The sequence below is a fragment of the Hypanus sabinus genome, chromosome 21, assembly GCF_030144855.1.
Source record: "Hypanus sabinus isolate sHypSab1 chromosome 21, sHypSab1.hap1, whole genome shotgun sequence".
NCBI classification, from domain to species: Eukaryota; Metazoa; Chordata; class Chondrichthyes; order Myliobatiformes; family Dasyatidae; genus Hypanus; species Hypanus sabinus.
In genome coordinates, this window is record NC_082726.1 from 22,821,172 (window position 1) to 23,099,880 (window position 278,709).

General features: G+C 40.6%; 2 protein-coding genes across 4 annotated transcripts; both read right to left on the reverse strand.

The window, feature by feature from the left end:
* Positions 1-81,442: 81,442 nt before the first annotated feature.
* ppcdc (phosphopantothenoylcysteine decarboxylase) lies at positions 81,443-164,216 on the reverse strand. Of its 3 annotated transcripts, none has more exons than XM_059946175.1 (5): positions 164,107-164,216; positions 141,323-141,418; positions 136,032-136,160; positions 102,808-102,976; positions 81,443-82,020 (listed from the first exon to the last, which is right to left on the reverse strand). In XM_059946175.1, the coding sequence occupies exons 1-5, from the start codon at positions 164,191-164,193 to the stop codon at positions 81,926-81,928; spliced, it is 576 nt and encodes a 191-aa protein (XP_059802158.1). In that variant the 5' UTR covers positions 164,194-164,216; the 3' UTR covers positions 81,443-81,925. The 3 variants fall into 3 exon arrangements, with proteins under 3 accessions (XP_059802158.1, XP_059802156.1, XP_059802159.1); XM_059946173.1 differs by lacking the exon at positions 164,107-164,216 and adding an exon at positions 143,490-143,580; XM_059946176.1 differs by lacking the exon at positions 141,323-141,418 and having other exon boundaries at positions 164,107-164,198.
* Positions 164,217-182,739: 18,523 nt separating this feature from the next.
* LOC132378891 (neuroplastin-like) lies at positions 182,740-241,121 on the reverse strand. Its single transcript, XM_059946177.1, has 8 exons — positions 240,927-241,121; positions 211,848-212,019; positions 208,798-208,892; positions 199,086-199,219; positions 197,897-198,170; positions 188,305-188,329; positions 185,292-185,366; positions 182,740-183,595 (listed from the first exon to the last, which is right to left on the reverse strand). Exons 1-7 carry the CDS (start codon positions 241,018-241,020, stop codon positions 185,306-185,308), a joined length of 855 nt encoding a protein of 284 aa, XP_059802160.1. The 5' UTR covers positions 241,021-241,121; the 3' UTR covers positions 182,740-183,595; positions 185,292-185,305.
* Between the last annotated feature and the right edge of the window lie 37,588 nt (positions 241,122-278,709).

Consider the following 278,709-nt stretch of genomic DNA (forward strand, 5'->3'; position numbering starts at 1 on the left):
ATGTTTCAATGTTTTGGTGTACATAAGACAATTAAATAAAGCCTACCAATTAACTGTCTATGCTAACACACACACAAAATGCTGGAGGAACTCAGAAGGCCAGGACAGGATCGTGATGAAGGGTCTTGGCCTGAAATGTTGACTGCGCTCTTTTCCGTAGATGCTGCCTGGCGTGCTGAGCTCCACCAGCAGTTTGTGTGTGTTACTTTGGACTTCCAACATCTGCAGATGTTCCTGTGTATGTGGAACTGTCTATACTAATTGAATGTACTAGCATTTGTTGCATCTTCAAGCTCCTACTACAGATTGTATGTTTTTGTCATTGTCACTGTTACAAAGTGTGCACAGGTCAACAGGATTACGAGACATTCATCCCTTTGGCTGCGCTAAAAGATTGCATAGTTGCCACAGTGAGATACAGACTCTTCTCTCCAGGGTCTTACTGAACTAATATGTTCCAAAGTTGTTATTGCCTAAAATGTGCATTTGGATATTCTAACAACATTAAAGGCATGATATTGAAAGAAATTCATGACACCTACAAGGACAGTATTTAGAATCTCCTTGCATTTGCAAATCTCAGAAAGTACAATGTGAAAATGGTGCGACACTTAGGTTAAAAGCCACTAAGGTAGCTTATCTCAGCGCAAGATACATTGCAAATCCATGCATTTGTGTTAGTAACTTTTTTTTCAATTTATTGGTATATTGAAACTACCTGCTCAAGTGCAAGGACACATACAGAGCCCTAAAAATTAAATCAAAAACCAAACAATGTGAACAAGGGGCCAACACAAGCACAATGAGGAAGATGTGACCAGCTCAGGAAGACACCTTATTGACTTTTTGGACAAGGTGTCTGTAACGTTCTCCTTCAGGTGTACTAATAACGCCGAATTCAACGTCGAGATAAACCACAGTCAATGAAACCAGATCGCAGTAAGATTAACCATTTACTGTTCACTCTTCACATTAACATATGGTGAAAAAGCGTTGCTCTCACTGTGATTTCTAGTGCCTGCAAAACAACTTCTGCTCAGGTGTGCCTGGTGGTGAGCCCCCACCCTCGCGTTAATTTCAAACCGGTACTTTCCCACAAGACGCGGCAAAACCGGATGTGACGTCATCGCATGCTGATATATTTTACATGCAATGAATATACTTTAAACATTTCTAATTTTAACTAGAAAATACTATCGAATGAATTACTAAGCGAAAATATTATAAACTAAATAACTGTCGTAAAGACATCTGTAACTGGCCTTTGGTAAATTTTCACATCGCCTTGGTCGGTAGTCTTCAATTCGATCTTCCTGACATGTCCATCCCCGCTAGGGAATGTAGCAGTGATTCTGGCCATTGGCCAGCTGTTGCGGGCGATTCGCTTGTCCCTGAGCAGGACTAAGTCTCCAACTTGAAGATTCCTGTGGGGTTCTGTCCACTTTTGTCTCTGTTGCAACAAAGGTAGATATTTTTGTCTCCAGCGAGACCAGAGCTGATTTGCCAGAGCCTGGACTTGTCTCCATTGCTTTGTGTACAAATCCTCGTCTGAGAAGTCTCCTGGTGGAGGGGGAGCTCCTGCCTTCTGCGTAAGGAGCATTGATGGCGAAAGTATGAAGGGGTTTTCTGGGTCAGAAGACACAGGTAGGAGTGGTTGTGCGTTTATAATGGCTGTGACCTCTGCCATTAGGGTGCACAGTACCTCGTGGGCCAATCGGGTGCGTTGCTGCATCTCAGATTTCCTTTTCCGGGTTTTCCGTAAGGACGTGAACCGTTTGACTGCCTGCTCTTTGTTATCTGGTGAGCGCTGGCGTGGTTCTCTGAAAGGCAATGGGGCAACCCCATTATTTGCTTCATCTCTGAAGACCTTGGTGTCCTTTGTTTTTAAAGAAATGGCATCTTGAGCTGATTGTGCAAGTTTATTTCCGTGCTCGGTTTGAACGAAAACTGACTGACCTAGCGTCTCGTCAGTTACTTTACGCTTGTTAACGTCTTGTTGTGCTTCCTTAATGCACGGGACACTCGGGCAGGGTTGAAAGATTGAATGGCGGCCACTCTCTAGCACATTGGTCTTGAGTGTGTTAACCATCGGTTTGTGTACGTCTTCAGGGCACACCCCTCCTATCACCGCCCAGCCTAGATCCAAGCGTTGCGCAAAGGGGGCGTTGTGTGGTCCATTGACCTGCTGCCTAACCTTGTGTACCCGGATTACATCTCTTCCTAATAGCAGGAGTATTTCCGCTTTTGGATCCAGTTCTGGGATGTGTTTGGCGATGTGGCTGGTGTAGCGCCGCACTTGGTGTCGGGATCTCAGTGCGGTTATTCATGATTCCATCGCACTCTAAGAGCGGAGGGAGACAGATGACGACTTTACCATCCAGGGACTCGATCTGGATGCCTTCTGCCTTCCTTCCTTGGGTTTCCATGTTGCCTGAGCAAGTTTTGAGGTAGTATGGGAACTGCTCACTCTCAATGTTGAACAATTTAAAGAACTCTGGACTGACTAGTGAGCGATTGCTCTGATCGTCCAGAATCACATAGGCTTTGATGGCCTTGTCTTTGGCTCCTTTAGGGTACACCTTAGTGAGGCAGATCTTGGAACAAGTACGGCTTAACTGAGCTTGACCGCAAACTTCTGTACAGTTCGAGCTGACAACTGTTGGCCTAGAGGGAGCCTCTCCCTCCCCGCCGTCCTGTTGTGGGGGAGAAGGAGCGCTGTCGGTTTGCGGTGACAGGCTGGGATGCATGGCCCCGACGTGATCCGTGCTATCACATTCCAGACACTTTACGGCGATCGTACACTCTCTGGCAAGGTGAGAGGTTGAGGAACAGCATCTAAAACATATTCTTTTCTCTTTGAGAAGGGCCGTCCTCTCTGCAAGGGGTTTTTCCCTAAACATTCTGCATCCTTTGAGGGGGTGAGGTTTGTTATGCAATGGACAATACTTGCCAGGGTCGTTGTTAGTTGTAAGGGCTTCAGTCTTGAGCACTGACACGGGTTTATCAATGTTGAAAACATTCGAAGAGGATCTACCTGGCTTGGTGTAAATCGTACTGCTTCCTGGGCCCGCGAGGCTAGGGTCGTTTCGCTTCTTCGCCTCCCTGCACACAAACCTAGTGAGGAGCTCAAAGGGAGGAAATCGATCATCGTGCTCTTCCTTGTAATCTAAAGCAACGGACAGCCACCTGTCCTGCAGCCCAAAAGGAAGTTTGTCCACGACTTGTCTAATCCCGGATGGAGTATCTAGGTATACTAGACCAGCTGAGTAGCCATCTTCTTTAGCGCCTTGGATCTCCATGAGTAAATCTCCGAATTCTCTTAACTTAATGTGATCTTTGGCTGACACCTTAGGAAAGTTTTCCAGACGTCGATATAGCGCCGCTTCAATAATTTCGGGGGCCCCATAGCCCTCCCGAAGTCTCTCCCACGCTTTGCTTAAAGCTAGCTTGGGTTTGTTGATGTATGCTGAACGTATGCGTCTCACCTGGTCACGTGATTCTTTCCCCAGCCATTTCGCCATAAGGTCCAACTTTTGGGTTGCGCTGAGCTGGACTCCGTCGATCGCGTTGGTGAATGTGGGGTACCATGCACGGTAATTTTCAGGTTTATCGTCAAACTGGTACAGTCCCGAAGTGACGAGATCCCGTCGTGCTAAATACTGCATCGTGGGATCGGCTGTAAGCAGCATGCGGGCTGGAGAAGTACGTTGGCGCCTATATGACTGAGAGCATACGTTTCTCATGGAATTTGCCGTCCTGGATTCAACCTCCGCGTCTCTTCGCATCAAACTTTGTAAGTTTGGTGTCGAGAAGTATCGGTTGTCAGCTCTTTCATTCTTGACTTCATCACGGAGTCGCAAGGGTAAATTTTCTTCCTCGTATGGATGTGATGCAATCGTGCCTCTCTGAGGTTCCGCGTAGCTGGGGAAGTTATTGAATACGTATGGAGAGGAGAGACGAGCCTGCCTGTCTATTTGAGATTGTACATAGTCGCTTGTGCGTTCCAGTCTGGTCCTTTCTAAAGTAGATCTTACTTCGGTCAGATCACGCGTCCCTTCAGCTTCTTCTATGTACTCTGCTTCCGCCTTGGCAGCTTCTTCTTCTCTTTCTAGCTGCAGCACTTGCAACTCTGTCGATATTTTTGCCATTTCCAACTGGGTTTCGGCTTCTCGGGTAGCCCATTCCTTCTGGGTTTCGGCTTCTCTGGCGGCCGCTTCACTTTGTCTAGCGGCCTCTTCACTTTGTCTGGCGGCCCTTTCCTTCTGGATTTTGGCTTCTCTGGCAGCCTTTTCTTTCTGGATTTCAGCTTTTCTGGTGGCTTGTTCCATTTTCAAAACTGCTTCTTGTCTGGCGTAATGCAGTCGCACCTTGGCGGCTTCTGCCTTGGCTCTTGCCTGGGTGGACTTACTTGATGTCGCTCTACTGCCCTTGTTGCTGGGCGCCATCGACTTGATGCTGGATCGAGCTGACATTGCAGCACTTGAAACACCTGATAATGCCGCTTTTTCACTGTAACGTTCTCCTTCGGGTGTACTAATAACGTCGAATTCAATGTCGAGATAAACCACAGTCAATGAAACCAGATCGCAGTAAGATTAACCATTTACTGTTCACTCTTCACATTAACATATGGTGAAAAAGCGTTGCTCTCACTGTGTTTTCTAATGCCTGCAAAACAACTTCTGCTCAGGTGTGCCTGGTGGTGAGCCCCCACCCTCGCGTTAATTTCAAACCGGTACTTTCCCACAAGACGCTTCGAAACCGGATGTGACGTCATCGCATGCCGATATATTTTACATGCAATGAATATACTTTAAACACTTCTAATTCTAACTAGAAAATACTATCGAATGAATTACTAAGCGAAAATATTATAAACTAAATAACTGTCGTAAAGACAGCACAGTGTCTGTTCTGTGCTGTATAACTCTCACTCTACAATATCTGCAGAAAGTACACAGACGTGCCCAGGTTAAAATTACAGGCATCAGTCAATGGGTATTTTCCATACATTTCAGCCACTGAAACTAACTTGCACAACAGTTGACAGAGTAGGGCACCAAATGTTATTAAACAATCTCTCAGCTAAGCCAGTGACAATGTCCCGTCTGTTGTGGTACCCTCTGCTTCAGCAACCGCATTTGGGTTCATTTCGAAACTCTGTCTGCAGGTGGTTCAGTAGAGTTTCCACTCACTGCTCTTGAATTTTGTTGAAAAGAATAGCCCAAACAGAGACCTGAATAATCAGTCATCTGCAGCGTGCCTGGCAGAGACTCAATCAGTTTTTACAAATCACTTCAAGCCACATAATTTTTAGAACATTTTAAAAACCTCGAAATAGAAATAATCATTCTGTGGGAAAGGAAATAAATTTACGCAAGAGTAGGTGGAGGTCACCAGATCAACCAGGCCTGTCCCGCCAATCAATATGTACTCAACTCCTCATCTCCACATATTCCTCTTAGCCCTCACTTTTTTGCTCAGAATCTGGCTTAATATCACTGGAGTATGTCATGAAATTTGCTGCCTTTCAATGATCTTGTCTCCTCTGCCCTCCTGGGCAGAGAGTTCCAGAGTTTCACTGCCCTTTGGAGTGAAGACATTTCTCCTCACTTTCATTTTGTTATTGCCATGGAACAAAAAACTTGCTTTCAACAGCTTCACAGGCACATTGGGTATAAATAACACACAGAGCAGTAATTATACAACAGTGGCAATCTTTGAATAATAAAACAGTGAAGAGAGAGGGATAAAGACTGCTTAAACAAAACACAGTAGTGTCAGTGAACAGTGGAGTGCCTCAGGGAACTGTTCCGGGACCCCTACTCTTCGTGATTTTTATAAATGACCTGGATGAGGAAGTGGAGGGATGGGTTAGTAGATTTGGTGATGATACAAAGGTTGGAGGTGTATTGGATAGTGTGGAGGGCTGTCAGAGGTTACAGCGGGACATTGATAGCATGCAAAACTGGGCTGAGAAGTGGCAGATGGAGTTCAACCCAGATAAGTGTGAGGTTGTTCATGTTGACAGGTCAAATATGATGGCAGAATGTAGTATTAATGGTAAAACTCTTGGCAGTGTGGAGGATCAGAGGGATGTTGGGGTCTGAGTCCATAGGACACTCTAAGCTGCTGTGCAGGTTGACTCTGTGGTTAAGAAAGCAAAGGGTGCATTGGCCTTCATCGATCGTGCGATTGTGTTTAGGAGCCGAGAGATAATGTTACAGCTATATAGGACCCTGGTCAGACCCCACTTGGAGTACTGTGCTCAGTTCTGATCGCCTCACTACAGGAAAGATGTGGAAACCATAGAAAGGGTGCAGAGGAGATTTACAAGGATGTTGCCTGGATTGGGAGCATGCCTCATGAGAATAGGTTGAGTGAACTCTGCCTTTTCTCCTTTGAGCGATGATGAGAGGTGACCTGATAGAGGTGTATAAGGTGATGAGAGGCATTGATCATATGGATAGTTAGAGGCTTTTTCCCAGGGTTGAAATGGCTAGCATGAAAGGGCACAGTTTTAAGGTGCTTAGAAGCAGGTACAGAGGAGATGTCAGGGGTAACTTTTTTTTAATGCAGAGAGTGGTGAGTGCATGGAATGGGCTGCCAGCATCGGTGGTGGAGGCAGATACGATAGGTTCTTTTAAGAGACACCTGGACAGGTACTTGGAGCTCAAAAAAATAGAGGGCTAAGGGTAACCCTAGGTAATTTCTAAGATAAGGACACATTTGGCACAGCTTTGTGGGCCGAAGGGCCTGTATTGCATTGTAGGTTTTCTATGCTTCTATATAAAACAGAGCAATATAAAGAATAAAATAAGCTCTCCAAGCTTGCAGACATTTGCTAAAATGTGTTATACTTTCTCTTTGCATTTCACTGATCTTTCAAGAGCATCCTCTGATCTTCTCTCAGTTTTAAACTATCTCCTGGCTAGCATATACAATGTGGAAGGACATGCACTGGCTTGTAATAAAGCTGAGGGGTCAATCTACCTGTATCCTTGGTTACTCACGAAGAGCCTTGTCCCAGGCTCTAAACCACACAAAATGCTAAAGGAACTCAACGATTCAGGCAGCATCTATGAAGGGAAATAAAAAGTCAATTTTTATTTTTAAGCTGTCCTGATGTAAGGTCTTGGCCGGAAACGTCAACTGCTTTATTCCCCTCCATTGATGCTGCCTGATATTCTGAGTTTCTCCATCAGTTTGAGTGTGTTAGACAAGATTTTCAACATCTGCTGAGTCTCTTGTGACCCTGGCCAAAGCAGCATGAGCTGTGTTGGTTGTTGCCTTGTAGCCTATACGGCCACAGATATCACGTCATCTCATTCTCCCCTGTTCCTTCTCAGCTAAGCCTTCAGCACAGGAAAACACCACAGGCATCCACAAAACAGAGAAAGCCATGGAACCCACGCAAAGAAAAACATCAAACTCCTGCCCCCACACAAAAAAAAAAACAAATCACACAAATGGCAACAAAACAAACAAGCAGAAGACACAGAATCGAAGGAGTCCAGGCATATCGAGTTCAGCTCAGTGTTCATTATCTACAGGCCACCCTGATTCAAATTCGCCCAGAATAACAACAAAAAAAAATGGAGTGACCAGAAACCAGAAACACATAACGTGAACTACACAATCCAATCCACAAACCACATCAATTAAACATTGCCCAAGACCCAGATCTCCAGTACAATCCTCCAACAACATCGAGGGAGAGAGAGAGAGAGAGAGAGAGAGAGAGAGAGAGAGACCATTTGAATGCAAACACCTTCCTTCAGAAGCAGAACGCAGGAAGGAGAGAGAGACTGTCACACTCAGACACCCCCATCTGGCAGCAGCAAGCAAGTGGCTGGTAAATGGCGCTGAACAGCTGTGAGCCTTCCACTTTCACCTCGATGATTTCAATCTTGATGCTTTAATCAGCAAGAAATCGAGTCGAGCGTGAGCCTCCAGGCCGTACACTTCGCTCGAAGACTAAGGAGCTCTCTTGGAGACAGCAAAGTATACAGATGACTCAATCGGCCAAGCACACCACTGAAAGGTAAATCACAGACTTCAACAATAGCAGAGCAACATTTGAAAGAAAAAGAAGATGTAAAAAAGTAGCTTCTTGAACCATCCGGAGGATGTTCCCCTTGGTTATGTTGTTCACTGGCGCCATCTTCTTCTGGGTGAAAAAGATAACCCTTGGACTGTTAACACTTGGAAAATGTGGGCCAGAAATATATGAGAAGTCCTCTACATCCATTCTAGATATGAGGCAATCACCAATAATACTCATTGATTTTCTGTTATAGAAGAGAAAAGCAAAAGTTAAAACAACCTAAGGATTCTCAAACCAGAGAGAAACAAGAATGAATCCAAAACTTTCTGGACAGGTATTATTTCCTGAGTGAAGCTTCAGATTTATCAGAATCTGCTACGGTGTGAAATTTGTTGTTTTGCAGTAACAGTACAGGGTAAAGACAGAAAGTTACCATATATAATTTTTAAAAATAATGCAAAAAAAGGAACAATCTGGCAGTGTTCATGGCCTGTTCAGAAATCTGATGGAGAGAGGAAATTGTTCCTGAATGACTGAGTGTGGGTCTTCAGGCTCCTGTACTTCCTCTCCAGGGGTTATAATGTGAAGAGAGCTTGTCCTGGATGGTGAGGGTTCCTAATGATGGAAATTGCTTTCTTGAAGATGTTCTCAATGGTAGGTATCTGTTATAGGCCTACGCAATATCATCTGAACTTCTTCACTCACAAGCAAATGGACCCAAGTCATCACTACTGGGAGGAAAAGATAGTCAATATCAAGGATGAGGCTTATTACATCTACCATTTTCACAGGTCAGAAGTACAACTAGGGTGGGGGAGGGGAAGTTGAGGAGATATGTCACAAAGACTGGGTGCTTATCACTTTTTACCCCATCATTGGAAAAGACAAGAAAATCATTTAGCCAACAGTCACTTGTCACCAATCAATCTCACCACCCTTCAACTCTTTTGCTTTCTCACTGCTCTGAATCATTAACAGCTTGAGGAAGTAATTGACTCAAAATGTGCTCATTCCCAGAATTACCTGCTGAATTATCCTTTCAGAAGTTTTAAGAGGTTGTGACCGCTTCTTCAGCCCTGCCCATATCCAGCAATTGTAATTCTGATTGTTCAAGCTAAGTCAACTTTATTGGCATGTGTGCGAGTCTGGTGAGGTGCAGGTGCAGTGAAAACCTTCCTTGCAACCGCATCACTGGCGCATGGGTCTTCACACAGAATTTCAACATTTCCATTCCATCTCAAGACTTGTGATCGTGTGAGTTTTGCAGTTTTGTGTTTGCAATTACGTTCCTTCAGCTCTATTATGCTATTTTTAATTTATGAATGTGAATCATAGTGGGTGGACACATCAGATGCTGAGGTTACTAACACCCACTTATCTTTCAACATCATCCTTAGCTAGTTTGACACTGTTTCTCCAACCACGACCTCACTGATAAACTGATAACACTCTGTATCTGCTGACAGTACTGCAAGCAGCAGAAAGCACTCTGCCTTTGTTGGGTACTGGCCTCAAACCCAGGCACTCTTAGGTCCCCAGGAGGACCGTCGAGCTTCCCATTAATCTACCACTTTAACTTTCCACCACACTCCCACTCAACTCAACTCGGAACTGATTCTACAAGCTACAAACTCACTTTCAAGGACTCTGCAATTCACATTCTCAGTACTATTTATGTATGTATGTAAGTATCTGTCTATTTTTGCTCAATCTTTTGCACATTTGTTACTTCACAGTCTTTGTTCATAGATTCTAATGCACATGTTATTTTCCTGTAAACGTCTGCAAGAAAATGAATCTCAAGCTGGTACATATATGTACTTTGATAGTAAATTTAACTCTAACCTACTTGCAACATTACAGTGTAGACCAATGTAGTCTTAACACCTTATCTTCCTTCAGGGCATGTTATAGCCTCCTGTACTCAAGATCGAAAAACACGTTTTCACTGTTTACATCAGAATTCATCAAAGATCCTCACCGCCCAGGCCATGCTCTTTTCTCACTGCTGCTGCCACAGGACTTGCACCACTAGTTTCAAGAGCAGGTACTACCCATCAACCATCAGGCTCTTGAACAACTGAGAATAACAAGACTCATCTGGTGAGATGTTCCCACAACCAAAGATCATACTTTATCTTGTTATTTCATGCTCGTTATTTATTGCCACTTATTTATATTTGCATTTTCACAGTTTTCTGTCCTCTATGCTCTTTCATTGATCCTGTTTACAGTTACTATTCTATAGATCTGCCGATTATGCCTGAATGATAAAATACCTGAAGGTTGTATGTGGTGACACGTATGTATTCTGATAATAAACTTTTACTTTGAATTTTGAAAATTGACTTCCTCTCCATTAGTACACCCTGACCCAGTTGTTTAAAACACATCACACTTCTTTGTCACCTATTAACTACTTCATTTTACAACCCATTACCATAGCCACCCTGGCTCTAACCTACCACAGAGGTGTTCTTTGTTCTTATCCATCCCTAGAACTCCTGCCTCATCTTTCTGCAACATTAAACAAATGTACAAACATGTACACTATTGGGATCTCCTCAGGGGTCCAGGACAGGGGCTCTCACGCATTCACAGTTATTCACACTTTGGAATTCCTTTTCCCTAATCACACTCACATACAAAAAGATGACAAGTTAGTCTTATCCACAATGATCTTTCTCTTTTATCCCTGTCTTTTTTTGTCTTTTCTTTACCCTACCTTTACCCTCATTATTCTGTATACCTCTATTAAATCTCCTCTCAATCTCTTATGTTCTAAAGAATACAGTCCTAACCTATTCCATCTTTCCTGATAACTCAAGTCCTCCAGCCCCAACAACATCCTTGTAAATTTTCTCTGCACTCTTTCAACCCTGTTTACATGTTTTCTGTAGGTGGGTGACCAAAACTGCTCAAAATGCTCCAGATTAGGCCTCCCCAACATCATATACAACTTCAATATAACATCCCATCTCCTGTACTCAATACGTTGATTTATGGCCAATGTGCTAAAAGCTTTCTTTACAACCCTATCTACCTGTGACGCCACATTCAACAAATTGACACAACCGATCAACAGATGACGCAATAGTCACTGCAGTACACACCGTCCTTACACATCTGGAGAAGGATCCTTATGTGAGAATGCTGTTCTTGGACTACAGCTCAGCATTCAACATCATAATTCCCTCCAGGCTCGACAAGAAGCTTAGAGACCTCGGCCTTCACCCTGCCTTTTGCAGTTGGATCCTGAACTTCCTGTCAGATCAGCAGCAGGAGGTAAGAGTGGGCTCCCTCACCTCTGCCCCTCTGACCCTCAACACAAGTGCCCCTTGGCTGTGTCCTAAGCCCCCTCCTTTTTTCTCTATATACCACAGGGATTCCAAACCGGGGTGCGAGATGGAATTTCAGGGGGTGCGACAAAGAGTGGCTTATGTCCTTGAGTGACGAGTCACGAGTCATCACTCAGCCAGCTGCGAGTGTGCCTTGAGAAGTGGTAGTAACATTTGTCCCAAGCACACTCCAACTCATCACATTAGTGAGGTATGTCAATGATGGTACTGTGAAGGAAGATTTCTTGTTTTGTAAAGATCTGAAAACAAACACAACTGCAAAGAATGTGATGCAGCTGGTGAAAGACTTCTTTGCCAAACATGATTTAGATATCAAAGTCATTGGTTCTCTGTGCACTGACGGGGCATCTGCAATGTTAGGAAATAAATCTGGCTTTTCTGCATTGATGAAAAAGGAAATTCCAGACTTGCAAGTTACCCATTATTTTCTTCATTGGCATCCTTTGGCATTAAAAACATTGCCTCTAAATTTGAAGAAAGTCCTTGATACTGGTGTGAAGATCATCAACTGGATCGGGGGCGTGCTTTGAAACATCGCATCTTCAAATAATTTTGTGAGGATCTGGGAAGTGAGCATTCAGTTTTGCTTTTCCGCACAGAAGTCTGTTGGTTGTCACAAGGACAAGCTTTAACCTGCTTCTTTGAGCTGTGGGAAGAAATCTAAGTTTTTCTGGAGGAGCGTGAATGTGATCTGGTTGGGGCAATGGAATCACAGGAATTGGCCCAAATGCTGGCTTACATAGCTGATATTTTCACTCATATGAATGACCTGAGTGTTTCTTTTCAAGAAAAAGGGATAAACATATGAAAAGTTGAATGCCTTTGAAGAAAAGTTATGTCTTTGGCGTCGAAGGATGGAAGGAGGCAGTCTCTCAAATTTTCCTTCTCTAGAAGAGATGGTTAATGATGCTGGATCCATAACTCCTACTGTGTGTGAAGAAATTGTGGCTCATTTGGAAATGCTGTCAGAATCGTTTGATGGATATTTTGCTGCTGGAGACCTGAAGATTTCAGAAGAATGGATCATTAATCCGTATTCCTACAATTTGGCGAAAATGTCAGATGATGAAGAGCTGAAGGAAGTTCTTATTGATTTGCGGACAAATCGAGCTCTTGAAATGCAATTTGAAAGCAAGACTTCGGAGGAGTTTTGGTGTGCAGCACTGGATAAGCTGTCAAGACTTGGTGGAAAAGCACTCCGCATCCTCACTCCATTTGCAACAACATACTTGTGTGAATCTGGATTCAGTTCTCTTTTGTCAATCAAGACAAAATCTAGGAATCGCCTGAATCCACAGGCAGACCTGCGGATTGCAGTCAGCAAGAAAGTTCCACGTTTTGACAAAATCATGAATGGGAAGCAGGAGCAAAGAAGTCATTGAATTTTCACAATTGGGATTGATTTTACTGTTTACAAATTTTTCTGAATAAATTAGAATCTAATTGCTCAATTTATATTTGCATTTTATGCACTGAGTTAAAAGCTTATTTTTTTAAGTTCAACTTGTTCACCCATAGTATTGTATGTGGTTCAATTTGTGGTTCAAAAATTAGAAATTAGACTTCTTCATCTTCAAATGTGATAATACTTTTGTAGGGGGTGTGAACATTAATCAAACATTTCCTAAGGGTGTGGGGCATAGAAAAGGTTGGGAACCACTGATATACCACAACTATGTCGCCAACACCCACAGTTCCAATCTGTTATTTAAATTCACTGAAAATACTACATTGATTGGCCTAGTCTCAAATAATAATGAGGCAGCCTACAGAGAAGAAGTCATCACCCTGACACAGTGGTATAAAGAAAACAACCGCCCCCTCAATGTTGCAAAAACAAAGGAGCTGTCTGTAGACTACAGAAGGAATGGAGACAGGCTAACCCCTGTTGACATCAATGGATCTGGGGTTGAGAGGGTGAGCAGCTTTAAGTTCCTTCGAATACACATCACCAAGGATCTCACGTGGTCTGTACAAACAGGCTGTGTGCTGAAAAAGTGCCTCTTTCACCTCAAGAAGTTTGGTATGGATCCCCAAATCCTAAGGACTTCCTGCAGGTGCACAATTGAGAGCACCCTGACTGGCTGCATCACTGCCTGGTATGGGAACTGTACTTCCCTCAGTCATAGGACTCTACTGAGAATGGTGCGGGCAGCCCAGCGCACCTGTAGATGTGAACTTCCCACTATCCAGGACATTTACAAAGACAGGTGTGTAAAAAGGGCCCAAAAGATCATTGGGGACCCAAGTCACCCCAACCACAAACTGTTCCAGCTGTTACCATCTAGGAAACAGTACCACAGCATAAAAGCCAGAACAAACAGACTCCAGGACAGCTTCTTCCGCCAGGCCATCAGATTGATTAATTCATGTTGATACAATTGCCTTTCAATGCTATATTGACTGTTCTGTTGTACATACTATTTATTACAAATTACTATAAATTGCACATCGTACATTTAGACGGAGAAGTGATGTAAAGATTTATACTCCTCGTGTATGTGGAAATGTAAGTAATAAAGTCAATTCAATTCAGTGGTCCCAGATGCCTTGGTTCTACCACTCTCCTAAGTGCTCTACCCTTCACTGTGTAAGACCTATATGGTGGTCCTACTGAAGTGCAAAAACCTCACACTTGTCTGCATTCAATTCCATCTACCAGTTTCAGCCCATTTTTCCAGCTGATGCAGATCCCTCTGCAAACCATGATAGCTTTCCTCACTGTCCACTACACCCCTAATCTTGATGTCATCCACAAATCTGCTGATCCAGTTAACCACATTATCATCCAGATCATTGATATAGGTAACAAACAACAAAGGACCCAGCACTGATCCCAGCAACACTCCACTAGTCACCTGCCTCCAGTCAGAGAGGCAACCATCTACTACCACACTCTGACTTCTCCGACAAAGTCAGTTTCTAGTTCAATTTACCTCATCCTGGTTGCAGAGACATTGAAACTTCTTGACCAACCTCCCATGCAGGACCTTATCAAATATCTTGGTGAAGACCAAGTAGACAATATACACTGTCTTGCCTTCATCCACTTTTCTGGTAACTTCCTCAAAAAACTCTGTAAGATTGGTTAGACATGATCAACCATACACAAAGTATGCTGACCATCCTTAATTAGCCCATGTCTATCCGAATACTTGGTATACCTTCCAATAACTTTACCACAACAGATAATAGACAATAGACAATAGGTGCAGAAGTAGACCATTCGGCCCTTCAAGCCTGCACCGCCATTTTGAGATCATGGCTGATCAACTACTATCAATACCCGGTTCCTGCCTTGTCCCCATATCCCTAGATTCTCCTATCCATAAGATACCTATCTAGCTCCTTCTTGAAAGCATCCAGAGAATTGGCCTCCACTACCTTCCGAGGCAGTGCATTCCACACCCCCACAACTCTCTGGGAGAAGAAGTTTTTCCTTAACTCTGTCCTAAATGACCTACTCCTTATTCTCAAACCATGCCCTCTGGTACTGGACCCTCCCAGCATCTGGAACATATTTCCTGCCTCTATCTTGTCCAATCCCTTAATAATCTTATATGTTTCAATCAAATCCCCTCTCAATCTCCTTAATTCCAGCGTGTACAAGCCCAGTCTCCCTAACCTCTCTGCGTAAGACAGTCCAGACATTCCAAGAATTAACCTCGTGAACCTACGCTGCACTTCCTCCACAGCCAGGATGTCCTTCCTTAACCCTGGAGACCAAAACTGTACACAATACTCCAGGTGTGGTTTCACCAGGGCTCTGTACAAATGCAAGAGGATTTCCTTGCTCTTGTACTCAATTCCCTTTGTAATAAAGGCCAACATTCCATTAGCCTTCTTCACTGCCTGCTGCACTTGCTCATTCACCTTCAGTGACTGATGAACAAGGACTCCTAGATCTCTTTGTATTTCTCCCTTACCTAACTCTTCACCATTCAGATAATAATCTGCCTTCCTGTTCTTACTCCCAAAGTGGATAACCTCACACCTATTCACATTAAACATCATCTGCCAAGTATCTGCCCACTCACCCAGCCTATCCAAGTCACCCTGAATTCTCCTAACATCCTCATCACATGTCACACTGCCACCCAGCTTAGTATCATCAGCAAATTTGCTGATATTATTTTCTATGCCTTCATCCAAATCGTTGACGTAAATTGTAAACAGCTGTGGTCCCAATACCGAGCCCTGTGGCACCCCACTAGTCACCACCTGCCATTCTGAGAAACACCCATTCACCGCTACCCTTTGCTTTCTATCTGCCAACCAGTTTTCTATCCATGTCAATGTCTTCCCCCCAATGCCCTGAGCTTTGATTTTACCCACCAATCTCCTACGTGGGACCTTACCAAATGCCTTCTGAAAATCGAGGTACACTACATCCACTGGATCTCCCCCGTCTAACTTCCTGGTTACATCCTCGAAAAACTCCAACAGATTAGTCAAGCATGATTTACCCTTGGTAAATCCATACTGGCTCGGCCCAATCCTATCACTGCTATCTAGGTATGCCACTATTTCATCCTTAATAATGGACTCTAGCATCTTTCCCACCACCAATGTCAGGCTGACAGGTTGATTGTTCTCAGTTTTCTCCCTCCCTCCTTTCTTAAAAAGTGGGATAACATTAGCCATTCTCCAATCCTCAGGAACTGATCCTGAATCTAAGGAACATTGGAAAATGATTACCAATGCATCCGCAATTTCCAGGGCCACCTCCTTTAGTACCCTAGGATGCAGACTATCTGGACCTGGGGATTTGTCAGCCTTCAGTCCCATCAGTCTTCCCATCACCGTTTCCTTCCTAATGTCAAACTGTTTCATTTCCTCCATTACCTTATGTCCTTGGCCCATCCATACATCTGGGAGATTGCTTGTGTCTTCCCTAGAGAAGACAGATCTAAAGTACTTATTAAATTCTTCTGCCATTTCTCTGTTTGCCTTAACAATTTCACCCAATTCATTCTTCACGGACCCAACATTGTTCTTAACTATCTTCTTTCTCTTCACATACCTAAAAAAGCTTTTGCTGTCTTCCTTCATATTCCTGGCTAGCTTGCGTTCATACATCATTTTTTTCTCCCCGTATTGTCTTTTTAGTTAAGTTCTGTTGTTCCTTAAAAACTTCCCAATCATCTGTCCTCCCACTCACCTTAGCTCTGTCATACTTCCTTTTTTTTAATGCTATGCAATCTCTGACTTCCTTTGTCAACCACTGTGGCCCCTTTCCCCCCTTTGAATCCTTCCTTCTCTGGGGGATGAACTGATTTTGCACCTTGTGCATTATTCCCAAGAATACCTGCCATTGCTGTTCCACTGTCTTTTCTGCTAGACTATCCGTCCAGTCAACTTTGGCCAGCTCCTCCCTCATGGCTCCATAGTTTCCCCTGTTCAACTGCAACACTGACACCTCTGAGCTGCCCTTATCCTTCTCAAATTGCAGATAAAAACTTATCATATTATGATCACTACCTCCTAATGGCTCCTTTACTGCAAGATCGCTTATCAAATCCTGTTCATTACATAACACTAAATCCAGAATAGCCTTGTCCCTGGTCGGCTCTCGTACAAGCTGCTCCAAGAATGCATCCCGTAGGCACTCTACAAACTCCCTATCCTGTGGTCCAGCACCAACCTGATTCTCCCAGTTCAGCTGAATGTTGAAATCCCCCATAACTACTGCGACATTACCTTTGCCACATGCCAATTGTAGCGTTCTCGTTCGGGTGTAACTGAAATGCCGAATTAAACGCTGAGATAAACCACAGTCAATGAGAACCAGGTCGCAGAAAGATTAACCATTTACTGTTCACTCTTCACATTAACATATGGTGAAAACTGTTGATAAAACAATACAAGATTGATACAGTGTTTGTTCCTTTCTTAATATCACATTTTCATTGTAAATACTTGTAAAAGTGACTATAACTACATTACATTAAGGTGCAGTATACAGGCAGAGTTTACCTATGCCATTGACTACTTTAAATACACTTCAATGCAAACTATCCGCAACTCTTTAACTAACAAAAACATAAACATTATCGACCATCGTTACTTTTAACAGGATCGGCGTTAACATTTTAATTCAACATATCGATTATCTATTAACTTACAGTGTTGCTCTCACTGTGATTTCTAATGCTTGCAAAACAACTTCTGCTCGGGTCTGCCTCGTGGTGAGCCCCCACCCTCGCGTCGATCTCAAACCGGTATTTTCCCACAAGACGCGGCGAAAACAGATGTGACGTCATCGCATGCCGATATATTTTACAGGCAATGAATATACTTTAAACACTTCTAATTCTAACTAGAAAATACTAACTAATGAATTACTAAGCGAAAATATTATAAACTAAATAACTGTCATAAAGACAACACACCAATGTTAACTCCCTATTCAACTTGCACCCAATATCCATGCTACTGTTTGGTGGCCTGTAGACAACACCCACTTGGGTCCTTTTGCCCTTACTGTTCCTCAGTTCTATCCACACAGACTCTACTTCTCCTGACCCTATGTCCCCCTTTGCAAAGGACTGAATCTCATTCCTCACCAACAGGGCCACCCCACCCCCTCTGCCCACATTTCTGTCCCTACGAAAGCACGTATACCCTTGTACGTTCATTTCCCAGGTCTGATCTCCCTGCAGCCATGTCTCCGTTATCCCAACAACGTCATGGTTACCCATTCGCACCTGGGCTTCAAGCTCATCGGCCTTATTTCTGACACTTCGTGCATTCAGATATAGAATTTTTAGCCCATTTCTCTTCTCTCTGTTTGAATCACTGCCTATTGTGCTTACCCCAGCTCCCCGAACTCCCATCGGGCTATACGCCCCTAGAATTTTGTTGTCCTTCCTAAATTTACTTATTCTTACAACACATTTAACTCCATGTTCCGTCAGACCATCCCTCTGTACATGTGTCCTCCTTATCACTTGTTCCGCCTCACCTTTCTCTACTACACATTCTGGAATCGTGTAGCCCCCCACCTGTCCTTTATTCTTCCTCTCACTATCCTCTCTCACATTCTGGATCCCCGCCCCCTGCAAATTTAGTTTAAACCCCCCCCAAGAAGCACTAGCAAACTTCCCTGCAAGAATGTTAGTACCGCTCCAGTTCAGGTGTAAACTGTCCCTTCGGAACAGATCCCACCTTCCCTGGAACAAAGCCCAATTATCTACAAACCTGAAGCCCTCCCTCCTGCACCATCCTCTCAGCCACGTATTAATCTTTATAATCTTTCTGTTCCTTGCCTCACTCGCACGTGGCACAGGTAGCAATCCTAAGATTGTTACCCTGGAGGTCCTGCTCTTCAGCTTCACACCTAACTCCCGGAACTCCCTACGCAGGACCCCCTCACTCATCCTACCCATGTCATTGGTCCCTACATGGACCACAACATCTGGATTCTTGCCCTCCCTCTTGAGAATAACCTGCACCCGATCTGAGATGTCTCGGACCCCGGCACCAGGGAAGCAACATACCTTCCGAGACTCCCGATCTTCCCCACAAAATCTCCTATCTGCCCCCCTGACTATAGAATCCCCGATCACTACCACTCTCTTCTCTTCCCTCCTCCCCTTCCTAGTCGAGGGTCCAACCTCTGCCAGAGACAGGACCACTGCAACTTGTTCCTGGTAGGTCATCCCCACCAACAGTATCCAAAACTGTATACTATTTTTGATGGGAACGGCCACAGGGGTGTTCTTCTCTCTCTGTCTGCTCCCCCTGCCTCTCTTGACTGTCACCCATTTGCCTACCTCCTGTCTTTTCGGTGTGACTACCTCCCGATAACTCTTATCTATCTCTGCCTCTGCCTCCCGAATGATCCGTAGTTAATCCAGCTCCTGCTCCAATTCCCTAACTCGGTCTGATAGGAGCTGCAGCTGGATGCAGGTGTGGTCATCAGAGACTGTGTTGACCCTGACCTCCCACATACTGCATACGGAGCACACCACTGCTCTAACTGTCTCCCCCATTACCTGATCCTAGATTAGTCCGAATAAATGAAAAACAGTTGTTAGACTTGCCTGCCTAAAATTTCCTGGTTTCTGTGTAAGGGCTTCTCTGTAATGTTAACTGCTGAGGTAATGGTTTCTCTGTAGCAGCAATGTTTGGGTTATAACTAGAGATAATGGGTGACTATCCAATGGGAGGGATGTTATTCTTTCTTGTGTGTCTGGAAGCTATTGGCTTCATGGGCTTTTGCCAGAAGGCACGAGGGGAATGAAGAGAGGAGCCGCGACTTGAAAGAGTGGACTTCTGGCGGGTGTCTGGGGGTCTGCGGTGCTCAGAGGAGATCGAATGGTGGGTAGCAGATCTGTCTGAGTGAGCTCCCACGATTTGTGTATGGACTGTTTAATAAGATTGGTGCCTTTTCCTTTTTTATTTTGTTTCTCTGCTAACCACTCTTATAATAAGAGTTATAAATCTTAATCGTGTAACAACTGATGTGAAACAGAGGACACATCACACAACATCCAACCAAATGAGATTTATTAAGTTTGGCCAGGTGGCAGCGGGGGGGGGGGGGGGCGGTGTTATCACCCCCAAGATTAAGCCTCAAGGCAAAGAGAGTGTTATATCTGTTTAGAGTCTTTTTTGAACAGCAAAACAACATTGGTTATCCTCCTGTCCTCTGGTACCTTTCCAGTCACTAAAGATGATTTAAGTATCTCTGCTAGGACCCCGGCAATTTCTGTACTTGCCACTCATAGGCTTGAAGGGAGCAGCTTCTCAGACCCTGGGGATTTATCCACCCTGATTTGCCTCAGGATAGCAAACACCTTCTCCTCTGTAACCCGTCCAGGGTCCATGAAGTTGATGCCACCTTGCCTCACTTCTATAGACTCTGCAACTGTCTCCCATGTAAATAGAGATGCAAAGAATGCTTCTAAGATCTCCTCCATCTGTTTTTGACGGCACACATGGATTAACATTCTGGTCTTCAAGAGGACTAATTTTGTCCCTTGCAATCCTTTTGCTCTTAACATATCTGTAGAATCCCTTAAGATTCTCCTCCACCTTGTCTACTATAACAACTTCCTGCCCTCTTTTAGCCTTCCTGATTTCTTTCCTGTGTTTTCTTGCATTTCTTGTACTCCATAAGCACCTCATTTGTTCCTACCTGCCCATACCTGCTACGCACCTCCTTTTCTGTTAAAGCCTTCAATATCTCTTGAAAACCAAGACTGTCTACAGTTGTTATCCTTACTTTTTATTCTGACAGGCACATCCAAGCTTTGTCATCTCAAAATTTCATTTTTGAAGGCCACCCTCTTTCCAAGTACACCTTTGCCAGAAACAGCCTGGTGCAGGTTAGGGTTAGCAAATTGTGGGCATGCCAAGTTGGTGCTAGAAGCATGATGACTGTCGCAAGCTGCCCCAAGCAGTTTCTTTGACTGTGTTGCCTACTGACGAAAATGACACTTTTCACTGCATGCTTCAATGTACATGTGACAAAGACGGACAAGAGATCTGCAGGTGTTGGAAATCCAGAGCAACATATACACAGTGCTGGAGGACTCAGTGGGTCAGACAGCACCTATGGAGGGAATAAACAGTTGATGTCTCAGGCTGAGACTCAACTGAAAAGGAAGGGGGCAGAAGCCAGAAAAAGAAGGTGGGGGAAGGGGAAACTGCACAAGCTAGAACGTGATAGATGGAAAGGGTAAAGGGTTGGAGAAGGAGGAATCTGATTGGAGAGGAGAGTGGACCATGGGAGGAAGAGAAGGAGGAAGGACACCAGGGGAGGAAATAGGATAAAACTAACCTTTATTAAAAAATATTTAATTTAAGAATGGGGTGAAGTCACGTTCTGACTTGAAAGGATGTTATGAAAGCATATTATCTGCAGTTTGTCAGCTGTAGCTGGATGGTTGGTGGCAATCATCAGACCCACAAAGTTGTTTGAAGAATTGCAATATGATTTAACAAATAATCTGCACCTGAAATGTTGACAACCCATCTTTCTCTGTTTACAGAGGCTGGTAATCTTGCCACACACCTCCCTTATCTTCCATTCTTGCTGATCACAGGGCAGTCACTGATGTGCCCCACAAATGGAAACAAAGATGCTTGCTGAAGTTGGAGAATATTAAATGCCAGAACTAATCTAACAGTCAGACTCTACAGGAGCATGTTACTGACAGGCAGTGAAACTCACCATTACAGCTCTTCATTCACCTCTGGGTGGCTCCTTAGTAAGTGCTTTATTGCTCATTAGTCAGAATTGTACTAATCACTTAATGGTGGCTTGTTATTTTCAGTGTTGGAATGTGTGTCGACATTTGCGGGCTGCCCCCAACACTTCCTTAGGTTGTGTTGGTTGTTAACTCAAATGACACATTTCACTGTATGTTTTGATGTATATGTCATAATAAAATAAATTAAATGCAGAATTTCAAAATAAAGCGTACTTGTGTGATGATTCTTATCCTGAACTGATTAGCTCTCTTGCTACAGAATTTGTAATGGAAAAGCTCCAGACGAGGTGATAGGACTTTTTGGAGGAGGATGAGTGTCGTCCTTTAACCCCGAGACCATGTTCAGCCGTGAAAAGTTGAAGCTAACTGGAGCTCTAAAATGTTGACTCTGTTGAGTAAGAATAGACTAATGGTTATAGGATTAGGGTGAAAGGTAAAATACTTAAGGGGAATCTGAGGGGGAGTTTCCTCACTCAGAGGGTGGTCCAAGTGCAGAAAGAGCTGCCACCAGAAGTTGTAGATGCGGGTTTAATTGTAACTTTTAAAATAGGTACATGGATGAGAGGGATATGGAGGGCTATGGTATGGGTGCAGGTAGATAGGTCTAGGCAGAAGAACATGTTGGCACAGACTAGATGGACTGAATGGCCTGTTCTGTGCTGTAGTACTCTATGACTGTATTTTGTCAAACCAACAAGTTGATCTGCATGCTTCTAGTAGCACTACAATGCATGTATGCACATTGTGTTCTCATCCCTGTATTCTCTGATGTGGTTTATCCAACTTTGGTAAGTTTCCTCAGGGGAGGTTGGTCAAGAAGATTCCGGCACTTGGCATTCAGGATAAAGTAATAACTTGGATATGATATTGGTTTCTCAAGCGAAGCCAGAGAGTGGTAGTAGATAGTTACCTCTCTGACTGGAGTCCTGCAACTGGTTTGAAATATGATCAGTACTGGGGCCATTGTTGTTTGTCATCTATAATCAATGACCTGGATGATAATGTGGATCAGCAAAGTTGTGGATGACACCAGGACTGGGAACGCAGTAACAGCAAGGAATGCTATTGAAGCTTGCAGCGGGATCTGAACCAGATGGAAAAATGGGGTGAAAAATCACAGATGAGATTCAATGCAGACAAATGTGAGATGTTGCACATTGGGAGGACAAAAATTACAAGGAGTTCATCTGCATTTTGGTAAGACAAACCAGGGTGAAAATTACTAGGAGAACTGTAGGGCACTGAGGAGTGCAGTAGAACAGAGGGATCTGCAAATACAAATGCATAGTTCCTTGAAAGTGGCGTCACAGGTGAATAAGGTTGTAAAGAAAGTTTTTGGCAATTTGGCCTTCATAAATCAAACTATTTGAACAGGAGTGGGATGTTACTGGGTACAGGATGTTATGTTGAAGTTGTATTAGACATCAGTGAGGTACTGTGTGCAGTCTTTGTCAGCTACCTACAGGAAAAATATCAATAAGATGGAAAGAGTACAGGGAAAATTTACATGAATTTTGCCAGGACTTGAGAACTAGAATTATAGAGAAAGATTGAAGAGGCTAGGAGTTTTGTGAGCCGGTTCAAGTGCGCTGGGAAGTGGGTCGCCACAGATTATAGATTGGGTAAATGCAAGCAGGCTTTTCCCACTGAGGTTGTGTGAGGCTAAAGGTTATAGGATAAGGGTGAAAGGTACAATATTTAAGGGAAACATGAGGGGGAACTTCACTCAGAGAGTGGTGGGAGTGTGGAATGAGCTGCCAGTGGAAGTTGAAGGTTAATTTCAATATTTAAGAGAAATTTGGATATGTACTTGGATGGGAAGGGAAAGGAGGGCTATGGTCCGGATGCAGGTTGATGGGACAAGGAAGAATAGTTCAGTATGGGCTAGATAGACTGAAAGGCCTGTTACTGTGCTGTAGTGTTCTTTGACTCTTTGTCTCTAGGTATCTATGCGTCGTCTCCAGAGTTGCATTCCTGAGAGCTGAGCAGGGAGTGAACATCAGAATCAGGTTTATCATCACTGACACATACTGTGTCATGCAATTTATTGTTCTACGGTAGCAGTAGAGTGCAATAGATAAAAAGTTACTCTAAATTCCAGTAAGAATATATCAAAAATAAATAATCAGTGCAAAAAGAGAGCAAAATAGTGAGGTGGTGTTCAGGAGCTCATGGACTATTCAGAAATCTGATGGCTTCCTGACTGACAGGGTGCAGCAAGTGAGGCTGGGGAGCATCAACTTTAGTGCCCGGACAATCAGTACCCAGGGACGTGTGCTCTCCCCACTGCTCTTCTCCCTTTACACTAATGACTGCACTTCACAGGATTCATCTGTTAAACTCCTGAAGTTTGCAGACGACACAACTGTCATTGGCCTTATCTGAGACAGAGATGAGTCTGCAGATAGATGGGAGGTGGAACGGCTGGCCCTCTGGTGTGGTCAGAACTATCTGGAGCTAAATACGCTCAAGACTGTGGAGATGACAGTGGACTTCAGGAGGTGCCCCCACTCACTGTACTCAACAGTATTGTGTCTGCTGTGGAGACCTTCAGATTTCTGGGTGTCACAATCTCCCAGGACCTGAAGTGGACACCCAACGTGGACACTCTTATCAAAAAGGCTCAGCAGAGGTTGTATTTCCTACGTCAACTCAGGAAGTACAACCTGCCTCAGGAGCTGCTGATTCAATTCTATTCAGGAATTAATCCAGTCAGTACTCTGTTTGTCCATCACTGTCTGGTTTGGATCAGCTACCAAACAAAACAAGAATAGACTCCAAAGAACCGTCAGGACTGCGGGAAGGATTACTGCCCTCGATCCAGGACTTATATGCATCTAGAGTCAGGAAGCGAGCAAGCAGCATTATTGTAGACCCATCAGACCCCGGACATCACCTGTTCCAACTCCTTCCTTCTGGTAGGCGCTTTAGATCACTGTATGACAGGACAAATAGGTACAAGAACAGTTTCTTTCCGTATGCCATCAGTCTTATGAACACTTGAATTTTAGTCTGTTATAAATCAAGTCCACCTGTACATTCAATGAGGTGGACCTCATTGTATATAGTTTATGATTATTTGCACTATTGTTTTTGTTTGCTTTTAATTCTGTACGGAGAGAGCTCAGGGAAACCGGCATCAAATTCCCTGTATGTGTCCTCATACCTGGCAATAATAAAGGATTCTGATTCTGATTCAGAGGGGAAGAAGCTGATCCTAAAATGTTGAATGTGTGCTGTAAATCCTCATTGATGGCAGTAAGGAGAACCAGACATGTCGTGGATGGTGATCAGAGTGAGTGAGAGAGTCTGCTCAGTGTTCGTGGCTCTGCTGGGCTCTATCTAGCCCCTGACTGTGGCTCAGTGGTATGGGAAGAGAAGACACATGGATGTACTTCGTTCCCACCTGGTAGAATGTATCTGAGGCCCTACAGCAGTCGGCAAATCCATCCCCATCCATCCCACCATGTACTGATTGCCAGTAAGTGGGTCATCTGTAAACCAGGGAGTTAGCCTACCAAAGCAACAAGTCTACAGCAGATGCTATCTTGTTTTCTCTTCACACAACCCTGAGACATCTGGATAGCAAAGGTGCATACATCAGGATGTTCTTTATCGATTACAGCTCAACATTTATCACCATCATCCCCTGAAAATTATTCAGTAAACTCCAAGACATTGGTCTCAGTAACCCCTTGTTCAATTAGGTTCTGAATTTCCTCACTTGTCAGCTCAGATTGGCAAAAACATCTCCTCCATGATCTCCATCAGCATAGGAGCATCGTAGGGATGTGTGTTTAGCCCCCTGCTCTACTCGCTTTACACCTATGACTGTGTGGCTGAGTACAGCTCCAACACCATATACAAGTTTGCTGTTGTGGGCCGTATCAAAGGTGGTGATGAATCAGCATGCAAGACAGAGATAGAAAACTTGGCTGAGTGGTGTAATAACAACAACCTCAGACTCAATGTCAATAAGAACAAAAAACTGATTGAAGACTTCAGGAGTAAAACCGGAGGTCCATGAGCCAGTAATCATTGGAGGATCAGAGGTGGAGAGGGTCAGGAGATTTAAATTCCTGTGTGACACTATCTCAGAAGATCTGTCCTGGATCCATCATATAAACAGAATTGCAAAGAAAGCACAACAGCACCTCTACCTCCTCAGAAGTCTGTGAAGATTTGGTATGTCATTGAAAACCTTGGCAAACTTCTATAGGTGTGTGGTGGAAAGTGTGCTGACTGGCTGCATTACAGCCTGGTATGGAAACACCAATGCCTTTGAGCAGAAAATCCTAGAAAAGGTAGTGGATTTGGCCCAGTATATCACTGGTAAAACTCTTCCAACTTTTGAGCACATCTACATGAAACGTTGCTGCAGAAAAGCAGCATCCATCATCAAAGATCCTCACCACCCAGGCCCTGCTCTTTCCTCACTGCTGCCATCAAGTAGAAGGTACAGATGTCTCAGGACTCGGATCACCATGTTCAGGAATAGTTACCACCCCTCAACCATCATGCTCTTGAACAAAAGGGGATACTGACACTCATTTAAGGACTCTGTTATATTGTTATTTTATGCTTGTTATTTATTGGTATTTATTTATATCTGCATTTGCACAGTTTGTTTACAGTCACTGTCCTATAGATTTGGTAAGTATGTTTGCAGAAAAAGAACCTTATGGCTGTATGTGGTGACACGTAGGTACTCTGATAATAAATTTTACTTTGGACTTTGAACCTTGAACCTGTACATGAGCCACTGACACCATTTTGAAGCTTTACTGGAACACAGAGCTCCAAATTATCACTGATGGCAATTTCTCACTTCACTTGTATTTGCATCCCCGTTTCTATAATGCACGACTAAGTCTCATCGCTAGGTAGCAACACATCAAGACATCCTCAATATCTTGCTCCTTGACCTTATTTATAAAATACAACTAATCAGTTTATAGTCCCAAAGGAATGGCAAATTGAACCCCCCATTATCTGATGGACCAACAGACTCCATTCAACATAGAGTGGGCATAGAGAAGATATCCCCTGTAGTAGGAGAGTCTAGGACCAGAGGGCACGTACTCAGATTAGAAGGATGATCCTTTAAGTTCAAAGTTCAATGTAAATTTATTATCAAAGTGCATATATGTCACCATATACGGCCCAGAGGGCATACACAGTAACTGCAAGAAATAATAGAATCACTGAAAGACCACACTCAACAGGATGGATGAACGACCAATATGCAAAAGACAATACACTCTTTCAAATACAAAAGAAATACATTGATAAATAAATAGGCAATTAATATCAAGAACACGAGACAAAGAGTCCTTGAAAACAAGTCCATAGGTTTTGGTAGTTGAGTGATGATATCCCCTCTGGTTCAAGAACCTGACGGCTGAGAGGTAACAACTGTTCCTGAACCTGGTGGTGTGAGTCCTGAGGCTCCTGCACCTTCTTCCTGATGGCAGCAGTAAGAACAGTACATGGTTGGTGGGGGTCACTGATGATGGATGCTGCTTTCCTGTAATGGCTCAATAGTGGGGAGGGCTTTACCCATGATGGACTGGGCTGTATCCAATACTTTTTATGGGATTTTCTATTCAAAGGCATTGGTGTTTCCATATCAGATCATGATGCAACCGGTTAATATACTCTCCACCACACATCTCTAGAAGTTTGTCAAAGTTTTAGATGCCATGTCTAATCATTGCAGACTTCAAAGGAAGTAGAGGTGCTGCGAAGCTTTCTGCACAATGGACCCAGGACAGATCCTCTAAAAAGGTAACACTGAGGAATTTAAAGTTGCTGGTCCTCTCCACCTCTGAATCCCTGAAGAGTTCTGGCTCATGGACCTCGATTTTCTCCTCCTGAAGTCAATAATCAGCTCCCTGGTCTTGCTAACAATGTATAAGCAGTTGCTGTTGTGGCACCACTCAGCCAGACTTTCACTCTCTCTGCTAAGTGCTGATTCCTCACTACTTTTGATTCAGCCAGTATCAGTAGTGTCGTCAGCAAACTTAAATATGGTACTGGAGCTGTGCTTAACCTCCCAGTATATAGTGAGTAGAGCAGTGTGCTAATTACAGAGCCTTGTGGTGCGCCTGTGCTGATGGTGATTGTGGAGGAGATGTCATTGCTAATATGAACTGATTGGAGTCTGCAAGTGAGGAAATCAAGGATCCAGTTGCACAAGGTGGTATTGAGGAGGCATTGTTTAGTTTTGAGGGGATGAGAATGTTGAATGCTGAGTTGTAGTCAACAAAGGGCATCCTGATGTATGTATCTTCACCATCCAGATGTTCTAGGGTTGGGTGAAGAGCCAATGAAATGACACCTGCTGTGGACCTGTTGATCCCGTAGGCAAACCTGAGCAGATCCAAGTTGCTTCTCAGGCAGGGATTGATATATTTCATCACCAATCTCTCAAAACACTTCATGACTGCAAAAGTAAGTGCTACTGGATGATAATGACGCAGGTTACCATGTTCTTCTCAGGCACTGATACAATTGAAGCTTAGTTGAAGCTTGTGGGTCCCTCAGACTGCAGAAACTAACGGTTACAGATATTGATGACCCCCTCCAGCCAGTTGATCAGCACAGGTCTTTAGTACTTGGCCGGGTCCCACGTCTAGGCTGGATCCTTGCATGGGCTCCCCTCCCGTCATGTTGGCCTCAGAGACTGGAATCACAGGGTCATTGCATATTTGTGAAGGTTCCTCTATTTTTGATGGTCAAAGTGAACGTAGAAGGCATTGAACTCATCTGGGTGCGAAGCCTTGTTATCCCCTATGTTGCTTGGTTTCAGGTTGTAAGAGGTAATAGTATTCAAGCCCTGCTGCTGCTGTCGAGCAGTGATTCAAGTTTGGTTCAGAATTGCTACTTCATGCATGGGCTAGCTTTCCAGAGATTGTACTGGACTTCTTGTATCTTACTTGGTGGCCCTCAGCAGAATGCAAATCTTATGGTTCATCAGGGCTTCCGGTTGGCAAAGACTGAATGATTTTCTGAGGACACACTCATCTGCAACTGTTTTTATAAAGTCACGTGAAAACCATGGCATATTCATTCAGACCTTCTGGTGAGTCCTTGAACATGGCCCAATCTAATGACTCAAAGTAATCCCATATCCGCTCCTCAGCCTTCTGTGATCACCTCTTTGTTGTCCTTACATCTTCAGCTTTGCTCTTTAGCCTCTGTCTTTATCCAGGTAGAAGGACACCTAAGTGATCAGATTTCCTGAAATGCAGTCTAGGTATGGGACTGTAGGCATTCCAAATCGTAGCATAGCAGTGGTCTAGTGTGTTGGGATTCCTGGTGCAACACGTTATATGCTGATGATAATTGGGCAGATATTTCTTCAAATGAGCTTGATTGACATCCCCAACAATAATTTCAAAGGTATTCGAGTAGAAGATCTATATCCTTCAGTACCTTGCCTTGTTTGCTGACGGCAGCATTCAATACTTCAACATCTGCCTAGCTAACATCTGCCTTTTGCTGCATGTAAATTGCAGTCAGAGTCATGAGGGAGAACTCTCTTGGTCTTTAGAAAAGAGATGAGGAGGAATTTCTTTAGCCAGAGGATGGTGAGTCTGTGGAATTCATTGCCGTGGATGGCTATACAAACCTAGACCTTGGGTATATTTAAAGCAGAGGTTGATACTTTATGTTCTTGATTAGTAAGGGTGCCAAAGGTTATGGGGAGACAGCCTGAGAATTGGGTTGAGAGGAATAATAAATCAGCCATGATTTTAATGGTGGACCAGGCTCTGCTCCTATGTTTTATGGTCTTAGTAAAGGTGGTTTAGGTGGCAGGCCAGATTGAAAAGGTCAGTGTTTCCGTGCCTGAGGCAACAATGTTCAGGTTCAGCTCACTGTCCTGCAGCGTTTACTCGGCCCTGCGCTGAGCTATGGGACTCTCTTTGGGACCAGTTCAGAACGCTATGAGCTATTATCACCAGCCTATGTCGTCAGATTTGTTAACCTAGCAGCAGCAGTTCAATGCAATACATAATATAGAAGAAGAAGAAAATTAAAATAATAAGATTAATAAATAAATAAGTAAATCAATTTACAGTATACATGTATTGAATAGATTAAAATCATGCAAAAACAGAAATAATTGTATATTTTAAAAGTGAGGTAGTGTTCAAGGGTTCAATGTCCATTTAAGAATTGGATGTCAAAGGGGAACAAGCTGTTCCTGATTCGCTGAGTGTGTACCTTCAGGCTTCTGTACCTCCTACTTGATAGTAACAGTGAGAAGAGGGCATGCCCTGGGTGCTGGAGGTCCTTAATAATAGCCACTGCATTTCTATTGTTCTCATGATTTGTTGTTTCCTCTCTGCTGTCCGCGGGTCTTCTTTTTGGGTTTCTTTGTTTCATGGCTGCCAGTAAGGAGATGGATCTCAAGGCTGTATAATGTGTACGTACTTTGATAATAAATGTACTTTGAACTTTTGTAAATCTTACTGCTTAAGCAGAAGGGAATGCTAGAAGATAAACTGAAATTATTCTTTAATTCACGTGATAACAGTGACAGATTGCTGTGCTTCTGTTCCTCAGCTGAATCAAACATGAAACAGCTTTTCGTGAATCTGGTGTCCTTTATAAGCATGCTCTACTTTCAGGAAGGGTGAAGGAATGAACCCTACTGCCATGGCTTATATTCAGCTCATTCCTGACATTTCAAAGTACAGTCATGCTGGTCATTATCACCCTGCTGTTGGCAGAACTTGTTCTGCACAAATTGGCTGTTGCTGCCAGAGATATAGAGTCATAGAACTATACAGCACAGAAAAAAGCCCTTTGCGTCCATTCCAATTCTTCCTCCTATGTACATTATTCCCAGTTTGCAACAGCAGGTCTGTATCCTTCTGTACCTTGCCCTTCAACTACTTATCTGAATGGGTCATAACTGCAGCGATAGCTTCTGATTCCACCTGGCTGGGGACTGAAAATGTGTGCCCACCAACTGGCTGGAGTGTTCAAGAAGATCTTCAACCTCTCACTACTGCTCTTGTATGTTCCCACTTGCTTGACAAGGGCATCCAAGAGGAGCAGGGTGAGCTGCCTCAATGACTATTGCACAGTAGCACTAACAGCTACTGTGATTAAATGCTTTAAGAGGTTGGTCATGGCCAACCATAGCATGAGCAAGGACTGGATTTACTGCAGTTTTCCTACTACCTCAACAGGTCTACAGTGGATATTATCTCACTGGCTTGCCACAAGGAAAATGCAAATCATATATCAGGCTGCTGGTTATCAATTACACTCAGCATTAAACACCATCATCCTTTCAATACTAATGAACAAGCTCTAAAATCTGGGCCTTTGTTACTTCTTCTGTAACTGAATTCTTGACTCACTATCCCGAGACCACAGTCAGTACAGATTGGTAATAACATCTCTACAAAATAGTGGAATGGTGTTTCAGCAAAAACTTTGCACTCAGCATCAGTTAGATGTAAGAGCTGATTGTGGACTTCAGGAAAGGTAAGACGAAGGAACACATACCAATCCTCATAGAGGGATCAGAAGTGGAGAGAATGAGCAGTTTCACATTCATGGGTGTCAAGATCTTTGAGGGCCTAACCTGGTCCCAACGTATCGATGCAGTTATAAAGAAGCCAAGACAACAACTATACTTCATTAGGAGTTTGAAGAGATTTGGTATGTCAACAAATACATTCAAAAGCTTCTATAGATGTACCATGGAGAGCATTCTGACAGGCTGCATCACTGTCTGGTCTGGGACGGCTAGTGCACAGGACTGAAAGAAGCTGCAGAGGGTCATAAATGTAGCCAGCTCCATCTTGGGTAATAGCCTACAAAGTACCCAGGATGTCTTCAAAGAGTGGTGTCTCGGAAAGGCAGTGTCCATTAATAAGGAACCCCAGCACCCAGGACATACCCTTTTCTCACTGTTACCATCAGGCAGAAGGTACACACTCAGCAATTTAGGAACAGCTTCTTCCCCTCTGCCATCCAATTCCTAAATGCACATTGAACCCTTGAACACTACCTCACCTTTTTAATATGTATTATTTATGCTTTTCAATTATTTTTAATCTATTCAATATACATATACTGTAATTGATTTACCTATTTATTATTTTTTCTCTTCCATATTATGTATTGCATTGAACTGCTGTTGCTAAGTTAACAAATTTCATGGTATATGCCAGTGATAATAAACCTGATTCTGGTTCTGAACCTGCTGACAATAAACACAGGCACACCTCAAGGACGTGTGCTTAGCCCACTGCTCTATTCTCTCTACACTCGTGACTGTGTGACCAGACACTGCTATCTAGAAACCGACCACTGACACTACTGTTGTTGGTAGAATTTCAGATGACAACAAGGAGGTGTATAGGAGTAAGATAGATTGGCTGGTTGAGTGGTGTTACAACAGCAGCAACCTCACACTCAACATCTGCAAGACTAAGGGGTTGATTGCGGTCCTCAGGAAGGGGAAGTCAGGAGAACACGCAACAGACCTCATTGAGGGGTCAGTAGTGAAGAGGGTTTGCAGCTTCAAGTACCTGCATTTCAACAAGTAGGAAGACCGCTCCTGGGCCCAACACCTTGAAGCAATCATGAAGAAGACATGCCAACAACTATACTTTATTAGGAGTTTAGAAGATTTGGTGTGTCACCAAAGACTAATGCAAGTTTCTACAGATGCACAGTGGAAGTGGAGAGCATTCTGACTGGTTGCATCTCTTCCTGGTATGGAAGCTCCAATGCACAGGATCAAAAGAGACTATAAAAGGTTGTAAACTCAACCAGATATCTTCAAAAGGCAGTGTTCAGTACAAGTGCATCCTTCAGTAAGAACCCACCCTATCTGGGGCATGCCCTCTTCTCCCTTCAGGGAAAGCAAGTAATTGGTTGGCATGGAGTAGTTGGCCTGTTACTGTGCAGTATCTCAAAATAAAAAATAAAACAAAATTTTCTCCCAGGATAGCACAGAGACAAAAGCAGCTCACTGTAGCTCAGTACATGTATCAACAGAATCAATAACCAGGAAGGTAAACTGACCCAGGATGTTACCAAAGTGCAAACAAATGCAGAGTGATTCACTAGAGATAAACAGATTATTCACTGTTGCATCTGTTCAGAGGAATATTATATTAATGGTGTCAACAGCAGCTTCAAAACTATATATATATATATTTAATTCAGTGTTGTAGAAGTGAAGATTGGTGAACAACATTGGCAGTTATTCTCTGAATAGGATGTTTAACTGTCATAGGTAAATCTGTAATAACAGAATCAGAATCGGGTTTGTTATCACCAACACAGGTTGTGAACTTTGTTGTTTTGTGGCAGCAGTTCAGCCAAATATAATAATTACAAGAGAAATAGTTATATAAAATTAAATAAGCAATGCAGAAGTAAGCAAAATGATATCCCAACTGTAACCAATGATCACCTTATTCAGTGTTACACTATTTAAAGACAAGGTCAAGTTTATTGTCATATGCACAAGTACTTGAATGCACAAGACCATAAGACATAGTAACAGAACTAGGCCATTCATCCCATCAAGTCTGTTCCACCTTCCCATCATGGCTGATTCATTATCCATCTATCAACATCCACTTTAAATATACTCAATATTTGGTCTCCACAGCTGTCTGTGGCAAAGAATTTCACAGATTCACCACACTCTGTCTAAAAAGATTCCCCCTAACCTCTCTTCTAAAAAGACATACCTCTATTTTGAGGCTATGCACTCTGGTCCTAGACTCACCCATTATAGGAAATATCCTCTCTACATCCACTCTATCTAACTGAAAAGCCCTTTCACTTTTCAATAGATTTCATTGATATCAATCTTCACACTTCTGAATTACAGCGAGTATCGGCCCAGAAGCATCAAACACACCCCAGAGTGGAAGAAGTATTTTAAAGGAAAGAAAATAAAAGCCAAAGAGAGGGCATTTAATAAAGCAAAGATTAGTGGAAAGTTGGAGGATTGGGAAGCTTTTGAAAACCAAAACAAGGCAACTAAATAGTCATTAAGGATGTAAAGATGGAATACGAAGAGAATAATATTAACAAGGATACCAGGAATTTCTTCAGATAATACAGTGCAAAAGGAAGCTGAGAACAGATATCAAATCACTGGAAAATGATGCTGGAGAGGTAGTAATAGGGGACAACGGAATAGCAGATAAATCTGATAAGTATTTTGCATCATTCTTCACTGTGGAAGACACTAGCGGCGTGGAAGTTCCAGGTTTCAGGAGGCATGAAGTGTGTGAAGTTACCAAACTGAGAGAGAAAGTTCTTGGGAAATTGAAGGGTCTGAAGATGGATAAGACACTTGGACAAGATGGTGTGCACCAAAGAGTTCTGAAAGGGGTGCCTGAAGAGATTGTGGAGACATTAGTAATGATCTTTCAAAAATGACTAGATTATGGAATCGTTCTAGAAGACTGGAAAATTGCAAATGTCACTGAAATGAGGTGGGATTTCTTTAGCCAGAGAATAGTGATTCTGTGGAATTCTGTGCCACCGGCAGCTGTGGAGGCCAAGTCTTTATGAATACTTAAGGGAAAGGTTGATAGATTCTTGATTGGTCAGGTCGTGAAGATATATGGGGAGAAGTCAGGAGATTGGTGCTGGGAGGAAAATTTGATCAGCCATGATGAAATGGCAGAGCAGACTTGATGGACCAAATGGTCTATTTCTGCTCCTGTGTCTTGTGGTCTTATTAACCCTTTCCTTCCCTGAATCATTCTCGTGAATCTCCTTTGAACCCTCTCCGTTGCCAGCAGATCTTTTATTAGATAAGAGGCCCAAAACTACTCACAATACTCCAAATGTGGTCTGACCAATTCTCCAAGTTAAGCCTCACCAGTGCTTTATAAACATTACATCCTTACTTTTCTAATCTGGTCCTCTTGAAATAAATGCTAACATTGCATTTGCCTTTGTCTATCCTGCCTACTATTTCCTCAAGGAATTCCTCCAGATTTTTCAGGCAAGATTTTCCATTAAGGAAGCCGTGCTGACTTTGGCCTACTTTATCATGTACCTTCAAGTGCCATGAAGCAACATCCTTAATAATGGACATGAACATCTTCCAGATCACTGAGATCAGGTTAACTGGCTTATAATTTCCTTACATCTGCCTCCCTCTCTTCTTCTTAAAGTGACATTTGCAATTTTGTGGTCCTCCAGAACCATTCCAGAATCTAGTGATTCTTGAAAGATCTCTTCAGCCTCCTCTTTCAGCACTCAGGACTATACACCATCTGGTCCAGGTGACTTATCTACCTTCAGACTTTTCAGCTTCCCAGTCACCTTCTCCTTAGTAATAGCAGCTACATGCATTTCTACCCCCAGCACCCTTGAACTTCTGGCATATTGTAGTATCTTTGTTTGTCTGTTATTTCTTTGTTTCCCTTACTACCTCTCCAGTATCATTTTCCAGTGGTCCCAAATCCACGCTCACATCTCTTTTTCTCTTTATACATATAGTAGTATATCTGGAAAAAAAACCTTTGGTAACCTCTTATATATTATTGACTACCTTACTTTCATATTTCATCTTTTCACTTGGTTTTTAAAATCCTCTTACTTTACACTAATATTTGTTATATTAGATGCCTTCTCATTTGCTTTTCTGCTCTCTTAGACTTCCCTTGCCAGGCAAGGTTGCCTATTCTTCCTTTAGAATACGTCTTCATCTTTGAAATGTATCTATCCTGCAATTTCCAAATTCCCCTCAGGAATTCCAGCCATTGCTGTCCAGCTGTCATCCCTGATAGTGTCCCCTTCCAATCAGCTTTGGTCAGCTCCTCTCCCGTGTCTCTGTAATTCGATTTATTCCACTGTAATACTGATACATCTGAGTTTACCTTCTCCGTCTCAAACTGTAGGGCGAATATTAGCATATTATGATCACTGGCTCCTAAGAGTTCCTTTACCTTAAGCTCCTTAATCAATTCTGGTTCATGTCACAACACCCATTACAGAACTGCTTTTCCCCTAGTGTGCTCAACTGCAAGCTGCTCGAAGAAGGCATGTCATAGGCATCCTACAAGTTCTTTCTCTTGGAATCCAGCATCAGCCTGATTTTGGCAATCTACCTGCACATTGAAATCCTCCATGACCATTGCATGCCTTTTCTATCTCCTGTTGCAAATTGTATTCCACATCTTGACTACTATTCAGAGGCCTCTATATAAGATAATTGGGGATTTTTTACCCATGCGGTTTAACTTTACCCACAATGATTCTACATCTTCAGATCCCACGTCACCTCTTCCTAAGGATTTAATTTCATTTTTTTCAACAGAGCCGTCCCTCCTCCCACCATCCCCTCCGCTTACCTGCTTGGCCTTTTGTTACCATGTGTATCCTTGGATGTTAAGCACCCAGCTATGATCTTCTTTCAGCCACGACTCAGTGATGCCTACACTGTCATACCTGACAATCTTTAACTACACTACAAGACCACCTATCTCATTCCATATACTGTGTGTATTCAAATATAACACATTCAGTCCTGTATTTATCATCCCTTTTGATTTTGCACCCTTGTTACACATCAACTCATCCACTGACTGCAATTATGCCCTATCATCTGCTTGTCCTTCCTCACAGTCTCACTATGCAATGCATCAACTTGAATACCAACTGCCCCAACCTCAGCCCCCTATCATTCCATTTCTCACCTCCCCCGCCAAATTAGTTTAATCCTTCCCCAACAGCTCTAACAAACCTGCTCACAAGGATATCAGTCCCTCTCGAGTTCTGTCCTTTATGTTCTGTTCATACCTTCCCCTGAAGCCATCCCAGTGATCTACATAAGAAAAAGCATACATAAAAAAATTATACATAATTTTTGCAAGAAAGAACTAGAACAAAAATAAACTCCATTGTAGTGCAAAGTGGCTCCAGAAGGACTACAACTTTGCTGCAGTTTGCTTACTGGGTGCTCTCAGTGACCCAGAGAGCTATGCTGGCTGGAGACAAGCCTTTGTGATTTGGCTCTTGTTAGGGTCACCCATGCAAACAGGTCAAAGGTAGAGGACAGACCAAGAATGGTCCACTGGTCCTCCAGGCTTAGGTATAGCAATCCTGACTGGTCCAAACAAAATTGTTACAGAAACAGCAGTGAAAAATCCTACATATGAACGTGATGTTAGTCCTGTGTCTCCGCACGTGACTTGCATGAATGATTGTAGTGAAAACCGAGAGGAAGTGGTGAACACTGCCAGAGATGGAGGCCCTTCATTGCTGCCCTAAACTCCGACAGCACAAAAATGCAAAATGGTCATAGTGTTGCAACAGTGCTGTTGAATTCCACAGTACCAAAATGATAGGCTGGAAATCTTGTTTAGTAATTACAGTCGTATTGTGATGAAGCACAGAAGATGCCTGCATTGCTGTTAAAGGTGAACAAGTGGGATTTGTTGCCTCCAGTCCTGAGAAAGGAGTATATGGAGTGTGAAAGCTTCTCTTCCTGTGGGAGAATTGTGGAACCTTCACACAACTGAGCAAATGGAGCAGACAGACTGTCTCTGTTTAAATGAGCTGTTAAGAATGGTGGCCTGTGTGCTTTCTCTCTGCATGTCCCAGAAGTTACTCCTTGTGTTGATAAGCTTGCGGCAGTGAAAAAGAAACCCTTTCAACACATGGGCTCCAGCAATAGTTCAAAGTAGCCTTATCAAAACCGTTCTGTTGATGAATTGTTAAACAGTGCAGAGGTTACCAGAAAACAGAACTATCAGCACAACGCTCATTGGTTGAGATATGCCCTCATATTGGTGCTAAAAGTGAACTATTTTCATCAGCGGCACACATATAGTGTATAGAACTGTATATGGATAGTCCAGTTGTGAAAGCATTCTCTTTAAAGCACTTGCTTCAAGGAGGCAAATTAAGAAAATTATAAATATTATAAATTAATTAAATAATCTGCTGGTGGCACTAACAGGTCAAGCAGGCTGTGTGGGCAAAAGGAATTGCTGATGTTTTGGGTCTAAGACCTTGTATGTGTTTTCTGAATACTGGACATGTTGGGAAAAATGAGCTTAATGAGCCATAAAAGGAGAACTAATAAAAGGCCAAAAAAAGAATCACTAGAGATACTGAAACAGAATTTTGTTGTAAGTAAAATATTGAGAGGAAAAGACTAGTATTTATATAGCACAAATTAGGACTTCCAGTGAACAGTCAGTGTTGTAATCACAGAACACTGCAGCCAATTTATGCACATCAAGGTCCTAAAAACTTTGAGAGCAAAAACAATCTGCTGGAGGAACCCAACAAGTCGAGCAGCATCTGTGGGAAGAAAAGAGCTGCTGATGTTTCAAGTCAAAACCTTGTAATAGGAATCATGTTAATAATGTCATCAAAGAAAATTGGTATAAATCAGTCAATGGAAAACCTCAATAACAGAAAATAGTACTTTGCTCATGAAGTTGGGATGAGATGCAAAATTTTCCACATTCTCAACCATGACACCCTTAGTGTTTAGAGAGTTGTGGCTTGCATTTTGTCCAAGTGACAACCCAGTGCGTATGGAGGTTTTGTGATTCAGTTATGGGTACCAGGAAACATTTACCTCATCCATCTTTTGGTTATGTGCAATTGCATATCTCAGCTGGGATAGTGCATGGAAAATGATATTAGTCAGAGTTTACAAGCCTGGTCACCAGGCAATTCCCAATAACATTAGGCATGGAAGAATCAAACTCAAGTACCTCTTCGTCAAATGGCCAGCCAAGACTCAGAGCACATACACAATCAGATAGTTTAACAATTAGTTCCTGCACTTCAGATTAGGGAAAGGGAGAAACAAAAAGGAAAATGAACAATATTCACATTTGAGATTAGCTGTTAGCTCTCATTGTAAAATCCATTGCTCTTTCTGAATTTTATCTATTTCTGGGCTCTCGGATATCGACTACCATTTACTACTTCTAATTGCTTTACCAAGTAACTGATCATGGCCAATATTTTTGTTTTGCAAGTACATGTTAACATTCCTTTGTATATTACTCAGTGTGCTGATTATTTTAAGTGATTGAAATAGGAAATGTCAAAGAAATGTCACATGTTTATCTACTAATATTGAATGTATTAAAATAGTACGTTATAGTTAAAAAAAAATTCTAGTGGCAGATCCCTAAGCAGTAAGTTCTGGGAAATGATTCTGCGATTTGATCAGAATCAGCTTTATTTATCACATGAACATCGAAACAGTGAAATGTGTCATTCATGTTAACAACCAACACAACCTCAGAATGCATTATGGAAAGCCTGCAAGTGTCGCCACTCATTCCGACGCCAACATAGCAAGCCCACAATGTTTATCAGAACAACACAGAGCATGACCAAATGCAACAAACAAGCCCTTTTCCTCTCTCCCACCCACACACAGACAGTCCTCCAATTCCAGGACAGGCCTTGGAGCCTCCAATCCACAGTCTTCGGCCCTTGGGCAACAACCTCCAGAATTCCATTCGGCCGATCCCGCACCCGCCCCACACCCCCAGTCCCCAGGCCTTGATCCTGGGCACTGATCCCTGGACTAGCTGATGGCAACATTCCAAATTCCAGGATCAAACTCCAACCACCAACCTTGGACAACCCAACACAGTTGTATCATCCACAAACGTCTCATCAAAACAACATTGGGATATGCTATTTCAGGGAAGTATATCGATGGACTCCTGGATTGCAAGTTGTGTTGGACAGTGTGAATGTACCTGAGCATATAAAAGGCTTATGACTGGAAGAACAACTGCAGCAATAAACTAAGGCAGCGTCTCTGACAAACTACAAACTTGCAACATAACGAACTTTTCCTTTGTTTCCTAATCTATTTAACGTGACATTAACTGTCCAGAATTAGGCTTCACTAAATTTCCTTGAGAGAACTGACATTCTTCTTATTCTTTGCATTTGCATATATTATGTTTCATGTCTATTGCTACTGGCTGTGTACAGAATTGTTTATTACAGTGTGGAAATAAACCGGTGACAATGCATACTCTGCTCATGTTTAAGACTGCAGCCCCTCCTAATGGCCCAGTATGTGAAATCACTGATAGCCAATACCAGTCAATAGAGACCTGAAAGGTTCAAATGTTGAATCCTATTCAACTCTAATATCTGATTGCATAGGTAACTTAGGGGTGCTCTGCATTTTAATCCCTGTTATCTTTCAGAAGCTTCTTCAAGTCCAGATAAGAGATCCAGTTCTAGTTCATAGAACATAGAACAGTACAGCATGTTACAGGTCCTTTGATCCACAAAGTTGTGCCAACGTTGAATCTTTTGGCTGTGGCTGAGGAGGAAGAACAGAAATTGAGGGACTGACTAATCCCATTGAAAGCTGCAGGGGTGGTAGGGAGATGTTCCTGCCACTGCTCCACCACCAGGAGATGCACCAGCTCAAAGGGGGTGAAACATCAACGAATGGTGGTCCCTGGCTGATGCTCCTGTGGCTGACTTAAGGACACTGTTGGAGATGCAGCAGGCAGCAATGCCAAGCAAGAAAACATCTTCCTGTAAATCTCATTGCCACCAAGCAAGTGACCACATCCCCTACCTTGGCTGTGTCCGAGGCTCAGCAGAACTGACCATGTTGATATTCCTGAGCTAAGCTTCCAAGCCCAATAGACACAATCACCCATAAGATGTAAGAGCAGAATTAGGTCACCTGGCACATTGAGTCTGCTCTGCCATTCAATGATGGTTGATTAGAGCTTGAACACTGACCAATCGGAGTTCAGAGGGGAATAGTAATGGTGCCTTCACCCAAGTAAAGGAAAGAGCTTTAAAGATCAGTGCTTTTAAGCCATTTTAGGAGCTTAAACAGCAGGCAATCAATGTTTGAGATTCTTTAGCAAGGTCAAATAAAAAATAAGGCAGGTGCAAGTGGAGCAGCCATTGTTGGAGTGGGGCAGTGTTAAAGTGGGGAAACTTTTGGCTTTGGCTCAACAGGCTTGGGTCTAACAGGGGTGGGGACGCAATTATCTGGTAGGCTTTTTCTTGTTCACTCTTCTTCTGCAAGTGTATAGTTAGGGGCGTAAGAATGGCTCCAGGGATTGTGTTTTGTTCTATGTGCAGGATATGGGAATTCTCTGAGACCTCCAGCCTCCTGGACAGCCACATCTACACCAGGCACACTGAGCTGCAGCTCCTCAGAGAATGTGCTACAGAACTGGAGTTGCAACTCAACTCATATAAGGAAACTGAGGAAATACTAGATAGGAGCTACAGGGCGGTGATCTCCCTTAGGTTGCAGGAAGCAGGTAAACGGGTGACTAGGAGAAGGAAGGAAAATAGGCAGTCAGTACAGAGTGGCCATTTTCCTCAATAATAACTATATTGGTTTGGATACAGTTGATGTGGTCAACCTATCAGGGAGAGCTGTAGTGAGTCTGGTGCTATAGCTCTGAAGGGAAAGGGACCAGGGGAGGAATGCAGTGCTGATAGGAAATTCCATAGTTAGAGGAGTGAATAGAATAGTCTGTGGATGCGATACAGAGACCCAGACGGTTATGTTGCCTCCCAGGTGTCAGGGTCAGGGACATCTTGTATTGTGTTTACAACATTCTAAAGGGGGGGAGAGTGAGAAGACAGTTGTCTTAGTATCCTGTATATTAGTACTATTGACAGGGGAAGAAAATTAGAGCAGGTCCGAAAGAGAGGATTTAGAGAGCTAGGTAGAAAGCTGAGAAACAGGACCGTCAGGTAAGAAATCTCTGATTGCTGCCTGTGCCTCGCCCTAGTGAGGGAAAGAATAGGATGATTTAGCAAGTGAATGCTTGGCTGAGGAACTGGTGCAGGGGGCGGGGTTTCAGATTTATCGATCATTGGGATGCTTACTGGGGAAGTTATGACCTCTACACCTTAACCTGAAGGGGACCAATATTTATGTGGGCAGGGTTGTTAGAGCTTTTGGAGAGGGTTTAAACTGGAGTGATAGAGCTGAGAATAGGGATGTTGGTTTACAAGCAGAGGTAGTGTATAGTGAGACTGTTGGGAACGACGGGCAAAATTGCAGTCAGTGCAATGGATTGCAGTGTGAAAGGGGGACAAAATTGAAAAGAGTGACAAATACAGGACTGTAGTTGTTGTACTTGAATACATGCAATTTATGAAATCAGGTCGATGATCTTGTAACGCATAAAAAATGCTGATGGAACACAGCAGACCAGGCAGCATCTTGTAGCACTGTTAGAGATTGACAGGCATGACATTGTGGATATCATGGAGTCATGGCTGAAGTACAATTGTAGTTGGGAGCTTAATATCCAAGGATACACAATCTATCAAAAAGACAGTCAGGTAGACAGAGGAGGAAGAGTGGCTCTGCTTGTAAAAGATTAAATCAAATCTTTGGTAAGAACTGACATAGGATTGGAAGATGTAGAATCCATGTGGGTAGAGTTGGGAAACTGTAAGGAGATGAGTTATTAACTTCAAACTTTCTACATAATCACTCAAAGTGTTGACCTGCGTGTGCATGTAACAAGAGCTGTATAACTCGTCTACTTCTACCTTAGGCCACAAACTTATCAATCACCCATCTGTGGACACTTTCTGGAGGTCCAAGATCCATATGCTCCACGACCACTGGACTAAGTGTGTGAACGTAGGAGGAGACTATGTTGAAAAATAAATGTGCTAGGTTTTCTAAAATTGACTCCTTCTACCACAGGCCACGAACTTATCAATCACCCCTCATAACTTTACTCAGCACATAGCCACGCCTATGCACTGTGTCATGGAGCAAGGGACTTGTACCAGTGGGTGAAATGGGTCAGACCTTTCGATAAACCTTCACTCAGTTCCCTAGGGTTACTCACCCTTAATTGAATGTCATTAATCTATTTGACTGTCATTAATCTTGCTCCTCTGCATTTCTTCAAGACTATGACTCAGTCAAACACACAAAATGCTGGCCTGGCAGCATCTACGGAAAAGAGTAAACAGTTGATGCTTCCGGTCAAGACCCTTCATCAGGACTGGAAAAAGAGATTAGAAGTCATGTCTATTTCTCTGAATTGCTGAGTTCCTCCAGCATTTGGTGTGCATTACTTTGATTTCCGGCATCTGCAGATTTTCTCTTGTTTGTGAAGACTATGACTCACTTGGCCACCCTCATCCAGCTCCCTTGTGCATGATGTTTGCTGGCTGAGGTTATTAGGGCCACATGCTTGCATTCCAAGTCAGCTTCCCTGGAGTTTCACCATACTGACTAAATATATTCTCAGTATTTATGCCTGCTGCACTGTTAACTGGTTACACAAAGCCACAATGTCATACAGCACAGAAATAGGTCCAATCAAGTCCAAATATCTAATTACATCAGTTGTACACTAACCTCATATCATTCTCCCCACATTCACATCAGCACCTAGGTTCTCACGTTTAGGGCTATTTATACAGGCCAATTAAACATAGAACATAGAAATCTACAGCATATTACAGGCCCTTCAGCCCACAACATTGTGCCGACCATGTAGCCTATTCTAGAAACTGCCTAGAATTACCCCACCACATAGCTCTCTATTTTTCTAAACTCCATGTACCTAGCTAAGAGTCTCTTGTGACACTATTGTATCTGCCTCCATCATCATTGCTGGCAGCGCATTCCATGCACCCACTACTCTCTGTGTGAAAAACTTACCCCTGACGTGCCCTCTGTACCTGCTTCCAAGCACCTTAAAACTATGCCCCCTCATGTTAGCCATTTCAGCATTGGGTAAAATCCTCTGGCTATTCATATGATCAATGCTTCTCATCATCTTATACACTTCTGTCAGGTCATCCTCTATCATTCCAAGGAGAAGAGGCCAAATTCACTCAATCTATTCTCATAGGTACACTCTCCAATCCAGGTAACCTCCTTGTAAATCTCCTCTGCACTCTTTCTATAGTACCCACATTCTTCCTGTAGTGAGGTGACTAGAACAGTGCACAGTACTCCAATTGGTGTCTCTGTAACATTACCTCATGGCTCTTGAACTCAACCCCATGGTTGCTGAATGCCAACACACCACACACCTTCTTAATAACAGTGTCAAGCTGCACAGCAGCTTTGAGTGTTCTATGGACACAGACCCCAAGATCTCTCTGATACTCCACACTGCCAAGAGTCTTACCATTAATACTATATTCTGTCTTCAAATTTGACCTACCAAAATGAACAACTTCACACTTATCTGGCTTGAACTCCATCTGCCACTTCTCAGCCCAGTTCTGCATCCTAACAATATTCTGCTGTAACCTCTGACAACCCTTCAGACTATCCACAACACCCCCAACTTTTGTGTCATCAGCAAACTTACTAACCCACCCTTCTACTTCTTCATAAAGGTCGTTTATAAAAATCACAAAGATGAGGGGTCCCAGAACAGATCCCTGTGGAACACAGCTGATCATCAACCTCCATGCAGAATATAAACCATCTACAACCACCCTTTGCCTTCCGTGGGCAAGCCAGTTCTGGATCCACAAAGCAATGTCCCCTTGGATCCCATGCCTCTTACTTTCTGAATGACCTCCGCATGAGGAACCATATCAAATATCTTACTGAAATCCATATACTCTACATCCACAGCTCTACCTTCATCTATGTGTCTTCTTATATCCTCAAATAATTCAATCAGGCTCGTAAGGCATGACCTGCCCTTGGCAAAGCCATGCTGACTATCCCAAATCAGATTATATCTCTCCAAATACTCATAAATCCTGTCTCTCAGGATCTTCTCCAACTTGCCCACTACTGAAGTTAGACTCACTGGTCTTTAATTTCCTGGGTTAGCTCTACTCCCTGTCTTGAACAAGGGAACAACACTAGCAACTCTCCAATCCTCTGGTACTTCCCCCATCCCTACTGATGATGTAAAGATCATTGCCAGAGGCTCAGCAATCTCTTCCCTTGCTTCCCACAGTAGCCTGGGGTATATCTTGTCCGGTTCCAGTGACTTACTAACTTAATAACTTTTAGCAGCTCTAGCACATCCTCTTTCTTAATATCTATATGCTCAAGTGTTTCAGTCCACTGTAAGTCATCCCCACAATTGCCAAGGTCCTTTTCCCTGGTGAATACTGAAGCAAAGTATTTATTAAATACCTCCGCTTCCTCCTCTGACTCTACGCGCATGTTTCCACTATCACACCAGATTGGTCCTATTCTCACATAGTTCATCCTCTTGATTTTCACATACTTGTAGTCTGCCTTGGGGTTTTCCTTAATCCTGCTCACCAAAACTTTCTCATGACCTCTTCCAGCTCTCATAATTTCATTCTTAAACTCCTTGCTGGCAACCTTGTAATTTTCTAGAACTCTATCAGGTCCAAGTTTCTTGACCCTTTTGTAAGCTTTTCTTTTCTTCTTAACTAGATTTTCTACATCCTCTGTACAGAATGGTTCTTTTACCCTACCATCCTTTCCCTGCCTCAATGGAGCACACTTATGCAAAACACCATGTAAATGTTCCTTGAGCATTTGCTGCATTTCTGCCATGTATTTCCCTGAGAGCATCTGCTCCCAATTTATGCTCCCAAGTTCCTGCCTAATAACAGGAATGACTGTGTAAGCACGTGGACATCAGCAAGTTAGACTGGTGGGAAGGAATTTTTAAAAAAGACATCTTCATAGAGTGGGAGAATAAGTAGTCGGAGTCAGAATAGGAGGGCTTTGGCACAATGGGGCTTTGGTGATAACAGGTTGAGGTGAGGTAAGTTACTTGTGAAGAATAGAAACAGGAGGTATGTCTGTGAGGCCGGTGTTCTGTACTGGATGTCAGATGTGGGATGTCCAGGACACTCCCAGCCTCCCGGGTGGCCATATCTGCTCCAGGTACGTCGAGCTGCAGCTTCTTAAGGACCGGGTTAGGGAACTGGAGGTGCAGCTTCATGACCTTTGTCTGGTCAGGGAAATTGAGGAGGTGATAAAGAGGAGCTATAGGCAGATAGTCACACCTGGGCCTCGGGAGACAGATGAGTGGGTAACAGTCAGGAGAGGGAAGGACAAGAGTCAGATACCGGAGAGTACCCCTGTGGCCATCCCCCTTAACAATAAGTACTCCTGTTTGAGTACTGTTGGGGTGGATGTCCTACTTGGGGGAAGCACAGTGGCCACACCTCTGGCATAGAGACTGGCCATGTGGCTCAGAAGAGAAAGGAAGATGATGGCAGCAGGGATTGGGGATTCTATTGTTTGGGGCGGGGGGGGGGGGTGTCTGACAGGCGATTCTGTAGACACAGGAAAGAAACACGGATGGTAGTTTGCCTCCCAGGTGCCAGGGTCCAGAATGTTTCTGATTGCTTCCACAATATCCTAAACAGCCAGAGGTCGCGGTACATATTGGTACCAACAACAAAGGTAAGAAAAGGGAGGAGGTCCTGAAAACAGACTACACGGAGTTAGGAAAGAAGCTAAGAAGCAGGACCTCAAAGATGGTAACCTTGGGATTACTGCCTGTGCCACGTGACGGTAAGAGTAGAAATAGAGTGAGCTGGAGGATAAATGCATGGCTGAGTAGATTGTGGATCAGTATTTGGAGCAATGATGTTGTGGCCATTACAGAGACTTGGATGGCTCAGGTGCAGGAATGGCTACTTAGAGAACCAGGCTTTAAATGTTTCGGAAAGGACAGGGAGGGAGGCAAAAGAGGTGGGGGAGTGGCACTGCGGATCAGAGATAGTGACATGGCTGCAGAAAAGGAGCAAGTCATGGAGGTGTTGTCTACTGAGGCTTTGTGGGTGGAAGTTAGAAACAGGAAGGGGTCAATAACTCTATATAGACCATCCAGTGGTAACAGGGACATCGAAGAGCAGGAAAGGAGACAGAATCTGGAATGGTGCAGTAATAACAGGGTTGTCATTTTAATTTACCCATTATTGATTGGCATCTCTCTAGAGTGAGGGGTTTAAATGGGGTGGAGTTTGTTAGATGTGTTCAAGAAGGTTTCCTGACACAGTATGTAGATAAGCTTTCAAGAGGAAAGGCTGTACTTGATCTCATATTGGGAAATGAACCTGGTGAGGTGTCAAGTCTCTCAGTAGGAGAGCATTTTGAAGATAGTGATCATAATTCTATCTCCTTTACCATAGCATTGGAGAATGATAGCAACAGACAAGTTAGGAAAGCATTTAATTGGAGTAAGGGGAAATGTGAAGCTATTAGACAGTAACTTGGAAGCATAAATTGGGAACAGATGTTCTTAGGGAAATGTACAACAGAAATAAGGCAAACGTTCAGGGGATATTTGTGAGGCAGTCTGCATAGGTACTTTCCAATGAGACAGGGAAAGGACGGTAGGGTACAGGAACCGTAGTGTACAAAGGCAGTTGAAAATCTAGTCAAGAAGAAAAGCTTACAAATTGTTCAAAAAAGCTAGGTAATAATAGAGATCTAGAAAATTATAAGTCTAGGAGGAAGGAGCTTAGGAGAGCCAGAAGGGGCCATGAGAAGGCCTTGGCAAACAGGATTAAGTAAAACCCCAAGACATTCTACAAGTATGTGAAGAGCAAGAGGATAAGATGTGAGAGAATAGGACCAGTCAAGTGTGACAGTGGAAAAGAGTGTACGGAACCGGAGGAGGTAGCGGAGGTGCTTGTTGAATCCTTACCTGTATCCTATGACCCTGGCGTGACTATCTTCCTTTAGCTCCTATCGATCACGTCCTCACTTTCCCTAACAAGCAGAAGGTCATCGAGCTGCAGATCCAGTTGCCCACCACGGTCTCTAAGGAGATGCAGTTCAATGCACCTGGCGCAGATGTGGCCATCAGGAAGGCTGGAAGTCTCCTGGATTTCCCATATCTTACACCCAGAGCAGAAAACTGGCCCTGCAGTCATACCCACTGTTCTTAAATTAGAGGAAAAAAAGATATATGAAAGTAACTTACCTCACCTAGGCCCATCCCTCGCTGAAGCCCTGAATAACCAAAGCCCTACCACTCTGCCTCACATTACTCTGATGACCGCTCTGGTAGGCAGTGCCTCCTTTTTATCCCGGAACCTTCTCGGCAGCTTTGCACTGCAACGAGCTGCTGTGTCTGTGCACTTCTCCCAATCGAATCCCCTGCTGAAAGAAACACACTTTTGAAATCTTCTCAGCAGCCTTGTGTAACGAAGATCTTCTGAGTCTGCGCACTTCTCCCAACCAACCATGAGATAGAGGAGCAGAATTAGCGATCCAGCCCATTGAGACTTGCTCTGCCATTCAACCATGGCTGATTTTATTTTCCTAACCCCATTCCCTGTAACCCTTAACCCTCTGAACAATCAAAGCCCTGTCAATCTCCACCTTACATACAGCTAATGACTTGGCCTCTACAGTCTTTTATGGCAACATATTCACCCCACTCTGGCTGACGAAATGCCTCCTCATCTCATTTCTAACTCATCTATCACACAATGGTGATTCTGACCATTCACCGAGATGGAATCTGCTGCCCCCTGAAGGCTTCTGTTATATAATGCATGTTATATCCTGCATGTGGGTAATCCCAAACGTGTTGGGTGAAAAATAATAAGTGGGGTCTCCTGCCTTATATAACTGCACCTTTTCATCTTGTAATACCAATCCAGACTCTGGACCAACAAAATAATAACAAAACAAGTCCACAATGACAATATGTCAACGTACACAAAGTACTGAAGTAATTCAGCAAGCCAGGCAGCATCTATGGAGCAGAATAAACAATCAATATTCTGGGCTTCATTCCTTCATTGGGACTGAAAAGGAAGGGAACAGAAGCTAAAACTTGCCTTTCCCCATATTGGCTACCCACTCCTCCTAGTTCTTCTCCTCACCTGCCCATCACCTGCCTCTTGTTTCCCCTCTTCTTTCTCTTTCTCCATTGATCCACAGTCCTCTTCAATGAGATTCCTTCTTCTTCAGCCCTTTACAGTTCCCACCTAGCTTCTCCCAGCTTCTTACTTCATCAGCTTTCAGCTTTCCAGCCCACTAACCTTCCCCCTCACTTGGTCTCACCTATCGCCCACCATCTATTTCTCCTTTGCCTCCCCTGCACTGCCACCTTATCATTCTGGCTTCTGTTCCTTTCCTCTTCTATTCTGACGGAGTCTTGGCCCAAAACAACAACTGCATATCCCCCTCTATAGATGCTGCCTAACTCACTGAGTTCTTGCAGCATTTTGTGTGTGTTGCTTAATATTTCCATCAATCATAAAAGGGTGAGGCTGTTTATGACAATATGTCACCCATTAACACTAATCCTATGTTAATTTCATTTTATTCTTCCAATATTCTCATTAACTTTACGATTCTACCACTCATCTACATTCTGGAGCAATTTACATTGGTCAGTCAATGGAATGTGGGAGGAAACTCACCCAACACAGAATTAATGTGCAGTTCCACACAGGCAGCAACAGATGTAAGGATTGTGGTGCTGAGCAACTGTGTCTCTAGCACTGGATCACCTAGTACTCAGTAGTGAATGGTGTTGTCTAGTATACTTGAATTGTAATTTGAAAGCAATGCCTCATTTCAACACATTGACACGTTCAATGTATCACATTTGTGTTATGACCAGTGAGAGCTGTACCAGAAACACTCAGCAGATCAGGCAGTATCTGTGGAGAGAGAAGGAGAGTTAATGTTTACACCTTAAAGTCTGGATCTCTGAACCAGAGAGGAAAGAAAATGTTACCTTTATGTTGCAGAGATGGTTGGTGGGGGGGAAGGAATGGATAAGTTAAAGGGAATATTTCTCAGTGGTGAGGTTGGGGTTGCCACAGAGATAAATAGCAGATGATGTCTTCATAGAGTCATAGAAAACTACCAAGCAGAAACAGACCCTTTGGCCCAACTAGTCCATGCTGAAACCACCTCCTTACCCCTACCATTCATGTACCTTTCACACTTCACTTAAACATTGAATTTGAGCTTGCATGCACCACTTATGCTGGTAGCTCATTCCACATACTCACAACGCTCTGACTGAAGAAGTTTCCCTTCATGTTCCCCTTAAACTTCTCACCTTTCGCTCTTAACCCATGACTTCTGGTTGAAGTCCCACACAATTAGGAAAAAGCCTACTTGCATTAACCCCATCTATACCCCTCATAATTTTGTATACCTCTATCAAATATCCCCACAATGAGAATGAAGTCCTAACCTATTCAGCCTTTTCCTATAACTCTGGTCCTCTAGACCCAGCAACATCCACGTAATTTTTTTTTGCACTCTTTAAACCATATGGACATTTTGCCTGACCAAAACTGCACACAATACTCCATATTAGGCCTTACCAATGTTCTAACAACTTCAACATAGTATCCCATTTCCTGTACTCAATACTTCAATTTATAAAGGCCAATGTGACAAAAGCTTTGTTTATGACCCTATCTACCTGTGATACCACTTTCAATGAATTATGGACCTGTATTCCTAGATCCCTTTCTCAGTCTATGTCTGAGGTCTCACCAACATCTGTCTCCACTACCTCTCCACTAACTTCTGGCATTCTGATTCCCATCCTCCCTCCAACTCGAGTTTAATGAGGATGGTTAATGAGAGAGAATATGAGCAAAGGAATCATTCAAGGATTCTACAAGTCACTTCCTCAATATTATTTAATTTTTCTGTACTATCTGCTTTCTTTTGCAGATTGGTTGTTTTATAGTCATAGTTTATGAATATTTTTTCATAAATTCTATCATATTTCTTTATTTTTCCTGTAAATGCCTACAGGAAAATGACTCTCAAGATAGTATATCATAACATATACATTCTTTGATAATAAATTTATTTTGAATGGCAGAGGGGAAGGGTAGACACAGAGTGACATGAACACTCTGTGTATCTGCGGCAAGTTGTTGAATGTTAGGCTTCCAGGTTTCTCAAGATCTGCATTTACTAATTGTTGCCTTAGCTACATGTAACACTTACCCAAAAAGCTGGTATATGTCTAGGGGAAACGGAGATCCAGCCACTCACCAACCCACCTCTCGTTATGCGCAGGTGCTGTGAGAATCGAGTTTATGCCTCATGCCCACCAACAGTATCAAACCCACAACAAATACTGTTATGAAATACACTTTAAAGAGTTTACTAAAATTAAAAGAGTATTAGGCAATACAATATATATATATATATAAGGAAAAAAACAAAAGGCACCAACTTATCAAAGTTCAGTCTGTTTAGTGCACTCGTTGGAGCTCAACCATCGAACCATTCGACCCTTCGTCGCTTGCCTCCGACTTCCACGTCTTCCACCCCGGACTCCCCGGTGGTCTTCCGAGCGCACGTCCACCTCCCTCGGCGTCTTTCTCCCGACTCCCCTCACACCAAAAACCCGCAAAAACCCCTCCCCCAAGTTCCCAGCCGCACAAGACACAATAACGTTCCCCATTGATTAACAAATGAATACAATTACTATATCAGCCATTCTAAAGCAAAACAATGGCGAGAGAAACACTTATCCGACAAAGAAGCATTCCTACTTGTAACAAACCAAAGAAGCCATTTTGAGTAACATACACAGGACATTGTACATACAGTTGTTAAGCCCTTGTGTTTTCTGTTTAATCATGTCAAATTGATTGCGACTAGCACTGTTTTTCCACATTCTAAGATTCGATGGTTATTTAATTCTCATTGTGGGGAGCTTATGTTGAGAGTGATGTGTCTCGCAGAGTCACTTAGTGGTGCCACTGATGTTCTGTTGGAATATGAATGTATAGCCTCTTGCTTCCATCTCTACATGGAGTCCACCATTCCTCCACACCTGGCTTCAGTTGTTGCTACATATGTGATAGATGATAGGAGGAACCAGATAAGAGAGGGTTGATGGATAAATGGAATAAACAGAACCAATGTAATGGATTGAGTGATGAGGACCAGCCAAATGAGATGCACCAATTCCCACTGGATGATTCCAACCGCAGTGTCTGGGAAGTCATGTATTGAGACCCACTAACAGAGCACTGGAAAGCTGAGATCTGTTGACATCCTTGGAGCAGTTTTAAGGGAGTGGAATAGTTCACAGATTTTGGGCAGTGCTGGAATAGTTGGGTCGTGGTGGAATTAGGAAGCTAATCAGAAATTAGTCTTGTGGCTCTGAAGATGGTGATGGGCATTTGCTTACCAAGCCCTTTATGCAATGATGCATCTTCATTAATCCTACATTAATCACATTTTATTGTCCTCATCAAGTGCCTACTGATTTAGAACACCCACCTATACTCTGGAGACACACTAGGTTAGTTCTAAATGGTCTCCAAAGGGTACTGTGTCCAAATAACCTAGTAACCTGCATGTTGTTATGGTGTAGGAAGAAGTGTACATGGCCACAGAGATAACGTACAAACTCCACACAAGCAGAAGAGAAGTCAGGATTGAACCCAGTCTCTGGTGCTGAGGGGTTGTGTCTCTGTACCCTGTGCCAAGGGAACAACCAGTAGTAAAAGATGGTCTAACGCACACTTGCAGGTATTTATCTATGCTGCAAGATAGCAATGCCTCGTCTCCATACGTTGGCTTCCCCAAAATATTACTGTCATTATCAGAATCAGCATCTCCTCTACATCAGCGAGACCCGACGCAAATTGGGAGATCGCTTTGTCGAGCACCTCCGCTCCGTCTGCCACAACAGACAGGATCTCCCGGATGCCACCCACTTCAACTCTGCCTCACATTCCCATTCGGATATGTCCATACATGGCCTCCTCTACTGCCATGATGAGGCCAAATTCAGATTGGAGGAGCAAAACCTCATATACCATCTGGGTAGTCTTCTGGTAATTCCCTCCCTCTCCCTTCCCACTTTCTCTCTTCCTCCTCTTCTAGCTGCCTATCACCTCTCTCATGATTTTGCCTTCTTCTACTACCCATAGTGCTTTCCCCTTACATTCTTTCTTCACCTCTCCGGCTTATCCCCTCCCTGCTTCCCCTCCCCCACCCCTTAATCTTTCCTCTGATTGGTTTTTCACCTGGCACCTTCCACCCTCCCTCCACCTTCTTTATAGGACCCCTGGCCCCTCCTCCTTCAGTCCTGATGAAGGGTCTCGGCCCGAAACTTTGACTGCTCATTTCAACGGATGCTGCCAGACCTGCTGAGTTCATCCAGCTTGTTTGTACGTCTTGATCAGAATCAGGGCTATTGTCACTGGCAATAATTTATTGCTTTGTGGTGGCAGGAGAGTGCAGACATAACAAGTTACAATATAAATGAATAACTAAGTAAATTTTATATGCAAATAGTGCAAAATAAGAATAGTGAGGTAATGGGTTCATGGACTATTTGGAAATCTGATTTCGGAAGGAAAGAAGCTATTCTTAGAACTTTGAGTGTATTTCTTCAGGCTCCTACCTCATTCCTGATGGCACTAATGGAAAGGGGTATGTCCCAAATGGTAAGGGTCTTTAATGATAGACACAGCCTTATTGAGGCACCACCTTTTGAAGACATCCATCATGGAGGAGAATCTTGTGCCCTAATGGAGCTGGCTGAGTCTACATCCACCTGAAGCCTCTTACAATCCCATGCAATGGCACCTCTATACCAGACAGCGATGCAACTAGTCAGCATGGTACATCTGCAGAAGGGTCAACTTTATTCACTATATCAGAAAGGCTTATTGCCATTAGAGAAATCTCAGCAAGATACAATTGTAATGACTCAGCATGACTACTCTACCCAGTTCTCTTCAGACTGCATTTCTTTAAAGAGTGGTGTGGTGGCATTGCAGTTAATTACACTTTGCAGCATCAGCCGTAAGATCAGGGTTCAATTCCCTCCACCATTGATGCTGCCCTCACCCCGCATCTCCTCCATTCCCCATACATTTGCGCTCACCCCATCTTCGTGCCACCTTAACAGTGGTAGAATTCCTCGACGGCTCCATCCGTCTCCACATCCCCACATTAACTTCCACAACTTCTGCAATCTCCAAAGGGATCCTACTACTAACCATATCTTTACTTCCACCCCTCTCCACTTTCTGAGATCCATGATTCCTTTGTCTTATTCATCCCACCCAACACTTATCCGTGCAAGTGGCCAAAGTGCTACACCTCCTCATTCACCTCCTCCCTTACCTCCATTCAGGGCCCCAGGAAGTCCTTCTGGGTGAGGCAACACTTCAGCTGTGAATCTGCTGGGGTCATCTACTCTGTCCGGTGCTCCCGATATGGCTGCCTCTGGGTCAGTGAGACCCATTGTAAATTGAAGGGGGGGAAATAATTATTTCTCCCCCACTTCCTCTATTCCCCACTCTGACCTTTTATCTCTTCTCACCTGCCTATTACTTTCCCCTGGGCCCCCTCCTCCTTCTCTTTCTCCTATGGTCCACTCTCTTCTCCTGTCAGATTCCTTCTTCTCCAGCCCTTAACCTTTCCCACCTTCCTGGCTTCATCTATCAACCAGCTAGCATCCCTCCCTTCAACCCACCTTTTTATTTTGGCATCTTCCCCCTTCCTTCTCAACCCTGGAGAAGAGTCTTGGCCTGAAACATTGACTATCTATTCATTTCCATAGATGCTGCCTGCTCTGATGAGTTCCTCCAGCATCTTGTGTGTGTTGCTTTGAATTCACGTTACTGTCTGGAGTTTATACATTCACCCCATGACCATGTGGGTTTCCTCTGGGTGCTCTGGTTTCCTCCAACATCCCAAACACGTACAATTAAGGTTAGTAAGTTGTGTGCATGTTATGTTGCTGTTGGAAGATTGGCAACTCTTGTGGGCTGCCCTCAGCACGTTTGCATTGAGAGTGACACATTTCACTCTATGCATGTGAAAAATAAAGGTAATCTTTAACCGTTAATCGTTAATCTAGATTTCCTTTAATCAGACTTCACTGATAGGGATATAGATCGATGAGCTAGATTCTCCAACTGGCCAGCCAACAATTTGACAGCTAAAGCTTTTGTCACCAGTACAGATTATATATCTGAAACATGTAGGCACCACGTTTCCCCGAAAGTCAACAAGAAACAGCAAGTCAGGTAGACTGGAAAAGCAAAAGGCAGCCAATACGGAAAATCTGAAATTAAACCATGTGAGATAGAAATTGATGGAGAAATAGTGAACACTTTAAACTGATGACCTGACCCATTAATTGCTACTCTTTCCACAGAAGGTTCTATGTCTGAAGACACAAGGAGATGCAGACGCTGGAATCTGGAGTAACGATCTGTTGGAAGAATTCAGTGGGTTGAGCACCAACTGCAGAACATTAATTGCTAATGTTTCAATGCTAGGGTGCAGACCAAAGTTGTTGCTTTTGTCTCAGTGATTAAAGAGAGAAAAAAAACAAATGAAAATCACATTCAATGTTTCAGGAACAGATTTTTTTTAAATTACTTATTCAAGCCATGCAGCCCAGAAACCCCTGATTTAACCCTAGCCTAATCACGGGACAATTTACAATGACCTATTAACCTACCAACCAACATGTCTTTGGACTGTGGGAGGAAACCGGGCTACCTGGAGGAAACCCATATGGTCACGGAAGAATGCTCAAACTCCTTACAGACAGAGGCAGGAATTAAACCCAGGCCGCTGGCGGTGTACAGCATCAAGCTAACCATTACGCTACTGCACTGCCCCACATCTTCATGTCAAGGAATTGAACCCCAGTCTCCTGCATGTCCCCTCTGTCCTTAGATGTCATGAACCCATGTACACTGCTTAATTATTCTGTTTCTCACACTATATCTATTTTGTTATTTTTAAATGATGTTTATGTTTTTGCATTGAACTGCTGCTGCAAACTAGTAAGTTTCATGTCATATAATACACTTGAATCTGACTCTGATTTTGACAAAGGATCCACCCCCCACTCCTGAGTCATGTACTCATTCCAGTCCAGAAGCCTGAATTCCCTCACCACCAGATTCAGGAACGTCTACTTTCCTATAACAATCAAAGATCATGTACTTGAACCAACCTGCACGATCCTAATACTACCTCAGCAACAGAACACAACAAACCAACTCTTGCACAACCATGGACTTGTCTCTGATTATGTCTTTAATTGCACTAAGGTCTTGCATTTGCAAAGTTTTTTTTCACTGGTTGCTATACTTTTATGTATAATTTTTGTATAATCTATATTGTGTGTTGTCTGAACGTGCGAGGGGTGATTGATCAGTTCGTGGCCTGTGGTAGAAGGAGTCAATTTTAGAAAACCTAGCACATTTATTTTTTAACATAGTCCCCTCCTACATTTACACACTTAGTCCAGTGGTTGTGGAGCATACGGATCTTGGACCTCCAGAAAGCGTCCACAGATGGGTGACTGATATGTTTCTGTCCTAAGGTAGAAGATGAATTATACAGTTCTAATTACATGTACATGCAGTTCAACTCTTAAATGATTATGCAGCAAGTTTGAAATTGATAACTCATCTCCTACCCTAGGCCATGAGCTTATCAATCACCCGTGCTTGGACACTTTCTGGAGGTCCAAGATCTGTATGCTCCATGACTGCTGGACTAAGTGTGTAAATGTAGGAGGGGACTATGTTGAAAAATAAATGTGCTAGGTTTTCTAAAATTGACTCCTTCTACCTTAGGCCACGAACTTTTCAATCACCCCTCATACTTACTGGCGAATATTACATACCTGTGTATTATTTATATTATGTATTGTCTGAAACTGTGATACTCTGCAGGCAAATTCTTCATTTTACCTATATCTCACTGTACTTGTGCACTTGACAATAATTCCCTCCACTTGCCTTGACATTTCACTTTAGTTCTCCATTCCACTCCTACTACAAACTCTTTGCCTTTGATCTCCTCTATTGTTCCAACAGTATAAGCTCAAAGAACTAACTCATCAATCACCCTGACACAACACAGCCCTTGGGGCATGAATTCACTACCTTCAGATTGATGTTTGTGTCAGATCTGAGTAGTTTCAACATGTTCTTTCGTCTTTACCTGCAGGCACTGAAAGGAATTGTTATCTGGTCAACCTTGATGTCAGGGGTAAGTTTTTTTACGCAGACAGTGGTGAGTGCATGGAATGGGCGGCAGTGGAGTTGGAAACGATAGGGTCTTTAAGAGACTCCTGGATAGGTAGATGGAGATTAGAAAAATAGAGGGCTGTGAGTAAGCCTAGGTACAGTAGTTCTAAGGTAAGGACATGCTCGGCTGTGCTGTTGTGCTGTAGGTTTTCTATGTTTCTATGTTTCACCATGTCACAGACATTCTTTCTGCTCTCTTTGCTCTCTCTCCAACCTTTCTTCTCACTTTTCACAATGCTCTCCACAGTACAAGTGTAGAAATTTGCAAGAGCCTTTGCTGACAAATTTCTACAGATATGCCATGGAGAGCATTCTGACTGGTCGCATCACAGCCTATGCATAGGATCGGAAAAGGCTGCAGAGCGTTGTAAACTCTGCCAGCTCCATCAGAGGCAGTAGGCTCCTTACCACTAGGAACATCTTCAATGGGCAATTTTATGTTTTATAACTTTAAAACATTAAACTAATTCAAAAGAAGGCAATGGGAGTCCAATGTGAGTCTAACTTCATGTTTACTTTAAGTGAGGCGCGGATGTGTCATGTGTGTATACAATTCACGAGGAAATCTGCAGATGCTGGAAATTCAAGCAACACAAACAAAATGCTGGTGGAACGCAACAGGCCAGGCAGCATCTATAGGGAGAAGCACAGTCGACGTTACAGGCCGAGACCCTTCGTCAGGACTAACTGAAAGAAAAGAGGTAAGATAGTAAGAGAGTAAGATATTAAGATAGTAAGAGATCTCTTATCTGCTGCGTTCCACCAGCATTTCATGTCTGTTACATATACAATTCACTTGTTTATACATATAACCCATAATGAATTATTTAAATGGACAAAAATACTTAATCAATCAATATATGCACATTATTACTCAAATATTACTGAAATATTCAATACACAACACTCCTCTCTGCTTAGCTATAAACTCCAACTCAGTATAGAATGCATCTAAACTATATACACAATATACTATATAATACAACTATTATATACAGACTTCCACAGCATAGCAAATTGTCCTATTCAGGCGAGAAGATTTAATCACTGTGAAAGCTTTCTTTCTTTTGTAGGATAGCTGTGAGACTTGTGGCTGTGAAACAATTTCAGATTTTGGTGTCTCCTCTGTGGTGGTTGTAGGAGTTGACTCTGAGACTGTAGGATGTGGTTCTGACATCTCTGACTTCTTCTTCATTGTTCCTCTTCTAGTTTGTGCATCTTGATCTTGGGAAGGCCCATTTACTTCACTGGAGTATTCTCTTACTACTCCTTCTATTGCTCCCTTTACAATCTTGGTTTCTGCATCCACGGCATCTTCTGATGAATTCTGTTTTCATATTTCCATTGACTCTTCTTTTTGACCTTCCATTCATCCAGCTGGGTTTGGTTTTTGCATCTGCTTTTACAAGCTGTGTTTTGTCTCCCACTTGAGATTCAGGCAATAATGTTAATATATGCAGAGTAGATTCTGGTTCTTTACACTCACAAAAGCCAAATGCTTGCAACTTTCCTGAAACCCCTTCAACTCTTTTACAGCTTAAACTCAATCCACTTTTCACAAGTTTAACATAACAGAATCTTTCTCAGATTTGTTGTCTACAAAAGGAGTTATAGTTGGACCACTATTTTTGTCATTTCCATGATTCCTCTGAACAGCATGGACCTTCCATAGTCTTTATGCTTTCCAACTAGAAGTACAGAGGTTGACACCAACACCTGTTTGAGCTCTGCTAGGTAACAGTTTGTGGGGTGCAACATGGAGACAGTTGTGCTATCATACAGTATCTTTCATAATCTTCTTTCTGTTGGCTTCATCGCAGGATGTGGCATGTAAATTGTGGACCGATCTCCAATCAGATTGTAGTTGTCTCAGTCAATCAAGTTCCCACTTTGCTGGTCATCCTGGTATTACCACATACAAGCTCATTGTGGCTTGCTGTTTGTTGTATTTTACTGTCACAAACATCACTCCCACAAGAGTTATCTTTTCTCCAGTGTCTTAGTTGGATATCTGCAGGCTTCAGTTTAGTATCCTTGAAATGCTGTTCAAAACTCATTTTGTGGAATGACTGAAATGGCTGAGCCAGAGACCAATTCCATTTTAATTACTTTGACATTCACTTCTGCTGTAAGCCATATTGCTTGTCTATTGTTAGATTTCACATTGTAAACCTTAAGGCTGCACAGTCCTGTGTCACTCTCATCATTATCAGATTTTTCATCAACAGCATGCAGATTAGCGCTCTTTTTGAAACTGCAACTTAACTGCTTAGCTTTTTCTCTTCTCTGTGCAGTCCAATTGTTTTTGTCTGCCAGACATGCTCTTTGTGTACGACCTACTGTGTTGCATTTTCTGCAAGTTTTGCTGTTAAATCTGCATTCGTGTGGTGTATGTGAACGTTTGCCTCAATGATAATACATTTTGTTTGGCCAGGCTAGTTTCTTGTTAGGATTTGCAATTTTATTCATGCTCACTTTCATTCCTCATTACAACACAATTGTACCTCTGCTTGTTGCTTCCAATGATACTGGTTCTTTTGAATATGAGTTGTGCTTTAGTTTGGAGCCATTTTTGAATGCATTCTTGTAAAATTCCACAAACTAAATAATTTCTCAGTACACAATTAAGCCGATCACCAAATGACCAATACTCAGACAATCTCTTCAATTCAGGCACGTTGAAAAAGACTCTACTTTCTTTTGATTCTGCTTATGAAACCTAAAGGATTCTGCAATCAACATTGGCTTCTGTTCTAAATGCTCCTGCATTATTTTCAGAGTATCAGCAAAACTCATTTCTGCTGGTTTAGTTGGAGCATTTAGGCTTCAGAGCAAACTAAATGTTTTGAAACCCCATGCACTCAGCAAAATTGGTACATGTTTCTCATTGGCTATTTCATTTGCTTCAAAATACTGTTCAATTTGCTCAGCATATAAAATTCAGTTGTCTGTTGTTTAATTAAACGTGTCTATCTTTCTGATATAGCCAGCTATTTCTGTTTCTTTTTGGTGAATATGATCACCTGCTACTCATTTTTTATGAACCCATAACTTCTTCAGTTTTCTACCATTTTTTATTTGACTGCTTTGACATGTGTAACATGTGTAACTCCCTGTTCCTCAATACACTTCAACATGTCAGTAGCCATCTCTGGTTCACTTTGGAAATACCTTGACGCCACTCATGTTTTGTAACTTCAAACCATTAAACTAATTCAAAGGAAGACACAGGAGTCTGGAATGTGAGCCTAACTTTATGTTTACTTTTAAGTGAGGCATGCAGATATCACATGGTAGTGTGATGACATATGCAATTCATGTATCTATGCATTTAACCCATAATGAATTATTTAAATATACAAGAATGCTTAGTCAACCTATATATATCAGATAATCAAGCTTGACTTAAATATTAAATATACAGCAGGTGATGCCTCAGGAAGGGGGCATCAATCATTAATGACCCTCACCATCCAGGGCTTGACCTCTTCTCACTGCTACCAACAGAGAGGACACATACAAGTATGCCTGTAGACACACACTCAATGCTTTGAAACAACTTCCTCCCCTCTGACATCAGATTTCTGAACTAACCATGAACCCATAAAGCAACACACACAAATTGCAGGAGGAATCCCCCCACCTTTCAAATCTATTCCACAGCTTCTTTTCTTCCAGTTCGGCCAAAGGGTTTCAGCCTGAAATGTTAACTGTACTTTTTTCCATAGATGCTGCCTGGCCTGCTGGGCCCCCCCCAGCATTTTGTGCGTGCTGTCCAGATTTCCAGCATCCGCAGATTTTCTCGTTTGTGAACCCATGAAGACTTCCTCACTTTTTGCTATCACTTTGCACTACTTATTTATTTTTAATATATATTTCTTATTGTTATTGTAAATTATAGCATGTTTTATGCATTGCATTGTACTGCCTCTGCAAAACAACAAATTTCATAACATATGTCAGTGATAATAAACCTGATTCTGATTCTGGTTGTATTATGAGTCATTGGTTTGGAATGTTGCCTCTCTTTTTGATGCCCTGAGTGGTTCAAGTATTTTGGTTCCCTCTCAAAATCTTGTACTGTTATCTTTCATTGATCAACCTGATCAAAATGTTTCACACCTGAAGCACCTTTATCCCTGCAATTAAACTCTTTTGAACTCCCTCCAGTCAAATTATTTATCTTTCCTTTAATGGGCTGTCCTCTCACCAAAGCTCTGTACAGAAAGTCCACTGGGTTTTGTTCCTGAGTAATGTTCATAGCCTAAAGGCTGATTTATACTTGTGCATACAGGCTACACTGCAGCCTACACCGTAGCCCTGATTTTCACTTCTGCATCACTCTACACCATAGCGAGCGTGCGTTGGTGTGCGCCAAAACGCTAGTTGGCGGTGGGGTTTCTATACCACTGTGTTGAGTTTCTTCGTGAGAGACATGGACGAGGAAATACATTTCAAACATTTTCACATGTTGGCAGGTAGATTTGATGATTTGGTTCATCTATCTTGCATCGGTGTACAGACATGGTGGAGAAGAAGCAACCGGAAATGCATAGGAGGAAATGCGATGCTACCAAGCGGACCAATCACAGTTGTTGCAGTCTGCATCACTGCAACACGTGTGTTACTTTTTTGGGGAGGTGCATGCCACCCTACAGTGTCGGTATGGTGTAGGGTACGCATTACCTACAGCGTAGATGCGACGCACAGGTATAAATCAGACTTAAGTAAGAAACAGATAACTGCAGTGAGTGTGAGACGATCACAGAAACAGTGGTGATGGGAGTGTGAGCAGGCACAGGAAGAGCAGTTGCACGCTGGCCTCAGTGACTCAGTGAGTGAGTCAGCCCAGTGCTGCTGGCTCTGATAAGCAAGAACTACTGGGTTTACAGTTTACAGTGAGTAAGTTACAAACTGAGCTCGCTGAGATGAAAACATATTTGCACTCGAGAGCCCGTGCCTAAAAGAAAGTTTTCCATGGACAGGGAGCCGGATCGATTCACCACACAACAGATATGCACTTGCTATATCCTCACAACTGATCTGATACTGCCCCGTTCCCACCTGGCAGAAGGTGCCCGCAGCCCCACAACAGTGGGCAAATCCATCCCCATCCATCCTACCAGTCCCCTAAACACTCATTCGTACATAAGTTACACGTTCAAAACCTGGGGGTGATCTGTACTGTTCAAACTGAAATGTATTTACCGAATAATATTGACTCTAACTTCTGAGTTTGCATGATTTATGTGTATGTTTCACATGAATATGGAAATTTATTATGTTTTAAAAATGCAAGCCCTTCTTCATATCTTATCAACCTACTAACATTCAGAAAATTCAGACTTGTTACTTAGTAGGTCTGCAGTTCAATTTAAAGTCAAATGACATTAAACAGACTACAGACTATAAAAGCAATTTTGTGACTCACACACAGACAAAAATTGACCAGTCTTCATGTTCTGGCTTACTTCAAGAAACCAACAAGACTTTTAAATGAAGATTTAAGATAAACTGTAAGATGAAAGAATACTGCAAGGAGTATATCGATAAGGACGTAGAGACATGATAAGATTATGAAAATGCAAAAAAAAGGACTTAGCAGGTCAGGTCAAGCACTTGCATAAATATGACTGTCTGGTCATTAAAGTTCTGTGTCAGTCTGTTATAAGATTTGCAAATCAACTTGCAGGTGACAGTCAGTTTGGCACAGTTACACTGCCTTTGAAATTGTTGACTAAATCACTGGATTAAAACTCATTCAGCAATCTTCCAACATAGGTAAATACAGAATTTTCCCCTTCAAAATACCTTTGTGTTATAATGGTCCAACTAATTATCTTTGGTGACTTACTGTAAAACAGATAATTAGGATTAAGGTTGCACATTTGTTATGAGCCATGTCATGATGAGGCTCAGCACTGTCGTTCCATGACCATGATTGATCTTGGCAAACTTTTCTGCAGAAGTGCTTCGCCATTGCCTTCTTCTGAGCAGTAACTTTACAAGACGAGTGACTTCAGAGATTGCCAGCCGGGCATCAGTGGTTCCATAACCAGGACTTGTGATATGCACCAGCTGCTCACATGACCATCCAGCTCCTGCTCACATGACTTCACATCACCCTGATTGGGAAGGAGGGCTAAGCAGGTATACACCTTGCCCAAGGGTGACCTGCAAGCTGGGAGAGGGAAGGAGCACCTTGCTCCTCCTTCGGTAGAGACATACTTCTATCCCGCCACCCAAAGGATTACGAGAGTACAACTAAAAGAAAGTAAAGTCTGATGTAGCAGTAGTTCAGTGGAGTAAGGGAAATTACAGTGGTATGAGAGAGGAGTTGACCAAAGTCAATTGGAAGGAGCTGCTGGCAGGGATGTCTGCAAAGCAGCAATGGTGTGTGTTTCTGGGAAAAATGAGAAAGGTGCAGGAAATGTGCATTCCAAAAATGAAGAAATACTCAAATGGTAAAATAGTACAAACCTGGCTGACGAGGGAGGTGTTTGCTATTGTAAAAGCAAAAGAAAGGGCATACAACAAAGCAAAAATTAGTGAGAAGATAGAGGATTGGGAAGTTTTTAAAAACCTACAGAGAGCAACTGCCTAAAAAATCATTAGAAGGGAAAAGATAAAATATGAAAGCGAGCCAGCAAATAATATCAAAGTGGACAGTAAAAGTTTTTTCAAGTATGTTAAAAAAAAGAGATGAGAGTGGATGTAGGACTGCTAGAAAATGAGGCAGGAGAAATAATAACAGGGGACAAGGAGATGGCTGATGAACTAAATGAGTATTTTGCATCAGTCTTCACTGTGGAAGACACTAGCAGTATGCCTGATGTTGTAGTGTATGAAGGAAGAGAAGCGGGTGCAGTTACTGTTACAAGAGAGAAAGTGCTCAAAAAGCTGGAAGACCTAAAGTTATGCAAGTCACCCAGGCAAGAGGAACTGCACCCTAGGGTTCTGAAACAGGTAGCATCAGAAATTGTGATGGCATTAGAAATGATCTTTTAACAATAATTGGACTCTGGCATGGTGCCAGAGGACTGAAAATTCACAAATGTTATTCCACTCTTTAAGAAAGGAGGAAGGCAGCAGAAAAGGAGCTATAGACCAGTTAGCCTGACCTTGTGTGTGTGCGAGTCACAAAATTGCTCTTATACTCTGTAGTCTGTTTAATGTCATTTGACTTTAAATTGAACTGCAGATCTACTAAGTAACAAGTCTGAATTTTCTGAATGTTAGTAGGTTGGGAAGATGTTGGAATCAGTTGTTAAGGTTGAGGTGATGGAGTACATGGTGACTCAGGACAAGATAGTACAAAGTCAGCATGGTTTCCTTCAGGGAAATTCCTGATTCTTTGAGGAGATTACAAGTAGGATAGATAAAGGGCATGCAGGGGATGTTGTATATTTGGATTTTTAGAAGATCTTTGACAAGGTGCCACACGTGAGGCTGCTTACCAAGCTATACAGGAAAGTTACTAACATGGTTAGAGCACTTCAGATTGGCTGCCAGTGACTAGTGGTGTTCCGCAGGGGTCAGTGTTGGGACCACTTCTTTTTCTGCTGTATATAAATGAATTAGATAACGGAATAGATGGCTTTGTTGCCAAGTTTTCAGATGATACAAAGATTGGTGGAGGGACAGGTAGTGTTGAGGAAACAGGTAGGATGCAGAAGGACTTAGACAGATTAGGAGAATGGGTAAGAAAGTGGCAAATGAAATACAATGTTGGAAAATGCATGGTCATACACTTTGGTAGTAGAAATAAACGTGTGGACTATTTTCTAAACAGGGAGTAAATCCAGGAATCTGAGATGCAGAGGGACTTGGGAGTTCTTACGCAGAACATCCCGAAGGTTAACTTGCAGGTTGAGTCGGTGGTGAGGAAGACAAATGCCATGTTAACATTCATTTCAAGAGGTCTAGAACACAAGAGCAAGGATGTGATGCTGAGGCTTTATAAGGCACTGGTAAGGCCTCACCTTGAGTATTGCGAACAGTTTTGGGCCCCTCATCTTAGAAAAGATGTATGATATTGGAAAGTGTTCAGAGGGGGTTCACAAGGATGATTCCAGGAATGAAAGGGTTATCATACGAGCAATGTTTGATGGCTCTGCGTCTGTACTTGCTGGAATTCAGAAGGATGAAGGGTAATCTCATTGAAACTTTTCGAATGTTGAAAGGCCTAGACAGAGTAGATGTGGAAAGGGTGCTTCTCATGGTGGGACAGTCTAGGACAAGACAGCACAGCCTCAGAATAGAGGGGTGCCCTTTCAAAACAGAGTTGCAGAGAAATTTCTTTAGCTAAAGGGTAGTGAATTTGTGGAAATTGTTGCCACATGCAGCTGTGGTGGCCAGGTTGTTGGGTGTATTTAAGGCAGAGATTGATAGGTTCTTGATTGGACATGGTATCAAAGGTTAAGGGGAGAAGGACAGGAACTGGGGTTAAGGAGGAGATTTTAAAAATAGTGTCAGCTGGTGGTGTAGTGGCATCAGCTCTGGACTTCTGGGTGAGAGGTCCTGAGTTCGAATCCAGCTGGCTCCCATTAAGAGCTGGTGATCTCTTTTAAAAAGCAATGGGAATGGCAAACCACTGCAATTTCCCAATACGTCAGAGTGGCTTGGTAGGAAATCGTCCGCTACCTGGAAATAATTCTGGATGTGACATGCCGACCTATAAAAAAGGATCAGCCATGATTGAATGGCGGAGCAGATTCGTTGGGCTAGATGGCCTAATTCTGCTCCTTTGTCTTATGGTCTAAAAGAAAGAACTGCATCAGTCAACTACCAGGGAATTTTGCATTGAATCACAAAACGTTTTTTTTTAGCAAACTTTGGTAACTAGAAAGGGAACTGTGAGCAGTCGTGTCATCATAGGATAGTTTCTTGAGCAGACTTGTCAAAACAATTTGGCAGAAAGACTTATTTCCAGAACTTGCTCTATGCATCATGATCTCTCTTTGTTTGCAGTGCGGGGGGTTGACCTTGTCAGATTCTTGCTGTACAGTTAAGGACTTAATCTCAGTGCATACTGCCATCAAGAATCTATGATGTGGATGAATTGATCATTCTCCTCTGCGGATTGTATGCTTGGTTCTATTATGGTTATTATTCTGTTATGGGCTTATTGAGTATGCACGCAAGAAAATGAATCTTGGGATTATCTGTGGTGATATACGAGGGGTGATTGATAAATTTGTGGCCTATGGTAGAAGGAGTCAATTGTAGAAAGCCTAGCACATTTATTTTTCAACATAGTCCCCTCCTACAATTACACACTTAGTCCAGCGGTCGTGGAACATATGGATCTCTCCTTTGTAGAAGTTGGCGTCTTGGACCTCCAGAAGGTGTCCACAGCAAGGGTGATTGATAAGTTCATGGCCTAAGGTAGAAGGAGATGAGTTATTAACTTCAAACTTTCTGCAAAATTACTCAAAGAGTTGAACTGCATGTGCATGTAACAAGAGCTGTATAACTCATCTCCTTCTACCTTCAGACACAAACTTATCAATCACCCCTGCTGTGGACCACTTCTGGAGGTCCAAGATACCAACCTCTACAAAGAAGGGATTCATATGCTCCACGATCGCTGGACAATGTGTGGAAATGTAGGAAGGGACTATGATGAAAAATAAATGTGCTAGTTTTTCTAAAATTGACTCCTTCTGCCTTAGGCCACAAACTTATTAATCACCCCTCGTATCTGTACTTCGATAATAAATTTACTTTGAACTTTGCTATATTATGGAAAAAGTATGCAAGGGTCCTTGTTGAGGTTTGTCTCAAGCAGTTGCATAACCAAGGAATCTCCTATCCACTCCAATTTGTCTATTGTCACAGCAGGTTAACAGCAGATTTCATTTCATTGGCTCTTCACTCAGCCCTGGAGCATTTGGATAGTGAGGATGCATTCCTTAGGATGTTCTTCACTGACTACAGCCTGGCATTCAAAACTATCATCCCCTCGAAAGTAATCAATAAGCTTCAAGACCTTGACCTCACTACCTCCTTATTCAACTGGATCCTTGATTTCCTCACTTGTAGACTCCACTCAGTTCAGATTGGCAACAACATGTGCTCCACAATCACCATTAGCTCAGGTGACCACAATGCTGTGTACGTAGCCCCGTACTCTACTCACGTTATAATGAAGACTATGAGGCTAAGTACAGCTGGAAAGCCATATTTAAGTTTGCTGACGTTACCACTGTCAAAAGTGGTGTTGAATCAGCATATAGGAGGGAGATTGAAAACCTGGCTGAGTGGTGCCACAACAACAACCTCTCATTCAATGTCAGCAAGACCAAGGAGCTGATTATTGACTACAGGAGTGGGAAACTAGAGATATATATGTTAGTTCTCATCAAGGGTCAGAGATGGAAAGGGTCAAAAACTTCAAGTTCCTTGTTACTATTTCAGCAGATCCCACCATTACAAAGGAAGTGCGGCAGCATCTCTACTTTGTTAGAAGTTTGGTAAACTTCAGCATGTCATCTAAAACTTTGACAAACTTCTATCAAAGCATGGTGGAGGGCATATTGGCTGGTTGCATCATGGCCTGGTCTGGAAACAGCAATGCCCTCGAAAGGAAAAACCTACAAAAGTAGTGGATACAACTGTCTATCACAAGGTATCATCCTCCCCACCAGTGAGCACATCTACACGGAGCACTGTAGTAAGAATGCAGCATCCATCATCAAGGACCCTCATCATCCTGGTCATGCTCTCTTCTCACTGCTGCCATTTAGAAAGGAAGTACAGGAGCCTCAAGGCCTACACCTCCAGGTTCAGGCAGAGTTGTATCACTTCAACCATCAGGCTCTTGAAACAGAGGAGATAGCTTCACTCAATTTCACTCACAGCCTATGGACTCACATTCAAGGGCTCTTCATCTCATTTTCTTGATATTTATTGCTATTTAGTTACTAATATTATTTTGTTTGTTTTATTTTCTTTTTGTATTTGCACAGGTTGTTGCTTTTGACACATTGGCACTTGTCCATCTTGTGTGCAGATATTCATTAATTCTGTTGAGTGGTTCGTGGAGTTAGTTTGTTAGCTTGCAGACATTTAGCAACTTATGCAGCATCATCAGTGCAACTTGGAATGAAACGTTGGTAATTGTTTATTTTTTACATGTCCTGTGATTAGTCCGTTTGTGTGTGTCTGGGTATATGTGCCATTTCTATTGGTTACCGATTATGTAATTCATTATTGGTTCGTTAAAATCTGATAAGGAGATAATTGTTGTCCAGGCTGACAATTATGTAGAATTAATGCTGTACTCATTGATAGTAATCAAGGGTGAATCGGCTCTTGGCTGTAGACTGATGACTTGACAATGAAGTGGAATGTAAACATCAACTGGCCGTAAACCATCATGATCAACTTTCCCTTATATTTATAAATTGTGACAGCGAAGCACATTAATTCAACTGGACCAATATCACTATTCTGGGCCAAGCACATCAAAGACAAGCCCAAGAATTCTTACGGGCTTTGTTCTCCACACAGAAATCTATCAACATGCACGTAGAAATGAACCCAGTTTACATCCCACTTCAGCGTCAAGTTGCCAGTCCAGAGCCAAGCACCAATTCACACCTGATTACACGTGTCAATCAATGAGGATGATGTTAATGCTATATAACGGTTGACTAACTCAGCCCAGACAACAATTACTACTTTACTGGATTTTAACAAACTAATCATGGATTACAAAATCAGCAACCCATAGAAACGGCAGAAACAGACTAATCTCAAGACACATAAAAGACGTGCAATGTAGATCACCAACATTTCATTTGAAGTTGCACTGATGATGTTGCCCAGCTAGATAATGAAATGTCTACAAGCTAACAAGCCACTCAACAATATTCTCAACCTGAGCTACAAATCTTTTCCAACATCTTAAATTCATTAATTCTATTCTGCTACCTTGTACTTTGAATGCCTATTTGAAACTGAACCTCGGGGGTCTATATGATGACATATACAGTATGTACTTTGATAATAAATTTACTTAGAACGTTAGAAATTGGAACTTTGACCAGTTATGTTCCACTTTTTAAAGATAAAGATTAACTTTATTTGTCACATGTACACTGAAACATACTGTCTGTTTGTGGTCTTCAGCTGCTGTAGCCCAAACTTTAAAGTTTAAGGTGTTGTGCTCTTCTAAACACTGTAACCTTCCTCTCAGCATAAACAAGCCTGGCCATTCTCCTCTGTCCGCTCTCATTAGCAAGGCCTTTGTGTCCACAGAACAGACCCTCACTGAAAGTTTTCTTTGTTTCTCGCTCCATTCTCTATAAACTCTAGAGACTGTTCTATGTGAAAATCCCAGGAGATCAGCGTTATCTGAGATACTTAAACCACCCTGTCTGGCACCAACAATCATTCCATGGTCAAAGTCACTTAGATCACATTTCTTCCCCATTCTGATGTTTGGTCTGAACAAGAAATGAACCTTTTAAACATGACTGCTTGTTTAATGCATTGAATTGCTGCCATATGATTGGCTGATTAGATATTTGCATTAATGAGCAGGTGTATCTAAAAGAGTGTCTACTGGGTGTACAATGAAATGCATTGTGTGTGTCAATGACCAACACAGTCAGAGGATATGCTGGGGGCATCCTGCAAGTGTCACCAGGCTTCCGGTACTAACATGCTGTAACATGGCCACACTTATCCGTAATCCTTACATCTTAGCAACATGGGAGGAAACCAGAGCACCTGATGGAAACTCATGCATTCAAGGGGAAGAAAATAACACCTTAGAGACAGCAGCAGAACTGAATCTAAGTTGCCAGCGCTGTAAAGTGTTACATAACTGCTATGCTACCATGCCACCCACTTGAATGTGCTCAGGTCACGTTCAGGACTTATTACAGAGGGTGTTGATCCATCACTACATGTTCTGTCCAAACCACTATGGTTCTGCGATTGTGACCCTCATAATTTTTGAAATACATCTGCATTGGATTGAAGACTTTTACTTAAGTGGCAAGACCTCTCCTGGGAAGCACAGTCTGCAGCAAACCTGGTCAAATCCTACTTTCTGGCGTGGTCTGTCTGGAGTTTGCAGTTTCTCAGTGTGGCTTTTCCCTGTGTACTCTAGTTTTCTCACAAATGCCAAAGGCACACAGGTTAGACATTAATTGTCCACAGCAAGATGTCCCTCATTGATGAGAGGTAGAAGCTGGTAAGAACTGATGCAAGAATTTTCAAAGAAATGGAATTATTGTGAAAATTTAGAGAGATTTAAAAAAAATGGAGTGTGTAAATTGATGCTTGATGGCTTGTATGGACTCAGTGGGGTGGAGGGTCTGTATACTTCCATGTTATGTGTTGAAGGACAGGCTATGGAAGCATTTTTAGAGTGATGTACCAGGTGCATCATTTGGTGCACAAGCAACTACCTTGCTCTTACCCTGAACCTGAATTTGAGTTAGATCTGCCATTAAAGTCTAGCAAATTCTCTTCCTTTAAGCTATAAGGTCTATTAAAGTCACTATCTTGCTCTCAAGGGAATTTTGGCTCCAGATTAAAGGAAAACAGTATAATATTAACAATTTTAAAGTCATATTATTGGCTTTGATGTGCACCAGAATTGTAATAAACACAACACTTTCTATACATGCTTTATCTCCCTTTCAGTTGAAAACCATATGTCCTGGAGGTTTCAATGCTTCCTCTTAATTTTAATTTAAAAAAAGGTCTTGGGTCTGGCAGTCAACTTTTCTGCACCGTGTAGGAGGTAACTGAATAACAAACAAGAAACCGGAGGCAGTTTTGGGGGAGTTTCAACATTTCCTGCTCAGATTATATGACATTGTGGGAGGGCAGTTAAAATTGGCATCTCCGACTTCATGATTGTGGTTTACACAGTTGAAGCAAGAGTGTTTGATGATTTTTAAGCATTTTACTCACTTAAGCAGATGAGGTGCCAATGCAGGATTGGGTTCTGACAACATTGCAAGACATTGCAAGTGGTGCTGATTCCTTGAAAGTTCAAAGCCACAGCCAAGAAAGCTCACCACAGCCTCTATTTCCTCAGGAGGATTAAGAACTTTGGTACGTCCACTTTGACCCTCACCTTACCTTATTGATACACCATGGAAAGTATCCTCTTCCAATGCATCAGGAAACCTCTGGCTGCGTGATTTGGTGAGAGCTGAGTTCAAGGCCTGATCTGTGATTCAGGATTTTGAGGCCTGGCATTCATTGGTTGGTAGGCCCTGAGATCAATGCTGAAGATCAAGGCCTGTTGTCTGCAGCCTAGTCTGCAAATCCCTGTGAGTCCACTGGGGAGAGTTCAGCCCAGTGTCTTCAGATCTGAGTCCTTGTCTCCTTATGACACGCACTTGGCCATGCCAGCCTCTGGGGTATAGATGCTCTAACTCTCCGGAATATGGAGAACTGACTTGACCTCTTTAAAGATTCAGGCCCACCCCACTAATTAGCAGCCATAATTTACTGCCAGGATTTTAATATTTAAAGATCACCTGAACTGAGGTTCAGGCTCAATCATCAGCTCAGCTTTGGATTCTGACCTAGTGTCTAGCTTAGAACCTTGTCTTTGATTCATTCTCGTATTGTGTCTCAATTCTAGTCTCAGATACTCCAGCACTTGGGTCCAAACTATCCTCGCCTGGGTCTCCCGTCACATGACAATTGAGCCTAACATGGACCCAGTGGAGTATCAGAGCCTCTCGTCAGCCATAGCCAGTCACAATGAGAAACTTTCCAGACAGAGTCTGGAGATACACAATCTCCAGGTCACTGTGTGCCAACAATTGCAAGGAGGAAGCCAGAGTCGTTCAGGTGAAGCTGTTGATCGTTCTGCGGAGCCAGTCCATCTTCCAAATTTGCAGAGATTTGGAAGTGACCCAGGCTCTTGCCATGGCTTCCTCACTCAATGTGCACTAGTGCTTGAATTCCAGCCATCCTGATTCCCTAGTGAGTGCGGAATGGTGGCCTCCATGATCTCTCTCCTGACCTGGAGAGCCCTGGCCTAGGCCTCTGTGCATTGGGAGCAAAGACTGGAGATTTTCTTGGATCTGAAGGAATTCATGGAAGAGGGTGTTCCATCGTCCCTCTGGAGTAAACTGAGCCTTGGACTGTCTGATGAAGGTGTGTAAGGGTAATCAGCCAGCAGCCAGCCACTCTATTGAGTTTTGAACTTTGGGCTGAAGAGAGTGGCTGCAATGGGAAGGCCTTGGCCACTCTGTACCGCCACAGAATCCCAGATGCTCTTGCCTTGGGAGAGCCCAGAAAGAACTTGGAGGTTATGATCGACCAATCCACCTGCCTCAATAATTGCCTGGCGGAGCAAGAGTGGGACTACTACAAAAGGTTGAAGAGTGCTAACCCATGCCAATCCCAACACATCATAGTTCCACTTCCTGTCTTCAGACAATGACCAGCCGTCTCCTACTCAGGATTCTATTGAGCCCATGCAAATTGGCTGCACAAGGTTTTCTGCCGATGAGTGGTCCTGGTGTTGGAGTCGAGGTTGCTGATATTTCTGCAGGAAAGCAGGTCTCCTGTGGGCTGAATGTCTGAAGCTGCAGCCATCGGGATACTACTAAGACTGTCCAGTGTCAGCAGCCACTACTCCCAACCCTACGGATTCTGGTGTTACACTGAAGACAGAGACCTCCTGGATTAATAACCGAAGAGAGGCGAATGCTTTTGTGGATTCTGGGACAGCCAGTAATTTCCGGAATTGGGGACCACCAGGCGACTCAACATTCCTCTGCAGGAGTTGAGCCAGCCCATGCCTACAACAGCTCTGGACGGTCACCCCCTTGGGTCCAGGCAGATCCTGCAACAGTTACTGGTTTTGTGGATGGGGATAGAGGAATGTATGGAGGACATTTGTTTCTTTATCGTCGATTCTTCTCACATACCCCTGATCCTTGAGCACCGTTGGCTGTCCCAGCATAGCCCTTCTGTGAACTGGAAGGAAGGGAGAATCATTTCAAGCTCAAGTTATTGCAAGAGGGAATGTTTTCAGCTTGGTGTTCTGACCCCAGACTCGTCCAAGACCAGCTTTCAATGAAGGGGCAGACTTTGTTGGGGGTAACTTGGAGTCTTCAGGGGACCCAGTTCTACCTCCAAGTGTAGACCAGCTGGCTCCAGCCAAGCCTAAGTGATTTAGTTGCCAGGTCCTATCTAAGGGAAAGGCCCCAAAATGTAGACCCTTAAAGCCTAGTCCTTGGAGCACAAGGGCTATTTGTAGCACCTTGCTGCCAGTATCTGAGGATTTGGACTCTGTTTCAACCAAAGACTCTAGTGAACCTATGGAGGAGACTCGGAGATTTGATAAATTCCCCTCACTACCCCAGGAGCCTCAGGAGTCATCCTTGGAGGAAAGTTCAGGGGTAATTGCAACACCCAAGCTGCTCTTGCCCTTCGGAAGAGGTCTTCAGCAAGGGAAAGGCCTCAACTCTTCCACCTCACTGGTCCTACGACTGTGCTATAGACCTACTGTCAGGTACTTGTTCACCATAGGGTCGATTATACGCTCTCTCAGGCCCAGTGAGAGGCACTATGGAGGAGTATATAAAGGAGGCTCTAGTAATGGGATTCATCTAGCCCACCATTTCACCAGCCAGTTCAGGCTTCTTCTTTGTACTGAAAAAGGATGGGAGCCTGTGGCCATGCATTGATGATTGAGGGCTAAATTGCATAACAGCCAAAAGTCATGACTCCCTTCCATTCATGCACATTGCCTTCAAGCAGCAAGAGTATTCCCAAAGTTAGACTTGCAGGATTGCCTACAATCTGGTCCACATAAAGGATGGTGACAAGTGGAATACTGCAGTGAACACACTGACAGGGCCCTCTGAGTACCTGGTCATGCCCTTCAGTCTCACCAGCGGTTTTCCAGGTCTTCATAAACAATGTGCTCTGGGATGCTCTCCATAAGTGCATCTTCTTCTGCTTGGATGACACCTTAATCTTCTTGAAGTCCATGGAGGAGCACATCGCTCATATTATGCATGTCTTAAAGAGGTTCCGAGATCAGGGACTTTATGTTAAGCTAGAAAAGCTTGAACTTCGAGTAACTGTTTCCTTTTTGGGTTTTATCATCTCTAATGGTAATTCAAAGATGGACCCTACTAAGCAGTCAGATAGATATTGGCCACAAGAATACAATAAGGAAGCAAGTCCAACAACTCCTGGGATTTACCAACTTTTACAGTAAGTTCATCAGAAATTCCAGCTCAATGATGGCTCTGTTGTCAGCACTAAGCAAGAGATCCATGGGCTCTTTTGTTTGGACTACCAAAGCGAAGGCTGCTTTTGCAGACCTCAAACGGTGGTTCATGACAGCTCCCATTTTTGTTTCATCTAACTTGGACCTTCCCTTCATCATGGAGCTGGACAGATCGGATGTCGGAGAGGGTGCATTGTTGTCTCAGTGGACACCTTTGGGCAATCACTGGTTTGAGGGGCCCAAGAATTTTTTTATTGCATGGACAGATCACAAGATCCTGGTTTATATTCAGGAGGCTATAAGACTGAATTCCAGGCAGGCCAAGTGGTCTCTTTTCTTTAACTACTTCAATTTCGTCCTGACCTATTGACCAGGTTTAAAGAGTCAGAAACTGGACTCATCATTTCAACGAACCTGACAGAGAGGAGCAGCCTACCACCATTTTGCCCCAAACCAAGGTGACAGCACCAGTTCATTGAGGAACTGACACACTTGTTCACAAGGCCCAGGAGCAAGAGGAGATTCACAAGAATGGTCCTCTGAGTTGTCTGTTTGACCCAAGTTCCATCAGGTCTCAGGTTCTTCAATGGGGACACACATCAAGAATTGCCAAGGATTGCTAGGACCCTTGAGTTCATTAAGAGAAGATATTGGTGGGCTGGAATGGTGGGAGAGATCCAAAAATACATGCAAGAATGCGAGGTGTGCCTCCAGGAAAAGGAGATCCACATCCAACCTCAAGGGCTCCTTCAACCTCTTCCTGTTCCAAACAGACCAGTGGCACACAAATCCATGCACTTTGTCATGGGTCTTCCACCTTCCAGGAGGAAGACCATCATCGTGGTAGTTGTAGATCATTCTTTGGCCTGCAAATTCATTGCCTTAGACAACTGAAATTGTCCTGCCACCATGGGTTTCAGATGGATATTGTGTCAGATTGGGGTCCACAATTTGCATCACATTTTTGGAGGGCATTCAGTATGCTGATTGGGGAAACAGTGAGCCTTTCATCTGTGTTTCACCCACAGTCCAATGGCCAGAAGGATTGGGTGAACCGGGATATGGAGTGAACTCTAAGATGCCTGGCCTCAGAGAAAACAGACGTGTGGTGCAACCATTTTATGTGGGCAAAGGTCACCCACATCATTTTACAGCATTCTATGCATGTGATGCCCTGTTCAAGTGCCAACTTGCATATTCTCTGTCACTCTTCTCTAAGCAGGAGGCAGAGGTTGGGGTCCCTGTGGCTGAAGATATCGTCCAACACTGCAAGGAGAAATGGACTAAGACAAGGCAGATTTTCCAGCCCTCTACCAATAAGGCTGAAATAAAGGCTAATTGCAAGAGAAGACAGGGACCAGCTTTGCAGCCCAGTCAACGGATCTGGCTGTCTGCTCAGGATTTGCCTCTCCATGTGGAGTCTAGAAAGTTGGCGCCCAAGTTCATTGGACCCTTCAAGATTCTCAAGAAAGCAAACCTGGAGACTTACATCTTGTAGCTCCCCAAGACCTTCAAGATCAATTCCACTTAACACACTTCCAAATTAAAACCTGTGAGCACCAGTCCATTAGCCCCACCACTATCAGGCCCGCTGCCATCCAGATTTGTCAATGGGGAACAGGTCCTCACCGTAAAAAGAATTTTGGATTCAGGAACTGTTCAGGGTGGACTGGAAACTGGGACCCTTCATGGGCTGGGGAGGGTTTGAACCTGAGGAATGGTGCTGTGTTCTTGAAAGGGGCAGCTTGGATCTGGCACTCATTCATAACTGCTATCATCATCTCTCTGAGCAGCCCGGGCCGTCAGAAATCGGCCATAAAGGAGGGTGTCCTGTTATGACATGCACTCAACTGTGCCAGCCTCTGGGGTATAGACACTCTAACTCTCGAGAATATGGAGAGCTGGTGCACCTCATTTAAAGTTTCAGGCCCACCCTGCTAATTGGAGACCATGATTAGGCACCAGGATTTTAATATTTAAAGAGTACCTGAACTGATGTTCTGTGCTCAATCATCAGCTCAACTTTGTATTCTTGTCTAGCGTCTAATTTCAAACCTGTCTTCATTTCAGTTTCCTATTGTGTCTTGATTTTTGTCTCAGATACTTCAGCACTTGGATCCAAACCATCCACACCTGTCTTCCACCACACTCCTGGAGGAAGGAACTGGAGGTCTGTCCTGGAATTAAAAGACTATGTATGTGTGTGGGTGGGAGGAAGGAACAGTGTTTGCTCTTGCTGCTGTTGTTTGTTGCTTGTTGCGTTCTGTATTGCTTTGCTGAGCATCATGGTACATGCTATGTTGGCACTGGAATGTACAACAATACTTGCAGACCATAATTGTGTTGGTTGTCAATGCAAATGGTGCATTTCACTATATGTTTCAATGTACACATGACAAAAGAATCTTGAATCTTGGTCTGTCAACTGCTCTGCCTATGACCACAAAGGGATGGCATAGAGTTTTAAACACAGTTCAGCACATCATGGTAACCAGTCTTACCTCCACGGACTCTGTCTACTTTTCTTGCTACCTTGATAAAGCATAATCAAATACTTCATCCATTCTGGACATTCTCTCTTCTCCTACTTCCCATCATGAAGAAAATATAAAAGCCTGAAAGCACGTACCAGCAGGTTCAAGGACAGCCTCTATCCCACTGGTATAAGACTATTGAACAGTTACTTAGTACAATAGATTTCCATCTATCTCCTTATGACCTTGCACCTTATGGTCAGGTCAGCCTGCACCTTCTCTGTTACTGTAACACTTTATTCAGCACTGTTATTGTTTACCTTGTACTATCTCAATGCCCTGTTGCAATAAATTGATCTATATGACTGGTATGCAAGGCAAGTTTTTCAATGTACCTTGATAAATGAGACAATAAACCAATTTACCAAGTGCATTCAAGACCAAGAAAGAGATACTTTAGTAAGTAATTTGTTTCCTAAGGTCAGGAGCAAAAGCAGCCTATGGAAAACTTTAGGTCTACTAACCCCTGTGACTACTAACTTCTAACAGGCAAGGAATGACTTCCTAACAAGAGAAGCACTGGGAATTTAGATATGGACTCATAGCCCAAATAATAGCTGACTCTCTGATGAATCCTAGATCTGCTCAAAATATTTGCATTTAGATGCTAAAATTCTTCCATAGGGCAAATAGAAACAGCTACAAAAAATGGTGGATGCAGCCCAGTCCATCAGATGAAAATGCCCTCCCCACCACTGAGCACATTGGCAAAAAGCACTGCCACAAGAAAGCAGCATCCATCATCAAGGATCCCCACCATCTGAGTCATGCTCTCTTCTCATATCTGCTATCAGGAAGGACATACATATAAGAGCCCTAAGTTCCATACCACCAGTTCTAAGAACAATCATTACCCTTTAACCATCAGACTCCCGAACCATCATGCATAACTTCACTCACCACAACACTGAACTGGTCACTGAACACAACCTATGGACTCACTTTTATGGATTCTACAACTCATGCTTTCAGTATTATTTATTATTAATATCTGATTTTTTTCCCTGTATTTGCACAGTTCGGCTTCTTTCGCACATTGGTTGTTTGCCAGTCTTTCGTTGTGTGTAGCTTTTAATTTAGTCCATTGTATTTCTTTGTTCTACTGTGAATGCTTGCAAGAAATCTCAGGGTAGTATATGGTGATATACATGTACTTTGATAATAAGTTTACTTTGAAATTTGAAACATCTATGTGCCACTGAGGATACAACCACCTGCTTTTACATGGTGGTCTTCACTGTTGGAAAACACAAGCTGCCTCACAGGGGCAGAATAGGACAATAGTTGAGACTGGACTATGTTAGATGGTAGCTACAGATATGCATAAACAGAGGAGGCTAGAAGTACTAGTACATAGCTCCCCTAAGAGTGGCAGACATGCACAAGGTGGTTGCTGCAAAAGGCAGTTAGTCAGGGTATTGAGTTCAGTAGTTGAGATGTTATGTCGAAGTTGTGTATGACATTGGTGAGGCCGCACTTGGAGTATGGCATGCAATTTCAGTTACCCTGTTATAGGAAAGACATTGTTAAGCTGGAAAGAGTCCAAAGCAGATTATTGAGAATTTTGACCTGGATTTGAGATGCTGAATTATAGGGGTTGGGCGGGCTGGAACCTTATTCCTTGGAATGTATGAGATGGTGGGGAGGGGGGGACCTTATAAAAGTATATAAAACCATGAGGGACATAGATAAGGTGAACGCACTGCTTTTTTCCCAGGGCTGGGTAATCAAACATTAGAAAGCATAGGTTTAAGATGAGAGGCCAGTTAAAACTGGCCTTAATAGGCCAGTTACTTTAACATCTGTAGTTGGGAAAATGCTTGAAGCTATCATCAAAGAAGAAATAGCAAGGCATCTGGAAAGAAATGGATCCATCAGGCAGACACAGTATGGATTCAGCAAACTCAGGTACTATTTGACAAACTTCTGGAGTTCTTTATAATGAATGCAGTGGCCAGAGGGGAACAAATGGACATTATTTGCTTGGCTTTCCAGAAGGCATTTGATAAAGTGCCACATAAAAGACTTATCAATAAGATAAGGATGCATAGAGTTGGGGGTGATGTATTAGCATGGATAGAGGATTGGTTACCATAGAAACATAGAAAACCTACAGCACAATACAGGCCCTTCGGCCCACAATGTTATGCCGAACATGTCCCTACCCTAGAAATTACTAGGTTTACCTAGAGCCCTCTATTTTTCTAAGCTCCATGAACCTATACAAAAGTATCTTAAAAGACCCTATCGTATCCACATCCAACACCTTTGCAGGCAGCCCATTCCACGCACTCACCACTCTCTAAGTAGAAAAACTTACTCCTGACATTTCCTCTGTACCTAATCCCCAGCACCTTAAACCTTTCAGCCCTGGGAAAAAGCCTCTGACTATCCACACAATCAACACCTTTCAACATCTTATACACCTCTATCATGCCACCTATCATCCTCCGTCGCTCCAAGGAGAAAAGGCTGAGTTCACTCAACCTGTCCTCATAAGACATGCACCCCAATCCAGGCAACATCCTTGTAAATCTCCTCTGCACCCTTTCTATGGCTTCCACATCCTTCCTGTAGTGAGGTGACCAAAACTGAGCACAGTACTCCAAGTGGGGTCTGACCAGGGTCCTATACAGCTGCAACATTACCTCTCACCTCTCTCACTACCTCACAAAGAGTGGTGAATCTGTGGAATTCTCTGCCCAATGAAGCAGTGAAGGTTACCTCCGTAAATATACTTAAGGCGAGGTTGGATAGATCTTTGGGAATTAAGGATTATAGGGGAAAGGCAGGTAAATGGAAACGAGTCCATGATCATATCAGGCATGATCTTATTTAATAGTGGAGCAGGGTCAATGGGCCAGTTGGCCTACTCCTGCTCCCATTTCACATGTCCTTATGGACCCTGAGGGGTAATGTTATCCCCACAGAGTATGTTGCATGTATGGAATGTGCTGTTGGGGAACAGGTCGAGTAATAACATCTGAAAGATTATTTTGGACAGATGCACCAATAGAAAGGTTTAGAGGGATATAGACCAAATGCAGACAAATAGGAATATCTTAAATGGTCATCTTGTTTGTTACAGACTAGCTGGCCAAAATCCATGCTGCATTACTGAATATAGGTAGCACAATCTTTATAGACCATCTTAAAGGACAGAGTTGGAGGTTGATGATGTACAGGGAGAAAATTCAGGAGACCTGGAAAAGAGGCAGCTTAAGATGTGGCCAGTTCCTGTTGGGGGAGGGAAAAAAGGATGTGCAAGAGGCTACAAGTGGAGAGATGTTGGAGGATATTGCAGAAGATGGGTAATTCTGTACTCAAGTTGTAATCAGTTTCAGCCACATAGCTTAAAACATGGCATCATACCCCTACCCACATCCTGACAGTTCTTATCTCCTAACCAAACACTGGTTTAAGTTATAGAACTTAACCACAGAAAGACTTATCTGCAGTAAACAGCAGTGACCACAAAAATCCCAGTTATTTACGTCCATGTGTCCTACTTAAAAACAGTGGTCTTGCTTTCATTCTATCACATGGCATCTTCCTGCAACAGTAATTTCTACGTTAATGCAGTAGGGAGACCAGAAATGTGTTATTAAATATTCTTTTCTGCAAGAAAAAATTATCACATAATGTCTCTCTACTGTGGTTTCTAAACTCAAATATAGTGTAAAAAACTTTATTTTATCAATGCAAGGAAAATCTAGATTCACTTTTTCACTTTTTTTCAATCCTATCAATTGTTGCAAAGAAGTTGGCACATTTATCAATGAATATAACAGTACAGGGATAGGACCTTTGGCCCGCTATGTCAATATCAACCAGGGCACCAAATTAAACTAATTCCTTCTGCCTACACAGAGCTTGTCCATGCCTCCCCATTCCCCCTCTGAATACTCATGTGCCTAACTAAAAGACTGTTAAGCACTAGTATTGCATCTATTTCCAATACCATATCTGGCAGTACGTTCCAGTGTCCCACCATCCTCTGTGTAAAAAATCTTGCCCTTGACATCTTTCTTAAACTCTTCTCCTTTCACATTAGAGCTATGCACTCTAATATTTGGGCAAAAAGACTGTCTAACCTGTCTATGTCTCACAATTTTATAGAGTAATATCAGATCACCTCAGCTTCTGACCTTCCAGTGGAAAAAAATCTGTTCCATCATATTGTGTACAAAGCAATGTACTGTGATGCATGTTGTGACTTTGAATAGTTACGACTGTGCCCCCCTCCTTTTTGAGAATCACAAGATCGCTATTAAGTCAGGGCAGGAGACCCAGGAAATGAGAGAGAGACGTTTGGAATGTCCTGGCCCTCAGTGATACAAAGCCACGGAACAGGTCATTGTCTCTTGGAGACAGAATTGTGTATTGAATACTGTGCTTCGTGGAAGCCCTCAGGCAACGTGGGCTGGTTGGGGAATGGCATCATTCCACCCTGATTGACATCTGAGACCCCAAGAGTAGGGATCAAAGAGGGTCTGGGGAACAGCCCTTTTAGACGCACCAGAAGAAACGCTAGAATTCCTGTAACAGCATAATAGCGAAAGCCAGGGGAAAAGCCCACGTGCATCCTTTTCCATTTGTCTTGGAATTGGTGGGTCTTGCCATGGAAGAACGGCTTTAGCTAACACAAAGGAGCAATCAGCCCCCACCGACTCTCGAAGGATTGACATCATAAAAGGAATGGGCAAGTTTAAACCCTCTCTCTTGACTCCAACCAAAGGCTGCAGCCTGCAGCTTGAATGAACTAAAGTGACTCTTGTATTTCCATCAGACAATACATTATCTACTAGGCAACGATAGAGCTATTTCTTATTGATTATTATTATACCCGCGCTTTTAGATTTAGTATTGACGACGTATATTATCTGTATGTTTGCATTGATATTATTTTTGTGTATTTTTATCAATAAATACCATTAAAAATAGTACCATCAGACTTCAACGGACCTCTCTATCTTTGCTGGTAAGTGACCCAGTTACGGGGTACGTAACAGAATGGTCCATGAGTTCAGAGCTGTGGATACAGATCTTTATTCAGCACAAGCAGAAATTCAGAGCAAGTCCCAGTGGAAGACCCTCTCGGCACAATTTCTCAGAATTCACTGTACATTAGGGTTTTATATTCTTTAAGCACAAATTAACTGCAGGTAGTTAAATACAGTTTTGATGGTCATAATTATACAGTTTGCTTCCACATCATTTAAAATAAATCAAATTCATTAAAAATATATACAAATTAGCACTTTTACCTTTAAGAGTGCCTTTAGATACATCCTTTATATTTTTGCTGATATATTCAGACAAGTCAATACAATCTGGGATTAAGGTCAAAGGATAGAAAATAGATTAATTTTATTACTCCAGTGTAGTATTGAATGAGTGCTGTACCATCAGAGGTACAGTCATTCATTGGAAGTGCGAGCTACACATTGAACAACAATTCTTCAGTAAGAGGATTCAAGGTCACTGTAAAGCAGATTTCTCAGAGCTATATGGCTTTCATTTTACTGTTTCTCTCCAAGGCTGTTGCTGTGTAATTGTTCCAGGTACTCTTGCACTTTCTCTACGATTGTTGATATCTCTGCCATTGCCCCGTAACCTATATAAAGAACAGAACATAGCAGAATCAGACATAGTGAAAATGTAGCTACCTATTGGGATTTTATAATTCACTAATTTGTCATGTTTACCTGACCTAGTCTAACTGCAACAATAGACAGATTACAAAGTGGCCCAGCACCATACTGCACCAGTACTTAGTTACCCATCTCAGGTTGCCCTTGAGACAGTGGCGGTGAAATGCCCCTTTGAACCACTGCAATCCTTGCGGTATAGCTATATACCAACAATGCTCTTAGGGAAGAAAGTTCTAGGGTTCTGACCCAGTGATAGTGAAGGAATGGCAATATAATTCTAAGGCAGGATAGTGTGTGACTTGGTGAACAATTTCCAGGAGATGGGGTCCTGTGGTTTGCTGACCTTGTCCTACCAGCTAGTAGAGGTGGTGGGTTTGGAAGGAGCTACCTAAGGAGTCTTGGTGAGCTGCTGTTGTGCATCCTGCAGATGGTACAAACTGCTGCTACTGTGCATCAGTTGTGGAGTGAATGGCTGTGAATAGCGCATCTATCAAGTGGGCTGCTACATTGTGCATGGGCTTAGAGGCATAGAGAACTTGCCCTTTGGTCCATCTAGTGCATGCTAATATTCTGCCATTGACCTGCACCCAAACCATAGTCCTCCATGCCCCTCCCATTCAGGTACTTATCCAAATTTCTCCTAAATGCTGAAATCGAACCTACTTTCACCATCTGCTGGCAGTTTGATTCACATTCTCATCACCCTCTGAGTGAAAATGTTCCCCTCATGTTCTCTTTAAATATTTCACCAAACTTCAGTGGAAGAAGTCTGCTTGCATTTACCTTATCTATACCCTTCATAATGTTGTACACCTCTATCAAATGTCTCCTATGTTCCAGGGAATAACGATGTTTGTTGAGCGTTGTTGAATCTGCACTCACCCAGGCAAGCAGGGGGTGTTCCATCATACTCCTGAATAGTGGACACACCTTGGGGAGTTAGGAGGTGAGTTTCTCATTGGGGGATTCTGAATCTGTTGTAGTCACATCGTGCAAATGGATACTTGGGTTCCCGCGGGGTAATACTAACCCCCAGGGTTTTGAGAGTGGATTCAGTGGTGGAAATGCCATTTAATGTTAGCAGAAAAGACAGATCAATTTTCCCTTGTTGGATATCACCATTGTCTGGAGCAAAGATTACTTGCAGTGACAGACTGAAGCACATGTTGCAATTTATGGTGATAATTCTCCACTACCCTTTTCTTCAAATAGACAATTAAAAGTTGGCCCTACCAGTGACACATTCCTGTGTTAAAAATCATACTATTCTTTACAAAATAATCTTTACATATTTGTAATCCAAATATAACCCTTTCAGACTACCATACCGTTCCACTTCTGTCCCCAAACATTCCCAACCTCCTTGTTCCGCCAATTGCATCCTTATTTATACAGTAGCTGTCGTTCTACGCCTCCAGTGAGCACTCTAAGTGCTGTCTGTGCATGGTTTATATTTCTCTCCGTGGTCTTCTCCTATGCTCATATGCTTTCCCAGGAAGCTTTAGTTTACTCTCACAACCCAAACATTTATTGTAGGTTAATCAGCTAACCCCCACACCCCCCAGTATAAGCAGGTGCTTAAGAGGATGGACATGTGCAAGAGAAAAGTGGTGGGAAATGGGAGGGAGAACGGGATTGATGGAAGTACTCTGAGAGAAGTATAGAATTGACAATATCAAGGCTAGAGAGAAACTCAACCACCATATCAAAGATATATTGAACTCATTCATATTAATGATTCATATAAAAGATAGTTAACTTTTCTAAGACTCCAGCATACCACCGGAGTTTAATAAATCCACTGGAAATTCCACGGCTGATTGAATGGCTTTCTATGTTGTAAGGAAATATCTAGGCAGGTCCCAGCAAAATCACAGATTCAGCAATGAAAGATTTAAATCTAATTAAACAACCAACTAATTCCAATAATAGTGGAGTAACATTGTTAATAAAATGGAAAATTAATATTATGCTAAGAAAGGATATTACTTTAAAGAATTCTGCTGCAGAATCTTTACTAATGGAGCTAGGAGGAAGAAAGCATTGGTGGGGGGATATATACAGTGGATTTCAGTTAATTAGGACACATTGGGACCAGTACATTTTGGCCCAATTAAGCAAATACCCCAATTGGCTAAGTTTTATGGAAATGGTTAAAAAGGTACTATAAAAAGGCAAACTGCCAGTTAACTGAGTAACAAATTATTTATTTAAATAAAAGGCAGAACAAATTAGAACACAGCTAATACTACTAAACTGTGCAGTTTATGACTGTAAATTAGTACGATCAGTACATAAATAGTAGTGGTGATGTACAAGATGCTACTTAATAAGACAGAGATACATAAGATAAGAATACAACTACAACTACTGAATGTGTGATTTATACCTACATTTACACCCAGTGGTCACTTTATTAGGTACGCCTGTACACATGTCCATTAATGCAAACATTTAGTCAGTCAATCATGTGGCTGCAACTCAACTTTATATATGTCTGTATAAAAGCATACAGACATGTTCAAGAGGTTCAGTTGTTACACCAAAGATCAGAAAGTGTAAGATATATGATCTAAGTGACTTTCATTCGTGGAATGATTGTTGGTGCCAGACAGAATGGTTTGAAGATCTCAGAAACTGCTGATCTGGGATTTTCATCTCTATAGTTTACAGAGAATGGTGTGAAAAGCAAAAACAAACATTCAGTGAGTGGCATTCTGTGAGTGAAAATGCCTTTTTAATCAGAGAGGTCAGAGTGCCTCAAGAGTGCCAGAGTGGTTCAAGCTGTCAGGAAGGTGACAGTAACCCAAATAACCATGCAGTACAACAGTGGTGTGCAGAAGAGCATATCTGAATGCACGGCACATTGAGCCTTGAATTGGATGGGCTACAGCAGCAGAAAACCACACGAGATTCCTAGGTGTACCTAATAAAGTGGCATGGAATAACCAGATACAACTACAATACTGTGCAAAAGCCTTAGTCTTTTGGACTGCACTATGTTTTTTGTCTTTCCAGTTGTCAAGTAACAATACTACAGAGCTAATATGAAGCTAAGTACTCTTATTCCTGATTCCCAACCACCTTCCTGTTTTAAGCAACATACAGTGGATGCTTCTGTATTTTTCAAACTCTCATACACTGATTAACAAAATACCTTAGATTTGAAAATTATCTTATCTCAGCTTGTTTTTTTTTACAATGTGGAGATTCTGTCAGGCACAAAAACACGTGTTCTTGCGTTGAAATCACATGCAATATTAATAATAAACTGGTAAAACAAATTTTAAATTGTGTTTTATCACTTTTTGATTTACCTTCTGAAACTGGATTAGTATTTGTTTCCATGACAACCAAGTTTTATGCAAAGTAACTCTCTAAAAGAGGAATGTAATGAATCCCACCCAATAAAATGATGTTAAATTCCAAGATTTCACAAATGTAATTTAAACATGTGTATCTCATCTCCTTGTTAGTTTATGTAGTTTGGACTAAGCAGTGCTTTAACAAGAAACAGACTAAAAAACTCAAATGGAATTAATTACCACAAGAGTTTCACATTATACAGTATGTGCTTCTGACAAATTTGGCACTTGTAATAAGAACTTTATTCTACAGTTCATAGGCAAAGAAATTTTGTATGACATTGAATGAGAGTTCAAAAGGTTGAACAATTTATTCATTGACGATGGCACCATAAATTCAAGTCTTCCTTAAGGCACATTATCTTGGTTAATACTGATGCAATGTTTGAATTAGGGGCCAACATTTTTCAGATTACCCAATTTACCACTCACCTCAACTGAGATTAATGGATACAACAGTCCATTCAGAAAACAGTTTTTGCCTGTCTGTGTGGCAAATATCAAGTCAAACTGAGTTTATTGTCAAGTGTACAAGGACTGTCAGGTACAAGTACAATGCAAAACTTGCTTCCAGTAGCATATAGGTACAGAATATAGATTATACAACAGCTGTAAGGTTTGTGGTGTGGATCGTGTAAAAGATTGTAGTCAGTTAGGATACAACATTGATAGGATGAAGAGATGGGATGAGAATTAGCAAATGGAGTTCAATCCAGTAAAGTGTGAAGTGGTACACTTTGGAAAGCTACACCTGAATGGAACACAAGGTTATTGGCATAATTCTTGGCAGTGTGGAGGAACAATGAGATCTTGGGGTTCACATCCATAGATCCCTCAAAGTTGCTGCAAAAGTTGGAAGGGTGGTTAAGAAACCACGTTTAATTGGACTTCATTAGTCAGGAGATTGAGTTCAAGAGCCACAAGGTAATGTTTCAGCTCAATAAAACTCCGGTTAGTCCACACTTGGAGTATTGTTTTAAGTTGCGGTCACCTCATTATAGGAAGTTTGTGAAAACTTTGGAGAGGGTGCAGGGATTTACTAGGATGCTGCATATTAGAGAACATATCTCATGAGGAGAAGTAGACTGAGCTAGGGCTTTACTCTTAGAAATGTAGGAAGATGAGAGGTGACTTGATAGAGCTGTGTAAGATGATAAGGACGAAAGAAAGAATGAACAGCCAGCACCTTTCTCCCAGTGTGAAAATGGGTAAAATGAAGGGGAATAATTTTAAGGTGACTGAAGGAAAGTACACGGGAAATGTCAGAGGCAAGATTTTTTTTTAAAGAAAGACAGTGGTAAGTGCATGGAACACACTAACAGGGGTGGTGGTAAAGGCAGATACATCAGGGAGATTTAAGAGACTCTTAGACACACGGATGAAAGAGAAATGGAGGACTAAGTAGTGGGAGGAAAGTGCTGAATTGATCTTAGTGTAGGCTGAAAGATTGGCATAACATTGTGTGCCCAAGGGCCTGTACTATAATGTACTCTTCTATGTTCATTTTTTCTATAGAAGACATGAGACAGAGAAAAAGAACTGTGCAAAAACAAGATACTAGTGCAAAAAAAAAGCACAAAACCAGGGACAAGTCCATGATAATGTGAGGATTACCCTTCAATCAGTACCAATGAACATAATCACTTGGCAACTTGAAGGAGTTTGTAACGCACAAGGATCAAAAATGTCTCACCTTGTTTTCCAACAGCTTGTTTTGGTCAATAGCAGGACTGTTATATATAACCAGACTGTGGAATCTGTACATATCAAACTAAACAACAATGCATTGTCTCATACAGGGATCAGAAGTGGAAACAGTGAACAATTTCAAGTTCCTGGGTGTCAACATCTATGAGGATCTATCCTGGGCCCAATATATTGATGCAGTTACAAAGGCAGCATGAGAGTGGCTTTATTTCAGTAAGAGTTTGAGGAGATTTGGTATGTCACCAAAAGCTCTCACAAATTTCTACAGATGTACTGTGGTGAGCATTCTAACTGGTTGCATCACCGTCCGGTAAAAGTGGTTGGGGGGGGGGGTGCTATTGAACAGGATCAGAATAAGCTGTAAACTCAGTAAGCTCCATCATGGACATTTGCCTCACAAATATCCAGGACATCTTTAAGAAGTGATGCCTCAAAAAGGTGACATCCAACATTAAAGATGCCTATCACCCAGAACATGTCATCTTCGTATTGCTACCATCAAGGAGGAGGTACAGATGCCTGAAGGCACTCCCAATGATCCAAGAAGCACTTCTTCCTCTCTGCCATTAGATATCTGAATGGATATTGAATCAATGAACACTACCTCACTATATATATGCACACACACTTTTTTATTATCATGTGTTGCAATGTATTGTGCCACATAACAATAAGTTTTATGACATATTCCGGTAATAGTAAACCTGATTCTGATTCTTCTGCAGACATTTAAATACTCCTGAATAATTCAATTTTAGACTTCCCCGAGACCTTAGTTTTAAATTTCCCCGAGACTCTGGAATTGTTTGGGTTGTCTGGGTGTTGGCTACTTTAACTTATGGAAGTTATGCTGTTATCAATATATAACCAATGATAGAAATAATTGCTGAAGTCAGTTTTAGATTATGTCCATGAGACATTGTAAATGTTATCTTCAAATGTGAAATAACTTTTGATTAACTTAGATGGGGAAACCAGTTGGGGAAACTCTCATGACAGCAGTCCTGATTAGTAATTTTGTAATGATTATTGGTTATCTCTGTATTGTTGTCTCTGGCCCTAATGGCAGCATGCTTGGATCAGAATGCTGTTTGTTTCAGTGCTGTCCTGGAGACTTCAGCGAAGAAACACACTTTGGTTCTAAACTGAAAGTTATTTGCCCTTCTGAGTCTCTTACAAATCTTATTCTGAATGGGGGGACCAGTGGGTGAAAGCGTGTAGAAGGTGCTCCTATATTCTGGCCAACTTATATCTAACTTCCAAAAGAGTTTAGAGGGACATTCATTCTTCTGTTGTTTGTGGGATCTTGCCATGCACACATTTACCGATGTGATAGCATAGCGGGTCAACACAGTAGAGTAGAAAACAGCCATGATAATGTAGTGGGGCAGGTGCAGTACGGTACAACTACCATATTGCTGTACGGTGCCAGTGATCGGCATTCGATTCCCATTGATGTCTGTAAGGAGTTCTCTCTGGGAAAACCATGTGAGTTTCCTCTGGGTGCTCCAGGTCCCCCCACATTCCAAAGATGTCCGGGCTAGAAAGGGTTAGTAAGTTGTAGGCATATTAAGTGGATACTGAGAGCATGGCAACACTTGCGGACTGCGCCCAGCACCTCCTTGCACTGTGTTGGTCATTGATGTAAATGACAGATTTCACTGTATGCTTTGGGTATATGTGACAAATAAAGCTAATCTTCATAACCTTTATCTTTTACATTTCTCAGATTACGAAGTATTTTGGAATGCCTTTAGACCCCAAGAAAAGACAACATAGTTATAGCTGCAGTCAAGCTTCCTAACAAGATTCATCATGTTTAGCATGGCTACTTATCTGCCCAAGACCGTGAGAAATAACAGTAAATTGGTAACACGGTCCAGTTTATCACACAAGTCAGCCTCCACTCCGTCATCTTGGTCTACACTTCCTGCTGCCTCAGGAAAGCAGCCAACATATAGCAAGAACTCCTCCCACACCAATCATTCTCTCATCTTCCCAGAGCCATTGGACAGAAGATACAAAAGCATATGTACTACCAGATGCAAGGACAGCTTCTGTTGTGCTGTTATCAGACTTCTGAACTGACTTCACATGTACTGAAACAGATTACATAATCTACCAGATCATGCCCGTAGCACTTTATTTACCTACCTGCACTGCACTTTTCTGGTAACAGTAACATTATATTTTGCTTTCTGTTTTATTTTTACTAATTCTGTGTTTGGGATGATCTGCCTGGATGGTATGTAGACTAAAGTTTTTCACTGTACAGTATTACAGTACATTTGACAATAATAAACCAATAACAAGCAGCGTAAATAGTTTGCAAGTCATGTTGACCTGAAGAAATTAAAAAATCAGTGGAACATATAGCTGCAACAAGCCAAGGATAGTGGATGATTAGACAAAACAAATGTCTTAGTGCTTGCCAAATAGTGGAAGAAGTTTTCTGAATTAACTCTTTCTGGATTGAAGTACTTCAACATACAATAACCTACTAATAAGAGATTATTTCCAAATGTGAAGTAACTTGTGTGATTCTCTTTGCTAAAAGCAGAAGAATCAACATGGGTTGTATTGAGAGCATCCTGAGCAGCTGCATCGCTGCCTGGTTCAGAAATTGCATCATCTCGGATCGCAAGGCCCTGCAGCGGATAGTGAGGTCAGCTGAGAAGATCATTGGGGTCTCTCTTCCTGCCATCATGGACATTTACACTACACGCTGCATTCGCAAAGCAAACAGCATTATGAAGGACCCCACGCACCCCTCATACAAACTCTTCTCCCTCCTGCCATCTGGGAAAAGGCACCGAAGTATTTGGGCTCTCATGACCAGACTATGTAACAGTTTCTTCCCCCAAGCTATCAGACTCCTCAATACCCAGAGCCTGGACTGACACCTTGGTGCCCTATTGTCCTGTTTATTATTTATTGTAATGTCTGCACTGTTTTGTGCACTTTATGCAGTCCTGGGAAGGTCTGTAGTCTAGTGTAGTTGTTTTTTTTTCTCTCTCTATGTTGTTTTTTACGTAGTTCAGTCTAGTTTTCGTACTGTCTCATGTAACACCATGGTCCTGAAAAACGTTGTCTCATTTTTACTATATACTGTACATAGCAGTTGTGGTTGAAATGATAATAAAGGTGACTTGACTTGACTTGAAGAGGAGTGGTCTGTGCTTGAGATCTGGAATGGCCTGAGCCCAATGTCTGACTTGAACTGGGTATAATTAGTGAGAAATGGCTTGATTCAGCAAAAATGTAAAGGTGGTGCTACGTGCAGACCTTGGGTCAGGGCCAATGAGGGGTCAATGCAAGGGATCAGGACTAACAGATGGATCAGGGCTAACAGAATCCAAGTACAAAGGTGAAGAACTGACAAAGGAAAAAAATAATAAAGGTTTTCAGAGGCAGAGCAGCAAGAACTCAAGAGTCTAATGAGAGGGAACTGTCCAACAAACATCTATTGCAAGGAAGACCCCTGAGCCTGGAGCAAGCAAATGAAGAATCACTCAGGAGATGTCCTAATTTTGAATGCAAGTGTAAAAAGTCGTTTGGGTGAGAACTGGTCCAAACAGAACAGAGTTTAGGAAATACGTGGATATTTGAATTTGATGTAATGATGTTATGGAAGGATTTTGAATTAATAAGGATTTGTGTCGACATTCACATAACATAGAACAAAGAATAGTACAGCACATTACAGGCTCTTCGGCCCACAATATTGTGCCGACCTTCAAACCCTGCCTCCCATATGAACCCCCCCCCACCTTAAATTCCTCCATATATCTGTCTAGTAGTCTCTTAAACTTCAGTAGTGTATCTGCCTCCACCACTGACTCAGGCAGTGCACTCCACGCACCAACCACTCTCTGAGTGAAAAACCTTCCTCTAATATCCCCCTTGAACTTCCCTCCCCTTACCTTAAAGCCATGTCCTCTTGTACTGAGCAGTGGTGCTCTAGGGAAGAGGCACTGGTTGTCCACTCTGTCTATTCCTCTTAATACTTGTACACCTCTATCATGTCTCCTCTCATCCTCCTTCTCTCCAAATAGTAAAGCCCTAGCTCCCTTAATCTCTGATCATAATCCATACTCTCTAAACGAGGCAGCATCCTGGTAAATCTCCTCTGTACCCTTTCCAATGCTTCCACATCCTTCCTATACTGAGGCGACCAGAACTGAACACAGTACTCCAAGTGTGGCCTAATCAGAGTTTTATAGAGCTGCATCATTACATCGCGTCTCTTAAACTCTATTCCTCGACTTATGAAAGCTTACACCCCATAAGCTTTCTTAACTACCCTATCTACCTGTGAGTCAACTTTCAGGGATCTGTGGACATGTACCCCCAGATCCCTCTGCTCCTCCACACAACCAAGTATCCTGCCATTTACTCTGTACTCTGCCTTGGAGTTTGTCCTTCCAAAGTGTACCACCTCACACTTCTCCGGGTTGAACTCCATCTGCCAATTCTCAGCCCACTTCTGCATCCTATCAATGTGTTTCTGCAATCTTCCACAATCCTCTACACTATCTACAACACCACTAACCTTTGTGTCGTCTGCAAACTTGCCAACCCACCTCTCTACCCTCACGTACAGGTCATTAATAAAAATCACAAAAAGTAGAGGTCCCAGAACAGACCCTTGTGGGACACCACTAGTCGCAACCCTCCAATCTGAATGTACTCCCTCCACCATGACCCTCTGCCTTCTGCAGGCAAGCCAATTCTGAATCCACCTGGCCAAACTTCCCTGGATCCCATGCATTCTGACTTTCTGAATAAGCCTACCATGTGGAACCTTGTCAAATGCCTTACTAAAATCCATGTAGATCACATCCACTACACTACCCTCATCTATATGCCTGGTCACCTCCTCAAAGAACTCTATCAGGCTTGTTAGGCATAATCTGCCCTTCACAAAGCCATGCTGACTGTCCCTGATCAGACCATGATTCTCTAAATGCCCATAGATCCTATCTCTAAGAATCTTTTCCAACAGCTTTCCCACCACAGACGTAAGGCTCACTGATCTATAATTACCTGGACTATCCCTACTACCTTTTTTGAACAAGGGGCCAACATTCGCCTCCCTCCAATCCTCCAGTACCATTCCCGTGGACAACGAGGACATAAAGATCCTAGCCAGAGGTTTAATAATCTCTTCCCTTTCCTCTTGGAGCAGCCTGGGGAATATTCCGTCAGGCCCCAGGGGCTTATCTGTCCTAATGTATTTTAACAACTCCAACACCTCCTCTCCCTTAATATCAACGTGCTCCAGAATATCAGCCTCACTCATATTGAGAATAACCTAAGTTAGCTAACCAAAGTAAGGGTCAACAGTTAGTAAACAGTCACCTAGCAACATACTTAAATAAAAACATGGCTAACCAAGGCAATGTAAGGTTAAACCAGGGCATTTAGCTCAACCATTCAGATATTATGTGGACTGAGCTCCCACAGAGCAGAAGATGCCTGCAGCCCCTCAGCATATAGCAAATCCATCCCACCGCTTTCCCAATCTTGTACGTCAGTAGAGGCTGAACATACTTTGAGCATTTGTAATCCAGAGAGGACCTATCTCATCTTCGATTAACTGGAGCCTGACAACCCACACTCATTCTTCAATCACATTTTATTTACTTTTTTTGAGATACAGTGCTGAATAGACAATTCCAGACCTTCAAGCAGCACCTCCCAACAAACCCCGATTTAATCCTAGCCTAATCACAGGATAATGACCAATCAACCTACCAACCAGCACGTCTTTGGACTATGGGAGGAAACTGGAACACCCGGAGGAAACCCATGCAGTCATGGGGAGAATGTACGAATTCCTTACCGGCAATGCCCAGAATTGAACCTGCATCGCCTGCACTGTAAAGCATTGTGCTAATCACTACACTACCACACCACCCCCTTGTACCTGCGCACACCTGTATCCAAACTACTCTGAAGTTTGAACAAAGAAATGCCATTTTTGTACAGAAATTGAACAGTTGGATACAGATATTGATCCAATAGAATTTCTGAATCCCATCATTTGCATATTTAAGAGCCAGTCAGGTGTTACCATCCAACTAAATCTACGTGCTAAAGATCAATAATACTTGAGAATTAGTAAAATAACTGTCTAATAGTTAGTGGTGCCCTAGAATCCTTCACTTGCATCTTTATCCTGTCTTGGTGTGTTCAGTGACCTTGGTTCCCAGGTTTAAACTGGAAGGCTGTACAAAGGAGAGTTGGGCTTTCAAGGTTGTGCTCAGTCTGGGTGACTGCACACTGTCTCAGTCAGCTTATCATCTAGACTGCTGCATTACCGAACATCCAGATATAGAAAAGGCTGTACAAAGTGCCTGCACTCTGTTCTGTTAGCACATCATTTAACCCTTTCCTCGCTGCAACCTCCATACCTGTTCAAAGAAAGACAACAATTGGCTTCTGATTTATAGGGTGGAATGGGAAACAAACTGGAGATTTGGATTGCGACCCAGCGATCTGCCACTGGAAGTGCAAGAGCGGATGCTAAATGTAGAGACTTGCTTGGTTCATGTCCACTCCTTGGAAGCTATTATCCTGATCCTCCACTACACATTTCCCTCTCACATTAAAGCTTTGCCTTTTAGTATTTGACATTTCTACCCAGGGAAAAAGACTGACTGGCTGCCCTATCTATGCCAATTGAAATTTTATCAACTTCTATCAGGTCTCCCCTCAGTTCCTCAGCTTCCAACATTCCAGAGGAAACAGACAGACAAACAGACATACTTTATTTATCCCGAGGGAAACTGGGTTTTGTTACAGCCGCACCAACCAAGTATAGTGAAGAAATATAGCAATATAAAACCATAACTAATTAAATAATAATAAATTAATCATGCCCAGTGGAAATAAGTCCAGGACCAGCCTATTGGCTCAGAGTGTCTGACACTTCTAGGGAGGTGTTGTAAAGTTTGATGACCACAGGTAGGAATGACTTCCTATGACGCTCAGTGTTACATCTCGGTGGAATGAGTCTCTGGCTGAATGTACTCCTGTGCCTAACCAGTTTGCCTAACACAAGTTTGGAGACTGAGGGAGGTTTACAAAATTATGAGAGGCATAGAAAGGGTAGATTATCAAGAGTCTCTTTGTTCCTAGGGTTGAAATGTCAACTACAAGAGGACGTTGCTTTAAGGTGAGGGGAGAAGTTTAAAAGAGATGTGCATGATAGGTTTCTTTGAACAAAGAGAGTGTTCGGTGTCTGGAACAGGATGCCAGGGATGGTGGTGGAACCAGATAGCATTGTTAAGGCAATTCAACAGGCACATGAACCCTTAGATACAGACCATGTGCAGGCAGATAGGTTTGGTTCAATTTGGCACTAAAATTAATGGTCAGCACAGACAACTTGGGCTGAAGGGTCTGGCCCTGTGCTGTTCAATTTTCTATTGTGAGCTGAAAACCACCTGGGCTAAATGGCAAATCAATGCTTCAGAGCACTTGTCTTCTGATCAAGCAGATGACTTCGTTTTCTCAACAAGTGGCAACAAATTTGTTTTTTACAAGTTCAGCTTTTCTGTTTACTTTGTTCCTTATTTTATGTATGAGAAGCTCACTAGTCATTATGTTTTTAGAGGAATACTACTGCCTTCTGCAGATGACACTTTTGTTTAACCATGGACTTGTGGTACTTTACTTGTATTGGAGCACTTGCTGATAAAAGTTTACACACACTTTCTGTCAGTCTTTACTAGCTTTAAAAGTTCTTATCAAAGGAGCATAAACATCCATTTTCACACCCGTCCAGATGGCAGGTACTTTCAAGTGATCAACAATCAATTAAACCCTTTAGAAGGGCAAGTTTTATTACAATACTTTTCAAGATTGGGACGGCATGGTAGCATAGTGGTTAGCACAACACTTACAGTACCAGTGACCCAGGTTCAATTCCTAACACTGCCTGAAAGGAGTTTGTACATTCTTCCTCTGACCACGTGGGTTTCCTCGTGTGCTCTTGTTTCCTCCCACAGTTGAAGGATGTACTGGTTAGTAGGCTAATTGGTCATTATCAATTGTCCCAAAGGGGTCCAATATCCTAGCAGGCAGGTTTAATGGAGCTGTTAGGGAGGGTTTAAACTAATCTGGCAGAAGATGGGAACCGGAGTGATAGGACTGAGGAAGGGGGAAACAGAAATAAGTCAAAGGTAGCATGCAACAGAGATGATAGAAAGGATAGGCAGGAGATGAAGCGTAATCACAGCCAGTGGGATGATTTACAAGGCAATAGAGGCGTGGTGTAGTTGAAAGAGAAAGCAACAAATACTGGACTGAAAGTGTTATATTTGAATGCACCCAAAATATAATGGACAATCTTGAAATTCAGCTACAGATTGGCAAGTATATTGTGGCCATCTCTGAAACTTGGCTGAAGGATGGCTCCATTGGGAGTTGAATATTCAAGGATATACAGTATATCGGAAAGATAGGTTAGTAGGCAGAGGGGGTGGTGTGGCCCTGTGTATAAGAAATAATATTAAATCATTAGAAAGGGATATCATAGGATTGGAAGGTGTAGAGTCTCTATGGGTTCAGTTAAGAAATGGCAAGGGTAAAAGGACCCTAATGGCAGTTGTATGCAGGCCTCTGAACAACAGCCAGGGTGTGGATTACAAATTGCAACAGGAGATAGAAAAGGCATGTCAGAAGGGCAATGTCATGATAATTGTTGAGGATTTTAACATGAAAGTGGATTGGGAAAACCAGATCAGTACTGGACCTCAAGACAGAGAATTTGTAGATTGTCTGAGGGATGGTTTTTTCAGAACAGCTTGTTGTTGAGTCCACTAGGGGATTGGATGTTGTGGAATGATCTAGAGGTGATAAGAGAGCTTAAGGCTAAGGAACCCTTAGGGAACAGTGATCACAATATAGGCAGTCCCCGGGTTACGAACGAGTTCCGTTCCTGAGTCTGTCTTTAAGTCAGAATTGTACGCAAGTTGGAAAAAGTACATCCGGTATTATTTAGCGTCAATTAGTCAAACGTTTGTCTTAGTATATAGTATATATTTTACCTTTCTATGCATATAAAACATTTAAGAAATGTATGTATTCCAATAATTAAATCACTGCGTTGCTTAGAAATAATTGTAGCTTTCATTGGCGCAGGGCCTTTCACATGCTCCATTATTCTCACTTTATCCTTTAAAATTGTTCAGATCGTTGACCGACTGTAGTCTAACAGTTTTCCAATGACCGATGATGTTTCAACTCTTTCCAAACGTTTTATTATTTCCACTTTATTTTCAATCGTGATTGTTTCCCATCAACGGAACAGAAACGCTGCGGGCGGCGGGTCCCGACCTCTGCCGGCTCCCGAGGTCCACTGGGTCCTAAGGACGACCACACTGAATTTCCCCAGGTCCTAAAGTCCATCACACTGAGGCAGGTTAAATGGGACAAGTGGGGGCTGTGCTGGGTTTGGGTATTTGACCCTCCTCAATATTCCACGTGGGAATTTAAATTGGAGGTGGCAGTGTTTTTTTTTAATGAGGTCGAGTTGCGAGCTCGAGAGCAGTCTGTCATTGGATCGAACTCGGGAACCTCCATTCTCAAGCCCAGCGCTGATCTCACTGTGCCACCAGCCAACCGGAAAAGGGGGTGGGGGGAGAGAGGTCAGGGTGAATCTTGCGAAGAAAAATTTAAGCCAAATACAAAGTTACAGACTCAACATAGTGTCAACGGCAACAACTTAAAATGGCGGAAGGCGTTGCAATTCAACTTAAAATAGTGGACGGCATTCTCCTTCCTCAGTTCATAAGTAAGAGTTGTTCGTAAGTCGGACATTCATAACTCGGGGACTACCTGTATGATCTAGTTCACCTTGAAATTTGAGAAGGAGAAACTAAATTCCAATGTGTTGGTATTTCAAGTCAAGTCAATTTGCTTTTATTGTCATTTCGACCATAAACTGCTGGTATGGTACACAGTAAAAACGAAACAACATTCCTCCAGGACTCTGGTGCTACATGAAACAACACAAAACTACACTAGACTACAGACCTGAAAAGGACTACATAACTTGCAGGGCAGTACAATAATTAATAAACAAGACAATAGGCACAGTAGGGGACAAATTATAATATCAGTCTAGGCTCTGAGTATTGAGGAGTCTGATGGCTTGGGGGAAGAAACTGTTGCACCATCTGGTCATGAGAGCCTGAATGCTTCGTTACCTTTAGCCAGATGGCAGGAGGGAGAAGAGTTTCTGTGAGGGTTGCATGGATCCTTCACAATGCTATTAGCTTTGCGCGTGCAGCATGTGGTGTAAATGTCTGTAATAGTGGGAAGGGAGACCCCAATGATCTTCTCAGTTGACCTCACTATCTGCTGCAGGGTCTTGCAATCCGAGACGGTGCAATTCCCAAATCAGGCAGCTGCTCAGGGTGCTCTCGATACATCCTCTGTAGAATGTGGTGAGGATGGGGGATGGGAGATGTACTTTCCTCAGCCTTCGCAGAAAGCAGAGACACTGCTGGGCTTTCTTGGCTACAGAGCTGGTGTTGCAGGACCAGGTAAGATTCTCCGCCAGGTAAACACCAAGAGATTTGGTGCTCTTAACGATCTCAGCAGAGGAGCTGTCAATGTTTAGTGGAGAGTGGTCGCTCTGTGCTCTCCTTAAGTCAACAACCACCTCTTTTGTTTTGTTCACATTCAGAGACAGGTTGTTGGTTCTGCGCCAATCTGTTAGCCACTGCACCTCCTCTCTGTACGCTGACCCGTCGTTCTTCCTGATCAGACCCACCACGGTTGTATCATCGGAGAACTTGATGATGTGATTCGAACTGTGTAGTGCTGCACAGTTGTGGATCAGCAGAGTGTACAGCAGTGGCGCACACAGCCCTGGGAGGTGGGGGGGGGGGGGGTCCCCTGCTCAGTGTGATGGTGTTGGAGATGCTGCTCCCAATCTGGACTAACTGAGGTCTCCCAGTCAGGAAGTCTAGGATCCAGTTGCAGATGGAGATGTTCAGGCCCAGCAGTTTCAGCTTTCCAATCAGGTGCTGAGGAATGATTGTGTTGAATGCTGAACTGAAGTCTATGAACAGTATTTGAACATATATGTCTTTTTTGTCCAGGTGGAGAGTGGAATAAAGGAAATTACAATGACATGAGAGGGAAACTGGCCAAAGTTAACTGGAAAGGGACACTAGCAGGAAGGACAGCAGAGCAGCAATGGCTGCAGTTTCTGTGAAAAATGAGGGAAGTGCTAAAAAGATTCACTGTATTCCAAATAAGAAGAAATTTTCAAATGGAAGTAGGACACTACCATGTCTACAAGTGAAGTCAGAGACAAAGTAAAAGCAAAAGAGAGGGCATACGAAGAAGCCAAAGCTGGTAGGAAGACAGAGGATTGAGAAGCTTTTACAAACTTACAGAAGGAAACTAAGAAGGTCATTAGGAAGGAAAAGATGAATTATGAAAGGAAGCTGGTGACTAATACTAAAGAAGATATTAAGAGGTTTTTTAAATATATAAAGTATATATATGAGTTGAGGGTAGATATAGGACCAATACAAAACGATGCTGGAGATATTGTAATGAGAGATGCAGAGATGGCAGAGGAACTGAATGCGTATTTTGCATCAGTCTTCACAGTGGAAGACGTCTTCAGTACACCAGACATTCAAGAGTGTCAGGGAAGTGAAGTATGTGCAGTGAAAATGACAACTGAGAAGGTGCTCAGGAAGCTTAATGCTCTGAGGGTGGATAAATCTCCTGGACCTGATGGAATGCACCCTCAGGTTCTGAAGGAAGTAGCTGGAGAGATTGTGGAGGCATTAACAATGATCTTTCAAGAATCGATAGATTCTGGCATTGTATCAGATGACTGGAAAATTGCAAATGTTACTCTGCTATTTAAAAAGGGTGGGAGCTAGCACAAAGTGGACTATGGACCTGTTAGCCTGACATCAGTGGTTGAGAAGTTGTTGGAATTGATTGCTAGGGATGAGATTATGGAGTACTTGGAGGCACATGACAAGATAGGCCAAAGCCAGCATGGTATCCTGAAAGGAAAATTCTGCTTGACTAAACTACTGCAATTTTTTGAGGAAATTACAAGCAAGGTAGACAAAGGAGATGCAGTAAATGTGGTGTACTTGGATTTTCAGAAGGCCTTTGACAAGGTGCCGCACATAAGGCTGCTTTGCAAGATACGAGCCCATGGAATTACAGAGAAATTACTAACATGGGTGGAGCATTGGCTGATCAGCAGAAAACAGACAGTGGGAATAAAGGCATCTTATTCCGGCTGGCTGCCGGTTACCAGTGGAGTTCCACAGGGGTTGGTGTTGGGACCGTTGCTTTTTACAAGGTACGTCAATGATTTGGATGGTGGGAATGATGGATTTGTGGCTCAAACTGCTGATGAAACAAAGATAGTGGCAAAGAGGGTAGTGATGAGAAAGCAGAGAGCCTGCAGAGAAACTTAGATAGTTTAGGGGAACGGGCAAATAAGTAGCAAATGAAATACAATGTTGGAAAGTGTATGGTCATGCATTTTGGTGGAAGAAATAAACGGGCAGACTATTATTTAGATGGGGAGAGAACTCAAAATGCAGAGATCCAAAGGGACTTGTGAGTCCTTGTGCAGGATACACTAAAGGTTAACCTCCAGGTTGAATCAGTGGTGCAGAACGTGAATGCAATGTTGGCATTCATTTCTAGAAGTATAGAATATAAGAGCAGGGATATGATGTTGAGGCACTATAAAACACTCATGAGACCACTTGAACTATTGTGTGCAATTTTGGGCTCCTTATTTTAGAAAGGATATACTGACTGCAGAGGGTTCAGAGAAGATTCATGAGAATGATTCCAGGAATGAAAGGGTTACCATATTAGGAATGTCTGTCAGCTCTTGAGCTGTATTCCCTAGAGTTCAGGAGAATGAGGGGGGATCTTATAGAAACATTCCAAATGTTAAAAGGCCTGAACAGATTAGATATGGCAAAGTTATTTCCCATGGTGGAGGATTCTAGGGTAAGGGGGCGCGACTTCAGGATTGAAGGATATCCATTTAGAACAGATGCAGAGAAATTACTTTAGTCAAAGGGTGGTCAATCTGTGGAATTTGTTGCCATGAGCGACTGTGGAAGCCAAGTCATTGGGTGCATTTAAGGCAGAGGTAGATAGGTTCTTGACTAGTCAGGGCATCAAAGGGTATGGGGAGAAGGCAGGGGAGTGGGGATGACTGGAAAAATTGGATCAGCCCATGATTGAATGGGAGAGCAGACTCGATGGGCTGAATGGCCTACTTCTGCTCCTATATCTTATGGTCTTATGATGCTAGGGTTAAATTGGGGGCTGCTGGGCAATGCGGCTCAAAGGGACAGAAGGGCAGATTTCACACTGTACCTTGATAAATAAAAAAAAACAAAAAGATTGGTTAGATGAGCTCTATGCAGAATTTTAGTTCTGCATTGCTTTAGTTCTATTACAAACTGAAATCTTCTTTGCATTATTACAGATGTCTTCCTATGTTTCAGCTGTAATTTCTACTCCCAGACCGTTCCCAGCTGCTCAGCCTCTCCACAAGACCATCCCTCAGGATGCTGTAAAAAGTACTAATGGATACTTCACCCTTAGAACAAGACACCCTCTTTTCCATGTCAGAACTATAGAAATCAGTTAACAATGATGCTCTTCTCTGTATATAATCTCTTATCTGAAAGAAATGAAAAAGATCCAGATCGTCTCTCGAAATACAAGGCGGGGGTTTCTCCAATGTATTCTAAATGTAAATACTGGAACTTTCACCCACTTATTTTGGACTTGTCCCAAACCTCACGCATACTGGAGTAATATTTTGGGTGAAATGGAAAGGATTCTGAAGATGGAGCTTGCACTGGACCCAGTGTCATTTTCTCTTAGGCTTACCCAGCAGTCGTATTACTAATGCACATCAGAGAAAAGTTTTTAGCATCCTGACTATTTGAACGAGGAAAAACATTTTACTTTGTTGGATATCCGATAAGGCCCCTGGACTTTTTGGTTGGCATATATTAGTCATGGAATACTTTCCTTTGGACTTCTGGACATGTATGGTACACTCAAAAACAAATAGTTTTCATAAAACATGACAACCTTTTCTGCAGTATATAGATGTAAACCTGTCTGCTATGCGAATAAGGGCTTTTGTATCGGATGTTGTGGTGATAATTATATTTTGATGGAAGCGTTCTGATATTTGTGAGGGGAAGAAATGTAAATGTAAGTGTGTCTGGAAATTGAAAGTTTTGTTATGCTGAGCAAAAAAAATTAAAAAAGAAGATTGGTTAATGATTTTCCTGTACACAAGTACAAGGAGAACGAAATAATTGTTACTCCAGATCGGATGCAGCACAAAAACCACAAAAAGGTAAAGAATGCACTAATAATTTTTTTAATCACACAATAAATGTAACTACATAAGATCATTTATATACAGATTAATTGTGCTTCCATAAAGTGACACTAAGCTGCACATAAGGTAACTAATAGAAAATAAGAAAATAGTGGTGGAATTAGTGGGTGGAGCTGTTGATCAGTCTTATTACTTGTCGATGACATGACAGTCAATTAGTGCACAACAAGTCCCACAATCTCAATGGAGCAAACGGCCATCCACTAATTCAAAGATAAATGCTAACTAGGTCACTAGAGAGAGCTCCCATGCTCACTCTTAAAGCAGTGCCGCTGAGAGAGCAACCAATATCTCTAATTAATGTCTCATTATATAGTAATGTTAACAGAATATTTATTTTTAGCAATTTTTATTTGTTTTCTAAAATAAGATCAACAGACAGAGCATGTAGGTAGAGGTAGTTGGTGACTTAAATTCTTGACCCAATACAAATTTCTGCCCAGATTTTTTGCTGATAAAGCATAGCAGCTAGCAGAAAGTGCAGTCAGATTATTTGACTGCAGATTATTTGCGTGCGCGCAAGAGTTCAAACTTCTAAGTTTAAAGTAAATCTATTATTAAAGTATATATAATTCAGTGACCACTTTATTAGATACACCTGCTCATTAATGCAAATTTCTAACCAACCAATTATGTGGCTGCAACTCAATGTATAAATGCATGCAGACATGGTCAAGAAGTTCAGTTGTTCATATAGAATACCAGAATGGGGAAGAAATGTGATCTAAGTGACTGTGAGATGATTACTGGTGCCAGACAGGGTGGTTTGAGTATCTCAGAAACTATTGATCTTTTGGGATTTTCACACACAGCAGTTTCTAGAACTTACAGAGAATGGGGCGACAAACAAAAAAAAGACATTCAGCAAGTGGCATTTCTGTGGGTGGAAATGCCTTGTTAATGAGAGACATCAGTGGAGAATGGCAAGATTGGTCCAACCTGACAGGAAGGCGACAGTAACTCAAATAACCATTTCCTACAACAGTAGAGTGCAGAATAGCAGCTCTGAATGCACAACACACCAAATCTTGAAATGGATTAGCTACCAGCAGAAGATGTTGTTGAATCTAATAGGTGTGCCTAATAAATTGGCCATTTAATATTCCCATATACTATCCTGAGATTCATTTTGCTGATTAGCTGTTACAATTCCAACTTCTCTACTCTTCCGGTTATCAACAATGCCAGATAAATGCCACTACATTGGAAGAAAGAAAGAAGAATTCACACACCTTCATCTCCACAAAGCAGTTTCTTTACAATGCATGGAACTTCAATGTAACCAAAGCCTTTTAATGTTTGGATCTGTGTGGCTGTGATGGGATGCTCCCACATTGCAGTGTTCATAGCTGGGCAGAACAGCAATGGCCTTTTCAGATCCCAGGCTCGAACAACACAGGTCTGAAACAGAACAAATAAACGCACAGAATGATTAATCCTACGGTCAATTATTGTACTTACTAAGATGATAACAAAAGTCCAAAAAAAAGTGCCTTCACCTTCACAGCAAATATTCAATGAAGAGTGTTATATTGTCTGTCCTCAATAAAGTACATAGCTCACGTTATTTATTAATTTTCCAGTGCAGTTTATCATCTTGTATTTTTTTCCTGGGGAAGAAAAACTGCTTGGCAAACCTTTCAGTAAGGCTGAAGAGATTCATGCGTTATACATCACATTTTACAGTAAAAAAGCCAGAGTAAATGGACTGGAAGAAAGATGTTCCCATTTCTAGTCTAGTGTTCCCAGACCAGGAACTCAATTGGATATTTTTGCTGACCAGCCATCTCATGACTTGGAACACTTAACAGGCTATTAAAATTGTATTTCTTAATTCAACAAATATGACAAGTGTTTATTCAAATAGTTTGCCTGCTGATCGTTGTACACCTACACAAATTAGTCATTCTTGAAAAGAAAGTGAAAAACAGCAGAGTTTTATTAATGCAACCAGTATAGCAGGTTATAAAGTTTATGTTTATAATCTACAGTAGCAGCTAATCAGAAACACAAGAGATTCTGCAGATGCTGGAAATCCAGAGTAATACTTAGAAAATGCTGGAGGAACTCAGAATATCAAGCTGAATGCATGGAAAGGAATAAACAGATGACGAACAGAAGTCAGAATGGTTTTTGGCTTCTTTCCCTTTTCTTTCCAGTCCTGATGAAGTATCTTGGCCCAAAACATCATCTGCCTATTCCTTTCCATAGATACTGCCTGACTTGCTGAATTCCTCCAGCATTTTGTAAGTGTTACTCTGAAGTAGCAACTGTTAATATTTGACTTTCATGGAAACACAGTAAATAAAACCAGCAAAAACTATCAGTTGAAATTGTTGATGGACGAAATGGTAGTGTTAGTACTTCACTTACAAATTGGGGTTCAATTCATGCCAACGCCTGTAGGAATTTGTCCATCGTTCCCCCTGATCATGTGGATTTCCTCCAAGTGCCCTGGTTTCCACCCAAATTTCAAAGACATACAGGTTAGGGATAGTGATTGCGGGCATGCAATACATGCAAGGTAATACATGCAGTTATTAAATTTAACTAATTAAATTTCACTAATTAAATTTAACACAAACAACACATTTTACTGTATGCTTCAATGTTTCAATGTACATGTGACAATAAAGCTAAATTTAATCTTTAATCCATCACGAGATAACGAACTATGAAGCTATCTTCAGTACAAAGTGACATCCTCTCTCTTGTGATTATACCTCACCCCCAAAGAGCATGTTACCATGGTGACACACACAAAATGCTGGAGGAACTCAGCAGGCCATGCAGCATTGATGGAAAAAAGTACAATCAATGTTTTGGGCCAAAACCCTTCGGCAGGATATCATAGTCTCCTTAAGTCTGGGAGTCACGTTCACAATGGAAGCACCATTTCTATAAGCAAATATGCAGATTCTGAAGCAAAACAAGTTTTGATATCTACTGCATGGAATCATTCAGTTCCCCTTGCTCCTTTAGTATTCAGAAGCTTATGCAAAACAACAGTGCTGCTGCTCTGTTTTCTGATGATGAGATCCCACAGCAGATAGTGCACCTTCATCTCTTACTATACCTATTCTTCTTCATTTCACCTCTGTCACATTTCATTATATCTAGCAGATGGGTCATCCTATTTTATGTGGCCCATCAGATAGTTCAAAGCTCTAACTTGTTACTAAAGTATGTATATCATATACAAATTTGAGATTCATCTTCTTGCAGACACCCACAAAACAAAGAAACATAATAGGAGCCACAAAAAAAAGACACACACACACACAACAAAGAATGCCACATACAATTTGCATGATTTCTCCTCTTATGGACATTGCATTCAATATACAAAAGTGGACAACTCACGCAAATAGTAAAAAAACGGTAAAGAAATCATACATAGAACATGAACTGCAGAGCCACCAAAAGTGAGTCCACAGCTGCAGAATCAGTTCAGCACTGAGGCAAGTGAAGCTGGTCCAGCAGCCCAATGGCCACAATGTAACATCTGCTTCTTAACCTGGTAACATGGGACCCAAGACCCCTGCTTCTCCTGCCTGATAGAAGTGACAAGAGAGGGAGACTGGTCAAATATAGACAGACCTACTTGCTTTCCACTCTCAGTCTCAACGATTTTAATTTTGCTCGATGCTTTAACCGGCGGGAAGTATTGGAGCCGGCACAGATTCATCTTCCAATGATAGGCTTCAATACAGAGTTTGCCTCTAGTGATGCCGCCTGTCTGTACCTGCATTCTAATTCACTGAATTCCCGTGGAGATCGTACAATCACCAGTTCACTCAGATGACTCAAAAGTACATCCCTTAAGGAGAAATTACAGGCTGCAGACTGCAGTGAACAGTTTAGACGGTAAGACATAGGAGTAGAATTAATTATTTGGCCCATCGATTCAGCTCCGCCATTTCATGATGGCTAATCCATTTTTCTTCTCAGGCTCAATCACCTGCCTTCTCCCCATATCCCTTCATACCCTGAATAATCCAGAATCTGTCAACCTCTGCCTCAAATATACATAAAGTCTTGGCCTCCACATTGCATTTGCCTTCCTCACCATAGACCCAACCTGCAAATTAACCTTAAGGGAATCCTGTAAAAGCACTCCTCAGTCCCTTTGTGCCTCAGTTTTTTGTATGCTCTCTGCATTTAGAAAATAGTCAACCCTATAATTTCTTCAATGGGGTGGAGTTTGTTAAGTGTGTTCAGGAAGGTTTCTTGACACAATATGTGGATAAGCCTACAAGAGGAGAAACTGTACTTGATTTGGTATCGGGAAATGAACCTGGTCTGGTGTCAGATCTCCAGCTGGGAGAGCATTTTGGAGATAGTGATCATAATTCTATCTCCTTTACAATAGCATTGGAGAGAGGTAGGAATAGACAAGTTAAATTATGAGGCTATCAGGCAGGAAATTGGAAGCTTAAATTGGAAACAGATGTTAGGGAAAAGTACGGAAGAAATATGGCAATTGTTCAGGGGATATTTGTGTGAAGTTCTGCATAGGTACATTCCAATGAGACAGGGATGTTATGGCAAGGTACAGGAACCGTGGTGTACAAAGGCTGTAACAAGTCTAGTCAAGAAGAAAAGTTTACTGAAGGTTCAAAGAGCTTGTAATGTTAGAGATCTAGAAAATTATAAGGCTACTAGGAAGGAGCTTAAGAAGAAAATTAGGAGAGCCAGAAGGGGCCATGAGAAGACAGGATTAAGGAAAACCCCAAGGCATTCTACAAATATGTGAAGAGCAAGAGGATAAGACATGAAAGAATAGGACCTATCAAGTGTGACAGTGGGAAAGTATGTATGGAACCGGAGGAAATAGCAGAGATACTTAATGAATACTTTACTTCAGTATTCACTATAGAAAAGGATCTTGGTGATTGTAGTGATGATTTGCAGCAGACTGAAAAGCTTGAGCATGTAGATATTAAGAAAGAGGATGTGCTGGAGCTTTGGAAAGCATCAAGTTGTATAAGTCACCGGGACCGGATGAGATATACCCCAGGCTACGGTGGGAGGCGAGGGAGAAGATTGCTGAGCCTCTGGCGATGATCTTTGCATCATCAATGGGGACGGAAAAGGTTCCGGAGGATTGGAGGGTTGCAGATGTTGTTCCTTTATTCAAGAAAGGGAGTAGGGATAGCCCAGGAAATAATAGACCAGTGAGTCTCACCTCAGTGGTTGGTAAGTTGATGGAGAAGATCCTGAGAGACAGGATTTATGAGCATTTGGAGAGGTATAATATGATTCAGAATAGTCAGCATGGCTTTGTCAAGGGCAGGTCATGCTTTATGAGCCTGATTGAATTTTTTGAGGATGTGATTAAACACAATGATGAAGGAAGAGCAGTGGATGTAGTGTGCATGGATTTCAGCAAGGCATTTGATAATGTACCCCTTGCAAGGCTTATTGAGAAAGTAAGGAGGCATGGGATCCAAGGGGACATTGCTTTGTGGATCCAAAACTGGCTTGCTCACAGAAGGCAGAGTGTTGTAGACGAGTCATATTCTGCATGGAGGTCAGTCACCAGTGGAGTGCCTCAGGGATCTGTTCTGGGACCCTTATTCTTTGTGATTTTTATAAATGACCTGGATGAGGAAGTGGAGGGATGGATTAGTAAGTTTGCTGATGACACAAAGGTTGCAGGTGTTGTGGATAGTGTGGAGGGCTGTCAGAGGTTACAGCAGGACATTGATAGGAAGCAAAACTGGGCTGAGAAGTGGCAGATGGAGTTCAACCCAGATAAGTGTGAAGTGGTTCACTTTGGTAGGTCAAAAATGATGGCAGAATATAGTATTAATAGTAAGACTCTAGGCAGTGTGGAGGATCAGAGGGATCTTGGGGTCTGAGTCCATAGGATGCTTAAAGCAGCTGCACAGGTTGACTCTGTGGTTAAGAAGGCGTACTGTGTATTGACCTTCATCAATCGTGGAATTGAATTTAGGAGCTGAGAAGTAATGTTGCACCCTGGTCAGACGTCACTTGGTGTACTGTGCTCAGTTCTGGTCGCCTCACTACAGGAAGGATGTCGAAGCCACAGAAAGGGTGCAGAGGAGATTTACAAGGATGTTGCCTGGATTGAGGAGCATGCCTTATGAGAATAGGTTGACTGAACTCGGCCTTTTCTCCTTGCAGCGACGGAGAATGAGAGGTTACTTGACTGAGATGTATAAGATGATGAGAGGCATTGATCGTGTGGATAGTCAGAGGCTTTTTCCCAAGTCTGAAATGGTTGCCCCAAGAGGACACAGTTTTAAGGTGCTGGGGAGTAGGTACAGAGGAGATGTCAAGGCTAAGTTTTTTACTCAGAGAGTGGTGAGTGCATGGAATGGGCTGCCAGAAATGGTGATGGTGGCAGATACAATAGGGTCTTTTAAGAGACTTTTGGATAGGTACATGGAACTTAGAAAAATAGAGGGCTATGGGTAAGCCTAGTAATTTCCAAGGTAGGGACATGTTTGGCACAACTTTGTGGACCAAAGGGCCTGTATTGTGCTGTAGGTTTTCTATGTTCTATGAAAGTGCATGTCCATACACTTCTCGGCACTGTATTCCATCTGCCATTTCTTTGCTCATGATCCTAATCTGTCTAAGTCTTTCTGTAGACTCTATACTTCCTCAAAACCACCTGCCCCTCCACCTATCTTCGTAACAAAGCCATCAATTCTATTATCAAAATCATTAACATATAACATAAAAAGAATTGATCTCAAGACAGATCCCTGTGGAAAACCACTAGTCACCTGCAGCCAACAAGAAAAGGCTCCCTCTATTCCCACTCTTTGCCTCCTGCCAGTCAGCCACTGCTTTAACGTAATCTTTTGTGTAATACCATGGGCTCATAACTTGTTAAGCAGCCTCATGTGTGTACCTTGTTAAAGGCCTCCTGAAAATTCAAATACACATCAACCAAATCTCCTTTGTTTATACTGCTTGTTATTTCTTCAAAGAAATCCAACAGATTTGTCAGGCAAGATTTTCCCTTGAGGAAACCATGCTGACTACGACCTATTTTATCATGTGCCTCCAAGTACCCCGAAACCACATACTTAACCATCGACTCCAACATCTTCCCAGCAACAGAGGTCAGACTAACTGGTTTATAATTTCCTTTCTTCTGCCTCTATCTCTTTTTGATGAGTGGAGTGACATTTGCAATTTTCCAGTCTTCTAGAACCATTCCATGATCTAGTGATTCTTGAAAGATCATTACAAGTGCCTCCATAATCTCTTCAGCCACCTCTTTCAGAACCCTGGTACAGGTGATTTATCTACCTTCATATCTTTCCATTTCCCAAGAACCTGCTCCCTCGTAATGGTAACTTCACACACTTCATAACCCCTGACACCTGGAACTTCCGCCATACTGCTCGTGTCTTCCACAGTGAAAACCGATGGCAAAATACTTACTCAGTTCTTCCACCGCTTCCTTGCCCCCCATTACTACTTCTCCAGCGGCCCAATATCCATTCTCGCCTCTCTTTTACACTTTATGTATCTAAAAAATTTTGGTTTCCTCTTTAATATCACTGGCTAACTTACTTTCGTATTTCATCTTTAACTTTTCAATGACTTTTTAAGTTGCCTCCTGTTGGTATTTTAAAGCTTCCCAATCCTCTAACTTCCCACTATTTTTGCTCTATTATATGCCCTGCCTTTGGCTTTTACGTTGGTTTTGACTTCTCTTGTTAGCTACAGTTGTGTCATCTTGCCTTCAGAATACTTCTTCCTCTTTGGAATGTATATAGCCCGTGCCTTCCAAATTGCTTCCAGATCATTGCACAACACCCAACCCTGATCCCTGGTGAGCTCAACCTCAAGCTATTCTAAAAAGCCATCTCATCGGCATTCTAGAAATTCTTCCTCCAGGAATCCAGCACCAATCTCATTATCCCAATCTACCTGCATATTGAAATCCCCAAAGACAATTGTAACATTGCCCTTTTGGCATTCATTTTCTACCTCCTGTTGTAATTTGTAGATCAGATGCTTACCACTATTTGGGGGTCTGTATACAACTCCCATTAGGGTCCTTTTACCTTTGCAGTTCCTTAGCTTTATCCACAATGATTCAACACCTTCTGACCCAATGTCACCTCTTTCTAATGAAATAATCAGTTTAGAAAAGTAGATCTTATAAAGCATCTGGTAATTTTGCAAGGTGCCGGTAAAATGATGCCACAGATCAGCAGCACCATTTTGACTTGTGGGGAAATGTGCTGATTGCCTTTCACATACACATATAAGCCAATTCCCATCTGAGCCTTGCCACAACCAAAGGTCTCACTTTACAACTCATATTCTCTGTATTTATTTGATTGTTTGTTTATTATTATTTGTATTTGTATAGCTTGTCTTCTTTTGCACATTGGTTGTCAATTGTGCTTTATGTGTAGTGTTTCATTGATTCTATTGTTTTTTTAGTTCTATTGTGAAAACACATTGGATGTTTGTCAGTCTTTGTTGTGTTTTTTGTGGATTCTATTGTGTTGCTTTGTTTTGTGGGTGTCTGCAAGAAGATGAATCTCAAAGTTGTTTATTGTATACACACTTGATAATAAATTCAAATTTTGAACTTTGAATTTCCGGGTGGTATATGGTGACATATATGCACTTTGATAACAAATTTACTTTTAACTTTGATATCCAATCCCATCTCCTCTTTTTCATAATTTTTCACCAGTAACACCGCTTGTAGCATCTTCACAGCCAAGAAAGAGTCCCATTTAAACTTAATCGTTATAGTCACGAGGCTAGCAGTTACCTCTCCGCAAAGTATGATGGCAAAGAGCAGTAAGTGAGCATTACTTTGTTGTGACCGTTAAGGGTAACCAGATGCCCAGTGTCAAGGGTAGTTGTGTAACCAGACATAGACCACAGTCCCCACACAGAGCGACTGCAAACTCTGAGAGCAATAACTTGGTATGTTGCAGTTTAAAACAAAGGAGAGCAGTCAGAGAGAAATGGTGATTCTAAAAGCTGTGCTGAAATAAGAGATCTTGTGTATTTAACATTTCGGTAGTGTTTGAGAATATTATAAATATATTGCTTGATTGAGCATTTTTTAAGTAGTTAATTACAAAGCATATGTAAAAGTAACTGAACTGCATACATCATGACAATACCACATGATACATGCATGCCCCACTTAAGGTAAACGCGAAGTCAGAATCTCATTTCGGACCCCTGCCTTTTCCTTTCAATTACTTTAATGTTTTGGAGTTACAAAATGTAACAGTGGTTACTAAGTATTTTTAAAATGAACTCAAGACAACTATCTACCTGTTGAAGCACAGCAAGATGTCTGAGTTAACAAAAAAATGCAGCAAAATGGGTTTGAGTTAAAAAAAATCAATGCAGCATGTGTTCTTCAGAAGAAAGACATCATCAACTTCAAAAAAGGCAGAAAGAATTCACAGGTTCATAAATAGTACTGTTTTGATATTTTTTTATGAAGCAGAAATAGTTGGCTACATCAGAAAGATAGAAATGTTTCATCACACAACAGATAACTGGATTTTGTATACTGAATGGATTGAGCAGTATTTTAAAGCAAATGGAACTGCCAATAACAAGCAGGTGCCAATTTTGCTGAGTGCACTGGATTTAAAGGCATACAGTTTGGTTTTAAGTTTAACTGCTCCATCCAAACTAGCCAAATTGAGCTTTGCTGATATCTTCCAATTAATGCAGGAACATTTGGAACTGAAACCATCATTGATTGCAGAATGCTTCAGGTTTCATAAGTGGAATCAAAAGGAAGGGGAGCTCATTTCAGCATACATGACTGAATTGAAGAAATTGTCTGAGTACTATCATTCAATAATGGGCTTAATGATGCACTGAGGGATTGTTTAGCTTGTGGAATCTTAGTACAACTCAAATTTAAAAGAACAGTTGAAATTACTGTATTAATGGAAACAACAGACAGACACATAATTGAGTTGCAGTCAGGAATGAAAGTGAGTGTGAACATAATTGCAACATCTAACAGAAATTGGCCTGGTCAAACAAATTGTTTTACTGTTGTGCCAGGGGCCCACATATACCAGATCAATTCAGATTTAAAAGCAAACTTACAAAAAGTACAACAAAGAAAGATACATACAAAGAATATGTCGGTCAGACAAAAACAAATGGATTGCACAGGGAAAAGAAAAAAGTTAAAAGGTTAAGTTGTAGCTTTAAAAGGAGCATTAATCTACATGCTGTTAATAAAAAATCTGATAATGAATCAGAATCAGGTTTATTATCACTGGCATGTGACATGAAATTTTGTTAACTTAGCAGCAACAGTTCAATGCAATACATAATACAGAAAAAAAAACAAAATAAAATAATAATAAAGAAGTAAATCAATTACAGTATACGTATATTGAACAGATAAAAAATCATCCAAAAAACAGAAATAATATATATCAAAAAATGTGAGGTAGTGTCTAAGAGTTCAATGTCCATTTTGGAATAGGATGGCAGAGGGGAAGAAGCTGTTCCTGAATCGCTGAGTGTGTGCCTTCAGGCTTCTGTATCTCCTACCTGATGGTAACAGTGAGAAAAGGGTATGCCCTGGGTGCTGGAAGTCCTTAATAATGGAGGCTGCCTTTCTGAGACACTGCTCCTTGAAGATGTCCTGGGTACTTTGTAGGCTAGTATCCAAGATGGAGCCAACTAAATTTACAATCCTCTGCAGCTTCTTTTGGTCCTGTACAGTAGCATGCCCATACCAGACAGTAATGCAGCCTGTCAGAATGCTCTCCATGGTACATCTGTAGAAGTTTTTGAGTGTATATGTTGACATATCAAATCTCTCCAAACACCTAATGAAGAATAGCCACTGTCTTGCCTTCTTTATAACTGCATCAATATTTTGGGACCAGGTTAGATCCTCAGAGCTCTTGACACCCAGGAACTTGAAACTGCTCAGTCTCTCCACTTCTGATCCCTCTGAGGACTGGTATGTGTTCCTTCGTCTTACCCTTCTGGAAGTCCACAGTCAGCTCGTTCATTTTACTGATGTTGAGAGCCAGGTTGTTGCTGTGACACTACTCCAGTAGTTGCCATCTCTCTCTCCTGTACACCCTTTGAGAGTGATATGAGACTGACTAGCCTTGAGATTTACAATATGAAAACTAACAATAGACATGCAATATGGCTTATACCAGAAGTGAACAGCAAGTTGATTAACATGGAATTGGACACTGGCATTACCGTTTCAGTCATTCCTCAAAATGAGTTTGACCGGCACTGAAGATATTGAACTGAAGGCTGCAGATATTTAAGAAATATACTGGAAAAACAGATAACTCCTACTGGAATCATATTCATCATAGTGAAATACAACAACAAATCACATTGGGCTTGTATATGGTAGAAATAGGAGGGCCATCATTGTGCGGGCAGTATTGGTGGAGACAACTACAACTTGATTGGAGATCCATCCACTATTTGTATGCCACATCCCCTATAACAGCATCAACTGAAAGTGATTTAAGAAAGGTACTGGATGATGCCACAGCAGTGTTGAAAGATGGCACTAGAAAATTTAAACATATCAAGGGTAAAATAATGTTAAATTGAAACGCCACACCTAAGTTTTGCCAAGTTTGTACGGTTCCACATACCATCTATGATACAGTAGCTAGTGAGTTCAATCACATGGAGGTTGAAGGAATTCTTTCTGTTGTTGAGTGGAGCCCATGGGTACCACCTGTGGTCCCAGTAGCCAAGAAGAATGAATCTGTCAGGATCTGTGGTGATTTTAAGGTTACTATCAATCCAGTACTGAAAGTAGGTGCATATCCTCTACCCAGAATAGAGGATATCTTTGCAAACCTTTCTGGAGGGAAACATTTCAGCTAAGTGGACAAAGCTGAAGCCTCCCTACAGGTAGAGATGGAAGAAGAGTCCAAAGTGTACCTCATCATAAGCACTTCATGCCTGAAGGCTTTATTGTTACAATGGGCTTATTTTTGGAGCAGAATCTGCAACTGCACACTGGCAGAAAGCAATGGACCAGGTGCTGCAAGACTGCCCAGGCAGACAGTGTTAACTGAATTACATCATTGTTACTGGTAAGGATGACAAGGAACATCTCCACATGGTCTACTGTGGTCACATCATCATCGCATGAGGATTACACAAAATTCTAGCATTGCTGGATGCCCCAAGACCAAATGACGTGCCACAGTTGCAGTCCTTTTCAGGATTTGTCAATTTTGATTATAGGTTCCTACCAAAACTGGCTACTGTACTCCACTCTTTGAATTTATTACTACAGATTGGGAAGAAATGGCAATGGACAAAACAGTGTGAGGTGGTTTTCTAAAAGGTAAAGGAAATGGTGACATCAGACACTATACTCACACATTATGATCCACATTGTCCAGTGAAGCTTGCCTGTAATGCCTCACCTTATGGTATTGGTGCAGTCATGTCACATGTTATGAGTGACAGAAGTTAACGCCCCATAGCCTTTAGATCATGTTCCCTTACCACTCCAGAGAAAAGTTAAGTGCAGATTGACAGAGGCTTTGAGTCTGGTTTGGGGTGTAAAATATTTAAACCAGTACCTGTGTGGGAGAGTGTTTAATCTTAGTATTGATCATTAACTACCGGTATCCATTTTCAATCCACAGAAGGGTGTTCTGATCCTCTGGCTCTGTTTCACCATTTTCCACTTCCACGTCCCCTTCCTGCCGTCTGAGGTATTATTTTAGCAGGTTGTCCTTAGGGGCCTTCTTCTTGACATACTCATGGATGTTTCGCATTTCTTCTTGGATTGTGGCTTTGACATTTCCAAGTCCCTGTCCTCCTTTATTCTGGCAGGAGTACAATCACTCAACATTGGACTTTTGGTGGAATCCTCTATGTATTGTTAGTAGTTTCTGAGTCTTGATGTCAGCGGCTTCCAATTTGTTCCTTGACCAGCACAATATTCTGGCTAGGTATCTGATGATTGGTAGCGTGAATCTGTTGATGGCTCTGATCTTGTTCTTCACATGTGGCTGGCTCTTTAGAACCTATCTTGCTCTTTGGAGGTACTTGGATGTTGCAGCCTTCTTTGTGTCCTCATTGTGGCTTCCATGCACCTCCAGGAACCCCAGGTATTTGTAGTTGTTCTGTACATCTGGTATGTGGCCTTCAGGTACGTCAACTCCTTCAGAATTTCTGAGTTTGCCTCTTTTCACTATCCTCTGGCTGCACTTTCTCAGTCAAAGTGGCATCCTGAGATCTCTGCTGTACACTCTTGTCAGGTGGATTAGTGAGTCAATGTCTCTTTCATTTCTGGCGTACAGATTGACGCCATCCATTTACAGGAGGTGGCTGATGGTCACTCCACTTTTGAACCTATACCCATATCCACTCTTTTGAGGCTGAGGCGATTCAAACCTATGCAGAACAGCAATAGGGTTAGTCTGTCACCCTGATATATTCCACATCTGATAGTCACCTGTGTTACTGGTTTTGAGTTAACTTCTACCATTGTCTTCCAAGGGCTGTTGAGTTCTTGGTGAAGATCCTTAGTGTCTTGTTGACCTTGTACAGAGACAGGCATTCCAAGATCCATGTGTGGGGCACTGAGTCATATGCTTTTTGGTCATTGATCCAGGCTGTGCCTGGTCTTGGAGTCTTGTCTGACTGCTTTGTCTATCAGTAGTTAATGCTAGGAGTCTCTGGTACCATTACCAATTCCCCTCTGAGCAAGGCTCAGGAATTTACACACATGTTCCTTCAGCTTGGTGGCTATGATGTCTGATAGGAGCTTCCATGTTGTCGATAGGCAGGTTATAGGCTGGTAGTTTGATGGTGTTGCTCCTTTGTGAGGATCCTTCCTTGTGAGTACTGCCCTTCCTTGAGTTAACCAGTCAGGGTGGAAGAAAGCTTCCAGCAGCTGGTTTATTTCAGCTGTAAGCCTTGTATGTAATGCTGTTTGTTTCTTCAGGCAATAGGTGTGGACCATGTCAGGCCTTGGTGATGTCCAGTTCTTCATACTTGCTAATCCATTGCTGGACATTGATTGTTCTGATAGCGACTAGTTTTTCAGAGGCCTGCTTGTAGTTCTTTCAGGCATTGGGCACTGGTGTGATGTGATGTTTCTTTCTCCCATAAACTCTTCCAGTTCTCCTCAGTTGCGGTTTTGGTTGGTTCCAGTACTAGCATGTTGTTACTCTGGAACTGTGTGAATACTTTTCCTGATACTTTGGCAAAGAGTGTATTTGCTTGCATGCCCACTGCATCCTTAGTGTGCCTCTGTAGGTTGGCAACCAGAGCTGTTAACCGTTGCTTGGCAGTTTCCAGTACTCTGAGCAGATGTGCTCAATGGTAGGAAGGACTTTCCGTGTAATGTACTGGCTGTATACACCATTTTTTGCAAGCTTTTCTATTCTTAGGCATTTCATACCAGACTATGATCCAATACTCTCCACTGAGAATCTATAGAAATTTGTCAAAGTTTTAAATGACATGCCAAATCTGTGCAAACATCTAAGAAAGTAGAAGCGCTTATGTGCCTTTGTTGGTAATGGCACTTACAGTGGTGCTAAGCCCTGTAGAATTTTCTCTATTTCTGCATAAATATGGCCTAAAATGTGATCAGATCTTCATGCAGGTCCTAAATCTAGCAAAGGAGAATCCAATTTAAAAAATAACACAAAAAAATATACTTGTTCATTTATTTATTGGGAAAAATTATCCAATATTACATGTACTTGTTGGGAGAAGTATGTGAATCTCTAGGGTAAAACATTCTACAAAAACTATTTGGAGTCAGGTATTCCAATCAATGAGATGAGATTGGACATGTGGGTTGTAGAGGTGCCCTACCCTATAAAAAAGATACACAGTCAGGTTACAGACAAAGCCTGCTCTTCTTAAGAAAGATCTGTTTATGTGCACCATGCCTCAATCAAAACAACTTTCAGAGGACCTTAGAAGGAGAATTATAGAGATGCATAAAGCTGGAAAAGGCTACAAGAGCATTTTTACAAACCTGAGTATTCGTCAGTCTGCAATTGTCTTCAAATGGAGAAAACTCGGTACTGTTGCCATTCTCCCTAGGAGTGTATATCCTGCAAAGGTCATACCAAGTGCACAATGTGCAATGCTGAAGGAAGTGAAAAATAACCCAAGGGTAACAGCAAAAGACCCGCAGAAATCTTTGCAACTTGCTAAAGTTCATGTGTCAACTATAAGAAAAACACTGAACAAGAATGGTGTTCATGGAAGCACACCGCAGAGGAAACCACAGCTCTCCAATAAAAATACTGTTGCATGTTTCAAGTTTGAAAAAGACAACCTGGATGTTCTACAAAGCTTCTGGGAAAATGTTTTGTGGACAGATGAGATAAAAGTTGAACTTTCTGGCAGAAATGCACTTCGCTATGTTTGGAGGAAAAAGGGCACTGCACACCAACACCAAAACCTCATCCCAGCTATGAAGCATGGTGGAAGGAGCATCATGGTTTGGGGCTGCTTTACTGCTTCAGGGCCTGGACAGCTTATAATCGTTGAGGGAACAATGAATTCAAAATTGTATCAAGACATCTTACAGGAGAATGTCAGGGTAGCAGTCCATCACCTGAAGCTTAATGCAAGTTGGATGATGCAGCAAGACAACGATCAGAAAGTAAATCAATAATAGAATGATTTAAAAAGAAGAAAATCTGTGTTTTGGAATGGCTGAGTCATGACCTGACCTTAATCCTAAAGGAGTGTTGTGGAAGGACCTGACACAAGCAGTCCATGCAAGGAAGCCCACCAACATCCCAGAGCTGAAGCAGTTTTGTAAGGAGGAATGGCCAAAAACTCCTCCAAGCTGAGTTATTGCTGTACGGGGGGGGGGGGGGGGGGGGTCACTCCAGTTACTGAAAACAAAGATTAAACATATATAACATATATTTTCCAACAAATTTCTCAATAAATAAGTGAGCAAGTATAATGTTTTTTGTGTTATTTAATTGGGTTCTCTTTAGTGTTAGGACTTACATGAAGATCTGATCACATTTTAGATCATATTTATGCAGAAATAGAGAAAAATTTATAGGCTTCACAAACAGTCTAGCACTACTGTACATGCTGGTCCCAGGGCAGATCCTCTGGTAACGCCAAGAAATTTAAAGTTACTGACCCTCTCAATCTCCAATCCCCTAATGCAGACTGGTTCATGGACCTCTGTTTTCTTCATTGAGCATTTAAATCCGACCATGTATTTTATAACTTTTGGGAAATAAACCAGAACAGTGTAAATTCATTAAAAACTAGAAGTAGTTGAATGCTTGTATACTCTGAGTGTTAAAAAAGACTGAGATGTACAAAGCTACACTTTATACATATCTTTGCCCTGTCATTTTGGGTGCCACGGTACATAGCAGTTATATGATGCTGCTACAGTTCAAGACGTTCCGGAGTCTGAAAATCAATTCTGTAAGGAATCTCTGTACATCCTCCCCTGTGGAACGCATGAGTTTTCTGCAGAAACGTATCAGGTAGGTTAACTGGTCATTGTAAATTGTCCCGTGCTTAGGTTACGACTAATCAGGTTTATCAAGGGCTGCTGGGGTTGTGTGGCTTGAAGGCCCAACTCTGTGTAGTATTGTTAAAATTACATATCGCTAAAATAGAAGCAAGAGGATCAAAACACTGCTGTTAGTCAGCCCATCTGCTGTATATATTGTCAGCTTTTATCATTACACTAATCATTAATGAAACATCTAATCAAAATGTGTTCTGTAAATCTAACAGCAGAACATCCACTGGCAATGTTTCATGCACAGAACACATTACTTCTTCCAAGAACTCCAATAGCTGGTGGACTGTAACTTCCCTTTCTCAAAACCACATTGACTTTGTCTGTAGCCTTGAGTTTTTTTTGTGTATTTCCCTGCTATAGTTACTGTAGTAAAAGATTCTCACACTTTCCCTGTATGTGGCCTGCAGTTCCTCTCCCCCTCTTTTGTTTTGAATAAATAAATTATATTAATTAATTAATTATCAATCTAAAATGGAAGCTTTTCTGAATCAAATTAATTTTGGAAAATTAAAATGAATGCATTAAGTACTTCACTGGATACTTTCTTTAATACCATAAGTTCAAGCTCATTAGGACCTGGCGATCTGACAGTCTGTGGTTCCAAGTTTGTTAACAATTACCCCTTATTTTCCTGAGTTCTTTCATCCTACACAATTCCAATTTACATCAATTTTTGGGGTTTTATTCTATAATGAAGACATGCAAATGATCTGGTTAATTCATTTGTAATCTCACTGTTCTACATTATTAATCAGAAGGAGACTTCCTTACCCAAATTATACCTGATTATTCCACTATAATAAAACTAGGGTCAAAAATTGCACAAGTTTTACATTATTTCAGTTTCTAATCAGTTAATGTCAAATAGATAATAAATTTAGTTAGGTTACATAACTCTCAACTCTAATGCTGTTGGTGGCTATCTCAATACCAGATTTTAATCTCATTTTCATATCAGTGAGTGCAACAGCTGTAAGCAACACAAGGGGTTGCAAACATAGGAAGTTATATCTTCAGTTTTTCCATTAAATGTCCCACAGCTTGGTTGGAAGGTCTGTTGATATATAATACAAACCAAATTCATTCAAGTATCCATTAGAGGAAAAATACAACACACACTCAATATGTCAACACTTACACCATAAACCTATAAGAAGGAAAATCATCCAGATTTGTGTGTGTTTTCAACTTGTACAGATCTATTTTGTTTAGGTTGCAATTGAGAATTCTATTTAAACTGCCAACATTACCCTGACAGAAAATGTTCCATTACTTGTTAAAACCTTTGTTGATTTGTCTGAATATTAGACAATATAAGCAGGTGCATCTTTTAAGTGTCATTACTTTCTACAATTCACTGGAAACAAAATTATACAGCACCTAGTTGTATTTGCAGTGCTTCTATAGCCAATGGTTTTCTGAAGTGGCAGACAGAGCAGCCCACTTGTAAAAGCTTTTACACTCAGACCCCGCTTAATGCTAAAGATGCGTTCCTTGGAGGTGGAGTGCTATGTAAATCAGCATTTTGCGGGGTCATTATAACACTATGTAAATAGACATGTAGGCCTGATAAAAAAATTCAAACCCAAAATATATAATTTTATGTATACATGGTAATTTATGTAGTAACAAACACACAAATAGGTCTAACCTGTACATTAATGGAGCAGCAACACATCGTATCAGCAGTGGAGGGAAGCAGGTGGTATCTCTCTTAGAGGAGGGATCAGGCTGTGAGAACTCCTCTAACTTTGGCTTCTTCTTCAAGTAGGCATCAAGATTTGACTGCTTTTTCTTGAGTTTCCTCTCAAGAAGCTGTTCTCAGTAGCAGAAAATCACATTGAGATCACCTCCCTTTGCCTGCTTCGCTCCCAGTCAGGGTCATTATCAATGATCTGGTCCATGATCTGCGTGGATAGTGGTGATGCTACTGCTGAGGAATTTTGTGGTGAGGTTTCTTGCTGGTGTTTCCTCTTCTACATCCAAGTCCTCAGATTCACCCAGGATGCGTTGTCCGGCCAGTTCTCCAAGCTCTTCGTTATAAAGGCTCTCACCATGCAGTAACTTTTCAACATTGCCATCATTAACATTCCCTAATCCTGCTTCATAGGATATTTTTTTGATGTTTGGATGACCGGTTCTGCCTGAAATCCTAGGATGTCATTATATGTTTCTGGCCATAGCTTCTTCCACACTCAATTCATGCAGGTCTGATGTTGTCTACAGCTTTCATGACATTCCAGTTTTTCCAAAATCGCCATGGACAGTTTGTCTTGACCTTTTGTTTCCTCCACAAGTTGTTTGAATGTGCAACAAAGGTAGTAGGCTTTAAAATTCGACATCACTCTTTGATCCATTGGCTGGAGTAATGAAGTGGTGTTGCGTGGAAAGTAAACCATTTCTGCAGCAATGCAGATCCAAAGCATTTCAAGATTCTCAGGGTGGCCTGAGGCAGTATTAAGCACAAACTATGCCTTAGGTACAAGGTCATGCCCCTCACTATACCACTTTACAGCTGGGATTCTTTTCCCATTCTTTTCCAAAATAGGCTCATTTTAACAACACTGAGACAAGCTCAGGAGGATAATCTACTTTTAATTATGGCATTCAGTGTTGCAGGAAAATCCTGGACTAACTGTTAGTGCTGTCTGCACTAACTGTTTCACCAGAGACATGTATGCTATGGAGGTTTACTGTACTGTTTAAATATATCAAACTGGCTATTAATATTACTGACATATCTCCTTTTTGAATATGATTGAAGGTGCTTCTTGCTTTTTCCAAAATTATCACTTGGCTTAGGGGCATGCTTCGTTGTGTTTGGCCATCCACCAATATATTTAGTCTACTTTCCAAATTTTTAAAGCAAATGTCTCCTTGAACAAGTCACCTTCATTGATGATAACTTCTGAGGTCATCATTCCAGAAGCTTTTATTTTGTCTGCATTTTTTATAATTGTTCTGATAGTCAATGTAGCCAGTTTCAAAGAGGTGCTAACTTCAACCTGATGCTCACCAGCTGCCAAACGCCAAATCACTTGCAGTTTCACATCCATATCAATGTATTTCCTGGAGATTTTAGATGTACAACACTCACTGGAAGTTGCAAGCCATTTTCCAGACATTATGGGTGAAAAAATGGAATAAGTTGGCCAGGAAGCAAGAACATTTACACATGCAGGGACGGCAAAGTGTGAACTAATACATAATTGCTTTGAGTGGCTCACAGCATAGGTAAAGCACTCTCATTGGCTGATTGAAGGTTTACTGTAATGGCAGCCACTCTTGAGAAGTTTTAAGTGTTGTTAGAATGAATTTTGTTATTTTAAATATTTCAATAAAGAACTGAATAACCACAATGTAATGAATCAGTGCTATGTGGGGTAGCGTTATGCGGGGTCTGAGTGTATAGTGCAAAAGTCATCATCTTGGTTCCAGGTTTCTGTTGATCTTTTTTCCGTCATTATAAGCAGCAAATATAAACAAATGCTTTTTGCAATGTCACTGGAGATGAAAGACAGAAATACTTCTTGTTTCATTTCCTTCGCAAACTGCCTGTATATATTTATATAAAAACCCACTGTGTCAGAAAATCTAAATCTAGATAAGGAAGCTTAGTTCCTGATTTGAATCCAGTTCATAATTCTTTAAATAATAACTATTGCACATCATTGTGCCCTTAGGATTCATACATTAAGTATAAAAGACCATTATTACAGACCCGCACCACCCAATACATGCCCTCTTTTCATTACCCTGGGGGAAGGAGGTACAGAAGCCTGAAGGCCCACACTCAATGTTTTAGGAACAGCTTCTTTCTTTCGCTCCACCATCAGATTTCTAAACAGTCCATGAACTCATAAACACCACCTCACTATTTTGCTCTCTTTTTACACTACTTAATTATTTTTTAAATATTTCTGATTGTAACTTTATGTATTGCACTGTATTGCTGCCACAAAACAACAAATTACATGAAACATCAGAGATAAAATATATGATTTTGTTTCTGAAAACTAGAAAAAAAAATGGAGTTAAGAAAACAGAAGGAAAGTGAATTGGACACATTTAAGTTTATCAAAGGGTATGAACGAGATTCAGTGAGTAAAGCTTCTCTTGAAGGAAGAATTACAGAATTCAGCTGGTTCTCAATGAAGGGCAGGCAATCATTTAGTGAACAATATAACCACCTCGTTTAGGCTCTGTAGACCATAAGGCACAAGAACAGAAATAGGCCATTCATCCCTTCGAGTCTGGTCTGCCATTCCATCATGGCTGATTTATCATCCCTCTCAGACCCACTCTCCTGCCTTCTCCTGGCACTGTAATTAATCAAGACCCTATTAACTTCCGCTTTAAATATAAATAACTTGGCCTCCACAGCTGTCTTATAGCAATGAATTCTACAGATTCACCCACTCTGTGGCTAAAGACACACCTTCTCATCTTTGTTCTAAAGGAATGCCCTTGTATTCTTGGGCTCTGGCCCTACAGTTCCCTACTGTAGGATATGCTCGGAGATCAAAACTACATAATCATCTACATGCATTATATTAGAAATGGCACTATTCAAGTATGTTGACATGTAAACTTTTTCAAAGAAAGTCTATTCCATAAACCCAAATGTGGGCATAGAACTACTTGTTATTGAGTTTTATCAATCTGAGTACAAAATATTTCTGGGCAATTGGTCCTAAAGAGTAGCAGAGCAAGACGGAGTCCCTCAGGAACTCTAATGATCAATACATTTTTTAGAATTAACCTAACATGCTAACTTACAAGTCACCAAATTTCAGATCAGAGATTGGAACAATTAAATGAACAAGAAAGAGGAGAAAAGTCTAAACCATCAGCAAGTACTAAATTAACAAGCCCAAAAGGGAAAGGAGCACATAGTTAAGGGTTTTCTCACTTTCCTGGTTCAGATGAAGGTTATTGGTCCTACAGTCAATAGTTATGCAATATGACAACTGGCTCTTTGACCCAGCTAGTCTGTATTAACCAAACTGCCACTTGAAGTAGTCCTACTTTGCTGCATTTTTCTATATATGAATGTATCCAAATGAATTGGAAGTGTTGTAATTGTGCTCATCCATATTGCTTCCACAGTCAGCTCATTCCATTTACTCAGGTCCCCCCTCCCCCACTTTGAACCTATGCCTAATAGTTTTAGACTCCCTTCAACTGGAAAGAAATGCAAGTGCCACCATGTTATTCTTCAGGAGCATTCTTATAAACCTCCTCTGGGCCTAATAAATAATGCATATGGTTTTCCAGAGTTTCTCCTACTGTCTAGAATAATCATCTGTGATTAAGTGTTATCCTAAAACTAACTTCAATGACCTAGTGCAAAAGTTCTCCCTATGCCCAAGCACACCGGGTTAAATGCGCTCTTAATTTCTTAGGACACGAGAGAAAAAAGAGGTAAGTGGCCCTTGCCTGCCTCAAGTTCATTACAGGTCAAGTTAGGAACCCAATTGTGTGCTCCCTTTCAATTCTGATGTAGGTTCTAGGAAATGTGAAGTAACTTGCGCTTTGGAATTACAATGAAATTCAGCTGGGTATCAGTCCTTGAGCGGAATATACAATGGAAAAACAGGATACTTCTGGATGATGTCCCCTGGAGAATTCTTAGACTTACCATTACACTTCCTAGAATTCAAGAAAAAAAGGCCCTGAACAGCTAGAAAGTAGATGTGAACTATTGGCCAGGCATTGTTGAGAATTAAAATACACTTCAGAAAGGTGAACTGTTTGCCGGGATTTTAAATCACTTAGTGCTGTTGCAGGTAGAAGCCCGTTTCTTACAATGAATAATCAAGGTTTGGATGTTCAAGCCAAAATTTAGTGTTATTACATATTTACAAAATTATTATTGTTATTACAAAATTACATATTTGTTCCCTTAAGTGCATTCAACTGAGAAAGAACTAGGCCCAAGAGTAGCTTTTGAAAGGTTCTGGTGCTTTGTTGTTCCCCTGAATGGTGAAAATTTATAGTACGATAATATATAACAATAAACTGTTCTGATACCACTAGAAAATGACATTAATCATTATTCAAGACCCACTTTGAAGGTATTAGCAATAAGCTGACTATGATGAAGTGTCAAAAGTAGGACCGTTCAGTGAACATGAGCTAAGGTTGGAGGCTGCCTGAATAGAGAATAGTCAGCACAGTGGAGAAAAAGAATATGATCCTAAATATTCTAAAGCAGGAGCTAGTACGGGGAGGGGGGCAGGGGGAAAGCTGGGAAAGCTTCTAAAAAAAGAGGCAAGCTTTGTGGATCGTGTTGGTGCAATTCATGTATGGACGTGGTGGCCTGAAGGACCTGTTTCTGTGCTGTACAAATCTATGACTTTATGTAAGAGCTTCATTATGAGCCTCTACTTTGCTTTTACCATCAATGGCCATAATGATCAATTAGGATCTTTTCATTATTCAGGTCCAGCCAGCTCATCACCAGGCAATTTCACAGAGCTCATTCATCTGATGTAGCTACTTGCAGTGTATGTATATATTAATACAGTTGAATGTTTAATTACCAGATAACAAATATTTTATTGTTTGTAGAAAATTAGATCAGAAAGACTATATTATCTAACCAGTGATTGCATTGCAATGAAGAAACAAAAATCATAACTTGGTTCAGCAAGACACTAATTTAAAGTTTTTGTAAAGATTGATTATGCTTGGAAAGAGTCAAATTCATAGGTCATAGAGAGATACAACACAGAAACAGGTACTTTACCACACTGAGTCCATGCCAACCATCAAATACCTACTAATCCTACAGTAGCTCCATTTAATTCTCCCCAAATTCCCACCAACTCTCTCCAAATTCTACCACTCAGCTACACGCTAGGGTAATTTACAGTGGCTATTTTTTCCCTATATGAATATGTCCATCTGCAATTGGACACTGTGGCAGGATGACTCTGATGAATTGTCGCACAAGCAAAGCAGATAAAGAAAGCAAAGTCTGAGTCTCTATATCACAAGGAGCTTAATGAAATGCTTTAAAGAGGGTAAGTCTCTGCTACAGAGTGGGAATCATCCACATAGGAGCATCTAACAATCAACAATGGTGATGAAGACTAACTAACACTTCATGTGTGAATCTGCTGGGGGTTTTCTATTGTGTCCAATGCTCCTGATGCAGTGCCATCAACATTGGTCAGACCCATTATAAATTTGGGGATGGCTTCATCCAGTACCTCCACTCCATCCACCAAAAGCTGAACTTACGGATGGCCAGATATTTTAACTCCAATTCCTATTTCCGTTCCGACATGTCGGTCCATGGCCTCCTCGTGTGCCATTATGAACCCTCAGTGTGGAAGAGCAACACCTGACAACCCGTCTCGGTAGCCTCCAACCTGAATATTGATTTCTTTCAGTTTAAAAATAAAATTTCTTTCCCCTCCCCTCTTCTTCTATTCCCCACTCTTTACTCTGACCTCTTCTCACCTGCATATCACCTCTCCCTGGGTCACCTTCTCTTTCCTTTTATCCTATGGTCCACTCTCTAATCCTATTAGATTCCTTCTTCTCCAGCCCTTTACCTGATTTCACCTATCATCTTCCAGCTATCTTCCACCCCTCTCCCTACCTTTTTATTCTAGCATCTTCCCTCTTCTTTTCCAGTCCTGAAGGAGGATCTTGGCCTGAAACTTTATTCTGCTTGACCTGCTGAGTTCCTGCATTTTGTGCTGATGTTTTGTGTTTCTAGTGTCTGCAGAATTTCTCGTGTTTATAACCTGTGTACTGTGCCAGCTGAGGGCAAAGAATTGCCCAGGACATTAGAAGGATGGCAGAAGGAATGGGGTGGGTTGAAACAGATTCATTATTCTTCTAGACCAGGGGTCGGCAACCCGCGGCTCTTTCATCTCTGTGCTGTGGCTCCCCGTGGTTTGTTAGTTTTTGAAATGTAATTCGAAATGTGAAGATTATGGTGATCTTGTACAATCTAAAAACGTTGTGGAGACCCCATTTCCTGGCACATCCGAACTGGCTCACAATTAGCCACCGTTCCGGCTAAGGGAGATAGCCTACGGGGGTTTGTGAGTACGTGTCTTTTGGAGCATCCGCGCCCACGGGGACGGGTTGAGGGAGGTTTTAAAGCAAGGCTGTTTAGTTCGAATAAAGTTACCTTTGACTGCAGTGCCTTTATTTTAGCGCTGCGTGTAGCACACCGCTACAACGTGTTTTTTATCGCTATTAATATACATCACCACTGCCAATGCCTGACACCCGCCAGTGCGCGCTTTCTTTTAATTCTTCGATCCAAGGTAGGCTAACTATGGAGTAACCTTCAACCCAACGTCTTTTTATCGGAGTTCAAAATGTTTTTGTTGCATGCAGAAATGTAATTTCGTTTTCTCTGCAGGAGTTCATCAATTTCATAAATGCAACACATTATAGTTTGTTTATACATAGCATAAAGGCAAAAAAAAAACGTTGTATGCAGTGTTATTTCATTTTAAATGTCAAACGGGTTTTGTGGCTCCCAGTGTTTTCTTTTCTGTGGGAAATGGGTCCATATTGGCTCTTTCAGTGGTAAACGTTGCCGACCCCTGTTCTAGACCAACAGAAACTTCTGGGTAGCTGGACCTCATTGTTAACATGTCACGTCATAGTGATTTGTGAATACAAGAGTTCAAACCTCTTAAAGAAGACAAAGAACTGAAAATGTGTATACCAACTATGTGGTTAATTCTTGAATGCAAGAAGGAACTAGACCAAGATAAGAAATAACAGACACCAGATGTCAGCTGTCTGGCTCCAAGAATAATAAGCAGGCTGTGGGAACTCGTCACAGCAAGTTACAAGAAGCCAGTGGTAAGGAAAACCACTGCTGTTGGACAAGAGGACCCTGCAGTAATCAAAGCTACAGTACGCCCAGTTAATGTAGGCACCAAATTGAGTGAATACAAGTTCAAAGTAAATTTATTATCGTATACTTATACTGAATACCACCATATACTAATAAGATTCAATTTCTTGCAGGTATCCACAGTAGAACAAAGAAATACTGTACAATCAATGAAAAACTACACAAAGACTGGCAAACAACTAATGTGTAAAAGAAGAAATTGCAAATAAAAACTAATAAATCTATAAATCTACAACACGAGTTGTAGTTTTTTTTTAAATCTAGGTGAATCCATAGGTTGAGGAATGAGTTCAGTATTGAGGTGAGTGAAGTTATCCACACTGGCTCAGGAGCCTGATGGTTGAAGGGTGATAATTGTTCCTGAACCTGGCTGCGTGGAACGGAAGGTTACTGAACCTTCCTTCTGATGGCAGTAGTGAGAAAAGAGCATAAAATTCTTATGAACTTGAATGGAACAGGATTGTGTGTGCTTGTGTGTGCGTGTGTGTGTGTGTGTGTGTGTGTGTGTGTGTGTGTGTGTGTGTGTGTGTGTGTGTGTGTGTGTGTGTGTGTGTGTGTCTGTGTGTGTGGGGGGGGGTAAAATATCAACTACATTAGAAGGATTATTGATCAAATATTATTGAATGATTAGTAGTGCATCAGGTGTTAGTGTGCAGTGAGCTCAGATCTTGTCGTGCAGGCAGTATTATTTGATTTAAAACAACGCACAAAAAACCCAGAGGAACTGAGTGGGCCAGGCAGCTTCTAGGGAAGAAAATGCACAGTCAACATTTCAGGTTGAGAGCCTTAATCAGCTCAAAGTTCAAAAAACATTTATTATCAAAGTATGTATACATTATACAACCTTAAGATTAGTCTCCTAACAGGCAGCCACAAAACAAAGAAACCCAAAAAACACACATAAAAAAGGACCATACACCCAATGTGCAGAGAGAAAAAGAACACATGTCCATAAGGCCCATTAAAAAAATGGAAGAACTGGTTTAAAAAAGACCATTGAGCACAGAGTGTGCAGAGAGAAAATAAACACATCATGCAAACAATAGCTGCAAGCAAATAGCGAGCTGAAATGAAGTCCGCAAAAAGAGTCCTACAGTTCAGAGCTCAGATAGGAGAAAAACTATGTCTACCTTGAAGAGTTTTTGCCATAAAGCAGCTAAATGGAGACACAAGAGACTGCAGATGCTGGAAATCGGGAGCAACATACAAAGGAGCTAAAGGAACTCAGTGGATCATTGAAAGGAAATGGACAGTTAACACTCTCAGTCAAGACCCTTCATCGTGACTTATTAAATTTAAAGCACCTGATGTTTAGTTAAGATATAGTTACAGTACTAATAAAGAAATTGTTCATTTTGGTGCAATTTGATTTAGAACAAGTACAATTTAAAATCCCAGTGATATTTGCAATGCTCTCAGAAAGAGCAAGAGAGACTAAGTAAATGCTTTCAGAATGAGCTGGATGCCATTGAAACCTTTTGTTCATCATTCTGCACATTTGAACAGTTAGATCGGGTTGAATGGACAAACAATTAGCTTACAGATTTAAAAGGGTGACCAACCCGGCTGCAAGTGATACGTTTGCTTGGTCAAATAACAGTAAAGTGATGAAAATTCCAGATCTTAAAATGAGTAAGCCAGTTTGCATGGTCAACACTGAGGTCCAGGATAACAGAAGCTGGGTAGACACAGCCCTCTTCTGGCAGAGACCTGTCATTGCAATATTACAAGGAGAAGGGTAAGTAAAAAAAATCAGGTAATCAGACACAGGAAATCTGCAGATGCTGGAAATTCAAGTAACACACACAAAATGCTGGTGGAATGCAGCAGGCCAGGCAGCACCTATAGGAAGAAGTACAGTCAACGTTTCGGACCGAGACGCTTTGTCAGTCCTGACAAAGGGTCTTGGCCCAAAACATCAACTGTACTTCTTCCTGTAGAGGTTGTAATCAGAATCAGGTTTATTGTTCAAATTCACGTTTATTGTCACTGAACCAAATACATGTACACGGCTAAACAAAACAATGCTCCTCTGGGACCAAGGTGCTAAACACTACATATTTTTATGTATCACATACATAGTAATAATAATAACAGGTAATAAATTCATATATTTTGTAGATGTACAAACTGACATAAAGTGTATATATGATATATAGTTAAATATACAACAGTATAATGCTACTGGCACTGTCATAAATAATGTGTATTGGGTGGCAGTAGGGTATTCATAAGTCTCACAGCCTTGTTCTTATACTGGGGTATCTCCTGCCTTACAGTAGGAAGTCAAAGAGATTGTGGAAAGCATGGGAAGGGTCTTTGACAATATCGAGGATTCTACGAATGCAGCAGTTTTGGTATATGTCTTGGATGGTGGGGGGGGGGAACAGGTTGGGGGGAGGAAGAGAGAGACCCTGATGATTCTCTCAGCAATCTTCACAATGCAATCCACTGCATGATCTTGCCTTGAAATTCCCATACCAGATGGTGTTACAGCTGGTCAGGACACTTGTGGTAGAATGTGGTTAGAAAGAGAGTTCTAACCACAGCTCCTATACCTCTTCCCTGATGGCAGTACTGAGAAGAAAGCATGTCTGGGATGGTGAGGGTCCTTAATGAGTGATGCTCCCTTCTTGAGGCATTTTCTTTTAAAGATATTCTTGATGGTGGGCAGATGAGTGCCTCAATGGAGCTGGCTGAGTCTACAACCCTCTGAAGCCTCTTACAATCCTGAGCACTGGCACCTTCATACTAGACAATGATGCAGACAGTCAGAATGCTCTTTGGTCATTAGCATAATCATTTTCTGTAGAAGTAGTGTGTTCTGCTGGCAGGGGGTGCTTAGGAATGTGTGTGTCATCCAATCAGGAGGGTGGAACTGGGAGAAGGCTCTAGAGAATGTTGAGTGAACAGCTTTTGTGACAGACACTGAGGTGGGTTGAGGTTTTTTTTCAGTGGGAGATAGAGAAATTCAAGAAAATCAGCTGCAGGATTCGATCTGGCGGGAATGCACGAACCAATGGAGCCCAAGAGGGGAACCTTTACCAGGGACCGGTGAATAGGAGTAGTGCACCAAGTACATTGAAAGCAACGGCTTTTGGAAGATTTGAGCTCCGCCTATGTACATTTGACTGTTTAATTATAATGGGCCTTTTTTGTTTTTTCCCCTTGCTTTTCTCTTATTACTCTTTGGTTAATTTAACATTCATAAGTATACCTTCTTTATAATTGCATGCACTGTAAAAAATTTTATCCCTGCCAAAAAGCAGTTGCAGGGGGCAGTAAATCACACAGCCTTCCCACAAACCGGGGTTTGGGTGGGTGAGAGATCCCAACCTCACGGGTTTGGCGGGACCAAAGTCATATACACCCTCGACTTTCGGAGCCTGACAAAGGTGGTTTCTTCGCTGTGGAGTGCAGTGGCTGTTAGAGGGGCCAGCAAGCCACACTTCCAGAGATCCCCAGTAAAAAGAGGGTTTCATTTACAAGACAGGTGATACCAGCCATTATCAATACTCTTCAGAGATTGTCTGCCAGGTGTCAGTGGTTGCATAACGAGGACTTGTGATATGCACCAACTGTTCATACAACCACCTACAACCAGATTCCATGGCTTCACGTGACCCCGATCAGGTGCTTAAGCTGATGTTATACCTTGCCCAAGGGTGAGCTGCAGGCTAGTGGAGAGAAAGAGAGCTTTAAACCTTCTTTGGTAGAGACAGATCTCCAACCCTCTCTCCACAGTACATCTGCCCATTGCGATTCAATGTTGTAAAACAATAAAACATGAAAACTTCCATGGGGGGTGTGTGTGAATTTTTATAGGCACTGAATGAAACAAAATAGTACTAGAAGTTAGCAATTAAAATGAGAAGTAGAATCAGGAAGGAAATTGTAAAAATAATGGTACCGGAACAGAAAGAACATTTAGCCGTTTCTAAAGTGGGTGCGCTTTTTTTGTAAAGCCAATAGATTGTCTGCAATAGTCGACATGGTTTCTTAATCAAGGATCTACTTTACTTGCCATATACATTTACATGTATTAGGAATTTTATGTTGTGTTTTAGGAGACATGCAACAAAAAATAACATTCAACAATATTAAGAATAAAGAATTATATAAAAATAAATTTAAATGTTAAAGTAATAATACTTTTAACATTTAAATTTAAATACTCCCCGCTGAACATCAACAGCTCCTCAGTAGAGATGGTTAAGAGTACCAAATTGCTTGGTGTTCACCTGGCGGAGAATCTCACCTGGTCCCTCAGCACCAGGTCCATAGTAGCAAAGAAAGCTCAGCAGAGTCTCTATTTTCTGCGAAGGCTGAGGAAAGTCCATTTCCCACCCCCCATCCTCATCACATTCTACAGGGGTTGTATTGAGAGCATCCTGAGCATCTGCATCACCGCCTTGTTCGGAAATTGCACCATCTCAGATCACAAGACCCTGCAGCGGATAGTGAGGTCAGCTGATATCATCCAGGTCTCTCTTCCCACCATTACGGACATTTACACTACACGCTACACTCGCAAAGCAACCAACATTATGAAGGACCCCACGCACCCCTCATACAAACTCTTCTCCCTCCTGCCGTCTGGGAAAAGGCACCAAAGCATTCGGGCTCTCTTGACCAGACTATGTAACAGTTTCTTCCCCCAAGCTATCAGACTCCTCAATACCCAGAGGCTGGACTGACACCTTACTGCCCCATTGTCTTGTTTATTATTTATTATAATGCCTGCACTGTTCTGTGCACTTTATGCGGTCCTGGGTAGGTCTGTAGTCTAGTGTTTTTTTCTGTGTTGTTTTTTACGTAGTTCATTTTAAATTTTGTACTGAGTCATGTAACACCATGGTCCTGAAAAAACATCTCATTTTTATTATGTACTGTACCAGCAGTTACGGTCGAAATGACAATAAAAAGTGACTTGACTTGACTTGATCAATCAATTATTTTTAGTTACTTTATAATGCAACTTATTGCTATAATTTCAGAAAGGAATGTGAGAGTATTAAATAATTTTTTTACTGAATATGCATGAAGTTCACATAAACAAGAAGACTGGTATTAGTATTATTGTCACATCTACCAGATACAGTCAAAAACTTTGTTTGCAGGCAGAGCGTGCCATACATACAGCAAATACTGCAAGTAAAAGGGACTGAAGATCTGTTTAAGCTCCCAGTGCCTCTTGGTGATTACTGTTCTGTTTCTCTCGTCTTTGCAGACTCCTTGGAAACTGAGTTTATTTAGACTCCTATTATAATTGGCTTCAATTTGCTTCACTTTCTAAAACACCACAGAATATTTTCAATACAAGATTACCAAACAGATCCCACTTGGTGGTCTAGATTAGCCACTAAAGAATGTCAAGTTGAAGATTTCCTTCAATTGGCTATTAAACCAACTCACTTCTAAAACTAAAAAAAACTTATAAAACCTTTTTCTGAAAAACCAGAAAAATTCTGCTGGTAATTCAACACAAAAACAGAAAAAACTGGAAATACTCAGCAGGTCAAGCTGCATCTGTGAGAAAGAATTAATGTTTCAGGTCAAAGACTCTTCAAGGACAGCTTCTATCCCAGTGTAATCCTTTCTGGTTAAGATGGCACTACCAAACATGTGCAACAGCTCTTTGGTAGTTTAAAAGATAAGAAATCCAACAAAAAATTACCAAAAATATTTTTTCTGAGGTAATTTATGTTAAATTATTGCTGCAAACATTGAAGGGATGAGCTAAAGTGAGGCAAGTTTGAGTCATGAGCCGAGATGATTTGGTGCAGAATCGTTGTATATGGAGTTATGTTGCCTGTATGACTGGCCCAGGTGCAAGGCTGGATCACTCTGGGCACTGAGAGGAGAAGCCGGAGCCCAGGCAGAGCAGATATGGTGCCTATACAACTGGCCCAGGTGTGAGGTTGGATTGCTCTGGGCAATGAGCTGATTTGAAGAACTTAAGAGCAGCTGCAGGCTGAGAGATGAAATCTGGGCCCAGAGTGTGTCACTAGGTGGCATGATCTAGGACTAGAGCCTTTCGCTGCAGCAGTGTTCGATACAGTGTTTAGACAATATAAATGCTAGCCCAGATCGGAGGCAAGAGCCGATTTTGTTCATTGTCTGCTATTTGGTCAATTTAAAAGCTGTCCCAGGTAGACTGAAAATACAGGGTGTTGGGATCTGGGAGCAGAGTGTTTTTGCTCATTCTCCTTGATGGACACTCCACTCTCCATGCGGGCTGTTCTGGGGTTCAGATCTGAGGACTCAGTTTTGGTTTGGAATGCTGCTGTTCACTTCATTTGTTTGCACAATTTGTATTTTTTTTCCCTTTCTCTTATGCATTGAGTTGTTTCTTTTTATTTTTATTGTTTTTTTCAAATTGGGTTGTTTTGGGTTTCTTGCTTTGTGGCTAACTGTGAGCAAGCAAATCTCAAGATTGTATAATTTATATATTCTTTGATAATGTTCTTGAATTTGGAATCTTGAATCCTATCAACCTCTTGCATGGACTCCTCACGTGTTTAAGGGAGGATTTCTTAATCTCTCAATCTATCTCGTTGTGGCCCTTGCACTTTATTTGTCTAGCCTGCACTGTACTTTCTTTGTAACTGCAATACTATATTCTGTATTCAGTTTTCTTTTCACTTCCTCAATGTACTTGTATCTGCTTGGGAAAAAATCTTTTCATTGTTTCTCAGAACATGTATATGCATTAATTTATTATTAATAATTATAATCAATATGTACAATACAGGCAGTATTACAAACGAGTTCCAAACGAGTTCTATTCCTGAATCCGTCTTTAAGTTGGATTTGTACGTAAGTCGGGACAGGTACATCCGGTATTATTTAGCGTCAGTTAGTCAAACGTTTGTCTTGGTATATAGTATATATTTTACCTTTCTATGCATATAAAACACTTAAGAAACATACGTATTTTGATAATTGAACCACTGCGTTGCTTAGTAGTAATTGTAGCTTTCACTGGGGCAGGGCCTTTCACATGCTCCATTATTCTCACTTTATCCTTTACCTGTATCCTTTAAAATTGTTCCAATCATTGACTGACTGTAGCCAAATGCTTTTCCAATGACTGATGGCATTTCACCTCTTTCCGATTGCTTTATTATTTCCATTTCATTTTCAATCGTGATCGTTTTCCATCAAGGGAACAGAAAACTACAGATTCAGCAGCAGCCGTGGGTCCTCTGTTCCCCGGAGTCCTAAAATCCACCTGCACTGAGAAAGGTTAAATGGGACACATGGGGGCGGTGCTGACTGGAAAAGGGGGAGTCAGGGTGAATCTTGCTAAGAAATATTTAAGCCGAATACAAAGTTACACACTCAAAACAGTGTTAATGGCAATGACTTAAAATGACGGACGGCATCGGGATCCGACTTAAAATGGTGGACAGCGTCATGATCCGACTTAAAATGGTGGGCGGCGTTCTCTTCCCTCCATTTGTAAGTCGGACGTTTGTAACTCAGGGACGACCTGTATACCAATTATCACCTTCAACAAATCACTGACCGATGTGATGGACAGCAAAATGCAACTGTGCAGAAGTTCCTTAAGTGTACTGTTCTGCTTCCCTGATTGGTCAGACTCGGTGTCGGTGTTGCAGTGGAGGATGGTTACAGTGATGATTAACTCTGAGCTGCTGCTATTTTGAAATGGAAATTTCTTTATTTGCCATTGTAAAATAGTTCAATGCAGACTGTATTACTTTTGCAAAGGTTTTAATCCAACACTGGACTTTCTGGGAAAATCGTTGGATAATCTGATCAACGATTCTAGTTAGTCACCCCCATCCCCCTCTATCTGTTAGCCCTGTCACTGCACTGTAAACATTTTAAACATTTTTATAATGTTATTTTTATTGGTAATACATGCTGGTATTTATATTTATGCACATTTTATTAATTACACATTTTATTATACCACTCTGAGGTAGTGAGTCTACTAGCTGTGTCAATGTGCAACGTGTATAACAACATTTAAAACACTCTTTATTCTTTCTTATTTTGGAAAAGTAATATATTTATGGATCACGTATTGCAGAATTTTCTAAAAAAATGAAAAGACTCATTTAAATGCTCATCGCTTGTTCAGGTCCCAACTTAAAACTGGCCACTTAAAGAAGATCAAATGCAAGGCAATAGAACAGCAGATGCATGAAAGCATAAAATGTGGGACATAAATGTTAACATTTCAGGTCAATAACCTTTTAACCAAACATGTGATAAAGGAGCATTGACATGAAATGCTAAGGTCCAATGTTCAAAATGAACTTTGTTCAAATGTTCAAAACTTATCAAAATATTTGTGATCCATTTTCTTGCAGGCATTCACAGTAGAAGAAATACAATAGAATCAACAAAAAACTACACACAAAGACTAACAATCATGTACAAAAGACAAACTAGCTGGACAGATAGATAATACTGAGAATAAGAGCTGCAGAGCCCATGGAAGTGAGTCCACGAGTTGTGGTATCAGTTCAGAGATGAAGTGTGTAAAACTATCCATTCTGGTTCAGAAGCCTGATGGCTGAAGGGCAATAACTCTCCTGAACATGGTCTTGTGGGACAGAGGGCTCCTGTACCACCTTCCTGATGGCAGTAACAAGAAGAGATCATGGCCCAGACAGTGGATGCACCTCATAGGTGTAAATGCTGCTTCTCTTGCTGAGTGCCCCAGTATATCTTTGTTTTCATTAGCAAAGATTGGAAGTCTCCAAAAGAAAAAGAAGATTTGATTCCAACATCAAAATTATTGGGTTGGTTACAAGAATTAGAGTGGGCTGGGGCGTGGCAGTAAGGAAATATAGTACATCTATGTTCCTGCCATAAAAATTAAGTTTTTCCAGCGCAACAACACTGAAAGGATGTTATCACAAGAAAGATTGCATCATTAGTATTTTATGCATTTTCCAATCTAACTAATGTGGGAAGAAACTCGTACACAAGTTTCATGACCTGGTGCCAAATGAATGACAGAGATCTGCTTATCTTACCAATAAGTTGTCACAGATTCCATTAGCTATTTTCCCCAGAGTATTGGCATCCAAAGGTGCAATCACCAATAGGTCTGCCCACCTCCTCAGTTCAATGTGTAGAACAGGATCTGTCCTCTGTTTCCATATCTAAGGGAAAATGGAAGAGATTGTGTGTGAAATGGCTAAAATACAATCCAGCAGGGTTTTTAATTAATAAATATTATTTATTAAAAATTATATCAAAAGAATTCCACAGTACAAAGTTCTTTCTCAAACAAGTGAAAATCTGCAGATGCTGGAAATCCAAGCAACATATAAAATGCTGGAAGAACTCAGCAAGCCATACAGCATCAATGGAAAAGAGTACAGTTAACATTTCAGGGCGAGACCCTTCATCAGGACTGGAAAGAAGATGAGGAGTCATAGTAAGAAAGTTCTTTAAGTTCTCAGGCTTACATTCAGTGTTGCTGGTTCTATATATAGCAGAGTTAGTACCTCTAATTTGTGTACACAGCACCATTGCCACTCATGCCACACCCCTAACCCCCCTTTGGGTGATACAACCTAACACTGTTTGAGAAACTTGCCCGACACTTATCTGCTCTATGTCCAGAGCAAGAAGAGCCTGGATTATGGTCCATCCTCAGAGTCTTTACATTGGCTGCACTGAACTCAGTGCATCCCTCAACACTCCCCTATAGGCATTCTTGCAGGCCAGGCAACATCTATGGTAAAAGGTACAGTCGATGTGTCAGGACGAAACTCTTTGGAGTATTCAATACTCTGATTTACGAAGGCCAATGTGCCAATAACTCTCTTCACAATGCTATCTACCTCTGAAATGGTTTTCAAGGAATTATGGATCTGTATTCTAGTATCTCTTTGTTCTACTGCACTCCTCAGTGCCCAACCATTCACCGTGCAAGTCCTACCTTGGTTTGTCTCCCAAAAGTGCAACACCTGACACTTGTCTACATTAAATGTAACATAGAAAACCTACAGCACAGTACAGGCTCTTCAGTCCACAAAGTTGTGCCGAACATGTCCTTACCTTAGAAATTACTAGGCTTACCCATAGCCCTCTAGTTTTCTAAGCTCCATGTACCTATCCAAAAGTCTCTTAAAAGATCCTATCGTATCCACCTCCATCACCGTTGATGGCAGCCCATTCCATGCACTCACCACTCCGTGTAAAAAAAATGTATCCCTGACATCTCCTCTGTACCTACTCCCCAGCACTTTAAACCTCTGTCCTCTTGTGGCAACCATTTCAACCTTGGGAAAAAGCCTCTAACTATTCACACTATCAATGCCTCTCATCATCTTGTACACCTCTATCATGTCACCTCTCATCCTCCCTCGTTCTAAGGAGAAAAGGCCGAGTTCACTCAACCTATTTTCATAGGGCATGCTCCCCAATCCAGGCAATATCCTTGTAAATGTCCTCTGCACCCTTTGTATGGTTTCTACGTCCTTCCTGTAGTGAGGTGACCAGAACTGAGCACAGTACTCCAAGTGGGGTCTGACCAGGGTCCTAAATAAAAATTTCACCTGCAAATTTTCAGCCCATTTTCCCAGCCAGTCCAGATCCTGCAACAAGCTTTGACAGCCTTCCATGCTGTCCACTATGCCCCGATCTTGGTGCCATCCAAAACTTTGTTTACCACGCTCTCCTTCACCTTGTCTGTCAGAGTAACCTCGTGTGTTCTTTTAGTCCTGATTTATCTCTCAAGTGTTTTCTTGCATTTCTGATCCTCCTCAGCACCTCATTTGCTCCTTGCTAAGCACCTCCTTTTCCTTCTTCTTACCCAGGGCCTCAAAACAGATTTGAAAACCAAAGTTCACTAAACCTGTTAGCCTAGCCTTCCATTCTAACATGAACATACAAACTCTGTACTCCCAATATTTCACTTTTGAAGGCCTCCCAGTTACCAAGCAATTCTTTGGAAGAAAACAACTTGTTCCAATCCGCACTTGCCGGATCCTTTCTGATAACATCTGGCCTCTCTCCAGTTTAGAACCCCAACATATCCTTCTCCATAATTATATTGTAATAGAATTATGATCACTGTATCCATGAGTTCCTCTACACACAATTCTGTCTCCTGCCCTATCTTGTTCCCCGATAGGGGATCCAGTATCATGCCCTCTCTAATTGGGACCTTGACATATTGATTAAGGAAACTTTCCTGAACACATATGATGAAATATCCTATCTCTACATGGGAAAAATTTGAAATTAAGTTTTAAACTCAACTATCCCTTCACTCATTAACCACTTCATTTTTTCACATTATTTGTACATAATTTGCCATCAGGAAGAACATACAAGAGCTTTGGGACCCAGACCACCAGGTTCAGGAACGTTTATTAACCTTCAACCATCAGACTCTTGAACTAAAGAAGGTAACTTCACTAGTCCCAGCACTGACCTGTTCCCACAATCTATGGACTCACTTACGAGGAATCTTTATCTCATGTTAGTTTTCTCTTTCTTTTTTTTTTCTTCTCTCTCTCATTAGTAGTAGTAGTAGTAATAATTTCCATTTTTTCTTTCTTTTTGCATTTGCACATTGGTTGTTTGTCCATCCTGTTAAGTGTGGTCTTTCATTGATTCTACTATGTTTACTGTGATTGTCCACAAGAAATTGAATCTGAGGGTTGTACATGGCAACATATGTACTTTGATAATAAATTTACTGCAAAAAGATTAAAGTGCCATTGCTTAATCACATCTGATTAGCCCTTTCTGCTCAGAATATCATCCATAAGCTTGACATGATTTTGACTGCTACTAGGTTCAAAGAAGCTAAACTGTGGTAAAAGCAAACAGTGCAACCAATTATCAGAATTGAAAAGCATCTTTCACTGATCACATCAAGCTGTTTCATTTAAAACTAATCTACAACTGCTAGTCCTGCTCCATTAGGAATTAAGCCTTTGAATGCTAAAGTAAGCAAAACAGTGGTCAAAGTAAAATTTATTATCAGAGTACATACATGTCACCACATACAGTACAACCCTGAGATTCGGTTTCTGCTGGCAAATCTATAGAAAAGTAACTATAAACAGGATCAATGGACAAACTGTGCATATGCAGATATAAATAAATAACAAATAATGAGCATGAAATAACAAGATCAGAGTCCTTAAATGAGTGGTTATCTCCTTTTATTCAAGAGCCTGATAGTTGGTGGATAGTAACTGTCCTTGAACCTGGTGGTGCGAGTCCTGAGGCACTTACACCTTCTACCTAATGGCAGCAGTGAGAAAAGAACATGGTCTGGGTGGTGAGAATCTTTGATAATGGATGCTGCTTTCCTATGGCAACGTTTCATGCAGATGTGTTCAATGGTTACCCATGATGTACTGGGCCGAATCCACCATCTTTAGTAGGATTTTCCACTCAAAGGCATCGGTGTTCCCATACCAGGCCGTAATGCAGCCAGTCAGTGCACCTTCAACCACACCCCTATAGAAGTTTACCACCAAGGTTTTTGATGACATGCTAGATCTCTGCAGACCCCTGAGGAAGTGCTGTCAAGCTTTCCTTGTAATTATGTTTATGTGATGGGTCCAGAACAGATCTTCTGTAATAGTGACACCTAGGAACTTAAAGTTACTGACCCTCCCCATCGCTGATCCTCTGATGATTACTGCTGATGAACCTCCAGTTTCACTCTCCTGAAGTCTACTACCAGTTTCTTAGTCTTATTGTCATTGAGTGAGAGGTTGTTGTTATTTGACCAGTCAACCAAGTTTTCAATATCCCTCCTGTATGCAGATTCATCACCACCTTTGATACAGCCCACAACAGTGATGTCATCAGCAAACTTGTATATGGTGTTGGAGCTATACTTAGCCACACAGTCATAGGTGCAAAGTGAGTAGAGCAGGAGTACTTTCAGCCAGAGACTCATTCCACCAAGATGTAACACTAAGCGTCATAGGAAGTCACTCCTACCTGTGGCCATCAAACTTTACAACTCCTCCCTCAGAGTGTCAGGCACCCTGAGCCGATAGGCTGGTCCTGGACTTATTTTCACTTGGCATGATTAACTTATTATTATTTAATTATTTATGGTTTTATATTGCTATACTTCACTCCTCTTGGTTGTTGCGGCTGTAACAAAACCCAATTTCCCTTGGGATCAATAAAATATGTCTGTTTGTCTAGTACACATCCCTACGGTGCTCCTGTGCTGAAGGAGATTGTGGAGGAGATGTTTTTGCCAATCTAGACTGACTAGGGACTACATGTGAGGAAATCCAGGATCCAATTGCACAAGGGAGTATTGAGGCCTACGTCTTGGAGTTTACCAATTAATTGGGAGGGTACGATGGAGTTAAATGCTGAGCTGTAATTAATAAAGAGCACCTTGATGTATGGATTTGTGCTGTCCAGATGTTACAGGGTTATATGAAGAGCCAACGAGTTAACAGCTGCTGTAGACCTGAAGCTTCGGTAGGCAAATTGGAGCAGATTCAAATTGCCACACGGACAGGAGCTGATATGCTTCAACACCAGCCTATCAAAACACTTCATCACTATGGATGTAAGTGTAATAGTCATTTAGACAGGTTATCACGCTCTTCTTCAGCACTGGTATGACTGAAGCCTGTTTGAAGCAGGTGGGTACCACACACTGCCGGAGCAAGAGGTTGAAGATATTTGTGAATACACCAGCCAGTTCAGCATAGGTCTTCAGTACTCCGTCCGAACCAGCGGCTTTCATTGGATTCATTCTTTTGAAGGCAACCCGCACGTCATCTTCAGATATTAAGACCAAAGCATCTTTGGGAGACATGATTCCCATTAAGCGAAGCTCTGCTGTCCCTTATGTCACAAGATTTAACTTTGTAAGAGGTCATGACATTCAAACCCTGCTACACCTGTTGAGCATCCCTTGCTAATTCCAGTCAGGTCCGGAACCTCCACTTCACCCATGAGATGGCTTTCTGAAGGTCATACCTGCACCTCTTGTAGCATTCTTGAACTCCAGCCTTGAATGCCTCTGATCTGGCTCTCAGCAGCTTTTTAGTAACAATGTAATAAACACAAGAGATGCTGGAAATCTTGAGCAACACACACTAAATGCTGGATACCCAGGCATCTGTATATTGAAAAAATCTGAAATAGGGGATGCTAGTTTTACTCATATGGTGAGAAATATTGCTTTAATATGAAGTGTAATTTGAGCAGTGCATGGTGTAAACAGACAATACTTATTTTTAAAGTTATAAAATGGAGGAGCCTCCTTTGCTCACTTTATGTGTGCAGCCTTAAAAGATATAGAAGAACAAATTACCTCCCATTCATCCAAGTCGCTATATATTTTAGCAGGAACATCTTTGGACTCATAGAAGTGTTTTGCATGCTCTGTGGTCACCACTTTTACTTCAACCTGCAAGAGAGATACTGGTGGATAAGAATCACAATGGAATGCCTTCCAGGAAAAGCAAAAGTTTACATTTCAAGACCACCATTTCTTCTCTATGCCTTTTTTTAATCCTACTTCTCAATTCTGCTCTGCCTAGGGGCATTCTAATTCCTACTTGCCCGCTCTGTAAGGAAGACTTTGCAATGCCATCCACAATGTCATCTCCCTCCACCCCAGCATGCCCAGGTATCCATGTAAATCTGACTTCACAACCTATCTTCCCCACTCTAAACAAAACTAAGAGAATCTCAATAACTATGTCAGGAGGAGCTTTTGGTTTATTCCCTTTTATAGCCTCTAAGGCAGCAGCAGAATCCGAACAGATGATAACTCTGCAAGGCAAGAGGATTGGAAAAATGAATTAAAGGGAAGGCATTTCTTTTTTAGTCACCCCCTAGTTAAAAAGGTCTCAGACTGTTACTCTTTAAATCATAGAGATGTATGGTGAAATTAACAAGATTTAGGTTGGGGCATTGTAGGCTAAACTATTACTTAAACAATAGACAATTGGTGCAGAAGTAGACCATTTGGCCCTTCGAGCCTGCACCGCCATTTTGAGATCATGGCTGATCATCCTATTAAAGATAATAGGAAAACATCCAACTGGATTATGTGACTGTGATAGTCCAGAGACAGTTCAGTATGTTTTGCTGAGTTGTAATCGATATAAAGTCGAAAGAAGAATATTGTTCAAGAGGCTGTCTGACTAAATGTATTTTGTTTTTCTATTAAATCTTTGTTTGGCCACTAAGAGAACCACCATCTGGTTGAAAAGTTTATTATTCTGTTTCTGTGTGACCAATTTATATTTGAGTTTCGTGAAATTCTGTAATTAATTGCACATCCTGCGGAGGGCAGTAATATGCCAAGATGCATCTAAACTGCCAGAAATAGAAGAAGACGACGACCACCATTAGCTGTGTGGGAATTGATCTATTAATTAGCCGAAAATAAATTTATGTAGGAATTTGAATTTGACTGTTTTTGGAGGAGCATGTCAAACACATTATAAACGTATATGCACTTTGTCAGCATGACCAATGATTAATATTGGGGACCAAAGCCTGCTTGCTCTGAAGAAGTGCAAAAGAAATTAGAAATAAAAAGTAGTGATGTAGTGTTCATGGGTTTAATGTCCATTTGAAAAATCAGGTGGCAAAGAGGATAACCTGTTTCTGAGTCATTGGGTGTGGGTCTTCAGGCTCCTGTACCTCCTCCATAATGGTAGTAATGAGAAGAAGGCATATCCAAAGGTGGTGGTAATGTTTGGCTGAGAGGTGAATAGTGTCCAGGACATCACTTGAAATTGGATGATTGGTTTCATAATGTTCTATATCCCTCCTGATGTAATGCGTGAATGAACGGAGAATGGTATGGCAATTTGTGTGCAACATCCCATAAGCTAAAATAATGAGTCACCTGAACAGAAGGATAAGATAAGCCAAGCTGAGTTTGGTATGGTGAGGTACAGTACATATGAAAAACTTGCTTGTGTCAGCATCACAAGCATGTAGGTACAGACAACAAACACACAAAGAAAATATACAAAAAAGTATATAATACAATTCAAAGCCTTCTGTAAGCAAACAAGACTTTAATGTACAAATAAACACAACTCAAAGAGACAAGTCCATTGTAGTGCAGGAGGTAATCCATAGTGTTCCATTGCTGATGTACAGTTAGAGCTTGTAGGAACAGATTCCAAGGCAGTTTTCTGTATTAAAAAAGAGAGGAAGAAATCCTGTGGGAATTCTCAGAGCTGGAGTCCCCAAACTGGGGTCCACAGACCCTTCAGTTTGGTAAGGCCCATTGGCATTTAAAATAAAAGGCTGGGAATCTCTGTCCTAGAGCAAATGAAGGCACCCCTGCCAATAGTACAGCAAGTAAACAGAGAATGCACAGGATTGCAAGAAAGCAGAAAAAGTCTAAGGTTTCCAGCAGCAACACAAACAGAGGAACGCTGCAGGTCAGGCAGCATCTATGGATAGAAATGGGCAATCAACATTTTGAGTTGAAATCCTTCATCTGGACCAACCATTTCCATTGTCCACTCCACTCCACAGATACTGCTGAGTTCCTCCACCACATTTTGCAGTACTCCAGTTTCCAGCATCTGTAGTCTCATGTCTCTGTAAGAGTTTCAATACTTTTGTTAATAGAACTCATGGTTGTTTCAAAAATGTAGAGAACCGGTTGTTTCAGCTTCAATTTCCATTTGATCAGAGTAATTATGATCTGAAAGAGCACAATGAACTTGCTAACTAGAGCTGTGGAGTGACCTTTTTCCCCTTAAGCTAATTCATTTCCCACAGCTATTATCTTAACAATCACCAGGTGCTATAAAACGTTGAGAGTTATGTTGCAACACCACAACATTAAAAAAAAACCTCATTAAATAGCTTATCGCAGTTCAAGCACATTTCCGCTTTAACTGTAAATTCACTGTTATTGGCACACAGCCATTCCTGAACTTCACCGTTTAACAAATTTATGCACCACCACTTTCATTGATGGTTCACTTTTTGTGACACAATTCTGGACCACTTAGGTCATGTTGACTTCAACTTTTCTCCCTTTGTCAGGGTAACGGTTAGGGTTGGTAGTGAAGTGGAAAGAAGGATTGCTGTAATTAGCTACTGAACATATGGCTAACCAAAAGTGGCATACAATTCCCACTTCTGATTGCTATCGATTTACGATTAGAGAGATGATCCCATGATCCCTTTTAAGCACTATTTGGGCTTGCCAACTCTCCAGGGGTCTAGAATCTCCAGAGATATTGCTTTGGACAACACCATTTGGACAGGAAAATAAAAACATAAGTGAGGGTACCATCCAGGGAGAGGTACTTGATATAGTTGGGTTCTTTTAATAACTCATCAACACCATAGTCTATTGCTTTAAATAGTATTTTGATAGGCTTAAATTCAGACAGTCAGACATACTTTATTGATCCCAAGGGAAACTGGGTTTCGTTACAGTCGCACCAACCAAGAATAGTGTAGAAATATAGCAATATAAAACCATAAATAATTAAATAATAATAATAATAAGTAAATAATGCCGAGTGGAAATTAATCCAGGACCAGCCTATTGGCTCAGGGTATCTGACACTCCGAGGTAGGAGTTGTAAAGTTTGATGGCCACAGGCAGGAATGACTTCCTATGACGCTCAGTGTTGCATCTCGGTGGAATGAGTCTCCGGCTGAATGTACTCCTGTGCCTAACCAGTACATTATGGAGTGGATGGGAGACATTCATAACCAATGACTGATAATAGAGATTAAAATTATCTAATTTTGTTCGCTGCAAGTAAGAGATTTAATGGTGTTATCATGTTCCAAGATTTAGTTTGTATGATGTGGATATCACTGGGTAGACTGGCATCTATTGTGACTGTGATCAAAGTCACCAGAGAGACACAGAAGCTGGTGAAGTTTTATTCCGCACAACAAGCAGGCATTATTCTGGAGACACTCTCAATAGAGGCCCACAAACCCAAAGGTACATCACATGTTTATACCCTGAAGACCAAATGTAACAGCACGTGATTCAATATATTTTCAATAGTTACAATGGCATTTTTACTTCAATACGTTGGGTTGACAAAAGGTGCCTTTGAGAGACATAGGGGAAATACATTGTAATTGATAAAACACTTCTGAAGGTGCAAATGCCTTTGGGAGAAACTAATTAACACAAATATTCTGAAACCATTTGACAACAGAGAGCCAGACATCCAAAATTAATGTTGTCAGGGCCATCTCTGAGTATACAAATATGATGAGTACCCAAAAACTATTGATTGCCTAAAGCTGCGACCATGTTTAATGTGCTAAGTGACAACATCCATCTGATCTGCCAGCTTGAACTCAAGTCAAAGTTCAAAGTAAATTTTATGATCAAAGGACATTTATGTTACCATGTACAACATTGAGATTCATTTTCCTGCAGGTATACTCAACAAATCTATAGAATAGCAACTACAGCAGGACCAATGAAAGGATCAAGTCACAATAGTGCAAATAACTCAGCCATATTGCCTAGTTTGATGCAAGCCAATTAACACGCCCCATTAGTTTAAGAATGTATAGTTCTTTGCATATGCAATCTCCTTCTCTGTTGAGCAGCCTGAGCTTTTAACTTCAATTTACTGCTTCCCATTTACAAAAAAACCTAAATACTAATTGCAAGCTTCCTAAACATATTTGCATTTACAATAAGAACAGAAGCTTGTTTCTTGTCAGAATTAATGTCTGCTATATTCACATACAGTAACTCCAGAATACTCCCTAACACCCATCAACCTTCCCTCAATGCCCTCTTTAACTGAGTGATGAACAGTTAACTGTAAAAGAGCAATTAAATTTCAACCACATTGTTGTCATTTAATGGCTACACCAAGGAGGGCAAATCTTCTTCTATAAGGACATTAGTGAGCCAGATGAGATTTTATGGTAATGCTATTACTCAATATGCACACATACGACTCCAGATGCTGGACACTAAAACAATAAGCAAAATGCTGGATGAACTTTGTAGGTCAGGTATCATCTGCGGAGGGAAACAGGTAGTTGATGTTTTGAGTTGAGATCCTTCATCTGGACAGAAAGAGTACAGGATAAATAGAGAGTATAAAGAGAGGGGAGTGTAGCAAAATCTTGACCAGAACATTTGACACTGCCTGACCTGCTGAGTTCCTCCAACAGGTTGAAAGGTGTCGAAAGTTCCCCTTTACTGATATTAGCTGAAAACTGATTGAATGATAAATGGAAACTCAGATAAGGATGAGGCTAAAAAGAACAAATTTAAAGACTTTTACTCTTCCAAATCTAGCAACCCAAGTGTCTACTGCTTGGTCCATTATACATATGCTAGCTCTTTAACAGTCACCCCACTGGTTCCACTTTCTTACCTTTACCCCATAGTTCTGCAAATACATCTCAGTCAGATGTAAATTCCATTTACTAGAGAAACTTAATATTAAGCTTTTCTCCCCAGCCCTTCAGGCACTCTATTCTATATCACAACTTGTTGATCTTTGTTAACCACTTAAATCAGTTTTTTTTTGGTTCATGACTCGTAGGGTATTCGATGTACTTTCTTCTTAATCTTAGGAACAATACTACTTTCTTCTAGATAGCGAGGTGAAGGGCTCCTTCCCTCCACTAGCCTGCAGGTCACCCTTGGGCAAGCTGTAGCACCTGCTTAGCGCCCCGATCTGGGATCATGTGAAGCTATGGGAACTGTTGGTGAATGGCCGTATAAGCAGCTGGTGCATATCGCAAGAGCTGGTTAGCCACACCAGGCAGATAATCTCTGAAGAGTATCAATGATGGCTGGGGTCACCTGTCTTTTAAGGACACTACCCAAAAGGCTATGACAAACCACTTCTGTAGAAAAATTTGCCAAGAACAATCATGGTCATTGACCATGACTGTCCACACCATATGACACAGGACATCAGGATGATGACGAGTCGACAACTACCTTTTTCAGACACTCTCATTAAATTTCTCCTTAAATATGGCCTTGACAATCTTGATAAAACAAAGTGCCTAGGATTAGTCAAAATATTGCAACTAGAGTCAAACCATTAACTTCTGAAGATTTAGCATAATTTCATGTAGGACTTTGAACTAAAATGTTGACCTTTCTTCCTCACCACACTAACCTCACCCACCAATGCAGCTCGACCCACAGAGTTCCTTCAGCAGGAAGTTGCTCCAGGTTCCCGCAGCTGCAGTCTCTTGTATCTCATACACATTTCCACTTTGTCTTTGTTTGCTGTATTAAAGATGTTATGCCTTCTTTAATAGTTTATTACTTCTTTTGCACATGAATTCATAGCTACACGTCTTACATCCCAGAAGAAGCTACACTTCAAATTAAGTATCTCAGCTAAAAGTCACTTTAGAATAAACATGAAAAATGTCACAAAAATGTAATTATAAATGTGAACGTGTAACATGATAGAATTAGGACAGATGCAAATAGGAACCTAGTTGCTAAGATGCGAAATCTATAGTCAAGAATCAACCTTTATGCCCCTCTAACCACAAAATTCAAATTAGGAGATTGCATCATCTGACATGTACGTGAGAAACTCTCTTCTAGAAGGAGTAATTTTTTTAAAAATTCTCACACGGACACACAAAACGTGATGGTGTCTCCGGTTAACCTTTCCAATGTGGGAAGACACCTTCAAGGTTAACTGAAATTAGAGGGGAATTTATTGCTCAACAGACTGCATACCTTGGTTGGGAAAACCAAAACCAAAAGTGAGTCATATATGTCGAACATTGCAAAAATTAAGTGATAACCACAAGCTACATATACATGAGGTTAGCAGAGACCAAAACATCCATTCATCAGTTACTCATAGAAGTTGGAATCACTGAGAAAGATGGGCAAATGACTTTAAGCAGATATCATTCCTCTCCAGTGAAGATTTGTTTTTGTTTTGATTTCCTTGATAAAATTATTGGAGGGGGCGAAATCCCCTCCAAGGGACTTTTTAGGACCGATCACTTGAGGATCCAGCTTGTTCTTTTAAAGCGTTGTTAAAGTTATACAATCTTGGAAGTTTAATATGAGATTAAGAATAAATATTGTATTCTTTATCCAGGCATGATTTAGGTGGTGCAGAAATTGGCATTTATACAGACAATAATATGTTATTGAATCATTCTAATGCACTACATGATATGTTATCAAAGTTTGACACCAAGTCACATTAGACGTTAGGAAAGGCTTGGATATTAACAGAGAAAATAGAACATTCAGCCTTCTGCCCATGATGTTGTGCCAACCTTTTAAACTACTCTAAGATCAACCTAACCCTTCATTTTTCTATCATCCATGTGCCTATCTTAAGAGTTTCATAGATGTCCCTAACAGATCTGCTTCTATCACCAGCCGGGCGTTACACCACTCTCCATGCAAAAAAAAAACTATCTCTGACATCCTGCTTATACTTTCCTCCAATCACCTTAAAATTATGCCCCTTTGTATTAGCCATTTCCACACTGGGAAAAATTCTCTGGCTATCAATTCGATCTACGCCCATCGTCTTGTACAGCTCCATGAAGTAACCTCTCATTTTAGAGTCTTAATGGAACTGGCAAGAGGACATGAGATGGCTTGTTTGGCAAGGAATTATGGAGCAGAAAACTTAGATAGGTAAGTGTTTAGTTGTGAATGATGATTAGAATCAAGGATACAGAACAAAGAGTTAGAACCAATGTTGAGGAAGGAAAAAAAAACACTTGCAACTTATCACTCTATAGTGAAAGTACATATGAGCTTAATTAAAGACTGTAAGCAAGTAAAATGCAATTTAGTGGAATTTATTTCCTTGCACATAGCACCATCTAGTGTTAAACCACACAGTTCCATGATAACACTTTAAAATAGACAGATGTAGGGTCACACATTATCAATCAGCTGTTCTGCATTACCTACAATGGATGTTGTGTGGTGAGTATCATGTTCCAGGCTATGAGGTAATAATACGTATTGCATCACATTGACTTGCTGGCTGTCCTGTGAACAATGCATGCATTTTGAATAAAGAATTTCTTTCTTTACAGTCATACATATATACTTGGGTAACATGTATATATGTATATGAAGGTATGTCATCCAACACGGTTATAAATTTCTATTGATGTATGGTGGAAATTGGTTACACCAGAATTTGGTATCAGGATCGCAAGAGGCTGCAGAGGATTGTAAGACTCAGCCAGCTCCATCACGGGCACAGTCCACTTCACCATAAAGGCCATCTTCAAGAGGCGGTGCCTCAAGAAGGGAGCATCCATAACTAAAGACCCCGACCATCCAAGACATGGTCTCTTCTCGTTACTACAGGACCCTAAAGATCCACACTCAACAATTCAATAAGAACTTCTACTCTTGTGCTACGAGATTTCTGAATGCTCTATGAACCCACTATCACTGCCCCATTATTGCTTTTTTTTGCACTACGTATTTTGCAATTTATAATAATGATTCTCTTTGTTCGGTACTGCTGCCACAAAACAACAAATTTTATGTCACATGCCAGTGGTAATAAATCTGATTGAGATATGTTTTATGTAATTGATTCCATTACGTATTTTATTCACAAAGTTCACACAAAATGCTGGAGAGACTCAGTAGGTTAAACAGTTGGCGTTTCAGGCCAAGAACCTTCATTAGAATTGGAAAAGAAGGGGGCAGAAGCCAGAATAAGGAAGTGTGGGGGGTGAGGAGAAGAGGTTGAAGCTGGCAGGTGATAGGTGAATCCAAGTAAAAGGAGAAGATGGGTGGATGAGGGAGGAGGGATGAAGTAAGAATCTGGGAGCAGATAAATTATAGAACATAGAAATCTACAGCATATTACAGGCCCTTCGGCCCACAATGTTCTGCCAACCATGTAACCTACTCCAGAAACTGCCTAGAATTACCCTACCCTATCCTTTATTTTTCTAAGCACGTACCTCTCCAAGAGTCTCTTAAAAGACTCTATTATATCCGCCTCCACCACCAGCAGTGCATTCCAATGCACTCACCACTCTGTGTGAAAAACCTACCCCAACATCCACTCTGTACCTACTTCCAAGCACTTTAAAACTATGTCTCCTCATGTTAGCCATTTCAGCATTGGGAAGAAAGCCTCTGGCTATCCACACAATCAATGTCTCCCATTATCTCATAAACCTCTGTCACATCACGTCTCATCCTCTTTTGCTCCAGGGAGAAAAGGCCAAGTTCACTAAACCCATTCTCATAAGGCATACTCTCCGATCCAGGCAACATCCTTGTAAATCTCCTCTGCACTCTTTCTATAGTATCCATATTTCCTGTATTGATGTAACCAGAACTAAACACGATACTCCAAGTGGGGTCTGACCAAGGTCTTAATTAGCTGTAACATTACCTCATGGCTCTTGAGCTCAATCTCATGGTTAATGAATACAAACACACCATATGACTTTTTAGCAACACTGTCAACCTGCGCAACAGTTCTCAGTGTCCTATGGATATAGACCTCAAGATTCTCCACGCTGCCAAGAGTCTTACCATTAATATTATGCTCTGACTTCAAACTTGAGCGAATGAAATGAACCACTTCATACTGTTCTGCGTCCTATCAATATCCCGCTGTAGCCTCTGACAACCCTCCAGACTATCCACATTATCTCCAACCTTTGTGCCCTCAGTAAACTTACTAACCCACCTTTCTACTTCTTCAACCAGGTCATTCATAAAAATCACAAAGAGGAGGGGCCCACAGAACAGATACCTGCAGAACACCACTGGTCACCAACCATCACGTAGAAAACAAACCATTCACAACCACCCTTTGGCTTCTGCGGACAAGCCAATTCTGGATCCAGAAAGCAAAGTCTGCTTGGATAACTTGCCTCCTTACTTTCTGAATGAGCCTTGCATGGGGAACCTCATGAAATGCCTTACTGAAATCTATATACACTACATCCACAGCTCTACCTTCAGCAATGTATTTTGTTACATCCTCAAAGAATTCAATCAGGCATGTAGCCATGCTGACTGTCCCTAATCAGATTGTCTCGTCTCTCCAAATGCTCATTAATTCTGACTCTCAGGATCTTCAACAACTTGCCCACCACTGAAGTAAGGCACATTGGTCTATAATTTTTCGGGTTATCTCCACTCCCATTCTTGAACAAGGGAACAACATATGTAGCCCTCCAATTCACTGGTACTTCTCTTGTCCCTACTAAGGACACAAAGTTTTATTTCATAAAATCATTTCCTTAGATTTCACCCTAAACCACTAATTTCTCATATTCCACCCATTTTTTATTCATTTAACCTAATCTTTCCCCACTCCCCTATACAAAAGTGAAATTCATATATGAATTTATTACTGGGTGTCCCATGCAATCAAATTTATATTAACACAATTATTGAAATGAATAGGAAACAATAGGGATGGAAACATAACAGGAAAGAGATAAGGTTACAGAGTGAAAAACTTTCTTCAGAAAAAGAGGTAGTGAAGTTATGCATTTAAGCACAATACATTATTATTTGAAAGGGAGGAGGTCCTGAAAGTGGACTACGGAGAGTTGGGAAGGAGGTTGAGAAGCAGGATCGCAAAGATAGTCATCTCAGGATCACTGCCTGTGCCATGCAACAATGGCTATAGGAAAAGAGTGAGGTGGAGGATAATTATGTGACTGAGGGATTGGGGGGGGGGGGCAGGGATTCAGATTTCTGGATCATTGGGATCTCCTTTGGGCAGGAGTGACCTGTACAAAAAGGATGGGTGGTACTTGAATCCCAGGGTGACCGATATCCTAGTGGGGAGGTTTGCTAAGGCTATTGAGGAGTGTTTAAATTAGGATTGCTGGGGGAGTGGAAACCAAACTGATGAGACAGTGGAAGAGGTGGTTGGCTCACAGACAGAGAAAGCTTGAAGACAGCGCGAGAGCGAGGACAGGTAGGTGATAGAGAAAGGAGTGCTCAGATTGATGGTTTGAGATGTGTCTATTTTAATGCATAGCGGATGAGCTTAGGGTGTGGATCAGTACTTGGAGCTATGGTGTTGTGGCCATTACAGAGACTTGGATGGCTTAGGGGCAGGAAAGGACAGGCAGGGAGTCAAAAGAGGTGGGGGCATGGCACTGTTGATTAGAGATAGTGTCATGGCTGTAGAAAAGGAAGAAGATATGGAGGGATTGTCTAGAGAGTCTGTGTGGGTAGAAATTAGGAATAGAAAGGAGTCAATAACTCTACTGGGTGGTGTATAAAAAAAATCAACCCAATAGTAACAGGGACATCGAGGAGCAGATAGGGAGACAGATTCTAGAAAGGTGTAATAATAACAGGGTTGTCATGGTGGGAGATGTTAATTTCCCAAATATTGATTGGTGTGTCCCTGGAACAACGGTTTAAATGGGGTGGAGTTTGTTAGGCGTGTTTAAGAAGGTTTCTTGACACAATGTGTACAAACCCCATTTCCAGAAAAGTTGGGATATTTTCCAAAATGCAATAAAAACAAAAATCTGTGATATGTTAATTCACGTGAACCTTGATTAAACTGACAAAAGTACAAAGAAATGATTTTCAATAGTTTTACTGACCAACTTAATTGTATTTTGTAAATATAAACAAATTTAGAATTTGATGGCTGCAACACACTCAATAAAAGTTGGGACAGAGTTAAAATAAGATTGAAAAGTGCACAGAATATTCAAGTAACACCGGTTTGGAAGACTCCACGTTAAGCAGGCTAATTGGTAGCAGGTGAGGTATCATGACTGGGTATAAAAGTAGCGTCCATCAAAGGCTCAGTCTTTGCAAGCAAAGATGGGTCGTGGCTCACCCTTTGTGCCAAAATTCGTGAGAGTTAGTCAGTTCAAAAGGAAAATTTCCCAACGCAAGATTGCAGAGAATTTAGGTCTTTCAACATCTACAGTACCTAATATTGTGAAAAGATTCAGAGAATTCAGAGACATCTCAGGGCGTAAAGGGCAAGGTTGGAAACCACTGCTGAATGCACGTGATCTTCAAGCCCTCAGGCGGCACTGCCTAAGAAACCGTCATGCTACTGTGACAATTATAGCCACCTAGGCTCGGTAGTACTTCAGAAAATCATTGTCACTTAACACAGTCCGTCACTGCAAACAGAAATACAACTTGAAACTGTATTACGCAAGGGGGAAGCCATACATCAACTCTATGCAGAAACACCGGCGAGTTCTCTAGGCCCAAGCTCATCTCAGATGGACCGAAAGACTGTGGAACTGTGTGCAGTGGTCAGATGAGTCCACATTTCAGCTAGTTTTCGGAAAAAACGGAGTTCTCCATGCCAAAGATGAAAACGACCATCCTGATTGTTACCAGCGAAAAGTGCAAAAGCCAGCATCTGTGATGGTATGGGGGTGCATCAGTGCCCACAGCATGGGTGAATTGCATGCATGTGAAGGTACCATTGACTCTGAGGCATATATTAGGATTTTAGAGAGATATATGTTGCCATCAAGGCGACGTCTCTTCCCAGGAAGTCCATACTTATTTCAGCAGGACAATGCCAGACCACATTCTGCATGGGCTACAACAGCGTGGCTTTGTAGACACAGAGTGTGTGTGCTTGACTGGCCTGCTGCCAGTCCAGATCTACCTCCTATCAAAAATGTATGGCACGTCATGAAGAGGAGAATCAGACAACAGAGACCACGGACTGTTGAGCAACTGAAGTCTTATATCAAGCAAGAATGGACAAAATTTCCAACTGCAAATCTACTACAATTAGTATCCTCAGTTCCAAAACGATTAAGAAGTGTTATTAAAAGGAAAGGTGATGTAACACAATGGTAAACATGCCTCTGTCCCAACTTTTGTTGAGTGTATTGCAATCAACAAATTCTAAATTTGTGTATATTTACAAAATACAATTAAGTTGGCCAGTAAAACTATTGAAAATCTTTTATTTGTACTTTTGTCACTTAAATAAAGGTTCATGTGAATTAACATATCACAGATTTTTGTTTTTATTGCATTTTGGAAAATATCTCAACTTTTCTGGAAATGGGGTTTATAGATAAGCCTACAAGAGAAGAGGCTGGACTTGATCTGGTATTGGGAAATAAACCTGGTCAAGTGTCAGATCTCTCAGTGGGAGTGCATTTTGGAGATAGTGATCATAACACTATCTCCTTTACCATAGCATTAGAGAGGGATAAGAACAGACAAGTTAGGAAAGCATTTAATTTGAGTAAGGGGAAATATGAGGCTATCAGGCAGGAACTTGGAAGCATAAATTGGAAACAGATGTTCTCAGGGAAATGTATGGAAGAAATGTGGCAAATGTTCAGGAGATAATCTGCATGGAGTTCTGCATAGGTACGTTCCAATGAGACAGGGAAAGGATGGTAGGGTATAAGAACCATGGTGTACAACAGCTGATGCCAAGAAGAAAAAAGAGCTTATGAAAGGCTCAAAAAGCTAGGTAATGACAGAGAGCTTGAAGTTTATAAGGCCAACAGGAAGGAGCTCAAGAAAGAAATTAGAAGAGCCAGAAGGGGCCATGAGAAGGCCTTGGCAGTCAAAATTAAGGAAAACCTCAAGGCCTTCTACAAGTATGTTAAGAGCAAGAGGATAAGACATGAGAGAATAGGACCAATCAAGTGTCACAGTGGAAACGTGTATATGGAACCAGAGAATATAGCAGAGGTACTTAATCAGTACTTTGTTTCAGTATTCACTACAGAAATGGATCTTGGTGATAATAGGGATGGCTTACAGCAGACTGAAAAACTTGAGCATGTCGATATTAAGAAAGAGGATGTACAGGAGATCTCGGAAAGCATCAAGTTGAATAAGTCACTGGGACTGGACGAGATATACCCCAGGTTATTGAGGGAGGTGAGGGAGGAAAATTGCTGAGCCTCTGGCGATGATCTTTGCATCATCAATGAGGCCGGCTGAGGTTCCAGAGTACTGGAGGGGTTGTGAATGTTGTTCCATTATTCAAGAAAGGGAGTAGAGTAGCCCAGGAAATTACAGACCAGTGAATCTTACTGCAGTGGTTGGTAAGTTGATGGAAAAGATCCTGAGAGGCAGGATTTATCAACATTTGGTGAGGTATAATATGATTAGGAATAGTCAGCATGGCTTTGTCAAAGGCAGGTCATGCTTTCTGAGCCTGACTGAATTTTTTGAGGATGTGACTAAACACGTTGATGATGGTAGAGCAGTAGATTAGATTAGATTCAACTTTATTGTCATTAGATTCTAACTGCATTTCAAAGCCAAATGAATCTAATGAGAAATGCAAAGAATAGTTATTTACAAAATAACTGTGAATAAAAATTAAGTGCTACAGCACACAAATATAAAAGTACTGAGACAATACAATATGGGTGTACTGCTTAGCGCTGTAATGTGAGGTTCAGCAGGGTCACAGCTTCAGGGAAGAAGCTCTTCCTGTGCCTGCTGGTGTGGGATCGAAGGCTCCTGTAGCACCTATCAGATGGGAGGAGAGTAAAAAGTCCATGGTTAGGGTGAGATGCATCCTTAATAATGCTTTTTGCCTTGCCAAGGCAGCACTTATGGTAGGTGTTCTCAATGGTGGGCAATTGGGTGCTGATAATCTGCTGGGCAGTTTTCACCACACGCTGGAGTGCTTTGTCACACCACACTGCGATGCAGTTGGTGAGTATGCTCTCAATAGTACAGAGGTAAAAGTCCATCAATATACTGGGACAGAGGTGAGCTTTCGTGATGCTCCGCAGGAAATAAAGGTGCTGGTGTAGTGTATATGGATTTCAGCAAGGCATTTGACAAGATACCCATGCAAGGCTTATTGAGAAAATAAGGAGGCATTGGATCCAAGGGGAAATTGCTTTGTGGATCCAGAACTGGCTTGCCCACAGAAGGCAAAGAGTGGTTGTAGACAGGTCATGTTCTGCATAGAGGTCAGTCACCACTGGCGTGCCTCAGAGATCTGTTCTGGGACACCTACTCTTTGTGATTTTTATAAATGACCTGGAGGGATGGGTTAGTAAATTTGCTGATGACACAAAGGTTATAAATATTGTGGATAGTGTGGAGGGCTGTCAGAGGTTACAGCAGGACATTGATAGGATGCAAAAGTGGGCTGAGAAGTGGAAGATGGAATTCAACCCAGATAAGTGTGAGGTGGTTCATTTTGGTAGGTCAAATATGATGACAGAATATAGTATTAATGGTAAGACTCTTGGCAGTGTGGAGGATCAGAGGTATCTTGGGGTCCGAGTCCATAGGACACTCAAGGCTGCTGCGCAGGTTAATTCTGTGGTTAAGAAAGCATACAGTGCAGTGGCCTTCATCAATCGTGGGATTGAGTTCAGGAGTAGAGAGGTAATGTTGCAGCTACACAGGACTCTGGTCAGACCCCACTTGGAGTATTATGCTCAGTTCAGGTAACCTCAATACAGGAAGGATGTGGAAGCCATAGAAAGGGTGCAGAGGAGATTTACAAGGATGTTGCCTGGATTGGGGTGCATACCTTATGAGAATAGGTTGAGTGAACTGTCTTTTCTCTTTGGAGCGATGGAGGATGAGAGGTGACCCGATAGAGGTGTATAAGATGATGAGAGGCATTGATCATGTGGATAGTCAGTGGCTTTTTCCCAGGGCTGAAATGGCTAGCAAGAAAGGGCACAGTTTTAAGGTGCTTGGAAGTAGATACAGAGGAGATATCAGGGGCAAGTTTTTTTTTTAATGCGGATAGTGGTGAGTGTATTAAATGGGCTGCTGGCGACGGTGGTGGAGGCAGATATGATAGGGTCTTTTAAGAGACTCCTGGACAGGTATGTGGAGCTTAGAAAAACAGAGGACTATGGGTAACCCTAAGTAATTTCTCAGATAAAGACATGTTTAGCACAGCTTTGTTGACTGAAGGGCCTGTATTGTGCTGTAGGTTTTCTGTGTTTCTGTGTTTCTATAATAGAAGGAACTCAAAAAGGTTTAGGGGTTCACTAACACAGAACAAAAGGCAAATAAAAGCAAAAGCAACACAGTAACATCAATGGGCTAGTCCGCTTCATAACTATGACTAGAAAAAATAAAGCCTTTGCAAAGTACAGAAAACATATCTTACATTTTGTTAATGATATTAAACATATGATAGAAAGTCATATAATAAGATTTTAGGGCAGAAAGTACAAATCTCAAAAAGTAATGTATAGAGGTGTAAGGAAGGTATTATATAGATTAACTGATTCATGTGTTGGCAGGTGAAAATCTGACTGCCAAATCTAATAGGAGAGGACTGAAGGCCATGGAAGAAAGAAGAGGGAGGAGCACCAAAGGGAAATGATAAGGTGAGAGGGGAAATGGGAATGGTGAAGGGGGGGGGGGGCTGTCCTCTCCTATCAGATTCCTTCTCCATTCCTGGATCTCTTTCACCAATCAACTTCCCAGCTCTTTACTTCACTCTCCTTCTGATTTCACCTTTCATCCTGTGTTTCTTCCTCCCCTCCCCACACTTTCTTACTCCAAATCCTCATTTTTTTTTCCTCCAGTCCCAATGAAGGGTCTTAGCTGAACACGTCAAATATACTTTTTTCCACAGATGCTACCTGGCCTTCTAAGTTCCTCCAGTATTTTGTGTGTGTGTGTTGCTTGGATTTCCAGCATCTGCAGATTCTCTCTTGTTTGTGATTAGAAAAACAATTCTACTTTCATCTTTCAATTTTTGAACCGTCATTGAGCAAACCAACCTCCAAGAGCTAGCCATTTGTCCACTACCAAATGACTGCACTTGGTAGAAATTGGCTCACACACACAAACCAGTTATTCTGACACCCTAAGCATCCATTGTATTGCTACTTTTCTGTGAATGCCTTACTAAAGCATTGTGTGTCTTTTGGCTAAATAATAAAATGAAAAATACATTTAGTTTGTTCCTGTGTTTCCTTTTGTTAAAAAACTGCCAAACTATAATTCTACCATTTATATTAACAATGGTAAAATTGCAGAATATAGTTTAACAGAACGTGTGAAATTTGTTTGACAACTGATCCCATTAATGTACCATGGGATTATCCCCCTCCCGTCCCAGTGGCAGTAACAATATAAATATAAACTGGCATTCCATTCTCCTTCTGTTTATTTGTATTCCCACACCATCTCCCCTCTACACATACATACCGCGCCCATTTTGTTCCACTTTCACGTGAAAATATTTTCCGTCTGCATTAACAACACCCATCCTTCTTGGTTTCCCCTGTCCTTCACTCTTGCCCCCAGATACCTAGATCTCTTCAGCCATAGGGTTACCGTTTTCTGTGAGGTTGCCTGCGGATTTTTCCCCTTTGTTTGTTCATCTCAAAATGGCACTGTGAAAGTATTAAGAACCTTGGGAGTCAAGATGGCTCACTGATGTCACATTCACAAGGGCCTACTTAGGAAGTCTTTTAAACTAACCCCAGTGAGTAGTCCAGATTGTCTAGTCGGCCCACTATCCTCAGTTTATTTTTGACTGCATTTTGCTATTCTCCAGCTGCCTTCTTACCTCCAACAGTGAGTCCCCCCGCTACTATCAGACTCTCGAATGAACCTCTTGTACGATAAGATGGATTCTTGACCTCATAATCTACTTTGTTATCATCTTGAATTTTATCTCTTAACTACATTGTACTTTTTCGGTAGCTTTTACACTTTATTCTCCATTGTATTGTAGTCAGCTCCAGTGGACTGGGCGGATGAGATCTACAGTGAGATCCAATGACCAGGAAGGCAGTACCACAACATTCCATGGAGAGTGAAGGACATAACAAGCCACAGAGTCATTATGGTAGTCCACTGCAACCATGGAGGACCCTAGTTTGTGATGCTTGTTCGTACCATTGGACTCGAACTTCTGAGGTCAAAAGAGTAGAACTGTCCCAGTGCAAGGGCATATCCACTTTAAAAGCTCTCCCACACAGGTTTCCTGTTGTAGTCAGACATGATGGACAACCACCACCGCTACCTCATTGTACTGGGATATATATGAACAGTGCAAGATAAGCTTTTCATGGCATCTTGGTCCATGTGACAATAATAAACCAAACTCAATTAAATCAAAAATACAATAAAATTAAATCTCAGCTCTACTGAATCAATGCACATCAAAATATATATCAATGTGAATCAAAACCTTATAAACAAATTCACAAGTCTTTGAGTCAAGACATTTCTCCTCATGTCAACCCTGTACAACCAACCCTATAACCTTTGACTGTGCTCCTTTGTTCTAAGATTTTCCAGCTGGTTAACATAGAATAATACACCACAGTACAGGCCCTTCAGCCCACAATGCTGTGCCGACCCTTAAATACTGCCTCCCATATAACCCTCCACCTTAAATTCCTCCATATACCTGTCTAGTAGTCTCTTAAATTTCACTAGTGTATCTGCCTTCACCACTGACTCAGGCAGTGCATTCCACGCACCAACCACTCTCTGAGTAAAATACCTTCCTCTAATATCCCCCTTGAACTTTCCACCCTTTACCTTAAAGCCATGTCCTCTTATATTGAGCAGTGGTGCCCTGGGGAAGAGGCGCTGGCTGTCCACTCTATCTATTCCTCTTAATATCCTGTATACCTCTATCATGTCTCCTCTCATCCTCCTCTCCAGAGAGTAAAGCCCTAGCTCCCTTAATCTCTGATCATAATGCATACTCTCTAAACCAGGCAGCATCCTAGTAAATCTCCTCTGTACCCTTTCCAATGCTTCCACATCCTTCCGATAGTGAGGTGACCAGAACTTGACACAGTACTCCAAGTGTGGCCTAACCAGAGTTTTACAGAGCTGCATCATTACCCTGCAACTCTTAAACTCTATCCCTCGACTTATGAAAGCTAACACTCCATAAGCTTTCTTAACGACCCAATCTACCTGTGAGGCAACTTCCAGGGATTTGTGGACATATACCCCTAGATCCCTCTGCTCCTTCTCACTCCCAAGTATCCTGCCATTTACTTTGTACTCTGCCTTGGAGTTTGTCCTTCCAAAGTGTACTACCTCATACATCTCTGGGTTGAACTCCATCTGCCACTTCTCAGCCCACTTCTTTCAATGTCTCTCTGCAATCTTTGACAATCCTCAACACTATCCACAACACCACCAACCTTTGCGTCGTCTGCAAACTTGCCTACCCACCCTTCTACCCCCACATCCAGGTCGTTAATAAAAATTACGAAAAGTAGAGGTCCTAGAACCGATCCTTGTGGAACACCACTAGTCACAACCCTCCAATCTGAATGTACTCCCTCCACCATGACCCTCTGCCTTCTGCAGGCAAGCCAATTCTGAATCCACCTGGCCAAACTTCCCTGGACCCCATGCCTTCTGACTTTCTAAATAAGCCTACCATCTGGTTAAATATTGTTTCAGCTCCTACTCTCTCAATCCATATTTAAGAGTACATATTTAGTGTAATGGGCAGGGCTGCTGACTCACCACACCAGAGACCTTGGTTCAATCCTGACCTTTAATGCTGTGGAGCTTCTTTGTTCTTCTATGACTCTGTGGGTCTCCTCTTAAGCTCCAGTTTCATCCCACATTCCTAGGATATGCTGGTTGGTAAGTTAATTGGCTTCTGTCCATGCAACACACACAAAATACTAGTGGAACACAGCAGGCCAGGCAGCATCTATAGTGAGAAACACTGTCGACGTTTTTGGCCGAGACCCTTCGTCAGGGCTAACTGAAAGTAAAGATAGTAAGAGATTTGAAAGTAGTGGGGGGAGGGGGAAATGCAAAATGATAGGAGAAGACCAGAGGGGGTGGGGTGAAGCTGAGAGCCAGAAAGGTGATTGGCAAAAGGGATACAGAGCTGGAGAAGGGAAAGGATCATAGAACGGGAGGCCTCAGGAGAAAGAAAGGGGAAGGGGAGCACCAAAGAGAGATGGAGAACAGGCAGAGTGATGGGCAGAGAGAGAGAGAGAAAAAGTGGGGGGGGGGAACTAAATATATCAGGGATGGGGTAAGAAGGGGAGGAGGGGCATCTGGCTTCTGTACATGTTAGGTCTAGACCTAACATGAAAGTGAGTGGTAGAGAAGCTGATAAGAATGTGGAGAGAATTAAAATGGGATGAATATACTTGGTTGATGATTGGTGTAGATTCAGTAGGATAAAGGGCCTGTTTTTGTGGCATAATGTTCTTTGACTCTAAGACTGTGTTTGTCTCAGTAACGTCACTTCTCAAAGATCCTCACCATCTAGGCTATGTCTCCTTCTCGCTGCTACCATCAGACAGGAGGTATAGAAGCCTGAAGCCCCACATCACCAGGTTCAAGAAAACCAGTTCCCTCTGGCCTTTCAATTCTTGAATCAACCTGCACAACCCTAATCACTACCTCAGTACAGCAACATTGTGACCACTTTGCACTTCAATGGACTTTATTTTCGTTTAATTGCACATACTTGTTTATGTTTCAAGGTTTTCATGGCACCTGTTCATACATGTACTTGTGCCTTTGATAACAAACTCAACTTTGGGAGGTCACCTGGAATTCATCTAAATTCCTACCTGTAATTCCCATCCAATTTGATCTCCTATTTGGGTATAGTTACCTGTTCATATCTATAATTCTGTGGATAGATTAAACAAAGTGCAGATGATTCAGTCAGAATATAAATACATGATGGATATGGTTAAGGTCAGTGATCAGATGCCTCATCTGGATCTACCTATCATTTGCCAGCTTTTGTCTCTTTGTCCTCATCTCTTTGGAAAAGCCAGCTCTCCTCTACCTTTCAGTCCAGACTGAAATATTGACCTTCCATTTCACTCCACAGATGCTGTTTGACCTGATGAATTCCTCCAATAGCTCAGTAATCAGATTGGCATTCTTACTAAAAGCGACTGCTGTATTGCTTCAACCTTGTAAAACCACGCTTGAATGGTTTATCACTGTTTGTAAATGAAGTCAACACTGATATTCTGACTATGACTAATTTACAGCAATATTGTTTGGGCCTGTGCAGAAATCATGGGTCCAAGGCAGTCTGGAGGATGAGAACTGAAATTTAAACAGGCAAAAATAGGCAGAATTTGCAACTAGAATTCAAACTTCAGTATCATTTGGGTGTAACAGTTCCAATTTTTCAATGCAGAAGGACGAGGAGGAGCTGGTACAGGTAGGATCCTCACTATCCAGGATATACCCTCTTCTGATTGATGCCAGAGAGGAGGAACAGGAGCATGAAGACACACATTCAATAATTCAGGAAGGGTTTCATAACCTCCACCAGATTTCTGAATGGACCATGAAAACAACATCTCTTTTTATACTACTTATTTATTTAGAGTATATGTCTTATTGTAAATCATAGTATTTATGTATTGCACTGTACTACTACAACAAAACAAATTTCATGACATATGTCAGTGATAATAAACCTGATTTTGATTGTCAGTCATAGTGATGATTGGTTCATAGAAATTCCTGAGAGATTTAAGCCAGAGATTATTTATACCAAGTCAACTTCAAAGTTATTGCTCACTTACACACTGGGGATAATCTACAGTGGCCTATTGAGCTAACAACCTGCTTGTCTTTGGGGTGTGGAATGAAACTGAAACAAAAAACTTGTGGTTGCAGGAAGACATGTAAACTCACACAGACAGCACCAGAGGTCAGCACAGAACCTGGATTGAAGCTGCACCATTTATTGCCCAGAAAAGTTTTTGACATTTTACTGAGCTAAAAAGATTTCAGGTGAATCAAAGTACTTATGTTTTTCAAGGCTTGAAAATACATACCCTTCAAACTATTGAGGCCACTTTTATGACTGCATTACTATAGCTAACCATCATACAAGATCAAAAACTTTGCAGGCATTCCTCAATTCAAATGGAGGATATATGTACATACTTTGCTTAAAGAAAATTGTTTCACTGAGGTATGCAACTTCATTTTACAAATTGATTTTCTGCTTTAAAAACCAGCATGCCACACACTCCATGTGCAGAAACACATCCTTTTTGTACATCAAAAGTTAATTGCACTTCCTTTCATGACAGCACTAAAGTGCTTAACACAGACAGCAATCTTTAATAGAGAAACACCAAAAACTCACAAATAGCAGCATGATGAAAAACCACATTGTGTGTGTAAGGGATATTAACTTAACAATAAAGTATAACCAACACATCAGTGAGAACTTTCCTGATCTTTGATACATTTGTCTCTTATCTTTGAGAGGCAGACGGAAGCTCTCTTCTGCTCTAATTTCTTATCTGACAATTGAGACCACCAACAGTGCTACACCGTGCCAGGTCAGATCAGCTATGCTGACATATTTCACAAATTGACTTGTAACCTTAAGATAACTGGGGACAGTCCTGGCTGGTGAATAGTGCAATGGAAATCCAAGTCCTTTCTTTAAATAAGCAATTTTGATTTGTTTGGCAATTTCAAATACCCACCAAACAATGCTACCTCAACTAAATCCACCAGAGAGATGAAGTCTTTCACTACCACCCAGCTGCTTCCACTTTAATCTCCCCTCAACCCCTCTCCATTCAAACCTCTTCCCATTAACCTCCAATCCATTAATATCCCCTGTACATTGACTGCTTCCTAATACTGTACCCCTTAACACCTTCTTTTAAAACCATCTCACCTCACCACATCCCTTTTTAATTTCCCCCTCACCCCAGCCCCTTTAACCCTGACCTCTTTAGCCCCAACCACACCACTACCCGATTAACCCCGTCCCTCCCTCATTAGCCCCGCCCCCTCATTCACATCCCATTAACGTAACCCCCCAACCCCTTCCTTTTAACCACATCCACCCAACCCAACTAACCCAGCCATTCACCCCCCCCCCTCTATTAACCTGGTCCACTCGCCCTCCATTAACCCCACCCCTCACCCACTCCCCTCATCACCATTCATTAACCCCGCCCCCTTACCCCTCCCCTCAGTATTATCCCCATTAACCTCGCCCCTTTACACCTTTCCTATTAAACCCCGCCCTCTTACCCCCCCCCCCCCCATCACCGTCCATTATCCCGTCTTCCTCAGCTCCCTCCCCACTAACCCCGGCCCCTGAACACCATCCTCCATTAACCCCGCCCCCTTATCCCCTCCTCCTCAGCCTTTCCCCCGTTAATCCCGGCCCCTCAACCCCTCACCTGACGCAACTCCAACAAGCGATTCACCAGTTCCGGCAGTTTGAGAGCGGCCGCGCTCCCGCTGGCGGCCACCAGCACCCGCGACATCCCGCTCCTGCTGACAGCGACAGGGTTAGAGGGGGGAATTGAACGATTCCAGCTACCTTCATTCCCCTCAAGCCTCCATCTCGTCCCTCTATTAAGCTCTTACTCCCAATTTTCTTTATAATCATTTATAGAATTTTAACTTTTGATTGTGCGATTGATTCATAACACTGTAAAACACTGTATAACATTAAATATTGCTTATCCACCTCCACACGCAATTAAAGAGTTGGTACAGCCCCGACGACGGTGGCGCGGTCACTTCTGGGAAATGTAGTCTTCAATCACAAGCTGGATCAAACTTTACGCATGCGTGGATGTGTATTTCCATTATCCGCTACAATTGTCCTGACGAAGGGTCTCGGTCCGAAACGTCGACAGCGCTTCTCCCTATAGATGCTGCCTAGCCTGCTGTGTTCTACCAGCATTTTGTGTGTGTGTTGTTGTTTGAATTTCCAGCATCTGCAGATTTGCAGCTCAGTCCCCAAAGAACAAAACATAGCACCAACTGCGGCGACCGAACGTCAAAATGAAATATGGCAGCAATTTGTCTATATCATTTACCCTAAAATTGCGAACAAAGTAATGCTGACATTGGGGTTCAGGTAACACGAGACTGCAGATACAGTACTGGGAATCTGGATCAAAACATGCAAAGAGCTGGAGGAACTCAGCAGGTCAGGCGATATTTATGGAGGGAAATGTACATTCCACATTTCCGGCCAAGACCCTTCATCGGGATAGCTCAACGTTGACTGTTTACTTTCCTCCTCAGTTCCTTCAGCATGTTTTATTGTGAGTTGCTCTTAAACATCTTTTGAGTTTGGTGAATGGCCTTCAGGTAACCCAAGATCCTCTGCGGATGAAAGGCCTTTATTAAAGTAAATGACATTCTAAGTTCCTTTACCCGGCACTGTTCGCTTCTGCCTCCTACCCAAGATCCACAAACCCGACTGCCCTGATAAAGCTCATTGTCTCTGCCGGCTCCAGCCGTAATGAACTCTTGTCCTCATACCTTAACTACATTCTACAACCTCCTACCCCCGGCTCTGTCCCTTCCCACATATATCCTCAACACTTCTTGTGCTCTCGATCTCTTCTCTTTCATTATCCTGGCTCTGACAGCCTCATTTTCACCATGGATGTCCATGGTGTCCTCAATCTGGAAGGTCTCTTTCAATTAAAAAAAAAACAGATCCCCTCTACCATCACCACCACTCTCCTCCGTCTGGCAGAACAGGTCCTCACCCTCAACAATTTCTCCTTCGACTCTTCCCACTTACTTGAGGGGCAGCCAGGCCCCCAGCTATGCCCACCTTTTCGTTGGTTATATCGAACAGTCTTTCCCGATAATGTTCGCAAACTTTTCCTCCGCTAGGTTGACGGCTGCATTGGTGCAGCTTCATGCACCAGTGCTGAGTTCGTCAATTTTATCGCCTCCATCTTCTACCTTGCTCTTAAATCCGCTTGGTTCATTTCTGACACCACCCTTCCCTTTCTGGATCTCGCTGTCTCCATCTGCAAGACTAACTATCGTTCGACATCTTTTATAACCCTTCCGATTCCTATATCTATCTTGACTATACCTCTTTTACAGTTTCCTGTAAAAGTACTATTCTCTTTTTTTAGTTCCCTCATGTTCCCAGGATGTGGCTTTCTTTTCCAGTACATCAAAGATGTCCTCCTTCTTCAAAGAACGAGGGTTCCCTTCCTCCACCATTGATGCTGCCCGCACCTGCATTCTCCTCCATCTGCCGAACATCCACGCTCACCTCATCTTCCCGCCGCCTTAACAGCGACAGCGTTCCTCTTGTCCTTATCTACCACCCCATGAGCCTCCACATCCAATACACCATTCTCCGTAACTTCTGCCATTTCCAAAAGGATGCTAGCACCAAACATAACTTTACCCCACCCCCTCCCCCATTTTCTGCAGGGTCGCTCCATGATTCCCTTATCCATTAGTACTTTCCCACTAATCTCCCTTTCCACACTTATCCCTGCATGCGGCCAAAGTGCTACACCTGCACATTCACCTCCTCCCTCATCTTCATTCAGGGCCCCCAATAGTCCTTCCAGGTGAGACAACACTTTACCTGCGAATCTATAGGGATCGTCTATTGTGCCCGGCACTTCTGATGCGGTCTCCTCTACAATGTTAAAGCCCGACTTAAATTGGGGACCGCAGTCGAATACCTCCGCTCCATCCGCCAAAGCGGAACTTCCCGGTGGCCAAGCGTTTTAATTCCAATTTACCTTCCGATGTGTAGCTCCACGGTCTCCTCTTGTAACACAACAGGGTGGAGGCACAGCATCTTATATTCTGTCTGGTAGCCTCCAACCTGACGGCATGAATATTGATTTCTCCTTCCAGTGAAAAAAATCCACCCCATCCTCACACTGATATTTTATCTCTTCTCACCTCTCTATCCCCTTCCCTCAATGCCCCCTCCTCCTTCCGTTTCTCCTATGGTCCACTTTCCTCTCCTATCTGATTCCTTCCTCTCCTTTCCTAACCATTTGGCTTCACCCATCATCTTCTAACAATCCCCCTTCCTTGTCAATCTGGAAGAAGGGTCTCGGCCCATAACGTCAACTGTTTGTTCATTTCCATAGATGTTGCCTGACCTGCTGAGTTTCTCCAGTATTTTGTGGGCGTTGCTTTGGATTTCCAGAATCTGCATAATTTCTGGTGTTAATGACTTTCAATTAGTCTTGGGCCGTGGAATGGGTTTTTTTTTGGCACTTTTGTGGCTGGAATAGCATTGCCTACACACATTAGGTCTTTAAAAACTCCTACTATTCCTAATGATCCAAGCTCAATATATTTATATAATGGTGTGTGGTCAAGTGGTTATGGTGTTGGTCTAGTGACCTGAAGGTCACTAGTTTGAGCCTCAGCTAAGGCAGCGTGTCTTGATTAAGGCATTTAACCACACATTGCTCTGCGACACCGGTGTATTGGCCCTTGCCCTTCCCTTGGACAACATCGGTGGTGTGGAGAGGGGAGACTTGCAGCATGAACAACTGCCATGCCAGTCTCCCATACAACCCTGCCCAGGCCTGCGCCCTGGAAACTTTTCAAGACGCAAGTCCATGGTCTCTCAAGACTAATGGATGCCTTATATATATATATATAATTAATCTATATATTATATAATTTATTTATATTTTTGACACTATATATACACACACAGGTAACAATTATTGCACATTCCAACCTGCTCCTGACATATAGTAGTGAGTCACCACCTTGAGCAGGTTAAATTAATTGGAATCATTGAAAATCACTGGGGCAATAAGCAGTTTGTTGGGTGAGGAGGCACTCAGCTAATCAAGCAACATTTATGGGAAGAAATGACTCGGATGTACTCCCTGACTCCAGCATCCGCAACGGCTATAAGAATTCATTGGCACACTTAGGCTCATATTCTTAAAAAAAATTGAAACTGAAAAAAGAAATAAAAACATGATGGTTGTCTGTAGTGAACAACGCTGACAGGAAATGTGCAGAAGAGTTTTTAAAGTGGAAAAGCCATTGCACTATGGTAGTTCCATTCTCTCGACCAGAGGTTCTGGTTACAAACTGGTGTCTTTCTTGGTTGCAGTGGATGACCTGGACTTTTGGGCCTAGACATGCCCTTCACTCTCCGTGCAGTATTGGAACGCCACCTTCCTGGCTGTGGGATCTCACTGTAGATCTCATCCACACTGTCCGCTAGAGCCAACTTCGCATGCTAGGACAGGCATGCCCCTATCTCACTGGAGTTTGAGGCTGCTAGCTACCTTCACTTGGTTTAGCCTGCTTGTCAAAGCAGTGCACCAGGGTGTGGCCTCTGTCATATGCAAACATCTACATGGAACCACAGGTGACAGCCTAGTGTCCAGTGAGGAGCAAAGATGAATGAGCTGCCCCAGAATGGACACAACAAACCCCTTCACACTTCCTCCATGCATGTCCCATTTCAAAACATATTTTGTAAATATTCAACAGGTCAGATGGGGAAAAAAATTAAGTGTTTCAGGTCAAAAATCTACAGAATTAGGAAAGGATAAAACACATTAGATTTAAGTTTCAGACTTCCACAGATCAAGCTCTCCATGTGCTCAGTAGACAGGCTGGTGGACCTTGATACACAAATTCCTTACAGAAATAACTAATTCATCTTGTGCAGGCATCTCAGTCAGCTGTCATCTTTATTGCACAGTTACAGGAGAGATGCACAGGACAAAGGGAATATCTCTAATAGGGTGAGATCAGGGTTGCAGAGGGTTATGCTTTTGAAGTTATGCAACTGATAGGTTAATGAAGGGATAACACAAGAAATGAGCAATTAAACTAATCTGGATGTTTCCACCTGGCGACCAGGTCAGCTAAGCCTGCTGTACGCAGACTGTGTGAGCCACTACAGCAGGTGCAGGTCCAGTTCTCCGCCATATTGACTTCTTCCACGTGGATACTGACAGCATTGACATTTCAGACTGTGTCTGATCTCTTCCTGGGTAATGTGGACTACTATAACCCAGAAACCTTGCTTCAATTCACTGAAAAAGGGTCTAGGTGCTTTGAGCTGGGAAAGCATGCCTATTGCAAAAGCACTGGCTCCCATGTTTCAATCAACATAGAATTCCTCTACCATTTTCCTGGAGCTGCAATGACTTAGATCCAAATGCACAGCTTCTTTGGTAGACTATTTGCTTTCATTTGTTATCTGTAAATGCCCTCATACTTTCCTGTTGCATCCTTAATATTATTTCCATTTTATTAACCTATCAACCAAATAACTTATTCAACAGCATATCCTCATGACAACATTGGCCTTAACCTGTCAGAGACATTCCCTTGTTCGCTGGTGAGATGCAGCTGAAGGGGTAGTAATGGCCTTGTTCCAGACTAAACCCCCATGATTTTGCACCTGATCTAGTCTGGACCTCACGTGAATTGTAGTGAAGGGTGGGTGAGAGTCTGCATGGTTGAAAATAGCTGTCCACTGAACAAAGATATTTGCAGTTTTCACTTCTGGAAATTGATTCTCCTTTCAAATCTACAGTCAAACACTCTCCCCAGAAATAGAACCATGAGCCAAGTAAATTACAATCCCATCTCCAACCTTCCTTTTTTAAAAAAAAATCCATGAATATATCATCACCTTGTATTTGACTCCCTTCAATCTTGTTTCCAGCTGCCCCAGAAATGAAATGGGGCATTAAATCATGTACATTCTTTCTTACATATTCTTATGTAAACTATCCAGAAAATCATAGAAATTGTTTTGCCTTTATGGCATTTGTTTAGTTTATTATAATTTCGCTTTAGTAATTCGTTTGTTATCATTTTCTAGTTAGTTAAGTTTGTTTAAAGTAAATTCGTTGTCTGTGATATATCACGGCATGCGATGACGTCACACCCGGTTTCGCCGCGTCTTGTGGGAAAATAGCGGTTTGGAGAAACGGGAAGGCGGGGGCTCACATGTGCAGGATCAGCGCAAGTTTTCTTTCTACGCACTAGAAACATAAGTGAAGCAACGCCTTTTCACCATACGTTAATGTGGAAGAGTGAACAGTAAACGGTTAATCTTACTGGGACCGCCTCATTGATTGGTTTATGCTTGGTGTTTAGTTCAGAGTTCTTTTACACCTGTGCAAGAACACTACAGTCTGGACATAAATAGCCATTCAGCTCACTGTGCTGATGCTAGTGGTAAAAGAACCATCTGACCCAATTCCACTTGACTGTGTTAATCCTGGAGATCATGGCTCTTCAAGCACTTGCCCAATTACAGCTCAGAAGTGATTAAGGTTTCTACTTGTACACCTTTCCAGGCACTTACTCTTCCTAGCCAATCTGCTGTTTGAACACAGTTCTAAACCCTGTTCTCTGTCATAGTCAATGTGGAACATCCTGTTCTAGTTTGCTTCTATTTTTATTTTTTTTCTTACACCATATTCCCTTTGCACCCCTGCTGAGTTCTCCAAACATCTATTTTTACTCTCTCCAATTTCTAATTCACTTATCATCGGCATCTGAGTGGAGGCACTCAAAGCATCAGATGACTTGCAGGAGTACATTCAAATGAAAAGTTGGATACATTTACTTAAAGAGGTAACCAGACAGATAGCCAGAGGATGGAAGAGCAAGACAGAATGTTAGGACATTTTGGGAACTGGGGAATTTCAAAGCCTTGACTAGTGAAGACTACTAAACATGAAGTAAAGAGAGCATTTTTTTCAAAACTGAATTTACAGATACAGGATTGAAGGAAGTCACAAAGGCAGTAATGAGCAAAGATGTTGTAACCTGAGCACAATATAACAATATTGAATTTAAAGAATTCTTGAACTATAAGCCATTACAGGTTAGTTAAACTGAAAATGGTGAAGAAAAGATTAACCATGTAACCATCACAGCACAGAAACAGGCCATCTCGGCCCTCCTAGTCCATGCCGAACTCTTAATCTCACCTAGTCCCACCTACCCGCACTCAGCCCATAACCCTCCACTCCTTTCCTGTCCATATACCTATCCAATTTTACCTTAAATGACACAACTGAACTGGCCTCTACTACTTCTACAGGAAGCTCATTCCACACAGCTATCACTCTCGGAGTAAAGAAATACCCCCTTGTGTTTCCCTTAAACTTCTGCCCCCTAAAATCATGTCCTCTCGTTTGAATCTCCCCTACTCTCAATGGAAACAGCCTATTCACGTCAACTCTGTCTATCCCTCTCAAAATTTTAAATACCTCGATCAAATCCCCTCTCAACTTTCTACGCTCCAATGAATAGAGACCTAACTTGTTCAATCTTTCTCTGTAACTTAAGTGCTGAAACGCAGGTAACATCCTAGTAAATTGTCTCTGCACTCTCTCTAATTTATTGATATCTTTCCTATAATTCGGTGACCAGAACTGTACACAATATTCCAAATTTGGCCTTACCAATGCCTTGTACAATTTTAACATTACATCCCAACTTCTTTCCTCAATGCTCTGATTTATAAAGGCCAGCGTTCCAAAAGCCTTCTTCACCACCCTATCTACATGAGACTCCACCTTCAGGGAAATATGCACTGTTATTCCTAGATCTCTCTGTTCCACTGCATTCCTCAATGCCCTACCATTTACCCTGTATGTTCTATTTGGATTATTCCTGCCAAAATGTAGGACCTCACACTTCTCAGCAGTAAACTCCATCTGCCAACATTCAGCCCATTCTTTTAACCGGCATAAATCTCCCTGCAAGCTTTGAAAACCCACCTCATTATCCACAACACCTCCTACCTTAGTATCATCGGCATACTTACTAATCCAATTTACAACCCCATCATCCAGATCATTTATGTATATTACAAACAACATTGGGCCAAAAACAGATCCCTGAGGCACCCCGCTAGTCACCGGCCTCTATCCCGATAAACAATTATCCACCACTACTCTCTGGCATCTCCCATCTAGCCACTGTTGAATCCATTTTATTACTCCAGCATTAATACCTAACGACTGAACCTTCTTAACCAACCTTCCATGTGGAACTTCGTCAAAGGCCTTGCTGAAGTCCATATAGACTACATCCACTGCCTTACCCTCGTCAACATTCCTCGTAACTTCTTCAAAAAATACAATAAGGTTTGTCAAACATGACCTTCCATGCACAAATCCATGCTGGCTACTCCTAATAAGATCCTGTCTATCCAGATAATTATAAATACTATCTCTAAGAATACTTTCCATTAATTTGCCTCCAGCACAATACCCATTTCTAATGACATCTGAAAGATCTCCGTCAGAGCTCCTGCTATCTCTACACAAACTTCCCTCAAGGACCTGGGGAATATCCTGTCAGGACCCGGAGAATTATCCACTTTTAAATTTCTTAAAAGCGCCAGTACTTCCACCTCTTTAATTGTCATAGGTTCCATAACTTCCTTACTTGTTTCCCACACCTTACACAAATTAATATCCTTCTCCTTAGTGAATACCGAAGAGAAGAAATCATTCAAAATCTCTCCCATCTCCCTCGGCTCCACACATAGCTGACCACCCTGATTCTCTGAGGGACCAATTTTATCCCTCACTATCCTCTTGCTTTTAATATAACTGTAGAAACCTTTCGGATTTACTTTCACCTTATTTGCCAAATCAACCTCGTATCTTCTTTTAGCTTTTCTAATCTCTTTCTTAAGATTCCTTTTACATTCTTTATACTCCTCGAGCAATTCTTTTACTCCATGCTGCCTATATCTATTGTAGACATCCCTCTTTTTCCGAACCAAGTTTCTAATATCCCTTGAAAACCATGGTGCTTTCAAACCTTTAACCTTTCCTTTCAACCTAACAAAAAGGATTCAAAAGGATGTTACCAGTACAGGAGAGCTTAATTATAATGAGAGACTGGATTGGCTGTGGCTGTTCTCTCTGGATCAGTGGGTGAACTTAGAAGTTTAAAATTTTCAAGGAGTAAAAATAAGTGAAAGGCTACACAGAATGTTTCCCTGAGTAGGAGAGTCGAAAACTAGAGGATAGAGATTTAAGATGAGAGGGGAGAAATTTAAAGATGTGAGGGGCAACTTCTTCACTGAGGGTGATGGGCATGTTGAGCAAGCTGTAAGAGGTGCTAGATGCTAGTACAATTATGTTTTAAGATATTCAGTCCTGATGAAGGGTCTCTACCCAAAACATTCATTTTTCCATGGATGCTACCTGATTTGCTGAGTACCTCCAGCATTTTCTGTGTTTTTCTTCAAATGCACTTCATTGGCTGTGAAGCATCTTGTAACATCCGGAGGTCAGGAAAGCAAATTGAAAATTCAGTCTTCCAAAAAGAACGTGAGAAACCCTATGATGACGTTAGAATAAATTATAGGTTGGTGTCACAAACAATAGTGTTTAAAACCTACAATACCTGCATTGATATTTGTATGTAGCTGAATCTGGTGGTAATTAAATGCATAAATGGAAAGTCTGTCCTTGGAGGTCCTTGCAACAACCTGCTGGTTAAGAGAGCACAGAATTTCACAGTATTTAAGTCATAATGACTCAGTGCATTGATAGAGCTTAATGTAGCACATACAATAAATAAAATCACAAAGAAGGAACACCAGTGTCTTCATTTTCAAAGGAAGTTTGGCTTGTCACTGAACACAAAGAAACTTTTACAGATGTACTGTTCAAAGTATCCCGATTAGTTGCATCACAATCTAATATGGCAATTCAAATGAGCAGGAAAAACACAAGAAGCTGCAGAGTAGCTGACCCTGTCCAATACATCAAGGACACATACCCTGCCCACCATCAGTATTATCTACAGGAGGTTCTGTTTCAGAGCAACATTCATCATTTAAGATCCCCATAACCTGGCTATGCCGTCATCTCAGAGTTATCATTGGGCAGGAGGAACAGAAGCTTTTAGACGCAAGTGCACAGGTTTCATGATCAGTTTCTTCCTTTCGCAAATTCTGTTCTTGAACAAACCAGCACAACGCTAATCAGAATCAGAATCAGACTTTAATCGCCAAGTACCTGTGCACATACAAGGAATTTACTTCCGGCGGATGTCTCTCTGCTCGTAATAATAATGATAAATATAAATGAAAATATAGATTATACATACAGGTAGTGCAATCCAAGTAATAGTTGGCCGACAGTTAACTGTTCAGCAAAGTGACCGCAGTAGGGAAAAAACTTCTCCAGTGCCTGTTAGTCTTAGTCTGAGGGATCTGAAGCGCCTACCAGACGGAAGCAGTTCAAACAGTCCGTATGCAGGATGGAAGGAATCCTTTATGATGTTCCCCGCCTTCTTCTTCAACCTGGAAGAGTACAGGTCCACAATAAAGGGCAGGGAGGCTCCAATGATGCGCTCGGCAGTCCTCACTGTGCGCTGTAGTCTGGTTCTATCCTGCTTAGTGGCGGCTCCAAACCACACAAGTGATGGAGGTGCATAGGACAGTCTCAATGACTGCAGCAGCAATTCCTGAGGCAGACCATATTCCATGTGGAATCCCCACATTCCAGAAACACTGTAACCAATTTCCATTAAATTGGACTTTTTGTTCTAGTTGTGTTCTTTCCTGTGAAAAATGGACTATGACCATATATAATGCCATGTGCCTGTGATGGTATTGCATTTAAGTATTTCTATTATATCTGTGCATATAACAATATACTCAAGTTTGACTTTGAAATTGGGTCAGAGGAATGAGACAACAGTAAACCTGTTTGACCAATTTCTGGTAGTAAGAAGGATGAGGTTGAATTTTGAATTCAATGGGTTGAGAAACAGGAGGCCTTTGGCAAGGATAGCTAAAAGTCTTTGCAAATGGAGTAATTCCTATTTGTAATAAAATGCTCCGTGAAAATATCCAAACATTACCACTGGGCTCAAGGATAGCTTTTACCCTGCTGTTGTAAGACTACTAAATGGACCTCTTGTACCTTAAGATGGACTATTGACCTCACAATCTCACTCATCATGGTCTTGCACCTTGTTGTCTGCCAGCAATGTAGTTTCTCTGTAACTAACACATTTCTGCATTCTGTTATTGCTCTTCCCTTGTACTACCTCAATATACAGTGGCATGCAAAAGCTTGGGCACCCTGGTCAAAATTTCTGTTACTGTCAATAGTTGAGTAGAAGATGAACTGATCTCCAAAAGTCATAAATTTAAAGTTGAAACATCCTTTTCAACATTTTGAGCAAGATTAGTGTATTATTTTTTGTTTTGTAAAATTTTAGAGTGAGAAAAAGAAAAGGAGCACCATTTAAAGGTTTGGGCACCGCGAGAGATTTGAGCTCTCAGATAACTTTTACCAAGGTCTCGATCCTTAATTAGCTTGTTAGGGCTCTGGCTTGTTCTGTCATTGTTAGGAAAGGCCAGGTGATGCAAATTTCAAAGCTTTATAAATGCCCTGACTCCTCAAACCTTATCCCAACAATCAGCAGCCATGGGCTCCTCTAAGCAGCTAACTGGCACTCTGAAAATTATAATAAATGATGCCCTCAAAGTAGAAGGCTATAAGAAGATAGCAAAGCATTTTCAGGTAGCCATTTCCTCAGTTCGTAATATAATTAAGAAATGGCAGTTAACAGGAATGGTGGAGGTCAATTTGAGGTCTGGAAGACCAAGAAAACTTTCCGAGAGAACTACTCATAGGACTGCTAGAAAGGCAAATCAAAAGGTCGTTTGACTGCAAAAGACCTTCAGGAAGATTTAGCAGACTCTGGAGTGGTGGTGCACTGTTCTACTGTACAGTGACACCTGCACAAATATGACCTTCATGAAAGAATCAGAAGAAAACCTTTCCTGCGTCCTCACCACAAAATTCAGCATCAGAAGTTTGCAAAGGAACATCTAAGCAAACCTGATGCATTCTGGAAACAAGTCCTGTAGATAGATGAAGTTAAAATAGAACTTTTTGGCCGCAATGAGCAAAGGTACTGTATGTTTGGAGAAAAAAAAAGGTGCAGAATTTCATGAAAAGAATACTTCTCCAACTGTTAAGCACGGGGGTGGATCGATTATGCTTTGGGCTTGTGTTGCAACCAGTGGCACAGGGAACATTTCACTGGTAGAGGGAAGAATGAATTCCATTAAATACCAGTAAATTCTGGAAGCAAACATCAGTCTGTAAAAAAGCTGAAGATGAAAAGAGGGCGGCTTCTACAACAGGATAATGATCCTAAACACACCTCAAAATCCATAATGGACTACCTTTGCCATGGCCCTCACAGTCCCTTGACCATCATCAAAAATCTGTGGGTCGACCTCAAAAGAGCAGTGCATGCAACATGGCCCAAGAATCTCACAGAACTAGAAGCCTCTTGCAATGAAGAATTGGTGTAAATCCCACAAACAAGAATTGAAAGACTCTTAGCTGGCTACAGAAAGCATTTATAAGCTGCGATACTTGCCAAAGGGGGTGTTACTAAGTACTGACCATGCAGGGTGCCCAAACTTTTGCTTCAAGCCCTTTTCCTTTCTTGTTATTTTGAAACTGTAAAAGATGGAAATAAAATATTAAAGAAATGTGTCATCTTTAACTTTATGCATTTTGGAAATCAGGGTCATCTTTTACTCGTTTAGCTATTCACAGTAACAGAAATTTTGACCAGGGTGCCCAAACTTTTGCATGCCACTGTACTGATGTGACTAAATATCTGTATGACGAACCTGCAAAACAATGTTTTTCACTGTACCTCAGTACATTACAATAATAAACCAATTACCAAGTAGATGTATTTTCATGCCATTTTTATGGAAAACTTTAGTCTTTCATTTGCCTGTGGTGTCGATTCAGATGTTGGATCTTTAGATTTTAGGCTGCAGACCCAACCTTGCTTATTCTATAACCTACCTGATTTAAAATTAAATTATCTAACATGATTACAACTGGCCACACAAGGCTAGCAGTAACTCAATTGGTAACATTCCTGTCACACTGCTGAGAAAAGTTAAACAATCTAGGCTGACATTTCAGTGCATGAGGATGTCAGTGATTCCAACGGATCCTTTCTAGTGTTAGGGAGTTATTCCAGCATTTTAGAAAGTATTGAAAGTTAGCTGAATTCAAAACTTAAGTGTTTGTGCAACTTTTCTGTGTACAAATAACTGTAAATTCTACATTGCAGCAGTGATCAAGGATACAGTGGTTATAAAGCTCTTTGGTGTTGTAATGCTACTATGTACATGAAATTGTTTCTGTCTTTCAACCCACCTGATCAGGTAAATATTCTGATGTGGCTGGCAACTTCCTCCTGGGTGGAATGAAGTTTCAGTTTGTATATGTGTATCACACACTCTTCCACAGATCAGTGCTGGCAAAGTAGAAATGTGACTTCTCACCTACATAGGGAACTCCACAAACTTCCAGTGCCACATACAGTAATGTGCAAAAGTCTTAGGCACATGTAAAAAGATTCTGTAAAGTGAAGGTGATTTCAAAAATAATGAAAAGTTTCTAAATACTAACAAAAATCTAAAGAGCAAGCAGTAGACTAAAGAAAAATCAATATTGTATCAACCTTTGCCTTTAAAACTGCATCTATTCTCTTGTTTGTTGTACAGTTTTATAAGAAAATCAGCTGGTAGGTTGTTCTAAACATCTTGAAGAACTTGCCACAATTCTTCTGCAGACTGGTTGTTTCACTTGCTTCTCTCCTGGTAACCACAGACAGCTTCACTGATGCTGAGAGCTGGGTTCTCCGGAGGCAATACCTTCTTTTGCAGAACTCCTCCTTTTCACTGAAGACACTAATTCTTGATGACCTTGCTTGGCCGCATGTTTGGGGTCATTGTCCTTCTACACAGTAAAGTTGGGACCAATCAAATGCTTCCCTAATGTATTGCATGATGGATGAGAATCTGCTTGTACTTCACAGCATTGAGGATTCCACCAATTCCAAACAGAACACTAATTCCATTTGCAGAACTGCAGCTCCAAACCTGCAGGGAACTCCTGGAGTGCCTCACTATCCGCTGCAGACACTCATCCATGTAGCACTCTTCAGCTCTTCTACAAACTAACTCCCGTTTGAGCCAACAATTATAAATTTTGACTAGTCAGTCCAAATCACTTGCTGCCCAAGTCCTTGTGTGTTTGTGCATAGGTGAGTCTCTTGACTTTTTTCCACCAGAGAATGGCTGTTTGGAAGCAACTCTTCGCTGAAGCCCACTCCAGACTGTAGAGGGGTATTACTTGCCCATTCTTCATTGCTAAAGGCTTCTAGTTCTGAGATTCTTGGACCGTCTTGCATGCACTGCTCTTTTGAGGTCTATGCCACAGATTTTTGATGATGTTTAGGTCGGGGGACTGTGAGGGCCATGGCAAAACAATCAGCTTGCGCCTCTTGAGGTAGTCCGTTGTGGATTTTAAGGTGTGCTTAGGATCATTATCCTGTTGTAAAAGCCACCCTCTTTTCATCTTCAGCATTTTTTTAAAAACAGACTGTGTGATGTTTCCTTCCAGAATTTGCTGGTATTTAATTGAGTTCATTATTCCCTCTAACAGTGAAACGTTCCCTGTACCACTAGCTGCAACACAAGCCCAAAGCATGATCGATCCACCCCCGTTCTTAACAGTTGGAGAAGTGTACTTTTCATGAAATTCTGCACCCTTTTTGCTCCAATCATACCTTTGCTCATTGTGGCCAAAAAGTTCTATTTTAAATTCATCAGTCTGGTTTCCAAAATGCATCAGGCTCGTTTAGACGTTCCTTTGCAAACTTCTGAAGCTGAATTTTGTGGTGAGGACGCAGGAAAGGTTTTCTTCTGATTCTTTCATGAAGGTCATATTTGTGCAGGTGTCGCTGTACAGTAGAACAGTGCACCACCACTCCAGAGTCTGCTAAATCTTCCTGAAGGTCTTTTGCAGTCAAACGACCTTTTGATTTGCCTTTCTAACAGTCCTACGGGCACTTCTCTTGGAAAGTTTTCTTGATCTTCTAGACCTCAAATTGATCTCCACCATTCCTGTTAACTGCCATTTCTTCATTACATTATGAACTGAGGAAATGGCTACCTGAAAATGCTTTGCTATCTTCTTATAGCCTTCTCCTGCTTTGTGGGCATCATTTATTATAATTTTCAGAGTGCTAGGCAGCTGCTTAGAGAAGCCCATGGCTGCTGATTGTTGGGATAAGGTTTGAGGAGTCAGGGCATTTATAAAGCTTTGAAATTTGCATACCTGGCCTTTCCTAATGATGACTGTAAACAAGCCATAGTCCTAACAAGCTAATTAAGGTCTGAGACCTTGGTAAAAGTCATCTGAGAGCTCAAATCTCTTGGAGTGCCCAAACTTTTGCATGGTGCTCCTTTACTTTTTTTCAAAATTGTACTAAACAAAAATAATACACTAATCTTGCTTAAAATGGTGAATAAAATGTTTTATCTTTAACTCTATGGTTTTTGGAGATCAGTTCATCTTCTACTCAATTAACTATTCACAATAACAGAAATGTTGACAGGGGTGCCCAAACCTTTGCATGCCACTGCATCAATTATTTAAGGAAAACTATATGAAAATGTTTTTATTAAGTTTGTATTGACTTCCTTGAATACTTTTTTCAAAAATCCCTTTGTTTGGCTCATTCTGGTAGATATCTATAATCACAATTCATGGTGAATCACACACCATGTAAGATTGCATTCTAAACAATATATCTCATAATGTACTGAGGATAGGCCAAATTTAGAATTTAGCCACTGGGGGAAATCAGCCTTTAGCATCAACAATTTACCAGGATGCTGTCTGGATTAAAGAATGACTTATGTGGCACAGTTGAGTGAGTTTAGGTTTTCTTTTCTTTGGAATGAAGAACCATGAGGCAACTTGAGAGAGATGTATAATAAGAGAGTAGCAATGGTTAATACCAGAGAATGTCATTTTAAAGGGACTGGAGAGAAGCTTGGAGGAAATGTCAGAGGTATTTGTTGTTGTTTGTTTTTTTTTAAAAAGAGTGTGCTAAGTACCTGGAATGTATTGCCAAATGTGGTTGAGACTGATACATTGGAGCACTTAAGACATTTTTTAGATAGGCACATAGATGGAAAAAAATGGATGGTTATGGGCTATGTAGGAGGGAGGAATTAGATTGATCATGGAGGTTTATATAGGTCTGCGCAACAATGTAGGCCAAATGGCCCATGCCATTTTATATTTTATACCCTAATGCAATCAAGTTTTAGTTGGTTTGGACTGACATACTACTCTTTTTCTAAAGTGTGTGCAATACAGGGTTGTAAAGAAGTGTGTCAAGTTAGAAGCCGCAATCCTACAGGTAAGTTCTGAATAAAGTCGGTAGATTATATTGAACTTGCCTTAAAAGAGATCAGTACTATTTTTAACAAAACCAAAGGTTCTGAATGATTAATCTCACCAGCAGCTACCAAAGTCTCAACGTCTCAGCATATGCTCACGTTGGGAGCAGCCATCATAATTCAAGTGTCAGTAGTTAACAGTGGGAAACAAGTACATACATAATTTAGGAATGCACTTTAAATATATACAATCTGCATAGCTATTCCTATACTTACACTAATTTGTACAAAATAATTTGTAGAATTTTATGAATTAAAGCTGAGCAAAATGCACTCCAGGTATTCTGTATTTCAATGCACAGTGATGTGCCATTTATCATGGCAGAAATCATGAATGATATGAAGCCCCAAAAACTTAATAGTATTATAATAAATGTAAATTAGGTACAATCGGCCCTCCTTATCCATGGGGGATTGGTTCCGGGACCATCCCCCCCTCAGATACCAAAAATCGCGGATGCTCAAGTCCCTTATTTAACCTGTGTCAGTGCAGTGGTCTTTAGGACCCGGCACAACTCTGAATCCGCAGTGTTTCTGTTCACGAAAATAATTACGATCACGATTGAAAATAAAGTGGAAGTAATAAAGCAAACAGAAAGAGGTGAAACGCCATCGGTCATTGGAAAAGCGTTAGGCTACAGTCAGTCAACAATCGGAACAATCTTAATGGATAATATGAAAGGCCCTGGCCCAATGAAAACTACAGTTGTTATTATTAAGCAACACAGTGGTTTGATTATTGAAATACATATGTTTCTTAAGTGTTTTATATGCATACAAAGGTAAAATAAATACTATATACTAAGACAAACATTTGACTAACTGATGCTAAATAATACCAGATGTACCTGTTCCGACTTCAAATCCATTTTAAAGACGAACTCAGGAACAGAACTCCTTCATAACCCGGGAACTGCCTGTACTTTTAAATCATCTCCAGATTACTTATAATACCTAATACAATGTAAATGCTATGTAAATAGTTGGTATACTGTATTGTTTAGGGAATAAATACAAGAAAAAAATAGTCTGTACATGTTCAAGTACTGGAGAGAGTACTTCCGGGTTTTCCCGATCTGAGGTTGGTTGAATCCGTGCATACATAACCAGCGGATAAGGAGGGCCGACTGTAACTGCTTTATGAGTAGAAAGCACAAGAGATTTGATACCAGTGTATTAATACATTTGAAACTACATGAGAAGCCAACAATTTCATTAACACAAGGATATGCAGTTGTTTTCTTTTAAGTTATAGAAACTGGAGTACTATAAGAAATGTATACAATAAATACAAGAAAGCACAATTGTACTGAATTTGACTGGGTCTACAGAGGCAGTTAGTTCAGGTACCAGATCAAGATTAGGTTATTTGATTACACTACAGAAAATCAAAGAACAAACTAGGACAAGGAATGAAGGTCTTTGATTACTTGGTGGATGGAGAAGTTGATGTTTGAGCAGAGAAAGATAAGATTGTAAAGAAGCCTTCATAAGGTTCCTTCAGAGGAAATGGTTCCACTGGAAGAGTACAAATAACCATAGGACAAATACAAGGCATTTGCAAGAAGGAGACAAGGAGAAATTGCTTTAACGTACCCCCATCCCCAAAAGGTTATTGATACCAGGTAATTTTTTTTTAAAGAAGAAGATTGCAAGTTGTGTAGGAGTGCCATTAATTTCCAATAGCAACACAGACAAGGTTGTGCAATTAGTTTGCATTCTGATACAGGTCACCATACAATTTAATACTGTAGTGTTCTGTTATAATGATCATACTTGGTCAGATCCAGGTCTGCATCTAAGAGCGGTCTTTCATTTCTGGTGGTTCTTTTGACTCAGATGTAAAATACATTTTCTTTTTAAAATTCCTTCAAACATCCTGTCTTCATGGGACACTGCTGACTTTCAGGCATCAGCAAAGCAATGAGATAAATAACCGGATTACTTGCTTGAGATCATATTGTGCAGAGGATAAATGCTGGTCTAGATTCCTGGAGAATTCCTCTATTACACTTCAAATAGTTGTACGAAATTGTTTTCTTCTAAGCAAGTGCAGACTAAAATTGGTTCTTTTGTAATTTGATAAGGCATCACTGGAGTGCCAGTGCATACAGTGTACCTACTCTCTACAGCCGAATGGGTAAGAAATATGTCTTCTTCTGCATTTCCATCACCTGTAATCTCCCACTAAACAATGAGCAAGAAATTTGAACAAGAAATATTATACCCAATCACTTTCCTTTTAAATGTCAATACAATGTGAAAGTCTAGACAACTGTTTGGACCATTCCTTGACTGCCTGAGATACATTAACAAAATATGGGATAAAAGAAAATACAAGAATGGGCAAAAAATTCAAGAAACAACACACACAAAATGCTGGTGGAACACAGCAGGCTAGGCAGCATCTATAGGGAGAAGCGCTGTCGACGTTTCGGGCCGAGACCCTTCGTCAGGCCTTCATCAAAAAATTCAAGAATTTTCATTTATGATATAAATGAATAAATAAATTGAGACTAATACAGTCATCAGATGATGAGAATTTTCAATTGAGAAACTCCAACTACTTCCTGGTAAGCCAACAGTGGATATTTGGAATGCTTAGATGAACTGGCATCTGCTATTGCAATGTTTGCACTGGCTGGCAATCAAATAGTTTCTTAGATGTGTAAATCTGTGACCAAGAAACACACATTCAAATAAAACATACATTTTTTCCTTCATCAAAACTCATGTATTGTAATATGTAATTTGTTGTTTTTTTATTTTTAAAAATCACAGTGGGTTCGCATGTACAATGATCTAGATTAAATTATAACCAAACAATAAAATCTGCAAACTCATGCATTTACACATTTTGATTTTAAAAAGAAAAAAATCATTAAAGCTTGATCTACGTATCCAAAGATAGGGCAGATTTTTGACTGATATTTTAAAATTTAAAACTAATCATGATAATCCTTCAAACCCTAGGGTACAACCATGCGATAATTATTCAAAAAGTTGACATCAAGAACAGGTTTTTGAAATGGATCGCAGTGGAAGAACTAGATATTTCAACATTAATTTCTACCTGATTGGTGGAACGGGAGAGATATATATATATATATTTATATATTATATGTTTCAAGTTAGCCAGCACTAAAATCTGCAATATATACAAATTTAAAACAAACACTATTTGAGTGACATTAATTTCTTAGCTGTTCAAGGAAAGAATGAAAGTGATTGCAATGAGGAGTGTTGCTTAAACAGCAATGTACAAATGAGCATATCAGGAATAAGCACTGCATGCATGATTTGTCCGGAGGATTAGAATTACAGAGCAAGTTAAGGGTGGGTTAAGGTGAGAAAATCAAGCATAAACAGCACATTAAGCACCCAAGGTACACCCTATCAATTAAACTTGCAAAGCAATCTTCTTAATACTTCATTCTTTAGGAGAAATTGAATAAGGCAAAACATGCTTCACACAGTCATCTTATTCCTGCTTAGACAAACAAGTTAAAACCTGCCCCATTCGGACAACACAACTTGAGTGTGAGTGTTCTCAGCTGAAACCCACTATCTGATAATGACATTCTTCTGAAATCCTGTTGAAGTTCAAAAAGGATCAAATTAGTCTTTTGAATGTCTAACAAATTAAACTCCCAGTTTTCTCCCCCCCCCCAAGAAAATAACGACTTTATAGGACAACTAAGATTGATTTTACAACAGAAAATCCAGTAAGATATGGACAAGTACATGTATTTAACAATCATAGGGAAAACATGCAGTGAAAGTCTAGACTTTACATTTGGAGTGAACAGTCCATTCTAGACAAGTAATGTCTGGGAATTTCCTGTAGTAGGGTTGTTGAAAACAAAGATGAAACTAAGAAACTTGGTTGTAGTGATCAGAACAGAGATGGCAAAGGCCAGCATTAACTGTTCAGTTCTATAGAAGTTTCTAACCATGTTATACCAGCATTGAATTAACTGAAGATATAAATGGAGAACATTTATTAAATGTTGCTGCATATCTCAATCACTTGGATTTGTAGAGTTTACAAATGTGGAATTTCTTGAAATGAAAATCTGGAAGCAATTTCAGGAGCAATGTCAAACATTTATCTCAATAGGCATTTCCATGATTCTGGGATTGCTTCATTCTCATCAATTGCAGCATTTAGCAATGCCAGAAATACTTGTATCATACTAAACCAAAAATGAATGGAGTTGCTATGAACATCCCTAACAAGAACATGTGGAAGATATACCAACTGAGTAATGCTGTTATGTCCTTCAAATAAGATTATGTTGGATTCCTGAAGACTCATCACATCCTTTGGTATTCAGAATCATTCTATTTGGATCCCCAGTTCTTATACTTCATCAGGCACGGCCTCTCAAGGGTATTTATGAGCTTATTAATAGAATGCTGCAATTCAAGCAACTCATTTCCAAAAGCTAAATTGATGTCTTGCATTGGGAATAAGGATGGACAGAGAACAAGGCTCAGAGTTGACAAAACTAATTGTTAACGAAGAAAATATAACCTGAGCCAAGATCTGACGCATATACTGAAGCACTGGTAATGATGTTAAAAGATTACTGGAAGTTGGATTCCAGAACTATAGTTTTCTAGGGAAAAAGTCTCCAGTCATGAGACATTACGTAACAGTTCACAAGGTCTCTGTACATAAAAAAGCTACCTAGCAAAACTGATTAGTTTAGCTAATTAATTTGCTCAAATAATTACTGTATAATAGCTATTTAAAATAACAATTCTAAAAGCATTTTAAATACCTCACTACCTATGGGACAACTAGTTAGGTTAAAAATGAGAGGTTCATTGTTGAAATTGGGATTCATCAATGAATACCGTTGATTACCTGCACTTACTGTTTCTCTAACCTCTATGTAGGTACGTAGCCAGAATTTCTGCTGACAACTTCTTTAACAATGTTCTAACATAACTGGAGATGTTCGGGAAATTTCATTGAAATGTTTTCAAAATGATGGAAGATCTCAGCCGGTCAGGCAGCACCAATGGAGAGGAATAAACAGTTAACCATCTTGGACTGAAAGGCTGACTGTTACTTGGGATATTCTACTTGGGAAACTAAAACAGTTGAAATGCACATAAGGAAAAGGACTCTTTCTTGCTTCTTGCCAGTGATAACCTATATTTGATACAGTGCCAAATCTTTATCTATGTGTAAAACTAATGTACATATTTTGACATATTAAGCCCAAATGTACAATCAAATTAAGAAATTAACGAGAAGTCAAACATCCAAGTACTTACTTGATAATCAAGCTTTAGTTGGTGTTCCTCTGGCGCAAGTTCTTATCCTTATGATTATTTGTGGAATTAGTTTTCCTGTTTGAAATTGTAACAAAGAAATCCTTCAAGTCAATAGCCGCTTATGGTATTTTTACACAAATGCAACAATGCTCTAATACTATGGAATGAAAACAAAAATAAATGTTAAAACAGATTAAACTGAATAATTAACACAATGTCTTTTGTTCCAGTGCGCTTTTCCAACAAGATTGAAACAACCTGCAATTAGTTTCCAAGTTCAACCCTTCCTTAGGATGCCAAAAATGTGTCAAAATAAAGGACAATTTTCTTTAACATCCTACTTCACCTCTCTATTCCTCTCAATGTGGCTTGTTTCATGCAGCTCCACTGAGATCAATGAAAGCTGTAAGTGATGCTTCTAGGGAAATCAGCCAATATTGTTAGTGCGATTTTGATTGTTTTTGCGTTGTAATTAAATCTTGCTGCTTTCAGATTCTTTTGGGCCATAAACCTCGCTTCACACTGGAAAAAAACAGTAGATTAAAAGTAATCTACAGATATCTGTTTGCAATATGGGAGTCTATTTAAAAATGTAGTTTTATTAATGGCTGCTCAGGGAACACTGAAAGCAGAATTTTAGCACCGAACGCAGTTTGGTCCACAGGAAAGATCTCTACATTTAGCTTATTTCCAGATTTTGCTGGTAAATTGGAGTAGGATCCAAGAGCACAGCCTCAGAATGAGATGAGGAGCAATTTCTTCAGCCAATGAGAGGTGAATCTGTGGAATTTGTTGCAACAGAGACTGTGGAGGCCTTGTCATTATGTATAATCAAGACAGGGACTGATAGGTTTTTGTTTGGTAAAGGGGCTAAGGATTATAGGGAGAATGGGGTTGAAAAAACATGTTTGAATGCAGAGCTGATAGACAGAATGGCCTAATTCTGCTACTGTATTGTATAGTCTATAAATGTATCCTTTGGTATTAAATAAAAGTTTGGCATCTCTGTACATACCTTCTCAAATAACAAAGTTGTGAACTAAATGAATAAGTGTCACAGAGACTTGCAACAGAGCTCAAATCTTAGCAGTTTTAGGTAACTTCACTTCCTGAAATCTTAATTTTAAACATTTAACTCATTTTAAATATATTGCAAAATTTAATCCTTCATTAAATTGACAAAACAATGTAAAAAGCACCTTAACCCCACTTTCCCATCAATGCTGCTGTTGACATAGTATCACCAAGAACATTGAAAGCCATAAATTTGTTTCCGGAGAATTAGAAGACCTTTGCCTAGCTTTGTGCCTGTCAAAACCAATAAAGCAAATAGTCAGGTCAGTAATATAGGTTCCCTGTATCTGGGCCAGGTAAATATAGACATGAAGTGGGTACAGATAGTGACAGCTAGCCATACCAGGAAGATCTGGCTTGTTAGAAGATTTGCCTACATCACTGAAATTTGGGAAGGCCACTTTTAGCAGTATAGTTTCATTGTAGAAGATGTATAAGCAATAGCAACCTTGAAAGCAAACAAAAACTTATGTTTAGTGGCACAGTATTCAAGAAATAAATGAAAACCATCTTGCCATCTTATCGAGTAATAGTTGGAGCTAGATCTGTATTTGAAGACATTTAAGTTCAAGCAGCATTTTACTAGTGAACCAGATCTTTGTTCTGCTGTACTGCTATAAAGAGCTGCTGTACAATTTCTTATAGAGGAAATATGGTCAAAATATGTGAGAAATAGCATCCTGAATGGATGAGAAGGCAATGGTCTAATTATGAAAGTGGCTTCACTTACTATGTAGGACCCTCAACAGACCTATTCTTCCTAGCAACTATCAAGATCAATAGGAGGCATGATCTCTGCACACACTGACACGATGGTTCCTCTTGAACAAAACCTCAGTGACTTGAGCCACATCCTAAATTTAATAACTGGTCTCAAAATTACAGCTGAAGAACTTCAAACATTGATTGGTTCCAGATTAGAATTCTATATCAAACAAATCAAAAAGTTCAGTTATTCATCAGTTTTCTTACCTATTCTATAAGAAAAGATATGCTTAAAGGTATATGCATTAATATAGATATATGTAGATGTAAGTATTATCCAGAATTATTGAGGTGTAGGTAGAACTACAATATTAATCAGGGTGCTTATTAAGAAACATCAGAAAGATGATATAGAAGGGGAAAATGATTATGTTACAGGATGAGGCATTTTCACACTTACATCACCAGGAAAAATTTCACGATATTATCCTATTGCAACTTCATACGAGTATGAGTATCATGTACAAGCCAAAAGAAAGAACAAGCATTAAAAAATCATAAGTCTTCTGGTTGATATGGAAGAAAAATCCAGCTCAGGTTGGAAATGAAGTCAAATGAATCGGAATTGAAAGCAGAAAATGATAGAACTCCTCAGCATGTCAATTAGTACTTATGGAATGGAAACAACATTTCAAGCTGTGACCTTTTATCAGGTGATAGATTTAAAGCAGACCCAAGGGGCAACTTTTTCAACACAGAGGTGATGTGTGCATGGAACGAGCTACCAGATGAACTTGTAGACAAAGGTACAATTACAACATTTTAAGGATCTTTGGATGGATTCACAGAGAGGTAAGGCTTAGACCTTAGAGGGATATGAGTCAATGCAGGCAAACGGGGCTAGCTCAGGAAAGCATTTTCTTCAGCATGAATCAGATGAGTCAAAGGACCTGATTCCACAGTATATAACTTCATGACTATTTACTATTTGAGGAAATAAAAGATTGGGTAATCTTAACTCAGCAGTAAGAGATCATGCTACTCCCTAATTCACACTGAATTTCTAGCATCTGCAGATTTCCTCGTGACAACTTATTCATATTGAAGTGTGAGGGACAGAGTGGAGGAAGAGTCACTTAATCATTCACTTGAAACTCGAGTTGAACAGTCATTTTAAATTAACATCCTTACTAGTGTAATAAATATCAACTATATGTATCCAGTGTATACTTACATTGGTCCAGAAACTGGCTCATCATCTGCAGCAGTTGAATTGTGAATTTGCAAGGGGAAAATGGGAGGAAAGGAGGATACAAGAAAAAATGTTAGACATTTCCACAGAAAATTAATGTTGGCACCAAATGCCTTTCACAGCTCTACTTCAACGATAGAATTGCTCATGGAGTTAGTCTCTAAATTGTTACATTCAAATGGCAAAATAAAAGTTATTACATGGTCAGTTAACACTTTTTAGGCTCATCATGAAATACTGCAACTATATGGACAGATCATGGAAGTTCAATGTTCATCTTGTCCCCAAGTTCCAGTCGTTCACTGTTTTAGACCAATGAGAAGACATAACCCAACATCTGATTGTGGAATCCTGCTTAATAAGGCTTACTGTACAAGCTTTGATTAAAATGGCACACAGAATTTGTGGGGCAGAGGGTGGTGGGGTGCAGAAGAGAAAGAAACAGGGCAATAGCAAGAGTGCATGAAAAGTGAAAAGTGATGGGACAAGTGAAAGCAAGGAACAAAAGCAGGACAAGAAGTGAGAAGGAAAACGGGCAAGAATGGGGGAAGCCAGTGCCTTCACAAATAGTATAAAGTGAAAGATGGAGGGAAAGTAGACAAAAGTGCTGCAGTGATATCAAGTCAAGGCTTCAGATGTTTCTTGGCATTTTGCTTAAGGTAATTCTTTAAAATTATACAGATAAGTGTAACTATATATATATTTCACTCAAGTGGCAGATGCAAAAACTTAGAAGGTAACAGTCACTGGTTTCTGACAATAATCCTACTACAATGATCTCAGAATTATTTCAGTTGGGCCAGCAATGTATACTAACAAAACTAAATGAACCTAATCTTCATGAATCATTTATATTTTTTGAAATTATTACTAGTGTCAAGAACTGTAACCCTGAAGAGTCATGAATTATTCTGCAAATTTATATTATACACAAGATTTTATGTCTCTGTTCATGATAGAATTATTTGTCAAACCCGTTTTTGCAATTATTGGAGAATATCTAGCATTCTTAATCTTATTTATTTTTAGTGGAGAAAAAGAATTTGCTATTGATTTTGTATCTGACTATAAAACAATTTGACTTAAAATGTTTAGAAGTTTGTCTTTGAGTGAAAGATCAAATAGTTGAAAGAATCATTTCTAATGGACTGACCAAATTTCTTTCAAAGAAAATGTACTATTAGATGGTTGGAAATAAAAGTAATATAGGATTGTTCTCTGGATAACTCCTGAATTATGCTCAATGGATTAAACAGGATTCCACAAAGTGTCTGGTGTACATAAAGCAAGTATGGAGATTTATTGCAACGCAGCCACCTGACAGCACGCACTAGGAGTAATGGCGACGTTTCCTGGGCTGTGAAAGTGCCATTACTCCATCTGTACCTTGATGCACGGAGAGAAAGCCACCGCCAGCACACACAAGTGTCTGGGAAGACCGAAAAAAGAATCAAACCACAAACCAACAGCTCACAGCCGAGAAACACCAGCAACAAACCAGTGGCTACAGGTCTCAGTCACTGGCAAAGACGCATTTGTTAACAGTGTACAAGGAAAACTAGACCAGTTAAGACAACCAGACATCAGTGTCGCAAAAATAGTGAAGATATATACACAGTTTATGCATATCAAGAGGCGCATCAGGAATTGAGATAAGTACAAGAGTATATAAGATTGTTCCCCCACTACCACCTGCTCTTTATCCCCAGAGTTTGCTAAAGTAGACTAAATTACCAATGAACTATATGACTCTTGATAGGACAAAGACCAGGCAATTTTTTTTTGCATCAGAAGACTTACATGGCAGATTAAAAAGCATCTTTTATCATCTGTAAAAACTGAATTATTTATTTTCAATGATGCATATTGTTTCAATGGAATTTAAGCTTACTTAAATCCAGCACAGGGGTTTCAGTGGTTGTAGGATGGTGGAACGTACAGTACACTCCTTTTAAACTCAGGAGCCAAGCAAAATTCATAAATTAAAAGGCCTCAGGGAGCAAAAGTGCGTGCTTGTTTTTTTTTTTACAATCCCTATTCCACGCTTAAGACTTACAAAAAAGCTGCAACCAACCTAAACTCCTAAAAATGCAGAGATGCAGGTTGGATCTTAAAAGGAGCGTATTCTACTTAAGAAATGTTTTTCAAGTACAAGTGCACCCAGATCTCAAAAATTATTGTGGGGAATCACCCTTATTTCCAATAGAGATGTTCAGGCCAAGTTGTAACAGAAACTCATTTACCTAGAGCTTCTGCAGTAAATTTCACACATTTTTCAGGCACAGTAATTACTCTATCTGTCCAAATTAAGCTATGGTATGGCTCCAATATCAGTGAAATGCAACTGTACTTGAATGGGCAGAAAATTCATAAACCTAATTGAAAATATTTGAACATTGTACATCTGCCAAATCCCACTTTGCATTTCTTACAGATAAAAGATTGCTTTTGACAAAAATTATAACTTCAAAATATTTTGAACACTTCATTTCTATAGTGAATGCAACAGACAAAAAAAAACTTGGCCTTGCATAGTACTTACTTCATTTTAAGATTATTCATTCAATCTTGTCTATTTTAAACAATAGGCAAAATTGATATGCATAAAGAGTCTTACTATATTTGTTCAAAACCAACTGACCCAATTACCTAAGCAATTTTACCATGAATGACTTCCTTTTTATCATCTATTTTCAAACTACATGAACACACATGCATAAATTATCTTCTGTACAGTTATAATTCATTGGGCAATGATAATTTAGAATGGAGTTCAATTCTTGAAACTAGGGTGTCTGATCTGATAAGAAATGCAAGCTATGGGAAGGTTGAAAAACACCCAAGAGAATCTTTAATTCAATCCTACACTGGCTAGAATCATTCCTAATTTGTGACTTCACCATATCACCCCTGTGGAATTTGCACCAAAAACAATTCAGCTTTTACACTAGCCATCTGCCATGATACATGCAGATGTGTAATATCCCTGATACAGACCATCGCATGGTTGAAGTCCTCATCATAAGCCATATAGCTCCCAGGAGACAGCTAGTTCAAACCTAAGAGCACTCTAGGTTTACAGGCCATTAGTTCTGGCCAACTCCTGTAACATCCCCAGTACAGAAACAGAGCAGACTAAACCCAAAAAACTCAAACAAACAATCTAAAATAAAGAAAAACAGAACTACAAATCCAGAAATGGGCAGCAGAAAAACTGAATGGAAGATACGAAAAAAAAGTTGTGAACGTGGATGAGGACTTGGAAAAAAGTTTTAACATCATGAACTGATGCACTTCAGACTTGAAGCTGAGGAGAAACAAACTCGAGCATGCAATTCTCTCACTTACCACCAGTGTTAGGGTATGATGCAATTGAGGGAAAGAAAAGAAGTCACAATAACCGACAAATATCAATACAAACCATAGTTCTAATCTAGACGCTAGTTTGAAGATCTTGATTTGGCAATCTGCTCTTGTAAAAAAAAACATTGGGAAATGGCATCCATGTCTTTAAGAGGGAACTGTATAATCTGGAGCATTAAAAAAATTGGGGTAGTGTGTATCTTTCAAGGAGGTGGTTCTAAAAAAAACACATGAGCAGTGCTTTATTTCTTGCCTTATTTTCTGTACCATTACTTATGTAGGCACACACATCAAAAAGCTTTACCTGTTTGTTCTAGCTATCTATTAGTGTGCTCCAGATTGAGTACTACTTGAGCTCTTAGGTCCAAAAATATATTGAATTACCAAGTCTAGCATATGAAGTGCAATTTCTCCAACAAACTTCCATCATGTATATATCTGAATTTTTACATACTTGAGGTAACCAGGTTTTGAAGTATTTTTCTCTCATCTCTCAAATACCCATGAACATCAAAGGCAAAGACTGCACAAAGGCTTAATAAAGTCTTCAGGTCCAGATAGCTTTAAAAACATGCATTATGTGCCTAATTAATTGAGATATGAAGGTTATTCTAATGGAGAACCTCTACCATTATCACTCTTGCTTTGGAGGAGGACAGGTAACACAAATGCACTGGTGAATCATACATCCTATTATCCTGTAGGAGCCAATGGAGTAAAATCCCGTTTTATGAAGTTGAGAAGAAATGGAGCTGATCTCAATGAAATATACACCATTCTGAGAGGGCTTTATAAAGAGCTCCATCCTCTGTTTAGGAATTTTAACATGGGAGTAGTTAAAGATAAGGGCAAGCCATTTATTGCTGAGAAAGTGAAATTTCAACACACAGGTAATCATGAATCTTTGGAATTTTGTACTCTTAAGCAACTATGGATTAATAGTCATTAATAAATTTGCATAAATCTGTATTTTTAAAATTAAGAGACAATGAGATATAAAATCATGTACACTGCTCAGGATCACTGAATGATCTAGCAAGCTCCAGAGAGCTGTCTGGCCTATTCCTCCCGATTATTTTAGGTTATAACAATTCTGTAATAAACTAGAGCCACAAAACAAAAACATTGCTGAAAATAATGCAAGCCAGAGATTCACTAACACTAATTCTCTGTTAGCAATATTTTGATAAACTTTAAAAAGGTAATTGTATTTTATTCTGAATGTTAAAACGGATTAAATGCTCAGATTGCAATGCCACACTGTACAGGGAATGGTCCAATATTTTTGATAAACCAAATCAGCAGTACATAGGAAAGGAGCAGTACCAGCAAGGTGCTTTGGGGTTCAGTTGGACTTGAGGTTAAGTAGTAACCAAAATGCCTTTAGTTGTGTTCAGTGCACACTTGAAATAATTAATGCGGACGCTAAAACAATACTGACCATCAATTGCTCGAGAAATGACTTATCAAAATTTGTAGTAATAAACCAAACTACCCATTCCAACTTCAAATAATGCTTCATCAGTCCAAGCTTGCTTATCTGTCATTTTACAATCCAACAGCTCTGGCAACTGGCATTTCAGGCACCCTTCAATACAGTTCACCATTTTCCAGTGACTGGGCTCCCCATCACAGTTACCTGCTAAAAGACAGGTGCTCCCAGTATCAAGTTTATCAAATGTAGTTTTGAATGCTGTCATCACATGCTCACCATGGCTCTCCCAATGATATTCTACTCTTCATATTTTCCCCTTCACCATTATGTTTATTGGATAATAGTTCTCAATTAAACAGCATGTCAATCCAAGCCTATGGTAATTAAGAGCTCTTGGGCATTTTTCCCTCACTTTTTTTTATGGATTACATATCAACTGCATTATTTAATGAAGGTTCTGACACACTAACTGAAAAACATTCCTCCAAATTATTTGCAAAAAAGGCCATTATAAATTATCTATGACGACCAAAAAAAATGGACCGTTTCACTATTTTTTAAAACCTTAAATGTCATTTAATTCTCACTTGCTTCAATAATCTTAAACTATTCATTTTCTTGCTTTACTGAAATGAATAGTTTCTTAAGTAATTGGTGCAAAAGTTTCCATTTATTTTGATCACTTATTTTAAGAGTCATCTGGAGTCAGAAATGGACCTAGCTTTTTCCTCCCAAATTTTTCAAACATTATTTGACTTTACAATTCAAACCTTCTAAATAAACAAGCCCGTTAGTTTTTCCATTCAATCCAAAATTACTAGGATACATGACAATTCCTTTCCTTTAAAAGCATTATTACAACAGAATATATAAAATTTTGGTGAAAAAAGGGATAGTTTTTGAAAAAAAACATGGTCTAAGGTTACTTCACGAAGCAGCAAAAATACTTGAACAACATACTTGATAAAAAATAAGCAAACTTCAGAGAGGGAGAAACTATTTGGATTGCTATCAATTACAATTAACTAGATAAACAAAAAGAAAATAATTGACCAGCAAATGTTCCACAAAATAATGCAACTACAATGTTCAACTAAAACCATCAATTATGTTTGGCAGTGATCTAAACCACACCAAATCTGCCCATGAGTACCCAAACCCAAGTTAACTACAACTCAGTTTAACTACCCAGCCTCATTGTTAAAATAAAAATTGCATTACAAGGATGGTCCCATGCCCTTTAAAACCTCAAACATATTTTCCACAGAGATAATTATATTTTTTTTAACTAGCTTTATGTATTCGGGAAGTTGCATGGACCATTCAACACTTTAAACCTGTTCTACCATTCAATTAGCTTATGGTTGTACTTTATGTGAACAATCTGCCTTAGTTAGCAATTTTTTTAAAAATCTTCTCTAATAGAAGAATACTAATCTTAATTTTGAGTCTCAAGAACTTCTTGGGACTTTGATGGTGTGTCCATTTATATTTACTTTTGCCTGAATAAATGTTTCCTGGTATCAATTCTGAAACTGTCCATAACCTCATTATCTACTGAACAGGATATATAACCAGAGGAAGCCATTAATACTGCATTAAGTACATTTTCTGCAGTTTTTATGGCTCTTCTATGTATTTGTCGACAACTAATTGCATGAAGACACTATTAATTGAGTGGTCCATTTATATTCAGGAACAGTGGGACCAATTCTCATCAAAGTTCTTTGATGACTTCGTCAAGCATTTCATCACTGATTTACATCCAAACGGTACACATGTCCAGTTGACTAAAATGACTACATATGACTCAACTTTTCTGACACAAAGAATGAAGAAATACTTCTGATGTAATCTAATCTACCAGATTTGGACACATTGCTTTTAAAATCTTATGCAGTTAATCCATTCCATTCATTAATCCATAGTCTCAATGGAACTAAATGAGTCTCACAGTTAGGGAGTCAACCTTTGATTTTACAATGAAGTCAATTTGGAAAGTTAAGAACTAATTGCATTTTGGTTATAAAAACTTGTTTAAATCATGAATAAAAACTGTCAATATTAAATACTATTTCAAAGAGTCAAAGGAATACCTGATTAAAATGCCTAAGTTCTAGGTATACTATGCAAGGTTGCACATTTAAATGGTACCTGAAATAGATAAAATGATTAATATGAAAACTCTTTAGTTGGGTCTGTTCAAGTTAACCTAACCATTACCAAACGAACAATCTTTGACAGATGCTGCAAAGAATGATACCAAACTGTTGCTCATTTTTAATATGCTTAACTGAATATCCTATCCATGTCAAAGATCTTTTAGAACTTCAATCATTTCATCAACCTGAAATATCGATTCCTTTTCTCCCTCCACAGATAATGGCAACCTGAGTATGTTCTGCAGTTGTAATATCATTTGTTGTAATATTAGATTTTCAGCATCTCTGTATCTTGCTTCATTTTAAGACTGATTGTTTTGAAGACAAGTTACCAAACCAACAATTATTCTCCTCAATGCCCTCTGTAGCTGGGAGATGTAGACAGAAAAATTAAAAAAAAATGAGATGTAAATTTTGAAAATAATTTAGCAAAGACAGAAACCCTTTTGCTGACTGCAAATTTATTTAACCTCTACAGCCATTGTACAAAGGATAGCAAGCAAGAGTGTACAGTTGGTAAATTCAGCATACTTGAACAATACTGAAGACATACTAGAATGAAGTCTCAAATCATCATAAAAGGAAGTAACTTCATATGCATACTTCTGTTTCTGGTACATTTATCTGAAGACTAAGCATGCAAAATTTCCACTGGATATTTTATTAAAAGTTGAATTTTTGCATCTTTGCTAATACTGTCATAGTAAAGGAGTTTCACAGTTATTCAGTAGTTTCAATGAACCATCCAATTAGATGCACAGGATTACAACAACGTTTTATGTCTCTACATGAGAAAAATGGTCTGGCAATTTTTTTTAATGTCCAAGGATTCAAAGCTTATTTGTCAGGCATTATCTTAAAAAGCAACATCGCCAAAACCTACTTTACCTACTTTTTACAGTACTTTTGTAACTGCACTCCTTGCATCACATGCATTTTACTGCTTATTTATCCCAAACACTGGCTGTTCTCTTCATTTAATCAATTACTTTGTTTCTCCAGTTTGTTACTTGTAATTCGGCAAGATGTCTTACCTCAGTCATACAGAAGGAGAACTGTAAAAATACGGTTGCACATAAACTGAACTACTGCCTTGGTACAAATACACCCAGTGCCAAACTCACCCTAAATGCAAATAAGTATACTGAAATTTTTCACTGAAAATTGAGAGATTTTGCCGAGTTGAATTACTAATACAAGATCTTGCCAAAATTCAAGACTCAGTAGATTATCCATTAAAAAGAGAAAAACAAGTCTGAGCAATTGAATACAGACATAAAACCAGTCAAGAATGCCTTGAAATATACTTTGCTAGCTTGGGCATCTTTTAAATGAATAAATTATCTATATAAACATGATTCAAATTCTAAGGGCATATATACTCCAGCTGAATTATTCACTGCATCAATACTTGGTACTAACTGCTTTAATAAAGCAGGAACAGACAAAGTTACACAACACATTAAGAAATAAGATACATCCTTTGAATAAAGGGCCTCTTCCATCAGTTTCGTTTCAGTCACATTGGCAACCATCTTCAAAGCCTTTTCCTTGTTTCTTTATCCTACATTTTTATTATTTCATATTTCCTCTTTTTGTCTCTGGTCTGTCCTTTTGCAGCTGGCTTCTTCAACCCTTTTAGCTTATACTTAGCTTTTCTTTCGGAGATTGTGCCTCCACAAAGAAACATCCAAAATGATAAGGCATACAAGATTCATGTGCTATGTTGTCAAGACCCAAACAGCTATCTGAAGTGCCACTGCTTAAAATAACACATTTCATGCTATCCACACATTAGAACAAAGGGTTGAGTAATCAAGCACTTATAGATATTAAAATGTAATTCTGTCGACCATCCTTGATGTATTTTATATCAAACATAAGTAATTATCATACAGTGCAATAATGGTGAAATGCAAAAAGATTTAACTGGATTTACAGCACTAATGAGTGGATAATCACAAATGTAATCATTCCATTAAAATGTGACAAAGCATTTTGCCTCAAAAAATTTACTATATATTCCTCTTTAGTTATAATTTGCAGTAATAGTTACAGACATGCATTTACACATGGAGGGGTTGTGAATTATGGGAAGGTGCAGGTGAATTAGACAAGAGGAAAGATGAGCAGCACAGGAGAAAACTTCTCAAATAAATCCTAACAGAATAAAAGTAGCACTTGGTGGCGATACTCTCAAAATATTCTTAAAAATTCCCTTGTGAAACAATTGGATCACTTATATTGAAATGGTGAAGAACAATCCAAATTCAGTAGTTTGCAATGGAAACTGACAGTTTGAACATTTGCACAAGGAAAATAAGCAAGTTCCTCGGCAAACAGTTATCTCAATCTTTTGCAAGTGAAAACCACTGAAATAGAGTTTGGAATTGGTTGTTATTTGTTTGAAAATCTAAATTATTAGAATGTTCCATGTTCAAAAGGGAACATAAAATTATGAATAAGATATGAATGCTTATGTCTTTTCAAGTAACCCATTTAATTCGAGAGACTGATAATGAAGAGTATTTATAGTACCTGGAAACAGGCTAATATCAAATGGGTTAAGTCAACTGCAAAAGTCTAAAAGGTTACATAAAAGAAAGAAACTTACCGTCAGGGACTTCATCTGGTCTCTTTCGTTTCTCGTACACAACAATGATGATGACCAGAATGACTATTTCTGCCACAACTCCTAAGAAGGGCCAGAGAGGTGCCAGGTTGCTACGCACACGCAGGATAGTGTTGGCAAGGTTGTAACCATAGTAATTTGTGGCATTGCACGTGTATATGCCTGGGTCAGCCTCAATATGCAGAGTCTTAATTATTAATTCTGTGTAATTGTCTTTATTATTGATTAAGTAACGTCCAGTGTCATTATTCAGATCCTAAAGAGAAAAAGGGGAAATAATCTTGAGTTTAAAGATCTAGTGCTTTCCCGGTGTATATGACGAATAAACTCTTCTCAGGTTATAATCGAAACTTTTGTTTGGCTGGAAGCCCAAGAAGAGTTAATTTGTGATCTTGAGATTGACAGAAATTTACCATTATTCTTCAGCTGAAGTATTCTACACCCCCCCCCCCCCCATTGTGAACAAAAGGCATTCTGTCTTGTACTTGCATACACAGTATAAAAGAGAAACAGAAGCAAGCTCATGTGATTAGGAAACAAGCTAAAGGAGAAAGCAATTATTGACTTCAGATCAGACTACTCTACCTCTAAACACTAGGTTCTGTCAAGTACAGCCCTCCAGCAGGGAGCCTGTGCTCAAATCCATGAACTTAGATCACACCAGGATGAACATGCCTCCAATGCAATGCACCCAACTTGGGCAAGTTTATGTAAATAGCCATATAGAAATACTCAGACTATACATACCTGATCAATATCTGCTGCATGCTTTACATGCTTTGTCACTCTACTTTGAAGCTCAGTATCAAAAATATTACACAATAATAGACATGCTCCTTCAGACATGTAGAATGAATGAGCAGCTACATACCATTGCATAATATTGTTAAAATCTCTGAAACACCATTGACTGCAGCTTTCCCTTGTGAAGATATGCAGACTTCAACCTCACCAGCATACCACCAATCCATTCATTCTTAAACCTTTAATTGAATTTTTCCCCTTTATTTGTTTTAATGAATATTAGATAAAAATGAAATTTTTGTTATTATTATTTTGTTATTATTGAATATTATTCAGGTCATGTCATTACTGGAGAAGAATTTGATTTCAAGTTAGAAGAAATGGTAAGCATACCATAATGTCATAACCTCCAGCAAAGCAAACTCACCACATATTCATCTTTCACCTTCTTATGCCAGGTCCAAATAGGGTGCGGATATCCTACAGACTTGCAGTACAAAAGAGCATCCTGTCCCTCATTTTTATTCTCGCTCTTCTTATGACCGGTGATTTCTGGAGATGCTAGGACAAAAATTACAAAAATACTCAAGTGTGCAATGAAACAAGAATAAGACGATCAAAGGTGCAGAACAAAGCAGCTCAAAAGTTGCTGTTCATTCTTTTTTTAAGTACCAACTGACTAATCACAGAAATTACCAGTGCCCATTTTCTCCTCTAATCTGAAGGGGGTGTGAAGCACAGTTTATCATTCCACAGGATTCATCAAACATCCACTCTGGTACTCTGAAAACTGAACACAGCAGCTTGCCAGTTTAGACCACTAAATCTCCACATTCGATATGTTGTATTTTTATTTCTCAGCTTACATGGGCACTCAACTCTTTAAATCTGGTGCAGTCATCCCTTTTACCAGTGTACTGCACTGTTCTTTAAAAGGACATATTCTAATTATCAAGTGAGCATTTTCCCTTTCCTGTAGAGATCTGTATAGTTTATCCAAAACCACTTGATTCATACCACGACATTGCAATGTTTGTAAAAATGACTCTGATTTAAACTGAATAATTCAAACAGCTGGCTAATGTAATTCTTCCATCCACTGAACAAAAGGAATTAATAGACAGTTTTAATACCAATTATTTATCTATACCATGATTATGGTTTCACTTGTTCCAACACAAATTAATGTTCAGAAACCTCAATGTCAGCTTAAATGTTTTAATTTTCTCATTCCATGCTTTCTTCTGTTACCAGACAAGCCGATTTGATATTTCTGTCCATATCATTTGTGATCTCATACTGTGAATCAACAGTTAGAAGTCTCTAAATATGGTTGACTCATCAGATTCTCACACCTGCAGAAAAGGTAATCAATGGACCCACATACACTAAGCCAATCAGTACACAACAATACACTAAGTATAATTATCACCTCACTGCCAACTACTCCTGTTCGTCTGTGCTAACCTGTAACTGATGGAGGACAGACCTTATTTTCTATACCTGGCAGTCAGATAGCAAAGTCAGGACAGCAGTCAGGCCTCTGGCAGTCCAGTCCTGATGCCCTGACCCGAAACACCCTATAACAGATTTTGAAGGACAAAATTATAGCAGGTTTTGGTTGTCAAAGTTGTGAAGCAGTCTTAACAGATTTTAAATGCCCCTAACATTCAGAGACAATTAATAATTATTAAAATTTATCAAATAGTTTATGAAGAAATTAAACATTTAAATATATATTAAACACTTGGAAATTATGAACATTAACCTGAATTAAAATACCTTCCCATTTCATTAGATGAATTACCTCTGAAACAAAATCAGTTTATTCACTAAACAACATTTCTAGGTCAAATCTTCCAAAGGATTCATATGGAGACAGAAATCTCAGTAGTAGGCACACTATATATAATAGTGACAGAGAATTCACTAGAGTTTATTGTAAATAACTGAAGTCACAGAATTACTCAGAGCAGCTATTTACTGTCAACCTGAATTCAAAGGACCAGTCACCACAACTATATTGTTTAATTATATGACCAAAATCAGTCACATCATAATTGTCAAGTTCAACCAATTCACCCAAACTCACCTTTCAATCATAAAACCATAAGACTTGGGAGCAGAATGAGGACATTTAGCACATTGAGTCTGCTCCGCCATTCAATCATGGGTGATCCTTTTCTCCCCTCCTCAGCCCCACTCACCAGCCTTCTCCCCATAACTTCTGATGCCATGGCCAATCAAGAACCTATCAATCTCTGCTTTAAGTACACCCAACTACCTGGCCTCCACAGCTGCTTGTGGTTAAAAAAAAAATACACAAATTCACCACCCTCTGGCAAAAGGAAATTCTCCAAATCTGTGTTTTAAATGGATGCCCCTCTATCCTGAGGCTGCGCCCTCTTGTCCTAGACTCCCCCACCATAGGAAACATAGTCTCCACATCTAGGCCTTTCACCACACAGAAGCTTCCAATGAGATCCCCCTCATCCTTCTAAATTCCAGTGAGTACACATCCAGAGCCAAACGTTCCTCGTATGAAGGCCCTTTCATTCCCGGAATCATCCTTTGGAACCTCCTCTGTACTCTCTCCGATACCAGCACATCTTTTCTTGGATGAGGAGCCCAAAACTGTTCACAATGCTCAAGGTGAAGTCTCAACAGTGTTGAATAAAGCCTCAGCATCACATCCCTGCTCTCACATTCTCAACCTCTTGAAATGAAAGATAACATTGCATTTGTGTTCTTCACCATTGACTCAACCTGCAAGTTAACTTTTAGGGTGTTCTGCACAAGAACTCCCAATCCCCTTTGCATCTCAGATTTTTAGATTTTCTCCCCGTTTAGAAAATAGTCTGCACATTTATTTCTACTACAAAAATGCATGTATTTTCCAACATTACACTGTATTTCATTTGCCACTTTCTAGCCCATCCTCCTAACTTGTCCAAGTCCTTCTGCAACATACCCGTTTCCTTTAATTCCTACTCACTGCCTCCTACCAATCAGCCAATGCTCTAGCCATTTCATTAACTTTCCTGTAATACCATGGGCACTTATCTTGGAAAGCAGCCTTATGTGCGGCAACTTGTCAGATGCCTTCAGGAAGTCCAAATGTACAACATCCACTGCATCACCTTATCTATCCCACTTGTAAAGAATTCCAACAGGTTCATCAGGCAAGATTTTCCCTTAAGGAAACCATACTGACTTTGTCCTATCTTGTCCTGTCTCACCAAGTACTCCATCACCTCATCCTAATAATTGACTCCAACGTCTTCCCAACGATTGAGGTCAGGCTAACTGATCTATAATCTCCTTTCTGCTGTCTTCCTCCTTTCTTAAAGGGTGGAGTGACAGCTACAATTTTCCAGTCCTCTGGCACCATGCCAGAATCCAACTGTTTTTGAAAGATCATTACTAATGCCTGCACAATCTCTACCACTACCTCTTTCAGAACCCTGGGGTGCAGTTCATCAGGTCCGGGTTTATGTACCCTTAGATCTTTCAAAATTTTAAGCACCTTCTCCCTTGTAATAGAAACTGCAATCCCTTCTATTCCCTCATACCCTTCAACATTTAGCACATTACAACTATCTTCCACAGTGAAGACTGATGCAAAATACTCATCTAGTTTATCTGCCATTTCCTTGTCCCCTGTTATTTCTTCTTTCGTCTCATTTTCTAGTGGTCCTATATCCACTCTCATCTCTCGGATTTTTTTATACATTCTTGTAAAAGCTTTTACTATCCACTCTGTTATTGTTTGCTAGCTTGCCTGCATATTTTATCTTTTCTCTCCTAATAACTCCTTTAGTTGCTCTCTGTAGGTTTTTTAAAAGCTTCCCAATCCTCTTTTGCTTTTACATTAGTTTTGACTTCTTTTGTCAAATTTTGCCAGTTGAGCTTCTTTTTGTTTTTGGAATACATATATTTTGCACCTTCCTCATTTTATCCAGCATCTCACACCATTGCTGCTCTGCTGTCATCCCTGCCAGCATCTCATTCCAATTTACTTTGGCCAGCTCCTCTCTCTCATACCTGTTAATTCTTTTATTTCACTGAAATACTGCTACGTCAGACTTCACTTTTTTCCTATCAAATTTCACTTTGAACTCAAATCATATTGTGATCACTGTCTTTTAAATGCTCTTTTACCTTAAGTTCCCAAAATGCCTCCAGTTCATTACATAACAACCCAATCCAACGTAGCTGTTCCCTTAGTAGGCTGAACAACAAAACTGTTCTAAAAAAAAATTCTCGTAGGTATTCAACAAACTCATTCTCTTGAGGATCCATTACCAGCCTTATTTTCCCAATCTACTTGCATGTTAATAATCTCCAGGACTATCATAACATTGCTCTTCTGACACACCTTTTCTATTCCTTGCAGTTTCTTAACTCAACCCAAAGGGATTCAGCTTCTTCCAATAACGGGTGGGGTGGGGGAGATGATACACAAATTGCTTGGTCCTTCTTACTTTAATTCACTGTCAGAACTTAATCCATCCTCCAATACTGCCTCCAGGCTAGGTTTCTATCTCATTAACAATAGCATATTACAAACCTTCCACTTCATAAACCACTGGACACAGTAGGTCATTATGATTCATGTCAATAATGCACAAAACCTTATCAAGTAACATTTACAAAAATCTCTTAAGTATCTTATATTTACAATTTTTGCCTTTTAACCTTTAAACACAATGATGTTCAACTTCCTTGGTAAATTAATTCCACCAGAGTTCCTTATATGTACTCATGCTTCCAAGTTTAACATTCTTCAATGAGTAAAAATATCATGCACCATGTAACCATTCATTACTATAAACATACAACCCAAATCTGCCACTTTGAGAGATTACTTCCCTCACCAGTCCACTTTACAACTCATTCCCCATGGCTCTCCGCATGGCCACCAAACTCTTCTACTGATAAAAACAGAGAAAGTTAAGGGTTACTCCAAAACTCATCCATATTGACAAACCCATAAAGTGTTTACCCAGCTTTGTCAGGGCACAAGTAGAGTGTTCTCAAATAGCTTCTGCAGAGACATAGCCAAAGTGCAGTTGATCATTTCAGGTGCGTACAGTATGATAGCTCCATGTGCAAAGTGGGTCACTGACACAATATTGACACCCACTCACTAAAATAAAGTCCTGACAATTTAAGGCCATTTAAGTTTCAGATCTGTCATCATACATAAGCCAACCCATATAATATGAGATTAGTGAGCAGGAGGTTTTGTACAAGAATGCCATGGTAGCATAGCTGTTACAGCAATGTTATTACAGCTTGGTGGGTCGAAGTTTGGATTCAATCCCAGCATCCTCTATAATAAGTTTGTACATCCTCCCTGTGGAAGGCATGGGTTTCCTCCAGGTGCCGTAATTAGTAGGTTAATTGGTAATTGTAAATTGTCCCGTGAATAAGCCAGGGTTAAACAAATGGGTCGCCAATGGTGTGACTGCAGATTCATCACTCTCTGGCTAAAGAAATTCCTCATCTCCTTTCTAAAAGGACACACCCTCCCCCAATCCTGAGTCTGTCTCCTCTGGTCTTAGACTCTCCCACCATAGGAAACATCCTCTCCCTATCCACTATCAAGGCGTTTCACCATTTGATAGGTTTCAATGAGGTCACCCCTCATTCTTCTGAATTCTAGTAAATACAGGCCCAGAGCCAAAGGCTCTTCATATGACAAAACATTCAATTCTGGAATCATTGTGAACCTCCTTTGAGCACTCTCCAGTTTCAGCCCATCGTTTCTTAGAAAAGAGGCCCATAATGCTCCTCGATTTTTTTTTTGTGTATTTTCCCTCCATTTAGAATTTTCTCTCCCTTTCATTGCTTCTACCAAAGTACAAGACTATACACTTCCCGACACTGTATTCCAGCTGTCATTTCTTTGCCCATTCTTCCAATCCAAGTCCTTCCGTTGCCTCCATACTTCCTCAAAACAACCTGCCCCTCCACCTATCTTCACATCTGCAAACTTTGAAACAAAGCCATCAATTCCATCATCCAAATCACTGACCAGAAAACCAGAAAAAGAATCGGTCCCAAAACTGACCCCTGTGGAACACCACTAGTCACCAGCAGCCAGCCAGAAAAGGCTCCTTTATTCCCACTCTTTGCCTCCTGCCAATCAGCCAATAACTTATCCATGCTAGAATCTTTCCTGTAATATTAGCTTATAATTTATTAAGCAGCTTCATGTGTGGCACCTTGTCAAAGGCCTTCTGAAAATTCAATTACACAACATCAAACAATTCTTCTTTGTCAATCCTGCTTGTTATTTCTCCAAAGAATTGCAACGTATTTGTTAGGCAAGATTATCCCTTAAGAAAGCCATCCTGACTATGGCCCTTCTCATCATGTGCCCCCAAGTACCCTGAGACCTAATCCTTCATAATCAACTCCAACATCTTCCCAACCACTGAGGTCAGGCTAACTGGCCTATAACTTCTTCTGCCCCTCTCCCTTCTTGAAGAGTGGAGTGACATTTGCAATTCTCCAGTCTTCCAAAACCATTCCAGAATCTAGAAGGGCCTGTTCCACACTGTATCTCTAACTTTACAAAAATACAATCCAGAAAGACAGCTTCACAAATCTTCAGTTGATGCTACCTTTATATTTCTAATGAAATCTTAAGCATTTTAAAATTGCCAGTAGTGTTCTATTGACTGATGAAATACATGATACTTTGTTTCAATAGTACTTCTTTATTATTTTAACTCGGAGTCCGCTGCAGTCAACGCGCTTTCATTGGGTGCTGCATCTGTGAAGCTGAGTCGGGCGGCGCCAGAAAAGTCCACAGCAGGGGTATTCCCTTCTGCCGCCAGCGTGGGATGGCGAGTCTGTCGGGACCCTGGTGACTTGTGGAAACTGTGTGGTGATTTCTTTTGAACTTATAGTCCTTTAACATCTTTGGACTATTTTTACTGTGCCCATAGTCTGTTTTTTATCAATTATGCTATTGTTTGTACTGTTGTAACTATGTGGTTTTGTGCAGGTCTTGTAGCTTTAGTTTTTGGTCTTGTTTGTCTGGTGGATTTGGAGCTCCTTTCCAGAGAACGCGCTAAGACAGTAGCGCGATATTAATATGCAGCAGCCTCTCCGGACTCTGGATTGGGGATTGCCAAACGTTATGTGGATTTTCTAGTGTAGTCTGTTTTGTCATATGCTTTTGTGATATCATTCTGGAGGAACGTTGTCTCATTTTTTAACTGCATTGCATTTGTGGTTTCTAAATGACAATAAGCTGAATCTGAATAATGTAAAATCTCCAACCCAAGACTTGTCATCCATAACAAAAATCAAGTAGTGCAGGTAAATAATGCAGATTAGATTTAAAACATTGTAAATGGGGTGTGGACAAAATTAACAAAGGGGGAGCTTATTGTCCATTCACAAGAGTTAATTCTATAGTTTGGAACCTTACTCATTTGCATGCCAGTTTCTGTACTCTGAACAGTTTCAATGACACAAACTTTTTTTTAAATGAAGGCAGCTTTTTTTTTGTTTTATGGCTCTGCCCCACATTCACCTAATTCTATTTTAAAAATAGCTGCGATGGGATTTGAATGCATGATCGTTGGATAACTTACACCCAAAACAACCTTCTGCAGCACTTCTGCTTCAGGTATCTAGTTTGCTGCAATTCAAATCAGAAAGACTTATAACATTAAAAGATATACTGTACCTTGAAAAAGTATTCAGTCCCCACAACTATTTCCACATTTTGTCTCATTTTCTAAACTTAAAGTAGGATTTTTTTTTTCAGCTAATCTAAAAAGCATTGTGTATCATGTCAAATTTGGTCAGGATTGATGAGAAGATGAATGCTGCTAAATACAGAAAGATCCTGGATTTAAAAAAATGCTACCATCTGCCAGAAAGCTTAGCCAGAGTAGGAAGTTTGTCTTTCAGTAGGACAATCCAAAGCACACTGCAAGAGTAACCCTGGAGTGGTTTCAAATTAAGAAAACCGATGTCCTTGAGTGGCTCAGTCAGAGACCTAACCTTAGCTAAATCCAACATCTCTGGCAAAACCTCAAGACTACCATCCACCACTTCTCCCCAACTAACTTGGCATAGATTGAGCAATTTTGCAAGGAGGAATGGGCAAATCTTTCTCCATCACATTGTGCAAAGCTGAGAGTCTTATCCAAAAAGATTACTGGCTGTAATAGCTGTGAGAGTTGGTTCAACTAAGTACTGAGCAAAAGGGCAAAAGGTGGGTGGGGGGGGGGGGGAACGGAGGACAGATGAATACTTTTGTAATGCTGACCTTTCAGGATTTTCTTCATACTTTATGATTTTCCCTGTGTTTTGGGCTCTACTCTGGGGGAGAAAAGAGCATGTGATTCACAAATAAAAAAAATCTCAGTAAAATTGAAATCAGAAGCCCTGGTTGTATTATACTCATTTATGTGAACAAAGAGTTGGGGTCTGAATACTTATACAAGGCACCGTAACTTTTGCAAAGAGTTAAATTTACTCATTATTCATTGGCAAAATACAAATGCAAAATTAAACCAGTGTGCAAAGACAACTGATGCATAGCAATTAAGGCACAATTATCCTTCAGTGTTAATTTGATCTGAAGCCACAAAATGAAAAAAATTAAAAATCAAAAATACACTGAGCGTATTTTTCCCATATAAGTATTCCCTGTTCATGCATTCATTCCACCATAACTGGGCATCAGTATCAAGATTTTCAGACACAAAAGCAAAGTATTACAGATGCTGTAAGAACTGGCAATACCCAGTTGCTCAGGGAGCAGGAGGCATTGCATTGGTGACCTTTGAACAGAATTAGAAAAAGTCAGAAATGTAAGGGATTTTAAACTGAAGACAAGGGAGGGACAGAGAGAACAAAGGGGAAGGTTTGTTATAGGATACAGACCAGGATTGATCGAAAAGTATAAATGACGGCACTGTCAATTTTTAGAGGATAGTAACATTGCACAACTGAAACCTGATAAGACAGAAGAGGACACGATGGAAAATTATACAGTGAAAGTGAGATACACTAGAATGGCTAGCATGAAACTGCTGGCTGAATGGCCTTTCTCTTGCACAGTAGGTGAACATTTACTACACAGAAATAGGTCACAAGAACCACCTCCAACTCAGTTTCAATAGGTTATCAAAATAGCCTTGTTTTCCACCCTTACTGTATTCACTCTAGCTAGGAAAGAAATGTGTAATTCTGCAGACAATGCTTTCAAACCGTATGAATTAATATAAGGCAAGTAACCTAAAGATTTTTTCCATTTCTTACAAATAATTTCCTTCATACTGCAATCCATTTGCTCTGACCCACATAAATGCAAGTGGTTTAGTTTTCAGTGACACGCGAGACATGATCCTATCCATACGATATCCTCTCCACATCTACTTCATCTCACAACTTCTATGAAGCCCTCTCACCCTTCAAAATTTCTGCCTAGCCCATCCAACCTAATAGTCAGCAAATTTCAGGTACTGGCCCAATAAAATCTTTTCTGAACTGCACAGAACACATTATACTCTCCCATGAATGGAGACCAAACTTTGAGGTCTCAGCAATGTCCTTTATAACCAAAGCATAACTTCCCTAATTACAGTCGACTGTACTTCTTCCTATGGATGCTACCTAGCCTGCTGCGTTCCACCAGCATTCTGTGTGTGTTGCTTAAATTTCCAGCATCTGCAGGTTTCCTCATGTTTGCATAACTTCCCTAACTTTGTAATCCCCTGACATTTTCTTTCTTTTTGGTTATCATTTACTATTTACTAGCCTTTTGGAAATTCTTCCTGCATACTGCTTCATTTCAGTCATTGCTTAATCACATTGCCCACACACTCATCATAGCTTACTTTTCTGGCCATCTCTGTGTCATCAGCAAATTTAGCAACAGTACTTCAAGTGATTTCCTTCATTTATAAAAAATTGAGGCTCCAATATCTATTCCTGTGGCGCACTGCTATATTTTGGCAACAGACCCATTTCTGCCTACTATTTCTCCAGTTCAACACAGGCGATGTCACTAAACTGGGAAACATGGCGAGTAAGCACAGGGCAGATGGGAGTACAACAAGTTGTGTGCCCATTCTGTGTGTTTGTGAAAAGGAGAGAGAACCTACCTTTGACATCAATAGTAGCATTCACTGCAGTGGAACTTTCAAATGTAAAGACACATTGATATTCTCCAGAATGTTCTGTTCTCGGTTTAGTAATCCTGGATTGCAAAGGAGTTAGAAATATATTAACTTATTTATTCATACTAATTGAAATTACAAATCACCATTTCAAATATGCCTGTCTGCCAGTGGAAAAACATCTCATGTAAAGCCAATGTTGTGTACTTTTTAAAAATTGAAAATGATTTTGAAAAGCTTCAAGCCACATCAGAATAACAGGTCACATATATAAAGATCAAAGATTACCTAATCTGTCAAATGTACATCGAAACATACAGTGAAATACATCATTTGCGTCAATGACCAAAAGCCCACAAAGTACCCATGCTTCTGGAGCCAACATAACATGCCTACAACTTAACCCAAACCCATACATCTTTGGAATGTGGAAGGAAACCAGAGCATCGAGAGGAAGCCCATGCTATCATGAGAACATACACACCTTATAGACAGCAACAGAAAATCACTGATCACTGGCATCGTATTAGTGTTATGCTGCTATGCTACCATGCTATTTGAAACAGCAATTTAAAACAGAGCAGAACAGTAGGTTCTATTGCAATACTTAATCAAATATGGCCAACCTTTTCCAGAACCCTGGAAAATGTGAACAGAAACTCACTGTATACTCTATAAACTGGCTTCAGGTATTTGATGCTGAACGGTCTTTTTAAATCCAAAGAATTGCCCTTTGGGTGGTGGGTGTAATATTCAGCAATAAAGTCATCTAGACTAGGAAAGCACGACATTATCACACCTGCTCTCACACTGAATAACTCCAAGGCAAACACAATTGACGTGACATCCCCATTCAAGGCAAGAGAAAACAAGTAATTTTTAAACTTTCATTAATTTTCATTAACTACAATGGTTCCAGAAGTCTAATTTTATGAAAGAGAAACAGTATTTGCCAAATTTATTAGACTTTACTGATGATGTAAACAGCAGAGTAGATAAAACAGAACTATTGATGGCACATTTCAATTTCCAGGAGCCTCTATGAATGTTTACACAAAATTAAGGATAATAGTGCCAAAAGATGAAGGTGGAATAAATAACATTTTTGATTGGCAAAGTTTAACTAACGTGAGGGCTTCTACCATACTCTGTATTATTGAATAAGGTCAAGTGACTAAGACTTGTTGACAAGAAGATATAAAAGTTACGACGATAATAGGATAAGAGGTTAAAAGAGTGGATAAAAGTGGGACAAGAAGAATAAGATGCACAAGGTTTTTCACTTTGAATGAGGTACATACAGAAAAAAGAACATTTTTAAAATGGAATAAAACTATTAAATGCAGATGTTCAGAAAGGTAAGGATACCCTTGTACAAGCTTAAGGTACAACAACTTATTACATAGGCAAATGAACATGGCCTCCTAGAGGACCACAACCTTGTCATCGGGATTGGAAGCTTGCGTGGCTCAATGACCCAGAGAGCTATGTTAACTGGAATCGGAACTTTATATGATTTGACTCTATGCAAGGTCATCTATGCCAAACAGGTAAAAGGATGGAGACCAGACTTGGAGAAGCCCACCGGTCCACCAGGCTCAAGGATTCAGCTCAAGATTAACAACTCTGACTGATAAAACAAAACTGTTATGGAAACAACAATGAAGAATTCTTCTGCATCTCAGTGCAACAGTATTCCTATGTCTCCAGCCAGGACTTGCATGACTGACAGTAGTGAAAGCAGAGAGGAAGCTACTGACGTGAGGGAAGTCCTGAACACTGCCAGAGATGGAGAACCTTCATTGTTGTCCTAAACACTAGTGGCATAATGGGTAACAAGACTGAGCATGAGGCCTCTTATTGTATGGGAGAAGGAAATCAACAAAATGGTTGCCTTGTGAAACAGAGAGAGAATGAATATTTAATATTGGTCTATTTAAGGAAGGATATATTTGTTTTTGAAATGGTATATGACTTTAAAAAGCAGTTTGGTTGACTAGCCCCCAAAATGCAATCCAATCTCCTTTCTATTTATATCACTCTGGGAATGGAAAATAGCCCCTACTGACTTTATAAGAACTAACATCTAAAACCTGCAAGAGATTCTACTACTAGATAGAATCACTAAAATAAAAATATTTGGACATATTCCAGATTGTATAGTGGCATGTATAATTGTTCTTACAATTTACTGATGGAAGTATTTATGGCAGATGAAAGAATTTTTTAAAAGACCAAAGAAATTTATATTTTCAAAGGGATAAATTAACCACATTATCAATAGTTTATGCTAAAGTTTTCAATAATAAAAATAGCTATTAATAGAATAACTTCTCATTAAGTTTAGTTTCTCTTCCCTTTTGGAAAAAACTTCTGTCAATAACATTTATGAAAGAAAACTGACAAATACAGTAAGTAACACAAACGGGCACTAAAACAGATGGCTCCCCAGTTACTACAACTTCTGCAGGAAATAAAACAGACCGATGATACTGAATCTAGTTATTGCATGACAGGCAAGGGCTGCAGTAACTCACCAAAGCTGTTCACAACCAACTTCACAAAACTATTGAATAATAATTAATAAATGGTGGCCTTGCTTGTGACACAATTATCAGGAACAAACGGATGGAGGAAATAGAGAGAAAAAGCCTCAACTGATCATTAGCAACACTGCTTTTGAAAAGGTAATGATTTATCACTGTGTTACAACAAATGCCTGACTATATCTCACAGGACCCAATAGCATCATTTGCCTTCAAAACAGAAAGCAGTTGGATTACATTTGAAATGGGCACATAGCAGATTTGATATACTAGTTTCTCCTGTCTACTATTTTATGTCAATTTCAAAGCAAATCTATTGCATTCTTACACTGTATAATATATCTAATCATTGAATTTACTCCAACAGACAATGCACATGGGATGGTTTTCCATAAACTTCCTGACATGTAAAGGGAATCTTTTCTTATGTATTCAAATGCATTTCAAAATATTCACATATGGTTGCACAAGCCAAAAGACAGCTCTCACTTGTATTCTGTGCTGTTTGTACCAAAATTCCTGGTCCCAATAATTTCTTCTCCATCTTTCATCCAGTAACTGCCGTTGCATGGAGCTGATGCCAAAGTCAGGTTACAAAATAGGAGGATATCTGGGCTTGGAGGCTTTATAACAACTTCTTCAGATGAATAGATCTTTGGCTCTGAAACACACAGAGCAAAACAACAGTTGTTAAGTGAATGTAATATCTGTGCGTAGTGGTAAACAAATGCAGCCAACTCTCAGTCACCAAACACTCAAAAATACAACTTTCAATGAACTGCTGTACCTATTTATTTAGTACTATTACCTTAGAACTGTACCTACAGCTGAATAAAAGCAAAGTAGTAAAAACTTTTCAATAAATCAAAACCGTAATTGCTACATAAATCTACTATTTATGGATTGTCATTCAAATAACTGAGTTTGGAACAGGCTCAGACGACTCAAATTTGTTGCTGACACAGTTTAGGTAAATATTTAGGAAATGACATTTCAAGGTTATTTGCTGTTCGTCTATCTGGCTACAAATCTGGACAGAAAATTGTTTTGTCAAAATGCTGACGCAAATGGCACACATGGTGAACACCAGCATCATCACAACATGACGTGTCATGCTGGTTTAGCTGCAAGCCAAGTCTCCACTTACCAATGCTGAAATGTGATTATAAAGATAATAACCAAGCAAATTAGGTAATTCTATAGACTGAATTTATTATTAATTCAACTGTTAACAATTTAACTCCATGCAAGCAGAAATGGTCTTTTCCATACATTAAGTTTGTAATCCCTTTCTGTGGGTATTATAAAGAAATACATTCTTAGCTGATTTTTTAATTCACTCATCTACATGTGCTTATAAATCCAGTGTTAAGTGCTATCAATAGAATCTGTCCAATAATGGGTCAGGTCTCAAGTATGTTTCAAATCAAGCAACAATAAGAACTGATACAGAAAGAAATTGACAGCACCCATTAAATATAATCAGTCTGAAACTAGAAAATTAAATCATAAAACTCAACTAACAATCAAACAGTAGCACAAGAAATCTGGTATGGGCAGAATGATTACATGACTAGTATCTTACAAATCTTGGCAACAGGTACACAAATTTTCTGGTGTCAATCTAAAAAGATTAATTATAACAGAACAATAGAACAAGGGATTTTTGTTAATAGAGCCAAATAAATAAAAAGACTTGCCAACAACTTCAGGATTTCTTTCACTCAAATGTAGTCAGTGCTCTACAGGATGGATTAGTTACCAATCCGACCTTAAACCCAATTAACCAATCTAAGTCCAAAGACTAAGTGCTGGGGATAGATCAGGTTTACATTCAAATAAAACATGGGGGTCTGAGCTGGACCATACAGTCTAAATCAGTACTTTATTCAGGATGAATGCTTTGTATTGCTACATATGCCCTCTGTTCTTAATCATATTTGATAATCTTCTTCAAGCAGGTCAATATCATGTTTCAGATAAAAGACAGACTTAAGGAACTCAGTACGCCAGGCAGCATCTGTTGAGGAAAGCAGATGATCAGTGTTTCATATCAAGTTCCTACATCAGTCCTGATTCAGGGTCTAGACCCAAAGTGTCAACCATTGCTTTGCCTCTACATTTGCTGCCTGACGTACTGAGTTCCTCCAAACTACAGTATCTACAGTATCCTGTATCACCAATAGTATGTTTCAGATTATTACAATAGCATTCCTTAATTGATGAAAGGACTGCTTTCATAAAAATTTTCATAAATTGAGATATATAGTGAACCTCCCAAAGTGTTGGTCATGTTGATTCAAACATTTAATGCAGCACTGGTGTGCCATTTAACACACAGTGTATTGTTATTTTAAACTGCAGATATGGCCATTTAATGTCACTCAAGTCATTAAAAGCAGATAATTGAAATCGCAGCTGTGGATCAAAGTACAACACAAGGAGCTTTGACCTTTAATCCATTCCTTGAGAAAAGCAACCCATTTCTACCTACTGAATATTTTAATATGGGATGGTTGTTTTAAGCTTTCCTTAGGCATTCCCAGACTGAACTAAGCCAAAGCATTTGTGATCAGCTTGCCACTTTCTGAAGTAACTTTGCATCTATCATTCCGTAACTTAGCTACTTACCTTCTCCAACTGACTTACAAATACCGTTCTACTGATCCACATTGATTTCTCCTTCCCAAAAGTATGCATTTAAAATTTTCAAAATAACTGCTGTCCCCTTTATAACCAGAAATGCACTTACCATCAATGCCTTCCTCTTTGTATCATTCACTTTTCTTTTGCCCAGCTACTGACATCTTAAACAAGACCTACATACCAAAATCCCTTTCCTAAATATCTCAACCCACTCAGCCCAGCGACCCCTCATCTAATTCAATGTTTTTGTCCAGTAACTATTTTTGTCTGCTGAGGCTTCTTAATTTCTATTTCACCTTTTGCTGCAACTCACATTTTAGCAAAAATAACTTTCATTCCATTCAAAGATCAAACTTCAACAGTTGTTTATTTAAACTCATCTAGATGTCTTCCACCTTCCCTTCGACCTAATTTTCTCTCCCAAACCTTATCCTCTGCTATGTTTAAATCATACCATCTTCCACAATCAACTGATCAACATTTAGTTTCCTCTCTCATTAGTTAAATACTATCACTTTTTTCTTCCAATATTTCAAAATGGCTAGCTCCTTAACTCATTCTTGCAGTACAACCAAAACTCATTCTCCTTCAACTGGCACCTTTCCATGCAACTGGAGTTGTAATTACTTTCATTGTCTTTTTAGTCTCATGAACTGCACCAAAGTTAGAGGAATAGCATTCAGTCTTCTTGCTGGGCACATAATAGCCCTTAAGACTTAACGCTGTATTTAACATCTTCAGGAAAGTAAACATTCTAGTCCACTTTAAAACTGGGCATTTCCAATGAAACTCAATCTAGCTACAACATTATCGGTTCACTCTCTTCAAGCTACCTGGCAGTCTATTTCCAGTGTTTCTACTGCTTTGAATTTTATTTTGCCTTCCATAAATGTAATTGAAGTATCTCTGTATATTGCCATTACAAATGCTTAAAATCATAATCACTGAACTGCCTATCATTACTAAGACACTTGATCTTCAACTTAACCAAATTTATACTCTCTTTCCCTTCCCAATCAGTTAATTGGTCATCTATAATGCTTGAGGGGCATACGTGAAAATTGTATTTGAATTACAGTAGAAAATGTCTTTCAGTATATCATACCTAGTACAGCATTCCATTGACTCCAACTCCATCTGTTCTTACCTCTTTTCTAAAATAGGTTTTCATACAATCTCTTAAAATGACTACTTCATGAAATTTTATACTCTAATATCCTTTCTCTGAAAAATATTATAGTAACTTTACCATCTATTCTGATTTGTTTGTGTGATTTCCTTCTAACAAGTCCATTCAATTTTCAAAGATAAAGCAGTGATGGTACATGCAAATTAAACACCAAACATTCTGCACCCAAGGTAAGGTCAGCAATAACCCAAAATATGAAAAACAAATCATTGATTTAAATATAATTTTATTTTCATTTTTCTGAGTATCTTAATAATTTAATTTCAGATTTTGCTGAACTGTCTGCCTGGCAAAAGGGACTGCAAGGTCATAATACTACACATCTTAACCTTGACCATTTCAGCATTGTATCAACTGGTATTGCTCTTATGAATAGAATGTTAAGGATTCTAAATTTTTCTTTGACCTGCACAATACCTTTGAAAAAAGTTCAATTAATACCATTTAAAGCATTTTACTTTCATTTCTTGATTTTTTCAATACAATTAAGAATGGGAAAAACTAGATTGGATTCCAACATCTCATTTCAGGAGCAGTGCTAGAAATTTTGCATTTACTTTTCTTAGTATCAGTTTATTTAAAAAAATTTTGCTGCTACATGCTAATATTTTTTTTCTCCACACAGGGTTTTCTAGGAATATGACAAGGGGATCCTAAGTTAAAATGTGACCTACTGTTGCATGAAAAGGTTTGTGAACCCTTTGCAATTACTTGGTTTTCTGCATTAATTACTCATAAAATGTATGATCATCTAGGTCACAATAATAGACAATCTGCCTAAACTACTAACACATGAACAAGTGTTTTTTTCATGTCTGTATTGAACAATTGTTTAATCATTGAAAGTCCAGGCTGGAAAAAATATCAGCCCTATATTTAATAACTGTTAGAACCTCCTTTAGCAGCAATAACCTCCACCAAACATTTCTTGTAGCTGTTGATCAGACTTGCACAACAGTAAGAAGGAATTTTAGACCATTCCTCCATACAAAACTGTTTCAGCTCATCAGTGTTTCTTCAATACCTTGCATCAACAACCTTCTTCAGGTCATGCCACAGCACCTCAATTAGGTTAAGGTCTAGACTCCAATTTGGCCATTCCAAAACATGAATTTTCTTCTTTTCAAACCATTCTGTTGATTTACTCTGGTGTTTCAGATCATCGTCTTGTTGCATCATCCATGATTTACTTTTGTCTTTCCGATCATTATTCAACTTCTATTAAGCTTCAGGTGATGGACTGCTACCTTGACATTCTCCTGTAAAATTCCTTCATACAATTTTGAATTGTTCCTTCAACAATTGCAAGCAGTCCAGGGCCTGAAGCAGCAAAGCAGCTGAAAACCATGATGCTCCTACCCACCATGGTTCAGTTTGGTGTTGGTGTGCAGTGCCCCTTTTCCCCCAAACATTGTGATATGCATTTATCAAAAAGTGTAACTTTTGTCTCATCTGTTCATAGAACATTGTGTCAGAAGCGTTGTGGAACACTGAGTGGTTTTTTTTGCAAACTTGAGACTTGCAGTAATTTTTTTTATTGGAGAGTAGTGGTTTCCTCAATGGTGTCCTTCCATGAACACCATTCACGTTCAGTGTTTTTTCTTATAGTGGACGCATAAGCAAGATCTAGAGATTTCTGCATGTTTTTTGCTGTTATCCTTTGGTTCTTATTCACTTCCTTCAGCATTGCACTTTGTGCTCTTGATGTAATCTTTGCAGGACGCACACTCCTAAGCAAAGTAGCAACAGTACTGAATTTCCTCCATTTGTAGATAATTCCTCTTACTATGGACTGATTAACAATCAGGCCTTTAGAAATGCTTTTGCAGCCTTTTCCAGCTTTATGCATCTCTACATTTCTCCTTCTATGGTTCTCTGAAAGTCATTTTGATCGAGGCATGGTGCACATAAACAGATCTTTCTTGAGAAGAGCAGGCCCTATCAGTAACCTGACTGTTTTTTTTTATTATAGGGCTGGGTACCCCTACATCCCACACTTCTAAACTCATCTCATTGATTGGTAGGGGCATTACTCCAGAGGTTCACATACTTTCCTGAACACAGACTGTGAAGGGTGTACTCAGCAATGATGAGAAGATGTACAATTGTTTGTGTGTTATTAGCTTAGGCAGATTGTGCTTGTCTATTATTGTGACTTAGATTAAGATCAGACAACAGTTTATGAATAATTAATGCAGAAAGCCAAGTAATTGGAAAGGGCTCACAAACTTTTTCTTGCAACTGCAGAATTGTTGAACATATCAATGAGCAGCTTATATATGAAAATAAATACTGGAAATGCAGTACAAGCTATCTGAACTTGTGTTTCAATTGGTTGAAGGAATATTGCATTCTCTCATGATCTACTAGCAACAAAAAATATGAACATTGCAGTGCAAAGGCATGATTCGATTGAAATTGAGCAAACTACCTTCAGAAAAGGAAGACTAAAGCAGAGCTAATATGATTTTGGAGGAATAAGTAAATACAGAAAGCAGAGCATAGCTGGTGCATATTTTAATTTGTAGGATGGGAAAAATAAGAGTGGGTAAGAGGTTTGAAAGGACTAAGAAAAATAATTCTGAGCAGCAGGATATCGTCTTCAATGTGTACTCACCATCCTGAGTATGTTCTTCTTGCTATTTTGATATTAAATGACTGACCAAAAGTACTGAAAAGGGTGAAAGGAATGCCCTCAAATGAATAATGCAATTAATTTCTAATAGTTCAATCCATCCAATACAGCAGAAGGCCAGAAATGACTAACATTAGTCAATATTTATTCATTTGATCTTTAAGGCAATTTTGAACACTATTTAAATGAAGGCGCTAACATATATGAATTGAATTCTTAAAAATACAAAACCTATGTAGCTGATAGCTCTTCATGAAGATTAAGAATGTCAAGTTCTCAGTGGTGGAAAAGGCTTCAAGAATCTAGCATTATTGTTGATATTCATGCAGTCATTCTCTCTATGAACAAGCAGGTAGTTTCAGGCCCCAAATGAATCAACAAAATTTAAATATCATTTAAGTTCTTAAAATAATCAGATTAAGTTTTATTTCTTAAGAAAGCATGATTAATAACCTTTATGTTGCTCACAGCTTGTTAGCATTTTACATGTTGTCCTTCCACAGGACAGTTAATGATGATTTATTGTGGAGATAAGCTCACAAGTATTACTAGTTAGTAGAGTTGGTGACACCATGAAACTTTGGACTCAAAAAAAATTCCACCTCATACTCCTAATGAATTAATCTGCAACGTAGTTAATTTCATGTTTATGGCTTTAAAGAGAAATTTTGTAAAAGAAAGATACATGTCCATCAGCAAACTGCATTCAGAATTCCTGCAAATCTATTCATTTTGAAACCACTGCTACATTTGTAATATGTAACTGTTAATGTACAAGGTAGTTGATAATAAATAATTTTATTATTTCCCATAATAAATAAAATTAATATTCTATTTTTAAATTATGAGCATTCTAGATCTATTCAGTACAAGTCTTCAGTATTAAAAATATTAGTCAGATTATTGTCCTGCACCATTTTTATGCCCTGCAGTTGCAGAAGCCAATTAGCATGCAGAGCATCTCTCTTTGCAGTTCACTATGCCATATGTCTCATATCCAGCAAACAGTACGTAAAAATAAAACTTCACATGCACACCCACACAGACATTCATCAACACTCTAGTGGCTGCCCATGACTGTTTCAAAAGAAAATGGATCTGGTTAGCTTTGTGTCTCAAACACTAAAAAGTTCAATACAATGATTGATATAAAACACAACTGCTCAGACTATAGGGCTCACAATGTTCATGGGGAAAGTAAGGGAGAGGAAGGGGATTTGCTTAGATGGCAAGGGAATTATGCGTCACACACATTACAATACACACTACACAATACTGAACTCTGCATTGCAGTATGGCTTCAATACTGTTTGTTTTCTAATGGAAGTTATTCACAAACTAGAGGCATCATGAGGAGGATAAGCAAGACAAGGTACAATAATCCAGGCATTTCTGGACTATTAAATGGGAGTGCAGGTCTACAACATTGTAAATGAGAAGGGTGGTGGGGAAGAATTAAGTAGAGACAAGAGGAAAGGAGCAAGGTCTCAATGACCAGCAGGAACTACTAATGGTACTACTATATGCAGTACTCACTTGGTAGGATGACAACAGTGGCCTGGGCTCGTATCCAGGTAATGGCTGGATTTTGTCGGAGGTCGTTCCGTCTGGGGTCGTTGCTGGCCCTGCACTCATAAGTCCCCGTATCTTCCAGAACCAACCTAGTGACACGCAGCACACTCACTCCATTGCTGCCGTAAGCCGTGTTTATTGAAACCCGTCGCTTCCGAGCACCATTCCATAGCTGTATGAACGAGTCGCCCCTGTTGACCTCAGCGTACCACCACTGGATCTCGGGTGTGGGGTTCCCTACCACATCACAGTACAGCTCAAAGGTATCTCCTGTCAGCTTAGTTTCTGACAAGGGTGACTTGACAAACCCAGCTGGAGGGAGGGTAGTAGAAATGTAGTGATAGAGCAATCAAAGAAGCCCTGAACTCTGAGAATACTTTTAACTGCAGAAAGGTTATAAACAGAAATTGTTCATTTCTATATTAACTTAGAAAATATCAGAAAAGAACAGTGTACATAATTCAAAGCAAAACAGTGTTAGGTACAAACATGGAAAAAGGGTACATACAAAGAGTGGAGTATGGAATTTTAATTAGTTGTATAGTCAAACTGGCCTCAATGAATTTGTTAGGGAACATTAAGAAAGGGTCAGGCTATCCAAAGAATTGCACACGACAGATAATTATTGTGTACAAATGGCTTATTGTTGGGATTGTTTTAAGCATTTTTAGAAATCTGAGATATATACAAAAATTAAAATACAAAATTAGGTTAAGGGTCTAGTTGCACTCTATATAACTGGCCAATGGAGATATTTTGGAATTTCAATCACTTAGGAACTATTAACTGACATGGATCCTTACTAATCAATACTCAAAAGCATTTTTGTCTGCTGAAGCTACTTTACCTGACTGGAAATGGATCCAGAGCAGAAAAATTCACCAACTTTCGCAATAAGCTTAAACTCCACGAAGTATACCCAACTCCATTATACCTCAACATCACAAAACAGTCATAAATAAGCCACTTGATTCATTTTATTGCACTGGTAAATCTATTTGGAAGCACCCATATTTTAACTGAAAGGAGACATTGCAAATCTCAAGCAACAATCCAGTTTTCTCTATCATAAATTGATTTGAACAAGTTCATACATACTGCAGAGCTTGCAAAATTCACTATACTGCAATATGTGAAATGCAATCACAACAGTGTACACAAATAGAGTTTTAATTTAAAATCAAAATGACAAGAATCAAGGGTTCCTTATGTATGCTATACATTTATTAGCTTTTACCACCATTTTAAAATCAATTTTATAATACAAATTATACTTGTAAACTTCCTCAGATAAAAAGAAAGCACAGCCAATATTGTACACTATGCCCCAGGTGGATACATTGGAATGCATTACTGAACATCAATTAGTAGAATAAAAAACCTAACACTCTGTAAGTATAATGGATCTGAGAAATATCACCAGCACAAGTGCACAGCCTGAAGTCACGTTGAAAAGATTTGAGCAAATTAAGCTTAGTGTCTCAGTTTTAAGTTTCTCAAATCTCTCTCTAATTCTCCATTTCCAACCATCTAAAATCCTCTGACTTTGACACACCTCTAATTATGGATTCTTACACATCCATTATTTTAAATTATGCACTTGAGCTTTGGAGTTCCGTCTATAAATATCTTTGCCACTCCATCTTTCTGCTCATTTCTAACACTGATAAAGCAGCCAACATTTAGTCATCTGCCCTACTATCTCTTTAATTGGCTTAAAGATGAATTTTGTTTTGATGACTGTGAGCCAATTTACTACGCGAGCTGCTTGATATGAGCACATGATCTTGTTACAAATAGTAATGTTCATATCACCGAAACACTGGCTTGTGTATTGAAACATTGCCCCATATAATGTTACTGTTTGCAAACTAAGAAATGAGCTGCACTCGCACAGGAAACAATTTTTTTAAACCATGCTACGTCTGTTCTGGGGAAAAGGCACAGATATAAAGGCTTTTCGCAATCCCAATAATAAAATATCAGCTCTGGACTGACTGCTCTATTTGATATTCACACATGACTTGCACAGAAAAAGTAGTACAAGAAGAGCCATGCTGATCACAGGTGATTAGTGACCCAATTCTATATTGCAGTATTTCTTGTACCTTTGACAAAATTTGGCAAGAGTTAAAATGAATGATCAGATTAATGTAATTTAATAGCAAATATTCCAGATTATTACTCGTTGTGATACCCATAAAGGACTGACTATGTGCACAGGTCCTAGTATCTCAACTTCAATTAAATGTACCCTAGAAGCTAAAAACATTTCTGGATACTAAATCACAAGAAAGTTACTTTGAAGGATCTACCACAAATTCCTGTGCAAGAGAATTTTTTACATAATTAGTTAGAAAGCTAGATCAGTCTGTAAAGAGAATGGCTTGCTCTAACTGCACTTCTTGTTTATGGAAAGGAAAATAATGACCTTCCTACTGTTTTTAGAGCATGAATTAATTGCTAGTCACATCACACTGCAGCAGTTAATAAGGAGTAGAATTAATGCAAAGTCAAGTCGCTCTGCAACTTGTGTGCAAATTACTCAGCTCAATGACCTAACAGAAATACATCTAAACTAACATCCAACGCCAATCGATGTTCAAAGTAAATTTATTATCAAATTACATATGCATCACCATATACAACCCTGAAATTCATTTACTCGCAATCACAGTAAATACAAGAAACACAATAGAATCAATGAAAGACTGCACCCAACAAAGTGGACAAATGTGCAAAAAAACTGTGCAAATACAAAATAAGAAAAAAAGAGTAACAAAAGTAAATAGCAACAAATATTGAGAACATGAGATTAAGAGTCCTTGAAAGTGAGTCCATAGGTTGTTGGAACATTACAGTGATGGGACAAGTAAAGTTCAGTGAAGTTATCTCCTCTGGTTATCGCCTGATGACTGAGGGGTAATAACTGTTCGCTAACCTGGTGTAATTCCTGTATCTTCTTCCTGATGGCAGCAACAAGAAGAGAGCATGGTCTGGATGGTGGGGACCCTTGATGATGGGACAGTGTTCCAGGTAGATGTGCTCAATGATGGGGGCTTTCTCTGAAGTATTGGGCCATAACCACTATTTTTTGTAGGCTTTTTCTATACAAGGGCATTGGTGTTTCTATACCAGGCGTGTGGGTAAAAGAGAAGCCTGATGCCAGAAATCACTGGATTTTGGAGCACAAATTTGAGCTCAGCAAAGAATGCAGACAAATTGCTAAGCAAAATCCAACCCATTGCACTTAAACAACATCCACACACTCCCCACTAACAATGTGGAAACAAAGACAGTGTGATGAGCAATACGGAAAAGTGCCAGAATCCCTCATCAGGTCAAGGCGGCTCAGTAATGAAAGATGTTTCACATCTATTGTCTTTCATTAAAGCTAGTGCTTTGCATATTATAAATAGGTTTGAAACACTATTAAGGCAGCATAAACATGAGAAAATCTGCAGATGCTGGAAATCCAAACCAACACACACAAAATGCTGGAAGAACTCAGCAGGCCAGACGCAAAACAGACTATTTTCACTTTTCCATAGATGCTGCCTGGCCTGTTGAGTTCCTCTAGCATTTTGTATATGTTGCTAAAAAGCAGCACAAAAAGGGTTGGTCAAAAGGAGGTCATTGCGGGTTGAAGATATATGGTAAGAGACAATTCCAATAATATGAATGGGAACCAACTTATTCATGTTTACTGATGATACAAAGCTGGATGGCAATATTTATATCAGAAGTTTTAAGGGCATGTAGAGAGGCTGTGTGAAATGGCAAGGTCATAGCAAATGGAACATGTGGGAAGATGTCATCCAGTGATGGGAAAGTAAATTAGAAATGCAGAGCACTTTCCAAAATGAAGAGAGTGACAGTCATTAATTGTTGAGGGAACCTGCATGTCTTTGCAAACAAATCACAATGTTATTATGCAGGTACAGGAAGTACACAAATAGAAAAGCAGTCTTTTTTTAACTGCAAGAGTACCAATACAAGATGTTGCACTACAATTTTTCAAGGCCCTGGTATTTGTGCACACCAGCTTGATAATGCTACAGAAAGAAATCTGAATGTGTGATAAAAGGAATGGAACCAGATTGATTCCTAGGTTAGAAAGTATGTATTATGTGCTTAGTATAACAGATGATCTCAATGAAATGGGATGTGACAGGGCTGATTCAGAATTGATGCTTCCCCGGCTAGGGTGTCTGACCTCAAAATAAAAAAATCAGCTTTAAAACACTTATTTGGATGTGGAATTATTGGATTTTCTTTTATCCAAGTCAACCCTGGAGGCTCAGACATGAGAAGAAGATATGATTTTTAAATAGTAAAGGAATTAAGGGATCAGGATTAATGCAGGCAAGAGGCATTGAAGTAAAACATCAGCCAGGACCATATTGAATTACTAGGCAGTTTCAGGATATTGAATGGCTCACTCACCTTCCCATCTCATGTTATATAATTTTAAACTGGTATCATGTCTCAAGCCTAATGCTCAAAAATATCTTAACCACAATAGACTGACATGGATCTTATCTGTCAAGTCCAGTTCCCGACTCATTTGAGTTAACTGCAGTAACAAATATCAGCTAAAATAAATGACCTGATTTCATAGAGAAAGTAAGCAATGATGAAAAGGAGAAAAAAATCCATCCAAATTATCTGACCTGATTGTAGCTCAGGCATCCTTGCAGAGAGTCAACTGTATCCTAGTTATTTACTTTACAACTCCCAATTATGTAGGGAGCAAGAAAACTAAATATTCAAAAGGACTATGTGTAACAAGAACCTTAATAACCCATCAGGATGGGGAAAAATGGGGACCAGAGAAGGAAGGAAGAGTACAGTTTGTCCAGAAGACGAGTTGTGGCTGCTTCTCTAGCGCATTTACAAAGATTGTCCTGCATCCATCCTGTGCCAATCTGACAACAGCACATAAAGGTGACACTGGCAACAAAAAGGTTATTCCAACTTGTTTGCATTAGCATTAAATTATGCTTTGCAGCACAATAAAAAAATCCAACTGCTCACTTCAATGACATTAATGAGAATTAGTAGTAAATCTGGGAATGTAATGCACCAATTTGCATACCTACAAGCTTCTTTGGTAGAGATACACCAATAACTCATGCAAATATCCAATTTGATAACATTAAATCAAACAAAAACAATGCTTAATATTGATGGCCTGATTTTCTAACAAGAACGTAAACATATTTCATCCCTGTTAAGGATATAAGGGAATACCCTGCAAATGAGAATAAGTATTTTGAATATAGGGGATTCCAGTTCATTTGTGCTTTTGTTACGTTATCCATTCGAGTTGATAGAGGCTGATTCAAAAAGCTGTAACTTTTGATAAGTTTGTCTTTTATAGATTCCAAAATAAATTCAGACCCTTACCGAGATGCCAGGAAATTTACTGCTGGATTACTGCACTAGTTCATGCAGGAAGGCAATAAAGGCAGTTCATTATCTGCACTAGATTTCTGCACTGAGTTGGTTCATGGCAATGTATATAATGGATGAATTCTTCTGTCAGTAACTATTAGGAAGTAATAGTTTTATAGTACAGTAGCAGTATTGGTAGTGTTCTAATTTGTTCTGTACTTCATTTAAATACACAATTCGTTACTCAGTTAAATGGTAGTGTATCTTTTTTATATAAATTTTAACTTTTCCATGAAACTTCAGCTAATTGGGGCAGCCGTTTAATTGGGTCAAAACGTACTGGTCTTGATGTGTCCCAAATAACAGAATCCACTATACATCTAACACAACACCACCCAATAAGGAAAATTCTGTTTAAAATTGCACTAGCTTTTGTGACCTTAATTGCCACTCTGACTTTTTTGTCCTAGATTCTTTACTCAATGGACGTTTTAACAATCTGACATAACAAGACATTAAAAAAAATCACAAAAATCACAAAGATCTATGCAACTGTGCTCTTGGCAAGTACTGAGCAGTCCAGTTTCTTAGTCTGTCCATGCAGACGCGACTAAATCAGGCTTCCAATGAACTCAATTAAAAGTTACCTTCAAACATGGTACAACAGGAATTAAAGATTCCACAAATTCCATTTTCTTCACAAACTCTTTCAAGGAGGACATTTCCCCCAGTTTTCTCCCAAAAAGCTGTCTTCACAGGTAAGGCCTAAGCACAAGTGCATCAAAACCAATTTTGCTAACTAAGTACTTTTAAAATGCTGTCATTGATATAACACAAACTATGGCAGCCAACTTTGCACCAGTAAGCTTTCACAATAGCATCATCATGGCCAAACCTTTGATTTTTTTGGAGTAAAGATTGACCTATTTTCCGCACAATACTAAAGGTAACATTAAGCTTCAGTTAGATTTGCATGTCTCAAATGAGATTTGCATTCACAACATTAAGTACTTCCATGAGCAACAGTTGATAATTGTAACTTACTGAACAATGTGCTGAATTCTGTATATGTGAAACACTAGTGGATATCCTCTGATTGCTAGAAATTAAATCCCTTTTGGGTAGTGACACCAAGGATGCCACTTTGTCCAATGTGCTTCTTTGCAAGTTGTTTCAGGTTACTAATAAACCCTTTCACAAGTGTGAATTCTCTTTAATGGTAGCTCTTATAAGTATTGCACATTATTGCCCTTTTAAGGTAACAGCAAGCACTAGAAGCACCATTCTGGTACTAACTAGTACTCAGTGCCAAAGACAAATGCCTGAAACATGAGGTAGATCTGAAGTGACAAACACCAGGTTTGACATACTAAAATTAGATAATGTGGAATTCATCAAACAAACTACAGGATTAGCTCCAAGAATCTCTGACTGTGTCCAAGTAAACTGCCAGTTAGAACAATTCATTATCGCCTTTTTGCACAAATATGGATCTAAGTCCATAACCCTTGTTGACAAACAGGATTAATGTAAATTATTTTTTATTGTTCCATAAACAAAACGTGAAAGACTCTGGAGATCTTGTATGTAATGGAAGTTACTGAAAATACTCAATAAATCAGGCAGCATCTGAGGAGAAAGTAATGGTGTGAAGATTTCAGGTTAAAGATATCTCATCAAAACCACGAAAGACTGAAAAAACATGAGGGAGATAGAAGCTAAGAAAACAAAAATGTGAGAACTTGAGGTGGGTAGGAAAGTTTAACATGACAAATGGGTTGAAATAAAAAGGGAAGCATATTGGCACAGCTAGTAGAGATGCTGCCACAACTCCAGCCAATCTGGAATAAAAACCTGACCTCTGATACTGTATCTGTGGAGTGTGCATGTTCCTCTTGTGACCAGTTGGACTTCATTCAATGCTCCGGTTTCCTCTCACATTGCAAAATAATGCAAAATGGAAGCCTAAATACGTACTGTAAATTATCTTTCTTGTAAAGGTGTGTGGATGTACTTTGACAGTACTACTGAGAATGTGGGGAGAATAAAATGGGTTGAGGTTAGCTATATGGGAATGACAAAATGAGTAAATGATGGGTGTTTGACGATCAACATAGAATCAAAAGCAAATCATTTATTTTCATGCTATATCACTCCATGACTATATAATAAAATGAAAGTGAGATATAAAGGTAGTGAAGAAAAGTATGTTTAGAAAAAAAATGAACGGAACACTAATGATTACTGAAACAGAACAGATCTACAAATGCTGGAAAGGTGACACATCTAGACTTCCAAAATTTCAGCTGCAATCTCCATCTCCAACTTACCACAACGTGCCAATGCAAGGCAATGAACAAAACCACATTTTCAAATAATGCACATTACTGCTTTCAAGACTCAAGATTAAGTTGACAATTAGTTATCCACAATTTCAGCCATAGCACCTGTCATTTCTGCCATTCACAAAGCTATCTTTTTAACCCCGTTTTGGTATTTCAGATCATTACCTTGCACCTTCTGGCTACAACACCTCCTGACCTATCTTGTCATTCACTGAAGGTCATTAATCCTCTTTCATCCTATATCACGTTAATAATCTTTCCTGTGACCTCATTGCTATCACATCTGTATGTGTTCTAACCTCCTCTTCCTCCCTTCCCTGCAACTTTTATATCTTCCATTTCACAGCTGTGATAAAGGATCATTAACCTGATATATTGTGTCTTACTTTATAAAAGCTGATTCATTTCAGAATTATTTCCTTTCATGAACTTATCTTGCTGGATCTTTCAGATTATCTTTACTTGCAAAAGACTTAAAATCACTCAACTAAAACATCAGATACACTCAACTTCGAAAACAAAGTTTGTGGAGGAAGTCAAAAATAGATGAGCTCTTTTCAAAAATTATGAAGATGCAGAATGTTAAAAGAAAACATTAATTATATAATACAAATGCTAACATAGTGCAAATTTAATAAATTCAAATACTAACAATTATACAATTTTCTGCAATATGATCTAATGGGCCTATGCTATTTTAGACATTTCCAAACAAGCATTTGCAACTTTCCCAAAGAAAGGAATGTAAATTATAAATCTTCCCTCAGCTAAAATTTCTAAAATTTCCATACAAGAGTTTTACAGAACACTAGATTTTAGGAAATTCTTTTGGAACTATAATCCAGATACAATTTATGTTTTTTAGTGCCATTTCCCCTATAAATTGCAGCTTCTTCAATGGACAAGAGTTGTTTTGAAACATTCAAGAGAAGACTTGGGCCATATGTTAAAATGGTTGAAGCCATATCTTTAGACTAGACATAGTAGCAACTTTTCCATCTGAGTTAGCCAAAGTCAATCAGAATGCTACGACTAAAGTTGTATACAACTAAAGTTAACTAAAGTTTGATACAGATGAAACATGGATTGTTTTGGAAACTAAATGTTTCTTTATGAAAAATATTTTGCCTCATGTTTCATGGTTGTGAAAGACCAACTGACCCATCTCAACTGTAGTAATGAAGTGGGAATTTTAGAGTAAAGCCAATATTTTACTTAACCCTGAACTCCTGAGTGCTCAAGGTAGCAGTGTTATGTTGCTATAATCAATGTGCATTAGTTACTTCAGTGCTTTTTGAGGACTGGCTCACAATTATTTTGTGCACAAAGTATAATGTTGGCTGACAATTAGGAACTTGACACACGATGCCTTACTCATCCTTAATAAAGTGTCTGAGCTGCAGGCTGCATTCCCCACTGAGGTGTTTATTTCCCCTGCCTCCCAACACCTTTTCACACCTCCAGCTCCTTGACCAAGGTGCCAAAGCACCAGAGTATTAAAATACAAAAAGTTTAATGATGAAATAAGTCAATTGGGGCTTATTTCAATACACAGTGGAAAATCTGTTGCAAATGGCAGTGAACAATTTTGGTGTCCTGCTGAAAACTGCACAGCTGGATCATTGTGAACAAAAGGAATCTGATACCTTCGGACCATGAAGTTTCTAGTCTCATGTTACTGAGATTAATAAAGAGCAGAAGGAACTGATGAGATCAGTGAGGTGGTGGTGACAAGGTGAACTTAATGAACACACTTGAGGGTGCACTGGCTCCTTATAAGGAAATTTACAAACTCATGGAAAACTCATCCAAACAACCATCAGTTATCCTTTGTGGGGTTTTTTTTTCGAGCACCAGCTCTGTTCTACGCTCCCTAGATGAATCTAAGCAGTTTTGATTTCAACAGTACCAAGAAGCATCAAATTTTTATCATCAACCTGAATATAGATTCATTGGAAGTTTAAATGTCATTATTTTTTAAAAAACAGCTGAATGTATTGGATGAATCAGAGATCATCTCCTGCCTGGAAGCTAAATGCACATTTGTCATGTATGCTTGCAATGCTTTCACATTAATAACATGGGTTTTTCCCCATCAACTTAAGCATTGCATAAGTGATGCCCTAAATGCAAATGGCCATATTCAATATCAACCATACCTCAATTCTGATATTCATTTTAAAATAGTTTACAGAGAGATAAGCGGGAATTGAAGGCTCTTATGGGAAAATGGCTTCCTTCAATGTCATATGGAAACATAGGGAAAAGATAAATTTTGTGTGAGATTACTCCTTCTCAAAATATTTCTACAATATTTGTAAGCATGTCTATAAAAACAAAACTATCCTGAAAGGAAATTAAGTTAAATAGGTTGTTAATAGCGTTATTTGAAGAGTGCACAGAAAATCTGTGGCAAACATCAGAATAAACGTTCTCAGTACATACATCTTGTACAGGCTGTCTGCTTTAAAAACACAAATCTAGTTTGGGGGAAAAACATTTAGTTTCCCATCTCCAACCTCTCTTTCTTTTCCAATATACTTCCAATTTGTGCCCAAACATATATTCACTCTTTTCCACTGATTGAAATCATCTCTAATCAAAGTTATTAAACATTCTATGTTAATAAAGGAATTCTATACCTACTTAACACCATCCACTAAAGCTCACCTCAATCTCGATGAATGGGACTATATTCTACTGGAACTGAATGGTAAGTGTTAACACCAGGACATTTAGACACAAACATGCAGTTTTCTGGAAGGAAAACTAATTTCTATATTAAAATCCTGCTGCATTATTAGTAAAGGAAAATGTAATTGAGATTCTGGATGGGATCAAATCTGTAACAGGAAGTACCAGAAAGGGCATTTGCATTTAACATGGCCAAATTACCTGGTCCGAATGGAATTTAACTTAAATAGCCGAAAAAAGAATGGAAGAAAAATTGCGAAGGCCCTGTCAATAAACTTCAGAATCTCTGTATAATTAGGGATGGTCCTTGAGGACTGTTTTTACTAATGGAGGAGAAAATTTGAGTTAAAAACATAGAATTAACACCAAAAAGGAAAAAAAGAGGAAGTGCTAAATAAATGGAGAAAAAAAATGCAAGAAATACTTAAAGGTCAGGCAACACAGGTATAAAGAGTAACAGAACCTTTCATAGCTCTGATAAAAGATCTAAAAGTTTAACTCTGTTTCTCTCTTTAGATCTTGCCAGTTCTCTGAGTGTCTTCAGTACTTTATATTTTAGAATATCCACTTGAAAAATGTGAATTGACAAAAAGAAATTATTAAAAATAAACCATTTTTAGTCAGATTGTTTTTTGATGAAGTAACAGGGAAGATCAATGAGGAAAAAACTCAATTGATGTGATGTATATCCACTTACAAAAATGATGTAACACGAATGTCTTGTCATTAATGTTAAAAGCAATGGAATAGAAGCAGCGAAAGCAGTACAGACCGAAAATTGACTGAATCACAAAATAAATGGTGATTGTGAAAGGTTGTTTTTCATACTGGAGGTAAGCATACTGCGGAGTCCCCCCAGTTGGAATCACTGTTTTCTTAATACAGCGGAATCTGGTTATCTGGGCCATCAGTTAATTGGGGCAGTCTCTTATTTTGGGACAACTCTTGAAGAACAAAAACTAATTGAGAAAAGAACAAAGATTCCCTTGGTTTATTTGGGACAGGAGCCTGTTGCTGAAGTTTCTAACGCAATGGTCTCATGCACTTGTGTGGCCGTTAAACACCATGCTTAGAGTGAAGTTTATAAATAGTGTCAGTTACATGTGTTTGTGCTCAAAAATCAGAAATTTTTGTTACTGACAGTTGGAGAGAAACAAGCTACAAGGCAATACAGAACTCTTCTGTTCACTAGTCTCATGCATTCAGGCTTGGAGATGCAAGAAACTGCTGGGAGTGAACATGAAACAATTTCACTACTTCAAGTTAGGAACTACGACAAGTTTGAAGTTATCAACAATCATTGAAAGCATTGTTTAAAGGCAGTCCATTATCTACACTAGGTGTCTGTGCTGATTTTGTTCATATACAGTTAATCAAAAGAACTCAGCAGCGGACACTATATGAATTCCTCCATCGATAACTATTAAGAACTACAATTTTATAGTACTATGGTAGCATTGTTAAGTGTTTTAATTACATTTAAATATATAATCTGTGACTTAGTTAAACAGTAGTCTTTTTTAAAAATACATTTTTAACTATTTCCATGAAACTTCAACTGAGTCAAAATACACTGGTCTTGAGGTGTCCCAATTAAACAGATTCCACCATATATATTAACAATCTGGACATGGATTTGCAAAATTTGCTTCAAGATTTATGGACAAAACAGAGCTAAATTGATCTGTGTGGGAGACAATAATAAATGAAGCAGAAATGGGCAGTTGGATGGACTAAAGTTGTCATTTAATGCTAAGAAATATGAAGCTCTATTTATTGATAGGGAGAATGAGAAGAGGCAATATAAACTAACGGGCATCTTCTTAAAAGGAGTATGGGGAAAGATATCTGGGGGAATTACATGTGATGTTCATTAAAGGCAGCAAGGTAAATTGAGTTATTAAAACCATATTGAATATGAACTTAATGAATAAGCCATCAAATACAATTGCATGGAAATCATGATGAACATTAATAAAATAATGGTTTCAGCCAAAACTGGAGTACTGTGTTCAATCTGGGCACAAGACTTATTCTGGTAGTAGAAACAAAAACTGAGAATGTATTCACATCTCAGAAGCAATCCTGAACTATTAACTGGGTTGCTGGATAACACTGAGCTATTCTGATGTACCCTCATTTAAGATAAAAGGGGAAAAAAGTTGCTATGTTTAATTGAAAATTCTACTAATCCATATTTGCAACTATCACTGAGATATGTCACATGTAATAAGGTAGTATTGAGAAATCAAGATTGTCTTTTATTGAAATAATTACCAAAACTGTTTAAAAATTGCATAATTTAAAATAATCAGAAGTAGCAACTATGTGGCCACAAACTGCATGGAAACTATTGTAAAATAAACTTGCAAGCAACAGTGTTGCACAATTAATTTGCCACTTGGTATTCTATCTCTTGCTTAGTAAGAACTTAGAAGTTTCACATTACCGAACGACACATTCTGATCAACCAGTATTTGCTTTGTTAGCACAGAAAGGAAATGGAGGAACTGAAGTAAATATTTCATAGGACACTGGAGCTCACAGCATATCCTTCACATTTCCTTCCCCTATTTATTTACTGGCTACGGCGCAATGATGTCTGAAGAATACAATGTTAGAATTACAAATACAAAATTACAAAGCCTTCAGGGCATTTGCGGGGAGTTTTGTAGCAGAATTTCAGGACAGCCTCATTTTGTAACAAAATAACAAATTTATTTCAATCACTTGGAGTTAAAACGTTTTTTGTGTATTAATTCTATTTTTAGAAATTTTCAAGCTGTTGCAGCAGATGCCAGATCCAATCTCTAAAATAACACCAAAACCTGGCATCATATTGATGCAGGAGCATGTCCAGATTTTGCATTTTAAATCTAAAAGGAGTGCAGGAAACTTGATAAAGGCTGAATTATCCAATAATTAAATATTTAAAGAACTGCATTTGTATTGTCTGCAAAGCCACCTATTTCCAAATTGCTCTGCATTGCTGTTCTGTAGGCCCTGCTTACTTAAATACTCATCTGGATCTAAGCTATATAGAGCGGTTGGAAAAGCTAAAAATACACTAAACATCAAGATTCACCCATAATGTCTCATGAAAGTACAAGTAGCTCAGATCCAGTCAGAATTGTACATTAAATATACATAAGGTAATATCACTTAACAGAGAGGATATAAGCTCAAACTCTTGACTGAAGCAAAACTGTATCTATTAAAGCACTTAAATTAATTCCAAAGCCTTCTTAGCTACTGAAATCCTGCATAAAAGTCAAATAGTTTTATGCTTTGATAAAGCACAATAATGCCATTTCCTTTTAAATATTTTGCATTCCACTATTTTGGAGGAAACATGGTTCCATTTCTAAGCACTGCATAAACCTTAAAGGCCTGAAGCACACTTCTGGCCATTTACAATGCTGAATAGGAAATGATTACATGCAATCAATTAAAACCTTAAACAACTGCTTAACATAAAAAGTAAATGCTATGTTATGTTTGCGAGCAAAGCTCAGACTTTCCTTAATAATTGTGTATGTGTGGTGTTTAATCTCTAAGCACTTGAAAATAGTAATCAAATTTTCGGGATTATGTTTATTATGGCAGAGTAACATTTTAGAATAAGCTTCTTTGGCAATGCAACATGGGATTTCAATTTTTCTCTCATGATGCATGTCATGGAATCATTATTGATTTGCTATTTAAGTGTGTATTACTATCCCACCAATATCTGTACAACCAGTTTTTAAATTTGCACACCCAAATTCAGAAGTTATTATTCCATAAATCTTGCATTCTGTATTTTACAACTACAATTCTAACATCTATTAATTCAATGAACATTGTTGAGATCAAGAAACTCAAATGGAGAACCTGATCAACAAACACATCATTAGGCAAACTGGGCAACAGATGAAGAGGGAGAGAACTGACAGAAGTTGCCAAGTCTTCTGTTTGCCACACAAAAATATCTCATGCTTGATAACCTCAGGATTTAGCTTGTTCATTATTTTAAAGTAATTCACAGCAAACTCATGTTCCACATTTTAGAGCACACCTATAATAAATAACTAAATGAACCTCCTCTTGCCAGAAGAAATTATGAAACAAGTCATTCTTAAATTTGCAGATTTACAACATCTCTATTCAATTTAATCATTCTTTCCTTCTCTATTTCTATCATTGCACTGGCTTGACATTGAATTCAACTACTCTATCAGGATCCAGTTCTTCCTTTAACATAATCCCTTCATGAGATGCCTTTTGCCCATCATTGAGATGGACCACAAATAGTCCACTGCCCTCACTTTGTGGTGAAGTTGTCATTTAAAAGTACTAGACCAAGTTATGAGGTAGTTCATTCAGAGAGAATACAGTTCAAAACATGAACTATACACTATGACACTCAGTTTTTATAATTCATATTAAAGGATGAATATTAAACTTGGGTCCCACTACTGATAATACAGAATACACAATTACAGCAGCCAAAAACACAAAACCACCAACTTATCCCTCTGCAAGAGAATTCAACTTGCAGAGTCCACATTTGATCAAACTAAACCATCACCTTTTTGAAATGCATTTTGATTCTAGAGCATGCCAAATACATGTTCTAAGATCAAAATGCTGGAGCTCAAAACAGAACAGCACAAGACAGGTGCACAGCAGAAATTCTAACAATAGTAATCCATGTCCCTATAAAATGCACTATTATTCTGCAATGACTGCTACACTAGTTGGCTTCAGGAAAATTATTTCTTTGAAATGAAACAGTACCATCTTACCTAAAAGGTTAATATTGCACGAAACCTTCAGTATCTCAAATTAGCAGCCACACATACAAATACACCCAAGAACATTCACATGTGTATGCACATGAATGGAAACATTACCATTAGTTAATTTCACTATCAAGACAAAGTGATGAAAGGTGATTATTTTAGTGCAGAAGGATATGTGAACATACTACTGACTTAATATACATTACTGTGTCTCCTAAAGTAAATGCCTGCATTTTGCAAAAGAAAACAGACATTTATTAAAGGTAACTATAAATGATAAAAACAATTGAACATAATTACAGTATATGGATGCCACAGCTATTAGGGAGTAGATTAAAATACTGCAATAATTTCAAAATGAATCAAGTTGAACACTGTCAATACTGTACCTGGTTGATAATTCTCAAAAATATTTACGACAAAGTATCAACTTGCATTGGTCAAATATTAAATCACATCTTTACAAAATATGAATGGTTAAAACAAAACTTTAATAGTTAACACATTAATTCTAAAAAAAATAACAGCCTTAATTCATTCTATTATAAATAATTACTGAATATTCTTGCAATATATAGAATGTAACTTTATTGCATATATCTGAACATTTCACCATGGTGCTTAGAATATCCAGTAGTGTATTAATTACTGTGTTTACATGGTATTCCATTTTTAGCACTTTAAATTTAATTTGAACATTGAAAATTCCTACTAGCACATTACAGTGGAGATTCAAACCTTTTCCACTGCATAACACAGCTCCCTTGGTGCACTATTTTGTACATACGTTTAAACACATGCAACGCACTTTAATTGTGTTGCTTTGCCACTAGCAGAAAACATTTCTGGCTCTCATCACCAAAACTAAGTGGGTTGTGATCAAAACAACCAAAAAAAACCTCAAAGACAATGGCACTTTTTGCATATCAGAGGCAGGGCTGTTAGTTGTGAAGCAAGTCTGCACTCCCAACAGCACAGGCAGCAATTATAATTAATCATTGGTTACTGCTAAATTAGAGGGTCCCTTGCTGAAAAATTTGGTTGCTAAAACGCACCATAATTTAGACAGCACAAATAGTGTTTTAAAGCAGCAGCAATTTTAGCTTGACAGAAGAGAAGGAAAAGGACATGGACTAACTATAGAAACCACAATTTAAAAATACAAAATATTTAGGAAGCACTTAAGAGGCCAAGCAACATCTCTAGAAGTTAAAGAGAGTTAACATTTCAGGTTAAAAGCTCTTCAACCTGGACACTATGAAAATTTATATTTTTTATCCAATTATAGACAACATTGATTTATACTAACTGCTTGCTTGGTTTTATGCCACTAATATTTAAAATCTAAGTGACCATTTTCCATATACTGACCCTGCATGGACCAGTCAACTAAGATAGTGGAAGTTGCACACAATGCCAACTGGTTTCTCCCCAGAAGCCACATAAACTGGGCTTCAAAAACAAGGCATCTTACCAGCTAATAACAGATAATGGAAGGCAGAAAGCAATTGTAGAATTTCTCCTGGTTTACCAGATGAAATCTATCATTTTAGTTCAAACTAATACCACAGCCTATAAAATGAATATACAATGGAAGATTTGTATTGCTTCCCTTGACCTTGCTACCATTTCACAAGTAACTGCTATAGTCTTTCTGATATATATATATGTGCAAGAGGAATGTAAACTACCTGACACAGTTCACTTGCAACCGCTGTGCCAATTATGGCAAATCCAGGGAGGAAAAATTTGAAGTCCGAACAGAGTTTAGTGAAAGCACCATGTAAACAGAGTAAGACACTCAGTACGCAAACAAACTTTAAAAATGCAAACCAAGCAGTGATTGCAATTGATTAGATAAGAATCACAGTAAATTTGATTCAGTGTGTATTGCCTTTTGCGTGCGGTTGCTCGGTACAGAGGAGTGTTCAGGGATTTCCCTTCTCTCCACTGTGCACACTTAAGTCTCAGCAAATTGAGTTTTACATCTAACCTCTTCTACCCCAGTTCAGGAAAGCAACAAATGTCAGATTCCTAGCACTTACCTGGGGATAACAGGCAAGATCACACCTGACTTAGCTGCAAAGTCATTCAACTAGAATGCAGCCATTAACCTGACAACTTATGCAGAAATGCTCAAAAACAAGTGACTAACACAGGGAGGAAATTGTAAAAGGATGATTAGAAGATTAATTCCTCATTGTGCAGTAGCGTGAAGTAATTTTGATAGGCTGCAAATGCATTTTTTCTCTTTTTTACAATGGGATAAAAATCTAATGATGCCTTACAAGGGAACAAATACAATCACATGTGAAAGGTAAATACCAGATTTTCCCAAATCATAGGGTAAATGCAGACGCTTAGGAGTAGACAATTATTTCAATGTAATGGTAATTTGTAGCACAACACTTTGGCGGACACATTCAACATCATAACACAGAGAGCAAAGATCTGTTAGGGATAGAAGTGATGTGTCTCTCTCATTATATATCTGAACAACTAAACATGGGAAAATTGGAAGCAGTAGCATGTCAACTGCAACCTGAATAGTACTTCCTGTACTGTGAAAAAAGTTTCAAATTCTTTTTTTTTAAATTCAAGATTCACATCCCATCCTGATCTTTAAACATTGACAATCTTAGATTGATTGCAGACTTCAGGAAGGGGAAGTCAAAATAACATACACCAGTCCTCACTGAGGGATCAGAACTAGAAAGGGTGAGCAGATTCAGATTCATGGATGTCATCATCTCTGCGGATCTACCCTGGGCACAGCATATTGATGCAATTACAAAGAAGGCATGACACTGGCTATATTTCATTAGGAGTCTAAGGAGATTTGGTATGTCACCAAAAGACACTCTTGAATTTCTACAGATGTACCGTGGAGAGCATCCAAAATAGTTACATCACCTCCTGATATAGAGAGGCCACTACACAGGATCAGAAAAAGCTTCAGAAAATTGCAAATTCAGCCAGCTCCATCATGGGCATTAGCATCCCCTGCATCCAAGACAGCTTCAAAAGGTGAAGCCTCAGAAGGTGGCACCTCTCATCACTCCAGACATGCACTCTTCTCATTCCTCCCATCAAGGACGTATACACATATATATATACACACACACACACACACACACACAATGTATTGCTGCTGCAAAACAACAGATTTCACGACATATGTCGGTGATATTAAACCTGATTTTGAATCATTCTTCAATGTTACATACTTCTTTCCCTTTAAGAAACTGTTTAGGAGAAAGAGATTCCCTAGCAGTCTTGTAAACAGAAATAAACTACATTCTACAATTCGTTTATCTCAAGCAAGATAAGGCACAAACAGTGCACTTATAATAGGCAATCTGACAGTCAATGTTTTCAAAGTTGAGCTTAATGATAGGATTCCTGCATCCAAAAAATTCAAAGCAGCATGTAAAGAAATCTACTTCACATCCAAAGAAACTGAACCACTTTTAATACATTATAAAACAGAAACATAAAGTTGGTCCTAAATAAGAACAGAAACTGCTGGTTTAAAAAAAACACAAATTAGGCCGTATCTATGGACAGGTAAATAGGTTTATGATTTCAGATCAGAGACCTTTCACCAGGAAAATTCAGAAAACAAATATATTTTATGATGCAGAGAAGAGAGATGGTTGAAAAGAACAAAGAATAAATCTCTTTAATAAGCACCAGCTGAATATTTCTAACAATTTCTGTTTTTATTTCAGATTTCCAAATTTTGCTTGTCAATATAGACATACTGAATAATAAATAAAAACCTCAGAAAAACAGGTTGGAATTTTGCTTACATGTTTAATACTGGTCTCACCAAAATCTCAAAAAATTATGTTGGCATCTGAATTCATATAAAAGTTCCTAAAATTGTAATAAATTGTGAAGCTTATGTATATCTTTGGTGGGAGTTGATTCAGACATTAAGATACTTGTTATAGTTTTTAGATTCTACTTGCTTTTTTAAAATCTGCAACTTTTCCAATTAGACACTTTACAAGATTCAGTCTTTTCTCAAATCAGTTTGAACAGAAATTAATGTTGCAATACTTCCAAAACATTGCTGTTTAAGAGGATTTCTGCCTATTTATTGCTTAGTTTCACCCCTTCAAAGTCACTGATAGTTTTCCATGAAGTACTTTGAGACAGCAGGAATACATTTTTAATATTTAATCATGAATGAAGTGGATTATATTATCAAATAACTGGCATCCTACCACATTTACACTAAATTGCTTACAAAACCAATGCCAACGTGATAGGATCTTTTAAGAGACTTTTGAATAGGTACACGGAGCTTAGAAAAATAATAGGGCTATAGGTAAGCCTAGTAATTTCTAAGGTAGGTACATGTTTGGCACAACTTTGTGGGCTGAAGGGCTTGTATTGTGCTGAAGGTTTTCTATGTTTCTATAATATGGCAATGGAAAAAAAAACTTCATAAGGACTGCAGTGATTCAAGACTGAAAGCTTATTATCAGCACCTCAACTAGATAAACAATGAATTCTATCCTTGCTAACATTGAGTATTTCTCAAAAATAGGAAAAGCAGAACTTAAAGGGTTAATATACAAAATCTCAACATGCAGAATACACCTCCATTCACAATTAGGCCTACTTTATAAGCACCAGATCGACACAATTCAGGTTTCAATGACAGAGCATTATGCAGTTTTCTAACAGTCTAGGTAGTGTTGGTGGGACCATACATAGCATACTTCCATTATTTTCCCATAATAATTGCCCAAATGCATTAACTTCTCAGAAATAACACTGAGACAACAATTTAACAGGACAAAAGATGCATAATTGTAATAAGGATGCTTCTTTACCATCAATCGGTACAATGACATCTCAATCTACTTTTGACAGAACAAAATTCTGAATCTGCCACTTCAGGCAGTTATGACAATTCTGTACAATGATATCAAATGCATTTGCTGCAGCCTTAAACTACAGAAAAGCAGTCTACTGAGAACCAAGGATGTTAAATTTCCAGCACAAGCTTTGGTATTCTAGTTTTTCATTTTGCTTACATTTTGTGACCTAAATTGTAAAGGGGAATGTCAAAAATAAATTAATGACATTGCACTGCGGTACTGTTCACCATATGCATTGTACTCTGCAGAACTCCTCTCAATCTAATGTGCTGCAATATCAAAATTATTAGTTGAAATTGCTATTTCATTTTGACCCTTCACACGCAATTGGCTCACATACAATTACAAAATGGGAAAACAACTGAAACATTGAAGGTACGTTGTCAAATAAAGGGAAAGGGAATTTAAGTGTACTGAGTTTGCATTTGTTTGCGTTGACAATTATAAATACACGACAATACATGCAGGTGATGAACCACAGCTGGTCAAAATAAAGCATCTAGATACAGAAATTTAAAAGCAATCTTGGGTATTTGAGTTAAACAACCAGGTCATCAGTCATTCAGAAAAGGGCAATCTATCCTTCACAGATCCTGACATAGTCCACCAAATGCCCAATACCACCAGTCCCCATTTCGCTTTTCTTATCTCACTGAATGGGTGCCCAATTTTCTCCTCTCTTGACCTCTCCCATCTCCCCACCAAATCGCGACACAGCCCCGTCAGCCCTCTCCCCAACACCAAACCTCTAACATAACAATATGATCACATTATACATCCCTGCGCTTCCCTTGATCTCTTCTGACAGCCTCAAATTCAAATTCTCCGGGCTGCCCATCCTCCCTTTCACTGGTATTCAACTCCCCTAGTTTCTCCTGAACTCTCCTCTTCCCTAACAGGCTCTCAGGCAATCTCCTCTCCCACCCTCACAGATCCTGCTACCCACCATTCACCCTGACACCACAATCATCCACAATGGGCCTGCTACCCTCCTATCTCCAATTGACCCTCCTGCCCCCGTCCCCAATGGCCCTCCTACCCCCTCTTCCCCATCTCCAAAGGGTCCTCCTGCCCCGCTTCCCCCGTCCCCAAAGGTCCCCCTGCCCCGATTCCCCCGTCCCCAAAGGTCCCCCTGCCCCCGTCTTCAAAGAGTCCTCCTGCCTTCTCTTCCCCATCCCCAAGGGGTCGTCCTACTACCCCTCCCCCGTCCCTAAAGGGTCCTTCTGCCGAACCCCGTCCGGGTCCCCCAGTGTTCCTCTTGTCCCTTCCCGTACCTGTTCCTCCTCCACCCTCCTACTGGCCCATCCTCAACTCAACTGGCTCCCCTCCCCACTCCCTTCTCTATCTCCTCCAGCCCGGTGCCCGTCCTCGCCACTCTCCGGCGGCCCCGCGGCCAGGCCGCGGCACTCACCGCTCTGCCCGCGGGCCGGCTGCAGCCTCAATGAGAGCGAGAGCAGCGCGCACACGGCGGCGCCTAGCCGACCGGGACCGCGAGCCGTTGCCATGGTGCCGCAAGATCCGCCGGAGCCGACTGTGACGCCGCTTGTCAGGTTTCGGTCCGCGGGACTGCGGCACCGCGGGGCTAGTATCGCGAGAGGCAGCTGCTGGCCGCGAGATCTGACGCCCCACGTGAGGAAGGGAGGTGGAGTGGGCGGAGCGTCCACGCCCCTCCTCCGATGGAGCTGACTCAGCCACACCTTGCCAAAGGGGGCGCTGTGACACGATCTTACACACCGCCAAAGGGGGCGCCCTATCAAATGGGATACCGTATTCCGCTTGGTATTGACTTCTTGTAAATGAATTGGTTTATTATTGTAAATGTAATTGTGCCTACCAGTCCGAGGGTCAATTGGTAAAATGTTATAATCGATTAACTGGTTTATTATGCAACACACACTAAATGCTGGAGGAACTCAGCAGGCCAGTCAGCATCTATGAAAAAAAAGTAGGGCAGAAACCCTTTAGGAACTTTTTTCCATGGATCCTGCCTGGCCTGCAGAGTTCCTCCAGCATTTTGAGTGTGTTGCTCAAATTTCCAGCATCTGCAGATTTTCTCTTATATACTGAACTGAATATATTTCTCTTATATAAACTGAACTGGTTTATTGACACTGCAGAGGGAGAATAAGGTGCAAAGGTCACATCAAGAGATTTTTAGGTCAAGAATACATTTTGCTGTACTAGTTCAATAGTCTTTTTGTAGAGTTATGAAAGCTCAGAATCAGGTTTATATATCATGACAGTTGTTTTGCAGCAGCAGTGAAGTGCAATAAATATAGGTTATAAATTAAAATAAGAATATATAAAAATAGTACAAAGACAAAGCAAACTAGTGAGGTAATGTCCATGGGTCCATGGGCCGTTCAGAAATCTGATGACAGAGAGGAAGAAGCTATTATAGGGACTCTTTAATTCCATTAGACAGAATGAACCTAGACTGCTAAGGGTTAAGTTCACTATGTATGTAACATGTTGCATTGTATGTTATTACATTCTGGGGGCATGGTTTTTCTGATATACATACGACGTCGCCATTTGTTTGCGGAGGGAATGAAGTATACATTAGAATTAATTACACTTGTGTTGATTTACCTCAACAATCCTACATTGTTCCTAAAACATTCAGTTTGTGTATTCAGGTTCCTATACCTACTCCCTAATGGTAGTAATGAGAGAAGGCATCTCCTGGATAGTGAGAGTCCTTCATGATGGAGGCTGCTTTCTTTAGGTATTATCTTTTGAAGATGTCCTCAATGGTGGGGCATCTCATGCTCATAATGGAGCTGGCTGAGTTTGCTACTCTGCAGCTTTTTCCATTCTGTACATTTGTGTCTCCAGTCAAGACAGGGTTGCAACCAGGTAGAATGCTCTCCACAGTACATCTGCAGAAACTTTCTAGTCCCCAAACTCTAATGAAGTAGAGACGCAGACATTCTTTTTTCTTCATTGCATTAATGTTGGGCCTAGGATAGATATACAGATATTGATGCCTAGGAACTTGAAACTGCTCACCTTTTCCATTGATGACCCCTTGACGAAGATTGATCTGTGTTCTCTCGAATTCCCTTTCCTGAAGTCGACAATCAGTTCTTTGGTCCTACTGATGTTGAGTAGAAGATTGTTGTGATCTATCTTACACCTCGTCATCACCATCAGAGATTATGGCAGGAGCAGTTGTATCATAAGTTGTTGTTGAGGCTGATGATACGTGTTTTCAGGCTTTTGCATCGAATGCTCAGTGGGGTGGGGTGGGAAAGAAGAGAGACTGTCCATGGCAGGCATTCTGCTTACCAAGGCAACAAGAAGTGTCAACAGACCCATGGAGGGGGAGCTGGATCCACAAGCTCTCTGCAGTTTCTTACAGTCTTGTGTTGTGCAACTGTCATACTAATTTGCTTCAAGGGTCCAGGACTGACCACTTCTCTCCACAGATGTTGAGTTCTTCCAGTGCTTGTTGGTATGGTTCCAGATTCCAGTGTCTAGCTCCTTGGATATTTTTGAAGCTGTAGTCATTCAGGAAAGTAGAGTGTGTTGCATCACACTCCTGACTTGAGCCTTTGGATGGTGGACAGTCTTTGGTAGTTATGAGATGAAGTACTCACCATAGGATTCCTTACCTCCATGTATCTGGCTATTCAGGTTTTCAGTTTCGGGTCAATGGCAATCCCTGGATTGTGGTGGGGTGGGGTTCGGTAATGGTAATGCCCTTAAATATTGGGAGGGGGGGGATGATTGCTGGATTTTCTCTGCTACTCACTGATGTGTATTATTATTCTGCTACAGTTTTGACAAATAATTTTCATCCTGAAAACTCTGTTCCATAGAGGCTGCTGGGCCTGTTGCGTGATCCCAGTGCTTCCTGTATTTATTCCTGCCATAGGAAATGTTACACTTCTCTTCCATAAGACGCAAGATCAGAATTAGGCCATTTGGTCCATTGAGTCTGCTCTGCATTTGATCAAGGCTAATTTATTTTCTGTCTCAACCCTATTCTCCTTCCTTTTCCTGGTAATCTTTAACACCGTTACTCATCTAGAACCTTTCAAGCTTCACTTTAAATATACCCAAAGGCTTGGCTTTCACAGCTGTCTGTGGCAATGAGCTTCACCACCCTCAGGCTAAAGATCCTCAGGGACATCCTTCTACTCTGAGGTTGCACCCTCTGGTCCTAGACGCTCCCACTATTTGAAACAACCTCTCCATATCCACTCTATCCAAGCTTTTCAATATTCAGCAGGTGTCATTAAGATCCTCCCTCAATCTTCTAAACTCCAGCAAGTACTGGCCCAGAGCCACCAAACGCCCTCATATGTTAACCCTTTCATTCCCAGGAACATTCTTGTAAACCTCCTCTGGTTCCTCTTGAATGCCAGCACATTCTTTCGTAGATATGTGACCCAAAACTGCTCACAATATGCCAAGTGCAGTCTGACCAATGCTTTACAAAGTCTCAGCATTTCACCCTAGCTTTTATATTCTAGTCTTCTCAAAGTGAATGCTAACATTGCATTTGCCTTTCTTGCTACTGACAATCTGTGCTCTGCCATAGTCACTGTGCTGTTCCACCTTGCCACAAGAGGTGTTCTTTTTTACAAAAAAAACTTTATTATTTACTATATTCACTTTTTTTGCCTGAAACTATAGCTTCTCCCCCACTGTTACAAGACTATTGAATAAACCCTTAGTATAAAATGGGCACTGCATGCCAAATGTCAGCCAAGCCAGTGGATTCATGTCATTGTGTTGGGGGCTGTTCTGGCAACATGGCAGCAGGAGGTGATTCCTGCTGGTACAGAGGAAGTATTAGTAAATGAACATTTCATGCACCTGACTATATTTAAAGCCTATTCCTTGAACACACTTACCATAAAAATACAATCTTATTTAAATTTGTGCACTTGTTATACTGTAAACATTCTTCCGTCCCTCCAGAGGATTACAAAGTACTACATTTGCACCATCTGCAAGAGCAGGTAACTGCTTGTTTAAATGAACCATTTCCACTAAAAATGCAGAGATGATATTTATACAAGTAAGTTCTGAATATATAATCAACATGTACACTGGCACAGTATACTCTTTTTCCTGTTACGTCAATAATTTAGACCAATTCTAATGGCGTTTAACCATCTTTCCCCTGAAGTCTGTATAGGGTGTTAAAAATCCGGGCTGTTCACCTGGTAGATGCAGTTTGTGAGCCTGCTTGTGATGAAGAAAAGCAGAGAAGTGCTGATTCTTTTGTTATGTGCTGCATTATATGACGTGGATAATCATGCTCTTTCCATGACTATCATAGTTCTTGGCAAATTTTTCTACTGATATGGCTTGCCACTTCCTTCTACTTTACAAGACAGGTGCCACCAGCCATTACAAAAGCTCTTCAGAGGTTGTCTGCCTGGCGTCAGTGGTCGCATAACCCGGACGTGTGAGGTGCACCAGTTGCTCATACGACCATCTGCCGCCTGCTCCCATGGCTTTGCGTGACCCTGATTGGGCAACTAAGCAGGTGCTACACCTTGCCCAAGGGTGGCCTGGAGGCTTAAGGCGGGAAGGAAGGCATTACACCTCCTTTGAGGGAGATGTATCTCCACCCTGGAACCCACTAACAGCTGGTATCAGTTCTGAAGTGTGAATGTAAAGCTGCTGTGATTCTCTAGCTGCAGTTCCATCAGGCAATAAACAATCTGTGGAGGAATGGAGGAATTTAGCAGGTCAAACAGCATTTTGGAGGAAAAAGAAATGTCAAAGTATCAGGTTGACATCACAGGGCATCTAAAACATCGACAGTTTCCCCCCACAGATGCTGCTCGGCCCACAGAGTTCCAGCACGTGCAGCCTTTTGTGCCTAATCATATAGCTCCTGTTCTGTAACACATTCTTCATTCTATCATACTACATCCTCATTCTGGCTGACTTGCTAACCTCCAATGCACGTCCTCATGACATAGAAATATAGAAAACCTACAGCACAATACAGGCCCTTCAGCCCACAATGTTGTGCCGAACATGTCCCTAACTTAGAAATTACTAGGGTTACCCATAGCCCTCTATTTTTCTAAGCTCCATGTACCTATCCAAAAGTCTCCTAAAAGACCCTACCGTATCCACCTCCATCACTGTTGCCAGCAGACCATTCCACGCACTCACCACTCTCTGAGTAAAGAAACTTAGCCCTGACATCTCCTCTGTACCTACTCCCCAGCACCTTAAACCTGTGTCTTCTTGTGGCAACCATTTCAGCCCAGGGAAAAAGCCTCTGACTATCCACACAATCAATGCCTCTCATCATCTTATACACCTCTCTCAGGTCACCGCTCATCCTTAATCACTCCAAGGAGAAAAGGCCGAGTTCACTCAATCTATTCTCATAAGGCATGCTCCCCAATCCAGGCAACATCCTTGTAAATCTCCTCTGCACCCTTTCTATGGCTTCCACATCCTTCCTGTAGTGAAGTGACCAGAACTGAGCACAGTACTCCAAGCGGGGTCTGACCAGGGTCCTATATAGCTGCAAAATTACCTCTGGACTCCTAAATTCAATTCCACAATTGATGAAGGCCAATACACCATACGCCTTCTTAACCACAGAGTCAACCTGCGCAGCTGCTTTGAGCATCCTATGGACTTGGACCCCAAGATCCCTCTGATTCTCCACACTGCCAAGAGTCTTACCATTAATTCTATATACTGCCATCATATTTGACCTACCAAAATGAACCATTTCACACTTATCTGGGTTGAACTCCATCTGCCACTTCTCAGCCCAGTTTTGCATCTTATCAATATCTCACTGTAACCTCTGACAGCCCTCCTCACTATCCACAACATCCCCAACCTTTGTGTCATCAACAAACTTACTAACCCATGTATTCCTGGGAATGCTGGTAAACATGGTGTATCCCTCCAGAGTCCTCAGCCATGGTGTCTGTCTATCAAGTTACCTCTCACCCCCCACTTTGCTCCAAAGTGAAAACCTTGCCCTGCTCAGCCTTCCTCATAAGACCTACTTTCTAATCCAGCCGGTATCCTTGTAAATCTCTTCTGCACCCTCTCTAAAGTTTCCACATCCTTCCTAAATTGAGGCAAGGAGAGCTGAACGGAATGATGTTGAATGTATGGAGGTTGTATGTAGCTGATGCATTGGAAAATGAAGTGTAATTTCTTTCCCAATAGCTCTGGTAATTTGGTTCACGGGTGGATTGTTGAGTCCTACAGTAAACAGAACTGTGCTTCTATATCCAGTGCAGCATTCACCTGATTCCTGTCCTGCAAAAACTGGGGTGAATCTTAACACTGCCCTAGAAAATCACTCAGTTGGAAAAGAATACATTACATTCACAAGGATGATTCCAGGAATGAAAGGGTTATCATACAAGGAATGTTTGATAGTTCTGGGTCAGTACTTGCTGGAGTGTCGAAGATGAGGGGGGATCTCATTGAAACTTTTCGAATATTGATAGGCCTAGACCAGGGGTCGGCAACGTTTACCACTGAAAGAGCCAATATGGACCCATTTCCCACAGAAAAGAAAACACTGGGAGCCACAAAATCCGTTTGACATTTAAAATGAAATAACACTGCATACAACGGTTTTTTTTTTGCCTTTATGTTATGTATAAACAAACTATAATGTGTTGCATTTATGAAATTGATGAACTCCTGCAGAGAAAACGAAATTACATTTCTGCATGCAACAAAAACATTTTGAACTCCGAAAAAAAGACGTTGGGTTGAAGGTTACTCCATAGTTAGCCTACCTTAGATCGAAGAATTAAAAGAAAGCGCGCACTGGCGGGTGTCAGGCATTGGCAGTGGTGATGTATATCAATAGCGATAAAAAACACGTTGTAGCGGTGTGCTACACGCAGCAAAGGTAACTTTATTCGAAATAAACAGCCTTGCTTTAAAGCCTCCCTCAACCCGTCCCCATGGGCGCGGATGCTCCAAAAGACACGTACTCACAAACCCCCGTAGGCTATCTCCCTTAGCCGGAATGGTAGCTAATTGTGAGCCGGTTCAGATGTGCCAGGAAATGGGGTCTCCACAACGTTTTTAGATTGTACAAGATCACCATAATCTTCAAATTTCGAATTACATTTCAAAAACTAACAAACCACAGGGAACCGCAGCACAGAGAAGAAAGAGCCACATGCGGCTCCGGAGCCGCGGGTTGCCGACCCCTGGCCTAGACAGTAAATGTGGAAAGAATGTTTCCCATGGCAGGTGAGTCTAGGACAAGAGGCCACAGCCTCAGGATAGAGGAGCGTCCATTTAAAACAGAGATGCGGAGAAATTTCTTTACCCAAGGGTGGGGAATTTGTGGAATTTGTTATCACAAGCAGCTGTGGAGGCCAGGTTGTTGGGTGTGTTTAAGGCACAGATTGGTAGGTTCTTGATTGGACATGGCATCAAATGTTATGGGGAGACCAGTGAGTGGGGCTGAGGAGGGGAAAAAGAATCAGCCAGAGTAGACTCAATGGGCTAGTGGCCTAGTTCTGCTCGTATGTCTTATATTCTTATTACTGCTCACCTTTGTCACAAGATCAGCAGAGATATACAAGACAACTGTCACCTCAGTGGTCTTACGTTGTATTTTCTGGCAAAAAAATTGCAAAATTAGGAATAGAGAACATGAGTACTATGCAAAAGTCTTAGGCATATATATATATTGTCAGGATGCCTAAGACATTTGTACAATACTGTTGTAATTTTATGTAATGCATACTACTGCTGCCACAAAAAAAAAACAAATGTCATAACATATGTGAGTGATGATAAACCTGATTCTGAAATGGGTCTCTGTTGTGGACTGAGAGTGGGAAGGGGGCAGGGAGAGGGAAATCATTGTTGGGAAATGGTGAAGGGAGAGGGGAGGGAGTGGGAAGCAGCAGAGGTACATTCTGTAATGATCAATAAACCAATTGCTTGGATCAAATAACCTTGCCTGGTGTATCAGGGCTGGGTATCAGCAGGGCATTGGGAGGTATCTGGGTGTACCTCCGCCACTGCCACCTATCCCACACCTCCCTCACGGTGCTCCACCCTCACCATTCCAAATACCCTTTTCTCCTGCCAGGTTTACAAACTTGTTCTCTGCTCCGCATTGACAAATTACGCAAAAGTCTGAGGCAGCCTAATTATGTATATGTGCCTAAGACTGTTACACTGTGCTATATAACTTCGAATACTCTCAATGCTTTTAATGAATTAGAGGGAGGTTGTTCAACCATCCTGTCTCTTCTGGCTCTCCAAGCTCTTCAATCAGTCCCATTTAGTTCCTTGTCTTCCATTCTCTCTCTCATGCCCAGCAATATCTATCATCAAGGATCCCCACTGTCCAGCCCATGCCATCTTTTCACAGCTACCATTAGGCAGGAGGTTCCGAAGCCTGAAGTTCAAAACCACCAGGTTCAAGAATAACTATTTCCTTTCAACCATTTGGTTGACCCAACTAAACACAGCCCTACTCTTGAGGTCAATAGGACGACACTCTCCAAATCAGAATCAGGTTTATTATCACTGACATATGTCATGCAATTTGTTGTTCTATTACAGAGTACAGTGCAGAACATAAAAATCACTATTATCTACTAACAAGTAAATGGATATACATGTATAGTGCTAAAGAGGAAAAGCAAGTTCAAATTCACCTGTTTGTATATTGTAGCTTTTTCTGGCCAACATCTTCCTCCTCTTGATCCAAAGATATTTATCTTAGGATCACTATCCTCTTCTATTATATTGACTACTCAGAGGATTGCTATTAACACCCAGTGATGTGTGCAACATTTACATTATACAAAGATAAAGGTGCCATTTACTTAGGGAATTCATACCATCTGTATATAGACAATCATCTTCTGTGTATTGCAAAACCATCACCCTCTTACTTTTGCACAACTTCAGCCTTTCACCTTCTAAGGTGCACTAAACAATACCATTATCAGCATACATAAAATTGATATTATCACAGCATATGATACTATCCACACCCATGGATGTACAAACGTACTTGAACATTTGATCCCCAATTCCAAAACTTATCCCAAAAGTCTGAGTCACTCAATATCTCATTTGCTTTATCAGCATGGCTTAATAACTTTAGTCTGTTTAGTCCATTGATGGATTATCTCATTTGCCTCCTCCACAACTTGTCCAGTCCACAGTCAAATACAGATTCGGTGGCAACTTGGTAGTCACATAATCCCACTAATATCGATCCATATCAGTGCATTGGATTTTGAAGTTCTCCTTCATTACTGTGTCTCTTGCTGACTGAGGTGAAGTAGGCAAATCTAAAGCCATGCTCCCTATTGTAACATTATGACTTTCCAAAAGTCACTCTTTCCATCCCTTGGTACAACTCGTTGTTGCTGTTGCTATATAATACGTCTGTCCCATCAATACATATTGGAAGAAGAACTCAGTTAGTTACAGGCAGAACACAAATAAACAGTTCTCGTAAGTTTTTCTTTGTCATCTCTTCTGGACAAGCCCAGTGGTTTACCCCTTTTATGACATCTTGATAAATCTATCCCTTTCCCAGGATTATTCATATAACAATAGTATGTGTTGTGAGTTACTTAAGAATACTAGTTTCCTCATGATATTTGCCCACATTGTGAACTCTTTCCAAAGAGAAGGTTAAATTATTTGCATTTCAGGGAATATGAAGTACCATAGAGACATAAAACCTTCCTTTACTGTAATGACAGGTACCCAGTTGGTTAGTTGGTGTTTAGACTTCTACTGTGACACAAGGCTACTTTCCCCCAACCCCTTGTTTTAGTTGCTCATGTACTCGATGTGCATCAAGTTGTAATAAGTTTGTGTCAATCATGGTGAGCAACCAACCAGTATAGAGGGCACAGATCTTAGCATTATACATTCCCTCAGATACAAGGTCTATGCGGTCAGTTATCAAATTTGTGGCATCTTGAAGGGGTTTCATAAACTTAACTGAATTCAGAGTTACCTGTGATGCATTCCAACCAATTTAATTAGTCTGTATCTGATTCCAATAATTTTCTCCAGTAATATTCCACCTTTTCTGTCGAAGGGACGATATCTGGCTTCCTAACTCTGTTGTATCTAAAGTATTGACCATTTCAAACCTTGATGCATCACAGGCTTTCACTAATTCCAACAGTCCTCTCCTTTTCTATTTTTGACTGACTTAAACTCACTCTTGCTTAGTCGTCTCCCAAGAAAATGAGTAAATAACGTCTTGTTGACGGCCACCATTCAGACACCAGTATTCAGTTAGATTATAAATTACCTGCACTTGATGGTACCCTGGTACCAAAGTGTCAAATTCCCCTTTATCTTCTAACACTGATCCTACCCTTTTGTATTACACTGGCTCTAACTACACTTAGACTCTGGTGTAGTAGCAGCTACTTAAGGTTGTAGGTCATCAATTGAACATTATTCTCATCATATTGAAGTAAACCTGTAACACACAGTGTAATTTGTGCTTTTATTTCCAGTTTTAAGTTTCAATCCTAAATCATTTTAAGTCTGTATTTTATATCTGTTTTCGAGCCTGTCCAATTCAAGCTCCCAATTGTCTTTGGACTCAAGCCATCCATCTTTTTTCCCCTTTTCTGCATCCAATTTCATTTCAGGATAGGGAAGGCAGGAATCAACATGTTTTCCTCTTTATTTTCTTGACAAACTCCCCCGACTGAGAGACTGGAAAATGTCCTCCTTGGCTTCCATCTACTTGAAACAACTGTTCTAACCCCAAATCTTTCAAATCAGGATTACCAGATCCATCAATGGTCAAGTCTCCAAAATTGGGACCTGTTCCTGTTTCTTCCCCAACCCAATTCAATTGGGTGATGTGGTACCATCAACTTCTCTCTGGGAGAGATCAATACCCTGTATACTGATGGACTTGCTTTGCCTATAATTTCATAGGTCCCGGCAAACCTTGGATTTAAAAATGAGGTAGGTTAGTGAATTCTGATCATCACTTTCTCCTGAACTTAATTCTATGAGACTGACTTCTGAGTCAATGTGGGCTTTACTCTGTTGCCTTTTCTTTCCTAATGGATGGGCTTTCATGTAATTGGCCTCTTTCAATATTTCTACCAATTATTCTATTCACTCTTCTGACACAATTCAGGTTCTGACAAGTCTAATCTTAACAACTCCTCCAATGCACTTGAGTCTCTTCTAGTCACGAGTCTATAAGGGGTGTAACCCATTGATGATGCCTCTGTATTCCTATTATCATCAGTACATAAGGCAAAACTTCCTGCTCTGTTGTTCCATGTTGTTGCACCATTTTGGCCATCATATTTTTTTCATGTTTGGTTCATCCTTTCCACAGACTATGATCTATAAGGTAAATGTCATGTCTGCTCGGTCCCTAAATGTGACATGACATCTTGCACTATCTGGGCTGTACACTGTGTGCCTTAATCTTATTCTATGCTCCAAGGTAATTCCCAGGGAGTTAAAAATTTTGCATAAGATTTTTGCAGTAGTCTTTGGCCATGTTTGTCAACATCAGGAAAGCTTTCACCCACTTGGTCAAAGTATCTACCATGACAAGAATATAGTTGTACCCTCCTGAGGTGGGTGGCAAAGGTCCAACATAACATATCCGCAAACTAGTCCAAGGCCCTTCCACTGGTCTGATATGTCAGAGGGCCCATTCTTACATTTCTATCAGGGTTTTATTGTGCAGAAATTAAACAATTCTTGACATAGTGTTCCACGTTGTCCTTCATCCTCGGCCACCAACATTCTTCCTTTATCTTTCCCAGGGTGCTATCAACTTCCTGGTATCCTCATGTATCATAGAAACAGTGAATCATCTGATTTCTTCCTCCCTCAGGGATCACAAACTTCCCTTCATACAGGGCTACTCCATCCTTAACATGAACACCTTTGTGATCTTTGTACATTTCTGATCCTACTCCCTCGATTAATTTTTAAAAATTCTTTATCTTTCTTCTGCTCCTCTGTTAAATCCATAACCTTAACCTGTTGTTCCTTCTGCTTTCCCATCTCCGCAATTTGCAGCTGCCATTCCTGCCCATTTAAAGCACCTTGCTTTGCTAATTCATCAGTTTTCCTATTCCTCTCAGGGCGTAAGTTAGAGTGGGCCCTGACTTTTATATCTTGGTATTTTTTCCTCTTTGCTTCTTCAAATATACACCAAAACTGAGCAGCAGATGGGAGGGGCTTTCCTTCAACTGAAACAAGCCCTCTTACTTTCCAAGGCGGCAGATTTTCTGAAAGGCTATTACAAACATACATACAGTCATATATCAGAATACATGACTGATCGGGGCAGAAAACATCCTTAGTGGCTAACCACATACCACAGTTGCCTCACCTGCTACCTGTGCACTTTACTTTACCTTCTTGGCCATCTTCATCCTCTACATATATACTGCACCCAGTTCTCCTTTCACCCATCTGTACTGATGAGGAGCCACCTACAAAAATTTTAAAAAGGGGTTTTTTCCTTTCTACTTTCCCTTTGTTTGTGTCTTTGTTCTTGGGTATTGCTCTTTAATCTTCTTCTGCCTCCCCACCTTATTATTTTGATACAAATGGTCCCTTGGGATCATTTGCTATTGTATCCTGAAGCCCATGAGGTTCTCCCGTACAATAAAGATTATCTGCAAGGAAGGTAAAAACTTTGATATCCTTTACAGCTACATCTCAACCCTGCAGTGGTTTAAGATATTTTAATTCAAACATCCAGTGGTAGCTAGATAAATGCTGAAATGCTGTTTGGACCAGTCCAATATTTAAATTGAACTTCCATTTGCACTTTACATAACAAAACACTGGTTGCCTCAAACCTATTTTTCCAGGGATCTCAAAATCAATATGTCAAAAGTCTTATGCAACATTTTTTATATTCTTTAAGATAAAGCTATCTTGTTAGTACAGCAACTTTTAGAACTGCTCCCCAAACGTCCCAAAAATTTAAATTCAAATTCCTAGTTGAACTGTCCACCAATGAACAATTTCCCTGAAAGGCCATTTCCCTCAGAAATGTGGGCATCTCATATCTGGAATAGAGATGCACAAATTTCAGTCCAACCTAGATTATACATGACCAGTGTGGAATCTGGGTTCTCCTAAAATCAATTCCACTGGAAAACAAAAAAAAAACACAAACCAAGAACTCAAACAAGACAAAACACATAACTCCATGCTCTTACTGTTCTTCCTTCAAAATCTTCCAGCAAATAACTGCAAAACTCAGCACAAGCAGTTAATTCCCACCATGAAAAACTTCTACACATTTTCCAAAGACCCAAAGAGGAAAAAAAACTGCTAGTTGTGGTCTCTGACACATTAACATATTGATGCAACCTCTTAAAGGCACAGCCTCTTAAAACAATATTTGCACTCTCAGTCACACACTCTCTCAAGTGAACTCACATGTGGCCACAATATACACAATTAAAACATACAAACCATACATACTTTAAACCATTCCAGAAAATCTCTTGTTCCTAAGGGTTAAATCATTGCTAAAATATTCAGTAACAATCCAATAACTTTAAGGAAATGCATTACTCTGAAACGAAGAAATGTTGGAAGTGATTCATCATGAACAAGTTAGCAACATTCAACAAGTTTAAAGCATGAAATCCCTCCATTAACTGAAATTCTGCCATATCCTGACCTTTCTGTAACTCCAATCTCTGATTTTTGTAAGGATTTAAATTACATAAATTGTCCACTGTGCAGTTCTGGGTATAATGACCCATATGAGCACATCTGAAAGAGCAGATTTGAACCTCTACTGCCCCCAACAACAGCTTCCCTGATTGAGTGAAGGCACTGTGTTACATCCCTTCTGCAATCCCTCCTTTTCGAGTCTATCCTGCTCTATTTTTTTACTGATATTCCAGCATTTCCTGTTATAAGACGTAGGAGCAGAATTATGCCATTCAGCGCATCGAGTCTGTTCTGCTTTTACATCATGGCTGATCCCATATCCCACTCAACCCCATACACCTGCCTTCTCACCATATCCTCTGATGACCTGACCAATCAGGAAACTATCAATAATCCCAAGGACTTTGCCTCCACCACAGTCTGTGGCAGAGCATTCCACAGATTCTAAAAGGTCACCCATCAACTTTGAGACTGTGCCTTCTAGTTCTGGATACCTCTACCACAGGAAACATCTGCATCATATCCACCTTATCTAGAGCTTTCCAAATTCAGTAGTTTCAATAAGATCCCTCCGCAATCCTCTAAAGTCCAGTGAGTACAGGCCCAAAGCTGCCAGGCACTCCTCATATGTTAACCCCTTCATTCCTAAAATCATTCTCGTGAACCTCCTCTGGACCTTCTCCAATGACAAAACATCCTTTTTGAGATACGGGACCCAAAACTGTTGACAATGCTCCAAGCGCAGACTGACTGGTGTCTTATAAAGCCTCAGAATCATCCCCTTGTTTTTATATTCTTGTGTTGCCTTTATGGCATTTGTTTAGTTTATAATATTTTCACTTTAGTAATTCATTTGTTAGCATTTTCTATTTAAAGTTAAGATTGTTTAAAGTAACTTAGTTGTCTGTGATATATCACGGCATGCAATGATGTCACATCCGGTTTCGCCGCGTCTTGTGGGAAAATACCGGTTTGGAGAAACGGGAAGGAGGGGGCTCACATGTGCAGGATCAGCGCAAGAAAAGTTTTCTTTCTACGCACTAGAAACATCAGTGAAGCAAAGCCGTAAGTTCATGAGATAATCGATATGTTGAATTAAAATGTTAACGCTGATTCTGTTAAAAGTAATGACGGTTGATAAGGTTTATGTTTTCGTTAGTTAAAGAATTGTGGATAGTTTGCGTTGAAGTGTATTTGAAGCGGTCAATGGCGTAGGTAGATTCTGACTGTATGCTGCACTTTAATGTAATGTAGTTGTTGTAGTTTTACTTTTGCAAGTATTTACGATGTAAATGTGATATCAAGAAGGAAACAAATACTGTATACATTTTGTATTGTTTTATCAACAGTTTTCACCATGCGTTAATGTGGTTACGTTAATACGTTAATGCTGCCCTCTATTGTGGACCTGTACTCTTCCAGGTTGAAGAAGAGGGCGGGGAACATCATAAAGGACTCCTCCCATCCTGCACACGGACTGTTTGAACTGCTTCCGTCTGGTAGGTGCTTCAGATCCCTCCAGACTAAGACTAATAGACACTGGAGAAGTTTTTTCCCTACTGCGGTCACTTTGCTGAACAGTTAACTGCCGGTTAACTGTCGGCTAACTATTACTTGGATTGCACTACTTGTATGTATAATCTATATTTTCATTTATATTTATCATCTGTTATGAGCAGAGAGACAACATCTGCCGGAAGTAAATTCCTTGTATGTGTACAGGTACTTGGCGATTAAAGTCTGATTCTGATTCTGATTCTGAAGAGTGAACAGTAAACGGTTAATCTTACTGCGATCCTGTTTTCAATGACTACGGTTTACCTCGGTGTTTAGTTCAGAGTTTTCTTACACCTGAGTGAGAACACTACAATTCTATTTCCCTTGAAATATCTGCCAACATTGCAGTTGCCTTCTTTACTACAGACTCAACCTGTAAATTAACTTTCTGGGAGTCTTGCACGAGGACTCCTAAGTCACTCTGAACCTCTGATGTTTGAAATTTCTCCCAATTTAGAGAATAGTCTGCACTATTGTTCCTTTTATCAAAATGTGTTATCATACATTTCTTAACACTGTATTCCATCTGCCACTTTTTTTGCCCATTTTTCCAATTTGTCTAAGTCCTGCTGCAATTGCATTGCTTCTTCAGCACTACCTACCCCTCCACCTGTCTTCATATCATCCGTAAACTTTGTCACAAAGCCATCATTTCCAGTTTCTAAATCGTTGACAAACAATGTGAAAAGCAACAGTTCAAATACGGACCCCTGAGGAACATCACCAGTCACTGGCAGCCAACCTTTATTCCCACTCGCTGCCTCCTGCCTGTCAGCCATTCCTCTATCCATACCAGTATCTCTCCCGTAATGCCATAAGGATTTTAACCTTGTTAAGCAGCCTCATGCGTGCCACCTTATCAAATGCCTTCTGAAAATCCAAGTAAATAACATTCACTGCCTCTCCTTTGTCCACCTTGCTTGTTACTTTCTCAAAGAACTCTGACAGATTGGTCAAGCAAGATTTCCTTTCACGGAAACCATGCTGACTTTTATTATTAGTTTCCAGGTACCCCAAAATCTCATCCTTAATAATAGACTCCAACACTTTGCATCCACTGAGGTTAGTCTAACTGGCCTATAATTTCCTTTCTTTTGCCTTCCTTCCTTCTTAAAGAGTGGAGTGGCATTTACAATTTTCCAGTCATCTGGGACCATGCCAGATTCAAGTGATTCTTGAAAGATCATGACCAATGCTTCTGTTATCTTCTTAGCAACCTCTTTTAGGTCTCTGGGATGTAGTCCATCTGGTGCAGGTGACTTAACTACCTAAGACCTATGAGTTTGCCTTGCACTTTTACCCTTGTAATAGCAATGGCACTCACTCGTGCTGCCTGACTCTGATGGACCCCTGACACACTGCTAGTGTCTTCTACAGTGAAGACAGATGCAAAGTTCAGCTGCCTTTTTTTGTCCCCCATTACTACCTAACCAGCATCATTTTACAATTGTCCAATATCAGCTCTCACCTCCCTTTTATTCTTCATATAACTGAAATATCTTTTAGTTCCCAGCTTTATATTATTGGCTAGTTTGCCCTTATAATTCATCCTATCCCTTCTTATAGCTTTTTCAGTAGTCTTTTGTTAGATTTTATAAGTTTCTTAATCATCCAACTTCCCACGCACTTTTGCTACCTTTTATGCCTTATCCTTTGCTTTAACTTCTGTTGTTAGCTATAGTTGCCTACCCCTGCCATTTGAGAACTTCTTCTTCTATGGGACATATCTATCCTGCACCTTGCAAACTATTCCCAGAAACTTCAGCCACCTCTGCTCTGCAGTGAACCCTGCCAGCATCTTCCTCCAATCCACCTGGGCAAGTTCCTCTCTCATGCCCCTGAAATTTATTCTATTATGATACTGATACATGAGACTTATGCTTCTCTCTCTCAAATTGCAGAATGATCACTGCCTCCTAAGAGTTCTTTTACGTTAAGCTCCCTAATAAAATCTGGGTTATTACAAAACATCCAATCTAAGGTAGCCTTTCCTTGAGTAGGCTCAAGCACAAGCTGCTCTTAAAAGCCATCTCCTGGGCATTCAACAAATTCCCTCTCTTGCAATCTGGCACAAACCTAATTTTTCCAATCCCCTTGAATAATGAAGTTCCCCCATTACAATTGTGGCATTTTGTTGCATGCTTTTTCCAGCTCTGTTTGCAATTTCAACCCCACATCTTGGCTACTATTTGGAGGCTTATATATGATTTCCATATGGTTTTTTCACCCCCAGTTTCTTAACTCCACTCCCAAAGATTTAACATTCTCTGACCCTCTGTTACCTCTTTCTAAAGATGTAATTCCATCTCTTACCAACAGAGGCACACCACCTCCCTGCCTGTCCTTTCAATACAAAGTATATCCTTTGATGTTAAGCTCCCACCTATGGCCTTCTTGTGATCTATCTCACTCAGCATAAGCTTTTTGCTGATATCCTTTTAAATCCTCAATGAGACGGGCAGCTGCTGCTGGATTCACCAGCTGCTTACAATTCCTTGTCTGACAATTTCCCTTTGGCAATTTTGAAAAGAGCTTCATCATCCTCACCGCTGGAGTGTCCAGCATACTCCCCGTATTGTGTACATTTCCCAAGAACGTAATTCTAGAGGAATCTCCTCCAATCAAAATAATCCACATCCTCTGGACTTCCAGAATTCCCTGATTCTTCATCCTGGGTCTGTACTAACTATCCAACACCCTAATCTCTCTATTTCTCATCCACGTGGTCCGACTCGAGTCTCCCACTGACAAAGAGATTTATTCTGAGCTCAATTCTGGGACGCTAATTCTGTGATAAGAATCACAGAGAGGGAGGTACAGAGAGAGCCTGTAATTGCCAATAAGTACCTTGTGTTGTCTCAACAGAAGAACACATGGATTTACACACTGAAATTCCTGTGTGCACACCTACTAAGTTTTCCCTGACTTTCCATGAACAGTTAAAGAATGGAAGAGTTAAAGAACAACCAGTTGTAAAGGAGTTTCTGTGCTGGCCATATGTTCCTCATAGTACCATTTTGAATCACCACATATCCATGGGGTCCCCCTCATTAGCAATGGTTGTTCTCCTACAGAGATACATCTGCCAGCACACTTGAAGCGTCTGCTTTTACATTCCTTTCTTACCAATTCAAATGTTGCATTCCAGTGTGATTGGGTGTAGGTCATGTGTCTGACCTTTAACAGCTTTTTATTGACTCTGCTCCAGACTAGCATCCACTTATTGCCCGCTTACCAGCAAGTGACAAAGGGTACTTTATGATTCTTTGTTTTCAATCAGCAACCAGCTTGAATCACACGGAACAGTGTCAGACCCCAACAGTCAAAAACCTTTATGTTATATCCAAATAAAGAACACCTCACAAATAACTCCTTGCTTGGAAATAGTCTCGAGTCCCGCAGATTACCTGAGGCATTATTGTATCTACTTTAAAACACTGATCAAGCCAAGCGATTGACTCAGAAAATGGAGGACACAGTCTCTTCATAAAATGGCAGCCTCCCTCTCCTCCCTCATGGCGAGAACAAAGGCAAGTGGTCTACCTGCTTCCATAGATATAGAATATAGAAATCTACAACACATTACAGACCCTTTGGCCCACAATGTAGTGCTGACCATGTAACCTCCTCTCGAAACTGCCTAGAATTTCCCTAACACATCGCCCTCTATTTTCACAAGTACTGTTTACCTATCTAAGAGGCTCTTAAAAGACCCTATTGGATCCATTTCCACCACCACCACTGACAGTGCATTCTATGAACCCACTGCTCTCTGTGTGAAAAACTTACCCCTGACATCCCCTCAATACCTATTTCCAAGCACCTTAAAACTATGCCCCCTCATGTTAGCCATATTGTCCAGTGTCTTTTTGTACCACATTTTTAATTTAACTTATATAAATGAGTTTTTATTACAGGTTGAGTGCACAGAGAGCTGGGAAGGTTCCCAGTTGATGACCAGGCGTCTGTGAACCATAGGCAATTCTGAGAAGTGACCTCCCACATGGAGTGAACAGATGTCAATGAAAAATCGAAAAACACATAAAGCAATAAATGAAGAAATTGATCATGTATTGAGAGAATGGATTCATCAGCGTCGGAGTGAACATATACCGCTTAACTGTATGTTGATCAGGAAACAAACAGAGATAGAACCATAGAACCATAGAACACTACAGCACAGTACAGGCCCTTCAGCCCTCCATGTTGTGCCGACCCATATAATCCTTAAAAAAAAGTACTAAACCCACACTACCCCATAACCCTCCATTTTTTTTTCATCAATAGATCCATCATAACAAACTGGAAATCGAAGGTAATTGTGAATAATCAGCAAGCTGGTCACAGAAATTTATGAAAAGGCAAGGCAATAAATTTTGAAGGATTTAAAAAATTTTAAAGACAGAGTCTGCTGATCACGAAGCAGCGGAGAAATTCACTGATAAGTTAGTGAAGATCATTGCTGATAAACTCTAACACGAAAACAAGTCTACGATGTTGTTTGCTTACATACCTTGCATAAAATCTGAAAAAAGTAAAATATAGGCACAGTGTGCTATAATGGCATCGTAGGTAGAGGCTGAAAGGCTGTTGTTGTTCAACTGCTGATTCGGGTATTCTCCCGAAGCTGCTGCGCTTCTTTTGTTACCCTGCACATGTTATATCTTAATTATATTAATGGTATGTAATAATTTTTACTGTTAAGTACATACAGTAGGTGTGATGAACAAGCGTAAAACAAAGACTGCTTACCGGTAGCATGTAAATTCAGAGTCGAAAATGATTGCGATCCCAAACTATATATATCATTATATATATCAAGATCCAAGAATATCCGAAATCTGAAACACTTCCCACCCCAAACATTTTGATAAGCAGTACTGAACCTGTAGTATGTATTCCACTGTACTGCTGCAGCAAAACAACAAAATTCACAACATATGCCAATGGTTTAAACCTGATTCTGATTCTGGGCACTGATACTTTGTTGAGATTTGCATATGATTTGATTATATTTAGAGCTATGCATTCCTAATTCCAGTCCTGAATTCTTGTCAACTCCCTCCTCTTCAGTTGTGATCGCAACCCCTGTGATTTTTCCTTCATCTCAGCATAACTCAGCCATCTCATCTCAAAAACATAGAAATAAAGACCGAGGCAAATGAACAGAATTAGGCTATCCAGCTCAGCATTCGATCGTGGTTAACATATCATCCCTTCAACCCCATTCTCCTGCCTTCTCTCCATAACCTTTGATGCCCTTATTAACTAAGAACCTATCCACCTTTGCTTTAAATATACCCAATGGCTTGGCCTTCAGAGCTGTCTGTGGCAAGCAGTTCTACAGATTCACTAACTTCTGGCTAAAAATATCACTCTTCATCTGTTCTAAAGGGATGTCCTATTCTGAGGCTGTGCCCTCTAGTCCTAGACTCTCCCACTATTGGAAACATCCTCTTCATATCCCCTCTATATAGGCTTTCAATATTAGATAGGTTTCAATGAGATCTCCGCTAATTCTTCTCAGCTCCAGCAAGTGAACAAGCCTCAGTCCAACAAGTCTGTACTGACCATCGACCCATCCATTTACACAAACCCTGTATTAGTTTGATGTTTACTTCCTATTCTATAAATAAGAGTTCTTATATCAGAATTTTCACCAAAATTTCTCTCCAGAGCTGTTGCCCTGCCTGGTTCTGGAGTGATTGAAACAAATTGCTATGTTGTCCGGTTACTGCCGTGGATTAATAGCAGTATTCCTGCTTTTGATTTATGGAAGCTATGAGTCCAGCCCCATACTAGGCCCTTGAGCACCAAGCCATGGCTCACACAGCATTACAATCATGAGGAAATGCTGGAGATATGACACCTCAGGTTGGATGTCAAGTCAACTTTTTCGTTTTCCGGTTAATGTAAAAGATTCCCTGCCCTTTCCAAAGAGAGCAAGATGTTTTCCGATGGGATCCTTGTCATGCTTACCCTTCGACCAACATTTTGGGCCAGCTTGCAGTGAGCAGATTAGAGACCATGTTTCATACCTTACCACAAAGACTCTGCTTCAAAGGGATTTCATGGACTTTAAAGTGTTTTGGTGAGGTGAATGGAAAAGTTTCCACTCTGTTTGTACTTCCTTGCTTTCTCATAACAATTATAAATTTCTGAATCCCCTTCTTTTTTCAGACCACATTTATTCCTGATTAAGACTATATATGCACAAGAAATAAAGCAGGGCAAATGTTATGCATTCATGGTCATTACATTCAGAAGTGTTAATTTATTTTGTTATAACCATAACACCATTGCCTTCATGTGGCTTCTTAGGGAGATACTAATTTTTGTCGTTTGAGGGACCACCCCGGTCCAACACAGACCTTCCATGACCTCAAAAACTTCTATAGTTGTACCGTGGAGAGCATTCTGACAGGCTGCATCACTGTCTGGTATGGAGGGGCTACTGCACAGGACCGAAAGAAGCTGTGGAAGCTGTGTAAATCTAGTCAGCTCCATCTTGGGTACTAGCCTAAAAGTACCCAGGACACTTTTAGGGAGCGATGTCTCAGAAAGGCAGCGTCCATTATTAAGGACCTCCAGCACCCAGGGCATGCCCTTTACTCTCTGTTACCATCCGGTAGGAAGTACAGAAGCCTGAAGGCACACACTCAGCGATTCAGGAACAGCTTCTTCCCTTCTGCCATCCGATTGCTAAATGGACATTGAATCTTTGGACACAACCTCCTTTATTTTAAGATACAGTATTTCTATTTTTGCACATTTTTTAATAATCTATTCAATATATGTAATTGATTTACTTGTTTATTTATTATTATGTTTTACTTTATTTATTGTTATTATTTTCTCTCTCTGCTAGATTATGTACTGCATTGAACTGCTGCTGCTAAGTTAACAAATTTCATGACACATGTTGGTGACAATAAACCTGATTCTGATTCTGAAATGGTAGGTTGTGGTCTTTCCCCTCAGAGCCTCTTCCAGAGTGTCTCTTAGCTTGTATTCCTGAAGTCCGGAATGTGCCAGTCAGGAAGACCATAAAACATAGGAGCAGAATTAGGTTATTTGGCCCATGGATTCTGCTCTGCCATTCCATCGCAGCTGATTTATTATCCCTCTCAAGCCAATTTTCCTGCCTTTTCTCCGTAATCTTTGATGCCCTGACTAATCAAGAACCTATCAACCTCCGCTTTAAATATAAGCCCAACTTGGCCTCCACAGGCATCTGTGGCAATGAATTCCACAGATTCCATGGCTTCCAAGTACCCTGAAATGTCATCATTAATAATGGACTCCAACATCACATTGAAGTCATGCTGACTAGTCTATAATTTCATATCTTTTGCCTCCTTCCCTTCTTGAAGAGTAGAGTAATATTTGAAATTTTCTAATACTCTAAGACAAAGACTGGAAATTGGAGGCCTGAAATCTACAAGTCTATATGTCCAGGCTAGAGAGTAGAAGCTGAAGGCCTGGAGGCAGCCTGTCCTGGAGGCCTGTGTGTGAGGGGTTTGGAGAGCAGTAAAGGGGCTTGTATTGCAGTTGTTGTTGTTCATTGTGTTATTCACAGCTGTGTGTTGTGTTGTTGTTACGTTGTCTTGTGTTGTGTTGGTGTTTTGTTGTATTGTTGTTTTGATGAGTTGTGTTCTGTTGCGTTGAACATCTTGGCATGTTCTGCAGTTGCCAGAACGTATGGTGACACTTGTGGGATGCACTCAGCACCCCTTTGGGTGTGTTGGTTGATAATGCAAATGACACATTTCACTGTATGTTTCGATGTACATGCGATAAATAAATCTGAATCTGAATCTTTCACTCAGTTGATGACCTTCTAGCTGCAACTGTGAACAGTCATGATTTTACAAACACTACACCATGTTGAAAGGCGGTTTGGTTTTGGAGGCTTATATGATAGAACCATAGATCCATAGAACATTACAGCACAGAAACAGGCCTTTTGGCCCTTCTTGGCTGTGCCGAACCATTTCTCTGCCTAGTCCCACTGACCTGCACCTGGACCACATCTCTCCATACACCTCTCATCCATGTACCTGTCCAAGTTTTTCTTAAATGTTAAAAGTGAGCCCGCATTTACCACTTCGTCTGGTAGCTCATTCCACACTCCCACCACTCTCTGTGTGAAAAAGCCCCCCCTTTAAACTTTTCTCCCCTTCACCCTTAACCTGATGCCATATGTATTTATATATTTATTGAGATACAGTGTGTAGGCCTTTCTGCCCCTTTGAGTCACGCTGCACAGCAAGCTACCAATTCAACCCTAGCCTAATCATGAGCCAATTTACAACGACCAATTAACCTACCCATTGGAATGCCAATGGACAGTGAGAGGAAACCGGAGCATCCGGAGGAAACCCATGCAGTCACAGGGAGAACATACAATCTCCTTACAGGCAGCATCGGGAATTGAACCCAGAATGCCTGTACTATAAAGCGTTGTGCTAACCACTACACTACCCTGCCACTCCTCTGTCTGTGCAACTTTCAAAAAATGTTGGAGGAACTCAATAGGTTCATCAGCAGCTATGGAGGGGAATAAACAATCGACGTTTAAGGCTGAGACCCTTCATCATGACATATGTGCGAATTGGTGAGACCAGAGTTCAAGGATTAATGTTTGGGTTCCTGCCATTGGCGATTCAGGATTTTAAGACCTGGTGTTTGGTGATCAGCGTGTCCTGGGATTAATGCTGAGGATTGAGGCCCAATGACAATTTGGAAGTCTGGAGGTTGAGGCCCGTCCATGCACATCCACTGGGGAGGTCGACGCCTGGTGTCTGCAGGCCTGAGTCCATGTCCGTTGAAGGTAGAGGGGTTAAAGGAATGTGCTTGTGTGTGGGTGGGTGGGAGGAGCAGGGCTTGATTTTGCTGTTGCTGTTTGTTGCTTGTTGTAACCTGTGTTGTTCTGCCAAGCATTGTGGCCATGATATGTTGGCGCCGGAATGTGTGGCGATACTTGTGGGCTGCCCCCCAGTACATCGTTGGTGTTTTGGTTGTTAACTTCCACGATGCATTTCACTGTATGTTTCGATGTACACATGACAAATAAATTTGAATCTTGATGTCCAGGATGACGTTGCAAGTAAGTTTTTATTGCACATGTGAAGAATGTACTTGTGCATTTGGTAATAAACTTGATTCTAACTTTGGCTTTAAATACGTCAGTGAGGTTATCTTTTTATTGTGTTAATGCTTTATTGCAAGTGACTCTACTGTTTGATAAGGCAGCTTCGTTTGATGTGTTTCCATGAGGGATGATATTTTGATTCTTTATATGATAATATGCTTCCTTCACCATCAACTCTCAACTCTGTAATCTCTGCCATCTCAAAGAACAATACAGCTGGTGGATGGGAATATTACCACCCCTCTCAGACACACACACACTATCATTACTCAAAAGTATAAAGTATAAATGCAGGAGTTCTCAAGCTAACAGATCATCAAAGGTGCCTGTTATGTTTTCTAACTTCAAAACATTAAACTAATTCAAAGGAAAATGCGGGGAGTCTGTAAACACGAGTGTAGTTTGAGTTTACTTTAAGTGAGGTGTGGATGTATCACGTGGTAGCGCAATGACGTATGCAATTAATGTATTTTTACATATAACCTGGAATTAATTATTTAAACAAACAAATAAGATTACTTAAATATAACTGAAATATTAAATACACAGCACTCGTCTTGCTTAGCTATAAACTCCATCTCAGTAAGAAAATGCATCTCAGCTATATACACATTATAATATATAGACTGTAAGCAGACATGCACAGCGTAACACATTTAAATTATTCCATTCAAGCCAAAAGAGGTTCAAGCTGTGGAGGTTTTCTCATTCTTGTAGGATAATGATTTTCCTGATGAGGAAGGTCGCTCTGCTTGGCAGGTGAGACATGTGGCGGCTTAAACATAGGTCCTGGGGCCTCCTCTGTGCTGATTGTAGACGTTGACTCTGGGACTGCTGGACGATAGTTCTGGCAGCTCTAGATACCTTTATTTTCTCTGTTTCTCTCTCTAGATCCAGTTCGATTCCTTTCTTTTTCTTTCTCTTATTTCTTTCTCTCCATCACTTCCTACTTTTTCTTCTTCTAGCTTGTGCATCTTGATCTTGGGAAGGTGCATTTAGTTCACCGGAGTATTCTCTCATCAATCCTTCTATTGCCCCCTTTATGGTCTTATCTCCCCTCTTGGTTTCCTCATTCACATTATCTGACAAATCCTTTGTTTTTGTATCTCAATTGACTCCTTTTAGCCTTCTAGTCATCCAGCTGGGCGTTGGTGTTTCAAATTTTACCAGTAGCCTTTTGCCATCAATTTGCCGCAGATTCTGGATCTTTACACCTACAAAAGCCTAATACTTGCAGCTTTCCTGAAGCTCCTCCAACTCTCTCCCAATTTAAAACCACGCCACATCCTACAAGTAACTACCTGATTAACATATCAGAAGCCTTCTCAGATATGTTGTCTACAAAAACTGTTGTAGTCGGACCACTGCTTTTGTCACTTTCATGATTCCTCTGAGCAGCATGGTCCTTCCTTGGTCCAATATGCTTTCCAACCAGAGGCACAGAGGTTGGCACCAAAACCTGTTTGTCCTCTGTTGGACAATAGTTCATGGTGTTTGGCATGCAGACAGTTGTGGCATCATCCAGTGTCTTCCTTAATTTGCTTTCATATGACTTCATTGCAGGGGATGTGGTGTGCAAATTGTGGATGAATCACCCATCAAGTTGTAGTTGTCTCAACCAATCACTGCCCCACAGTGCTGTTCCTTCTGTTTTTACCACATACAAGCTCAATGGGGCCTGTTGGTTGCTGTATTTCACTGTGACAGATGCTATTCCCACAGGAGTTATCTTTTCTCCAGTATAAGTTCTTAGTTGGAGATTTACAGGCTTCAGTTTAGTATCTTTGAAATGCCATTCAAACCCATTCTGTGGAATGACTGAAACAACTGAACCAATGTCTAATTCTATTCTAATTAATTTGGCGTTCACTTCTGGTGTATGCTGTATTGCTTGTCTATTGTTGATCTTCACACTGTAAATATCAAGGCCACACAGTCCTGGTCACTCTCATCATTATCAGACTTTTCATCAACAGCATGCAGATTATTGCTCTATTTTGAAACTGCAACTTGGCTTCTTATCTTTTTCTCTTCCTTGAGCATTTAAAGCATTTATTTTTGTCTGCCCGACATGCTCTTTGAATCCGTCCTAATTTGTTGCATTTTCTGCAAGTTTTACCTTTAAGTCTACATTTGTTTGGTGTATGTGAAACCCTGCCACAATGGTAACACAATTTGTTTGGCCAGGCCGGTTTCTGTTTAGGCACTGCAATTTTGTTCACGCTCACTTTCGTTCCTGACTGCAATTCAATTGTGTCTCTGTCTGCAGTTTCCATTGAAATAGTGATTTCCATTGCTTGTTTGAATATAATCTTTGCTTCAGTTAGGAACCATTTTTGAATACTTTCTTTGAAGATTCCACAATCTAGATGATCTCTTAGTGTATCACTAGGCACATTCCTGAATTGACAATGCTCAATCTTTTCAATTCCGCCACATATGCTGAAATGGATGTTCTGATTGCGTTTCTGAAACCTAAAGCATTCTGCGATCAACAATTGCTTTGGTTCTAAGTGTCCCTGAATCACATTTACAATAGCAGCTAAGCTCATTTCTGCAGGTTTGGTTGGAGCAGTCAAACTTTGAAGCAAACTGTTTGCCTTTAAACCTGATAAACTCAGCAAAATTGGCACTTGCTTCTCCCTGGCTATTTCATTTAGCTCAAAGTACTGTTCCAATATCTTTGTGTACGTGAATTAGTTACCTGTTGTGTAATATAACTCATCAATCTTTCTGATGTAGCTAGCTATTTCTGATTTTTATAATGATTATTATCATCCGGTAATCACTCTTAACGAACCCTGAATTCTTCCATTAAAAAAAATTGGTCGCGACTTCCCTTCCGAAGACCATTTCTGGACATGCTGGGTTGTTTTAACATTGCTCTCGCTCCATTTTATTTTACTTTGAACGTCTTGCTACACTTTAACAGATCAGTAGGCCTTCTCAGATTCAATTTAAAATACCTTGTCATGAATGTTATGTTTTGTGACTTCAAAATATTAAACTAATTTAAAGTAAAATGCAGGGAGTCTGAAAATATGGGTGTGGTTTGAGTTTAAGCAATGCATGCACCTATCACATGGTAGTGTGATGATGTATGCAATTCATGTATTTTACATATGGCATCTAGTTAATTATTTAAATAGACAAGAATGCTTAATCAACCAATAGAAATAAGGGTATTCAAATATAACTGAAGTATTAAATCCACAACAGTCTCTACTATCCATCCATGTTTCCTTCTTGCAGCTATCATCAGGTGGAAAGATGCAGAAGACTGATGTCCCACATCACTAGATTCGAAAACAGCTACTTCCCTCCTTCCCTTCAACCCTTCTTAAACCAACCTGCACAATGCTAATCTCTACCTTAGAATAGCCACACTATGATCACTTTGCTGTACAATAGTCTTCGTATTTTTTAGTTCTGAATATGTTCTTTCTTGTATAATTTTGTATAATTTATGCTTAACTTATGCTTTGTTAATGAATTTTACATATCTGGTGCCTTGTGCGTGTGAAACTGCGTCAAGTCAGTTTTTCATTGTAGCTGTGTGCATATGAGGTAAACTTGACTTTGATTTTGTGTGGGATTACAGCAGTAAGACCAATCCTCTCAAGAGTAATAAAAACCCTTAATGCTCATTGTCCAAATGATGAATAACTGAAAAAAATGCAAGAACTTCCTTGAGACTTTTTTCCCCCTCTTGGTATCATCTCATGGAAAAAAGAGGAAGCATTTTGTACATTGGGTGAATTTCCCTATACATCAGTAATTTGAAATCTATTCTTTGGCCTATGATAACGTAGAGGACACCATATTTACACAAGAGTTATAGGTTTAAAATGGACAGTGGCAATTATTTGTATTTATTGCTGGCCCAAGAGGCGAGGAGAGAAACCATCATGTGATGCCTTCAGCCTCTGGGGGTGTACAAGCTGTTCTATTTTTGTTCTAGTGCCACCTCCACAGAGAGCACAGCCAAATGAAGTATGCAATGAATATGCATAAAAATATTTATTGAATCAGAGTCCTAGCTCAGAATTTTTTTCTTCCCTTTCCAGTTCTTAGCTTGTTTCAGCTGAAGCCTGGTTCAAGTTATGAAGTAAGAAAAGATGGAGGGAGTACAGCAGAGAAAGAAAGAGAGAGAGAAAGGGAGAGAGAGAGAGAGAGAGAGAGAGAGAGAGAGAGAGAGAGAGAGAGAGAGAGAGAGCACTAGAAATAGGGATATTGAACGAGATTGAGAATCAGAAAAGAGGGAAAGAAAATGAGACAGAGAAGAAAAAGAGGGAGATTGAGAATGAGAGAAAGTTAGAAAGAGATAGGTATGAAAGAGATAAAGAGTTACTGAAGATAAGAAAGAGATATTGAGAAGGAATCATTCAGGGCAGCATGGCAGGGTAGTGGTTAGCATAACATCAGCCAGCTGATGATGGGGAGGCATTACTGGAAGTTTAAGAAATCAATGTTCATGCCATCAGGTTGGAGGCTATCCAAACAGAATATAAAATGTTATTCCTCCAATATAAGTGTGTCCTTATCATGACAGTGGAGGAGGCCATGGATGGACATATTGGAATGGGAATGGGAAGTGGAATTAAAATGGATGGTCACTGGGAGATCTCGCTTGTTCTGGCAGACAGAGCGTAGATGCTCGGTGAAGTGGTCTCCGAAATCTACGTCAGGTCTCACCGGTATGCAGGAGGCCACACTGGGAGCCTACCGAGTTCCTCCAGCATTTTGTGTGTATTGAAGGATGCCCTCGCTTCGGAAGAGCCAGCAGAGAACTTAAAGGTTCTGATTGACAACTCCACCCATCTCGATAATCATCTGGCAAAACGAAAGTGGACCCACTTCTGGAGATCGAAGCGAGCCAGTCCGAGCCCGGTCTCTACTCAGTGTAGTGCTGCACCCCAACCTCGGACCATGACCAGACTGTCTCCTGCTCAAGTCCAGTCAAACGCACGCATGTCAGTGCCACTGGACTACCCGCTGATGAGAGGTCCTGGCGTTGGAGCCAAGGCTGCTGCTTTTTCTGCGGGGAGCCTGGTTACCTGTGGGCCGAATGTCCAAAGCTGTTACCACCTGTAGCACAGCCAAGACCGTCCAGTGTCGGGAGGACTGTGGTGATAGCAGCCACTAGGCCCGATCCCATGGATTCTAGTTTCGTGCTGAAGGCAGAGTTCAGCTGGAGTAAGAAATTGAGACGGGTAGAGGATTTTGTGGACATATGCGCAGCAGGGAATTCTCTGAATTTAAAAACCACTTGTCAGTTTGACATACCGCCATAAGAGTTGAACCAGCCCCTACTCTGAATGGCCGCCCGCCAGATTCCGGGCAGATCTAGCATCAGACTGCGGTTTTGCAGATGAGGATAGGGGATCACGTGGAAGACATTAGTTTCTACATTATTGACTCTCCACCCATACTCCTGATTCTCGGTACCCTTGGCTACCCCAGCATAACCCATCCATGGACAGAAGGAAGAGGAGAATCATTACTTGGTTCATTCATTGTAAGGGGGTTTGTTTGCGGCATGGTGTTCCGACACCCAGATTCTCCTTGTGGTTTTGACCAACAATCAATAAGGGGGCCACCATCAGTGCAAGGGAACCTAAGACCTTCTGGACACCTAGTCCTCTCCTCAAGAGCAGACAAGCTGGTTCTGGCCAACGGGACTGGGCGAGCCCTAACATTGTCTAATCGGGATCTCACAGGAACTAGAGAGGGAATCTCTAGTTCAGGAAGGGTCCGAGGAGATCCTGATTAGTCTGTGAAGCCCACAGCTAAACTTAGGGCTTCCAGCCACCAGGTCTCAAGGAAGAGAGGGACTCCTGTACGCAGATCTTTGAAGCCTGTTTGCTGTGGGCGGGGGCAAGAACACCTCGCTGCCATTGCCTGTGGTTACAGACAGGGAGTCAGACTCTGATTTGGCCATTGCTTCCACAGATTAACTTTGGGAGCTCAGAAGCTGCTTAGTCACCCGTCGCTAAAGAAGCCTCAGGAGTCATCCTTGAAGGAAGGTCCAGAGAAGGTAGCAACTTCCAGCCTGTTGAAATCCCTTCTATCTAACAAGGACTTGGAAGAGGCTTTCAGCAAGGGAAAGGCCTCAACTCGCCCACAGTACCGACCCTACAACTGTGCTATAGACCGGCTGCCCAGAACTTGTCCCCCATGGAGTCGATTTTACACAGGCTTCCTTCTACCCTTCAACTCACCCGTTGGTGCAGGCTTCTTCTTCATACAAAGGAAAGATGGGAGCCTGCATCCATGCATTCGTTATAGGGGATTAAATAGCACATCAGCCAAGAATCACTACCCCCTTCAACTCATGAATAAAGCTTTTGAGATGCTCTAAGGAGCAAGGATATTCACAAAATTAGACCTACCGAGTGCATAAAAACTCATCCGTGTTAGAGAAGGCGAATGAATGGAAGGCTTCATCTTATACACCGACAGGACTCTACAAGCCCTTGGTTATGCCCTTCAGCTTTGCAAATGCTCCAGCATTTTACAAGCCTTTATTAACTATGTGCCCCAGGATACTCTCCATAAGTGTGTCTTTGGCTACCTGGATGATATCCTAATCTTCTCAAAGTCCATGAAGGAGCACATCACTCATGTTAGGGATATTTTAAAGAGGCTTCTAGACCATGGATTTTATCTCAAGTTGGAGAAGTCAGAGTTTCATGTGAACACTGTTTCATTTTTGGGTTTCATCATCTCCAATGGCAATCTCAAGATGGACCCTACCAAGACCCAGGCTGTCTGAGACTTGCCACCACAATCCTGTATCAAGCAAGTCCAGCAATTCCCAGGTTTGCTGACTTCAGCTGAAAGTTCATCATGAACTTCAGCTCAGTGGCAGCTCCGCTGATGGCGTTAACTAAGAAATCCATGGTCCCTTTTATCTGGACGATTGAAGCCAAGGCTGCTTTTACAGAGTTCAAGCAGCGGTTTACAACAGCTCCCATCTCGGCTTCTCCTAACTGGGACCTTCCCTTAATTGGGGAAGTAGACACTGGAGACATCGGAGTGGGTGTTGTCTTGTCCCAATGACCACCTTCAGATGGTAAACTGCACGCATGTGCATTCTTCTCCAGGTGACTAGCACTGGCAGAGAGGAACAATGACATTGGGAATACAGAGCTTCTTGCAGTTAAGTTGGCTTTGGAGGAATGGTATCACTGGCTAGAGGGGGCCAAGAACCCTTTTATCAATTGGACTGACCACATGAACCTGGCTTATATTCAGGAGGCCACAAGGCTGAATTCCAAGTGGGTGGGTTTTGTCCTTTAATTACATTGAATTCATCCTGACCTACCTAGCAGTGTTGAAAAAGCTGAATCCTGATGACTTGTCCCATCAGTTCAATGAACCAGAATGAGAAGAGCAGCCTACCATCATTTTGCCCCAGGCAGGGTTGAGGCACCTAATCATTGGGGTATTGATGCTCTTGTTCACAAGGCTCAAGCACAAGGGAGATTCCTAGGAATGAACCTCCAGGTAGGCTGTTTGTCCCAAGTTCTGTCTGGTCCCAAGTATTCCAGTGGGGACATCCACCAAGAATGACCCCATGCCCAGGGATTGGTAGGACCCTTGAGTTTACCAAGAAGGGGTATTGGTGACCTGGAATGATGAAAGAGGCTCAGCGTTACATGCAGGCATGCGAGGTGTCCACCCGGAACAATGGACCTCGTACCGAACTCAAGGGCTCCTCCACTTTCTACATGTTCTGGAGAGATGTTGGGCACACATCTCCATGGACTTTGTCGCGGATTTCCAGCCATCCAAGGGGAAGTAGGCCATCATGGTAGTTGTAGATCGGTTTTCGAAAGCCTGCAAGTTCATTGCCTTGGAGAAGCTGCCATCCACTGTGGAGATAGCTGAGATTGTCCTGGATCAAGTCTTTCTTCGGTACCCATGGAATCCTGGTGGAGATTGTCTTGGATCATGGTCCACAATCCACATCACATGTCTGGAGGGCATTGTGTAAACTGATAAGGGCAACTGCAAGCCTTTCCTCTGTGTTTCCCCCACAGTCCGATGGGCAGACAGAGTGGACTAACCAGGATTTAGAATGTACCGTAAGGTGCTTGACCTCGGAAAAACTGGATGAATAGAGTGACCGTTTGATGTGAGCAGAAGTCGCCCACAACACCTTACAGCACTTGGCACATGTGATCTCACTGTTTGAGTGCCAGTTTAGTTATCTTCCTCCTTTCCTTACAGAACAAGAGGCCAAAGCTGGGGTCCTGGGGCTAAAGATCTCATCCAACACTGTAAGCAAAGATGGATTAGGATAAGAGAGATTGTGATGGACTGTACCTGGAAGGTAGAGACCAAGGCAAACCGAAAGAAAAGTCAGGGACCTGGTTTGCAGCCTGGGCAACAGGTCTGGCTATCCACTCATGATTTGCCTCTCTAAACGGAATCTAGAAAGTTGGCACCCAAGTTCATTGGACCCTTTGAAATCCTGAGGAAAGTGAACACCTTGAAGCTCCCCAAGACCCATACCACCTTCCACACTTCTGAATTAAAACCTGTCTGCACCAGCTCCTTAGCCCCATCACCATCAGTCCCACCTGCACACAGGTTTATTGAGAGGGATTGGGACTTCATGGTGAAAAGACTTTTGAACTTGCAAACCAGTTGAGGGGTTCACCAATACCTCATGGACTGGGAAACATTCAGACCTGAGGAAAGGGGCTGGATGTCTGATAGAGACATCTTGGATCGAGTTCTCACCTCCAATTACCATCAATGCCTCTTCCAGCAGCCAGAGCTGTTAAGAGTCAGCCGTAGTGGAGGAGCCATGTTTTGGGACGCCTCCAATGCCACCAGCTTCCGGGATTTAGATGCTCAAACTCCACGGAGTATGGTTAGCTGACACGGCCCCTTTAAGGGTTCAGGATGGTCCCACTAATTGGTAATCATGTTTGGAGCACCAAAAATCGAGTATGTAAGGACCACCTGAACTGTGGTTCGATGCTCAATTGAAGCATACTAGTGATATCATGTAGTGTTTGTTTTGTGTTCAGATCCAGTTCGATACCTTGTCTTGAGCCTTGCATCGGATACCCCAGCATTTGGGTCCAAACCATCCTCATCAAGGACTCTCGTCACAATGTTGGTTTCGTCCCATTTCCAAAGGCAGGCAATTCAGGGTTAGTAAGTTTTTGGCATGTTATGCTGGTGCTGGATTTGTGGGCTGCTCAGCGCGATCCTCGGACTGTGTTGGTCGTTGATGCAAACAATGCATTTCACTGTATACTTTGATGCTTTGATGTACATGTGACAAATAAAAGCTAATCTCTTTCAAAGAGAGAGCAAGGGACAGAAATAGAGAGAGAGAAAAGAGAGAAGCAGAGGTGGGGAGTGAAAGTAAGAGAGAGGAAGATGTGAATAGAACAGTAGAGACCAGTCAAAGAGAGAGAAAGGGCATGTGAAAGAGATTAAGGTGGAAGAGAGAAAGAGGTAAAGGGAATGAATGAGATGACATTTACAACACACGCTGCATCCACGAAGCCAACAGCATTATGAAGGACTCCACGCACCCCTCGTACAAACTCCTCTCTCTCCTGCCATCTGGGAAAAGGCACAGAAGCATTCGGGCTCTCACGAACAGACTGTGTAACAGTTTCTTCCCCCAAGCTATCAGACTCCTCAATAGCCAGAGTCTGGGCTGGCACCAACTTACTGCCCTCTACTGTGCCTATTGTCTTGTTTGTTATTTATTGTAATGCCTGCACTGTTTTGTGCACTTTATGCAGTCCTGGGTAGGTCTGTAGTCTAGTGTAGCTTTTTGTGCTGTTTTACGTAGTTCAGTGTAGTTTTTGTATTGTTTCACATAGCACCATGGTCCTGAAAAACATTGTCCCATTTTTATTGTGTACTGTACCAGCAGTTATGGTCAAAACGACAATAAAAAGTGACTTGACTTGACAGGGAAAAATGATGCAAAGTCAGGATCAGGGAGTGATTCTGAGGGACAGGAGGATGGAAAAGGCAGAGGAGGCTGGGAGAGGAAGATCAAGAGAAGATGGGTCCTATAATGGGGTAGAAAGAAAGAACTGGGAAAGGAGGGAGGGAGGTAATGATGGATAGATTTAACAGATTGCTGATGGAATAAGAGGATGAGAAATACTTTATTATATACACCAACAGATGGAGCCATTTCACAAAAAAGACGTGCAGGTTACATTAACTTCAAGAAAACAGGAAATACGTTTGCCACGCAGGCACTAAGTCTCCAATGTTCCCTTCAAAGAGACAAGATGGGGGTGAGAAAAATAAAATACCAAATTAGCTCCAAAACCCTGGCATGTCATAAGGGCACAAGATTGCACAATGGAAATGTATGTTCTCCACTTTATGAAATGTTATAGTCATCAAAATATCCTTCACAGTGGGAAATTCTGTCATCCCTTCCAAATCTGATCTACACTTAACTCCAGACCCATAAATGTGATTACTTCTAACTCTGTTCTGAAATGACCTAATGAGCAATTTGTTTCAAGGGGTAATTGGGGTTGGATCATAAAGACTGGCCTTGCCAGTGTCATCAATTTGTTGTGAATGATTTTTTAAAAATGTAGTTAGTAAGGAAAAAAATTTCCATTCTGAGCAGTGATGAGTGAGGCTATTTGTCCACTGCTCCACGCCAAACTTCAGGAAGTAGTGAAGGAAGATATTAAGGGGTGAAGTTTAGAAACAAATATACTACAACATGCTTTCCTTAGTCTTAAAATAAATGATGATCTACTAACAGTGGGATGATTCACACATTTCTTTAGCTGGGATTATGATTGTTCAGCCAAAGTTTTATTTTTTGTTTTGAAAGCTATTTTTTGTTAGAAGGACTGCACCCAGTTTGACTCAGCCATCATGAGACCATTATAGTTGGTAAATTAGTGAGAGAAGGGGCAGTTTTCAGCCGTCAAGTCACACAAAAAAGGATCTGGAGTAGGCCACCAGGCTTCTTAAGTCTGCCCCACCAGTCAATACAATCAAAGATGATCTACCCCAGACTTCATCTCCTCTCTTGTACCAGTTTCCCAGTTCCCTTTTGCCCTCAATTCACTGATTTTTTTTTTTCCCAAAAAAAGCCACTCTTCCCAATTCTGACAAAGAGTTTTTGAGCTGAAGCATTAACTTTGTTTGTTTTCCCACAATAGGACCTGACCTGATGAGTACTTCTGGCATTTTCTATTTACGTTTCAGATTTTCAACATCTACTGTGTTTTCTTTTATTATTTTCTCAGCCAAGATTAACATGGTTCTTCACATCCCAAACCGGGGAAACATTTTGCATTCATCCTGTCAAACACCTGCAAGGAATTTGGATGTCAAGTTTGACTTAAAACAATGGAAAGTCATGAAATTATGCTGGCACACATCTGCAAATTAAGTCAGGCTGATAGGTGGGAGATTTAAACTGTCCAGGTGTTTCCACAAGGCAATTGCTAATTGCCACAATTTTCAACTTATGAGGTTAGTCATCCTGTCTATGTTCTAAAGAGCCTTACAGGAGGCAGGCATAATTATTAGCAAGCTGTAGAGATTATTCTTGACAAAGTCTCACATTTTAATTTAACTCTTTGTTCACCTCACCTCTAGATGAAATCCTGATAAATATATTCAATAATCCAGCAGTCAAGCTTTTAACTGAAATCATTGCTAATATTGTATGGCAGGGTTTTGGTGGCTGCATCACCGTCCGGTATGGGGAGGTGGGGGGGGGCGGGGCTACTGCACAAGATCAAAGTAAGTTGCAGAAACTTGTAGATTTAGGCAGCTCTATCGTGGGTATAAGCTTCCATAGTATCCAAGACATCTTCAAGGAGTAGTGCTTTAGGAAGGCAGCGTCTAAATTTTAGGACCAGCACCACCCAGGACATGCACATGCCCTCTTCAGATTGTTACCATCTGGAAAGAGGTACAGAAGCCTGAAGGGTCACACAGCGATTCAGGATCAGCTTCCTCCCCTCTGCAATCTGATTTCTAAATGTACATTGAACACATGAACCACTGCTTCTTTAATATAGTTATTTTTCACTATATTTATTTATCATGTGTTACTGCAAAGTTAACAAATTTCACAATGTATGCTGGTGATATTAAACCTGATTTTGCTTCTAATAATATTAACTTCATTGTCACAACCCAAGAGTTGAAAACTTACAAAGTGCTCATCATGGGAGGTAATTAGTTCCTTGGGGAAGTGTGGGATAGTGGCTGGGATGGGTCAAATGGCTGGAAAGACATTTGCATTTATAAAATAGCTTTCATTACCTCAGCTGGTTTGAGTTGAGTTTTTCAAATACTTTGATAAACTTCCATAGATGCACAGTGGGGAGTATCCTAACTGGTTATTTCACAGCCTGGCGTGGAAACACTAATTCCCAGGAATGGAAAAGGCTGCAGCAAGTGGTGGATAGAGCCCAGTCCATCACAGGCAAAGCCCTCCTAACCATATATTTATATGCCGTGCAGCGATAAGAAAGCATCATCAAAGACCCCACCATCCAGGCCATGCTCCCTTCTCACTATGATCATCATGCAGAAGGTACAGAAGTCACACCACCATAACCCTGCAACTATTAGACTTCTGAACCAGCATGGATATCCTCAATCATCACTTCTGTGAACTAATCTACCAGCTACAGACTCCTTCAAGGGCACTTTACAACTCATGTTCTCTGTTTCATTTTTATTTGTACAGTTTGTCTTCCTTTGCACACTCATTGATAGTCCTTGTTTATGTGTAGTTTTTCATAAAATTCTATTGTATGCACATCAAATTTCATCAACATCCTCTCACCCCATTTGGCCTTCATCTCTCCTCTCCACTCTCAGTCCTGACTCAGGGTTTCAACCCAAAGTAGTTCCCCCAGCACGGGGGTCGGCAACCCGCGGCTCCGGAGCCACATGTGGCTCTTTTACGTCTGTGCTGCGGCTCCCTGTTGCTTTGAGAAATAATTGGTTGTGGCGACCCTTTTCCTGGCACATCCGAAACGACTCACAATTAGATAGCCTACGGGGGTTTGCGAGCACAGAGCTTTGGAGCCTCTGTGCCATGGGGGCAGGTTGAGTGAGGCTTAAAAGTGAGGCTGAAGATTTCGAATAAAGTTTGTCCTTCGACTGCAGTTACCGACTCCGTGTCGTAATTTTAGCGCTGCGTGTAGCACACCGCTACATGGTCAGTATTTAATTAAAATGTATTTTATGTTAGTTTGTTAGTTTTTGAAATGTAAATCTAAATTTGAAGATTATGGTGATCTTGTACAATCTAAATAAGACGTTGTGGCGACCCATTTCCTGACACATCCAAACCGGCTCACAATTAGCCAGCATTCCAGCTAAGGGAGATAGCCTACGGGGGTTTGTGAGTACGTGTCTTTTGCAGCATCCGCGCCCATGGGGGGCGGGTTGAGGGAGGCTTAAAAGCAAGGCTGTTTAGTTCGAATAAAGCTATCTTTGACTGCAGTTTACTGACTGCGTGTAGCACACCGCTACAACGTGTTTTTATCGCTGGCTGTCCAGAGGGGAGGTGCTGAAACGCTTTGTCGCGTGTCTGGAAGAAGTGAAAACTTTCCTGGGCAGCAAAGGGCTCACCTTTCCTGAGCTGGAACAGCCAGAGTGGCTGGAAAAGCTACACTTCATGGTAGACATGACAGCGCACCTGAACACGCTGAACACAGCTCTTCAACGGGGTAAGGACGTACAGCTCTGCACATGTTGGAGGATGTTTTGGCATTCGAGCGCAAGTTGACGTTGCTTGCCAGAGATTTACAGAAAGGCACATTGTCTCACTTCCCCA

Excerpts from the sequence above, each read along its gene's own strand:
- ppcdc (XM_059946173.1), bottom strand. The coding sequence starts at position 143,579 with ATGAGACTACAGATGCTGGAAACTGGAGTACTGCAAAATGTGGTGGAG. Across the intron at positions 141,419-143,489 it reads TGGAGTGGACAATGGAAATG|GTTGAAGTAAAAGTGGTGAC; the intron begins GTTGGTCCAGAT and ends TCTCTCTTGCAG. Across the intron at positions 82,021-102,807 it reads ACTGCTTTGTGGAGATGAAG|GTTACGGGGCAATGGCAGAG; the intron begins GTGTGTGAATTC and ends TTCTTTATATAG.
- LOC132378891 (XM_059946177.1), bottom strand. The coding sequence starts at position 241,020 with ATGGCAACGGCTCGCGGTCCCGGTCGGCTAGGCGCCGCCGTGTGCGCG. Across the intron at positions 199,220-208,797 it reads TGCTACTATTGATGTCAAAG|CATCTCCAGAAATCACCGGT; the intron begins GTAGGTTCTCTC and ends TTTTTGTCCTAG. Across the intron at positions 188,330-197,896 it reads ACCAGATGAAGTCCCTGACG|ATGATGAGCCAGTTTCTGGA; the intron begins GTAAGTTTCTTT and ends CAACTGCTGCAG.